Below are 243,793 nucleotides of genomic sequence, written 5' to 3' on the forward strand. Positions count from 1 at the left end.
GGTTATTGTATGGGAAGCCATACACAACGGACAACGAACACAATTGCGTTTTATTCAATGGCAATTTGAATGCACAGAGATACCGTGATAAGATCCTGAGGCCCATTGTCGTGCCATTCATCTGCCGCCATCACCTCATGATGCACGGTCCCATGTCGCAAAGATCTGTACAACACAATTCCTGGAAGCTGATAATGTCCCAGTTCTTTCATTGCCTGCATACTTACCAGACATGTCACCCATTGAGTATGTTTGGGATGCTCTGGATCGACATGTACAACAGCATGTTCCATTTCCCACCAATATCCAGAAACTTCGCACAGCCATTGAAGAGGAGTGGGATAAGATTCCACAGGCCACAATCAACAACCTGATCAACTCTATGCGAAGAAGTATCGTTCTGCATGAGGCAAATGGTGGTCACACCAGATACTGACTGGTTTTCTGATCCACGCCCCTACCTTTATTTTTTTCTTCAGGTATCTGTGACCAACAGATGCATATCTGTATTCCTAGTCATGTGAAATCCATAGATTAGGGCCTAATGAATGTATTCCCTTATATGAACTGTAACTATATTTATATAGCAAACTTGACAACACATCACTCCTGACATACAGAAGCAAGAACCCTTTACAGAAATGTATGTGAAGACAACAAGATGATTTCTGTCTGCTCAACTGAGCTAATGATAACCACCATAGCTACATACTCTCCAGCCAATGCGCTCTGTCTCTCTTGCCCGGGTAAACAAAGTGGTAATGTAATGTAGCCTATGTATAGTCCATTTATTTGTGTTTGGATAAAAATGTGAATGTGATCAAATTTGGTTAAATTCCACCTATTGTATCTCTGTGTTTACATGTCTATATTCCCAAGATGTATGAAGATATCCTAATGATATTTGTTTGTGTATATAGGGCAGACGACTACTTGTATTCCACATTTTAGCAATGTCAGTGCTTGCAATATTGGGTTAAATTAGTTTGTGGCCCACCCCAAGCCAGACATTATTCTGTACTTTTAGAGTTTATGGGGTATGTCCCAATATCTATCAATTTAACCACTTTTGCAGTAAAATATTTTTACACAAACATCCGTTTTATAAACGGGAGACAGAGATGTGAAAAAACATGGGGCCTTGCCAAATGCATCCCTCTGATAGAAAATCACAATATGTTTCTATATTTGGTAACATTTCAATTTACATCTAGGAATATCTCTGACAGAAATTCTCATTTGCAAAGTGTTTTAATTACATTAGTATTGCACAGCAGCTGGGTTTCCCCCCCACCTTGAGTATGAGAATAGTGCATAATAAAGTATTCCAACATATAATAAGATAAATAAAAGAGACCTAACACGAACGCTGACAAACAATAACGTTTTATTTATCGAAAAATAAAAAAAATAAAAATAGTTACTTATTCATGACCACCTACTGAATCCACAATTCTTCCAACATATTACTATTATTATTATAATTTCTCATTATTTATCCAGTCAGAGGCTGTTTCCTCACTCTCTGCCCTTCTTTCCCAGTTGCCCGAGTTTGTTATGAGAGGTCATGGTTGTTACTAATAATCCAATAATCTCTCCTTTCTCCTGAAGTGTGCACTCATTCACAACTCCCCACAAATATAAAGGCATTGGATTGGTGGAGGCATGGGCTAGGAGGAGTTTCCATATGCTAGTGATTTCCTTTCGAATCCATGAAGGGAAGTGAACAAGTGCACACTTCGGGAGAAAGGAGAGATTATTGCGACACACCATATGTTCTAACATAAAACACAAATGTCCTGTTTACAGAGATGGTGCGGTAGCAGGATATGAGATATGACCTGGGCTCTTTCTCAGAAGTCTTTCCTGGATTCCTCACATGTCTCATGAATTCCTTGATGAATCACCTCTTTCTTAAAATGTAATGGAGAAGATCCAAGCTTAATACCCTCAAGCCTTCTCCTCCAATGCATTTTTTTTAGAACGAGTCAGTGAATCAAATCAGCAAAGAAACACTTTTGAGACTCGCCCCTGTAACAATAGCAACAGAAGAGATCGTAGTAAACGGAAAGGCAGTTCTAAAGGCAGTGCTGAAAACTCACTGGCATCAGGCTCTAGGAGTTTACCTACACTCCCATTGCTCTGCGCCCATAGAATATATTAAGCTGTTGGTCTTTGAGTAAATATGTTAAATAATCATACGTCAGATTCAAGTGTTGAAGGTTTAAAGCTACAAAGCCAAGTAATCTTTCAAATACATTAAGTAGCAACACTGAGCAAAATCTAGGCTAAATCAATCCATTTCAAGTAGTGCACTAGTTTCCTCAAATACCCCCCACCTTGATATGTTGCTAGGCCATATATATTAAACAAAAAAAGTAACATGAAGATAATTCCTAATAGACTAAATGATATGTCTGCTTCAACCTATTCCCTATACTTTAAGAGTAATTATTTCACAGCAGAAAGGCTAAGTACTACAACTAATGAAACACTGACGCTATCCTTGATAACAGCAATACCTTGTCTGTTCGAATCAGGAGTATGGTTCCCAATTCACTTTGGCCAACTAGTAGTAACTAGTAAATACTAAAATGAACAGTGAAAATAATCCAGTTCAAATGTGTAGATAAGAGAATTGATCACAACTATTGGCCCATGTCTGTCAAGGCACTAACAGACAGACAACTCAGACTATTGATAGAATTATTAAGACACATTAAACTGAAATGCTGGTGGGGTGCTGAGCGGTGTTGCTTCCGGAGGTGTAGGGGTGCAGTCTTGTTTGGCATTAAGAAGATCACATCCATATTCCATCTTCTTATTCCACTTCTGTTGTGACCGTAAAGGACGCCCATCCATCTGGAGGTCAGTGCAGCTGTCCACAGACTGACCTCTTGAACACACCCACAGCATTATAGTGATCACTCACTGGTCAGTCATCGTCACTTTCACTGCCAGACTCACTTAATTGCAGGTCATTCTCTGCAAAAAGGTGGAAGTGGGAAAGTTAGAAATCCATTGAGTTCAAGTGGTGCATTTAACATCAACACCCCCATACCATGTCACAATATAGAAAATTGGAAATACACGCTTCTAGCCTGACTAGGTTCTGTATAGGTCTTACACGTACAGTATAGCCTACATTAGGGTTGGGCGGTATTACGGTATAAATCAACAATGTTTGACAGACATCATCAATGGCGATGACATCATGATGTGTCAGACAAGAGTACAGTCGTGGCCGAAAGTTTTGAGAATGACACATTAATTTCCACAAAGTTTGCTGCTTCAGTGTCTTTAGATATTTTTGTCAGATGTTACTATGGAATACTGAAGTATAATTACAAGCATTTCATAAGTGTCAAAGGGTTTATTGACAATTACATGAAGTTGATGCAAAGAGTCAATATTTGCAGTGTTGACCCTTTTCAAGACCTCTGCAATCCGCCCTGGCATGCTGTCAATTAACTTCTGGGCCACATCCTGACTGATGGCAGCCCATTCTAGCATAATCAATGCTTGGAGTTTGTCAGAATTTGTGGGTTTTTGTTTGTCCACCCGCCTCTTGAGGATTGACCACAAGTTCTCAATGAAATTAAGGTCTGGGGAGTTTCCTGGCCATTGACCCAAAATATCGATGTTTTGTTCCCCGAGCCACTTAGCTATCACTTTTGCCTTATGGCAAGGTGCTCCATCATGTCGGAAAAGGCATTGTTCGTCACCAAACTGTTCCTGGATGGTTGGGAGAAGTTGATCTCGGAGGATGTGTTGGTACCATTCTTGATTCATGGCTGTGTTCTTAGGCAAAATTGTGAGTGAGCCACTCCCTTGGCTGAGAAGCAACCCCACACATGAATGGTCTCAGGATGCTTTTCTGTTGGCATGACACAGGACTGATGGTAGCGCTCACCTTGTCTTCTCCGGACAAGCTTTTTTCCGGATGCCCCAAACAATCGGAAAGGGGATTCATCAGAGAAAATGACTTTACCCCAGTCCTCAGCTGTCCAATCCCTGTATGTTTCGCAGAATATTAGTCTGTCCCTGATGTTTTTTCTGGAGAGAAGTGGCTTCTTTGCTGCCCTTCTTGACACCAGGCTGCTTTTCCTTCACTCTGCAGTCCAACTTATCCCAAACGATCTCACTTAGGTTGAGGTCGGGTGATTGTGGAGGCCAGGTCATCTTATGCAGCACTCCATCACTCTCCTTGGTCAAATAGCCCTTACAGTTTTCGGTCGTCATTGTCCTGTTGAAAAACAAATGATAGTGGGACTAAGCCCAAACCAGATGGGATGGCGTATCGCTGCAGAATGCTGTGGTAGCCATGCTGGTTAAGTGTGCCTTGAATTCTAAATAAATCACAAACAGTGTCACCAGAAAAGCACCCCCACACCACCTTCTCCATGCTTCACAGTGGGAACCACACAGGCAGAGGTCATCCAATCACCTACTCTGGGTCTCACAAAGACACAGCGGTTGGAACCAAAAATCTCAAATTTGGACTCATCAGACCAAAGGACAGATTTCCACCGGTCTAATGTCCATTGCTCGCATTTTTGGCCCAAGCAAGTATTTTCTTCTTATTGGTATCGTTTAGTAGTGGTTTCTTTGCAGCAATTCGATCATGAAGGCCTGATTCACAGTCTCCTCTGAACAGTTGATGTTGAGATGTGTCTGTTACTTGAACTCTGTAAAGCATTTATTTGGGCTGCAATTTCTGAGGCTGTAACTCTAATGAACTTATCCTCTGCAGCAGAGATAACTCTAGGCCTTCCTTTCCTGTGGAGGTCCTCATGAGAGCCAGTTTCATCAGGGCACTTGATGGTTTTTGCAACTGCACTTGAAGAAACTTTCGAAGTTCTTGAAATTTTCTGGATTGACTGACCTTCATGTCTTAAAGTAATGGACTGTCATTTCTCTTTGCTTATTTCAGCTGTTCTTGCCATAACATGGACTTGGTATTTTACCAAATAGGGCTCTCTTCTGTATACCAGTCCTACCTTGTCACAACACAACTGATTGTCTCAAACGCATTAAGAAGGAAAGAAATTCAACAAATTCACTTTTAACAAGGCACACCTGTTAATTGAAATGCATTCCAGGTGCATGAAACTGGTTGAGAGAATGCCAAGAGTGTGCAATGTTGTCATCAAGGCAAAAGGTGGCTACTTCGAAGAATCTTAAATATATTTTATTTAACACTTTTGTGATTACTACATGATTCCATGTGTTATTTCATAGTTTAAGTCTTCACTATTATTCTACAATGTAGAAGATTGTAAAAATAAAGAAAAACCCTTGAATGAGTAGGTGTTCTAAATCTTTTGACCGGTAGTGTAAATATAAAATGTACTGTATACATTATCTAATCTGGGTTTTTGTCAGATTGTTGCAATGTTATATCTCTAGCAAAGACTCCAGGATGTATTTCTTTCAAGCACAATATATATATAGTACCAGTCAATAGTTTGGACACACCTACTCATTCAAGGGTTTTTCTTTATTTTTACAATCTTCTACACACACACACACACACACACACACACACACACACACACACACACACACACACACACACACACACACACACATTTTTTTTTTTTACAGACATGCCAAATTACCTACCTATTCCAATTTGCCATAGCCTTTTTCAATAAATATGTGGTAGGTAGGTAGACTTAGCCTACTATTCACATAATGCAAGAGTAGGTCTACAATGTATATTGTAGACGGAGCGCAGCGCGCCAAAAGCTGCGCAAAATGTCATAATCAACTTTCAAATGAATCTAGGAGGCCAGTAACAGAGTTCGATCTCAGAAAGTTGTTGTTGTTTGTGAATAGCTTACATAAAAACATGATATGGTAATAATGAGAGAGAGAACAAACAATTGCCAGATAGAATAATCAAATGGGAAGTTTAACGAAACCTTAATTTTCTGGCCTCCACCTGACCAAAGCTTCAGGAAACAGCCGGAAAAACCTTGCAATCCAAACAGCCAATATTATAGGCCTACACTAGGCTTCTGTCAATGAAGTAAACATTACATGTACAAGTTAAACTTCAAAATTAATATTTCTGTTATTGTGGAAGTGTTTATTCACATCCTTGAATTGCGCAACTGGCATTACATAAGCTCCAAAAGCAGCACTTTCGATAAGCAGGAACAAAACAAAAATGTGTCCCCTATAAAAAGACTAACACACCTTTGGATAGGCTACACATTACTAAATAAATAAGTATTAAATTACCCCCGAAAATTACACTGCAACTAAGTATTTTAAGGCACACAACATTTTGGCCAAGGCTACATTTATTTCGAATAAGACGCATGTGTGAATACAGGCTTTGAAAATTAAAAAAATTAAAAGTGCAATGAAGAACCATTCTGACTATTTTTCTTGTCATTATATATTAGCTGACAAAGTTCTGGCAAGGAACACAAGCATGTTCACCTTTTCTAGCTTTAATAGACTGCGGAGCATGGTAACAATATTGCCTGCTGTTGGCCTACTGAAAACACATTCAGAGAACGCTTTTTGCAGGCGAAGTTGGTCAAGAGCGGAAAGCGACCCTCATTCCCTCTCCACCAAGCCACAGGGTCATTATCTCCTCTGATTACATCTTTGTGGCTTGCGAAAGTATTCACCCCCCTTGGCATTTTTCCTATTTTGTTGCCTTACAACCTGGAATTAAAATTGATTTTTGGGGGGTTTGTATCATTTGATTTACACAACATGCCTACCACTTTGAAGATGCTAAATATTTTTTCTTGTGAAACATAAATACAAAAAAAACTGAACAAGCATGCATAACTATTCACCCCTCCAAAGTCAATACTTTGTAGAGCCACCTTTTGCAGCAATTACAGCTGCAAGTCTCTTGGGTATGTCTCTATAAGCTTGGCACATCTAGCCACTGGGATTTTTGCCCATTCTTCAAGGCAAAACTGCTCCAGCTCCTTCAAGTTGGATGGGTTCTGCTGGTGTACAGCAATCTTTAAGTCGTACCACAGATTCTCAATTGGATTGAGGTCTGGGCTTTGACTAGGCCATTCCAAGACATTTAAATGTTTCTCCTTTCTCCTTTAGCAGTATGCTTAGGGTCATTGTCCTGCAGGAAGGTGAACCTCTGTCCCCGTCTCAAATCTCTGGAAGACAAACAGGTTTCCCTCAAGAATTTCCCTGTATTTAGCGCCATCCATCATTCCTTCAATTCTGACAAGTTTCCAAGTCCCTGCCAATGAAAAACATCCCCACAGCATGATGCTGCCACCACCACGCTTCACTGTGGGGAGGGTGTTCTCAGGGTGATGAGAGGTGTTGGGTTTGCGCCAGACATAGTGTTTTCTTTGATGGCCAAAAAGCTAATTTTTAGTCTCATCTGACCAGAGTACCGTTATCCATATGTTTGGCGAACACCAAACGTGTTCGCTTATTTTTTTCTTTAAGCAATGGCTTTTTTCTGGCAACTCTTACGTATAGCCCAGCTCTGTGGAGTGTACGGCTTAAAGTAGTCCTTTGGACAGATACTCCAATCTCCGCTGTGGAGCTTTGCAGCTCCTTCAGGGTTATCTTTGGTCTCTTTGTTGCTTCTCTGATTAATGCCCTCCTTGCATGGTCTGTGAGTTTTGGTGGGTGGCCTGCTCTTGACAGGTTTGTTGTGGTGCCATATTCTTTCCATTTTTTATAATGGATTAAATGGTGCTCCGTGGGATGTTCAAAGTTTCAGATCTTTTTTATGACCCAACCCTGATCTATACTTCTCCACAACTTTGTCCCTGACCTGTTGGAGGTGTCCTTGGTCTTCATGGTGCCACTCGCTTGGTGGTGCCCTTTGCTTAGTGGTGTTGCAGACCCTGGGGCCTTTCAGAACAGGTGTACATAAACTGAAATCATGTGACACTTAATTTGTTGAAGTCCACTTGTGGGCAATCTGTGACTTCTGAATGTTTAGTTCCAAATCACCATTCAAAGTTATCAGTACCACATACCACCATATGATTGGTTTATATTTATCAAATGTATCTGCACACAAGAAAATACAATATTTGTAAGATGATTTTGGTGATTTGTGCATGACAGAGGCTTCATTACAGATTGTTTACTGCGTTGCTAGGCAACACAACGACACGCTCCCCCAGCCCTGGGAAAAATAAATAAATAGACAATACAATCGTATATCAACAATGTTTGGACAGGTCAATGAGACGATGTGTCATTCCAGACATCGCCCAACCCTAGCCTACATCCACAGCAATGCAAAAATAAATTCTGATATGGCAATGCAAATATAAAATGGTTCTATACAAGTATTTAAAGCTGCGATGTGTAACTTTTTAGGCAACCAACCAAACTCTCATTGAAAGCAAGTCTAAGATGCTATGCTTCCTGTTAAGTTTATTTTACTTTCTGTTTGGTACACCAGCTTCAAACAGCTGAAAATACAATATTTTTGGTTATTTAAATTATATTTCAGAGCGGTTTAGATGGTCAAATGATTCTTGTTGTGTCAAACTGAAATTTTGACACAACAACTATTAGAGTTTTACAGGAGAGGAGATAGACTGACACAGAGTAAGTGAGAGAGAGAGAACAGAAGAGATGGGGATGAACTTACTTAGTGTGCTCAATAGGTGTCCTCCACTGCGAGTTGGTGATGGTGGGGAGGTGGTGGTGGTGACAGTGGTGAGGACAGGCATGCCCTGGTGGGGTGGTGGCCCTGTAGGGGGACCCCCAGGGGGTCTAGGGGGAGGGGGGTGCCGGGACTCGTCCTCAGAGTCACTACCGCTGGAACTGTCCCCACTACTGGAGGATGAGGAGCTGTGGGAGTCTGAGGACGAGTCCCCACTACTCATCTGGTCCATGACCCGCGCCTCTGCCATTAGCTCTGTAGCACGCACGCATGCACACACACACAGAGAGAAAACAATGATGTCACCTCTGACCTTGAATCACAACACAAGAGGATTTACAAACATAGCAATTGCTCCATTTTTATGACCATGGACTAGAATCTATACAGAACAAAAATGTAAAACCCAACATGCAACAATTTCAAAGATTTTACTGAGTTACAGGTCATATCAGGAAATCTGTCAATTGAAATAAATAAATGATGCCCTAATCTATGGATTTCACACGACTGGGAATACAGATATGCATCTGTTGGTCACAGAACTTTTTTTTAATGCCCCCAGCACAAGGTGCACCTGTGTAATTATCGTGCTGTTTAATCAGTTTCTTGCTATGCCACACCTGTCAGGTGGATGGATTATGTTGGCAAAGGAGAAATTCTCACTAACAGGTATGTAAACACATTTGTGCACAACATTTGAGAGTAATATGATTTTTGTGGAAATGAAAAATTACTGGGATCTTTTATTTCAGCTCATTGAACATGGGACCACTTTACATGTGTACATGGGCTTATATTTTTGTTCAGTGTAGATGGTTTGAGAAAAGGATAGCTTTTACACATGATGCTCTACTGTTGGTCTACATACCTCTCTCAATGTCATCCATGGGGGAGGCAGGGGACATATTCTCTTTGGGAGGAGAGCTCTTGGAGCCTGCTGGGGTCTTGCTGCTGCTGCCATTACCACTAGTCTTCATCTGCTGGCTCAGACGACTGGTCTGCTGCTCTATACGAGACTGGATCTTACTGCTGCCTTCAGCCCTGACAACACACACACACACACACGATTATAGTTAACAACTAAATATGTAATGCAAATCAGAATGACAAGATAATCTAGATAGGAAGCAGTTCAAAATGGGGAGTTAGTGTCCAATAAGAAATGCTTATTGTTTTTCCATTGCAAAAATGTTTTGCTACAGTTTGCCCAAATTAACAAGTTGACCGTAGTCTGTCCACCCACCTGGTCTTCTTGACAGCAATGTTGCTGTTGAGTTTCTCCAGACGGTACTCTCCGGTATCGTGGTTTACGATGAGAATACATTCCTTCATATAAGGCCTCTTGGATCCTTTGAAGACTGTTATAGGGGCAGTGGATCCCTAGGTAAAAGGGGAAAATCAAGGTAATCAGTTGATCACTGGATATCGAGATTAAAGGGGGGGATAATTTATGTGCTTAATTCTTACCTCCAGATTGGGCAGTGTGATAGTAACTTGTTCTCCCTTTCCCACCTCCAGCTCCCCCACACAGGCGGTGTCAATGGAGGCTGGTTTAAAGTCATCTGGATCAAAGAGACAAAAGAACAGTCTAAGCTCCAAACTACTGAATTACACAGCAAAGCATATGGGCAGACTTAAGGCTACGCACAAAAACATCATTGGTTTGGTCCATTCTGGTATAACGAAGTTGAAGTTACCACTGTTCATCAACAGATGGAGCCACAAGGCCACCACTATTGTTGTAGCTATTCAAACGGATCAATGGATGCCAGAAGCAAGTGCGGCTAGCCAAAAGCGCAAATAAAAGTACAAACATGTAATAGTACGGCTTAAACTAAGGACTCTAAATGGATCACTAGATCACTTTTAATAAATTGACATCGATTTAGACGAAGTAGCAAGCTATTTAATTTGAATCGTATGTTTTGGGGCTTAACGTTAACTAGCTAGCTAATATTATCATAGCAAGCTAGCTAGCAAGTATGATCAAAATGCCACTTACATCTCACCGTGTGGTAAGCGCCTTTGGGTTGTTTCTCAAATGTTTCGCCTAATTTCAAAACATGTTCTTGATTATCAAAGTTTGAGTATGTTATTCCATTCATATTCTAATAAAGGTTTCAACCATATGTTAACAAACATGAAACTTTCCACCTCCATTCGATACCATCTATGACCGAATTCTGGACTTCAAGAGCTAAATTCTGCCCTTTCTTCGTTGTGATTGGTCAGACTAGTCTATTTGCGTTTTTTGATTCGTTCAAAGACTTGTCAATCAACAATTGGATAATTTCAGGCGGAAGTAGCTTCCGTGCTAATGTCACATGACATGGTTTGCTTAAAACAGTACAGTACAGTACAGTACAGTATGAAGATGGGCTAAAACTGCTTCTCCAATAGAAATCCCCGATCACACTTCTGGCGATGTCATGGCGACGTTGGCTAGCTAAGCTCATGCGCAGAAACACGTCATCAGGTCGTTCTTAGAGTTAGAAGATTTTATTTTAAAATAAACTACTATTAATGTTAATTTGAGAGACTGATATTTTGTTTTATTTTGATCCACATTATATGGACGCTGATTTAACTTTCATTGTTAATTTGTTTATTTTTCATGGAAGATTCTTTATCCATAAAATGAAGTGGGCAGCGAACAAACCCCTCTTCACATTATTGAAGATAATTTCAAAATAATATTTCAATTCTATCAGTAAATGTAAAAACATAAAAGCAATACGCACCATAAAACGTTTATACAAATTGAAAATGTATCTTGATATGTAATACCCCTGCCTGTTAGGTTTATGTACTCTTTTTTGTATATTTCTGTTTTTGTGTTTGTTTTATTCATAATAATAAAAAGATCTAAAGGTCGTCTCGCGCCTAAACGCACATGTGCAGGCCGTCAAATCAAAGACACTCCTTCGATATAAAGTAGATTTTTACGAAAATTAAATGTTTCATTTTGTCACTTTCACGACGTTGGAGTAATAACATGTTCAACTACTTAAGACGTGTGAAATCTAAGTTGTGCGTTTAGATTTTGCGAAAATTCACAACTAATGAAGAATGTTTCACTTCTCTCATTGACTCATCAAAACCCTTAACACCGGCCTGGTCTGTTTCGTAAACATTCCCGGGAGTCTGGCGATGTTGCGCTTCTGCGTTTTGAAACTCTCTGTTATAACCTTACAAGTGTTTTATATTTATGGAGCTTATACACTATATATACAAAATATATATACTATATATTCAACATGGCACTGTCATAGGATGCCGCCTTTCCAACAAATCAATTTCGTAAAATTTCTGCCCTGCTAGAGCTGCCCCATCAACTGAAAGTGCTGTTATTGTGAAGTGGAAATGTCTAGGAGCAACACCTGCGAAGTGGTAGGCCACACAAGCTCACAGAACAGAACTGACTGAGTGCTGAAGCGTGTAGAGCGTAAAAATCATCTGTCCTCGGTTGCAACACTCAATATAGAGTTCCAAACTGCCTTTGGCAGCAAGGTCAGCACAATAACTGTTCATAGGAAGCTTCATCAAATGGGTTTCCTTAGCCGCGCAGCTGCACACAAGCCTAAGATCACCATGCACAATGCCAAGCGTCAGCTGGACTGGTGTAAAGCACGCCGCCATTGGACTCTGGAGCAGTGGAAACGCGTTCTCTGGAGTGATGAATCAGGCTTCACCATCTGGCAGTCCGACAGACTAAACTGGGTTTGGCGGATGCCTGGAGAACGCTACCTGCCCCAAGTGCCAACTGTAAAGTTTGGTGGAGGAGGAATAATGGTCTGGAACTTTTTCTCATGGTTCGGGCTAGGCCCCTTTAGTTCCAGTGATGGGAAATCTTAACACTGCAGGATACAATGACATTCTAGACAATTTTGTGTTTCCAATTTTGTGGCAACAGTTAGGGGAAGTCCCTTTCCTGTTTCAGCATGAGAATGTCCCTGTGCACAAAGCGAGGTCCATACAGAAATGCTTTGTTGAGATAAGTGTGGAAGAACTTGACTGGTCTGCACAGAGCCCTCACCTCAACCCCATCGAACCCCTTTGGAATGAATTGGAACGCTGACTGAGAGCCAGGCCTAATTGCCTAACATCAGTGCCCAACCTTACTAATGCTCTTGTGGCTGAAAGGAAGCAAGTCCCCGCAGCAATGTTCCAACATCTATTGGAAAGCTTTTGCAGAGGCTGTTATAGCAGCAAAGGGGGGACCAACTCCATATTAATGCCCATGATTTTGGAATGAGATGTTAAACGAGCAGGTGTCCAACATACTTTTGGTCATGTTGTGTGTATGACAACATCACACAGAACAGAGTGTGATGGAGAGGAGTCGTCGATGGCCTGCTCCAAAGTAGCGATGGGCCTATAATAAGTAGACAAACAAACACAGCCAAACACTTAAAGGCCCAATTCAGACGTTTTTATATCAATATCAAATAATTTCTAGGTAACAATTAAGTAGGCTACGTCAATGTAATAGATTTCCATTAAAATGGGCAAAATAGCTGTTTAGCAAAAAACTCTAACTGAAAACTAGATGTTATTGGCAGAGAGGTTTGGAACTCTCTTTGTTATTAGTCTGTTAACCAATTTACCGCATGGTGATGCCATGGAAAGCCAAAACTATTCAAACTTTCTGATTAGAAGGTACTGTGTAGATTGTATTTTCAACCAGCAACTAACACTGCACAATGTTTTTCCTACTTTTACAGTGTTAGTTTCATCAGCTGTTGTAATATGAAATAAAACACAGAAAACAATAATGTTTTTGACTGCACTGGGCTTTTAACCATTTTCAACTCCTAGAGCTTTTAATGTTATTAAAGACAACATACAGCATATAGCCCAGTATTTCATAATACAGAACAGCATTGTTAAAAATAATTGTGATTCTTATGACAATGAGAGAGAGATATACAGTAGCCTAGTAGGCCAATACTTTGAACAGGTGGTCTAAGTAATTAATTAGTTACAGTCATTTGCTACTATGACGATGGAATAGCTGAGCCTACGGGGCCGGGCTCTAACCCCAAAGCCTTGTGGTAATAATAAGCTCTTTTCCTTTCCTAAACTGCTAATGAATCCTAATCCTTTAATGCCTGCTGTGTCTGTACTTTTGCTGTCTGCACAAGCCATAGCCTATGTACCCCATTTAAACAGTAGGCTAGCTAGAGGATCAATTGTAGAGAAAGAGAATGTGAAGATTATGCTAGTCAAGACCACATTCATATGACAACATTGGTCACTGTAACTGTATATGCCCGAATCACCTCAAAGAGCTGAAAAGGTTGAAGTGCCAATCCCATCAGCTTCATCTGGACCCTGTTGTTGGAGAATGACGTCAAGTGTGGTGTGTCACTGTAAATGACAACCAGGTAGAGCGGGAGGGAGGGAGGGAGGGAGGGAGGGAGGGAGGGAGGGAGGGAGGGAGGGAGGGAGGGAGGGAGAGAGAGAGAGACAGGGAGGTAGAGAGACAGAGGGAGGGAGGGAGGGAATGAGAGACAATTGGCAATATAATGAAAGAGAAAGGATGAGGTGAGGTAGAAGGGTAAAAGGCCTATAGAGATATAATGATAGGGTAGAGTGGAGAACACTGAAACATAAATGAAAGGGGAGGGAAAGAGATTCTTTGCTAATTTATGGTGGAAATGTGTACAGTGCAGTACTTTTTGTAGACCCAACCAAAAACTTGGCATAGGCCTACTGCATCTTTACCATAGTAGTGTATGGTATCCATGACGAAAGCCCCATCCATGTGAAAGGAAAGCAGTCGGGGTTCTGTCAACATGAATGGAAGGAAACAAAGGCAATCCTATGGTGATATCAGTTGCCAGGTATTGCCCTTGAACTATCCTAGCAGCAATGTTGAACTTTCCCTAATGATATTGGTGGTCCACAAAGGAGGATCCTCCATGTGCAGTAAGTTAATAGCCAGGCAGGAAGAGAGAGAATACCCCTGCCCCTTTTTTCACCATAGGATCCAGTGTCAGGCTGTGTAACAGGATATTACAGGCTGAGTGGCTGACTTTACAACTAAGATATGTCCATTCATGACCAGGTTTCATCTACTATTAAGAGCTGAATGGAGCATAACCTGCTTATAGGCATGGTGACAATAGTGTCAGTGTGATAAATTAAACAAAGCAACAACACAATGTAACAGTGTGATATACAGTATAACACATTTTTAATTGCCACTGGACATGATCTTAAATGTGTTGGATTTTTGTGTAGCCTATGCAAAATCCCCCCCTCCCCTCCGTCCTGTTTCCAAGGAGACTTCGTTTGTAAAGCGTGCTGTATTACAGCGTTATATATTGGGGACACGAGTGTTCCCCCAAATGCTCGCGCAACAAAGATACAAATATACCTATTATATCTCGTGAATTTGAAGAAGAAAAAAATAGAGCGTTAAAACGTCAGCAAATCGATGAAAGCCAAAGCGCAGACAAGCGAGTTTTGCTGCACGTGACACTGTTGGTCCGGGATTCGGATCATTTGGAATGGAAATCTGCTCGTGATGCGATTCTCTGAGGAAGTGCTACTTTGAAAAGTAGCCTACTACTATACATGTAAGTAGGCCTATCAAATAAACATACTTCTTCGACTGTAGCAATTTTGAAAGATAATGTCCCATGCTGATTACAGTAGCGGTTTTCTGTTGAGGGATACGGAACAAAGCGAGCTGTGATTGTAGCAAATGTCGAAGTAAACGATAGGCTTTATATTATATTGTTTTGTGACTGAATGTGTCACCTATTTGGGATGATTGCATTATATTATTATTCTATTGTTGGGAGGGCAACAATTATACAGCCGTTATGCATGCTCTGTACAGTAGAGTAGCCTCACCTTTCCACTCATTAGTGCTCATTCCGAAAAAGGTGACAACAGGAACAGTTTGCCTTTGTCCATGCCAAGATGAGAGTATATATTGGGCTGCTAACCAGTAGCTCTGTCTTGAATATTTTTATCAGATGAGTATAATTTGACTGGGGAGCTGTAGAATCATTTTATAGGCTACTTTAATCGGTCTGTGTGGTCTCCGTGTTGTGTCTACGACCTATCTATCTCGCACACCCTATCTAGGTGAGGGAGAAGTAAGAGCTGCAGGAAAGGTCATAATCAAAGCAACTTATGCCGCCTGCGTGCCTGTAAATAACTTAACCGCATTACCTGAATAAAAGGTGTCAGGGATGGAAACACTGAGCTGTAATCTCACCTGGGGAGTTCTGCTTTAGAGCAGGCTGCAGTCTGTCATCAATGGTACCAGGGCCGGTGTTGTGCCGAAAATCTCCCCCCTGCCAGAACCCCCCCCCCTCTAATTTCCTTCATTTTGTGGCTGGAGTCAAATACTTTCTGTGTCACACATCAGAGTCAAATACTTTCTATAGAACAAACTTCACGTCAGGATAGGCAACCGAAATTAATAATGTATGTGTGTTATATTAAACATAGAGGAGGGAGTTTTCGGCACAACACCGGCTCTAGCTTTTTGGGGGCTCATTCACGATTGAGTGATGATGGCCTATTTTGAAATTCGGTATGCCTAACTTGGGGTTGAGGGTATTACAAATAAAACATTTTCTTGCGACAATATGTGTGGACATAGGCAGCCGTTGCAATTGAAGGATGCATTTTATGCATATTCTACTGAATGAAAATATAAACGCAGCATGTAATGTGTTAGTCCCATTTTTCATGAGATGAAATAAAAGCTCCCAGAAATGTACCATCTGCACAAAACGCTTATTTCTCTCAAATTTTGTACACAAATGAATTTACATCCCTGTTATGAGCATTTCTATTTTGCCAAGATAATCCATCCACCTGACAGGTGTGGCATATAAAGAAGCTGATTAAACAGCATGATCATTACAGAGGTACACCTTGTGCTGGGGACAATAAAAGGCCACTCTAAAATGTGCAGTTTTGTCACACAACACAATGCCACAGATGTTTCAAGTTTTGAGGGAGAGTGCAATTGGCATGCTGACTGCAGGAATGTAACCAGAGCTGTTGCCAGATAAATGAATGTTCCTTTCTCTACCATAAGCCACCTCCAATGTCGTTTTAGAGAATTTGGCAGTACGTCCAACCGGCCTCACAACCGCAGGCCACATGTAACCACACCAGCCCAGGACCTCCACATCCAGCTTCTTCACCTTCTTCGTCTAAGACCAGCCACTCGTACAGCTGATGAAACTGATGAGTGTTTCTGTCTTAAACTCATTCTGACTGGCTGTGCCCGGCTCCCCAGTGGGTGGTCCTGACCCCCAAGTGCCATCCCAGGCCCACCCATGGCTGCTCCCCTGCCAATTCATGTGAAATCCATAGATTAGGGCCTAATCAAACAGGTAACAAGTGGAGTCGCAATTCAACGGCTCAGACATGAGACGTATGTGGCAGGGTCAACAGACAATCACGGATTACAAAGGGAAAACCAGCCAAGTCGCGGACACCGGCGTCTTGCTCCCAGACAAGCTAAACACCTTCTTTGTTCACTTTGAGGATAACACAGTGTCTTCGATGTGGCTCGCTCCCAAGGACTGTGAACGCTCGTTCTCCGTGGCCGACGTGAGTAAAACATTTAAGTGTGTTAACCCTCACAAGGCTGCCGGCCCAGACGGCATCCCTAGCCGCGTCCTCAGAGCATGCGCAGACCAGCTGGCTGGAGTGTTTACAGACATATTCAATCTCTCCCAACCCAGTCTGCTGTCCCCACTTGCTTTAAGATGTCCACCATTGTTCCTGTACTCAAGAAAGAAAAGGTAACTGAACTTAATGACTATCGCCCCGTAGCATTTATTTCTGTCATCATGAAGTGCTTTAAGAGGCTAGTTAAGGATAATATCACCTTAACCTTACCTGACACACTAGATCCACTTCAATTTGCTTACCGCCCCAATAGATCCACAGACCATGCAATCGCCATTGCACTGCACATTGCGCTATCCCACCTGGACAAGAGGAATACCTATGTAAGAATGCTGTTCATTGATTATAGCTCAGCCTTCAACACCATAGTACCCTCCAAGCTCATCATCAAGCTCGGAGCCCTGGGTCTGAACCCCGCCGTGTGCAATTGGGTCCTGGGCTTCCTGATGCGCCACCCCCAGGTGGTGAAGGTAGGAAACAACACTTCCACTTCACTGATCCTCAACACAAATGCCCATCAAGGGTGTGTACTCAGACCCTCCTGTACTCCCTGTTCACCCATGACTGTGTGGCCACACACGCCTGATTACCAACAATGACGAGACAGCCTACAGGGAGGAGCTGAGGGCCCTGGCGGAGTGGTGCCAGGAAAATAACCTCAGGAGGCTGAAGAAATTTGGCTTGGCCCCTAAGACCCTCAAAAACTTTCACAGATGCACAATTGAGAGTATCCTGTCTGGCTGTATCACAACCTGGTATGGCAACTCCCCCAGGCCGCAACCGCAGGGCTCTCCAGAGGGTGGTGTGGTCTGCCGAATGCATTAACGGGGGCACACTGCCTGCCCTCGATGATACCTACATTATCCGATGTCACATGAGGACATCAATCACCTGAGCCACGGCCTGTTGACCCCGATATCATTCAGAAGACGAGGTCAGTACAGGTGCATCAAAGCTGGGATCGAGAGACTGAAAAACAGCTTCTATCTCAAGGCCATCAGACTTTTAAATAGCCATCACTAGCCGGCCATCACTAGCCGGTTAGAAGCTGCTGCCCTATATACATAGACATGGAATCACTGGTCACTTTAATAATGTTTACATACTGCTTTACTCATTTCATATGTATATACTGTATTCTATTCTACTGTATTTTAGTCAATGCCACTCTGACATTGCTCATCCTAATATTTATATATTTCTTTATTCCATTATTTTACTTTTAGATTTATGTGTATTGTTGTGACTACTGCAATGTTGGAGCTAGGAACACAAGCATTTCGCTATACCCGCAATAACATCTGCTAAATATGTGTATGTGACCAATACAATTGTATTTAATTTCCTTATATGAACTGTAACTCATAAAAATTGTTGCATGTTGCGTTCATATTTTTGTTCAGTATATATTGATATTCAATAGGCTACGTCAGTCGGTACAAACTTTGATAGAGAAATTATGACATAAAAAAAAAAAAATTGGGGTGGGGGTGCTCTACACCTAAACAAATAGCACTACACCACTCCTCAGGGGCAAAACATTTTAGTGGTCACCCCCCTCTCCTGCAGTTCTACAAATTTTGTCATTGGGCAGAGAGAAAAAAATAGCAGTTTTACAGCAAATTTTCTACAATTCTACCCATTTTTCCATGGGGTGGAGATCAGTTTTAAAGTTAATTTCCTCCAATTCTTTACATTTTGCCATGACTTATGCCATGTTTATGATATCTAAGTGAGAGACAAAAAAAATCAATGGCGCCCCCTGGAGGTCAGGGCCCCTGGATATGCGCCCTGCGTGCCAGGTTGGTATTCGGTCACTTACCAATCTAAAATAGTTTATCTGACATGAATAATTGAGTGAATGTCAGTTACTGACATGTCAAGAGAAAAATTGCTGATGCAGAACCAAGCGGCCTGAGGCCCTAAGCGTCCGCTTATGTTGCTTATGCCTAGAGCGGCCCTGAGTGGTGCTAAGGCTTAGAATCACATGTAGGACTAAAGCCAAGTATCATGATTTTGGTAGAGCAGGAGGAGCAGGTGCACTCCAGCCTTTAGGGAGCAGCATGGGTAAATGATGACTAAGCTCCTGGCGTTTCACTGGTTTGATAGGGCCCAAGAGCGGTAGAGGTTTTATAGAGCCAGATGTGCCTTTTTAAAGTTGCAATATGTAACTTTTTGGGCGATCCGAACAAAATCACATAGAAATGTCATTTATAGATCTGTCATTCCTTATTAAAAGCAAGTCTAAGAAGTGGTAGATCTGTTGTATGTGCACTATTTTGTCATCAAACTTTTTCATCAAAGTCTGGCATTCTCTGGATGAAATCATGCTGGATTGACAGCATGGCCAATGTATTCAGATGCTTTAAATCCTTAAACCCAGACTTGGACCACACACCCTCTCCACCAAATAGCAGGCAAGGGAAGCAAAATAGAGATTGCTTTGCAATGCTCGCAGTTAGCTACTGATTCCTTCCAAACCACTCATTTTTGAATTTGCGATTTGCCAGTAGATTATCGATGTGATTCATGATGATGACTGCTTGTCTAGCTAGCTAGCTTGCTAGCTAAGATATTGAAAGTATGATGTTGACAAGAGCTACGGTAGATAAAACGTGATTTGACATCATTTTATCTGTGGCCAATGACCTTGAGCCTTCTTGGATGGGCACTTTTACTGTAAATCTATAGCAGCAGCCAAGGGGGCTTGAACTGCCTAGCTTGTAGATTCTGCGGTAACATAGTGTCCCCATGAATGGCAGAACACTGAGCCAATCACGGCACAACTAGAGAAGATTTCCAACTCCTACGCTCTGTTCTATCGCTGGCTGCCCCTTCATCACAGAAAGTACTGAGCTAGACTGAAAGACCTGCATTTTGGAGCTTCCTTCCTCAAGAAAGAGACCATGTTTGTATGCGGCTTTATTAACTCAAGGATACATTTTTACATTGTTTGCAAATTGATATGTGACACGAATTAATGCCATAATGTAAAAAATATATATTTATAGTACCAGTCAAAGGTTTGGACACACCTACTCATTCAAGGGTTTTCCTTTACTTGAACTATTTTCTACATAGTAGAATAATGGTGAAGACATCAAAACTATGAAATAACACATATGGAATCATGTAGTAACCAAAAAAGTGTTAAACAAATCAAAATATACTTTATAGTTGAGATTCTTCAAAGTAGGCTTCCTTTGCCTTGATGACAGTGAGCTTTGCACACTCTTGGCATTCTCTCAATCAGCTTCATTATGTAGTCACCTCGGATGCATTCAATTAACAGGTGTGCCTTGTTAAAAGTACATTTGTGGAATTTCTTTCCTTAATGTGTTTCATCCAATCAGTTGTGTTGTGACAAGGTAGTGGTGGTATACAGAAGATAGACCTATTTGGTAAAATACCAAGTCCATATTATGGCAAGAACACCTCAAATAAGCAAAGAGAAACAACAGTCCATCATTACTTTAAGACATGAAGGTCAGTCAATCCGGAAAATTTCAAAAACTTTGAAGGTTTCTTCAAGTGCAGTCGCAAAAACCATCAAGAGCTATGATGAATCTGTGGCTATGAGTACCACCACAGGAAAGGAAACCCCAGAGTTACCTCTGCTGCAGAGGACATGTTCATTAGAGTTACCAGCCCAAATAAATGCTTTACAGAGTTCAAGTAACAGACACATCTCAACATCAACTGTTCAGAGGAGACTGTGAATCAGGCCTTCATGGTCGAATTGCTGCAAAGAAACCACTACTAAAGGACACCAATAATAAGAAGAGACTTGCTTGGGCCAAATAACATGAGCAATGGACATTAGACTGGTGGAAATCTGTCCTTTGGTCTGATGAGTCCAAATTTGAGATTTTTGGTTCCAACCGCTGTGTCTTTGTAAGACGCAGAGTAGGTGAACGAATGATCTCCGCATGTGTGGTTCCCACCGTGAAGCATGGAGGAAGAGGTGTGTTGGTGCTTTGCTGGTGACACTGTCAGTGATTTATTTAGAATTCAATGCACACTTAACCAGGATGGCTACCACATCATTCTGCAGTGATACGCCATCCCATCTGGTTTGCGCTTAGTGGGACTATCCTTTGTTTCTCAATAGGACAATGACCCAACACACCTCCAGGCTGTGTAAGGGCTATTTGACCAAGGATAGTGATGGAGTGCTGCATCAGATGACCTGGCCTCCACAATCACCTGACCTCAACCCAAATGAGATGGTTTGGGATGAGTTTGGGATGAGTTGGACCACAGAGTGAAGGAAAAGCAGCCAACAAGTGCTCAGCATATTTGGGAACTCCTTCAAGACTGTTGAAAAAGCATTCCAGGTGAAGCTGGTTGAGACAATGCCAAGAGTGTGCAAAGCTGTCATCAAATGGCAAAGGGTGGATACTTTGAAGAATCTAAAAATTAAAATGTATTTTGATTTGTTTAACACTTTTTTGGTTACTACATGATTCCGTATGTGTTATTTCATAGAAAATAGTAAAAATAAAGAAAATCCCTTGAATGAGTAGGTATGTCCAAATGTTTGGCTGGTACTGTATATATACCATTGAAGTCTATATACAGTATAGACTTAGCCAAATACATTTAAACTCAGTTTTTCACAATTCCTGACATTTAATCCTAGTAAATATTCACTGTCTTAGGTCAGTTAGGATCACCACTTTATTTTAAGAATGTGAAATGTCAGAATAATAGTTGAGAGAATGGTTTATTTCAGCTTTTATTTCTTTCATCACATTCCCAGTGGGTCAGAAGTTTACATACACTCAATTGCATTGCCTTTAAATTGTTTAACTTGGGTCAAATGTTTTGGTTAGCCTTCCACAAGCTTCCCATAAGTTGGGTGAAATTTGGCCCATTCCTCCTGACAGAGCTGGTGTAACGGAGTCAGGTTTGTAGGCCTCCTTGCTCGCACATGCTCTTTCAGTTCTGCCCACCAATTTTCTATGGGATTAAGGTCAGGGCTTTGTGATGGCTACTCCAATACCTTGACTTTGTTGTCCTTAAACCATTTTGCCACAACTTTGGAAGTATGCTTGGGGTCATTGTCCATTTGGAAGACCCATTTGCGACCAAGCTTTAACTTTCTGACTGATGTCTTGAGATGTTGCTTCAATATATCCACATCATTTTCCTCCCTCATGATGCCATCTATTTTGTGAAGTGCACCAGTCCCTCCTGCAGCAAAGCACCCCCACAACATGATACTGCCACTTCCGTGCTTCATGGTTGGGATGGTGTTCTTCGGCTTGCAAGCCTCCCCCTTTTTCCTCCTAACATAACGATGGTCATTATGGCCAAACTGTTCTATTTTTGTTTCATCAGACCAGAGGACATTTCTCCAAAAAGTATGATCTTTGTCCCAATGTGCAGTTGCAAACCATAGTCTGGCTTTTTTATGGTGGTTTTGGAGCAGTGGCTTCTTCCTTGCTGAGCGGCCTTTCAGGTTATGTCGATATAGGACTCGTTTTACTGTGGATATAGATACTTTTGTACCTGTTTCCTCCAGCATCTTCACAAGGTCCTTTGCTGTTGTTCTGGGATTGATTTGCACTTTTCGCACCAAAGTACGTTCATCTCTCGGAGACAGAACACGGCTCCTTCCTGATCGGTATGACGGCTGCGTAGTCCCATGGTGTTTATACTTGCATACCATTGTTTGTACAGATGAACGTGGTACCTTCAGGCGTTTGTAAATTACTCCCAAGGATGAACCAGACTTGTGGAGGTCTACAATTTTTTTTCTGAGGTCTTGGCTGATTTCTTTTCATTTTCCCATGATGTCAAGCAAGGAGGCACTGATTGTGAAGGTAGGCCTTGAAATACATCCATAGGTACACCTCCAATTGACTCAAGTGATGTCAATTAGCCTATCAGAAACTTCTAAAGCCACAACATTATTTTCTGGAATATTCCAAGCTGTTTAAAGGCACTGTCAACTGTCAACACTGGAATTGTGATACAGTGAATTATAAGTGAAATAATCTGTCTGTAAACAATTGTTGGAAAAATTCCTTGTGTCATGCACAAAGTAGATGTCCTAACCGACTTGCCAAAACTATAGTTTGTTAACAAGAAATTTGTGGGGTGGATGAAAAACGAGTTTTAATGACTTCAACCTAAGTGTATGTAAACTTCCAAGTTCAACTGTATATATGATTCTTTTTGCTAAACAGAGCCTGCCCTGAATGACGGGTCACCACTGCATATAGCCTATAGTCAGTCCCAGGTGACTCACTAGTCACAACACTTGATGGGACGGACATCTTAGTGTATCATCGGTAATTTATGCTGTATAGATGAGGTAGGTGGCCGGTAGCCTAGTGGTTAGAGCATTGGGCCACTAACCGAAAGTTCGCTGGTTTGATTACCTGAGCTGACAAGGTGAAAATCTATGGATGTGCCCTTGAGCAAGGCATTTAACCATCATTTGCTCCAGAGGTGCCAGATTACTATGGCTGAGCCTGTAAAACAACACATTTCCCTGAAGCTCACCGGTGTATGTGACAGTAAAAAACATCTATGTGAAGACCATATCTCTTCCGTGTGTGATGGAAGGATTGCAGAGGAAGTCATGCAAGGGCACTCTCATTCCATGCTTCCATGATTTTCTTTGCACAACTGGTTTTATATAGGATTTCCCCTGGTTCATGTGATTATAGAACTCACTCTGCACTACTAAAGCATGAAACACACCGAGAATATCACTGCCGATAGACTGCCAATAGGTAATTATCATAGTGAGAGGCCGTTCCTTCTCTTGCTAAAACAAAAGCGGTACCTGCTACGTGCCGACCCGGTAGTGACGAACCTAACATTTCTACTTGTAGAATCACAATGCTCGTTAGTGGCCAACAACTTCACTTTGAGCAAATCAGAGAGCACGAACACCCACTTGGGGGAGCCAACAGGAGAGACAACAAAAAGGAAAAAAGAGGGCATTTTCTCTGTACATCCACGGATGAGCCAATAACACTTCATATGCAATGTTGGCTATGGGATGGTAGCTAGCTAAATGCATAGATGCAACACATACAAAACTAAATACTTCCTCCAAGCTAGCTAACCACTGCAGCTAGTATTGATATTATGATTAAATCACAATGGATTAGCTAGTTTCCATGAAACAGCTGCCTGTGTTAGCCTCTGAGTTAGTGCAGAGTCCTTAGCTAGCTAGCTAACGTAAACTCAACCCATTCCGTACAAATGTGCACAACCGCGACATTCAAACAAGGCTGCAAAGAAAACTAATGGGACTGTAGCGACTGTGTTGACTTCAAAATCTGAGGTGTGACAAGCGTTGATCGACATGGTAATGGCTCTATAGTATAGAGAGAAAAGTAGAAAAAATTGACCCTCCGTTACATCGTGACGTGTCATGCCGTAACGTACAGCACGCATAAAGCAACTATTTTTGTCTTACAATCTCTCTCCACCTGGCGTAGCACTTCTCTCATCATTTAAAAACAAGAAATGGACAGTGACAGGGGTAAGGGGGATACCTAGTCATTTTTCGCGTCATCACTGCAAGCGATCATGACTCTCAAAGCCGCTGTTTACTTCTGAAGGTCACTTTAGCACCGCCCTAAAAACCTGATTCAAATTCGACACAAACCTTCAAATAGGTATGTAATGACACATTATATAAACTCTTTATAGTGTTTTATTTACATTTTAGAGGCGATAAGTTGGACCGATCGAATGAAAAAAAGCTGTTTCCCCGCACGACATCTCTCCTTCTCACTATCACGCATTAGTTTCGCTTCTCCACCCGCCATTTTTAAAAAGACCCGACGGAGCTCATTGCCTTTTTGAATCATGCAGAAACGGGCAGCGTGGAGGTCTTGTAATAGATTCTGTTGGAAAGGGGAGAAATTGTGCTTTACAATGGTATTGACATTACAGTTGATCTGGAAGTATTACGTTTTTTGGGTGCTAAAATAAGGTCAATTGTACGGACCAAGGCGATGTACAAAAGTGAGTGAGTTTATGTTAGCTATCTATGTTGTGCTAAAATTAGCTAGCTAGTATGGGATTATGGAGCATGAATTAAATTGTTTCTTCGTCATCTTGCTAGGTAGTTATCTAGCTGTGGCCATCTGGCTAGTATCAACAAGGGGTTTCTACAAAATAGTAACATTAGCGCAGCTAGCTAGCTAACATTAGAATCTAGACACACACAGACATGCATTGCCAAACAACAGTACTGCCACCTTCTGGTTTGGAGTATTTTATCAAGGCTGAGTGGCTGACTACTTCAAGGTCTTTGCTGTGTGAACATAAAAGAGATTGACTGGCAGGCAAACTTTTGAAAATCCTACTGGTGTGTCTGAGCTTTAAGACACAAGCTTGACATTGAACAACAAGAGTGATCATAGCCTTAACAGGTGGATTATTCACGCTGTGCCTCAGAGCTTAACAGGGATTTAATCAAGCGATGTGCTGTGGACAAAGGTCAGCAAATGTTGCTGTGGGTTCCTACACTACAGTATGTCTCTAGCTGGCCACACACTCTCTCTCACACACACACACACACAAAAAAAGAGTCAATAGCACTAGATGTAATTAGACAGACAGGCAGTTTAGTCAGGCTGAAGCAGCAGATATCCCTGGCAGGCAGGTAGGTGAGGGGTCTTATGCTGATGTACACTTGAGACAGCCATCCTAATGCCTATTGCTGATGCCTACTTGAGACCGTCATCGTACCGTAATGCAATCTATTTTCATTTGGAGCATGTTGGCATTACTTTTCTCCTCTGAGTGTAATTGTGTTCATTCCATTAAGCTATTGGCTGAGATCAGGACTTTTAGGTCCAATGACTTCCAAATAGTTAAGTAAAAGCCATTAGAGAACAGTCATTAGGTGATTACGGTAATAACTCATATTCTACTTTTGCGTAGTATGCCAATCAAGATGCAGTTACACCCCCATATTCACTGCATAACTGAGCAGACTCATGTACTGCAGTTTACCGTAAGGTTTGAGGCTCCTTAATCTGTGTCCTTCTCAAAATGCTTAGGTTAAGCCTATTTACTGTAGCAAACACAGCTTGTGTTGCTGAGTGGATCTCTAACATACTGGTCTTTGGATTTCGGTATGAGTCATCAATTGGCTTCTTATTTGCACACTCTCCACTGCTGCTGTCCAACATATTTGTGACAGACAGGAGATATTATATTTTCATACTTGGATGAAAATCATAGGGCGCCATAAATATTGCTTCATGTGTATCTTATTTGGAGATTGTCTGTGTCCCTCCTTCCCAGTGCAGCAGCTCAGGTAGCTCTGACTGGACTGATGGAAGGGAGGGTCTACCGTGTACCCCCCTGCGCCTTGAAAGCACTGACATCAAATCAGTTGCTTGGCACTTGCCCTTGATCAGAGGAATGCTGCCTTTCAAGAGCACCATTATCTCTCTAATGTAAAAAGAATGTGGAAAATGACAAACTGATTAAATAACTCAATCTCCACTATCTAACTCCCTCGATATGGCTACCTCATGGTGTGAATTTGGAATAAGTGGGACACTTTTTGCATTTCTGTCTTCTGTAACCTGTTTTGACATTTATCCAACATATTAGCCCAACACATGATACATTTCTGAAATCCTCAAGATGTTTCCTAATCACAAAAAAGAACAACAAAAATGTTGATATCATATTCACAGGAGGCATGACACACCTATTTGTCAAAACCATATTTTCAGTTTGCATTTGGTAGACTGGGACAGTAGGTTAGATAAATTGGGACACCATTATTAAAGTCCTAATTCTACCCCAGTGACAATTCCATTTTGTGTGATTAGGAAACATCTTAGGATTTCAGAAATTGACTAATATGCTGGATAGATCCCTGGAGAGGTTACAGAAGACGGAAATGCAAAAAATGCTACAATGAAAAATGTAAAGGATTTAGGACTAGAATAACTAGAGCCCTGCCTAACCTATGTACTGTACAGGTGGTCGCTAATGTAAACTGGATCTCTTTCCTCCATTGGAAAAGCCTATATAAGACTGTCCCACTTTACCTACTCCATGCCTTCCTACTTTAGCTAGCAATGGTTGGTAAAGCGAGACAACAATGTTTTTTATTTATTACAAAATGTAAACATAATATTGGCAACTTATATGTATTTTAATGCACCAGTACATAGTATGCACATTTACATCACAATAGGGCACAGTGTATTATTTATGAAAGTTTTATAACTTTAACATCAAAACAGAAAAAAGTTATGTCACTGATCTTACCGTGTGCTTTGTGGGGTGAGCTTCCTGTTTGAAGCTTGCTCTGCCCCCCTCTATGATGTAACATCAATGAAGTGATGTGATTTTGATCATGTGGTTTCTCTGCAAGGGCTTAGTAACAATAGTTTTGATTTTCTCTTGTCAAACCAAGATAAAAACGTGTCAGGATTAAGCTGTCCCAGTTTATATGATGTCCCACTCTTTCCAAATTCACTATTGCTATAATTTATTGGTTACAGGTCAAGGTTCTAATGGAAAAACAGAACAATACAATGGAAATTTGATAGTGTCAGCCAGGTAAATAACGACTGCAGAAAGCCTGTTCATTTTAGAGGGCACCCCCACCCCCTGTCCCCCCTCCACCACAGTAACCTCTTCCCCAGGGACCTAGGAGCAATCTTTTTTCCTGGCTGGTGGCTAAACAGATCCTATTGTGTCTTGTTAAAACATCAGTCACAGCTGCATGAAGAGAGGGAGAGAGAAAGAGAGAGAAGGAAAGGGAGATGAGAGGGAGAGGGGGATGAAAGAGAGAGAGAGAGAGGAGAGATATAAAGGCAGAGGAGGATCCCCCTCCCAGACAGACAATCAACAAAAGCGCATCAGGCTAGGCAGGCCCGGGGCGGTGGTGCAGAGGGCGCAGCAGAGCACACACAAACACACACACGCGGCTGTTGTAGAGAGCCAATAATTACCATCACTGGGGTATTTAAAGACTATACAGCTGGGGCAACAACACACCACTAATGACTCACTGCACACTGATCTATAGCTGTTTAGGATAGTGAAATGGTTAATTAACACACATGCACACACACAGACACGCCCTCACGCACACGCAAAAGGCTTGTTTTCAGCTGTCCTCAGTTGTCAGGGTTTCCATCCGCGAACAAGGAGAATAAAAAGCCAAGTGGAAAATAAATGGCACTTAGTCAAAGAGGAAAGCAGCAAGGTCACCAGTCACCACTAAATAACATGCTAATACCCCTGCACTTACTGTACTACCCATGTTCTGCTGGGTCAAACAAAACATACCAGGCCTGTCTGTTGGGGCTTAAAGTGTTATTTGGTTCTGGGTTGCTGAGATTAGTTGGGGGTTAAACCTCTTAAAATGGGAATGGGCCTTTGACTACTGGTATGTATGAACTACACTGAACGAAAAATATAAACGCAACATGTAAAGTGTTGGTCCCATGTTTCATGAGCTGAAATAAAAGATCCCAGAAATGTTCCATACGCACAAAAAGCTTATTTCTCTCCAATTTTGTGCACAAATTTGTTTACATCTCTGTCAGTGAGCATTTATCCTTTGCCAAGATAATCCATCCACCTGACAGGTGTGGCATATCAAGAAGCTGATTAAACAGCATGATCATTTCACAGGAGCACCTTGTGTTGGGGACAATAAAAGGCCACTCTAAAATGTGCAGATTTATCAGGTCCTGTGTGGCTCAGTTGGTAGAGCATGGTGTTTGCAATGCCAGGGTTGTGGGTTTGATTCCCACGGGGGACCAGTACGGAGAATTTTTTTAAATGAAATGTATGCATTCATTACTGTAAGTTGCTCTGGATAAGAGTATCTGCTAAATGATGAAAAAAAATGTATCACACAGTGCTACAGATGCAGTTGGCATGCTGAACTGTTGCCACAGAATTGAATGTTAATTTCTCTACCATAAGCTGCCTCCAATATCGTTTTAGAGAATTTGGCAGTACGTCCAACCGGCCTCACAACCACGCCAGCCAAGGATCTTCACATCCGGCTTCTTCTGGGGGGCCAAGTGGCGCAGCAGTCTAAGGCACTGCATTGCAGTGCTAGAGGCGTCACTACAGACTCGGGTTTGATCCCGGCTGTATCACAACCGGCTGTGATCTGGAGACCCATAGGGCAGTGCACAATTGGCCCAGCGTCATCCGGGTTAGTGGAGGGTTTGGCCAGGGTAGGCCATCATTGTAAAAAATGATTTGTTCTTAACTGACTTGCCTAGTTAAATAAAGGTAAAATGAAATAAAAATGTACATTTACCTGCGGGATCATCTGAGCTAGCCACCCGGACAGCTGATGACACTGAGGAGTTGTTCTGTCTGTAATAAAGCCCTTTTGTGGGGAAAACATTCTGATTGGCTGGGCTTGGCTCCACCCATTGCTGCGCCCCTGCCCAGTCATGTGAAATTGACTGATTTCCTTATATGAACTGTAACTCAGTAAAATCATTGGAATTGTTGCATGTTGTGCTTATATTTTAGTTCAGTATAGTTTCCTGTCATGCTGTATGTTGTTTCACCGTCCATCGGAATTCCACTATGGCATTCCCATGCACATGCTATAGATTATTTTGTCATCACATGATGCCCCTGGTCCACTGACAGCCTTTGAAATTATGTCAATACCTTTTCTCCACAAGATTCAACCTAGCCTACAGTGCTAGGACCTGTTTGCATTTATAACACGCTATTAGTAAGATAGCTTGCAGACCAGCGGGAAAATATACCATTGTTGGTGTCTGACAGTCACTGCTAAAATATTATCTCCCATTAATTATCTCCCATTAATAAACCTGAGATTAGCCGTTGTGCTTTGTTCAATGCATGATTTAGCTATTTTCTTTGTTTCTTAAAGAACATTCAAGGTGGATGAAATCTATGGGTTTAGGCCTGTACCTATTTTGCGATACCTGTGGTAGCCTATAGCTGTTCTGTCATAATGAAAGTCCCCCTTGTGCTAAAAGGCAGACATATCACAGTTCACAGCTCTCTGCTTGGTAAAAGCTCCCCCTGTGTGCTCTCTCTGTGTGCACACATCATTGGACTAGCCATGAGTAAATATATAGAGAGGCTCCAGCTGTGCTCTTTCCCACCCCTGTGCCTCAGCCCTCTTATCCCCCCACCTCAGCCCTGCCTGCCTGCCTGGCTGGCTGGTCCTTCTCCCTGTCTATGGACTGGCTGTGGTTGAGTGGCTGGAAGGCTGAAAGGTAATGACTGATCACTCTTCTCTGTGGGGTGCCCGTGCTTGCAGCCTAGCACACAAGACCCAGCCTACAGACTACAGCCAGCCACATAACAGCAGTTCCAGTCCACAGCACTCTCTTATTTTAGGACAGTAGTTCACCAGGAATTCCCATCAGCTCCTCTGGTGGAATTAGCCGCTAGCCACCATTCACTGTACCATTATGACTGAGTGGTTTGAGGTTTGGCCTTAACAACATTTTAGAGGAAAGAACAAAGAAAAAAATCTCATACAACGAGCTATTGTTATTTTATGCCTATACTCCATATTTTTCAACTGTTGTAGAATATCTCCACAGTTTCTAAATGGCTCCGAAAGGTATTCCTCACAGAGGGAGATGCATGTAAGCATGCCGAGAGAGCAATCAGCACCCAGATGTGGAATGGTAAGGACTGTAAAGGCATGCAGCATATCTTATTTACCTGCACGGTTGAAGGCAGGCAGTGTGTAACCTACAAGCAAAGAAATACATTGTTGACTCCCAGTACAACAGGAGAACTATTGAGATTCAGGCCAGGCTTCAGACTCTGTCCATTTGTTGTTGAGTTGGGAGGATTATCCTCAATCGAGCTGAATCGTCATGCTTCTGGTTCTGAATCTCCACTGACTGTGTTTAGGTAAAAGGGTCGGTCTCAGTCGGTCAACATCCCTCCCAATGATAAGAGAAGCGTTCTGATGAAAGAATTCTAAGGCTCTGTTCTAAGGCTCTGTCTGGTTTAATAGCAGCCCTTGATAGTTGCAACTCACTGCACATGATCATTTTCAGAGACTGGTGAAGGAGTATAGTCAAACGGCTGGTCTGACAGACTGTAATCTCAGTTAACCCAGAACTAAAGTCTCACATAATTGGTCAGCTGCCCGATTAACTTCTGGCTCCATACATGTTAATAGAAGACATCAAGAAATGCTAGAATGAGGAGCGAAACCGGAACGAGGAGCTCCACCCTCTCTCTTTGCAAGTTATGGGCGAATGTCCCCTCTCCTTCCGAAATACGAAAGATGTGCCTAACACCTGCAAAATCGTGATTTTTCCAAATAACCAGAGACAAAAAACACCAGAACTACTGCTGGTCTTATCCTACACATCCCATTTAGTACCGACAGATTGTCTTGGTTTACATGCAGAATCTTTCCACAAGAGATTAGACAGACTGAAACAATGTCATTTTCTTTCTTTCTCTGTGGCTCCCTGAGGCTGGTGGCTTCTCTAGGACGGTAAATGACCATGCAACCTCTCAGAGTGGGGCATCCATGTTGCGTCACTCTCTCCAAAACAGAAATGGAGCCGTTCTGTCATGAAAAACGATAGAAATTCTCTCCTTATCTGGGGCTGAACGGATAGAGATAAAGGCTGTAAGCATGAAGCTCTCCAGTGTGTCTGTGTGTGTCTTGTGTTCAGAAAAATGAAACCCCATAGGCACAATATAATTCTGTGATAATGTACTGCCTGTAAACTCTCCCTGCCGTAACAAAGGAATATTTGTTTAATGGTGTTGTATTGTTTCTGCATATTAACATTATCACTTTTAAAACAATCATGGTTTTTATTCAGTTCATAGCGGCTTCTACCCTCATGGATGCTGCTCTTAGTTTGAGCTGTCTGAGTTGGAATACATTGTTGGTTTTCAGTAGTCAAGATCTGTTTCTCAGGAATGGGCTTTTTTTCTCAGGTGCATTTCCTAGTAAACATCCATGTGTGTCCTTGAGCGTTTTTTTTTTACTGTACTACTGAGTGTACTGTGTTGAGTTCTAGAAGCAGGATGCTAGAGAGGTATGATCAAGTCATCAATGATACTTGTTGTCCTCTTTAGTATGACACATCATTTAGGGCTGAGATTATGGTTTCAAAAGCAATAGGATGGACATGGACCACAGTGCAGGGTTTTTTCTGGATTAAAATGGGGCTTAGGTGGTGGTCGTGGCAGGGCGTGGGAGTGGGCGTGGCAGGGAGTGGGCGTGGCAGGGTGTGGGAGTGGGCGTGGCCAGTGGCGCGGTTGGTAACCAGAACTTTTAGATGCCCTCCTCTTGGCCGCAGAGACAAAAGGATGCTGTTTTAAATCGAATTTCCTGCAATTATACTCATTTTGTGATGAGGCGCAGAGAAAATTGTACAGTTTTAAGTATGGTTTTAGCAGTTTAAGTTTACACTGAAAACGTTTTACGGACCAAGATAAAACGTAGGCGGCCCGCCCAAGACTTTTCTATGCAGAAAAAACCCTGCAGTGTCTGTAATGGACTCATCCTTGCCCGTTGCCTTCATCAAACCGTTGTGAGCCCAGCACAATATCACTCAGGAGCCTTGAGCACACTGAATATTCTGCATCATAATACTCCCATCTTGGTGGCTGGATCTGTGATGAAAGGACTTCTCAAGGCTCCCCTGACTTTGTTGTGCTAATATTGATGGTGCTTCCTTACTATTACCATAAAGATTACTGGGTTGGTTTGAGTTCCAGCCCCTCAACACACACACACACACACACACACACACGCGCGCGCACGCACGCACGCACGCACGCACGCACGCACACGCACACGCACACACACACACATGGGTCAGTGGGTCCTTAAGGATGAGTGATTTGGATTGATAACCAGCCAGGTCTATTTGCTGTGCAGTGACACTCCTTATAGGTGAGGATGGAACAATATCGATCTGGTTGTGATGTGATGACCCTCGTCTGGGTATGAGGGGCTAAGCTCCTCCTGGCTGTGAGAGGATGATCCATGGATGATTCCATTGGCAGTTTGTCATCTGTATCACCTATTCAAAGGCTGCTTCACCTCTGTGTGTATGACTTGTTACTGAGGCAGATGCATGGACACACGCACACATGCGAGCACGCGTGCTCACACACACACACACACACACACACACACACACACACACACACACACACACACACACACAGACAGATGCACCATTCCATTCGTAGACATCATCAGTGGCTTAGGGCCAGTATTTAATATATATCTGGTGAGACAGTTGATTAGGCTTCCCAATGTAATTGTCAGCCAATTTGCAGATGAGTGAAACTCAATCATAATATTGTGCCCTGTAGAGAGGATTAACCATGCCATGTCATTTCCCTGTAGAGATTGTCAGGTCTGGTTATTTTCAGTTTTCCTAGTCGTAGTAATAACAGCGCTTCTAGCCACCAGAGGATATGTATTTGTATTCAGATATAAGCCACTGGTAGCCACTAGCCTAGCCACTAGCCTATAATTACCTTACAGCAGTGGTATTACCTGACTGTGGTATCAGCCAGCTACTGATTACTAGTATAGTGAAAGGTAAGCCATGAATGCTTCCTTTAGCGGGATCATATTCCCAGACAGTGTACTGCAGAGAGATAGAGACGATGGATAGATAGGGAAATTGGATTTCATGGGTTCCCATCAGGAGAGTTGCTGATTTGATGTACTCTACTGCTGCTGTTGCTAGCAGCGTGATTGTGTTAGCGTGCTCCCTCGACATGCATAACATTTCATCAGGACCCCAGACCTGGCCGTGCTAGGGATCTGCTGTAGCTACAGTATGCAGGGAGCCAGAGAGTCATATTATGCACAGACAGACTCAGAGGATGTGTCCCAAATGCCACCCTATTCCCTACATAGTGCACTACTTTTGACCAGGGCCCTATAGGGAATCGGATGCCATTTGGGATTAAGCCAGAGAGCTACAGTATGACCACTAGAGCCACCATGTTGCCAGGGGATATAGGTTACAATACTGTCTGTGGCTCTATGCAATGGATGGCATGTCCCTGTCTCCTAGTAAAATGTGTGGTGTTGTTAGTGAAAGCCATCATCACCCACAGTAAGAGTAAAATGGAAAACACTAACCTAACCTAGCCTTTATTCTTATATTGACCTGTGTCAATAGATCATTTGAAGAGCACAACCAATAATGTGACTATATAAATGTATGAGCCTGTCCTGTTTTGTATCTATGTGTGTCACTGTGTTCATTGTGCATTGTGTCTGTTCATCACTCAATCGATTGTCTCTCTCTCTAATTGACTGATCATAAAATACTCTAACAGTTGCCAAGCACCAAGCCCCTGTTATCCCTGTCCTTCTCCACAAAACAAATCAGTAGAGGACATTTTTTACAACGTCCGGTGGTCCTGTATTTAGGTATCCCCCTCACTAAACAAACATTTAGCTTCAGCGAGGCTACAAACAATGCATTGTTCCTCTCTAGGGGGTATCACACAAGTAGCCATTGTGTGGTCCTGAAAGTAGCAGAATGCAGCGGAAGGGATGCTCTGTTAATTTACACAATGTGACTGTAAACACAGTGCCTATAAAATGGTTCCTCTTCCTCTCTGTAGTACGGAAAACGTTTATAGACGGTGGTGGTCTTGAGGAGACTCTTATATCCTGTGTGTGTGGTGGAATTAATGTATTTCCTGATGTGCTCATTGGTATTGTGTTGGGGGGAAATCCCATTTTCCATGCTGCATTCTCACAGCATCATGGGCTGCTAACGTCATCCACCTGAGAAAGAGATGGGCCACCCATAATTCAGTATTGTTCTCACACTGTGCCAGGCCCTCCTTCACCCCCTGAGTCATTTACCACACTAAATATAGTATCCCTAAAGAAAGTGACAGCGCCACACAGTTATTTTCTCTCTCTCTCTCTCTCTCTCTCTCTCTCTCTCTCTCCCTCTCCCTCTCCCTCTCCCTCTCTAAAAGACTGTCCGTGACTCAAGGCCCCATGCATTATTGAGTCCGGTGGTGGAGCCCTCATAAATGATATATCTCTGAGTCACTGGCCGGGTGGAGTGGGGCAGCGGACGCAACGTCCCTAGACTCAGCCAAGAGACCACATTCAGCCACCCAGCTAGCCAGCCAGCCACCTAACCAGCCATACAGGCAGTCAGCCAGCCAGACAACCAGCCACCTAACCAGCCACCTAACTAGCCATATGGGCAGTCAGCCAGCCAGACAGCCAGCCAGCCAGCCAGCCAGCCAGACCAGAGAAGATAAATCTTTCTCACCCCAAAGCTGAAGGCCACAAACGGGCATGTCGCCCTGCCAACCTTTCTCCTTCAGTGTCATGTATAGTGATGTGTTTGAATTTAGTGGGCAGATCAATAGGCATTTTATACACATTTTTCAATGTCAAGCTTTTACACTGTATTGGCTATGCAAATGAGGTGTGGGTGGGACTACTGTGTGTTGATGGTTGGTTGTGTTAAGTGGTTTTTGATAGTATGAATCTCAGGTGATTATTTGCAATACATAATCCCTCTCTCCTCCTCCTCCATGCCACCATCGATCCCCTGACCTGTGACCTCACCAAGCCATAAGCCGTTACACCATAGAAGCATTTGAACAGTTCTGCATTATTTGTGTGTGTGTGTGTGTGTGTGTGTGTGTGTGTGTGTGTGTGTGTGTGTGTGTGTGTGTGTGTGTGTGTGTGTGTGTGTGTGTGTGTGTGTGTGTGTGCTCCCAGCCTGGCTTGGAACAACCGACAGAGGAGGGAGTATTTTGTGTATGCAGCACCCCCTGGGGAGATAGAGGGTGGCCTGACCCTGTAGCTGTGTTGAGTGCTGATAATGGATAGGCTGGAGGCTGAAGCCAAGGCTTCTCCTTTCTACATCACTAATGTATTACTGAGAGACAAAACCAAAACAAGGAAGCGGAGTAATTGGTGTTTTAAAAAGGTCCGATGGTATTGAACAGGGCTAGTTCAGTAGAGATGCTCTTTTGTTGCTGAGAATTTTCCTGCAAAGTAGGAAATGCAAACTTGTATTGTATTTGAGATTTAAAAAGGCTTCTAAAGTTTGTAATTTCTACTTTAAAATGTCGAACTTGATTTGCCCTAACAAAAAAATTATCAACACCTACAGAACATTCATTATTAATTCATTATAATCCACATAATAATTCACATTTCCTGTTGCTGCAGGATTATTTTCCTGCTGTAACAAACTGGCTCAAATGAAGGTCCTACATCTGGAGATTGGTATAGGCAAGGGGCACTACTGTTTCTCAAATAGGTGTTGTGGTACCCCCAAACACACACACACACACCCACCCACACACAGTCCCCCACCCCCTGGCTATCACCCATTTGACCTTATGTCTTTTGCTGTTCAGTTTCACTGCAGGCTCTGGGAGCTGTTGTTCCCATAGGAAACAGGGCGGGTGCTTGGGTCATAGCTGCTGGAGGATTATCCCTATGGTCCATATGCCCTGTAACTGTAATAGGCTGTAAATACCAAGCATCATCATAGAGTAGTTACTAGAGCAACCTGCAGGCTAAATACCCTCAGTGAGCTGACACTGACCCCTGGGAATGCAATGCATCAGAATGCTCTAGCACCATCCCTTGATTTTGTATATTTTCATCTGAAAACAGCAGTGAATTTATCCCTTCTGGACATATGAGATGAATTCTAGTACATAACATTGGTCATCTGTGGCTCAGTGGGTAGAGCAAGGCATTTGCAATGGCAGGATTGAAGGTTCAATTCCTGGGACCAACCATATGTAAAATTAGGATAAAAAACCCTGTTTGAGGGCATGTATTTGATCAGTTCTGACTTCACCAATGTCATATTTGTATTATTAAGATAATAATTGATTTCAGAACAAATGTCCATGTAATTTATATAATAAATGCTATTTATTACATTCATTTGTTTAGATGAATTTAATTCCATTTTGGTTAATGAGACCGATTAGTGCTATTCAGGACACATTGTGAATGAATGGGCAGCTTTTATTTAGCAACGGTCATCAAAATTGTTAAAATGTTTTCAAAACATTTCTAATAAATGCAACAGTTCGACAATGGATGAAGATACTCCAAACTTTTTCAATTTTAAAAATCGATCAGATCTTTAGTGAATTATAGTACATAAATATTTTACTGCCACGGACAAATAATTAATGGATTTCAGAGATTTTGGTGGAAATTCATGTATTCAATTTATTGTAAAATATGATTTTCCTTTTCTTAGAATTCATTCATATATACATTTTGTGTTAAAATAAAGAAAATTACAGACCAGGGTCCCAGGCGGTTTCACAACCAGCCGTAACCGGGAGTCCCATAGGGTGGCGCACAATTGGCCCAGCGTCGTCCGGGTTAGGGGGGGGTTTGTGGCGGGCCGGGCGCCTGCAGGCTGACTCTGGTAATCAGTTGAAGGGTGTTTCCTCCGACACATTGGTGCGGCTGGCTTCCGGCTTAAGTGGGCAGGTGTTAAGAAGCGCGGTTTGGCGGGTCATGTTTCGGAGGACGCATGACTCGACCTTCGCACTCCCGAGCCCGTTGGGGAGTTGCAGCGATGAGACAAGATCATAATTGGATCGCAATTGGATATCACAAAATTGTGGAGGAAAAGACGGTAAAATCCCCCCCCCACACACACACACACACACACACACACACACACACACACACACACAATTTTTTTTACATTATTTTTTGTATGTGCCTAATTTGCATAAACACACTGGGTGTACTTATGTATATGAATGAATGCTTGCTGTGTCTAGGCCTACCTGCACTCACCTGCGCTGTCAATACTGTTGTTGTCACGTTCTGTTGCATAATTCAACAAGTGTGTCAATAGCAGGATACCCTCGGAATAAAAATGAACACGCTTGGGTCTATATTAAACACATCTATACATACTTTACATTGTTTGACAGGTCAGTGTACTGTTTAAAGTGTTTGACAGGTCATTACAAATATTTCCGCGGTCGTAACATTAACATGAAAAAACGACAGGCGCAAGCAAGAGTAGGAAAGAGTCGCAGGAGTAAAATGAAAGCAATCAATCCAGCGAGATTTAAATGACAAGTGGATATTGCACCTCTCAAACAGGAAATAGATTGATTCATCCTCAGATGGGCGGGGCATGTGTGATGCTACTTTATAAGTCAGGTCCTTGTTACATCACTGTCAGGCTGTGTGATTAAGGAGAATGAACAACAGAATTAAAGGACTCTGTGGCTCAGTTGGTGGAGCATGGTTTTTGCAATGCCAGCATGGTGTGTGCAACGCCAGGGTTGTGGGTTCGATTCCCACGGGGGGCCAGTACCAAAAAAATATATTAAAAAAATGCATGAAATGAAATGTAGTATTCACTACTGTAAGGTGCTCTGGATAAGAGCGTCTGCTAAATGACTAAAATGTAAATGTAATGACACAGCGTCCATGCCTTATTATGTTTGTTTGTGTGAGACAGACAATGTGTGCACACTGGGGAATAGAGAAGGGGAAGTACCCTTTTAGACCCCCCAGTGAGTTGGACATGTGTGTTTCGGAGAGAAACCGAGAGAAAGAGAGTTAGACAGAGAGAAAGCGAGAGAGAGGACTAACAGAGAGGATAAAGAGGTTGAGTAGAAAGCACCTCGGCACTTGAACAGGGCTGCTGCCTGCCCCGCTTCCCGGTTTCCATGCCGACGTGGAGGGTTGTGCAGTTGGAGCATGCTCAGTAGGGCTCCCTTCCCTTGCCTGTGACAATAGCCAGGCAGAGAGAGGGCTGGAGTATTCACACACACATACACACACGCTGCTAGAGGAGAGAGCAGAGGAGAGGGTGTCTGCCTACCTGCTGTACTAAACTGAACTCATAGGGACGGCTATACGCACTTACAACAAAGGTGGGTCTGCAGAGCATCATGTCTCTCATGTTTTATACATGTTGTGTAGTATTTATCTCTTTCGTGGGAAAAGGACTGGAGAGAAAACTAATGATAGTTGTTGCTGATGAATGGGCATTTTGCTGAATACTCTGTCATGGTTAATGATTTGAGGAATGATTGTGTGTACTCATTATGTAGTAAAAAATACATATAGTTTTTTGTGAGCAATCTGACTGTGTGAGAGTCAGACTTCTGCATCAGTAGGCTGTTGATGGTCTGTAGGGGCCGTACGAACATGCAGCTATGTACAATATCCAGAGTGCTATTGTTGGCGTGAAGTGCACATTTTCGTTTTATTCTGAATGACTATGGTAAGCATAGCTTAGGGAAAGCATATCCTGCAAGGTGTTGTGTTTTTAAGGCTGTATGTATTTGAGAGATACTTTAAATCAATTATTCATCAAGTAACGTTGAATAGGAAACTCCTCGGATGACACATGGTGAATTGTCTGCTCTGCATGTAACACAGTGCAACCTCTGTGTTCTGTACTGTACACACTTCTGACAGGACTGGAGACGAACACGATTTACATGTTTGCTTATTCAGAACAGACATCAGATGTCAGCCTTTAGCCCTGTGTGTGTGGGTGTGTGTGTGGGTGGGTGGGTGTTTTCATGTCCTTCCACTCCGGTGAGCAGAAAAATGCTGAATATGAGGATTTTCATCCAACACCCCTGTCACATGACTGGTGAAGGGTTGGGCGATATTTGGGGAGACCTCTTGCTACTCCAAATATCCTGATTTTCGATATAATCGTTTTGCGCTGTTAATGACTAGATCGTTCTAGACTGCTTATTTACGGTATTATAGTTGCATTCTTATGAAATAATCTTAGTATGCTGAAAAACTAAGGCTTTGTTAATTCATTTAGACTTCATTTGAAACATATTGATACAGCCTAGCAGATAAAACTGCACAGTCTTTTATTTGTGAAGTTCAAATAGAGTATAGTCTTGCACATCGCGATATATCGTCAATGTCAAATATCACAATATTCTATTTAATCATATATCGGCCCAACCCTAGACTTGTGTGTCGTGAGAAGGACCTTTGCAGTCACTGACCCTCTCTGACCCTCTGATGCTTATGTTGTGGCGGAGCAAGGCAGATGCAGGGCCCAGGGTCATAACCATAGACATAGCAATAGAATTACCAGTCATTCAGTGTACCCAGGAGTCAAATTCCTGTGGTCTGAGGGGCATTTTCCGTTCTAGTAATTCTATGTTTATGGTCCTAACACTGGAGGGCTGGTCTGTTATTCCATTATACTGTATGTAATCTCTCATCTCGCTCCATTTCTGTCCGGCCCACATGGATTGGGATTAGTCACCCGGCCTCCCACCAGATGATTTGGGCAAGCACGATGGGAGGATCGATGGTGTGTTCATGTGCACTGGATCGTATCATGGTCTCATCTGGTCTGGGCTGCAGCCTGCAGAAGAGACAATGCTGTGTCTATGGGCGCTGGTCAAAAGTAGTGCACTACATAGGGGAATAGGGTGCCATTTGGGATGCAGGAATTGACTGGTTCTGTCTTCTGACCTCAGTCGCACCAGGACGACCAGGGAGCAGGGAGCAGCCAGAGGAGAGGAGGGGAGAGGAGGAGGTAGCAGAGCAGCAGTCAGAAGCGTTAGGTGTCAGCTACCAGCCATGTGGGTGGAAACAGCACAGCATGCCAGCTCCCCTGAATATTTCATCTGCTGAAAGAGAGACAGAGAGCAGGAGAGAGACTGGGAGCAAGAGAGAGAGAGAGAGAGATAGGGGAGTGAGAGAGCAGTAGAGATAGAGAGAAAGTAGGAGAGAGGTAGAGATAGATGGAGAACATGAGATGGGGAGTGGGGGTGAAAAATAGAGGGGAGAGTCACCTCCCAAGAAATTGGAAAATATTTATTTGACTTGTCCAGGTTTGTACAGTTTCCGTCAGAGCGAAGAAAATGTAGTTTGTGTAAAGGGTTCGAGACCAACCAGGTTCAGATGGGGGGGGGTAATCATTTTGATTGTCACCAGTCAAGACTACTAACTAGAGGATATCCTAGAGTCATTCACAAAATATGGCTCCCCCACTCACTACACTCACTGTAAAAGCAAAAATGGCACTTCTGCTACCTGCTAAAAAGATTGATTTTTTTCAGTTGGTATATTATGTTTTTTATTCAATTATAATGGAAAGCCCCACGATGTTAGCTACAATTGAAGAAATCAGATGCACTAATGCTGAACATGCTTCCAGGATGAGCAGGATTTGTCACAGCTCCCAGGTAAAAATACTGTACTGCTATTTTTGGCTCAGTAGAATTAAAATAGCAGTAGACAGTTCAGGCTGCCAAATGTCATTCCTAAACAGTACAGCGTGTTGTGTAGGACTTTATGTGCCTCTGAACTGTCTGTCTCCCTGCCACCCAGATATGACAGCAGGTCCATATCCCTCCTGTGCTCTGCTGTGCTGGGTCTGTCTGAATGATAGTGATTGTAGAGCTGTGAGGAGTGATAGACAGCTATGTGTTCATCACACCAGCATGAGTGAGAGAGAAAGAAAGAGACCGAAAGAGAGAGAGGAGAGAGAGAGAGAGTTATACCCTTTACAGACAGACTTTACAGTATGTTGCCTCTAAAAAAAAAAATCTGCCAATGTTTTTTAGAGCCCAATTCATACAGTCCAATTTACCACATTCTTACCAGTGTAAGTCTTTTATATCTCCCGCGCACATGCTGGCGCGTTTAGGATTGGGAGTAGATAAATCCATTGAATAATCTATTGGGCTCCCGAGTGGCGCAGCGGTCTAAGGCACTGCATCTCAGTGTAAGAGGCATCACTACAGTCCCTGGTTTGAATTCAGGCTGTATCACATCCGGCCGTGATTGAGAGTCCCATAGGGCGATTGGCAGGCCGTCGTTGTAAATAAGAATTTGTTCTTAACTGACTTGCCTAGTTAAATAAAGGCTACATTTCCAATCTAAATATACCATCACAAAGAAATCCATTATTCATTTGTTTTAGGCAGGTCCTAAGAAACATTATAAGACAAATAAAATATGTTTTCCAAAGAATAGAATTGCATATTTTGAATGTGATGCTGTTACTGGTCTGTGCAGCCTAGAAGCTAAATGGCTGTGCCATGCACATGAAATCAATACGTATTGTGTTCAATAAACAGACAAGACACACAGGATCACAGTCAACACACATAGAGGCTATTTAATAGTAGGCTAACAATATAATGAAATATACAGAATATAATACAAATAATAGAATGCTAAATAGAATTATAGCATGCTAAATGTTTCTGATCAGTGACAGATTAACACTTGATTTAGGCTACATTATAGCATGCTAAATGTTTCTGATCAGTGACAGATTAACACTTGATTTAGGCTACATTATAGCATGCTAAATGTTTCTGATCAGTGACAGATGAGCTATACCACCTCCACTTATTTGCCCAGACAGAAACCCATTAACCAAATAGCCTATACAGACAGAGATTCAGTGATAAAAAATGACAAAGATTGATTAAGTAAAGTTACAGGTTTTGGTTGGGAGTAGACCTAGGATACTAAACAACTGTGAGTGAAGAGCAAAATAATCCACTTGTTAAGCTAAATAACATTCTGGCTAAGTGTTCGGATCACTAGCTAGGTTTCCATCCAATTGGCAACAGATTTTCATGTGACTATTCAAAAATCAGCATAAAAACAACATGCATATTTCCCCACTCATTTGTTTCCTTCCATCAAATGGACTTGTAGCAGAGAAAAAGCTGTGCGTGATGACATAGCGCACATAAAAATAACTTTTGCGGTTAAATTCCCATGTACTGAATAAAAAAATACAAGTTTAATGGGTTTCCATTGCATTTTTAACTCTACTCATGGTTGTCTCATAACAAAATGGTGTTATATAGTGAGTGTGCCTAGTCTGGTATTGGAACATAACTTTGTTCATCTGTAGCCTAATAAACTGCTTGCTTTCCGGAAAAGTCGTAGTGGGAGGGCCACACAACATGTCATCACGTGACTCCAAGTTTACGTCAAAATGATGGTTATTATATTAATATTTGTCCATAAATGTACAGTGCATTCGGAAACTATTCAGAGCCCTTCACTTTTTCCACATTTTGTTACATTACAGCCTTATTCTAAAATTGATTAAATATTTTTTTTCCCCTAGTCAATCTACACAGAATACCCCATTGTGACAAAGCGAAAACAGGCTTATCATTTTTTTTTGCTAATTTATAAAACATAAAAAACTGAAATATCACATTTACATAAGTATTCAGACCCTTTACTCAGTACTTTGTTGAAGCACCTTTGGAAGCGATTACAGCCTCGAGTCTTCTTGGATATGACGCTGCAAGATTGGCACACCTGTATTTGGTGAGTTTCTCCCATTCTTCTCTGCAGATCCTCTCAAGCTCGGTCAGGTTGGATGGGCAGTGTCGCTGCACAGCTATTTTCAGGTCTCTCCAGAGATGTTCGATCGGGTTCTGGCTGGGCCAATCAAGGACTTTCAGAAACTTGTCCCGAAGCCACTCCTGCGTTGTCTTGGCTGTGTGTTTAGGGTCATTGTCCTGTTGGAAGGTGAATCTTCGCCCCAGCCTGAGGACCCTGGAGCATGTTTTCATCAAGGATCTCTCTGTACTTTTCTCTGTTCATCTTTCCCTCGATCCTAACTAGTCTCCAAGTCCCTGCCGCTGAAAAACATCCCCACAGCATGATGCTGCCACCACCATGCTTCACCGTAGGGATGGTGCCAGGAATCCTCCAGACGTGACGCTTGGCATTCAGGCCAAAAAATTCAATCTTGGTTTCACCAGACCAGATAATCTTGTTTCTCATGGTCTGAGAGTCTTTAAGTACCTTTTGGCAAACCCCAAGCAGGCTGTCATGTGAGGAGTGGGTCAGTCTGGCCACTCTACCATAAAGGCCTGATTGTTGGAGTGCTGCAGAGATGGTTGTCCTTCTGGAAAATTCTCCCATCTCCACAGAGGAACTCTGGAGCTCTGTCAGCGTGGCCATCGGGTTCTTGGTCACCTCCCTGACCAAGGCCCTTATCCCCCTGATTGCTCAGTTTGGCCAGGCGGCCAGCTCCAGGAAGAGTCTTGGTGTTTCAACATTTCTTCCATTTAAGAATGATGGAGGCCAGTGTGTTCTTGGGGACCTTCGATGCTGCAGAAATGTTTTGGTACCCTTCCCCAGATCTGTGCCTCGACACAATCCTGTCTCTACGGACAATTCCTTCCACCTCATGGCTTGGTTTTTGCTCTGACATGCACTGTCAACTGTGGAACCTTACTGCATATAGACAGTTGTGTGCCTTTCCCAATCATGTCCAATCAATTGAATTTACTACAGGTGGACTCCAATCAAGTTGTAGAAACATCTCAAAGATGGTCAAAGGAAAACTGAGCTCAATTTCGAGTCTCATAGCAAAGTGTCTGAATACTTATGTACCTTTTTTTATTTATACATTTGTAAAAATGTCTAAAAAACAGTTTTTCACTTTGTCAGTATGGGGTATTGTGTTTAGATTAATGAGGAAATATGTGTAATTAATACATTTTAGAATAAGGCTGTAATGTAACAAAATGCAGAAAAACAGAAAAACGTCTTGGTTTGAAAGGTGTAAAAGAGACGGGGGTGGGGATACCTAGTCAGTTTTACATCTGAATGCCTTCAACTGAAATGTGTCTTCAGCATTTAACCCTGAATCTGAATCAGAGAGGTGTGGGGGGCTGCCATAATCGACATCCACGTCTTCGGCGCCCAGGGAACAGTGGGTTAACTACCTTGGTCAGGGGCAGAATGACAGATTTTTAACTTGTCAGCTTGGGGATTCGATCCAGCAACCTTTCGAGAGAGAGAGAGAGAGAGAGTGAGAGAGAGCGAGAGTGAGAGAGAGCGAGAGAGAGAGAGTGAGAGAGAGAGAGCGAGAGAGAGAGCGAGAGAGAGAGAGAGCAAGAGTAAGAGAGAGCGAGAGAGAGAGCGAGAGAGAGAGAGCGAGAGAGAGCGAGAGAGAGAGTGAGAGAGAGCGAGAGTGAGAGAGAGAGAGCGAGAGAGAGAGAGAGCGAGAGAGAGAGAGAGAGCGAGAGAGAGAGAGCGAGAGAGAGAGAGAGAGAGAGAGAGATGGTGTTTAGATCCTCAGCAAACAGATGACAGCTGATCAATGACTCTCCTCCCCTTTTATTCCAAATCACCTCCCCTGACCTCTCCTTATCCCCTCCTTCTCTCCCCTCCTCCCGAGTGTAAGCCCATTACTAGCCTGGCCTTGGCTTAGGGAGACTAGGAGAGCCAGGGAGTCCACCACTCCCCCACTTTGATCTCTCCTCTCCCCCCTTTCCTCTCCTCTCTCTGTGTTGGTTGTCACAGTTAGCTGTGTGATCCCTGTTCTGACACCAGACCCGAGAGCAAATGAATGAAGGGCTCTGGGGGAGCGATCCTCTTTAGGTGTATGCCAGTACTTTGATCAGCTCCTCATGGGGAAAAGTTACTATTGACATGACATTCTCAGGCAGCAGGGTGAAAGGGCCACATTGACCTGTTCTTTAAAAAGACAAAACCATGAGAGCATGTGGTTGTCTGATTGAATGTTTTCAATCCAAGTATTGGTTTGAAGTCTTATTTAGTATGCATTTTTTATTACGATGGGATGTCTAATCATTTTCTATTGTAAAAGTTCTCATTATCTTCTTTGGTGTTCCGTCCCACTTTAAAAGAGTGATTTCTCTGAGAAGAGAGCCTTTGAAACAGGAGGTTTATTAATAAGCAGACTAACATGGGTAGAATTTTCTATTTGTTTTTTTTTCTTGTGTGAAGTCAAGGACAGAGCAGTCAGATACAGGGTGGTGATGTGATGGAAGACATGACTGATATCAATCACTCTAGACAGGAGCTACTGTAGGTCCCCCTTCTCCCTCCTCTCCTTCTCCCTCCTCTCCTTCTCCCTCCTCTCCTTCTCCCTCACTGCACCGATCTCTCTCCATCTTTCTCTCCTTTCTCCACTCTCTCTCTCCATTCCCCTGTCAGTGATATGAATGAGTCAGTCTGCCATCTGTTCCTGAGTAAATTCTCCCTTATTACCCTCTCTTTGTTTATCGACAACACTCCTGGGATTAACTCTCTCATTCTCTCTCTTTATCTCTTGCTTCCTCATTCTCTCTCCTGTCTCTCTCTCTCTCTCTCTCTCTCTCTCTCTCTCTCACACACTCTTGCTGTGTCTCTCTGTCTTGCTCTCTCCATCTCACTCTGTTCACCCTGTCTCTCTTTCTCTCTCCGCCCTCTCTCTCTCCCTCTATCGCTCTCTTTTTCTCTCTTTCATGCTTCCTCTCCCATGCTACCTACCGTCTTTAAGCCATGCGCCATCATTATTTGTTAGTATCTCTCTCTCTCTACCTCTTTCGCCTTCTCTCATCTCATTTCCCATGTCACTCTCCTGCTCCTCCTCCTCCTTCTCCGTTTCCTCAACACATATTCTTTCCCCAAAGCTTTTATGTTTCCCCCTTCCCCTCTGCCTCTCCACCTCTCTCTCTATCACTCTACCCCAGCCTCTCTCTCTCTCTCTCTCTCTCTCTCTCTCTCTCTCTCTCTCTCTCTCTCTCTCTCTCTCTCTCTCTCTCTCTCTCTCTCTCACACACAGGAGATTTATCGTGTAGGAATGAGGTCACACTCATCTCACAGAGGTCCCTAGATTGTTTTTGTTATTGTTACCGTTGCCGCGGTCGTGGCGGTGTTGATGTAGCAGTAACAACAACAAAAATAGGAAACTCTGTAAAGGCGACAGCCGAGCCAGGAAGCCTCACTACTAGACTACACTGCCTGGGCTTACAGAGACCTCTCAGATCAGGTTGTTTTGTTTCCATCAGCCTGGAAAACAACAATGTTTTGTTTCCATTGCATTATACATTTCTATAAGGCATAAGGCGTATTTAAATGAGACAGCAAACATACATATTTGATTTCAAGTAGTTTATCAACAACAAGAAACATACAGATGTAGGATCGTATTTGATCACCCTGTTGCGGGAGAACTATCCTGCAATGCAGTGTATTTTAGGTTTAAAAAGGCTTCTGAAGTTTGTAATTTCCACTTTGAAATTTCAGACTTGATTTTCGCTTATGAAAAATGTATCAACCCCTACAAAAATGTCCATTCATTATAATTCACATAATAATTCACATTTCCTGTTGCTGCAGGATTATTTTCCTGCTGTAGCTAACTGGCTCAAATGAATTCCAAACACCGGTTCCTGTTGGGAGTACTCGAGGACTGGAGTTGGGAGCCACTGCGTGTAGCCTACAATTAGATTTGAAGTAGTTGTAATCAGACCTCTAAATTATATTTTTTACAGGGGTCTACTGTCAGAACCCACGTTGGTTTGTATCCATTGCATTAAACATTTTTGTAGGGCTGATTATTTAAATGAGACAGGAAACATATTTGATTTGAGGTAGTTATCAACAATCAGTTCCTGTGTTTATACAACGAGCCATTGAATTGAGAGAAATCTCTTGTGATACTCTTGTGTATAAACTAGGAATGAAATGCCTAATTGACTGAGTGCCACAAACACTGAGCTAGCATAGCTTGCTTCATTTTAAAAATAGTGCAGCTCTTTGTCACAGAAATGCCAAAAGTGGGGACGGGAGCGCGACCACCATCTCTGCTTCCTGTTGTCCATGCAGCTGAACAGACCTGGGTCCAAAAAGTGAACACTACCCGAAATCGTTCAAATACTTTGAGCGATTGGTTTAGCCTGTCTGGAATGCCTGATAATTTCGTGACAGTTCTATTGTTTCCATTTTGCCAGGCAAGCTCAATAAAACACAGCTGAAGCTTTTGAAATGCTGTAAAATAGTATTTGAACCCAGGTGTGCAGCGGACAGAGCCCAGGGTTTCATATTATGTTTGAAGGAGAAGAAGAACAGCCTTCGGGGATGGAAGAGAGAGAGGACTGCTGCCTGCATGGCCAACATTGATTCATAAGTCTAAAAGAGAATTAGAATGCTGCTTCGTTTTCATTCAGAGTCCCGATGGGGAAATCAGCTTACTATTGGGTTATGTTACATGATATACTGTACAGCAGCCATGCTCCCTCCATGCCTACTGTACTTTATTGATCAGATCAAATCATGCACTGTCACATGTGGATAGGAATTATTATATTACCAACAATACAGTAGCATCTTCATCTCACTAAGGGCTGTCTGCCTGCCTCTCTCCAGGCCTACTGTACTGTATTCATCAGCTTATGCACTGTCACATGTGGTTAGCAATTATTAGGCTACTGTACAGTACAGTACCATGTCATTAAGGTCTGGCTGGCACTCAATGGACTGTTTGATTGCGTAAGAGGGGAGAGCAGACTGAAAATTGAAAAAAGTCACTCTGGGAACTCACCAATGTAAAATCCTTCAATTCACAATAAAAAATTAGGAACCCAGATTCCCTGTGTTCCCCCTATTTCCAACCCTGAGAGTCTGCTTTATTTTGGGTTGTGTCCAGAGAAACTGGTGGTAGTGACAGATCCATGATGGATCTATAACCCTCCATGAGTCAATACCAGAGCCGGAATGGAGTGACAGATATCCACTCCTCTGATTGGCTCTATTACACTGAATGTGTTCCAAATGGCATCCAATTCCCTATATAGTGCATTATTTTTGACAAGGGCCCATAGTGCTCTGGTCAAATGTAGTGCACTATATACAGAATAGGGTGCCATTTGGGACACAGACACTGTTATTGGGTTGGCTGCTATTTACATCATACCCTCTCCTCTAGAGCATGTGTGATCATTGGGTGATTACTTTATGTGGTGATTCTACAGAAGTGGTGCAAATTGCAGTACCACAAATATATACATATATATATATTTTTTTTTAAACAGTTAAGTCTCCAAATGTTGGCTATTTATTTACTATTTTCTAGTATTGAGATGCATAGCCAGCAAGGGGGCTCCAACCATCCAAGATCCCAAGCATTGACATCTAGTTGGCCAAAACATTGACGTCTATAATGTGCTATACTGTACTGTACGGCGCTCTACTGTACTGTACTCTACTCTACTGTATACTACTGTACTCTACTATACTGTAATGTACTCAAGTTTACTCTACTTGATGGCACTGTCTATACTAAAACGAGTTATATCCATCTACAGTCTATACTAAAACGAGTTATATCCATCGACAGTCTATACTAAAATGAGTTATAAAACGAGTTATATCCATCTACAGTCTATACTAAAACGAGTTATACCCATCTACAGTCTATACTAAAACGAGTTATACCCATCTACAGTCTATACTAAAACGAGTTATACCCATCTACAGTCTATACTAAAATGAGTTATACCCATCTACAGTCTATACTAAAACGAGTTATATCCATCTACAGTCTATACTAAAACGAGTTATACCCATCTACAGTCTATACTAAAACGAGTTATACCCATCTACAGTCTATACTAAAATGAGTTATACCCATCTACAGTCTATACTAAAACGAGTTATATCCATCTACAGTCTATACTAAAACGAGTTATATCCATCTACAGTCTATACTAAAACGAGTTATACCTATACCCATCTACAGTCTATACTAAAACGAGTTATACCATCTACAGTCTATACTAAAACGAGTTATATCCATCTACAGTCTATACTAAAATGAGTTATACCTATATCCATCTACAGTCTATACTAAAACGAGTTATACCCATCTACAGTCTATACTAAAACGAGTTATACCCATCTACAGTCTATACTAAAACGAGTTATACCCATCTACAGTCTATACTAAAACGAGTTATATCCATCTACAGTCTATACTAAAATGAGTTATACCCATCTACAGTCTATACTAAAACGAGTTATATCCATCTACAGTCTATACTAAAACGAGTTATACCCATCTACAGTCTATACTAAAACGAGTTATACCCATCTACAGTCTATACTAAAACGAGTTATACCCATCTACAGTCTATACTAAAACGAGTTATATCCATCTACAGTCTATACTAAAACGAGTTATACCCATCTACAGTCTATACTAAAACGAGTTATATCCATCTACAGTCTATACTAAAACGAGTTATATCCATCTACAGTCTATACTAAAACGAGTTATACCCATCTACAGTCTATACTAAAACGAGTTATACCCATCTACAGTCTATACTAAAACGAGTTATACCCATCTACAGTCTATACTAAAACGAGTTATACCCATCTACAGTCTATACTAAAACGAGTTATATCCATCTACAGTCTATACTAAAACGAGTTATACCCATCTACAGTCTATACTAAAACGAGTTATATCCATCTACAGTCTATACTAAAATGAGTTATACCCATCTACAGTCTATACTAAAACGAGTTACACCCATCTACAGTCTATACTAAAACGAGTTATATCCATCTACAGTTCTATTGATCTCTATGATTGACACTTCACACAGGTCAAGCAATTTAAATATCTAACAACATAATGAATTAGATGCATATGTAATTCAATCAGTCAACAAGTTTCAGATTCGTACAGTCAACATTGAACATTTTACAGAGAACAATGGAGAATTCTCTAATGTCAAGGTTTTGAAAGTCAGGTTAAAAAGCATGTTTTTACTATTTTGTTAATTTGGTATGCAAATACAATTTCTGTGCATGGTTCACTACCAATTTTACGGTAGTGACAAATTGTGTGGGTTGGTAAGGAATTCTGGTAAATATTTCAAATATGCTAGTATATATACAGTTGATGTCGGAAGTTTACATTTACACCTTAGCCAAATACATTTAAACTCAGTTTTTCACAATTCCTGACATTTAATCCTAGTAAAAATCCCATTTTAGGTCAGTTAGGATCGCCACTTTATTTTAAGAATGTGAAATGTCAGAATAATAGTTGAGAGAATGATTTATTTCAGATTTTATTTATTTCATCACATTCCCAGTGGGTCAGAAGTTTACATACACTCAATTAGTATTTGGTAGCATTGCCCTTAAATTGTTAAACTTGTTTTGGGTAGCCTTCCACAAGCTTCCCACAATAAGTTGGGTGCATTTTGGCCCATTCCTCCTGACAAAGCTGGTGTAACTGAGTCAGGTTTGTAGGCCTCTTTGCTCGCACACGCTTTTTCAGTTCTGCCCACACATTTTCTATGGGATTGAGGTCAGGGATTTGTGATGGCCACTCCAATACCTTGACTTTGTTGTCCTTAAGCCATTTTTCCACAACTTTGGAAGTGTGCTTGGGGTCATTGTCCATTTGGAAGACCCATTTGCGACCAAGCTTTAACTTCCTGACTGATGTCTTGAGATGTTGCTTCAATATATCCACATCATTTTCCTCCCTCATGATGCCATCTATTTTGTGAAGTGCACCAGTCCCTCCTGCAGCAAAGCACCCCCACAACATGATGCTGCCACCCCCGTGCTTCACGATTGGGATGGTGTTCTTCGGCTTGCAAGCCTCCCACTTTTTCCTCCAAACATAACGATGGTCATTATGGCCAAACAGTTCTATTTTTGTTTCATCAGACCAGAGGACATTTCTCCAAAAAGTACGATCTTTGTCCCCATGTGCAGTTGCAAACCGTAGTCTGGCTTTTTTATGGCGGTTTTGGAGCAGTGGCTTCTTCCTTGCTGAGCGGCCTTTCAAGTTATGTCAATATAGGACTCGTTTTACTGTGGATATAGATACTTTGTACCTGTTTCCACCAGCATCTTCACAAGGTCCTTTGCTGTTGTTCTGGGATTGATTTGCACGTTTTCGCACCAAAGTACGTTCATCTCTCGGAGACAGAACGCATCTCCTTCCTGATCGGTGTGACGGCTGTGTGGTCCCATTATACTTGCTCACTATTGTTTTCACAAATGAACGTGGTACCTTCAGGCGTTTGGAAATTGCTCCCAAGGATGAACCAGACGTGTGGAGGTCTACAATTATTTTTCTGAGGTCTTGGCTGATTTCTTTTCATTTCCCCATGATGTCAAGCAAAGAGGCACTGAGTTTGAAGGTAGGCCTTGAAATACATCCACAGGTACACCTCCAATTGACTCATATGATGTCAATTAGCTTATCAGAAGCTTCTAAAGCCATGACATCATTTTCTGGAATTTTCCAAGCTGTTTAAAGGCACAGTCAACTTAGTGTATGTTAACTTCTGACCCACTGGAATTGTGATACAGTGAATTATAAGTGAAATAATCTGTCTGCAAACAATTGTTGGAAAAATTACTTGTGTCTTGCACAAAGTAGATGTCCTAACCGACTTGCCAAAAGTATAGTTTGTTAACAAGAAATTTGTGGAGTGGTTGAAAAACGAGTTTTAATGACTTCAACCTAAGTGTATGTAAACTTCCGACTTCAACTGTATGTCTAACCAACATATGTTGGAAGACATGTGCTGAAAGTTTTGGAAAAATAGGATACAAATTAGAATTTTTTTCCCAGACCCCAATTTGCAACACTTCTGGAGAATGACCCATAGCAGCATGTGGCTTCTGAACCTTCAATTAACCATAACGGTTAACTATGTTGACATGGAAAACATATTGATTCTGGTTGGTATCAACATTCTTCGTTTGTCTCTTTGACTTTCACAGTGGCACCACCGCCACCAGCACCCTATTAACAGGTACAGTATTTTACTATTGCTAAACCAGCCAGGGGTAAAATGTACCAATGCAAAGCTATATCATCTTGTACCCTAAAGGCACGGACACACCGGTAGCGTTTGCTGGCCGAGAGTAGTAAGCACCTCTGAACAGAGTGCCAAACGCAATTTGCAAACTAATTCACATGTAGGAACGGCCGAAAACGTCCGCGGTCAGACACCTAACCCGGCGGGTGGCACCTAAACACACCGCGCCGAATGAACAAAGTACAAACAGCAGATGAAAGGTGTGTGTGGTTCCTAACACCGTTACTGAGAATTATGTGTCCATCAGTCGCTGAAGAACATACCAATACATTAGGCCTGCCATTTTCCACTCAATCAAATTGAATCATCCTATGTGTGTTACAACAAGCAAATATATGAGGAGGTCCACAAAACAAGCACATAGTTATAGTTTGGGACATATTTGACATCACTCATCATCCCTTCATTTAAACCATCATCCCAAGCTTCTTATCTTTATAGTATTTTATGATAGCCTTCCCTGGACATGATTTGCATGGATTGGTTGGATGTGCTCCTTTGAACGGTCTCTCTCTCTATTGAAGACTATTCATTGTCTCTTAGAATAAATAGAGTGAAGCGGAACTGCATTTGGTTGCTCTGTGCTCATGGAAAAAAATCATACAAAAGAAGAAAGGTGGCCGTGTCTGTGCTATCTATGAGTGCCCAAATGGCAGTTGCAGCCTATACCCTATATAGTGCACTACTTTTGACCAGAGCCCTATGGGCCCTTGTCCCAAATAGTGCACTATATAAGAAAAAGGATGCCATTTGGAAGGTAACCTACATATCACCTCATTCCCTGTCTGTATTATTCATAGAGCCAGTTAACAACTCAGACTGGTGAAATATTCAGTGGACGGTAATGAATGACCTCCGCCCACTCACCGTCCAGGAACAGAACAGAGACATGCCCAGCCTTCACCTGAGCTGTAATCAGTGATGTGAAACGTTCTGCACAATGCAGATAGAAATAAAGAATAGACATGACATGATTCCTTATTCTATCAATCATACAATCATGTCTGTTCTACACAATACAGTTGTATGTGATCATTCTGTAACGTTACATTCTCCTGAACACTGACCCGTACAGTGCTGGTCTGGCTCAGATATTTTCCTTTCACATTGTCCTTTCCAGCATGGTTCAAGCGACTGTGGTGGATTCGTAACCAGACAAGCACAGCACTTGACTTGGCTTGACTCAGCTCAATAATTGTCTTAGGTCTCTCTTTATGTAGTGTTGTGTCCCTCTTGTTGTGATGTGTGTTTTGTCCTGTATTTATATTGTATTTATTTTTAATCCCAGGCCCCCGGCCCCGCAGGAGGCCTTTTGCCTTTTGGTAGGCCGTCATTGTAAATAAGAATATGTTCTTAACTGACTTGCCTAGTTAAATAAAGGTTAAATAAACACATAACAAATAAACAAATAATGAGAAAAGGGAAACATAGTACACTCTTAGAAAAAAAGGTGCTATCTAGAACCTTAAAGGGTTCTTCGGCTGTACCCATAGAAGAACCCTTTGTAGAACCCTTTTTGGTACCAGGTAGAACCCTTTTAGGTTCCATGTAGAACCCTCTGTAGAAAGGAACCAAAAAGGGTTCTCCTATGGGGACAGCTAAAGAACCCTTTTGGAACCCTTTTTCTAAGAATGTAGAGTGCATTCTCTGTGTTCTGAGTCTAAACTACACCCCCTCTACACAGCCTCTCCTCCCCATGGCCTTGTAGTTCACACACATCCCAGGGACATGTTGCCTAATTAACTCCAGACTTCCACGTTAGACCTTTGATGTTGCCAGAACGCTACTATGCTAGTCGTCTATACCCTGGTGGTGCTCTGTAGAGAGACTCTGTAGAGAGACTCTGTAGAGAGAGTTGTAGTAGGAGTTGATGACTGCTGAGCCCGGGATGATTCTTATTAACCTACATTTCTCTGACTGATGAGAGGGGAGAGAGGTGGGGAAATGGAGGTTATGCCTTCTTTTTTTTCTCCTGGCATCTCGCTCTCATTTAGGCTCTCTCTCTCGTCTGGTTGAGTATTCTGTCTCCTCCTACTTTGAAGAGTGTTCATCTGTCTGCACCTACAGTAAGGATGGCTTGTCAGGATCCACTCACCCCTTCCCACCACTTCTCTCTCTGTAATCTCTCCTCCCTCCCTCCTCTCCCCTCCACTCTCTCATCTCCTCTCATTCCCTTGCCTTCCCTCCTCTCTCTCTCCCCATCCACCTCTTCTCCACCCCTCCTCTACTTTCAACTCCCCTCTGTCTACCCTCTCCTTCCCCCCCCCTCCCCCCTCCCCCCTGCTCTAGGGCTGACAGGAGACGGAGAGGTACTCCACTTCATCAGGATCCCAGCATCTTATGACCCTGCCTGCACCTATATCAGCCTCCTGTGTTTGACTTTTTAATCAGCCTCTCCCGTTTACATGTTAGTCATTTAGCAGACACTCTTATCCAGAGCTACATACAGTTAGCCATTATACTCAGTGTACTTAGTGTCTGTGAAGGTGTTGTGTCCTGTGCTCTCGTATTATAAACAGAGGGGCCAGAGGAAGCAGCCATAAACCTGTGTAATTTCAGTCCTTTCCAAAGGCAATTAGTGTTATTTCATATATAGACCTACATCAAGCGCACCATTTTATTGGTGTAAGTTCAGCTATGCGAGGCCTAAAATTAAGCAATAAGATCCGTGGAGGTGTGGTATATGGCCAATATACCACGGCTAAGGGCTGTTCATATACACGACCCAACGCGGAGTGTCTGGAAACAGCCCTTAGCCGTGGTATATTGGCCATATACCACAAAGCCCTGAGGTGCCTAATTTTTATTATAAACTGGTTACCAACGTAATTAGAGTATCCAGGTAAGACCCAGATGCAGACTGTGTCGAAGTAACAATGTTTATTACAGCAACAGGGGCAAAGTTACAGGACGGCAGGCAGGCTCAGGGCAGGCAGGGTGGTCAGGCGGGTGGGTACTGGGTCAGGACAGGCAAGGGTCAAAAACCAGGAGGATGAGAAAAGAGAGACTGGGGAAAGCAGGAGCTGAGACAAAAACTCTGGTTAGCTTGACAAACAAGACAAACTGGCAACAGACAAACAGAGAACACAGGTATAAATACATAGGGAATAATGGGGAAGATGGGCGACACCTGGAGGGGGGTGGAGACAATCACAAAGACAGGTGAAACAGATCAGGGTGTGACATAGAGCAGTAAAAATAAATGTTTTGTCATACCCGTAATATACCACGGCTGTCAGCCAATCAGCATTCAGGGCTCAAACCACCCAGTTTATAATGTGTTTCCATTATTAGATTCCATCAGTAACTATTAAGTGCATGTGGTTTGTTTTAGTGAAATTATCTGGAGATTGATTCCCTCGGTGAGACCAGTATTCCATTGAAGGGTCATGTGAATGAATGGTTGTGTTACATAAGATATTGGCGATAAGCATCTCTAGTCGATCAATAAACCCTTGGTATCCAAGGCTTCCAGCCTATCAGATTGCTACATGATCAGATCAGACGCAATCTCTGGATCCTTTCCCCCAGCCCGCAAGACAGACAGTTTGTAGAATCTAATGCCAACATGGCCACTCTGTTTTGCTCTCTAAACTAAGGCAGGTAGCCTAGCGGTTAACAGTGTTGTAACCAAAAGGTTGCTGGTTCGGATCCCAGAGCCGACTAGGTGAAAAGTCTGTCAATGTGCCCTTGAGCAATGCATTTAACCCTAATTGCTCATGTAATTTACTCTGGATCAGAGAGTCTGCTAAAATGTAAATTAATGTGTTTTTAAGAAGAGTGGTATTCCACCCTGCTTTTGTAGTATTAGAGCTTTATTCAGACAGTATGGAAATAGAGGCAGGAGACAGATCAGGAGGAAGCAGAAAATGTGGAGGTAGGGATTGAACCCAGGACTATATCGAGCATCTAATAATGTGTTTACTGCCAGGAGTGTTCCCACTTGACCAGACATGCTCTCTAAGACAGAGCTTGTCTGACTGACTGACTGACTGCCAGTCTGCCACATACCATCAGATCAGTCATCACAGGGAACCTGGTCTGAGTGAGTTCATTCCTAGTGGAGCAAAGGGCCTCAACATTGCATCTCCAGTGATCCTTGTTCTGGCCTTTTCTTTTACTTCAGTCCTGGCCTGGGTACATTACTAGCCTCATTTACTGAAGGACACAGGTGTTACTGATGCTCCAGTGACCTAGCAGTGTTACTGCACCTGTATAATGGCAACTTCACCGTACGTCTGTCTCGGCTTATTGTAAAGCACAACGTGAAAAGACCCTATATGGTATAGCTGACACACCAGTGGATAGGCCTAGATCACGTGTCAAACTCGTTCCACGGAGGGCAGAGTGTCTGCGAATTTTCGCTTCACCCTTGTACTTAATTGATGAATTAAGGTCACTAATTAGTAAAGAACTCCCCTCACCTGCTTGTCTAGGTCTTAGTTGAAAGGAAAACCCAGAAACCCGCTGACACTCCCCTGGCCTAGATGATACCTGTATTTTGTACTGTTATCCAAGGCCCAAGATATTGCATTCACTGACCGTAGGACAATCTGGATAAGAGATTTTGCTGAATTAACAAATGCATGTCTAACAGTTTAAACATGTCTCATAGTCCAGCTACCTCTCAACCTTTTAACCATCCACATAGCCGTCCTACTTTCGAACTCTTGTCTTGACCATAACTTTGTTGTCAGAGGTCAATGTTATAATGGCAGCAGTGACACATGACACAGTCGTTGAGAATAACATGGTGGTGGAAGAACCAAGACATTTTCCTGTGTGTGGATACTGTCTAGTGAACAGTCACTTGGTCTTAGTGCAGAGTGACTGAGGCTGAGCCTTCAAATCTCCAACTGGCCAGGTTTTGTCCATGTTTTCAGGCTCAATGCCACCAAATGACACAGGCTGTTGTATACTGCACAGGGCTTGGCTTGCACACACACCACCACGGATCCCACCCAAGTTTGGTACTGAGAAGTCAGTGAAGGGAACACTGAACACATGGCAGAGTGAGGGAGGGCCATTCCCTGCTCTCCAGCTGGGTTTGCTGGTGCTCCCTGTCACTCACACAGTAGTCACACAGTATGGAGGATGAGCCTAAAAACACCTGCTGGGCCATCATAGTGGTCCATGATGTTTAGACAGACAGACACTTACCACCCGCAGAGTATACACATGCACGGGCACACAAACACACACACACTCGTACAACAGCACAGACAGACAGAGAGAGAGAGAGAGAGAGAGAGAGAGAGAGAGAGAGTGTCCCTGGGTCTTTATTTCTGCCAAAGTGGTTTTCTCCTTCCTGGTTGTCCTCCAGGGCAGGGAGATGATTTGAGGCAGACACACTCACTCATGTGTGTGTTTCTTTTCTCCCTGGATAGGAACGGCTGGAGGAGGTGTCACAACTAACTGCCATGTTATTATCACATAATTATAGACTGTGTAAGAGTGCTCAGTGGTTAATGCTCAATGGGATACTGGTACACACAGACAAACACACACACACACACACACACACACACACACACACACACACACACACACCGAAAAGTAATTAATACACTACAGTCAACTCAGTGTGGCACTGGTATCCAGTGACAGTGATGTCCCACATGACATACTGGATAGAAATGACTCTGACGCCTGTCCAAACAGACTATACACACACACAGCTGCAATGTGGGTCAGATCAGGATATTGTTGTGGTATGCAGGATGTGAAGTGAGCAGTACCACCATGGTTCTAAAGATAGATGAAAGAAGCTACTGGGCTGAAACTCGTGTGTGTGTGTGTGTGTGTGTGTGTGTGTGTGTGTGTGTGTGTGTGTGTGTGTCAGCTCCTCTGATGCTGCTGCCTCACGTTCTACATTCTAGGCACTTGGCTTGTCAAACCTCAGGCTTTTGCTTCTCCATTCTCCCCCCTCCCTGCTACCTACCAAGGGGGTTGTCACAAATGGAAACTGGCTGGCTTCTAAAAAAAGTAACGTGTGCCGTCAGTGACTATGCTGTGCTGCTTTTAGACTCTCTGTCTCTCCCAGGTAGCTACGATGACTGAGGATGCAGAGATGTGTGTGTCGAGGATGGGATAGGGTCCTTTGGAATGGAAGACATAGGAATATATTCTAGAGGCTTGAAGCAAGTTTAGAACTAGGTAAGAATGTGCTTCTGTGATATTTTCTGCCTTCTATTTCTGTGGAAATAGTTGTGCGATCCTTTCAGTTCTTTAGAGTTGTCTGTAGTTTGACATGAGATGTGTGGTTTGACATGAGATGTGTGGTTTGACATGAGATGTGTAGTTTGACATGAGATGTGTGGTTTGACATGAGATGTGTAGTTTGACATGAGATGTGTGGTTTGACATGAGATGTGTGGTTTGACATGAGATGTGTAGTTTGACATGAGATGTGTAGTTTGACATGAGATGTGTGGTTTGACATGAGATGTGTAGTTTGACATGAGATGTGTGGTTTGACATGAGATGTGTGGTTTGACATGAGATGTGTAGTTTGACATGAGATGTGTAGTTTGACATGAGATGTGTAGTTTGACATGAGATGTGTAGTTTCGACTGTCCTGGTTGGTCTTGTATTTGTGCAGTTTTATCATGGTGGAAAATGTTGTGTAATGTTATCATTCAGCGTTGAAGCCCAGTAGTTGAATTGCATGATAGAGTGGTTAGAGTTGGATGTGTGAACATCAGTGTTTCCCTGAACTAGTAATCAAACTCTAATGATGTTACTCACTTACGGCTAATTCAGTTCAGTTCGGCTTTTTTTACACTATCAAATACATCTAGAAGTATCTCTCTCTCTCTCTCTCTCTCTCTCTCTCTCTCTCTCTCTCTCTCTCTCTCTCTCCTCCCCCACCCCCTTTGGCTGGGAATTGCCAGGGACCTCACGGTATGATTTTATCATGACACTTAGATGCCGATACAATATTTATTGTGATTCTCACGATTGCTGAAAACAAATTGGCTTCCTATTGAAAAAGAAGGTGGAGAACAAGCTATGAAGGAAAAATAGTTTTGTTTCAGAGTTTTGGTTCAGGTACAGCCAACCAGCGCAAAAATAAGATTGTGATACTGTCAAAATTATACGATACGATATATCATCAAAAATAATATCCCAATATGTAACTATACATTTATTCCCCCATCACTACCTCATAGAAGACAGAAATACTCGTTTCAGCTGTCTCTGCTGGTTTGTTTATTTGACTCTATTGAGTCCACTTGTTGATGGAATTGTATCTCTCTCTTCTTGCTCCAGGCCAGGACTGTCTGGGTATCTGGATGCTGTAATCTCTAGACTAGACACACTGTTGTTCTTCACTGAAGACAGGCTGTGAAGAAACCAAAGAGGCTGTGTGTTTGGGATGGAGCCAATGACCAGGAGGCTAAACTGAAGGAGAACAAGGCCACCGAGATTTGATTCAAATGGGGTAAGTTTAGACTGCTACTGGGCTTAACGGGTGGTGATCAGAGGATTGGGTTACCAACATGATAGATCACTGGAATATGATGCTTGAGGTTGTTGTGTAACCTCCTGAGAGCTAGACACACACACTGACTCATCTAGGTGATCATACACACACACATACACACACACACACACACACACACACACACAACACACAAAAACCTAACACAAAACCACACACACACACACACACACACACACACACACACACACACACACACACACACACACACACACTGACTCATCTAGGTGATTCAACACACACACACACACACACACACACACACACACACACACACACACACACACACACACACACACACACACACACACACTAAGGAGTGCTAAGAAGAAATCAATGACTATCTTGACCTGATATTATGACATACGACTAATAAAACGTGAAACTTGGTGTGACTCAGTAGTATTTGGAGAATTACTTCAACCATCACTGAAAGGAAGTCACCTTCCAGAAAAAACAACACTTTCCCATATCATTTACGGACTAGCTCCTCTCCTCTCTTATTAACTGGGTCCCTCTTCTCCTCACAGAGGATCAGTATGACTGATTTACTATGGAGCCAGAGGAGATGAAATACACCCTGGTTAGTGGCAGTGACAGTAGGAGCAGAGAGAGCAGGGAAAGTCGAGGCCCTAATAAAGCCTGCCTCACTGTGTGCCTTTAGATTAGCTGTAATTCAATCAGAAAGGGAGAGAAGATTCAGAGACATTGGTTCTCACACACACGTACGCCACGCATGTACACACACACGTACACACACACACACACACACACCTCGCACACGCTTATCAGACACGCTCCTAAATGAAGTCTGTATATTCACATCAGTACTTTTTTTCGAAGAAAAGCGAGAGATACACACATGCGAGAACACAACCCGGGGCAGAAAGGGCTTTCACAAGAATGATTGACAACGACAACCTCCAGCGCTGAAAGGATCCACTTGCCTGCGTACATTTAGATGCAGAGATAAATACCAGAGCCTTTGTCAAGGCACGCAGCTCATTCAATCCAGCCCAACAGAGTTTTAAATTAAACCTGAATATCGTTCTTTTACCTCCAGCATGTTAAGAATATTAATATACTTATTATCTACCGTCAAACTAAGCTATTGTTTTTCTCTAGCGCCATAGAGCCAGCTGGTAAGAGGGGAGGGGTGCATTGGCAAATAAACCTCATCTTATTGCATTCATCTATGCATCAGGGAGGGATGAGGGATGATGATTCTGCCTAACGCAGCCCTGTTTTATAACTAAGTGCTGTCTGTCTTTTGACCCTAATTCGTGCTGAAGATTACAGAGAGGTAGCTAGCTAGCTATATGGATGGCCCTGTCCTGGCCCCCAGCCATGCAATTTGTACTAATTACAGCGATAGAGGAGTTAGTCCACTACGCAGCACTATTGCTCTCTTTCATTCTTTCTCTTCTCTCTCTCTTTCATTCTTTCTCTTCTCTCTCTCTTTCATTCTTTCTCTTCTCTCTCTCTCTTTCTTTCTCTCTTTCTCTCTCTCTCCCTGTCTCTCCTTCTCTTTCCCTCTCCTCTCCTCTCTGTCTTTGTCTTCTCTTTCCTCTCTCTCTCTTGCCCTCTCCCTCTCTCTTCTCCTCCTAATCCACTGCTCCTCTCTGATTTGTAGAATGAGTGCCGAAGGATAACTGCAAAGTGGCAGTCTTTATTACTGTCCGTTCAGCTTCATGTTTTATTTTCCTCTCGTTTTTCGTCATGGCCCAAGCGGATAGAGAGAGAGGGAAATAAACCCCTTCTTTTATTAATTGCTGCGGAGCGATGTCATTTTTTGAAATGAATGTGATTATTCAAGTTAAGGGAAGGAACCACTTGTTTGGAGGAGGGGACAGTGGTTATCCACATGGCCAAAACCACAGTATCAACATCAGTGTTGTAGTACTCGATTCCTGTCTCCAGACCACAGATTGAGGGTCTCTGACAATGAGGACTCATCATTTCTTTGCTAGACCAGCTGAGACCAGCGGAGTGAAAAACTCATCATCAGCTCCCATTCAGTCTGAGCATAAGAATTTCCTTGATTGGCTGGTAGGGAAGAGTGAGGGAAGTTGTTTGAAAGTTGAACGCTCACTATTAGTAAGTGGAGACTGGGGAAGTTGTAACATATTTAGTATTGTTTTCTAGTATAGACCTGTTTGGGTTAGTGATCATTAGTAGAGTGTCTCTCTATATCTCTCAGCATTCTGGCTGTCTAAAGAATCCATATGTTGTTCTGACTTATCAACACAGAAATACTGGACATTTTGAACTTTAATTATGGTGGCGATTTGACACAATTACAATCATGGTCTTGAATTGGACTTGCATTTTTCTGGTCTCGGTCTTGACTCGGTCTCGGAACCCTCACCCCCCTCCCGGTCTCGGTCTTGACTCGGTCTCGGACCCCTCACCCCCCTCCCGGTCTCGGTCTCACCCCCCTCCCGGTCTCGGTCTTGGTCTCGGTCTCACCCCCTCTCCGGTCTTGACTCGGTCTCACCCCCCTCCCGGTCTCAGTCTTGACTCGGTCTCACCCCCTCTCCGGTCTTGGTCTCGGTCTCACCCCCTCTCCGGTCTTGACTCGGTCTCACCCCCTCTCCGGTCTTGGTCTCGGTCTCACCCCCTCTCCGGTCTTGACTCGGTCTCACCCCCTCTCGGTCTTGACTCGGTCTCACCCCCTCTCCGGTCTTGGTCTCGGTCTCACCCCCTCTCCGGTCTTGGTCTCAGTCTCACCCCCTCTCCTGGTCTTGGTCTTGACTCAGTCTCACCCCCCTCCTGGTCTCGGTCTTGACTCAGTCTCACCCCCCTCCTGGTCTCGGTCTTGACTCAGTCTCACCCCCTCCTGGTCTCGGTCTTGACTCAATCTCACCCCCTCTCCTGGTCTCGGTCTTGACTCAGTCTCACCCCCTCCCGGTCTCAGTCTTGACTCAATCTCACCCCCCCTCCCGGTCTCGGTCTTGACTCAGTCTCACCCCCCTCCTGGTCTCGGTCTTGACTCAGTCTCACCCCCCTCCTGGTCTCGGTCTTGACTCAATCTCACCCCCCCTCCTGGTCTTGGTCTTGACTCAATCTCACCCCCTCTCCTGGTCTCGGTCTTGACTCAATCTCACCCCCTCTCCCGGTCTCAGTCTTGACTCGGTCTCACCCCCTCTCCTGGTCTCGGTCTTGACTCAATCTCACCCCCTCCCGGTCTCAGTCTTGACTCGGTCTCACCCCATCCCGGTCTCAGTCTTGACTCGGTCTCACCCCCTCTCCTGGTCTCGGTCTTGACTCAGTCTCACCCCCTCCCGGTCTCAGTCTTGACTCAATCTCACCCCCCTCCTGGTCTCGGTCTTGACTCGGTCTCACCCCCTCCCGGTCTCAGTCTTGACTCGGTCTCACCCCATCCCGGTCTCAGTCTTGACTCGGTCTCACCCCCTCCCGGTCTCGGGCTTGACTCAGTCTCACCCCATCCCGGTCTCAGTCTTGACTCGGTCTCACCCCCTCCCGGTCTCGGTCTTGACTCGGTCTCACCCCCTCCCGGTCTCGGTCTTGACTCGGTCTCACCCCTCTCTGGTCTTGGTTTTGACTCAGTCTCACCCCCTCTCTGGTCTTGGTTTTGACTCGGACTCGATTTGCTCCAGTCTTGGTCTTGAACCAGTCTCCCTATAGGTGGTCTCGAACACAACACTGATCAACATTTCACATAAGCTCAACCATCACGCTAAGGTCAAAATGTTTTTGAAAATAATTTTTATCTCATTCATAACATTTGCTGTATGTACAGTATGGAATGTATTTGCTATTTCAAGGATTATCTCAACAACCCTCAGTGTCTGTCCTTCAAATGAAATTCCTGAAATGTGTTAGTACAGCTCACGCATATATGCACTGTGGCACTGTGTGTGTGTGTGTGTGTGTGTGTGTGTGTGTGCGTGTGCGTGTGCGTGTGTGTGTGTGTGCGTGTGTGTGTGTGTGCGTGTGTGTGTGTGTGTGTGTGTGTGCATGCGTATGTATGTATGTGCGTGCGTACGTACATCTCCCAGCTCATTCCCCTGTGTCTCCTCTCTGTCCTTTAGGGCAAGTTTCCCAGAGCCTCTCTCTGCAGTATGGTGGCTCATACTGCTGCCATGCCGGACGTGAAGGCCCCTCCGCCATGTGATTACCCCTCAGCGGGCTGCTCCCCCGGCCACGGCCCTGCGGGCTACACCTGCACCGCTGGACTCACCATGGACCTGGAGCCCTGCCTCAGCCTCACCGACCTGCCCCTTCCCCAACCCCTTTCTGGCTTCAGAGGCCACAGCGTACCCCCCTACCCTCCTTACCCAGGCCAGTGCCCCGTCATGCCCCGGTGTAACAGCAGTGCCCTGTTGACTAATCTTGGCCTCCGTTACTGCTCCACCAACAGTGTGCAGCACCCACCCAGGGGGCCTGACTCTGGGCTGGGGTTAGGGTCAGGGTTAGGCCTGGAGCCGGACCACGCAGGGCCCTGTGTGAACACTAACCCAGACAGCGGCACTAGACTCTACCGCAGCATGGAGAACCTGAACTGGAGTAATTCTGTGTCTGAACCAGGCCTCTACTCTTCCCCCTATAGCGCCCCCCACAGGGGCAGCATGGACAGTGAGTTCATCTTCCGCTGCACTGCCACCAGCCACTGGTACGATGGGTCCCCGGTGGGGACAGGGCCCCAGGGCTACAGTCCTGAGACCCTTGCCTTCTACCCCAATGCTCGTCTGAGGGGAGGTCTGGGGGGTCTGGGGAGGAAGGAGCTGCCCCTCTTCCCCCAGTGGCTGTTCCCCGGCGTGGATGACTGGGGGGTGAATGCTACCACCACCGCCAGGAAGGGGTTAAGGGAGAAGCTCCGCCTCCAGAGTGCCCGGGCAGCGGCAGAACCCCTAAAGCCTCTTCGACCGCAGATAACCCGAGGCAGTACCACTCCCATCCTGGGGGGGTGCTCAGAGAGGCACTCATCGCCCTACCAGGGGTACGTTGGGAAACCCCTGTGTGTCCGGCGCATCACCAGCCCTGAGGAAATCAAGAAAGAGGTTCTGAGACGCCTGCAGCTCCGCCGGCAGAACAGCACCCCGAACCTGGCCCTCCATGCCTCCCCTGATACCCCGCAGACCCCAGACATGACCAAGTCCTACACCACTGAGTCCATCTCTGTCGCTGGGAGTTGTGCAGAGATAATAGCCGAACACAAGAAACCCCCCATGGGCCGCCTGCACATCCCCACCTTTGAGGAGTTTAAGAGGATGAGGCAGAGAGAGGGAGAGGGTGAACAGACAGAGAGCCAGGGTAATGTCACTACAGTAACAGCTTCAATAAACCAACAGCCAGAGCCTGGTACTGGCAGTCAGACCCCAGGGATGGGCAGAGACTGTAAGACTCAGACAGCTCTATTGGGACAGAGAGACTCTCAGTCTCCCACTGTGGGACTGAAGGAGGAGAGGGAGAGCAATGAGAGGATAGGCAGTGGAGAGATGGAAGAGATGGGGAGCGGGGAGGGGACAAGCAGTGGAGAGGCCAGGCAGAGTGACAGCTCCCCTGGGGTTCCCCCACCACCACCCTGTCATCCAGACTTAAGAGCAGAGGAGAGGGTGATGGTGGTTGCGCCAGCTCCCACAGCCAGTGCTACCAACTCAGCCACTCCCATCTTTACCGGACCCACTCCCCATCCAACAACCAGCATCCAGACCACAGTCTCTACCATGGCTATATGTACCGGCCCTACTCCTCGCTCTCCCCTCCAGCCCTCCAGTCAGACACAGGGGGAGGGGACCATGGACCATACCCAGGCCCAAGTCAGCAGGCCCAGTGTGGAGCTCAGTGTGCCGAGGCCCTCCTCAGTCCCCTTCCCTCCTCCACGCAGGGAGAGTGCTGAGGGCCCCTCCAGCTGCTGCCCAGCCCTGCTCCTCGACAGGACTGACCTCTCCAGCTACGGAGCCAAGATCTACAAGATGAAGGATGGCTTTATCGGATCAGCCCTGGACCTCATCAAGAAGAGGTTAGTAAGAAGGTAGAGTTAGGGCTAGATGTCATGGTCAATACGATCATCAATGGGCTTCAGTATTGCACAATATTGTACAGTAATGAGCTGTTTATCTATCTCAGTTTGACTCGTTATCTTGCACTACTTTGTGGACGTTATATGCATACTCAGATGAAAGGTACAATTCTAAATGAAATGCAGTTGGACCTTAGCCATGTAAAGAAATCATTAACTAGAAAACCCATTTATTTAGTAGTTTGTCAATCTGTGTAGTCTTCATTTAAGATGAACACACTTTTGACAAAAAGCTTGTTTTGAAATCTTGTAAAGCTCTTTGATGGCTAAATTGAATCGCATGGGTCCCAGCAAACATGACCCCATTGGCCCATGTGGGTATTCGGTGGGTAAGGTGGGCACGGGTTAGCCCACAACAAGCCCACATCAGAGCCCAACACGGGCTAGCCCACACCAGCCCGACACGGGGTAGCCCACCCCATCCCAACAGGGGCTAGCCCACACCAGCCCAACACAGGCTAGCCCACACCAGCCCAACACAGGCTAGCCCACACCATCCCAACAGGGGCTAGCCCACCCCATCCCAACACAGGCTAGCCCACCCCAGCCCGACACGGGCTAGCCCACACCAGCCCAACACAGGCTAGCCCACACCAGCCCAACACAGGCTAGCCCACCCCATCCCAACAGGGGCTAGCCCACACCAGCCCAACACAGGCTAGCCCACACCAGCCCAACACAGGCTAGCCCACCCCATCCCAACAGGGGCTAGCCCACACCAGCCCAACACGGGCTAGCCCACACCAGCCCAACAGGGGCTAGCCCACACCAGCCCGACACGGGCTAGCCCACACCAGCCCAAAACAGGCTAGCTCACACCAGCCCAACACAGGCTTGCCCACACCAGCCCAACACAGGCTAGCCCACACCATCCCAAAACAGGCTAGCTCACACCAGCCCAACACAGGCTAGCCCACACCATCCCAACACAGGCTAGCCCACCCCATCCCAACAGGGGCTAGCCCACACCAGCCCAACACGGGCTAGCCCACACCAGCCCAACAGGGGCTAGCCCACACCAGCCCGACACGGGCTAGCCCACACCAGCCCAAAACAGGCTAGCTCACACCAGCCCAACACAGGCTAGCCCACCCCATCCCAACAGGGGCTAGCCCACACCAGCCCAACACAGGCTAGCCCACCCCATCCCAACAGGGGCTAGCCCACACCAGCCCAACACAGGCTAGCCCACACCATCCCAACAGGGGCTAGCCCACACCATCCCAACAGGGGCTAGCCCACACCAGCCCAACACAGGCTAGCCCACCCCATCCCAACAGGGGCTAGCCCACACCAGCCCAACACAGGCTAGCCCACCCCATCCCAACACAGGCTAGCCCACCCCATCCCAACAGGGGCTAGCCCACACCAGCCCAACACAGGCAAGCCCACCCCATCCCAACACAGGCTAGCCCACCCCATCCCAACAGGGGCTAGCCCACACCAGCCCGACACAGGCTAGCCCACCCCATCCCAACAGGGGCTAGCCCACCCCATCCCAAAAGGGGCTAGCCCACCCCAGCCCAACACAGGCTAGCCCACCCCATCCCAACAGGGGCTAGCCCACACCAGCCCAACACAGGCTAGCCCACACCATCGCAACAGGGGCTAGCCCACCCTATCCCAACAGGGGCTAGCCCACACCAGCCCAACACAGGCTAGCCCACCCCATCCCAACAGGGGCTAACCCACACCAGCCCAACAGGGGCTAGCCCACCCCATCCCAACAGGGGCTAGCCCACACCAGCCCAACACAGGCTAGCCCACACCAGCCCAACAGGGGCTAGCCCACACCAGCCCAACAGGGGCTAGCCCACACCATCCCAACAGGGGCTAGCCCACCCCATCCCAACAGGGGCTAGCCCACCCCAGCCCAACACAGGGCTAGCCCACCCCATCCCAACAGGGGCTAGCCCACACCAGCCCAACACAGGCTAGCCCACCCCATCCCAACAGGGGCTAGCCCACACCAGCCCAACACAGGCTAGCCCACCCCATCCCACCAGGGGCTAGCCCACACTATCCCAACAGGGGCTAGCCCACACCAAGCCCAGCTAGAGGCGGGGGCTCATTAGAATATTTGGGAGTGTGGTTTGCACACAGTTCTTTTTGTACAACCGTTATTGAGTTTGCTCTAACTGTTTAAGTGTTCTGTTGTGTGATGCCCAATTTTTCTTTATCTTGTACACTGCCAATGATAAAGTCTTTAAAAATACATAAATAAGTGCATGTGATATGTGAGAAACTTAACATTTTCTCTTGTAAAAAATATACTGAACAGAAATATTAACACAACATGCAACAATTTCAATGATTTTACTGAGTTACAGTTCGTATAAGGAAATCAGTCAATTGAAATAAATTCATTAGGCCCTAATCTATAGATTTCACATGACTGGGCAGAGGTGCAGCCATGGGTGGGCCAGGGAGGACATAGGCCCAGTCAATCAGAATGAGTTTTTCCCCAATAGCTTTATTACAGACAGAAATACTCCTCAGTATCATCAGCTGTCCGGGTGGCTGGTCTCAGACGATTCCACAGGTGAAGAAGCCAAATGTGGAGGTCCTGGGCTGGCGTGGTTACACATGGTCAGCGGTTATGAGGCCGGTTGAACGTACAGCCAAATTCTCTAGAACGATGTTGGAGGCGACTTATGGTAGAGAAATTAACATTAAATTATCTGGCAACAGCTCTGGTGGACATTCCTGCCGTCAGCATGCCAACTGCACGCTCCCTCAAAACTTGAGACATCTGTGGCATTGTGTTGTGTCACCAAACTGCACATTTTACAGTGGCCTATAATTGTCCCCAGCACAAGGTGCTCCTGTGAAATGATCATGCTGTTTAATCAGCTTCTTGATATGCCACACCTGTCAGGTGGATGGATTATCTTGGCAAAGGAGAAATGCTCACTGACATGGATGTAAACAAATTTGTGCACAAAATTGGAGAGAAATAAGCTTTTTGTGCGTATGGAACATTTCCGGGATCTTTTATTTCAGCTCATGAAACATGGGACCAACACTTTACATGTTGCGTTTATATTTTTGTTCAGTATATCTGTATGATAGTAACAACTTTGTTGTCTTTCTGATACGATCTATTATGTTCCCTTGATACCTTTAAGGCTTGAAAATAATGCAATTTATGCATTGAATTAAATTGTAATAAATGTATTAAATGAATTCCTATTAAATAGAAAAAGCGCATCGTCCCAATGTGGGCAGCCTACATGGGGCCAATATTTTAGCCCACATTGGGCTCACATCGTGCCAATGTGGGCATGTTTGCTCGGAAAAGATGGGCATATTTCAGACAAAGTGAGTGCTGCCTTCACCAGATATGGGCTGGCCACACTGGGCAAATGCCGTGGAGTTGATGAGCATAGGCTCATTGGCCCAATGTTGGCAGCCTACATAGGGCCAATATTTTAGCCCGCATTGGGCCCACATCATGCTGGGGTGTGCTGTAGTGTGCTGTAGTGTTTTTCTGCAGGGGCGACATTAGTGTTAGTGTTGGTATTGATTAATCACAGCTTATTGTGAACAGTTGTTGGAGCAGACAGGTTTGGCTACCAGAGGAGACTGTTGTGGCTGTGCCAGGGTCTCCCATTTCCAGTCTGACACATCATCTCCATAGCAGACCTACGTGGGTTCAAATAGGATCTGTAATCTTTCACATACTTTAAGGGTTTGTCTTCAGCCTGATGGATAGGGTATGCACTTTTGGACTATTCCATTGTTTCCATTGCGCTAGGGTAGTTCCAACAAGGACGACTAAATACCATTTGAACCCAGGTCTGATCCATATACTCACCTCACAGGACAGCCAGCTGATTGGCACCTCTGATTGGCAGCTCCACACTTCCCCTCCTCTCACTGTGGCAGCTGGTTTGGCACACTGTTTGTCATGCCCTGATCTGTTTCACCTCTCGTTGTGCTTATCTCCACCCCCTCCAGGTGTCGCCCATCTACCCCATTATCCCCTGGGTACTTATACCTGTGTTCTCTGTTTGTCTGTTGCCAGTTCGTCTTGTTTGTCAAGTCAACCAGCGGTTTGTTTCTCAGCTCCTGCTTTTCACCAGTCTCTCTTTTCTCGCCCTCCTGGTTTTGCCTGTCCTGACTCTGAGCCTGCCTGCCTGACCACTCTGCCTGCCCTTGACCCTGAGCCTTCCTGCCGTCTGGGGCCTTTGCCCCTACTCTGGATTACCGACCCCTGCCTGCCTTGACCTGTTGTTTTCCTGCCCCTGTTGTTGTAATAAACATTGTTACTTAAACACAGTCTGCACTTGGGTCTTACCTGAAACGTGATACTGCTTGCTAAACAGATGAAGACTTCAGTCTGGTGTGGTTCGGCAAATCAAGGAGAGACATAAAGCCTGCTTTGGCATTGTTCATAGGCTTACAACCTGGCATCACCCAGGCCAGCACACAACATTAGACTCAGACAGGCACATGTAGCCTCAGACATGGCTGTAGACTCCTATGGTATCTAACAGCCATACCCAGTGAACATTACTGGTTGAAAACACCTCATTTCATTGGCAAAAATTGTTTAAATGACATATTTTCGACCAGTTTTGCTCACTGGGATAGGATTCTACAACCATGTCTCAGGACAAGATGCAGTGGACTAGAGAAGAAGAGTTATAGGACTGTAAGTGTCAGTGGTGACTATGAGAGAAATGGATAGCCTTGTATTCTTCTGTCTCTCATGTCATAAATGGCTCTCTCCCTGACAGTCAAAGTCAGGGTGCTCCTCTGTGCTTGTTCCCACCCATATATATCACTGTGTCCCTCACCTCTCTCAGACAGTGCTATGGGGTGATGGATGATACAGACTGCGGACTGAACTGCATGATACCACAGAAGATATATTATATAGGTGGTGTGTTCACCAGATAGGAAAGCTATGTGATGTACTGTACATTCAAATTTTACACTCCTCACACGTTGGACATGGGACATAGGGACCGGAGGACAAGGGACCGGGGGAGGTTTAATAGTTTTTCATCCCCATGCTTAGGAATTGCTAGAATTTTTGAGGTAGCTTTTACCAAGTGTATTAATACATGTATGTAGGCAATTTTACTAATATACAGTATGTTCATATTCTAACACAAAATGTATTCTTAATGGGTTTTAATATGACCTCCGTTACAAAGCCGTGATCTTTGTGAATATTGTAATAGTATAAAGTTGGTAATTCAAAATGAATCATTTTCTATTGTTATACGTGCACCCCGAGGGTCTAGTTTTAACGACTCTGTTTCTCTCGGCTCCATTAAACAAGTCTTGTGTTAGCGCTTGTCTGTGTCCCATACAGACTTACGATCACCATGGTTATCGAACTGTGGCTAGTCTGATGGGTTTTTCACCAGGCAATTACAATACTGGAATTTACACCTGATGGGATGGTGGAGCAGGAATCTATTAACAGTGGGAAGTTCTAGAACAGTGCTCTTGGGTGTGCTTAGTGTGCATTAAGATGTGGTTGCCCTTGCTCTCTCCTCATGACAAATACACAGGTTAGGTTTTGGTGTGTTGTTTTTTTCATGGCCTTTAATATTTAAAGACATTAACAGATAGATTACAGAGTCACCATCCATGTTTAGAATATACAGTATGGATTCCTTATGAACAAACATCATATAGCTGGAGCGACTATATACTAATTTTAATATCACAGTGTACCGCAGGCAGAGAGAGGTGATATATCATACACAGTCCATGAGCTAATAAATTACGTTTCAGGTTATTACCCCACATGAATCATCTACAGCCTGACAGGTAATATTTGGAAGGAAAGGTTTTAATGAAAGTTATTCCAGCTGGAAGGAAGGATACGCACCAGCCTCTGGTTTTATTGCCTCTTTCTGGCAATATTCCCTACATCAGGGTTCCCTAATAGGCGGCCCGCATGCCAAATTTAGCACACAGGTGATTTTATTGGGCACAGAAAAGACTGTAAAATCACCAGGAAATCATCTCAAAGTTATTTTAATTTAGGAAATCTGCTCTCACAAATTTCCACACATAAACAGAGGCATATGTGATGATATTCCAATGTAATCAACGTTTGAAATTTCAAATACTATATCTGTTTTGGATTCTTGAGGTCAGTTTGCACTGTACAAATTATTTGTAACTATGTATAATGTAATTGGGGACCCCTGCCCTACATAGTGCACTACTTTTGACCAGAACCATATGGGAATAGGGTGCTATATAGGGAATAGGGTGCCATTTGGGACATAGCTCTAAAGAAGGGCCATATTAATTATTCATTTTATGCCCATGGCACCAAAGAGTTTGCTTTGTTGCATTTTAAAGATTTCAAAACCTTAGCAAATGCTAGTGAGTGTTGCTAGTGTGTAGGTCAGTTGGTGTGTGTGTGCGCGCGTGCGTGTGTGTGCGTGCGCCGGTGTGTGTTACTGATGGGAAGTTCGGCTTTTTTTACTGACTCTGATCTTTTCAAGTCGTTCAGTCAAAAGAACGAATCCTTCGACTTATTTCATTCATTTGAGACAGTAATGCCCAGAGCACGCAGGACCCCCTACCGGCGAACAATGAACTGAAAACTCAAAACAGTCATGATTCTACAAGCCTCTCGTTCACCTCATTCAACATAAAAGGCGCGGCATGTTCAAAGTACGGAGCTCATTTTGACCTCTGCATACCTCCGGAGGCTCCGCTATTGTGTCACCCCCTCCATACATTGGCTTTAAGGGGCTTATTGGAGCTGTTATTTGAATCTGAGACTTGTAAACGAGTGCTTTAAACAATGTACATTTGTTCATTACGAGGCATACAGATACAATTATTTCTTGGTACATTTGAAACAAGGTCTAGTTGTGGCTGCAACCGGACTAGATTGTGAACGACTCTTGGCGGAATGCATTGCTTGACTGCCGTGAGTGAGGGTGATTGATAAGCACAATATTAATCGCAAACTGCAGCACCCCAAATGGTTCGTTCTCGAGTTCGAGTTTGTTGAGCAGAGGTTGTGTATGTTTTGGCTCTACAAAGCTATGTCCGTCATAACGTTCAATAATCAATTAACTGCATTCATTCTTGCACCATGCGATCAATTACCAGTTCTAAACATGTATTTTTTTCTCAATCCTACCTGCAGCATGATCTATTTTGCCTGCGCGCCGGAGGAGCGCATATTAAAGGCTCTGTATGGTCAATCTTAAGTCTGAAGTGGCCGTACAGTATTAACTGCGATGCAGCCTCTGACGTCAGGGCTTTCATACTTATTGCGCTTAGCAGAGCAGAGCTATTGTGAAGGAAGTTGTCAAGGAAGTGTGTTTGTATCGGATGTACCGCCCCCACCTACCGTCAACCAATCATGTCAATGTGGAGCTACAACATTTGAAAGGCACACCGTGATGCGGTACAGAGCTTGATTTGGCCTCTGCGTACCTCCGGAGGCTCCACGATTGCATCACACTCTTCATACGAAGCCTTCAACCACATTTTTGGATCAAGCATAAATTGGCTATTTTTTTAATGTATTTTCTTTTTTTCTACAAACAAACAAATACAAAAACAGTGTAAAGCATAAAAACATTGATCATGACATCCAGACATATCCTCCAACATAGCAAACAGTCAAACAGTATCTCACAAGCTACAACACTGAACTAAATGGGTTCACAAGCATAATTCATCTCCTCTCAGTCTTAGAAACATGACATAAAACGCATCCAGCTTCTAGAATTGTCGTTTCTACCAGTGATCCTAGCAAGTATTTGTTCATAAAATGCTACCTCCAACATTGATTCTATCCACTGTTTCAGAGTAGGAGTGGCATGAACCATACTGTAGCTGCTGTAACCATACCACAGTGATCAGTGCAAATTCCTCATTTGTTACATTAGGTAACTCTGTTCTATCGCCTAAGACATATTCTCGGTGAAACTGGAATTGTTAACCCCAACCATTCCTCCAGCTATTTCAAAACATCCTTCCAAAAAGGTAGCACTAATGTTGCGTGTAAAAATGTCCCAGTGTCTTTTTGGCATTTCCAATACAAAGAACTGTTGGTCAGCCACATCTTATGAAGCCTTGTTGGAGTCCAATAAAACCCATGTAGTATCATATATTGAGTAAGTTTCCCCCTGGCTTCCCTTATGTTCCTCCCTGTCACGGCTTTCTTCGTCGGAGGACGATATAGCGAAATCGTCGTCCGAAAAGGTGGACCAATATGCAGCAGAGTTGGTGTTCATTTTCTGAATTTATTAACAAATGTTGAACACGGGAAAAACAAGAAAATAATAAGCACGACAAATGACAGTTTTGCAGGCTGACAAAAAACACACAATGCAAAAACAATCTCCCACAAAATACAAGACAAACACACCCAACTAATAAGAGACTTCCAATCAAAGGCAACACCAAACAGCTGCCTTCAATTGGAAGTCCCCCCCAATTAACTCATAGAAACACACTCACTAGACTACACATAGAAATACATAAACATAGACCATAACTCAAAACCCAGAAATAATAAATCAAACGCCCTCCTAACTAACACACCACCCCGAACCACATAAAACAAATACCCTCTGCCACGTCCTGACCAAACTACAATAACAATTAACCCTTATACTGGCCAGGACGTGACACTCCCTGAGTTGGACAAGATCTTCAACCAGGTATCATCCTCAATTTCACACTTAAGGTCAATTTGCCATATTGTTCTGATGTTTTCACAGTCTTTACTCTGCAGATGACTAAATATTGAGGAAGAAAAGTCTGCTTTATGTTTGGGTAATTCTGTCAGGGATTTCTTCGTCGTCAGACGATATGGCGAAATCATCGTCAGAAAATGAAGACCAATATGCAGCAGAGTTGAGATTTTAAGATTGAACATTTAATAAACTCAAAAACGAACATACAAAAATAACAAAACGAACTCACGATTTACAGCCAGTCCTGTTATGCTCACTCACGCTAAACAAGAAACAATCTCCCACAAATACACAGGCAAACATACCCAACTAATATAGGACTTCCAATCAAAGGCAACACCACACAGCTGCCTTCAATTGGAAGTCCACCCCAATTAACTCAACATAGAAACAGATTACCTAGACTAAACATAGAATTACATAAACAAGGAACAGTGCCCAAAAACCCCGGAATACATAAATCAAATGCCCTTTTAGAAAAAACGCCACCCCGAACCACATAAACCAAATACCCTCTGCCACGTCCTGACCAAACTATATTAACAATTAACCCTTATACTGGCCAGGACGTGACAAATTCCAAATACTCTGCTATTGGGTTCTTTCCTGGATGTTGTTGACAGCCGGTTAACAAACATTCTCTCAATTGTAAAGATTTCCAGAAATGTCCCTTGTCTCCTACATCACATTTTTGTACCAAATCTGAGTATGACATTAAAACATCTTCATTGTACAGATCACCTATAGTATGAATTCCTTTCATTAGCCAAAGCTTCCAGTACACAGACTTCTTTCCTATCCGTAGCCTAGGATTGTGCCACAATGATGAGTATCCTTGTTATAGATGTGAAATTCCACATATCTTGTGTTCTGTTCTCCACACCTCTTTTGAGTGTAACAAAATTGGGTAGGGAGTTTCAACAAACCTGTCCCCTATAAGACTATGTGACAGAGTATCAACAGGGGTGAAAATATAACTTAGTTCACACTCTATTGTTATCCAATCCAAGCCAGCATCCCTTTTTCCCCAATGCTTTTCCAATTTAGCCATTTCAAATGATAAATTGTACAATTTAACATATGGTAAAGCCAAGTCTCATGCATCCTTTGGTGAGCACATCTTCTTTATATTAATCCTTGGTTTTTTCCTATCCCACAAAAAGTATTTTGTTAATTTGTCATATTGTTTAAAATACCGGTCTGGAATATTCTGTGACTTGACTTTAACATTAATCTGAGGACTGTTATTTATGTAATTAACTAACTATGTTTGATTGTTACCCGATTAAATTAATCATGTAACGATTAACTCATTAGGATCTGGGGCACCACGAGAGCGGTTATTTTAAAGAGTTACCATCTCCCGAATTAAACTCTAAAAGGTCTTTAGCTATCACATCTATAAACAGTCAATTTATTAATCATAACCTCATATCATATCACCATTCTGAATAGTTGTAATCTCCTTGCATCTGCAAAAACCCGAGCCTTATTTATTATTTAGTACTACACAAATTGGTTTAATTATTTATTTACTAGCTAATTAAATGGGAACACAGGATAAACATACATACTCTGCACCGGTTATTGACTGGAGACAGAATACGCTGAAAACAGGTCCCTAGCGGAATGACAACAACATGGATACTTGTTAAAGAAGAGATGGAGAGGGAGAGAGGGACAGAGACACTTAACATTGCCGGATTCAGAAACTACTCTCACCAACACTAACCATATACTTTACACACAAACCGCCGCCCGCTTTGAGAAAGAAATCATGAATTTATTTACGTGAAATGCCTGGGTTTGCCGGGGATCTCTCAGTGAATGGGGCAGCCGTGGAAAGGGGGTTGGACCTTTTTGCGGCACGCTTGTAAGGCACTGATTGTCCGAAATGGTTCCAACAACTCTTCTACTGTTGTCCTTCTTCATAGTTGTCCGGTATCCGGTGACTTGTCGTGTAGTCTTGAACAGAACTACAGAGTTGATTTTCCTTCCATTCGCTATTGAAGATGCTTATTTGAAGATAGGCTAGCCATCTGTATTGATGGTTCCCGAATGGGGTAATGAGAGTAGTGTAATACGATGGTTTGAGCAGAGTAACAGGATGGTCCTACTTCAATTCACTTTCGAAGATACTTCATGCTTTTTCTGGTACGCTGTGTTAATTCGTAACCCATCATTTACACCTTTTGCTCAAAAGGGGCGCTTCTGGCAGGCTGGCACAACTCCTGAACTCACTTCGGGCGGTGATTACTCACTGTGCAAAGTTATGGAAAACAATTATCTCTTATAACTTCTCAAATCACATCCCTCTCTTAACAAAAACACTTTCATAATTTTTCATAGTACATGCTCAGCCTACATCTATGTACTGGGTATACTTTCCAAGTTACAGTATTTCCTTTATAAAATTTTTATGACATCATAAAATAACAAACAAAATGATATTAGTGTTCTGTAGATCGCCTTCGACCATTCCCCACGTTCTACATTAGAAATATTGTTCCAGTATTTGCTTTTGAACGTGTTAGAGTTTCAGCAGTAAATAAAGGTCTGTTGAGACAAAGCACAGTCCTTTGGTGAATTTGGAGAGCTCAGGCCTGGATCTTCTCCGGATCTTCTCTCTTGATTTACAACAGGACGTGAGTGTCAATCACCACGACTTCTATCCTCCTCCTCCTTCTGGACATCAGAACAGCGATTACTCACCACGAACTGGCAGAAGCTTTTTTTCCCTTTAACGAGTCCAACGAGCCTGACGTGAACAACATACTGCTTTTCTGGGAACAGGCCCAAATCCCCGTCATGTGCGTGAAGAGAAGATGGAGAAAAAGAGGACGGAGGTCGGGCTGCCTTCTGAGAATTTGTAGGTGATCAAATAAACTCCCACTGCCTTCTGTTCTACTAGCTAACATGCAATCATTGGAGAATAAAATCGACGACCTACGAGGAAGATTAAACTACCAACGGGACATTAAAATCTATAATTCCTTATGCATCACGGAGTCGTTGCTGAACGACGACATTATCAACATAGAGCTGGAAGATTATACGCTGTATTGGCAGGATAGAACAGTGGCGTCTGGTAAGACAAGGGGGGGCGGACTATGTATATAAGTAAACAACAGCTGGTGCACGATATCTAAGGAAGTCTCAAGGTTTTGCTCGCCGGAGGTAGAGTATCTCATGATAAGCTGTAGACCACACTATCTACCTAGAGAGTTTTCATCTGTATTTTTTGTAGCTGTCTACAGACCACCACAGACCGATGCTGGCACTAAGACCACATTCAAAGAGCTGTATTCTGCCATAAGCAAACAGGAAAATGCTCATCAGGAGCCGGCGCTCCTAGTGGCAGGGGACTTTAATGCAGGGAAACTTAAATCCATTTTTATCACATTTCTATCAGCATGTTAAATGTACAACAGAGGGAAGAAAACTCTAGACCAACTTTACTCCACACACAGAGACACGTACAAAGCTCTCCCTCGCCCTCCATTTGTCAAATCTGACCATAATTCTATCCTCCTGTTTCCTGCTTACAAGCAAAATTAAAGCAGGAAGCACCAGTGACTCGGTCAATAAAAAAGTGGTCAGATGAAGCAGATGCTAAGCTACAGGACTGTTTTGCTAGCACAGACTGGAACATGTTCCAGGATTCTTCCCGATGGCATTGAGGAGGACACCACATCAGTCATTGGCTTCATCAATAAGTGCATCGATGACGTCATCCCCACAGTGACCGTACGTACATACCCCAACCAGAAGCCATGGATTACAGGCAACATCTGCACTGAGCTAAAGGCTAGAGCTGCCGCTTTCAAGGAGCGGGACTCTAACCCAGAAGCTTATAAGAAATCCCGCTATGCCCTCCGACGAACCATCAAACAGGCAAGCATCAATACAGGACTAAGATTGAATTGTACTACACCGGCTCCGATGCTCATCGGATGTGGCAGGGATTGCGAACCATTACAGACTACAAAGGGAAGCACAGCCGAGAGCTGCCCAGTGACATGAGCATACCAGACGAGCTAAACTACTTCTATGCTTGCTTCGAGGTAAATAACACTGAAATATGCATGAGAGCACCAGCTGTTCTGGACGACTGTGTGATCACGCTCTCCGCAGCCAATGTGAGTAAGACCTTTAAACAGGTCAACATTCACCAGGCCACAGGGCCAGATGGATTACCAGGGCGTGTACTGCGAGCATGCGCTGACCAACTGGCACGTGTCTTCACTGACATTTTCAACCTCTCCCTGTCCGAGTCTATGATACCAACATGTTTTAAGCAGACCACCATAGTCCCTGTGCCCAAGAACACTAAGGTAATCTGCCTAAATGACAACAGACCCGTGGCACTCACGTGCGTGCTCAGTCCCCTCCTGTACTCCCTGTTCACTCATGATTGCACGGCCAGGCACGACTCCAACACCATCATTCAGTTTGCCGATGACACAACAGTGGTAGGCCTGATCACCGACAACGACGAGACAGCCTATAGGGAGGAGGTCAGAGACCTGGCCGTGTGGTGCCAGGACAACAATCTCTCCCTCAACGTGATCAAGACAAAGGAGATGATTGTGGACTGCAGGAAAAGGAGGACCGAGCACGCCCCCATTCTCATCAATGGTGCTGTAGTGGAGTAGGTTGAGAGCTTCAAGTTCCTTGGTGTCCACATCACCAACAAACCAACATGGTCCAAGCACACCAAGACAGTCGTGAAGAGGGCACGACAAAACCTATTCCCCCTCAGGAGACTGAAAAGATTTGGCATGGGTCCTTAGATCCTCAAAAGGTTCCTACAGCTGCACCATCGAGAGCGTCCTGACTGGTTGCATCACTGCCTGGTATGGCAACTGCTCGGCCTCCAACCGCAAGGCACTACAGAGGGTAGGAAGTACGGCCCAGTACATCACCGGGAAGAAGCTTCCTGCCATCCAGGACCTTTGTACCAGGTGGTGTCAGAGGAAGGCCCTAAAAATGTTCAAAGACTCCAGCCACCCTAGTCATAGACTGTTCTCTCTGCTACCGCACAGAAAGCGGTACCGGAGCACCAAATCTAGGTCCAAGAGGCTTCTAAAACAGCTTCTAGCCCCAAGCCGTAAGACTCCTGAACATATAATCAAATGGCTACCCAGACTATTTGCATTTCCCCCCCTTTTACGCCGCTGCTACTCTCTGTTATTATCTATGCATAGTCACTTTAATAACTCTACCTACATGTACATATTACCTCAATTACCTCGACTAACCGGTGCCCCCCACATTGACTCTGTACCGGTACCCCTTGTATATGGTCTCGCTATTGTTATTTTACTGCTGCTCTTTAATTACTTGTTCCTTTTATTTCTTATTCATATTTTTTTTAACTGCTCAGTGAATAGCAGGATGAATATCAATTTTCATAAAATCATTGAAACACACTGTTTATCTCTTTCAATGACGTCACCATCGTATTGCCCTTTATTGATGGAATTACATTAGAAGTGTTCTGCATTTTTTGTTGTCTTGCTAGTAGCCTGCCTGTCATCTCACCTCCCTCATAAAAACAGGTTCTAAGTCTAAACAGTGCATATTCTGCCTTTTTTTATACATTTCGTGCAACTGAAATGTATATTTGCAGGCAGTTTGAAATGTGCTATCTGTGAAATGTCTTGCCAAATCCCTTTCCAGGCCACATATCTCAGATTCTAATCTTTGTACTGCTTCAGCCCCTTCTCTCTTCTTTTTGGACGCATGTGCTATTATTTTCCCTCTAATATATGCTTTAGAGGTTTCCCATTCTGTGGAAACCTTTTCAGTTGACCCTATGTTGATTTCAAAAAAGGATCTAAGATCATCTGCTTGTGATTGGGTAAATATCTCATCTTGTAATAGAATGATGTTGAGTCTAAATCTATCCTTCCTCACATTTTCGGAGTTTATATCAACATGTAACACTACTATAGCATGATCTGTGAGGGCAATGGGCCCAATCTTGCAATCAATCACATTATTAACCATGAAATTAGATATCAAGAAGAAATCTATTCTGGAGTGTGTTATGACAGTGAGAGAAAAAAGTATGTTCTCTATCATTAGGATGGACTAATCTCCATATGTCTCTAAGGCCCATATCTTCTACTAGCATATGTATTGCAAGTCTATACTTTGGCGTGGAGTTACTTGTACATTTACTTCTATCAATCATATTGTCCATTACTTGGTTAAAGTCTCCAGGAAGGACGATCTGCCCCTCCATATTTCCCGGTATATTTGACCTCATAATCTGGGTCCTCCTTGTTTTATGTTGCATAACACTACCTTAATCCCATTTATAAGAGCCTCGATGCAGATAAGGCAGCCAAATTCATCAGAGTGTTGCTTCAAAATTTGGAAATTAAGTATTTTGTTAATCAGAATAATCACCCCATTTTGTTTGGAATTAAATGAGCTATGATAAACTTCTGCAACCCAGCCTACTCTAAATTTCAGTGCCTCTGTATCTGTTAAATGTGATTCCTGTATGAACGCAATATCTGCGTGTTTAGATTTTAAATATGTCAAAATTGTTTTCCTCTTCTTGGTTACCACAACCATTTATATTCCAAGAGATTATGTTTACATAACCATTAGCCATATTTGCACTGAGTAGTTATAGCCTGTGAGCGTGGTGTCCCATTTAACACTCGTGACAACTCTAATGAACATCATTATATAACATTATATATGCTCCAGCTGTACAATAAAACAGTGTAAATAAACGTAGAAAACCAATCCCAAAATAAAACAAAGCAACTAGGAACGTAACGTTGCTTCTCGATGAGTCAATCATCACAGAACTGTCTTTGATGCTGCAGAAGATAACCTGCAGTCTCAACTCAAAATTCCTTATGGGCCGTTTCCTCTACCTCTCGTACCTTGTCCCGGGCTGTAGATCGTAGGAAGCGGATGAGAACCGTTCTCAGGGGTCTATTCTTGTCAGGCATGGTTAAAATACGATGGGTTTGTTAAATTTTGAACTTCGTGCCTGTCATCAAATCCTTCTGCGATGATTTTCTGAGTTAGAGAGGGAGGCTTCAGAAAGGGACACCACAGAGTTGTGTAACTACCAACTAAGAGGACAAATTATGCAAATTCACAGAGTAGATGTTATTCTACATGACAGACCAGAGATAGATGGGAGTACAGCAGGTTAAATGAGGCTAGAGAGACAGGGTTTGTGAAATAGTGTAGGGCCGTGATGTGAGATGAGAAGACAAAGCAAATACACCAGGGATCGGCAACTGGCAGCCCCCCTTTTGTAGGCCCGTGGACCAATAATAATATATTAATATATATTTTTTTTAAATGGGGGGGACTCAGTCGGGGTCTCAACATTCTGTTGAGAATTAGAATAATAGATTACACAAGGCGCAATTTAGAAATTTGGTTGTGCATCAGCAGTCAATCAATTGGCACATGTCAGCAAATATTTTTTTGATTGGTAAATTAGTCTCGCGTCCAGCTACAGTGCCTTCGGAAAGTATTCAGACCCCTTGACTTTTTCAAAATTTTGTTACGTTACAGCCTTATTCTAAAATGGATTAAATAAAAATAAAAACTCAGCAATCTACACACAATACCCCATAATGACAAAGCGAAAACAGGTTTTTAGATTTGTTTGCAAAACAGAAATACCTAATTTACATAAGTATTCAGTAAACCCTTTGTTATGAGACTCGATATTGAGCTCAGGTGCATCCTGTTTCAATTGATCATCCTTGAGATGTTTATATTACTTGATTGTCCCTGAGAACACAGTGGCCTACATCATTCTTAAATGGAAGAAGTTTTGAACCACCAAGACTCTTTCTAGAGCTAGCCGCCTGGCCAAACTGAGCAATCGCGGGAGAAGGGCCTTGGTCAGGGAGGTGACCAAGAATCCCAGAGTTCCTCTGTGGAGATGGAAGAACCTTTCAGAAGGACAACCATCTCTGCAGCACTCCACCTGTTTCATGGTAGAGTGGCCAGACTGACCCACTCCTCAGTGAAGCATGGTGGTGGCAGCATCATGCTGTGGGGATATTTTTCAGTGGCAGGGACTGGGAGACTAGTCAGGATATAAGCAAAGATGAACAGAGCAAAGTACAGAGAGATCCTTGATGAAAACCTGCTCCAGAGCGCTCAGGACCTGAGACTGGGGCGAAGGTTCACCTTCCAACAGGACAACGACCCTAAGCACACAGCCAAGACAACGCAGGAGTGGCTTTGGGACAAGTCTCTGAATGTCCTTGAATGTCCCAGCCAGAGCCCGGACTTGAACCCGATCGAACATCCCTGGAGAGACCTGAAAACACCTGTGCAGCAACGTTCCCCATCCAACCTGACAGAGCTTGAGAGGATCTGCAGAGATGAATGGAAGAAACTCCCCAAATACATGTGTGCCAAGATTGTAGCGTCATATCCAAGAAGACTCGAGGCTGGTATCGCTGCCAAAGGTGCTTCAACAAAGTACTGAGTAAAGGGTCTGAATACTTATTTAAATGTGATATTTCATTTTTATATATATATATAAATTAGCAAAAATGTCTAAAATCCTGTTTTTGCTATGTCATTATTGGGTACTGAGTGTAGATTGATGATGAATAAATAAAAAATGTATAAAAACTATTTAATTATTTTAGAATATGGCGGTAACGTAACAAAATGTGGAAAAAGTCAAGGTCTGAATACTTTCCGAAGGCACCGTATCTAAACTTGTAGTAACCATGTTCGAATTACCGACCGGCCTGGGGCCCATTGATCATCAGTTATCATATTAAAAACTGCAAACATTTCTCTCCACCCCATGGCAAAATGTGTAGAATTGCAGGAAATTAGCTGTAAAACTGCACATTTTTCTCTCCACCCCATGGCAGAATGTGTAGAATTGCAGCAAACTTGCTTTAAAACGGCAACATTTTCTCTACGCCCCGTGGCAAAATGGGCAGAATTGCAAGGAATTTACTTCAAAACATATTTTTTTCCCTCTTCACTGTCACGTGGGGGGCCGCTAAAATGTTTTGCTTGCAAGGAGGGGGGTGGGTATGGATGTGGGTACGCAGACCCACGAGCCACTGCGGCCCCTCATGAGTTCCGTCAAAATTGCCCATCCCTGAAATACACAAACATGATGTAAATAATGACTTTCACACTGATGATTGACGGAAATGAATAAAATGTAGACTATTGCAAATTCCTAGGGTACAGTTTACATCCCTGGCCAAATAGCTAGGCTATTTTCTTGCCAGGAGAGATACATTTAAATGGAGCTTTGGGAAGGATATTGTGATTTTTCTTCTCCATTGTCTGTATAGTGCATTCAATCACAATGTGACGCGAACGGACACCATGATTGTGGCAGGCAGACTGATCTGTTCTAATGTTCATTCAGCAGCTAGCTCATACTGTCTGTGTGTGTGTGCATGTGTGCGTATGTGTGTATGCATGCCCACATACATGCATGTCTATGTGGAGAGAGCTCAGGAGCAGGCAATGTCCCTGGGTGCGCACACACACGGCTGACACATGCTCGGAGCACGGCTGGTCGGCACACAAAGGAACCAGAGGCAGATGTGTGATGCATGTAGAGTGATGGGAGGCAGTATCTTGCCATCCTGCCCTGTGGTCCAGGAGTTCAGGTGTTAATGGGAATTGATGCGTCAAATTACCCAGCCCAAGAGCCCCTCTGCTGGGGAGAGAAGAAGGAGAGGAGGGGGAGAGGTCCCTGGAGGGGTGGAGAGGAGGAGGAAGGAGGGGGAGAGAGGGAAGGGAGGAGGAGGGGGAGGTCTGATGAAACTGAATGATTTGGATGGTGGGAGGAGAGGAGAGAGGTGCCAGGAATCATAATTCTATCCTCTGCCATTCTGCCGTCTCTAACACCCCTCATCTCTTCCCCTCACTCCCTCTCTCTTTCTTTCTCTCTATCCTTTCTCTCTCCCTCTCTCTCTCCTCTCTTTTTTCCCTCTCCCCCCCGTCCTTCTCTGTCTCCAGCTGCAGTGCAGAGATTGCAGCGGCGGAGGCCCCCGTCAGGCTGTCAGGTGACCAGGACGAAAGCACTGACATCACCGCTCCCCCACCGGACTGTCACTCCTCTGCTGTTTCCATGACAACCACGACGGCCTGCGGAGCGGAGTCTTGCGACAAGCCTGAAGCAGGAGGAGCAGGAGGAGAGGAACTAGCTGCAGAATGTGTAAGGAGAATCTCTCTCTCTCCCTCTCTCTCTTTCTGTCTCTCACTCACTCAACATGCTGGGGATAGCAGTGGGCTGAAGCACGCACACAGACAGGGGAATGTGAGGATGGTTAGGGAAGAACAGAACAGAATAGAGGGATTGCGTATCCAGGCAGGCAGGCGGACCACACACACACACACACACACACACACACACACACACACACACACACACACACACACACACACACACACACACACACACACACACACACACACACATTCACAGCCAGGCAGGCAGGCAGAGGTATGTGATGAGCCCCTGACAACTGCAGGCATGCAGGCATGCAGCTCCAGCCTCAGTCTCAGCGTCTTCCTCCCAGCTCAGCTCAGCTCTGCATCTGCCTGGGAACAGGAATCAGCAGAGAGGGAGGATTGAAGAGCAGGTTCATGGTGGTAACTAACTGGGCTTCTTCATCTAATCTTTGTGCTGTGCTGCTCTGCTGGCTCGGCTGTCTGTCTGGTCCTCTCTGTGTGAAACAACGCAGCTACCCAGACGCTAGCCGTCCGTCAGTAGCTGTCGGTGCATTGTGTTCATTTCTGCTATAATCCGAGCAACACGTCTTAGCCTCTGCTGGGGTTGAGGTTACAGCAGCAGCATCGATAGCCAGGGTCGTTGGGTTTATGGCCGTCATGTATTTTGTATGAGGAAGGATGCTATAGGTGAGAACGAATGCTAACGTTGTATATGCCACCATTGCTTTTTGCTCATAGTCATTGTTGCTGTTGCATGCACTGTTTATTAAATGCATGGAGAAGGGCTGTGCATGTTTCCAGCAATGGCCAACCGCAATTCATTAGTACCCGCATCGAACTGCGTCATTAATTGTTCTGTGCGATACTAGAGCCTTAGATATGTGTCTTATTTCCCATCCTCGTTTTGTTTGAATATGAAAACTTACCCCAATGCCCTTTTATCCACAGCAATGTTGTTTATCATGTAATGGTCTGCAGCTATCTGTTGTTTATCAAGCTGATGCTAGGAACCACAGAATCTAGACATTAGCAGTTTGGGGGCCGATCAATGATGATCTGTCAATCAATGAGCTGCTATCACTCAATGCTGTCAATCGCCTAATGATGCTGAATGTGCGTCTGTAGAGAGTTGAGGGGTCAGGGGTGAGGGTTCAGCGGTTACGAGTCAGTCTGATGACCTTTCACCTGATCCATAGTTCCATACTGAGGCCCACCATGAATAATTTGACAGACACCAACGCAATCCACCCAATCCATTCTTGAACAGCACCCAGCATTGGTGCCATTGTGTCAGGCTGTTATGTGTTGTTGGGAAATTCCATTGTTTATCTAAAAAGGATAGACTTGTCCTGTTGTCTCTGCTATTTGGGATATTTTCTACAACCTCAAAGGATTCCCTTGCATTCCTATTCCCTAGAATTGCTATTCCATTCCAAGGCTCCCCAAGTAATTCCGTGAAGGAAACAGATACAGATATGTGCCCTTGGTCGGTCGGTCAGTCTGTCTGTCCGTCTGTCCGTCTGTTGGTCTGTCTGTCAGTCTGAGTTGGTCTGTCTGTCAGTCTGAGTACATGCAACATTGAGAGCCTCTCAGAGTCAAAGCTGTCATGTTTAAAGTACAGTCTGTGTCTCAGGATATTAAACACCATTTAATTTGTCAAACCAACCAGGTTCAGAATGGATTAATATCTGTTGCAGTTCAGCCCATGATGGCACCATTAACAGGGGTAGTCTATGCTACAGAGAATGCTCTCTCAGGCCCCTGAGTGTATGATACAGTAAACCCACTTCCTATAGCCTCTCACATGATGCTTACATCTCTCTCTCTGTCTCCCTCTCTCTATCAACACTGACCATGCCTCTTTCAGCCAATAGCAGATGACATGTACAGTTGATTGACTGGTGTGTTTCTCCAATCAGCTTAACTCTGGCCTGGGCTGCAGGCGCTCCAGCTCAGACGCAGCCTATGAGCCGGCCGAGTCGGTGAGGGCCCAGCGCGAGTGCCGCCTCCGGCCCCACTACAGCGACCCCATGCCGGCCGATGCCACCAAGCGCAAACAGCTGGAGATGAAGATCGCTGCAGCTGCATGCCTCCACAGCCAGCGTCGGGACAGGGACAGTGGTGAGTGGAGCTACATATCAAACATCCCTGTCTAGCCCATATCAAACATCCCTGTCTAGCCCATATCAAACATCCCTGTCTAGCCCATATCAAACATCCCTGTCTAGCCAATATCAAACATCCCTGTCTAGCCCATATCAAACATCCCTGTCTAGCCCATATCAAACATCCCTGTCTAGCCCATATCAAACATCCCTGTCTAGCACATATCAAACATCCTTGTTCAGCCCATATCAAACATCCCTGTCTAGCACATATCAAACATCCCTGTCTAGCCCATATCAAACATCCCTGTCTAGCACATATCAAACATCCCTGTTCAGCCCATATCAAACATCCTTGTTCAGCCCATATCAAACATCCCTGTCTAGCCCATATCAAACATCCCTGTGTAGCACATATCAAACATCCCTGTTCAGCCCATATCAAATCAACAGTCCAACTTCATCATAATCACACATTATCCTCAGTCTTTATCCAATAGTCTTTCCTAACACAAGCCTCTCTTCGTGTGTTAATTCCTCTGACAACGCACCATTCCACAAAACTACCCACACAAGTCATCACACACATCCTTCTCATCCTACTTACTGTTTGGGCAGTCTTCTCTGCGGCTTTGTCTGGCATGGAGCCCATGTTGTACAGTCTAACAATGAGCCAGGTTAAGAAACCAAAACCCACATGAACCCAACCTCAGGCTGCCCAAAACGTTATTGTTCTTGGCTATGACCTCACTTACTCTCTCTAAAGTGCTGGCCTCAGCTTTACATTATGGACCTCAACACTGCAGTGTGACTGTCTTTCTGCTATTGAAACATTCTGAATCACTAGGCTCATATTTAGAGCCTCAGCCCCCCTCTCTGTTCTCCTCAGATTGTGTTCAGGGCAGCCAGCTGAATCACTGTAAAGGAGCTAGCTATCGCATGTGATTTTAGATGGCAATCTTCAGAGGCCCTTACACTAACTTAGCCTGACATTTTAAGATTGGGCCTGTTTTGAAGAGTAGGAGCCTACAGGTATTGTCTCTTCAGGATAGGGCTGCTCTGTCGAGTTATAGAACAACATATTCTCAGAATGTTTGTGACCTTTCACTCCTCAATTCCCTTATTGCTAACAGGAATTCAGCTAAAAATTTGTTTATTTTAGAAAATCTGTTTCCAAGTATTCCCACAAATAAAAAAGGTTTGTGATCGTGTCTCAATGTAATCAAGGTATGAAATTATTGTTATTTTCAAATACAATCTCTTTTTGGGGCGGCAGGTAGCCTAGTGGTTAGAGCGTTGGGCCAGTAACTGAAAGGTTGCTGGATCGAATCCCTGAGCTGACAAGGGAAAAATCAGTTTTTCTGCCCCTGAACAAGGCAGTTAACCCACTGTTCCCCAGTAGCCCGTCATTGTAAATAATAATTTGCAGTGTATAAATTATTATTATTATGTTCCAACAAAAATTGGTCCGCGGCTGAATCTAGTTGCCTACCCCTGCTATATAGTAATGTTGACCTGATACTACTGACATTATTGCCAGAACAAGGGTCAAGCCTTAGAGGTGAGGGGATGGTGTGGGGGTAAGATTGTTTTTTACATATCTGACCATGTTATCCATTTATATAATTTTGCATTACAACAATGTGGGATTGAATGGAGACAGGGAGGCCTCCTGTACACAATGGCGTGTGACTTGAATCTAGCCCATAGAGATATTGTGTGTTTCTAAACATTAGTTGGTCTAACCTGTGTTCCTTTCTGTGCATGTGTGTCTCATAGCACCTGCCTCGGTGCGGGTGCGCTCTGAGCCCCGCGGTGAGGAGCGTCTTGGGGTTCTGGGCGTGACAAGGGCTGGGCATAACCGCTGGAGCACCGTGAGCAGCCTCAGTGCCGACAGCGGCGTGGTGGGCCTGTGTGACGACCGCGACGATGACGAAGATACCCGGAGAGTACGCAGCAGCGGAGGGGCAGAGGTAGAACGGGTGGACAGCGGGATTGGACCCTGCCTGGCCCGCGGCTGGAAGAGACCCTCTAACTCCCTTCGGGCCTGGGAGGCCCAAAGACCCTGCCCAGACTGTGGCCAGAGAGACGGGCATGGGGTGGCCCGGACGGACGGGGAGGGTACCGGTATGTGTGAGCGCTGCTCCAAGCTGAGGACAGAGAGGAAGGAAGCCATCTTGGAGTTCCTGAACACGGAGTCAAGCTACGGGGAGGACCTGAGGATCATCAAGGAGGAGTTCTACGGTCCCATGCAGAGTGCCGGGCTGCTGACCTCAGAACAGCTGACTGTGGTGTTCAGCAACGTTCAGGAGCTCATAGACGTCAACGAACGCTTCACTGAACATCTGCAGGACAGCATTGATCAGGCCTTTGACCAGGTGAGGTGACACTTTTGAACCTAGAGCACCAGTCAGCTCAACAAATGTTTAAAATTATGCCGATCTCATAGGCAGCAAATCCTTGCATCTATGGCTCTGATTTTGAGTTGTGGTTACACAGTGATCAATGGAATCATTGTCATTGTTATTGTTCCCTTTCAGGGAGATGAGGACCTCCTAACAGTGTGCATTGGAGAGATTTTCCTGGAGTTTGTCAACATGCTGCCAGCCTTCCAGACGTACTGCCTGCAGCAGTCCACTTCTGTCAACATGCTCAACACCTTGGAGAAGGAGAAGGAACTGCTCAGGTAAAGAGTGTATAAAATAGCACTTCAAAGACAAATAAGGGAACTTTGGTTTTTATTTTTCCTAATTCAAGATCGAGACTAAGATAAAAATGTACACAAAATGTATTGTTTAGGAATTCTCTGCGCTCTTGCCCTCTTCTGTGCTCTGAGTACTGGAACAGTAACTTTGAACCCTAATTTCCCACTGCGTTGTGTTATTCTTAATGGAAGAGACGGAAGGTTATGATTAATTCATAACTGGTCCTATTTTGAGAACAGTGCTGAAGTCATAACTTTTTTTAGACCCAGCCAACTACATCACATCTCACCCATAATGACTCAGCCTGCCTTGTCTTCCCACTGGGCACGTCTGTTCAACGTCTAGCTTTGGTTTACATATGGTTGAGTTGTCAACTAACGTGAAATCAACAAAAAATGTCACCATGTCATTGGATTTAGATTCAAAGTTGGGTGAAAAAAAGATGAAATGATGTGGAAACAACGTTGATTCAACCAGTTTTTGCCCAGTGGGTTGTGATTCCCACTTCTCTCAAATTTAGAATTAGGTCTGAGAACCTCTGGCCTACAATCGCAATTAAACAGTATGCTAATATCATTCTTTGTCTTTCTTTCTCTCTCTCCCTCCCTCGCTCTTTGTCCCTCCCCCTTTCTCCCCCTTTCTCTCACTTTCTCTCTCTCTTTCTCCCTCCCTCTCACTCTCGCTCCTCGCCTCCCAGGATCTTCCTGGATGTCTCCCAGAATGACAATACAGCCCTGCGGCGTATGAACCTGCGGTCATTCCTCATGGCCCCCCTCCAGAGGGTCACCAAGTACCCCCTCCTGCTGAGCCGCATCAGCAAGGCCACCACAGAGTGCCACCCGGACCACGCCCGCCTCCGAGAGGCCAAGAGCCGCGTGGAGTCACACCTGGAGCACATCAACATGAAGACCAAGCAGGAAGGAACACTCACCTGGTCGCTGCGTTCCTTTCGCCGCGACAGCCGCAAGAACCGCGAGGTCATCAACATTGAGATGCGGGAGATGTCCATGAAGACGGTGGGCTGGGCCAGGGAGAACACACGCTTCGTCATGGAGGGGCCCCTGCAGCTCTCCCAGCCAGCAGACGGACAGTGGGTAAAGAAGGGCAGTAAAGGTCTCAAGTTCCAGAACGTCCAGGGCCTGCTGATGGTGCGTACACAGCGGCCTGGGGAGGGGCTGTCTCCGACAGACGGCGGAGCTAAGGTGGAGCAGCAGGAGCACGGTGTCTGGGATGGTGTGCTGGTGCTCATCAAAGACAAGAGCAGCGGCAAGTTCACTGTGCTCAGGGAGCCCATCCGTCTGGCCAACTGTGTGGTGTCGGCCGACCCTGACTGTGAGGACACCTTTGAGGTGCTGGATATACGGAAGGAGGCCTTTGTTTTCAGGGCATCTGACAAATCCCGCACGCAGCAGTGGTTCCGGCAGATCAAGAGGTATACCCGTGACCTGGGACCGTGGAGGAAGAGGCGTAACGCACTTCCCAATATCATGATAAACACAAACCAGGGCAGGTCCTGAGACCGAACCCTGAGGAACACCGTTTTACTCTTTGCCTGGATACCAGTGTAAATAGATGTACTACTCCTGCAAGAAGAACTGACCATGCTTCTGGTGGACCAATTGTTTCTGAAGTTTTAGGATGGGGTTTGATTGAGGCTTATGAGGTTCCATGTTATGGTGAGGATAACACTTTTTTCTAAGAAAAACTACAAGTGCACCATATTGTAACGAAATGTATGAAGATATACACTGAACAAAAATATAAAAGCAACATGCAACAATTTCAAAGATTTTACAGTTCATATAAGGAAATCAGTCAATTGAAATAAATTCATTAGGCCCAAATCTATGGATTTCACATGACTGGGAATACAGATATGCATCTGTTGGTCAAAGATACCTTTAAAAAAAAGGTAGGGGCGTGGATCAGAAAACCAGTATCTGATGTGACCACCATTTGCCTCATGCAAAGCGACACATCTCCTTCGCATAGAATTGATCAGGCTGTTGATTGTGGCCTGTGGAATGTTGTCCCACTCCTCTTCAATGGCTGTGCGAAGTTTCTGGATATTGGCAGGAACTGGAACACGCTGTCGTACATGTTGATCCATAACATCCCAAACATGCTCAATGGGTGACATGTCTGGTGAGTATGCATGCCATGGAAGAACTGGGACATTTTCAGCTGAATTGTGTACAGATCCTTGCGACTTGGGGCCATGCATTATCATGCTGAAACATGAGGTGATGGCGGGGGATGAATGGCACGACAATGGGCCTCAGGATCTCGTAATAGTATGTCTATGTATTCAAATTGCCATTGATAAAATGCAATTGTGTTCGTTGTCCGTAGCTTATGCCTGCCCATACCATAACCCCACCCCCACCATGGGGTGAAGAAGCTGGATGTGGAGGTCCTGGGCTGGCGTGGTTACACTTGGTCTGTGGTTGTGATACTGCCAGCTTATGGTAGAGAAATTAACATTAAATTCTCCAGCAACAGCTCTGGTGGACATTCCTGCAGTCAGAATGCCAACTGCACGCTCCCTCAAAACTTGAGGCATCTGTGGCATTGCGTTGTGAGACAAAACTGCACATTTTAGAGTGGCCTTTTACTGTCCCCAGCACAAGGTGCACCTGTGTAATGATCATGCTGTTTAATCAGCTTTTTGATATGCCAAACCTGTCAGGTGGATGGATTATCTTGGCAAAGGAGAAATGCTCACTAACATGGATGTAAACAAATTTGTGGCAAAAAATTGAGAGAAATAAGCGTTTTGTGCATATGGAAATTATTTGGAATCTTTTACTTGAGCTCATGAAACATTGGACCAACACTTTACATGTTGCGTTTATATTTTTGTTCAGTGTAGTTTTTAGCTTCTGTCAAAAAACGATCAGCCACTTGGATGACCAAAAAAGACACTTGGTTGGTTGGGAACACTGCCGGCCTTGATTGTCAAAATGGTTTGCTCTTGAAGAAAGATAATTGTTTTCAGTATACTGACTAACAAGGTGTCTGCGTTGAAAAGCATGGTTGAAGTTGATGATTGAAAAAACATGAAAAAGTTTACTCTGTAGTATTCATGAAAATGCACAAATGAGTGAAAAACTATGTTAAGTTATACAATGGGGACTTGGACTACAGCTTAGTAAAAAAAGACGGGAACTTGAGTTTTTTGTTTACCTGACCAAGGTAAGTCAAAAGCACTGGGTTCTTCCCTCTTTTTTTTGCCTTCTGTGTCAGGAGCACTGTCCACTGCCAGGAGAGAAGAGCAGCTATACGGCATCCAAATAAGAAAGTCACTCAGTTGTCAGACAAAACTCCCTACTACCCCATGAGACTTTCTACAGTACTATGGATGCCAGGCAGACAGTGTCTTTCAGACACACTGGGTGGACATATGTATATCACTGGGCTGGGTTCAAGTCACAAAGCAGCAATAATTTGTGCAATTTTAGCTATTTAGTTTTGTTTCTTCACATCTGGTCAGACTTTGTAATTGGTGTAAATCGAGAGCTTATTATACCACCTATGAGTGTCAGTGATATTATAGGTTAAGACCCTAGAATAATGTGCACTTGAACTTCAATCCTAGGCCTGGTTTTGCCCCAACCAGTATTTTCCAACTGCTTATTCAAACTCGAAAAAGCCTTTACCTGCAACTGAATGTGGTAGTAGAGCATGGCCAAAGTGGAGGTGGAAAGGCCTCAAACACTGGTTGGTCAACCTGGACCATGAGTTTAGTAGCTAAAGCAAACAGTAGCTCCACTCAAATGTCCCCACAGTGCTCCGTTCCACGACAAGCAGATGGGGAAATTATGAGCTTTTGTGCCTTGGGTATTTATTTCACTCTAAATTAACAAAAATTATTTTTTCTGTTGTCAGTCAAAGTAACATTGATAAAACGTTGAGTATCTGGAAATGGTCACCGAGTCAGACAGCCCTCTGCCCCTAGGTAGCAGAAGTTACATATAGCCTGGTTATACCAGTCTGAACACTGCATTTACCAATCTGGATGCCAGACTAGACCTTACAGGCAATACTTATCACTCCATCTGGCTACTAGTGTTACTACATTATTACGTCATAGTTTACCTGAGCTCTTATCTCAAGCGTGACTTCCCTACTTCTAACATGTGGTTTTGTGTCTGATGTTTCTGAATCTAAAGGCTCTTCTTTCTGTTTGATGCACTTTATAATTAAGACTACAAACTAGATCCAGAGAATAGTGTGACTGTCACTCTCCAACGCTATCTGCAGTTCATGAATTCAAAAGCTTTATTCTGTCTGTTGTATGGTTTATTTACAGAACTCTTTATGTTAGGGAAACGTATAAGACCACAGCTGACTACACACAGCAGGTCAAGGCAATACTTATCATCTAAATCTAACCTATGTATACTGTTCAGTCTGATTAGGTCTAGTCCAGGAGTAGCACATGTCAATGAGGTAGTGAATGTACTTTGGGGCAGAGAATGGTGTACAGAGTAGACTACTGCCTGTCTCTTACTGTTCATCACCTTCCAATGGCGTTACCCTGTTACAATCATAGAATTAGAATCTCGTTCTATTTCTAGAATCCCAATCTATTACTATGGTTAGAATTCTTTCCGCTTCCATCTTGTTCCACTAAATGATTACTACCGTACAGTATATGAGAAGACTGATGCTGTGTAACAGTTTGAAAATACCCTTTTCAATATCCTAGACCTGCTGAACTGTCAAATGTTTTCCTCTGTATTTTAAAGACCTAATGTAATATTTCCTTTATGTAAGATATTGTGAATTATATTAAAAAATGACATGTTAAAAACATATGTCTTTGTATGTAACTCATTTCCACTTATTGCTATCCATTGGCATCCACTGTGCCTTGAGGTAAGTGATATTCTGAAATAGTGAGCAAGGTGTTCTCTTATGCAAATAAGGCTTGGTTCATTCAGAAAAGGTACACGGCATTTGGACTTACATGTACTATAGCATGTTGTTTGGACAGAAGTCTCTCTTTTCAGTGAAAAGTGCTTCTTTGACACCAACTAGGACAAAAAAAACAATACATACTATTATGTAGAAAAAGTTATTTGGAACATTTTCAAATTCATAAAAAGGACACAATATTCCTTTAAATCAGGTGGAATTCTTTGAAAGGAGTCACAAATAAAAAATGCACATACGAAGTGCCACAATACATTAAATGATATTTACTACAATTCAACTACAGTAAGGTACATATGCAGTAGATGCATGGAGTGGCCATAACAACGTATCAAAATCTATATTTTAAGACAAAGCTTTTCCATGAATGAAGTACAGTATTTTCCTGTCTCCAGCTGACACTGCCATGTCTGCTGTGTACATAGCTGAGTGATGAGACGCCATTAGCAGACGTCAATTACCATTCTAACCTGAATGGGGATAGATCTCAATTGTATTTCCTTGATTCCTCACATGCTTTCTCCTCGCCTTCTCACAATCAACGAGTACAACAGGCGTAGACTTTACCGTGAAATGCTTACTTACGAGCCCTTTCCCAACAATGCAATTGAGAAATGTACAAAAATTTGCGCATTGGAGCAGAAGTTCTGGGGTTCCTCCCCTTGGATGCTTCTCCTCCAATGCGTTCGGAGGAGGCAAGGAGAGAGGAGACAAGGAAATACTATAATTGAGATTCACCATGGCTCTTTCCTAGGGAGATTCTCCATTGGTATTGCTAACTCCTCTCTCCCCTCCTTTTGAAAAAGATCAAAGGTAATCAAAGAGAAGTGGCAAGTAAATGTGGAAACAAATGAATTTGTATGAATTGAGACTCTCTTGTCCATAACCGGGTCGTCAGGCAAATGATGTTTACAGAGGATTCCCAAAAGGTGTAAAGTAGTAACAATGTATTTTGCTAGTTGTTGCAGACATTTTATAGATAAAACTATAAGTAGCATATCGTTTTTAAACGTGTGCATGTTTTTCTCCTCCGACAAAACAGCTGATTCAAAGGGGGTGTGGCAGATATCAAAAGTCTTCCGCAAACGACTCAGGTAGGATAAACATGACTATCTTCAATGAAAGTTGGTTATCGAGGGGAGGACACTTCCGTTCGCTTACTAACAAATTGACACTCTCGTCGACCACTTATCAGTTTCCGGGTCACGCAGAGGACGGAGTCGTCGAGGAGAGGATGGTCTTTTCCCCAAATGAGAATCTCCCTGTGATTCCTCTTGTCCTCTCCTACTAGGATGAATCTCAATCGCCTACTCCTCGCCTCTTTCTCAAAACCCATTGGATTGGAAAGCCAGCGGCGCCGTCCCGCTGACCTTCTCCTACAATGGGTTTTGAGGAGGCGAGGAGTAGGCGATTGAGATTCTCCCCTAGTCTCCTTGCTTCCCTCTGATGTTTTGTTGATTGGTTGTTTGAACATTTTGAGATATAAACCCCGAACAGAACAATCAGAGACCAAACTAGCCAAACGCAAATTCCTATGTTATATCACGTGGCTTTTGGCAGACCAATGGCTCAAAATCATCATTTATTTGCTCATGAACTAAAACAGAATAAGTGCTTCTTAAACATGGTAGGTAACACTTTCTCTTTACTTCTGGGTGGAGGTTTACACCCAGTCAGCACCCCCTTAAATGAAATTAACAACAATAATTCATACACCAGTACAAAACATATGAACAGCAAAAACCACGGAAAGATAATAACAGGCATATTACAGTATGATGTTGGATATTACAGTGAACATTTCCAAACCCCAGTAATCAAACTGGAACAACCCCTCCCCTTCAAACTGTGCCTCTATATCAAAGGCTTTCAAACCCCACTGACAAGACTGTCATTCATCACATGCACAAGTCTGTCCTAGGCTAGTGGGGCCACAGACCTCCTATTCCTGCCATTCAGCAGGTCAAGACTCCACAGTCCCAGTTATGGAGAGGTCAGGTGCCAGCCTAGGGTAGAGCCCCGGCCCTACACCTCCACCCCCAACAGCTCTACTTGTCTCCCCCAGCCTCCTGCTCCTTGGTCAGGCCACGGATAGACAGGTCGTAGACCACCTCCTCTATCTTCTTCACGTCGTACTTGAGGCCGTCGTAGCGCTTCCTCAGGGGGTCGTTCTTGAGGTTGAGTAGTCGGAAGCCAGAGTCCAGCTCGTTGATGAAGTTGGAGATTCGGAGGGGGCGGCCATAGTCCCCTGCTGTGACGCTGTTCACCGCCAGGCGAGACTAGAGAGGACAGACACAGATGACTTTATACATGTAAATAATCCATCCAAAAAGTAATCTTATATTATTGAAATTGGTATTGTCTGATGTAATAGAATTTATGAAGCCACTTAATTCATTCTCACCAGTTCACTGGCCATGATCAGCACACCTGCCAGGTAATCCTCAACATCGAGGTGGAATCCCTTCTCTCGCACCACCTCGACTGCAAGAAATGGGGAAAATGTATGACCACCACAGCACACTACTTGACTGCCGATTGACTGTCTGAGAGGAACAGTCTGCGATTGCACCCATTGCCTTGAGAAAAGCTAAACTCAAGGCAATAGGTGCATTCGTATTAGCTTGCCTAGTGCTCATGGTGGGCAGAGATTTACCAATGGAATGGTCTAAAATGTTCAAACTCCATCCACCGGGGGAACCGGGAAAGCTAAAAAAAAGCACCGAAATGAACTGATACCTACTTCCTAGTATTTGTGCCACTTCATCGCGTGTCACCAGAGACGCACTCTCCAGGTAGACCACGAACGCTGCCAGGAAGGCCAGGCGCTGCAGAACAAACCTCCAGTGCTCATGGAACCTAGAAGCAGAGTGAAGGATGGAAAATGACGTGTTAGATTGTCCTTTCAATAACAAGGAGAGAAGACACGCAGACAATATCATTCCATTACTTAACATGGTAATACAGAGACTTGAAATTTCCCTTGAATTTCATTCTGTGGACCGGGGACTGTGAATAAGTAGTTATGAATAAGTAGCCAACTTCAGATTCACCCATGTGTAGGGCCTACCTGTAGTACTGCTCCACTGGGAACTTGTTTTTGAGTTCTCCAAGGTGCATCCTGACTGTACAAAACAGTTCCTTGGCCTTTGCGCACTTACTGGGGACTTATGTCAGACAGGGGGACAAGAAAGAGACGTTTATGTAGCTACCTGTAATGCTGTTCCAGGGGGAATTTTGGTTTGAGCTCTCCAAAGTACATATGGACTGGGCTTAACCGTTCCAGAGCAATTACACACTTACTGGGAACTAGAGTGACAGGACAAAACAGAAACAGTTATGTCAAGGTGATGGAGACCTGCAAAGCAATGAGTCAGTCAGGAAGGTAAGCCATCATAAGTGATAGTCCAGAGTCGTATTCACTAGGCTAAAAACAGAAGAAAACGGAACAAAACAGTTAGGGACTACCTTAACTGATTGTAAAACGTTTTGCTACGGTTCACTAATGAATAACTAAATTACACCTCATGCGATTGGGCACTCACTCTCTTTGAAGCCAGATGGTTGATGGACACTTTGGAGCAGGGTCAGGATCTCCCTCGCCGTCTGTTCCAGAACCTGTACCACTTTTCTTATGTCCTGCAAGAGAACATCCGCTGTTAGCTAGCAAGACATCTGATTTTGAAGAAACGAAATGCATGCATGTGTGTCCTATCAGCGGCCCTGACGTTAGTTAGCAATACATACATTTGCACACAGTGTTTAACATACAGTGCATTTAATGGATGTTATTATATTCCTCACATATTCGATGCAAACCTTACTGACTGCGAGTAAATTGTTAGTGGTTCGGTGCTAGCTCGATTGACAAAAACATTAGCAAGCAGCCTGTTGATTGATTACCTCTCTTATTTCTTGATCAGCACTCAGAAAAGCCTGAATGTAGCTGAACATTTCCGTGACAGACATATTACACAAATGATTGTATTTTGAAAAAAGATATGATACTTTGGTTCTTTCTGCAAAATGAATCAAAATAGTTGGTAGTTAAACCACAGTTTCTAAACCCAGAGGCGCAACATCGCGAGATTTCTGGGAACGCTTGCGAAACAGACCAAGTAAAGCAGATATTGGGTACAATATCACATTACACAAGGACCTTAAGGGACATATACACATTTATAATTCTAACAGCTTTTTTGTATTTAATTGTCTTCAAATATTGTTCAATTTATTTTTGCACGGTAATAAAATGTGGTGTTTTGTTTGTATTTGTGAATATGACATTTGATTTGGGTGCTTGACTGCCGTTGAACGCTCGGAACAAACGTCCCCCTCGGCCAGAGTGTCCAGTGTGCGCTCTGAACGCTCCAAATGTTACAAATGGACAATCTGACAGCTCTCTGGATGTAGGAAGGCCCAGAGCACACTCTGACACTCCAGATTGAATTTACAAATACACCCGAAATCATAAAATGTCTAGCTGGTCATGTGTTACGCTAACAAGCTAGCAAGACGTTGCATAGCAACAGCATCAACTTCCGGTAGACAGGCAAAGCTCTAGTACGCTCAACTGGAACGATACTCTTAGTTTACAGTATACTAAAATCAACTAATAGTATGTAGTATACAGTATGTTAGTATAGGTATTCGAACACAGCTACTTAGTGCCTGAGTTGACGGCCAGCACATGCGCAGTTTGGCGCGAGACGACTGTTACCAAAGATGATCGACATACTGACAAGATACAGTACTTGTCTCTCCGCGTTAACAATTTGAATCGTTGTCCACGAAGCGGGAATGTGGGCTGCGGATCCTTTAGAATTGGTGGATACGTCTCATTATTGTAGTTATTTGAATATTCGATGAGGGTTGTTGACGTCAACTGCCTGTATTCAGTGGAGAGAGACGCTATGCTACTAGCATTAGCCTCATGTCAGAACACCCCTAAGGGGCCCCAGTGTTAAGGATCACCGTGGCAGAGGTGTTGTTGCCTACTCTTACCACCTGGGGGCGGCCAGTCAGGAAGTCCAGGATCCAGTTGCAGAGGGAGGTGTTTAGTCCCAGGGTCCTTAGCTTAGTGATGAGCTTCGTGGGCACTATGGTGTTGAACGCTGAGCTGTAGTCAATGAACAGCATTCTCACGTAGGTGTTCCTTTTGTCCAGGTGAGAAAGGGCAGTGTGGAGTGCGATTGAGATTGAGTCATCTGTGGATCTGTTGGGGTGGTATGCGAATTGGAGTGGGTCTAGGGTGTCTGGGAGGATGCTGTTGATGTGAGCCATTGATGTGAGCCATGACCAGACTTTCAAAGCACTTCATGGCTACCGACATTTAGGCATTCAGAGAACTGGCAGTGTGGTGCCAGGACAACAACCTCTCCCTCAATGTTTGAGTTTGAGTTTATTTTATTTTTACAGGGACAGTGCACATTAATAATCAACGTTTCAGTAAAAGTGCCGGTTTTAGCCAGCCGGCTAATTATCAACCGCAGTCCCTGGGCAGGTTATTAAAAACAATTACAATATAGACAATCATTGAACAGTGAGCACACGCAGAGTAACATAGGACAAGCAAGACATAGCATACAGACAGAGCAACATAGGACAAGCAAGATGTAGCATACAGACAGAGCAACATAGAACATAAAGCAACAAGACAAAATCCATAAAAACAACAAAGTGTTTCCACACCTCACAAGCTACAGACAACATGGAAAGCGGCAATACACAGCTAGGGATTATGTTCACAAGTCTGATTGACCTTTAGCCATGTCTTCATGCATTTTGTGAAAGTGTGATATGTGGTGCAGTTATGTGTGTCTGATGGCAGTGTATTCCAGACATGGGAAGCTCTCACAGAGAAAGCAGATTTACTAAAGGTGCTTTTCCTTAAGGGAACTATACAGTCACCTCTCATGGCAGACCTTGTGGATCTGCTGCCATATGTTTGGGTTTTCTGTTTAACAAAAATACTGAGTGGAGGGGGAGCCAGGCCATTTAGGATCTTGAATACAAGACATGCGTCAGTGTATTGCACAAGATTTTCCCAACTCAGGAGTTCATGCTTTCTGAGGATGTAACAGTGATGATGGCTATTGGGCTTCCTATCGAGCACTTTGAGAGCCTGTTTGTAGACAGACTGAATAGGTTTTAATGTTGTATAGCAAGCTTGGGTCCAACTAGTCAAGCAGTATGTTAAGTGGGGTAGTATCATCGATTTGAAATACAGTTTTGCTACCTCTGTGGTCAAACAATTTCGTATAAATCGGAAATTAGCTAGGTTGAATTTGGTTATTTGAATTACCTTTTTCACATGCTTTTTAAAAGAGAGGTTGGAATCAAGTATGATTCCAAGGTACTTAAAATCAGATACCACCTGGAGCTTCTCCCCTGACATCTGGCTCAGTAGCATCTGTTGCCCTCTTAGTGAAGAACATGCAAACAGTTTTTTTTCACATTGAGATGCAAACACGAGTCACTGAGCCACTTTGTAACCTGGACCATTACAGTAGTGAGTTCTTGTGCAGCTTGTTGTTTGCTCTTTGCATGCACATATATCACTGTATCATCTGCATACATTTGAACTTCAGACCCAGTGCGAACGGAAGGGAGATCATTAATGTACAGGCTGAACAGGAGGGGCCCCAGTATTGACCCTTGGGGCACGCCCACATCATAGCTAAGAGTGGGCGACAGCTCATTGCTCACTCTGACACACTGAGTTCTGCCTTCAAGGTATGATTTCATCCATCTCAAGGCATCGGGGGAAAAGTTGAACTTGGACAATTTTGTGATGAGAATCTCATGGTTAACAGTATCGAAAGCCTTCCTTAGGTCCAGAAACACAGCCCCAACAACGCCCCCTTTGTCCATCTTGGACTTCACATTTTCCAGAAGAAAGCAGTTGGCCGTTTCTGTGGAGTGTTTCGCTCTGAAGCCAAACTGCATGGAGTGTAATGTGAAGGGGCTGTTGTTGAGGTGGGAAATCAGTTGTTCTGCTACACACCTTTCAACAACCTTCGACACTACAGGTAGTATACTAATGGGCCTGTAGTTACTCACGTCAGCAGGGTCGCCCGATTTAAAGATGGCCGTTATTATGGCTGACTTCCATACCCTTGGAAACACCCCCAGACCAATAGATGTGTTGGTGACCTTAGTAATGGGGCCAATGAGTGACTCTTTGTAGTTTTTAAGAAAGGTAGAGTCCAGCCCAAACACATCTTTGGATTTAGAGTTCTTTAGTGAGCTAATCACCTTGTTCACCTTTGACTCAGAAACCTCCCTTATGATGAAGACAGGTTGAGCGTCATTCACTAGCACTGAATGTAAGCAAGACAAAGGAGCTGATCGTGGACTACAGGAAAAGGCGAGCCGAACAGGTCCCCATTAACATCGACGGGGTTGTAGTGGAGCGGGTCGAGAGTTTCAAGTTCCTTGGTGTCCACATCACCAACAAACTATCACGGTCCAAACATACCAAGACAGTCGTGAAGAGGGCACAACAAAACCTTTTCCCCCTCAGGAGACTGAAAAGATTTGGCATGGGTCCCCAGATCCTCAAAAGGTTCTACAGCTGCACCATCGAGAGCATCCTGTCCGGTTGCATCACCGCCTGGTATGGCAACTGCTCGGCATCTGACCGTAAGGCGCTACAGAGGGTAGTGCGTACGACATATTACATCACTGGGGCCAAGCTTCCTGCCATCCAGGACCTATATAATAGGCGGTGTCAGAGGAAAGCCCATAAAATTGTCAGAGACTCCAGTCACCCAAGTTATAGACTGTTTTCTTTGCTACCGCACGGCAAGTGGTACCAGAGCGCCAAGTCTAGGACCAAAAGGCTCCTCAACAGCTTCTACTCCCAAGCCATAAGACTGCTGAACAATTCATAAAATCGCCACCGGCCCTGCTACTTACTGTTGGTTTGTTACCTATGCATAGTCACTTCACCCCCATTACCTCAACTAGGCTGTACCCCTGCACACTGACTCGGTACCGGTGTCCCCTATAGCCTCGTTATTCTTATTGTGTTACATTTTATTATTACTTTTTATTTTAGTCCACTTGGTAAATAGTTTCTTCTTCTTAAACTGCATTGTTGGTTAAGGGCTTGTAAGTAAGCATTTCACGGTAAAGTCTACACTTGTTTTATTCGGCGCATGTGACAAATAAAGTTTGCTTTGAATATGTGTAACAGTACAGCTTCCATCCCTCTCCTGCCCCTACCTGGGCTCGAACCAGGGACACTGCACACATCAACAACTGTCTCCCACGAAGCATCGTTACCCATCGCTCCACAAAAGCCACAGCCCTTGCAGAGCAAGGGGAACAACAACTTCAAGGTCTCAGAACGAGTGACGTCACCGATTGAAACGCTGTTAGCGCGCAGCCCACTAACTAGCTAGCCATTTCACATTGGTTACATCGGTTACATATGCATAGCCATCTCGAATTCCGATATAGTGTTTTTTCTCAAAATTGCCGGGATGCCACGTGTCCTACTTATACCAATACCTCATTACAAAACTTCTATTCGATCAAATAAACATCACGTAGCAAATAAGCCATTCATTTTTTATTATTAAACAGTAACATGCAAAACACAAGAAACAGAACAGCCAGGGGGATTACACAAAGACATAAGGAAGAGAACCAAAAAACTATAATACAAATCCACATTATATATAAACAAATACAGACATGTAGCAAATACATTTGTTTGACATTTTGTTTTGTAAACGTTTTAAAGATTCTAAATAGTTTTCCAAATCAGATAAAAAATATTAAGAAAAGGGTCTTTTTCTTCTTACATTTTGATTTGTGTATGAAAAATTTTCCCAATAAAATAAAAGAGATTTATGAAGTACTGACGTTCAATTGTGGAATCAGAGTAGTAAAATAATGTCAAATTTAGATATTTCAATGGTTGTATGCATTTTCTTGCCAAGGTAAAGTTTAACATGAGTCCAGAACACCTCACTATGTAAACAATTACAGAATAAGTGTTCAATAGATTCATTTTCTAGTTCACAAAAACGGCATTCACTGGTAAATCAGGTATATATTTTGAAATCAAGCCATTACACGGATATCCTCTATGGATAATCTTAAAGGAGATGTCCTTTACTTTATTGGTCACCACAAATGTGTGTGGAGTGAGCCAAGCACAGCGCAAGTTTACATAAAATGATGAAGCCCAAAAACATATTGCAGAGGGAATAGACTTCCTGTAGAAAATATCCCTTAATAAACGATTGTTGAATTTCTTATCTAGTAAACCTATGCCATTTACCTGGATATCGCTTACAATAGGTGAGGTTCCAAAATATGCATTATTCTGAAGTAAAGATTTTATCCCACTAGATATAGCTTTTATAACAGTGTCATATTCCTTGCTTGAAACCTCACAGTTGTATCTTTCTATAAATTCTCTCTGCGTAAATAGATTCCCACTAATACTAACTAATTGGCTGACAAGGACAAGGATTTTCGAGAACCAGTTACGGTAAAATAACATATTGTTTCTATGTAATATCGACCCATTATTCCATATAAAACATTTATGAGGTAAAAAGTTGTGTTGCCATTCATTTTTGTGTTGAGCAAATTCGACACTCATTGACCGCCATTCAAAAACTCTTTGCTTGGTCTCTGCCATGACCCAACATATGGGTCCTTCGTAAATGTGTGCATTTAGGTGATGTCATAATTTCCTTACATCATCGATTGTTCACCCGTTCCTTTCACCCGTGCCGCGTTCCGAGCTAGTCGGAACTAGGAAATTTGAACATTTCCGCGTTTCCTAGTTCCGACTAGCATTTGAACGCGGCACTTTGCTCAATGTTTTTCACTGCAGTTCCAAAGGTCGTCACTAGTTACCACAGCCACAAAGTCATAAACCTCGCCTATTTCTACAATTTATCTTCTTAAAATTTGATTTTAAACCTAACCTTAACCGTAACATTAACCACACTGCTAACCTTATGCCTAACCTTAAATTTAGACAAAAAGCACATTTTTAAGTAGCCAATTTTGACTTTGTGGCCGAGTGCCATCTAGTGGAAACCTTTTACAAATGATCAAGATAATGAAAATGTATACATTGTACAATGTACATACATTGCGGAATAATATGAAATATGAATATAACGAGAGGAAATGTTTGTTTGTTGTGTTCATTTATTTATCTCTAAGTAGAACACTTAAAAATCTAAAAGTACAATACATGCAAAAACATATTTCATATCATATCTGTTATTTCTGACCTTTTAATACATTATCAATATGAAAAACATCCATATCCACTAGATGGCAACCATAGTCAAGATTTTCAGTGAAGACAAATCCACTAAGCTTTATCCCTATTTTTCAATTAGACAATAGCACTTCTGGTCTTTCGTTTAAGCATATCACTAATAAAAAAACAAAACTGCACACTGATTCTTCGTATGTCTTGTATGTCATATTGTGTAATTAACCACTATTCCTATGCAAATATTTTGAAAAACTGAATATATGCAGTGAAAAACATTTATGTAGCAAAACACAGCAGACAACTCCTGTAACACGACATAGTGAATACCTTGTCTCTACAAAGACCAAAGGAACCATATAAGTGCTTCAATTCACACAACACAAAGCCCTATTTGTGACACAGTCAGTAATGTTACAGCAATGTCCTATCCATTGTGTGGTTGGTTACTCCTGGTTATTCTGTAGACTACCCTATCAGCAGGCCATCACAGAGTGGGTGGTTTCAAGGCATTCCCAGCCTCTGACAGACTATCTGCTGTTTTCTGAGGGTTCTGTAAGTTCTGAGGTGTAGTATCCTTGTTCTTGGCTGCAGCTGCCTTGTCGCTCTGTGCTCGGATCAGTTTCTCTCTCTCTAGGGCTTTCTCCATCTCTGTGTAGTAGTCCAGGGCCTTACGCACCGGGTCTATGATGTGCTGCTACAGGGGCACAGAGAGGAAAAGGGATCTGGATATGTTTATACAAATATGGCAGCTAGGCAGTGCTATAGTTGGGCCAGTGAACCAGTACAGAATACCAACACGGCTGCACCTTACATTTTCTACTGCTTGAGTAATGGCACTCTTTTTCACTCTAAAATATTCACTCTAAAATATGAATGAGTACCAGTCCCTTTTGATTCCACTTAATGCAGAGCAGTTGGGGAAGAAGTTGCATTACAGTGAAGCTACATTAGTGTAGTGGTTGTAGACCGGAAGCTCTTACCTCCAGGCAGGGGAAAAGGTTAGCCAGCTCAATGAAGAGGGGTAAGAGGACGAAGCCAATGAAGCCTGTCTGAGAGGACGGCTTGGTCACCTTGTCCCTGTCCATGAACGGGGTGACAGGAAGACCCTCCAGCTTCTCCATGTCACTCTGAGGGAGGCCAGTTGAGAGCAGGACTTAATTAATATTTCATTTTAGTAGTCTATCTCTATGATATACCGTAGCATACCATTTAGAATGAAGCAGTGTTTTAGCCACACATTCCAAGTTGTATGCTAACAGTTATATTGGAACATAACCAATATGTTGTGGTGCTTAGTTACCTGGTTGTAGAACTCCTGCAGGAGGCAGTCTAACCAGGGCTCAGCCACATCCATAGGCCGTGCTTCGTTGGAGATGTCACTCACTTTGATCATGATCATCATCAGCTGGAGGGAGACAGGGGGGATGTATACACTATTGTTCAGAAGTTTGGGGTCACTTAGAAATGTCCTTGTTTTTGAAAGAAAAGCAAAAAACATTTCCATTCAAATGACATCAAATTGATCAGAAATATAGTGTAGACATTGTTAATGTTATAAATGACTATTGTAGCTGGAAATGGCAGATTTTTAATGGAATATCTACATAGGTGTACAGAGGCCCATTATCAGCAACCATCACTCCTGTGTTCCAATGGCACATTGTGCTAGCTAATCCAAGTCAATCATTTCAAAAGGCTGATTGATCATTAGAAAACCCTTTTGCAATTATGTTAGCACAGCTGAAAACTGTTGTGCTGATTAAAGAATCGTCAACAGTGAACGGTAGTGTACGCATCACTTTAATCCAGTCAGGAAGAGCCCCAGGCTGGTACCCTATCAGCACGAGTAGATACCAAGATTCTCCCATCTGATGTTGCTAGGCAACATGGCTGTAGACTCCTATGGTACCATGGCAACATCTGACTAAAAAGGAACAGGGAGTACCAGGATGACATTTACCTGACATCCAGTCTTTGTGACATTTACATGACACCTCATAAACACTGGGCTAAACAGAGGACTATTTCTGAAACATACTGTTTATTCATACCCTTTCTTACCACGTCTCTGTGGTCCTTGTTGCTGAAGTCAAAGACAGGCAGGATGGACTTGAACTTGTTCAGGATCTCGTTATGTCTCGTCATATCAGTGGCCAGGATACATCTAAGAATAATTAAATGCCTTGAGTTGATGCACTCGCCACACATTACGGTTAGATCAAAGTAAACATATATTTGTGTTGGTGAAGAGGATGCGAAGAAATACATTCTCACTTGATTATGCCCTCTCTTATCCGTTTATACTGTTCAGTTGTCAGATTTCTGAAAATGTTGTTTTCATTCTGTAAGAAAGACAAACACTTTACTGTTGACATCTGCAAAGTTGACCCACACACACCATAGCCCAACTTCAGTCACCCATGCCAATACCACCCATAACTTCTCCAGTCACCCATAATCATACCTTCTCCAGGATCTCAAAAGCCACAGCACAGTGGTGATTCTCAAGGGGGGAAATGTCATTGTAGCGCAGGGCCAGTTCTGTACGAGCATTTATCTGAAAGATAGAGCTGATAGTGAGCTATCAATTCATGCGCACACACACACACACACACACACACACACACACACACACACACACACACACACACACACACACACACACACACACACACACACACACACACACACACATCTGTGGTGGTCAGATAGATAGGTCACCTGGTAAGCATTGTTGTATCCCGTGTGATCAAGGTCGTGACAGGCTGCGGAGGTCAGCATGGTGAGCAGGTCAATGCTGTCAATCTTACTTTTCAGGTCCGTCAGCCAGATCAGCCCATACATCTACCAGAGAATAAAGAATCGCAAGAGCAGCAGTCCAGAGAGAATACAACTCAATGATGGATAATTGCGATAACAATTGAGTCTATTTCTTAAATCGGTTGAGGGGCCTGGATGCCCTAACCAATCAGGGTTTAGGGTGATTGGATAATTGGATCGTTTTATATGATTGCACAGAGGAATGGGACTACATGATTTCCCCTGACCACCCACTTTTTCTCTCTCTCACACACACACACACACACACACACACACACACACACACACACACACACACACACACACACACACACACACACTCTCTCTCTCTCTCTCTCTCTCTCACCATCTGGGTGACACAGAAGCAGTGTTTGAAGTTGTGGAAGGGGATGTTGTTGTAGCGTTTGTACACCTCATACAGGAACTGGTGCAGCACCTCAGGCTCAATGTTAAAGGTGGCAATGAAGTCCAGGTCTGTGTACATGACCTGCAGTAGAACCATGATCTCTGCATCCTCCCACTGCCTGCACACACATAGCAGGACAAGTCAAGAGTCAAAGGTCAAATCATTCATTTTTAGGAGGTCATAAAACCGCTTGTGTATATACTGACAATCACAAGTCTAGCTTTCTTGAGATTAATATAGGTGTGCCCCAGGGTTCCATTTTAGCTCCTGTGTTGTTCTCCATTTTTATTAATGATTTGGGAAATGGGATGCAACCAGCAAAGTTAGATCTATATGCAGATGATACAGTTATATATTCATGTGCTCCTTCTCTGGTTCAGGCTGTTGAAGAGCTCCAGACTGCTTTTCAGTCACTTTTCAGTCACTCCCTTTATGGTCTCAAATTGGTCTTGAATGTACAAAAAACTACATTCATGACCTTTACCAGAGCTAGAACTCTGCCAGAGAACGTTAGCATTGTCACATCTGCTGGCTTATCCATTGAAAGTGTCATCCTACCAATACCTAGGTATTTGGTTGGATGACGAATTGTCCTTTAAAGTTCATGTGGATAATCTTGTGACAAAGCTTAAATTGAAATTGGGTTTTTATTTTTGTAATAAGGCTTGCCTCCCACTTATGGATAGAAAGAAGCTTGTTCAGGCCACTTTTCTCTCTGTAATTGATTACGGTGACTTGTTGTATATGCATGCAACCTCCTCCGTCTTACAGAGACTGGACTCTGTTTATCATGCATCCTCGCGTTTTATTACAAATGCCAAGTCACTCACCCACCATTGCACATTGTACCAAATGGTAGGTTGGACCTCACTTTATATGTGCAGAAAGATACATTTGTATGTGTTCATCTACTGTACAAAGCCCTTTTGGGTAAACTCCCTCTTTGCCTCTGTAGTCTGGTCTCCTACACTACCAGCAGTTACCATACCCGGTCTGCTAGGTGGTTGCTACTTAGTCCTTAGGACATTCACAGTATTAGGCTGTGAATCTCTGCCTTCTCTTCTTGCGCACCAGACGCATGGAATATTCTAAAATCCATGCTTTATCTAGATATGTTAGTGCCACTGAATGAATTTAAAATATTGATGGGAGACTCTGTTACAGAGGAGTGTAAATGCTTTTTTTTAGGTTGGATCATGTTGTTGTATTGTATTGTTGTATGTTTTAATGATGTAATGTATTTATTGTTGCTGCCTTCTTGGCCAGGTCTCCCTTGAAAAAGAGACTCTGGGTCTCAATGGGCTTTTCCATTGAAGGTTAAACATACATACACATATATGTAACTCCAAGTCAATCACACTTCTGTGAAATCAAACTGTCCACTTAGGAAGCAACACTGATTGACAATAAATTTCACATGCTGTTGTGCAAATGGAATAGACAACAGGTGGAAATTATAGGCAATTAGCAAGACACCCCCAATAAAGGAGTGGTTCTGCAGGTGGTAACCACAGACCACTTCTCAGTTCCTATGCTTCCTGGCTGATGTTTTGGTCACTTTTGAATGCTGGCGGTGATTTCACTCTAGTAGTAGCATGAGAGGGAGTCTACAACCCACACAAGTGGCTCAGGTAGTGCAGCTCATCCAGGATGGCACATCAATGCGAGCTGTGGCAAGAAGGTTTGCTGTGTCTGTCAGCGTAGTGTCCAGAGCATGGAGGCGCTACCAGGAGACAGGCCAGTACATCAGGAGACGTGGAGGAGGCCGTAGGAGGACAACAACCCAGCAGCAGGACCGCTACCTCCGCCTTTGTGCAAGGAGGAGCAGGAGAAGCACTCCCAGAGCCCTGCAAAATTACCTCCAGCAGGCCACAAATGTGCATGTGTCTGCTCAAACGGTCAGAAACAGACTCCATGAGGGTGGTATGAGGGCCCGACGTCCACAGGTGGGGGTTGTGCTTACAGCCCAACACCGTGCAGGACGTTTGGCATTTGCCAGAGAACACCAAGATTGGCAAATTCGCCACTGGCGCCCTGTGCTCTTCACAGATGAAAGCAGGTTCACACTGAGCACGTGACAGACGTGACAGAGTCTGGAGACGCCGTGGAGAACGTTCTGCTGCCTGCAACATCCTCCAGCATGAAAGGTTTGGCGGTGGGTCAGTCATGGTGTGGGGTGGGGTGGCATTTCTTTGGGGGGCCGCACAGCCCTCCATGTGCTCGCCAGAGGTAGCCTGACTGCCATTAGGTACCGAGATGAGATCCTCAGACCCCTTGTGAGACCATATGCTGGTGCGGTTGGCCCTGGGTTCCTCCTAATGCAAGACAATGCTAGACCTCATGTGGCTGGAGTGTGTCAGCAGTTCCTGCAAGAGGAAGGCATTGATGCTATGGACTGGCCCGCCCGTTCCCCAGACCTGAATCCAATTGAGCACATCTGGGACATCATGTCTCGCTCCATCCACCAACGCCACGTTGCACCACAGACTGTCTAGGAGTTGGCGGATGCTTTAGTCCAGGTCTGGGAGGAGATCCCTCAGGAGACCATCCACCACCTCATCAGGAGCATGCCCAGGCGTTGTAGGGAGGTCATACAGGCACGTGGAGGCCACACACACTACTGAGCCTAATTTTGACTTGTTTTAAGGACATTACATCAAAGTTGGATCAGCCTGTAGTGTGGTTTTCCACTTTAATTTTGAGTGTGACTCCAAATCCAGACCTCCATGGGTTGATAAATTGGATTTCCATTGATTATTTTTGTGTGATTTTGTTGTCAGCACATTCAACTATGTAAATATATATATATATATATTTTAAACAATGTACTAACTGTAACCTACTGTATGTTTCATATGTAGCAATAACCACTTTAAATGTGCCCTTTAGTGTCCTGGCCAAGGGTTGATAAATAAGGTAAAGTGATGGATTAATAGATTTCTGGATGCAGTAGCTCCGGATGAGCTGCCCTTTTGACTAATCTCTGTACGGGTCTAACAAACACTTACCTGGAATATTTAATCATATATATTCAGAGAACAGTTTTGAAAGTGGTCCTAGAGTAAATGTCACAACAATATGGGTTATTGTAAGGTAGTGTCAAATGGTGGGTGTAGCTGGTGCATGGAAGTCAGGCGCAGGAGAGAAGAGATGAGTGGACAAAGCACTTTACTGAGGCAATTATTAGAACAGAACGCAACCACGTCACAAAATCAAATGCCCACAGAACAAGTGAGGCAGCACAAAGAACAACAACCAAGTAAAGTACTGGCTGCCACAAAGCACGGGTACAAAACAAAACCCGGCGCAACCCAGCCGGAAGCGTGCCAACCTTGACAATAAACAATACCCCACACAGACATGGAGGGAACAGAGGGCTAAATACACATAGTAATTATGAGGAGATGTAAACCAGGTGTGCAGGAAAACAAGACTAAACAAATGGAAAATTAAAGGTGGAGAGGCGATGGCTAGAAGACCGGTGACGTCGACCGCCGAATGCCGCCCGAACAAGGAAAGGGACCGACTTCGGCAGAAGTCGTGACAGGTAGCTAGGGTTTCAAAATTCCAGGAACTTTAAATAAATTCCCTGGTTTTCCCAAAATCCTGTTTGGAGGATCCCAGAACCAAGAGGAATTAAGCAGGAAATCCGGAACCCTCCATCCAGGATTTCTGGAAAAGTAGGGAATTTATTGACAGTTCCCTGAATTTCGTAACCCTAATGGTAGCTTTAGTTTTTTCCCCAAGTGGCCAATATATATTCCCTCTTTTGAAGTGAGGTCTCCACCTCGTTATGTTAGTTCTAAAAGGCCCTGAAGTAATACATACTGTAACCAAACTGGACTGAAAGCTGTGACGTGCATGTCGTACGCATAATGCATCCTTCAAAAGTGCCTGTGTTAACGAAGCTTGTTATAAAGACCTCCTTTTGATTGGTAAACCCATAGCAGACAGCCATTCATATTGATATGAGCCTGTACCACAGATGAAAGGGTTGAATAACCCCATCCTCTTCAGGCCCAGCTCCCTGTCTCTCCCTGTCTCTCTTTTGAAGCAGCAGGTGCAGATGCTGTTTGTTTATCACACAACAGAGACATTGCTCGACCCTCTCACCTCCCACGCACAACCAGCACTCACAGGACCCTGTCGGTAGTCTCTCTGTAACTCCTACTGTGTAAGAAAGTCCATTAGTACATTTTCTAAGGAAAGTGGAAAAAAGGAAAATAGATGGGGAACTCACCAGTTGTCAAAAGTTGGGGTCTTGAGGTACTGTCTCACTTCCTCTGAAACCTCCAGGGAACTATGGAGAACATAAAATTACTATTCTGTTATTTTCATCTCATTTTTATAATATGATATCCAAATTGTGATCTCAATTGCAACACTACTATTCAAGCAATGGAGTCTTGATAAGAGTGGCACAGCCTATTCATCTGATGTCCCATGGTCTCTATCATCATTGAGTGTAAGTAAACCTGCCTCATCTGCAGGAACTTTTCCCGTACATGTTCACATTCCTCTCTGGTCTTGCGCAGCGTTCTCTTGTGGTAGAAAGGAGAGGGCTTCTGTGTTCCCTCAGATAGCTCTTTGAATAGGCCCAGCCAGCTGAGATGTTCAACACTCTGTGGAGACACAGATACACTAGGCTAGGCAGACACAGTGAACTAACATGATACTGGTGTATGAATGAGCCTTTACACATCATTTATCAAATTCTATCTGTACAGCATCAATAACACAACGTACCTCAAGTTTCTCCCGGAATGACTCAACCTGTCTCTTCATCTCATACACGACTGCAGGAGTCTCACCAGCCTCGATCAGGATCTTCTTCTCCAAGCCCTGCAGTCTGGGGTACAAAACATATGGCCGTCCTGACTCACACAGCCCTGAAGTCTATGGCAATGTTCCCTCTAAGCTGCGGGTGTGCACGGGCACACAGCTCCCGGGACTGCCGCAGAAGAAATATCAGCAATATTAGCCACTTTCAAGGCAATATACCAAAACAAAACTAACTATGCAAGACTTACTATGCAAAACTAACTATGCAAGAGATTTTATTGTAGGCAGAACGCATCCGAGTCCCGTACTCTACATAGACCGGTGCGCCATAACCAATCAGAGTTGCAGTAGGCCTATATGCAAATGGACCATTGCCATACAGTATATGGATCTGTGCCATTCACTTTTAACTGGACTGTTTCTACAGCATGAGCGGTCATGAGCAGATGCGCTTGTTTTGAGATCAAAGCGAGAGCTTGATATAGCGACATGTGGACATTTGTTCATATCCTTTGCTAGTTAGTGAGTTATTAGCCCAGTTATAGATAATTTGTAGTCAGCATTGGGGGAGTGATTGCTTCCTACAAGAGCACAAAACGTGTGCATTTCTAGACATCTTTGAAAAGCGAGTCAAGTAGAGAGCCTTTTTTTGTCTCAAAAGGGGCAGTGTTGTATTTTAAGACAGGCTTTAATAGGCTAAGTAGCCAATAGGCAGAGTACCCCATCATTTGTCTGATTCTCTGTAATAATGTTATGGGAACAATGATGCACTTTATTTTGTAAAGTGGTTTCTTGCATCAAACAACATAATGTTCAGTCACCTCCTTGTCTGAAGGACAAGTGGATAAACAGGTTAATGTCAAGCCCTGCATGTTTTTGTTCAAAGTCTCATAGAATGTAGGCCTACATTGAACACCACACATTGGCTGCTACTATAGGCTGAATGATAGAACAACTATTTCCATGTTCAAATGTTATGGGAGGCATTTTCTCCATTGTTTTTGATGGTAAGCCACTCCGGTATGTTTTTCATGGTATGCCACTCTGGTAGGCCTACATTTTGATCAAATAGCCACAGTAGCCTACTTGACCACTGTTAAAACTAACTTAAAGCGGGTACAGCCTCAGTGTTCACAGTAAACGCACGTCGGAAGTTGCAGAGAATTTTCACAACGTTCAAGTTTGCGCTCAGCAGACCTGACATTTGCTCAGTGACTAAAACAATTAGAGGGAACATTGGTCTGGGGTACAGACTCCCACAGCCCTGCAGTCTGGGGTACAGAACATATGGTTTTCCTGACTCCCACAGCCCTGCAGTCTGGGGTACAGAACATATGGTCTTCCTGACTCACACAGCCCTGCAGTCTGGGGTACAGAACATATGGTTTTCCTGACTCCCACAGCCCTGCAGTCTGGGGTACAGAACATATGGTTTTCCTGACTCCCACAGCCCTGCAGTCTGGGGTACAAAACATATGGTTTTCCTGACTCCCACAGCCCTGCAGTCTGGGGTACAGAACATATGGTCTTCCTGACTCCCACAGCCCTGCAGTCTGGGGTACAGAACATATGGTCTTCCTGACTCCCACAGCCCTGCAGTCTGGGGTACAGAACATATGGTTTTCCTGACTCCCACAGCCCTGCAGTCTGGGGTACAGAACATATGGTTTTCCTGACTCACACAGCTTGGTCCGTTACATGGTCAGTCTGGGATACATAACATATGGCCCTCCTGACTCACACAGCTTTGTCCCTTACGTGGTCTGACAGTTTCAGAATGGGCCCCAACCTTGAGGATGGTCACTCCTGTATATACCATGTCAGCCTTACCTTTTCTCCATGGAGGAGAGGTCAAATCCTAGTGCCACAGCAAGTTCCACACCTGCAACATGAGGTACACAATTCAAATATTAACATCAATATACACAGGCCCTAATGAAACAAACAAGAGTTACAACACAATAACAATGCAAGTATGCCCTCTGTCAGCCAATGTCTCTGGCGCCATGGCAGAGAATACCTAAAGGCTCACTGTTGCAGTCAGCAGCCACCACCTCTAGCTTATAACAGGAGTTAGGACTGTTGGGCTCCAGGCGCGGGGAGATGTTGATGATGTTGCCCTTAGGGTTGTACAGCTTCAGAATGTCATGGGGTCCTGCCTCAGCTGCAGAGCGGAACAGATCTTGAAAGTAACAAACACACACATGCATGCAAACACAGACAACATTTTAAGTTGATCTCCTGTGAAAATAGCTCAGGCAACCAAGAGCTATTTTTGCCAATACTCAACACTTCAATCAACACTAGTTTCGAGTTTTGCAATCAAACACCCAATCAAACACACACAAACACACATACCTCCTAGATCTCTCTCTGTATAGCAGGTGAACAAAATACTAGGTTTTTATGTGCTCAGCATCTTGGCCAAGCTTTTGTCAATGCCATTCATACACACAAAGATTAGAAGTGAGGGAATATTATTGCCCGAGGCAGCTCTGTAAAGAGGTAATCTAAAGCTATCAATCACACTGTGTCTGTGCCTAAATAGACGTGCAAAACATCTACCAAAGGAATAAAAGGGAGAAGAAAATAAGAGGTGAAATGAGAAGGTAAAGGATTCGAGAGATATTCTTCGAGAGATAATTTTAAACCCACAATCAATTGCACTTTATGATTGCATTTTATATCAATGCTATTTTTGCGCACTCCAAAGAGGTTTATAGGCAGTCAAATCTACAGGCAGTAGGCAGAATCTTTGAAAGAAAATGAATTCTCATTACATTAGCATCTATGAGATGCATCTCAAGCTATTTGATCACTGAATTAAAGTTCATCCCTTTATGCCTGTCCTTGGTACTGTTTGGAAAATAATATTATTGACATGCTATGTATTTATTTATTTGAATGGACTTTCAATAACCCCTTCCCTTTATCTCATTAGAGTAACAACCCACAACAATGCTGAGACCTCAATAACCCTCACATCAATACGTCACATCTCTAGACTCAATTCTAAAGATGCCATATGTACACCATATGTTAGCTTTGACGCAAATGCAAGTGCAGTGTTGTTGTCAGCTGCACCTGTGTCTGTCTCTACCCTGCTGAAGCATCAAGCATGAACTATTTCTCTCTATCAATACAGAGACTGTCTGCTTCTTTTGATGAAGACAACGATTGCATGTCTTTGCATCTTCTGATGGATTGCACTTACATAACTATTTTAGGTCTCATAGTGCTTTACTTGAGTTCTGATCCATTGTTTGATCTGGTAGAGAAGCAATGAAAGTGCTCTGTGCTATTAACCTTTCCCTTTATGTACTTTGTTTATTTATTTCAAAATCAAATCAATTCAAAATCAACATTTATTGGATGTGTACACACTATAGCAGATGTTATTGTGGGTGCAGAGAAATGCTTGTGTTACTAGCTCCTAACAGTGCTGTGAAATGTCAAACAAGTATACAAATCATAAATAATTCAGAGGTTTTGAGAGGTTTCTCATATCAGAGTAATGAGTTCAAAAACAAAATCATGCTTCAGACAACAAAATAAAATTTGATGACATTTCAAAGACACCAAAATAATAAGGTGATATTATTTTAATTGCCTACCTTTGACATCCTGGGCAGGGCAATCCACTGGAAACTCTGCCTGCTCTGGTCTTCCATTCACAGTAAAGTAGATGATTTTTGTTGCCATATCAGTTTTTAAAGCCACTGCCCTCACTGTTCTGAATTTACTGTGTGACCACATTAATTTAGTAGAGACCCACTCCAACGACCCCTCCTCTCTCTCCCTCTGACACACACACTCCTCCTAATGCTATACCCTCCCTTGGCAACAGTTGAATCTGATGCCATGGATTTCCATAAACATTACACTTCTCATATGATATACATTTTATTCAAAGTGATATTGAAAATCTTTTTCGGTACTCACTATTTTCCAAACTTTCATCATTAGTTCTTGTGAATAATATTATTTTTGTGGTCAAGATAAGGCTTGCTGTCTTGATACCTCCAAAACGATATATGACGCTGTCTCAGATTTATTTGTTGAGTCTAGTCACGTGTGTTAAGGACGTCTGGAAGAAGAAAACGTGTTTTCTGTCTCGCGATTCGTTTTATTTATGTAAAAATAGTCAAATAAGTGCCATGAGAGAAACTAAGGCACCAGCGGCTATTAAGCTGGCTAAAGCTTTGTTTGCTTTGAACCTGAAAGAGGAGCCTGAATTCAAGACGAAAGTCCAGGAGATGAAGAAGCGACCCAACAAGGTTGGTTTTCCCAAATTGCACTGGACTGAAATCCACATCATGCACGTGGGACCACGTTCTCAAGCTATACCCAAAACATATACATTTTATTCTAGACAATAGATGTGTTAGTTTATCTAGCCACATTGTTTCCACAAGGGGTGTGCTATAGCCGCATTAGCCTGGTAGGTAGCTAACTAGGAAGCTAGCTAACAGTAGCTAACGCCTAGCATCACCCAAAATTCAAACCAAAGTTTCTAAACCCAGAGACGCAACATCGCGAGACTTCCGGGAACGCTTGCAAAGCAGACCAAATCAAATGTTATTGGTCACATACACGTGTTTAGCAGATGCTATTGCAGGTGTAGCGAAATTCTTGTGTTTCTAGCACCAACAGTGCAGTAATATTTAACAAGTTATATCTAACAATTTCACAACAATACACACATCTAAAGGAATGGAATTAAAAATATATAAATATTTGGATGAGCAATGTCAGAGCGGCTTAGACTTAGATACTGTATATACATATGAGATGAGTAATGCAAAATATGTTAACATTAAAGTGACTAGTGTTCCATTATTAAAGTGGTCAGTGATTTCAAGTCTGTCAATAGGTCAGCAGCCTCTAATGTGCTAGTGATGGCTATTTAACAGTCTGATGGCCTTGAGGTAGAGGTTGTATTTGTCTCTCGGTCCCAGGTTTGATGCACCTGTTCTGACCTCGCCTTCTGGATGATAGCGGGGTGAACAGGCAGTGGCTCGGGTGGTCATTGTCCTTGATGATCTTTTTGGCCTTCCTGGCCGGTGTATGGGGTTTGAGATGTCAATGAGAGAAGTATAACATTCTTCCTTAGCTGTTCATTTTCTTAATCTAAAGGCACAACCTAAATTCGAGACAATGTCTGAAGTAGTTGAACATGTTATTACACAAACCTCGTGAAAGTGACACACTGACACATTTTAGTTTTCCTCAAAAACAACTTTATATAAGGAGTGCCTTGGAGTTGAAGTAGTTCGGCTTGAGGCGACTATTAGACACAATGACGTGTTTCTGCACATTTGCTTTGCTAGCCAATGTCGCCATGACATCGTCTACAAGCGTGATCAGGCATTTTTTAGGAGAAGCAGTTTTAGCCCATCTTCACACTGTGCTGTCTTTGGTTCACGCTCCGTGGGGTCGCCAGAATGCAGATGTTTCAGGGATACAGTATTTTCAACCTAACTTCAGTTTCCCCTAAAAACGGTGGTGGAGACTCCGCTCATACGTCTTTTCATGCCTGCTACGTTAGGTTACCCAACATTTCAGTGACAGCATTTATCTAACTTAAATGTTAGTATTTAGTTAGTTCGCTAACTACTAGCCAGCAGATCTGACCCGCATGCTTACAACTGCACTAGGATCGGATAGAATTCATGTGTATTCATGGTTTGCATGTTTCGTTACAGTATTGTTTTGAACGTTCGTTTTGTACATCCTCGACTGAGCGTTCTACTCAATGCATTGTCAATGAGCGCTGATGAAGATTTCATCAAAAGTGCATTACAGTGCCTTGGAAATACAATGACATTAAGAGGGATGCAAATAACTAGTAGGAAAACCTTTTGTCATCATTTTGATGTCGCTAGATTGACTTTAGATGCAGTATAACATTAGCTAGCTAGCTAAGATTGAGGGCTTTCTACTGGATTTTAGCTAGCTAATGTTAGCATAGTGTAATTTAGACTAAACAGTAGTTAGCCTCTGTCCAGAATGACTGGGTTTATCACCACTTTACGGCACCACTATGGCTCTCCGGTAAATTGTGGCTTGAGAGCGTTCTTAACAATGACGCGACGGAGATGCAACCTAAGAATATTCATCCTTAAGTCTATTGATGAATTAACATGATTTAAAAAATCCCCCTCAAAATCCGTAAATTTAAATGTTTTTTTGCATGGGCTGCGTTTCAATCCACTGCATCCACATATCTCAGCCTAACGCATCTGCGGTACCGCCTATGTACCAACTTCTGTCTGAACCGTTTGCGCTGCGCTATAAACTAATATGTTTTGCTCTACAACCCCGACAAGTGTCACAGGACTCTTCTGATAGTAACCCATACAAATTAATTTAAGTATGTGAGTAGTGTTGTGCGACCCCTGCCCAGAGAGTGAACTTTGGGTGATGTTATCTAGCTACCAGGCCTTAGCTACTGTTAGCTAGCTAGTGAGGCTAGCTAGCAGGCTAATGTGGCTATAGCACATCCCTTGTGGAAACAATCTGGTTGGATAAACTATAAAATGTGTTGTATGAAAAGGGCAGTATATTTAAACTAGCAGTTTTAATTTATTCGGTGTAACAGTTAATGTTAATGACAATGGGACAATTCGGAGTACCACGAATTTCTCATCCCTGGATTGAGGTACGTTTTCTGAGCCATATCTCATGCTGGTTCCGCCCTAGTGCAGCTGTAAGCAAGTGAGATCTGCTGGCTAGCGAACTACATTTTATATAATGTTCTGTCTTACCCACATTTTCCTCTTTCTTTACAGGGACAACAAATAAGTCCGAGGGTGTTTTATGTTGGCCATCTTCCCACTGGGTTGTTTGAGCCTGAGCTCAAATCCTACATTGAACAGTTTGGAAAAGTCATCAGGTTACAACTGACCAGGAGTAAAACGGTAAAAAAAAACTTGGGATCCATTATCTTGAAAATGTAAGAGTGGAATGTGTTGTGTGATGCACAGATGTGAAGAATGGCACTGTCTGAAAATTACCTCAGATGTAACAGTTGTCTGTGGTGAGATAACTGTGCCGACAGTATTGTTGTACGCTAAGCTTATTGCCTGCTTTGTATAGCAGTGTGATTAAACCCTTGTCCCCACATTACAGCCCTTGACTCATGGAAACAGCCATGCACCAATCAGATTTAGATACCATTGTTAGAGTTCATATTGGGAGGTGATACAGGCTAAATTATACCACAGCGTTGTTGAATACTCGTTTCTGATTGGCTAGAAGGGAATTTTAGAATGGGCATTAAACCAGATATCGGGACAGTTGGATGTCCTGATTACAGAACGACCAATGGATTTTTTTTTTTAAGGCTGGTGATGATTTTTGGCGATCAAAGAGGCCGATGGACAATAGTTAATATCATTAAATTGGAAAAATTGACCAAATTTCCCAGACAGCCATGTATGCATTAATGCATCCATTTTAAAATCAAACAAATGTGACTGGTAAAAACAATCTAACTACATAACGTAATGGTAATAATTTTATTTGAATGGTAAATCTCTTAATAAACTGGGTAAATTAAGATGGCATAGGGCTACTCACAATACAGGTGAATGCATATTCAATAGGAATGTGTGCATTTATTGAGTCATTGATCTTGTTTTGGCTGATCAGTGGAGTCTATGGAGTCTACTGATGAACAACATTTGCAAATAAGCATCACTCCAGCATGTCACGCCTGTATGGAAGGACATCTTATAGGCACTATCTGTCAAGAAATGGGTGGGTTGATCCAACTGCTACGATTGGATAGAGCGAGGCTTTAACTCCGCTCCCTTTCACATCTCCCTCATCGCTAATTTCACTTGCTGCTGCTACGATGAGAACTAGCTCAATGGCGATGACGTTTGTTACCAAGCCATAAATGTGCATAATATCTAACAAGGAGAGCGAGAGTCGGAAAAAATGTGAAAGGACGATCCATGTTCTGTCTGAATGACTCATTTGTCCATAGTTTGAGAAGTTAGAACGCACACTGCTCTATAGCTTTCTTGGTCCATAAACATGCAGGAATATTCTTAGGTAGCTAAACCTATTGGCAACCTCTTATTTAGGCATTTTAAAACCTTTCCCTATTACAACAATCATCTAATCCGTCTATCAACTGTACATTTACGGATACGCTTGTGGCTTGTCAGATCAGCACACCAGTAAATAGCAAGTCAGATGACTCGTTGCTTAAAATGGTGCATGTTCAAAATCATAACCAGCTGATGTTAGCTAGCTATGTTGGCTATTAGCACTATTATTTGATATCTTAGAACCTTGCTTATCTAGCCAGCATAGTAGCTAATTTATCTAGCTAGCTAACATCACAATTATTTAGCTATATGACCCATTAGTGTAAACTTTTATCTTCATAGCGAGCTTGCATATTGCATACATGTCTGGGCACATCGACACGAGCCTTATTATTAGTGAATTAACAAAAATAATATTTTCAACAGGAGTTTGATTAGTCAATTAATAAATGTGTCAATACTGCACCTTTCTGTTGGAGAATGAGCTAGCTTGCTGCTGCTGATTTTCCTAGCTAGACATTCTGCAGTGCTCGTGTCTCAGGTGGTGAATGGTGGCTGGCATAGCAACAGCTTTGCTATGTAGAGGGACAATCAGCAAAACTGATAGAGAGGGGCCGATATTGGCCTTTTCTAGTCTCACTGATTTGTTTTTGAAGAGACTATTGTTGCACCATCTTCTTATGATCTAACGTGGTGAGTGATGAACATACATTTCTCCGGTCCTTCAATGTTGCAGTCAGGTCGCAAGTGGTGCTATGCTGTCAAATCCTCCTGTTTTCAGCAACTGATATTTTTATTTGGTTGTTATATTGTCAGGTTTGCTAACAACAAACTATTTAGCTAGCTTATAGCCTTGTGTTTTGATATGCAATGCAAGTAAAAAGTTCAAGTGTCCTGACGAGAAGGCGAACTTTCCTAGCTTTGCCAGCCAGGCAAAATCGGGCATCATCAGCACATTGTTATGGATGTATCCAAATGAATGTCAGTAGAAAACAGTTTAAACAAACGCAAATGCGGTTGCTTTGCTGTCAATCTGGCTACAGAGGTCGTGACTGTGTTAGCCGTAGGTAGTTGGCTGTCTAGCAAGCAAGGGATAAGAGCATGGCAACGGAACATAAAGAACAGTTGACTGGGTTCGCGTCCATAAATACCTTGAAAAATGGGCTCCGCCTCATCACGCTGCGTCATCCATTATTTCAAAGGTAATGTACAGAACGTCAGCGTTTTACCCTTACATAACAACATTCTCCTCTCACAGACAGGTGGAGTTCGACTGATTGTCACCAAATCGTTGCTGAGACCATGAACAACTACCTGATGGGCGAGACACTGATCAAATGTAAGTTAAAGACTGTACTTATAATTAATAATGACGAATACCAGGAGAAAATCTTACCGCTCTGAAATAAAAGTGGATGGCCCTCCCTTCAGTAAAATATATATATTTTTTTGAATTGGAAGAAGCCTTTGACTCGCATTCTGAAGTGCCACAGTACACAGCAGTCAATGGTTAGGCAGCACAAAAGGGTTTACATCAGCAAGAGCAGTACAGGCCGGGCTCATGATAGAGAATGCCATTGCAGTGTGTAATGCAGTGTGGCCTAGTTTTATATACATCATTCCAGCAGCACAAAAACTATAAGGAAGTACATTTTCTTAGAAATATGACTTTGCCCTGTGCTTCTCCCCTAGGCCTATAGTTTAGGCAATGGATAATTTTGAGGCCACACTCTGCGCACCTGGTATAGCGTGCCCAGCAGGGAATCAGGGATGAGGTATGACATTTCATCGATTATAAACTACATGACCCTCCCCTGGACTAAAAAAATACTAAACCCTCCCCCAGACTGAAATTGAAAAAAGCAGGACCCTACCCCATTTTCCTCCAGGTAACAATTATGTACATTTTGACCGCTCCTTTATCTGAAGAAATAATCCAACTTTTCATTCATTTAAACCTAGAATCATATGTTCAGGTTTAACATTCGCCCTAGCTCTTGATGTCTTGTAGTGTGCGTGCATGTTGTGGGAGGAGAGCAGCAGACCCATTTCAGTTTCACCAGAGCTGGGATAATAAAGTTCTATTGCATTCTCCAGGTCATCTGGTTCCTACTGAGGTGCATGAGAAGCGGTTTGTGGGATCACAGAGAGCGTTTAAGAAGCCCAGGCAGCCTGCTGTGGCTCGCTACAACGAGACACACACCAGAGGGGGTCAAGGAGATGACTGGACGACTCCTCCATAAAGAGGCCAAGCTCCGCAAAAGGCTTGCAGAGAAGGGAATCGACTACGACTTCCCAGGGTTTGTAAGTGTTGCATTTGACTCATCGGTTCTAAAGATATATATTTTTTTTAATATTCCTGACTTTTTAAACAATTTTAATTTGCATTATTTTCTTGTAGCCTAATTGTAAACTCTCTTTTTGAAGGCTTCTCAAGTGCAACAGAAGAAAAAGTTAGATTACACTGTGAATGCATCCGCTTGTAATGAGGTAAGGACAATTCATCTGAACTAGGCAACACTTTTGTGAATGACTACATCAAAGTGCAAGATTGCATTTTTGATGCATATAGCTTTGATTTAGGCACTGTCTGAAAATTACCTTCGATGTGCCAGTTGTCTGAGGTAAGATGACTGTGCCGACAGTATTGTGGTACGTTAAGCTTATTGCCTGCTCTGTATTGCAAGGTGATTAAACCCATGTGCCCACATTCACTTCGCAACATCTAACAAGTAAAGGATTCTTGCACTCGGTAAGAATTAACATGTTCCCATCCATGGAAGAAAATCATTGGCGACGCTAATAGAGCCCCATAGCTCCGGAATGGAAAATGTTGTTTCTCTGTGTTCTAAGATTCTCTGTGTTAATGTCTTTCTCCTCAAGACGTGACTCCAGTGTGCACCCCTCAGTTCTGGACAGGATGAGGTCCATGAAGATCAACGATGATGACAGCGATGGCGAAATCATCAAGAATACCCCCGCCCCAAAAAAGTCTAAAGGCAAATGGAAAGGGAAAGGGGAATACCTAGTCAGTTGTACAACTGAATGCATTCAACTGAAATGTGTCTTCCTCATTAAACCCAACCCCTCTGAATCAGAAAGGTGCGGGGGGGCTGCCTTAATCGACATGCACATCTTCGGCACCTGGGGAACAGTGGGTTAACTAATCAAATAAAAGGTATTTATATAGCCCTTCTTACATCAGCTGATATATCAAAGTGCTGTACAGAAACCCAGCCTAAAACCCCAAACAGCAAGCAATGCAGGTGTAGAAGCACGGTGGCTAGGAAAAACTCCCTAGAAAGGCCGAAACCTAGGAAGAAACCTAGAGAGGAACCAGGCTATGAGGGGTGGCCTTTCCTCTTCTGGCTGTGCCGGGTGGAGATTATAACAGAACATGGCCAAGATGTTCAAATGTTCATAAATGACCAGCATGGTCAAATAATAATCACAGTAGTTGTCGAGGGTGCAACAAGTCGGCACCTCAGGAGTAAATGTCAGTTGGCTTTTCATAGCCGATCATTGAGAGTATCTCTACCGCTCCTGCCAGGTAGTCCTGAGGCATGGTCCTAGGGTTCAGGTCCTCCGAGAGAGAAAGAGAGAATTAGAGAGAGCATACTTAAGTTCACACAGGACACTGGATAAGACAGGAGAAATACTCCAGATATAGCAGACTGACCCTAGCCCCCCCCCGACACATAAACTACTGCAGCATAAATACTGGAGGCTGAGACAGGAGGGGTCAGGAGACACTGTGGCCCCATCCGATGATACCCCCAGACAGGGCCAAACAGGTAGGATATAACCCCACCCACTGCCAAAGCACAGCCGCCACACCACTAGAGGGATAGCTTCAACCACCAACTTACCATCCTGAGACAAGGCCGAGTATAGCCCACAAAGATCTCCGCCACGGCACAACCCAAGGGGGGGGGTGCCAACCCAGACAGGAAGACCACGTCAGCGACTCAACCCACTCAAGTGACGCACCCCTCCTAGGGACGGCATGGAAGAGCACCAGTAAGCCAGAATGACAGATTTTTACCTTGTCTGCTCGGGGATTCGATCCAGCAACCTAAGGAGCAGAGTCCGATTTAAGATTCCTCCTCTGAGGAAGAGGAGACTGAGGAGGAGTCCTTCCTAGAAGGGAGTGAGAAGCCCACAACTTGTGAAGAGCCCTCAGGGGACAAGAGCCAGTCCTATAGTAAGGAGCAGAGTGAACAAACGTCAACACCTGTTGTTTAAGGGACAATAACTCAATTGAATTGTCTTGCTTGTAAAGCAGATACATTTTACAAGGTGGTTGGTCCTCTATATAATTGCCCAGAGGAGAATGACTAGAGAGTCAATGACTGTTTGACAGTGTTAGACCCTATGTACCTGTATAGCACCTCCTAAAGTCCCATAGCCAAGGCATAAAATTAACACCTGCCAAATGTGGGTAGATTTTGGTATTTGGTGGTAAGATGTTGATTTCAACAGCCCAATTGGGGGTGGTCAGGGCTCCACAGTGCAAGCATTTCACTCACATTTGTGAATAAAAATAGTAAAGTATGATGACATTTATATAAAATAAATGCTCGAGTAGCTGTTTTCAAAGTATTTCCGTTGTTTTGTTTCCTAGCTGGTAAATTAATTCACAAAGTCAAAGAACTAGCTATGAATCCTGGTTTGCACCGCCGTCTTTTGTGTTGCCATTGCTATCAACGTTCTACAGATGTTGCAGCATAATGATCTTTGACTGATGTTTAATGGGAAGTCTTTCTGAACAGGGGACAATGTATTTTTTTGGTCAAATTTACTCTATAGTGGCCTGGAAATACAATGATATTAGACAAATTAGTCTAAAACAACTTTGCCATCATTATGTCAAGTGAATTGAAAATATATATATATATATATATATGAGCTCAAAAAAATAAAGGGAACACTAAAATAACACATCCTAGATCTGAATGAATGAAATAATCTTATTAAATACTTTTTTCTTTACATAGTTGAATGTGCTGACAACAAAATCACACAAAAATAATCAATGCGAATCCAATTGATCAACCCATGGAGGTCTGGATTTGGAGTCACACTCAAAATTAAAGTGGAAAACCACACTACAGGCTGATCCAACTTTGATGTAATGTCCTTAAAACAAGTCAAAATGAGGCTCAGTAGTGTGTGTGGCCTCCACGTGCCTGTATGACCTCCCTACAACGCCTGGGCATGCTCCTGATGAGGTGGCGGATGGTCTCCTGAGGGATCTCCTCCCAGACCTGGACTAAAGCATCCGCCAACTCCTGGACAGTCTGTGGCGTTGTGTGGCGTTGGTGGATGGAGCGAGACATGATGTCCCAGATGTGCTCAATTGGATTCAGGTCTGGGGAACGGGCGGGCCAGTCCATAGCATCAATGCCTTCCTCTTGCAGGAACTGCTGACACACTCCAGCCACATAGGTCTAGCATTGTCTTGCATTAGGAGGAACCCAGGGCCAACCGCACCAGTATATGGTCTCACAAGGGGTCTGAGGATCTCATCTCGGTACCTAATGGCACTCAGGCTACCTCTGGCGAGCACATGGAGGGCTGTGCGGCCCCCCAAAGAAATGCCACCAAACACCATGACTGACCCACCGCCAAACCGGTCATGCTGGAGGATGTTGCAGGCAGCAGAACGTTCTCCACGTCGTCTCCAGACTGTCACGTCTGTCACTGTGCTCAGTGTGAACCTGCTTTCATCTGTGAAGAGCACAGGGCGCCAGTGGCGAATTTGCCAATCTTGGTGTTCTCTGGCAAATGCCAAACGTCCTGCACGGTGTTGGGCTGTAAGCACAACCCCCACCTGTGGACGTCGGGCCCTCATACCACCCTCATGGAGTCTGTTTCTGACCGTTTGAGCAGACACATGCACATTTGTGGCCTGCTGGAGGTCATTTTGCAGGGCTCTGGCAGTGCTCCTCCTTGCACAAAGGCGGAGGTAGCGGTCCTGCTGCTGGGTTGTTGCCCTCCTACGGCCTCCTCCACGTCTCCTGATGTACTGGCCTGTCTCCTTGTAGCGCCTCCATGCTCTTGACACTACGCTGACAGACACATCAAACCTTCTTGCCACAGCTCGCATTGATGTGCCATCCTGGATGAGCTACACTACCTGAGCCACTTGTGTGGGTTGTAGACGCCGTCTCATGCTACCACTAGAGTGAAAGCACCGCCAGCATTCAAAAGTGACCAAAACATCAGCCAGGAAGCATAGGAACTGAGAAGTGGTCTGTGGTCACCACCTGCAGAACCACTCCTTTATTGGGGGTGTCTTGCTAATTGCCTATAATTTCCACCTGTTGTCTATTCCATTGGCACAACAGCATGTGAAATTTATTGTGAATCAGTGTTGCTTCCTAAGTGGACAGTTTGATTTCACAGAAGTGTGATTGACTTGGAGTTACATTGTGTTGTTTAAGTGTTCCCTTCAAAAGCAGAAAGCTACAGCAAAAATGGATCAAGCATATCAGCCCAGTGGATAAAAATACATTTAAAAAAAATACACATACACATTATTTTTTGAAAAAATAATGTGTATGTGTATTTTTTTTAAATGTATTTTTATCCACTGGGCTGATATGATTGATCCATTTTTGCTGTAGCTTTCTGCCCCCCAGATTATTGAATCACTTGACTATTATATCTGGTACTATCCCCAAGGTTTGGAAGGTGGCCCATGTACCCCCCCTTCACAAAGGTGGAGACCCTTGTGACCTGCCCTATTTCTAAACTTTCTTGCCTAGCTAAAATATTAGAATCTTTGATTAATTCTCAACTAAGATCTTTATCTTTGAAATGTAATCAAAATGTACATCAGTCAGGTTTTAGACCAGGTCATAGCACTATCTCCGCTGCATCCCTAGTTATGAATGATGTGGTCAACTGTGTGTATAAAAGACAACATTATGCTGCCCTCTTCATTGACCTGTCAAAGGCTTGAGATACTGTTGATCACTCACTGCTAATTCAGAGGCATTCCTCAATTGGCCTAGACCAGGCTGCATGTAACTGGTTTACAAATTACTTGACAGATGGACCTCAATGTGTGTCGACTGATGGTGTTAAATCAGGTTTCCTGGATGTTACGAAAGGTGTCCTGCACAGGTCGACTCTGGATCCTGTACTTTTTACAGTTTACATTAACAATATCGAGTTGTCTGTAAAAAAACTAACCTGCACTTCTATGCCAATGATATTGTTGTGTATGCTATTCCCCCCCCCACGGTTGACCAGGCTCTATCTGAACTACAGTCTGCCTTCATTGTATTAAAGAAAATCTTTATTGACCTGAAATTAGTATTGAATGCAGGTAAAACTAAGTATATGATGTTCTCTAGAGCTCATAAAAATTACTCTGATTTAAGCATATGTACTTTTGATGGTGCCGCTGCTTACAAATATCTGGGCATCTGGTTAGATGAAAAGCTGTCTTTTAAAAAGCATATTGAGGAGTTAGTGAAGAAGCTGAGAATAAAAACGGGCTTCTATAGAAATAGATCCTGCCTCTCGCTAAACAGTAAAAAGCAGATTATTCAGTCGACGTTCCTATCGGTCCTAGACTATGACGACGTCTATATGAATGTAGCTGCCACTTCATTAAAGCTTTCAGATGCAGTTTATCATAGTGCACTGCACTTTATTATAGGTGATCATTTTAGTACTCATCACTGCATTCTCTATCAGAAAGTTGGTTGGCCCTCTGATGTCATGTAGGTTGATACATTGTTCCACAAATAACATGGCAATCTTCAAAATGTTCTTAAATGTTATGTTTTGGTGCCTCTAGGGAAATTCAGAAGGCCGATTTGTTTTCTAATTCTTTGTGGGTCTGTGTAATCTGAGGGAAATATGTGTCTCTAATATGGTCATACATTTGGCAGGAGGTTAGGAAGTGCAGCTCAGTTTCCACCTCATTTTGTGGGCAGTGTGCACATAGCCTGTCTTCTCTTGAGAGCCAGGTCTGCCACTGTGTACAGTACTCTCTGTTTAGGGCCAAATAGCATTCTAGTTTGCTCTGTTAATTCTTTCCAATGTGTCAAGTAATTATATTTTTTGTTTTCTCATGATTTGGTTTGGTCTAATTGTGTTGCTCTCCTGGGGCTCGGTGGGGTCTGTTTGTGGTAGGTGTTGGCTTTGTATTTGAAGGTTTGGGAATCGCTTCCTTTTAGGTGGTTGTAGAATTTAACATCTCTTTTCTAGATAATTAGCGGGTATCGGCTTAATTCTTCTCTGCATCCATTATTTGGTATTTTACATTGCATGCAGAATTCTGCAAAATATCCTGTGTACAGTCTCAATTTGGTGTTTGTCTCTTACGCCTTCCCTGTGGCTGAAGTTGGTAGAGCATGGTGTTTGCAACGCCAGCATGGTGTGTGCAACGCTAGGGTTGTGGGTTCGATTCCTACGGGGGGGCAGTAAAAAAAAGAAAAATAAAATGCATGAAATGAAAACGAAATGTATGTATTCTCTACTGGAAGTCGCTCTGGATAAGAGCGTCTGCTAAATGACTAAAATGTAAATGTCTCATTTTGTGAATTCTTGGTTGGTGAGTGGACCCCAGACCTCCCAACCATAAAGGGCAATGAGTTCTATAACTGATTCAAGTATTTTTTGCCAGATCCTAATTGGTATGTCAGATTTTATGTTCCTTTTGATAGCATAGAAGGCCCTTCTTGCCTTGTCCCTCAGATCATTCACAGCTCTGTGGAAGTTACCTGTGGCGCTGATGTTTAGGCCGAGGTATATATAGTTTTTTTGTGTGCTCTAGGGCAACGGTGTTTAGATTGTATTTGTGGACCTGGCAACTGGACCTTTTTTGGAACACCATTATTTTTGTCTTACTGAGATTTCCTGTCAGGGCCCATGTCTGGCTGAATCTGCAGAAGATCTAGGTCCTACTGTAGGCCCTCCTTGGTTGATGACAGAAGTACCAGATCATCAGCAAACAGTAAACATTTGACTTCAGATTCTAGTAGGGTGAGGCCGGGTGCTGCAGACTGTTCTAGTGCCCTTGCCAATTTGTTGATATATATGTTGATATATATGCAGCTTAAGCTGCATCCCTGTCTCACCCCACGGCCCTGTGGAAAGAAATGTGTTTTTTGCCCATTTTAACCGCACACTTGTTGTTTGTGTACATGGATTTTACAATATGTTTTTTCCCCAACACCACTTTCCATCCATTTCTATAGCAGACCCTCATGCCATATTGAGTCAAAAGCTTTTTTGAAGTCAACAATGCATGAGCAGACTTTGTTTTGGTTGGTTTGCCAATTAGGGTAAAATTGGTAAAAATTGGTAAAATTGGTAAAAAGCCAATTTGACATTTGCTTAGTATTCAGACCCTTTACTCAGCACTTTGTTGAAGCACCTTTGGCTGCTGGGCCCTCAGGTCATTTGTACCCGTGTGAATTATAATGTGGCTGGGGGACCCTAGTCTGTCCTCTGACGACAGCTCCAGGGCATGCCTGGTGTTTGGGCACCAGAATTCTAGCCACTTTGTGTTGGGGAGAATGTATTTGCCATTTGAGTTAATGAGGAGCACAATTTCTGCTTTTGTGTGTCCCCAGTGGATGTGTGGGGGTTGTCAGGAGAGCTATCGGGGGAGCTGACAGGGGGTCTGTTGGGTTGGTGGGTCCTGTACTGTCTCCCATTGTGGTGTTGTGGTCGAAGTCTGAGGTGGGCTGTTCTGCTGGCTTTTCAATCTCACAGGCACAAACATGACTCGAGTCACGTGACCACAGTAACCTCCCGCCCTTAATTAAAGTGGCAGATGAACATTTTTGTCTCGTCTGATATTTCGCTTAAAAGACTCACGTCACAAAAAATGAAATTAAACAATATACCACATGACTTCTTACTAGTAATACATTTATTGTTTTAGAAACGTTACAAAGCATGCTCATGTTTTTTTTTTTTGTCAATTTTTTAAATTTATTTCACCTTTATTTAACCAGGTAGGCAAGTTGAGAACAAGTTCTCAATTTGAGCAACAACAAACTATTTTGGCTGGTAAAAAAAATCTGAGTGGCTGGTACCTTAGATTTATTTATCTACCTGCCACAGTGGCTGGTGGACCAAAAAGTTAATTTTATGCCCTGCTCACAGCTTTACCATAAAGTGAAGTGAATTCTCAACAACAAAGCATCATAATTACTTGTCCTGCCAGAGGTGGCTCAGAAGTGAGCCACACCTTTTTGTAAATATAACAAACCATGAGAAAATACCCATTCTAAATATTGGTCATGTCGCATTTGACATGGACTCTAGCCATACTGACTAAAATTTTAATACTTTTTATAGTCCGTATGGAAACTTGGACTCATGCAGCTCTTATCCATCTGCAGTTATGCTTATAGCAGATGTTATAGCAGGCGCAGCAAAATGCTGATGTTACTAGCTCCAAACAATGCAGTAAAATGTCAAACAAGTACACAAATACTTTTATAGGCTATATATTTTCTTTACAAGAAATCAAGAAATATCGGAACTAATCCAATTAACAACCAAAATAGCACTGTAACAGTAAACCAGATGCAATCTTTACACAATCAATTTACACTAGATATACTAAGAATATGTACAGCAGTAGATACTGTATATTTGTGTGCTTTGTCAAGAATCCAGTATATAAATAAATATGCGGTGTGTGTATAAAGTGTAACTAAAATGCAATGTTGAATGCGGTGTTAAAATACACGGTACAAAACCCCATGGCAAATGGATAGGATTGCAGGAAATTAGCTTCCGGATCAGAGTCCGGAATATTTGTGAATGTTGTGTAGACAGTATGTGAATAGAAAAGTTGTGTACAGCAGTAGTTATAGGATAAGCCTTGACTAGAATACTGTATATAAACTCAGCAAAAAAAGAAACGTCCCTTTTTCAGGACCCTGTTTTCAAAGATAATTCGTAAAAATCCAAATAAATTCACAGATCTTCATTGTAAAAGGTTTTAACACTGTTTCCCATGCTTGTTCAATGAATCATAAACAATTAATGAACATGCTCCTGTGGAATGGTCGTTAAGACACTAACAGCTTACAGACGGTAGGCAATTAAGGTCACAGTTATGAAAACTTAGGACACTAAAGAGGCCTTTCTACTGACTCTGAAAAACACCAGAAGAAAGATGCCCTGTGTCCTTGCTCATCTGCGTGATCGTGCCTTTGGCATGCTGCAAGGAGGCAAGAGGACGGCAGATGTGGCCAGGGCAATAAATTGCAAGGTCCGTACTGTGAGACGCCTACGACAGCGCTACAGAGAGACAGGACGGACAGCTGATCGTCCTCGCAGTGGCAGACCACATGTAACAACACCTGCACAGGATCGGTACAGCCGAACATCACACCTGCGGGACAGGTACAGGATGGCAGCAACAACTGCCCGAGTTACACCAGGAACGCACAATCCCTTCATCAGTGCTCAGACTGTCCGCAATAGGCTGAGAGAGGCTAGATTGAGGGCTTGTAGGCCTGTTGTAAGGCAGGTCCTCACCAGACATCACCGGCAACAACGTCGCCTAGGGGCACAAACACCCCCGTCGCTGGACCAGACAGGACTGGCAAAAAGTGCTCTTCACTGACGAGTCGCGGTTTTGTGTCACCAGGGGTGATGGTCGGATTCGCGTTTATCATCGAAGGAATGAGCGTTACACCGAGGCCTGTACTCTGGAGCGGGATTGAGGTGGAGGGTCTGTCATGGTCTGGGGCGGTGTGTCACAGCATCATCAGACTGAGCTTGTTGTTATTGCAGGCGATCTCAACCCTGTGCGTTACAGGGAAGACATTCTCCTCCCTCATGTGGTACCCTTCCTGCAGGCTCATCCTGACATGACCCTCCAGCATGACAATGCCACCAGCCATACTGCTCGTTCTGTGTGATTTCCTGCAAGACAGGAATGTCAGTGTTCTGCCATGGCCAGCGAAGAGCCCGGATCTCAATCCCATTGAGCACATCTGGGACCTGTTGGATCGGAGGGTGAGGGCTAGGGCTATTCCCCCCAGAAATGTCTGGGAACTTGCAGGTGCCTTGGTGGAAGAGTGGGGTAACATCTCACAGCAAGAACTGGAAAATCTGGTGCAGTCCATGAGGAGGAGATACACTGCAGTACTAAATGCAGCTGGTGGCCAAACCAGATACTGACTGTTACTTTTGAGTTTGACCCCCTCTTTGTTCAGGGACACATTATTCCATTTCTGTTAGTCACATGTCTGTGGAACTTGTTCAGTTTACAGTATGTCTGTGGAAGAATCTTGTTAAGTTCATACAAATATTTACAAGTTTGCTGAAAATAAACGCAGTTGACAGTGAGAGGATGTTTCTTTTTTTGCTAAGTTTACATATAAAGTGACCAGAGTTAAATTATTATTATATATATTTTTATTTAATCTTTTTATTTAACTAGGCATGTCAGTTAATAACAAATTCCTATTTACAATGACGGCCTACCCCGGCTAAAACCTAACCCGGACGACGCTGGTTCAATTGTGCGCCGCCCCTATGGGACTCCCTATCACGGCCAGTTGTGATATAGCCTGGAATCTAACCAGGGTCTGCAGTGATGCCTCTAGCACTGAGACGCAGTGCCTTAGACCGTTGCGCCACTCGGGAACCCCAATGACTATGTACAGCCGTCTCAAAGGTTCAGGACAGGGTACTGGCCGGAGGTATGCTAGAGATGACTGTTTAAGAGTCTGATGGCCTGGAGATGGAAGCTGTTTATCAGTCTCGGTCCCAGCTTTGCTGTATCTGTAATGTCTCTGTCTTCTAGATGTAGCTGGGTGAACAGCCTGTGGCTCAGGTGCCTGAGGTCCTTGATGATCTCCTTGGCCTTCCTGTTACACAGGGTGCTGTAGATATCCTGGAGGGCAGGCAGTGTGCCCGTGATGATGTGTTGGGCAGTGGTGGAAAAAGTACCCAGTTGTTATACTTGAGTAAAAGTATAGATACCTTAATAGAAGGTTACTCAAGTAAAAGTGAGTTACCCAGTAAAATACTACCTGAGTAAAATTCTAAAAGTATTTGGTTATAAATATACTTAAGTATCAAAAGTTAATATAATTGCTAAAATATACTTAAGTATCAAAAGTAAAAATAATTTCAAATTCCTTATATTAAGCAAAGGTGATGGCACCATTTTCTTGTTTTAAAAATGTACAGCTAGCCAAAGGCACACTCAGACATCTATATGTTTATAAATGATGCATTTGTATTTAGTGAGTCCACCACATCAGAGGCAGTAGGGATGACCATGTGTTCTCTTGATGAGTGAGTGAATTTGTCCATTTTCCTGTCCTGTTAAGCATTCAAAATATGAGTACTTTTGGGTGTCAGGGAAAATGTATGGAGTAAAAATTACATTATTTTCTTTAGGAATGAAGTAAAGTAACATTTCAGATTCCTCCAAAAACGACTTTAGTAGTACTTTAAAGTATTTATAGTTAAGTACTGGGGCTGATCTCGCCAACCTCTGGAGAGCCCTGCAGTTGCGGGCAGTGCAGTTGCCGTATCAGGCGGCGTTACAGCATCTAGAAGTTTGTGAGGGTCTTAGGGGCCAAGTCGATTTCTTCAGCTTCCTGAGGTTGAAGAGGCGCTGGTCCTCAGTGACGTGCACGCCTAGGAACTTTAAGCTTTTTAGCCTCTCCATTCGATGTGGATGGGCGATCTGTATTTAACATATGATCTGTAATAAATATAATATAAATATATATAATATTGGGTTTGGTCACATCCTTAGTAAAGCCACGACAGCTATCAATACTATGTAAAACTATTCCATTTCAATTTGACACCAAATGTAAAACTATTCTCTGTTTAGGCCACACGATGTCACTAAAGACTCGTGGCATACTGGCTTGACAGGTTTCAGAGCATCGGAATGGGAGTCAAATGGGTGGCACAATTTCGCCTCCCTTTAGTTATAAAGGTTCTGAGTTGCTGTAGCACTCTCTTCAAATGAAGAAACGGTGCATTCACGGAAGTACTAGTTACATAGATGGCCATATAATCCAGGAAATGAAATATATTTATCTAGTAGAGTGAAGTAGTGAACAACAGAAATGTGCATGCGTCAATTTCCAAGTGCCAAAATCCCCAGATTGACGCGTGCGCACGACAATCCCATTCTTTGTCCACCAAACGGCATTCCGGGGTGGAGACTTAGGTGCCTCGATGCTACTGTCATAACCCGACAATATTTACAAAGCTGTCAGACTTCAGATATTTGTGTTGCTCTTTCTGAACAGGGTATGGTAAGTACGAATATTAACCTATTCAAATGTATTCATGCATGCGTTCATTCAGTGTAGATGCTCACATTGTGTGTTCTGGCAGCTACACTAGCTGTGCGTAATCGGACGTTTAGCTAGCTAATCAATGAAAAAGGGTTAGCGCCATCTAGCTTGCTTGCTAGCTAGCTAGCTAGTTCGTTCAAATAAAAGGTTTCTACTGTAGCGGTTGACTCCGATCGGTAGGAACACTCGTCAAAATATGCGGTTGTTTTTATTGTGTTTCCATTGAACTACTGCATTTTTGGTTTATTTTAACCAGATAGCGCCTGACTAAGTAATAACGGTTTAGCAATATGAGTGAGACATGGATACGGCTGCTGTTACTTTTAGTTATGTCAGCCACAAGCAAATACAAAACCTAGCTGGGTAATGTTAACTACAGTACTAGGCAACTGTACAAGGTTACTGTACAAGGATTCAAAGACAAGGATCTTTGTCAGAATTGTATCTATTCATTCATTGTAGCTAAACGTTTGGTTTCTCTGACGTACATTCAGTGTAAATAACAAAACAAAAGAATGGTCTCTTACAAGTCTTACTTTTGTTGTATGACTGCATAGTTTGTGGGTAGCTTTAGGACACTACATCGGGAGTCTGTGTATTGATTGGACACCAACCATTTAAGACTAACGATGATGTGTCCCAGAGCTAGGTTGTGGGTCTGACAGTCTTTGTTTGAATAATCCTTTGTGAGTGTGCTGTGTCTATTCATGCTATCTGACAGTACCCACAAACTGAGAACCATGCTAATAAAACCGTACAGTTGACATGAAATTAGATGATATAACCTGGTCCCAAAACTCCCATGGCATAACAACTACCATGGGAGTTAGTAAAACAACACAGACTTAGGCCAGGGTATATCACTGCTGCAGTTATTTATTTGACAGATATTTCATATAAGATATACTTCATGGTTCTTAGTATGTGGGTAATGTCAGACTTTCTGGCAGTGCAAATCTTTAGCCCTTTACCAGTTTGGCATATCTGACCAAACACTTTGACTACAAATGTATTGTCCAGACAGAGACATATTCTACGTACTTAGGAGAAGTAGGCATTCCTCGCTGGCAGGTCACGTCATACACAAACAAAGCCATCTTATTTGCAGTGAACAAGCTGTCAGCATGTCAAAGAGAGAGAGGGAGCAAGTTGTATGAATGGTGGTTTGAAATGGCATGTGTCAACTAGGTGTGTTTGAGGGCTCCCGTGAACTCTTCACTGACCCCAGTTGCCATGGCGGCAGGTTGTTTAGCATTTACTATTTGAAGACAGGAGGGTGGGATTGTGTTAACGGTCTCCCCTTTTCTATCCTTGACCCCGGTAGGGCTTCCTGGGAACCAGGGACCACTAAGTTATGAAGCTCTTTCCTTCCAGACCTTCCCTGTTCTCCAGTTACTGTCACAGCCTAAGCCTTACCTGCTGCTGCTCTCCCAACCACCATCTCTGCTCAGCCTTGTACTAGCAGCTTGGCTCAGACTCACTTCATCACAAAGAAGAAAAAAAGAGAAAGAGAGAGGGAGAAGAGAACCCTCCCCAGCTGCCGTCCAGACACACATGGTGCATAGCTGCCATTCTCTAGGCTCCATCTATCCCCGTGGCCCGGCCTCCAGCTAGCTCCTGGCACACATCACCTAGCCTAGCCTTGGGCCTGCCCAAGGGATATAAATAGGCATCATCCAGCTAGTGTGTGGAGTGTGCACTTGTTTCCTTTTTTTCCTGGGTCATACACACGCCTAGTAGGGGTCACACCCATTTGTTTTCTGTCTTCCCTCTGCCTGGAGCAGTGGTAGTTATTGGTGGGACCGAGGAGAGAGAGAAGAGCCAGAGACCATGGAGGTCAATATGGAGTATTGTCTGGCCCAGGTGGTGCAGAAAGACCTGGGGCGGAAGGTACAGGTGGGACAGGAGCTCATAGATTACATCGTGGATAAGGAGAAGTCCCAGGACCTGGAGCAAGACCAGACGGCTCTGGACAGGATGGTGGACGGCATCGCTACCACCTGGGTCAACTCCTCCAATTTCAAGGTAAGAAGGGTATTCATACCCCTTGACGTATTCCTTATTTTGTTGTGTTACAGCCTGAATTCAAAATTGATTAAATAAAACATTTTCTGTAACTAGGACACTCAAAAACAGTCAATGTCGTATTGGTAAGCAACTGCAGTGTATATTTGGCCTTGTGTTTTAGGTTAATGTCCTGCTGAAAGGTGAATTTGTCTCCCAATGTCTTTTGGATAGCAGACTGAACCAGGTTTTCCTCTAGGATTTTGCCAGTGCTTACTTCTATTCTGTTTCTTTTTATCCTGAAACTCCCTAGTCCTTGCCGATGACAAGCCTACCCATAACATGATGCAGCCACCACTATGCTTGAAAATATGGGGAGTGGAACTCAGTAATATGTTGTATTGGATTTGCCCCGAACATAACACTTTGTATTCAGGACATAACGTTAATTTCTTTGCCATGTTTTTTGCAGTTTTACTTTTGTGCCTTATTTCAATCAGGAGGCATGTATAATACTATTTTTATTCTGTACAGGCTTCCTTCTTTTTACTCTATAATTTAGGTTAGTATTGTGGAGTAACTATAATGTTGTTGAGCCATCCTAAGTTTTCTCCTATCACAGCCATTAAACTCTAACTGTTTTAAAGTCACCATTGGCCTCATGGTGAAATTCCTGAACAGTTTCTTCCTTTCCGGCAACTGAGTTACTAAGGAAGCCTGTATCTTTGTAGTGATCGGGTATATTGTATACTTTGAACTTCCAAGTGTAGTTAATAACTTAGCCCTTTGAACATGGTTATTAATATCTGCTTTTGTTGTTACCCATCTACCAATAGGTTCCCTTCTTTGCAAGGCATTGGAAAACCTCCCTGGTCTTTGTGGTTGAATCAGTGTTTGAAATTCACTGCTTTTCTGAGGGACCTTACAGATAATTGTATGTTTGGGGTACAGAAATCATGTAATCATTTAAAAATCATGTTAAACACTATTATTGTAGGGGCCTCCCGAGTGGTGCAGCGGTTTGGTCAGAGAGAGCTTTACTTGTCTTATTGCGCTCTAGCGGTGGGCCGGCTCCTGCAGGCTGACTTCGGTCGTCAGCGAACAGTGTTTCCTTCCACACATTGGTGCGGCTGGCTTCTGGGTTAAGCAGGCGGTGTTAATAAAAAGAGCAGTTTGGCGGTTCATGTTTTGGAGGATGCATGACTCGACCTTCGCCTCTCCTGAGCCCGTTGGGGAGTTGCAGCGATGAGACAAGATCGCAATTGGATATCACCTCTTTGTTAAATTGGGGAGAAAAGGGGGGTGGAGTGAGTCCATGTGACTTGTTAAGCACATTACACCTGAACTAATTTAGGCTTGCCATAACACTTAATACTTATTGACTCAAGACATTTCAGCTTTTCATTTTTAATTCATTTGTAAAAATAAACAAAATCCCACTTTGACATTATGGGGTATTGTGTGTAGGTCAGTGACACAATCTCAATTGAGTCCATTTTAAATTCAGGCTGTAACACAACAAAATGTGGAAAAAGTCAAGGTGTGTGAATACTTTCTGAAGGCACTGTACAGTTAGAGAGAAGCTAGATAGCTGCATGTCTGTCATCACACATAGAGATGCATAGAGAGATGAAGGGTTTCATGAGTGTAGCTCGCTACATGTCATCGTTCAATAGAGAGAGAGATCAGTCACTGGAGATATTGAGAGTAGAGTATTGATATTGACTATTGGATGTTCTTATAGGCACTATACTATTGCCAGCCTAATCTCGAGAGTTGATAGGCTTGAAGTCATAAACAGTGCTATGCTTCAAGCATTGCGAAGAGCTGCTGGCAAACGCAGGAAAGTGCTGTTTGAATGAATGCTTACGAGCCTGCTGCTGCCTACCACCGCTCAGTCAGACTGCTCTATCAAATATCAAATCATAGACTTAATTATAATAAACACACAGAAATACGAGCCTTAGGTCATTAATATGGTCAAATCCGGAAACGATCATTTCGAAAACAAAACGTTTATTCTTTCAGTGAAATATGGAACCGTTCTGTATTTTATCGAACGGGTGGCAACCCTAAGTCTAAATATTGCTGTTACATTGCACAACCTTCAATGTTAAAATTATGTACAATTCTGGTAAATGAATTACGGTCCTTGTCAGGAAGAAATGGTCTTCACACAGTTCGCAACGAGCCAGGCGGCCCAAACTGCTGCATATTACCTGACGCGAATGCGCTTTTGTTAAATCATCACCCGTTTGGCGAAGTAGGCTGTGATTCGATGATAAATTAACAGGCGCCGCATTGATTATATGCAACGCAGGACAAGCTAGTTAAACTAGTAATATCATCAACCATGTGTAGTTAACTAGTGATTATGTTAAGATTGATTGTTTTTTATAAGATATGTTTAATGCTAGCTAGCAACTTACCTTGGCTCCTTGCTGCACTCGCACATTAGCAAATTTTTTATCTTTACAACTGGAGTATAGCCTACTAGGCTGGCATGAAAATGAAAATAGTCGTTGATTCGCTATTAAAGTGCATAAATGCCATGTAAAAAATATGTAATAATGCCACGAAATTCTAAGGATATCTTGTCAGCTAAATTAACTAGTGTAGCCCAGATCAGGACCTAACATAAGGACAACTCAGAGTATGCTATTCTGTTCATCTGAAATAGACCTATCTAAAATAAATAATGGATTAATTGTGAAGGTGTTCCAAAGGTCTGCATCAGTGGCTTGTAGGAGATGCTAAATGTGTTTGCTAATTAACGGTCAATTACCGGGAGGTCAACATTTATTTGCTTGACAATCACCAGCTGACACAACTTTGTGACCGCCACAGCCCTATGTGAGAGCATCAAATGGATGCAGGCTGAAGGGCTTGCTTTCAAGAGATGATTCAAGGGAATTGGGACAGTTAGGGCAAGGAAGAGAAGTTAGGAGAGGTTTTACTGGTTGGTCAGACTGTCCAATATCCTTTGTCCTTAGGCTGTCGTGGAGCATGTTCGGTTGGTAGACAGTAGGCTAATGGCATCGATCCTGTTTTGGCATTCGAACATTAGCCTGTTGGTTTTCAAGGTCAGAGTAAATTTGCCATGTCGTCTGAGTTATTCTATAAAGTCACCAACATAATCACGCTTTTCAGATGAAAGATGGGAATGGAAATCTTTTTTGGGGGGGGAGCACACTTTCATTTCAGATAGTTGGACACCTTTGATGATCATTTAATGTGCTCTGAGAACAATGTTAGAATTAATGCTGATTTGAAAGGAAGCATCTTCGATTAAGTGCCGTCATTAAGTTTAATGACATGAATCCACAAACATGATTATAACATGAATGTCATATATTATGCTGCTGGCCCATAAGATATCCGCTCCAAAGCAGATCTTAACAGGGTTAGTGGTTCAAAGTCTCCTCCTTACCATGCATGTTTTTTACAGCAATTAACTGGCCTATGTATGTAGCATATGTTATGTGCCTGGGACAAACAGATGAACACTAAATTAGAATGGCAGTACGGACATTTTACCTGAATCCTTTCTTCCCAATTCTCGAAGAATCACTTCTCCTGAATAATGTGAGATGCATTGCACCTTAACATAAACTGAATTGTTCTCCTTCAAAAACAGATATTCATGCAAAAATGATTCCGTAGGCCTATGACTTATCTATCACAATTGTGAGGACATCACCAGTCCAATTTATCAATGTGCCTTTTCTTTCCCATCTGTCTGTGTTGATATTTCCTTGTATTCTTTACAAAGCTGGTGATTTCTTGTTGTGATACGTAGTTTATTGTATACTGGTACCGCAGATCTCTATCTAAACAAAGCCATACTTGCCCTGGCCTACATAGTTTAGTGGGTTTCAGACATTTGTGTCTGCCCTGTTTTGCACCCTTGCAGTCTCTGTGTTTAGCTGTTTCTGCCCCAGGCCTCAGGCCCTCTGAGCTGGTAAACTAAGGCAGAGCACACCAGCCCCCCCCGCCCGCCTGCTGTTTCTGGCATGGCTAGGAGGTGGTCTTTAGGACCTGAAAGCTGTGTTGAAAAGGAGAGAGGCCTAATTGGAGCTGCCCTGACCTGGTTACTGCTCAGATGAAGGGGCTCCATAGAGGTTCAGTGATGACTAAGTGAGAGGGTTTCAGGCATGGGGGTCCACAGGTCCAAAGAGGGTTGTAATCACTTTTTGATTGCAGCCCAGACGGACCACAATCCATATTGATCCTTCACAGTGATGACACTAGTGCAGTGTCACAGGTTAAAAGTTGGAAGTCTTCATTGTCTGGTAGTGTAATGATTTCTCTGCTGTGCCTCTGAACAGCAGGCCAGGCAGTGGCTGTGCCTCGGAGCGACGCTTGCCTGGATGCAGACTGCGGTTAATGGGCCGAGTAATGTGGAAAGTATTTGGGTAGAACCAGAGAGAGAGTCTGTGTGTGTGTGGGGCAATTCTCCATAAATGGAGAATTGGGGTAGATGCCTGAGAACATTTTAAGATCAGACTAAGTAGTGCAGGCTTTATGGTCACTGACATCTCCCAATACATTGCCTTGTAGCCTAACCAAAGGATATCCACAGCTTTTCACTTTGAACACATTGACTGATCCTCAAACCTAGAACTAGGCCTATATCTGGTCCTGTCGTCACTACAGGCCTGTTGTTTGTCTCTGTTGAATGGAACAAGATAATATATAATGGAATGAACAAGTGGTCGTATAGGCATACTCTCCAATCCCTAACGGAAGAATAGTGAATCTCCTGCACTTCTACATGTAGACTAGTCCTAGCCCGCCTACGTAGTAACTGACACTGCTCTAGCTTAGTGTGTGATGTGTGTGGAATTACTGTAGTAGTAGTAGTAGTAGTAGTAGTAGTACTGTAGTATTTAGTCAAAGATTTTTGTAACTAAACCAAGATAGACCACAGCTTGTCGTTTCCAATGGGAACAAATGAGTTATAGTGGGCATAACAAGCAAGGAGGTGGGCAGAGCCAAGCACGCGCTAACGATTATCCTATTGGCTCGTTCTAGTATACATCTGCATATTTCCGTTAGGGAACACCTACTCTGTGAAGTGCGCATGTGCAATAACTCAATTTGCCTTTGCACTCCTAAACAGTGCAATTTTTAATAACTTTTGCAAAGGGTAAAGTCTACAAAATTTAGTCCACTTTGTTCATAACAGATTTTAGTTTTGGGTACAGAAAACTGTATTGAGATCAAATGTTTAATCGATGAGAATTTCCAGAATGTCGGCCAAAATCCATCTCGTTCCATCTTCTCCCACTGCCCCACAGTGGGCTTCCTCACTACCATATTTGGTAGTGAGTGGAAATGCCAACCGGATGCTTCACATTTATACATCCAGTGAAATATCTGGCTCATTGTTCGGTCTGTGATTTAGTCCTTCATTTGGCAGACTGTCCCATTAAGACTTACAGGGAGGGCAGGGATAACAACAGTACATGTCTGTCCTCTCAGCTCACAGTGGACATCATCATGATTTGTACGTATGTAATGAGGACATACAGGCTAACAACCGAGGGAGAGCTGTGATCAGTATGCTAGTAGTTGACATTTCCTTTCTCACAATGGTTTCTCTGCTGCAGTCTTTCTTTTCATGTCTCTGCCATACAAGGGTGTGTCTGTAGACCCAGCAGCCTTGCCTCACTTCAACTCTAAAACAACATTTAACATGTTATGATAGACCTAATGAAAGTTTAATGATGCAGGTGTGTCTGATGTTGAATAAATATCACAATAATGGGAGCAGTATTTTCAATGGCATATTACACTGTCATTATAGCAGCAAATCCTGAGGTTTCTCCAGGCAAGATGAATGTTTGTCTAATGTCTGCACTGTGGCCTGTCAGAACATAGGCCTGCTTGCGGTACTGTGTGTTTATGTTTGGTACAGTGCTTGCTGGCCCTGCTCTCCTGCTTGTCTGGCGCTGCAGTATCCCTTGAGGCATCCAAACTCAGGTCTTCTGCAGCAATCGCCACCTGATTCTGCCCTGCTCCAATCCACCAAAGCACACTAAACCCCTCCACCAAAGCACACTAAACCCCTCCACCAAAGCACACTAAACCCCTCCACCAAAGCACACTAAACCCCTCCACCAAAGCACACTAAACCCCTCCACCAAAGCACACTAAACCCCTCCACCAAAGCACACTAAACCCCTCCACCAATGCACACTAAACCCCTCCACCAAAGCACACTAAACCCCTCCACCAATGCACACTAAACCCCTCCACCAATGCACACTAAACCCCTCCACCAAAGCACACTAAACCCCTCCACCAAAGCACACTACCCCTCCACCAAAGCCACTAAACCCCTCCACCAATGCACACTAAACCCCTCCACCAATCCCTCCACCAATGCACACTAAACCCCTCCACCAATGCACACTAAACCCCTCCACCAATGCACACTAAACCCCTCCACCAATGCACACTAAACCCCTCCACCAAAGCACACTAAACCCCTCCACCAAAGCACACTAATAATCTCCTCTACCAATCCACACCAAACTCCTGTAGCTCTATTTAAATCCGTTTTGTTACCCAAAGCAGCAGCTTATCTCTGACGCAGATTCTATAGCTCAGGAAATAATACTCAACCCCAAGCTCAGCAAAATAGAACCTAAGCTCTAGCCTTTGTCTCACATTTTTACCACTTCTAAATCTTTGCAGGATAGGGCTACTGTCTCTTACTTCTCTCATCCATCAATCTGCCACTCACACTGTGTAGCACACCGTAGCCCTGGGAAACCAGGTAAGCAGGGCCATCTCTCTGACCAAATCAATGACCTCACAGAATCAGCTGTTTTGATGAGGCTTGAAGAAACCAGTTAGACAACACCGCCTCAATGTCTCCACTCAGCCTTCTTAACTCTCCTCCCCTCCCCATGTCTCAGTGGATGGTTCAACGGTCCTCTCTCTCTCTCGCCTCACCCCCTCTCTCTCTGTCTACTTTTTTCAGAATAACTATTTTTCTCTACCTCTTTCTCTCGCTTTCTCTGCCTCTGTCACTCCCTTTCTCTTTCTCCCATATGTCCCTCTGACTCGCTCTTTCCCTATACCTCTCTCTCTCTTTCTGTCTGGTTCAGAGACACCCCAGCAAGAACCCTGTCTCTCTAGCTTTGGGCTGAAGCGTTGTCACCCTGTGCCAGGGTGTTTGTGAAGTCTCCGTCTGCACCGAGGCACAGAGCACCGTGACACTGAGCTGCCCTATAGGCCCTGGTCAAAAGTTGTGCACTCTAGGGAATAGGATGCCATTTGGGACAAATACCCTGTGTCTTTCAGGCTGCAGCAGCGAGAGAGAGGTTGGCTCGCTAGCCGGTGTAGTCCTGTCCTCTGGCTGGAGGAGTCCTGTGTGTCGCCCCCACTGTCCCCCTCTCCTCTGAGGATGATGGCCAGAAGAGAAGAGAAGAGAACAGAGGGCACAAATGTCACAAAACCATTATAGTGGCTGGCTGATATTGGCCTTGTTGCTGTACTGACATGATATGCAGTATGCACTGTCAAAATCAGGATAAGCCAATAAGCCCTGTGGCTACATTGAAGGTGTATTAGCATTAAGTTGTCACTGAAGAGGCCACCTAAATCATACAAACCTGAGGCAAACTGGCACTGGTCCAATGTACCCTCAAACCATATTCTATGTATACAACTAGTTCCTCAATAATATGTTCTGCTAATCGTGTAATGCTGCTTGTCCAATGTAGCCTCAAACCATATTCTATATTCTACATACTTCCTCAGTCAGTATATTCTGCATTGCTAATGCTAATCCAGTACTGCTACTTGTCTTTCCCCTGGGGATGTTCTTTTGTGATAGATGGCATTTGTCATGGAAAGCTGCTCCTTCGTTTAGCTCGGCTGCAGTTGTTCACAGTCCCACTTGGCTTCAGGTGGTGAGAGGCAAGGAGATGAACATGTCCCTTGTTTGAGTGATGGGAGCAGTAAAACCAGTCCAGTAAGCCTCGAACCTTTCCCCAAAGCCTGTGCTAATGCTCTGGTCTTAATTCACCTTGTATGATATGTACTGTACAGAGCAACACACTGTAATATGATGCACTCTGTACAGCACAGCAGCAAGCCCAGCCTTTTCTTCTTGGAAACCTGACTGACTGACTGTTGAAGCTAGCACTACTGTGGGACAGGTAGGACTGTAGGGTTCAGTACTGAAACGTCTCTGGGGTCATGTCAACCCACTGAGGAGGACTTTGTGCCGGTAGAACCAAGACAAACACAAGCCTGTGTTCAACGTTAATCCAAAATATTTCCTTGTTATGTTTTGCGAAGCCTTAGGAATGCACAGAGCACCAGTGTAAGGATTAGGCAGAGGAAGGCTGAGTGGACACAGTCCCTCTCTGTGTTCTTCTTGTAATGTAGTGTAGCTATTTATTTGGTGCAAACAGCCGTTAGACTGTAAACACTGATGTGTGGTTGGAGGGAGCACAAGGCTGCAGTCAGTGATTTTTACAGGGGGGGTTAGGTGCTCTATCTTAGCTTCCTGTCCTCTGCTCTGGGCCTCCACACGATCTCCACACACTGTCTGTCTTTCTGTCCCCCCCCCCCATCTGAGCCAATGCACTATTGGAAGACTGCCATCCACCTCCATGTTCTCTTATGAGATTCCTCTTAACCCTGTCTGAGACTCGCGCCCCTATGGCAGTCCTTCTGCATCATATTTCATTTCTTTAGCAAGCTACATTCTGTCCTTGTTCTCTGAACTGAACTCATTAGATGGATGATCATATTGTATCTTGCTGCTGTGTGTGTGTGTGTGTGTGTGTGTGTGTGTGTGTGTGTGTGTGTGTGTGTGTGTGTGTCTGCATCCATGATCATATATGTGTGTGAGTGTGCAGTTAACCTAAGTGCCTGTTCGTGTGCTGTGCAGCAGGTTTTAATGCCGGTGCTGCTGCGGTAGTGGTGTTTTTAAGGCGGCAGCGCTGTACTGTGGTGATGTGGAGCTCCAGCGAGAGCACTTCCGGGCTGGCAGCAGGGCAGCGCCATGATGGGTTTGACACAGAGGGGAGGAGGAGGATGGGATAGCATGGGGAGAAAGGGGACTGGAGTATGTCTTAATGAACTGTTACTGGACTGCTAGTGTGTGTGTGTGTGTCCTCCTCTCTTTGGCAGCCTGCCAGCTCCCTTTTTCTCTCTCTCCCCTCTGTCTTCTCTTGTTAGCCATGTCAAGGCATCATCTCTAGGCTAAACACAACCCAGAGTCATGACAAGCTCTTTGTTGTCATCACCGGCAGTATCCCTGCTGCGGTCTCATCTGTGTCCTGTTGGGCTGCATCTCTGCTTTGTCTGTCACTCCTCTTTGTACTGTTAATATTTAATTTGGGCTGTTATTTAATCTGGGTAGTTTATTTGTCGAGTTAAGCAGCATTGCACATCTCAGTCCCAGGCACCCTTACATTTCCTTATACGTTGCATTTTTCTGTGTATTCGGTGGTTGTGTCAAAGCATTATGCTGGAGGGAAAGAGAACCAATTTTGAAAAGTAAGCAAACATTTAATGTTATCACTCTGCAAATTCTAAACCTAGTTCACCAGCAGGTGAATATGGGATCTCTGTGGCAACCAGACAAAAGGGATTGGAAAGGATAGGCATTAACTCACTCAGTCCTGCCCTCAGATGCTCATTAGAGCCCTTTGAGATGATTGGGGAACATTTTATCATAGCCTCGTCTTCTTGGGTATGATGCTACAAGCTTGGCACACCTGTATTTGGGGAGTTTCTTCCATTCTTCTCTGCAGATCCTCTCAAGCTCTGTCAGGTTGGATGGGGAGTGTCGCTGCACAGCTATTTTAGTATTTAAATTACTATTGTTCAAATGTAGAGCATTTGATTGCTAAATTTGGGAGTGAGTGAAGTGATAGTAATGGGAAACGGGTTGAATTTCCAATGTTTTGTTTTGAGTCAGGGAGGCTTCTGAACATACTGTACTCCATCAGGCCCTTTGTTGAGCAGAGAGAGAATCTTTGTGTGTAGCTGCTGTCCATAGTGCTGCAGTCTGTCACGACTCAATATGACTCAAGCACAGCTGAAGGTGCCCCTTGACCATCTAATAGCATTTTCGACCCCTCTGTATCAGAGACTTCGAAATTCTGACACCGTACAATATAATCGCTGTTTATATGAGAAATGTTCTGTACCTTCTGTTTTCTTACTTCTTGGAAACCGTTGTAAACATTTATTCATAAACTCCTCTCTCTAAGCCTACTCCCTGGCATACGGGCTCCCTACGGGAGGGCAGCTCCCGCTCAGCCCAGTCTGAGTTTATCTCTGTCCTGGCACCCCAGAATCCCTGCCCATCTATGCCTGTGATATGTGGTTGTCCCACCTAGCTGTTTTTAGATTAATGCACTAACTGTAAGTCGCACTGGATAAGAGCATCTGCTAAATGACTAAAATGTAAAAATGTAAATGAATGCATAGTGAATTGCGGGGTGTCTATGGCCTGAAAGTGGGGCTTAGCTTGAGGCCCCGAGTGGCTGATCAGATGAGCGTCAATAAGTATGGCCCCTCTCGTCTCCTAAACAACAGGCCCCTCTGTGTAGGCCCCTCTGTCATGGACCCTATCTAAAGGCTGTCTTTCCATCTTTGTTCCTCTCTTGTGTTGTCTTGTTTTGCTGTAATCCAGTGTTTGCAAAGTCCCTTCCTCTCAACTCAATTCAATTAGGGTATACAAGCGATCACTTGATTACAACCGCAGTTGATTCATGTAGCATATGTTTTTTTTCGTGTGCACGATGTATCATGCATGAAATGAAATGAAATGAAATGAAACTTTATTCATACAGCACATTTCACACATGCAATGTGCTTTACAGGGGGGGAAAACAAACTATGAAAATAAAAGTTGAAATATTACTATATAAAAAAACATGAACAATAAAAAAGCACCCCAAGGAAAAGCAAAGTTAAAAATATATGTCAGTTAAGGCCCCCTTCAGGTTCTCTGACAGGCTATTCCAGAGGCTGGGGGCATAACATCTAAAGACTGCCTCGCCATGCATCTTGGCCCAAGGTTTTGGCATAGTTAAAAGACGAGTGCCAGAGTACCTGAGGGACCTACTGGGTACATAACTTACAAGCATGTTTGAGATGTATTGGGGTGCACAATCATGGATTGATTTAAAAACCAATAGAAGAATCTTAATTTATTCTAAAACTCACAGGCAGTCAGTGCAGAGACCTTAACCTGTGTAATGTATGCTCTCCATCTGGTCTTGGTCAGTACCTGTGCTGCAGCATTCTGTATGTTTTGCAGTTGACCAATGGCTTTCTTGGGTAGACCAGACAGGAGAGCATTACAGTAGTCAAGCCTGCTTGTAATCAAATCTCTGTATTAGCCTGAGAGAGAAACGGCCGCAACGTGACAATGTTCCTCAGCTGGTAAAAAGCTATTTTGGTCACATTCCTAATGTGTGATACGAAATTTAATTCAGAATCTAAAATAACACCTAGGTTTTTTGCCTGTTTTATCTTTATTGCCTGTGAATTCAAATGTGTGGCTAGATTCTCTCCTGTGCTTTGGCTCCAACAATAAGTACCTCGATCTTGTCTTGATTTAGCTGGAGGAAGTTGTGAGCCATCCAAGTATTTAAATCACTGTCACGAGAATGTTCAATCCCAATGATGATAACTAACAATAATTTAAGCTTTGACCATTCGCCGAGGTTTGTAAGACCCTGGGTTTAATAATAATTAGGCAAAGACTCAGCTTCTGCAAAAGGTCCGTAAGGTTTATTCAGAGAACGTTTTAAAAATCATATAATGCGCACAGCCTTTTATATAACTCCTACAAGCGCCTACAACTCTACAAGTGCATCTGTTCCTCGCTGGGTGGAGGAACTTTATCTCCTGTCCTTGGTCTCACAGTACCAAAACATGTCTGTTGTCAGTTCCTCTTTATCACACACAAACACAATGTTCCCACTGTCTCACAATATTCTAGTATTATGTCTAAAGACATTGTCTAAGCTTCTGTAACTATTAGGGTGAAATACTTTAGTCATTACTCTTAATGTCATTCAGATTCTCTTATCATGAATTTAAACATATATAAATTCCCTAATACAGTCTTAATTTATCCGTAGAGCTAAATTCCTCTGGTGACACAAATATAAAGTTGTGTATCGTCTCCGTGGCAGTGAAAATCAATGCTGTGCTTTCTGATAACGCCTTCAAGGGGTAACATATATAAACTGAACAGTGCCGGACGCAAAATCGAACTTTGGAACGCCAAGTGATATGTATTTTCTCTGAGTTATGTTCACCAAGGGTGACAAACTCTTGACCGGTTAAATAGGTGCTAAACCAATTTAGAACTTGACCGGGTAGGTCACCCACCTCTCCAGTCTGAATCTGTGTTGGTTCTAAGATAATTTACCACTTTAACTAAGGCTGTCTCTGTGCTGTGATGGGCACAAAAATCAGATTAGAATTGTAAAAAAATACAGTTGGCACTTAAAACATTTTAGCTGTTGCTTAAGAATCGAAGGTTGGAGATTACTTTTATTCAGAGAAAATGCCTTTGAACAGGGAGTGATTAACAATAGCTTATACTTCTTCAGATATGCAATTAAAAATTGTTTATAAGAAGGTGGTGGGATAGGATCCAGAAGGCAGGTAGAAGGCTTAAGTTGTGATACAACTTTCCTGATCATGTCTGTGTCAACCAGGGAAAATAAATCCATAGTGCCTTTGTGTGGTAGGCTAGGAAACATATCATCAAACTTCTCATCAGATCTTGCTTGACCGATACCCAGCCTAATGTTTATCTTATCTCTGAAATATACCGCAAACTCATCACATTTAGATTAGGAGGAAAGTTCACATAGGTTTGCGGGGTAGGATTTATCAGGTCGCCAATGGTGGTGAAGAGCACTCTTGAATTATTCTGATTTAATGGTGATCAAATTAGAATAAGCATTTCTAATTGCCTTGTTGTGTATGCCAAGTTGCTCTCTCAGAATATCATAATTGACCTGCAACTTTGACTTTCTCCACTTCCGCTCTGCCTTTTTGCAATTTCTCTTTAATTGATTAGTCCTCACTTTAATTGATTAGTCCATCCCTTTGGATGTGGCATTTTTCAACTTTACTGTAGCGATGGCATCAATGGTTGCCCTTTAATTTGCTATTAAAGTTATCAGCTAAATCAACACGGAAGGCAAAATAGGTGATGGAGTATTGTTTATACACTCAAAATCTGTAGCAACTTCAGAGGTAAGATAGCATTTCTTAATAATGCGTTCAGTATTACCCTGTGCTATGGGCAACCAGGTAGTACAAAATACACAGTGGTGATCAGATAAAGCAACATCAACAATTGAGGATATGTCAATAGAAAGCCCCTTGGTAATAACCAGGTCCAGAGTATGGCTGCGGTTATGGGTTGGCCCAGTAACATGTTGGGAGAGTCCATAGAGCCCAAATGATTCATAAATTCAATGGGCTTTGTCAAGATAAATATTTAAATCGCCCCACACAATGATTTTATCATAGTTCTCAAGGACAATAGACGATAGTTCAGATAAATCAGTAAAGAAAGTGGGGCAGTGCTTTGGTGACCTATACAGGGTTATGGCCAGCACTGGTGGCTGACATTTAAACAGAATAGCATGATGCTCAAAATACCCAAAGACGCCAATCGAAATGTCCTTACATTTGAGAGCATTAGTAACAATAGAGGCTGTCCCCCCACCCCTTTTCCCTTTTTTGATAGAGTATGAAAAGCTGTAGTCTGGGGAGAGGCTTCAATAAGAGAAGCACTACAGTCTGAAGACAGACATGTTTCAGTGAGAAACATGCAATCAACTTTGTGCTCAGTAATGAGGTCATTCACGAGAAAGGTTTTACTTGTGATTGATTGCTCGAACATTTAAAAGCACCATATTCAATGAGTGTGGGCTACTCTGCCCTGGGGCATCTGCCTCGAGGTAACGAATGGAAAAACGACCAAATTATTAACGTTACAACCACGTTTTCTGACAGTCTCCAATCTATCAGAATGGTAGCAGATGACAGTTTGTATAAACTCACTAGAAGTCGTAGTTAAAGGAACATAAATTAGGTTACTCATAATAACCATAGTGCCGTGTCTATAGGAGTTGATTTGCTTTCCAAGTCCTCTGTTGCTTATTCTGACAGGGAGAACTGGAGCACTACCAGACCCTGTCCGTCAGTCTCTAAAACAGTTTTGATGTTGCTGGAAATAATACTGGAACCCCTGCGGTTAGGGTGAATCCCGTCTCTTTAAAAAAAAAAAAGTGCTGGTTGCTCCCACAACAAATCTTAAGTTGTCACAAAAAGAGACATTCCTGTCATTGCAAACTTTCTTCAGTACTTGTTCGGGGCAAAGAGTCGGCTGAAATGTTCCGAATCCCTTTGCCAGCACGGGACGAGGCCTGAGAGAATTATTCTCTTCCCTGTGCTAGCGAGGGTGTTTAAAAAATGTTTAGTCTTCCCTCAGTTCCATAGATGACCTAAAACGTAGGTCGTTAAAACCTTTTGAGCGTGACGATGGTGTCAGTATTGGAGAAGTTGGCCAGAACCGTGGGCAAGGGGGAGTTGATGTCATTGACACGGGCTCCTGGATGACAGTGGACCTTGGTCAGTCCACAGATCGTAGGCAGGCCAATATCTCTCACCTTCGAGCTTCCCACAATGATAGTGATCGTGCTGGAATCCGATGGGGAAGCGACCTGCTGAACTTCGGTGGGCATGGGGGAGGGTGCCACTGGGAGGCTGCCGGCTGTTGGTATACACCAAGGATCTGTGCCGTCTCCCTGGGCTGGTAGGTCCGTCTCAAGCTGGACAAAGCTGTTTGATCGCTGGATCGGATCTTCTCAGGTAGAGGGGAGGACAGACTGCCTCCTCGATCTCCTACGCCTTGCGAGTGTCCAGTCTCCCATCGGCCGCGGAGTTGATTTTGAACATCTGTCCGTTTAGATTGGGACAGATCAACGCCGCCTGACTTCTTGACAGCTTTCCTACAGGAGGCATTTAAAATTGAGATTCAGTTTGCCTGGGTTGCAGCAAGGTTGGTGTACTTAAAAAGCAGGTTATCTTTTTCTCACAGCTGAGTTAACAGCCGGAGGATCTCTTCCCTAAACTGCTTTGATGGTGGTGCATTTAGGGCAGACAAATCCCTGTCCATCCTGTTTCACCTTCATCTTGCTCTTGTGATTGTGTGGAAATCATCTCCCACCTGAAGTATTTCTGCCCAGACGTGGATAAAAACACCGGTGGGCTAGCGCTGCTAGCGTTAGCCTGCTCCGTTTTGAGGATGACTAGCAGCTAACTGCTACTTAACAGGAATCCGGGACACAAACTTGCGGTCCCAGGCATAAAGGCTGACCGCATCGCGGAATCTGTAGCAGTACGAACTTTAGCTATGATTTAAAAACTATTTCATAAAAAAAAAACATACTGAGTGTAGACAGTACACTGTTCTGTTCTGTGCTTTGAGGACATCTGTTGGTTATCTTAGGGAGGATCTACAGTATATCTTGTCTAAGTCATCGGTATTCAAACTCTGCTACAGTACAGGACAGGTGACACTCCCTCACATTCTGCTTCTCTGTCGTTTTTTGAGTGACGAGGATCTGTCAGTGTCAATCAATCACTCCAGCCAAACTTTGATGTTTTCTTTTCTCTCTGTCCTCTCTTCTTGTGATGAACAATACATCTGTCTGACTTGTGTGCTCAGCACACTCCAATGTGTTTTCTTAGGCTTTGTGGCAGCCTGTCCTTTAGCAATTGGATTACCACAGCATTGCATAGGGCCAGGCTGGTCTGCTTTGAAGTAGAAACCAGGCCCTAACGGACTCTAAGCAGACTGGCTGTCTCTGAACCTGCTCTGTCACCGATAAACAGGGCTATAGTGGAGAAGGGCCTGTCAAGGCTGCACTTATTGAGATACTGATTCTTCTGAAGACCCCTTGGGCATAGATCCATGCAAATTGTTATTGACCCTTTGTGCAGATTAGATGTTTCTGTTCAAATGGTTTTTAGGAGAACACCTTCCGTTAATCTTCTGGATTCTGTCCTATAATTTTCCTGTATCTATTCTATCTACAGTGGATATAAAAAGTCTACACACCCCTGTTAAAATGACAGGTTTTTGTGATGTCAAATAATGAGACAAAGAAATCATGTCAGAACTTTTTCCACCTTTTAATGTGACCTATAACGTGAACAATTCAATTGAAAAACAAACTGAAATCTTTGAGGGGGAAAAATAAAAAATAAACTCACAATAACCTGGTTGCATAAGTGTGCACACCCTTAAACTAATACTTTGTTGAAGCACCTTTTGATTTTATTACAGCACTGTCTTTTTGGGTTGGAGTCTATTAGCATGGCACATCTTGACGTGGCAATATTTGCCCTCTCTTCTTTTCAAAAGCGCTCCAAATCTGTCAGATTGTGAGGACATCTCCTGTGCACAGCCCTCTTCAGATCACCCCAGAGATGTTCAATTGGATTCAGGTCTGGGCTCTGGCTGGGCCATTCCAAAACGTTAATCTTCTTCTGGTGAAGCCATGCTTTTGTGGATTTGGATGTGTGCTTTGGGTCGTTGTTGTGCTGAAAGGTGAACTTCCTCTTCAGCTTTCTAACGGACGCCTGAAGGTTTTGTGCCAAAATTGCCTGGTATTTGGAACTGTTCATAATTCCCTCCACCCTGACTAAGGCCCCGGTTCCAGCTGAAGAAAAACAGCCCCAAAGCATGATGCTGCCACCACCATGCTTCACTGTGGGTATGGTGTTCTTTGGGTGATGTGCAGTGTTGTTTTTGCGCCAAACATACCTTTTGGAATTATGGCCAAAAAGTTCAACCTTGGTTTCATCAGACCATAACACATTTTCCCACGTGCTTTTGGGGGACTTTGTTTGTTTTTGCAAACTTCAGCCGGGCTTGGATGTTTTTCATTGTAAGAAAAGGCTTCCGTCTTGCCACCCTACCGCATAGCCCATTCATATGAAGAATACGGGAGATTGTTGTCACATGTAGCACACAGCCAGTACTTGCCAGAAATTCCTGCAGTTCCTTTAATGTTGCTGTAGGCCTCTTGGAAGCCTCCCTGACCAGTTTTCTTCTCGTCTTTTCATAAATTTTGGAGGGATGTCCAGTTCTTGGTAATGTCTCTGTGGTGCCATATTTTCTCCACTTGATGATGACTGTCTTCACTGTGTTCCATGGTATATGTAATGCTTTGGAAATTATTTTGTACCCTTCTCCTGACTGTGATATCTTTCAACAATGAGATCCCTCTGATGCTTTGGAAGCTCTCTGCGGACCATGGCTTTTGCTCTGAGATGCAACTAAGAAAATGTCAGGAAAATCCTACTAGAACAGCTGAACTTTATTTGTGATTAATCAGAGTCACTTTAAATGATGGCAGGTGTGTAATGACTTCTATTTAACATGAGTTTGAATGTGATTGGTTAATTCTGAACACAGCCACATCCCCAGTTATAAGAGGGTGTGCACACTTATGCAACCAGCTTATTGTAAGGTTTTTATTTTTCATTTTTCCCCCTCGAAGATTTCAGTTTGTTTTTCAATTGAATTGTTCACATTATAGGTCACATTAACAGTAGAAAAAGTTCTGACATGATTTATCTTTGTTTCATTCATTTACATCACAAAAACCTGGCATTTTAACAGGGGTGTGTAGACTTTTTATATCCACTGTATATCACATTGTCAGAGTTGTTCCGTTTTGCCCAGTTAGCCTTACTGAGAAAGTGAGTACAGGTTAGGCTAGAGCTGCTGTGTCATGGCAGCGCTACACAGCTAGCACCACTGTTCTGCTGGTCAACAACAATATGATACTGTAACTGTACCACCATTCTACTGATCAACTCACATCTATTTCCTTATAGGATTATAGGTGAAGGGAAGGGTGCTGGAGGTTCTGCAGCACCCCTGATAATTGGAAATGCATTTTGCCAAAGTTATAGAATTACTGTTGTCAGTTCAGAAATAAATGAAATAGTTCAGGATACTACACCAGGAGTAGGCCTATAATTTAGCCACAGATGATCAATAGCTTGTTTTAAAAAAATTGCCAAGCTGTGGATTGTGTGTAGCCCAATCACAAGGCATATAGGCTGAGAACGTGCGGCAAATCTGTCAGTGAACAGCATGCTGCCAAAACAGGCCAAATCGCGGGAAAACACACATTGGAAAGCAAATGGTTCCTGCTGAAAATAGAAGACTAATATGCCTGTAGGCTATCAAATATGTTATCAACTTCCAAATAGGCCTATTGAGCGAACCGCATTGTTTTACAAAGTAAAATGAGAGAGAGGCTTTTTACACGGGCTGAGTGAGCCTTGCATCCTTGGGTGAGTCAGTGGAACTGGAAAGCTTTTTGAGGACTAATTTCCTCCTCATATTGTACAGTATGTGTGTCTCCACACACCTAGGCCAAGGCTATTTATGGATTCAAGACAGGGTTGTTGTTATTGATCTCAGATTCTCAAAATGAAATGCGTTCATAAAACGCCAACTTTTTCCCGGACCCTAGGCTACAAGAAAATGTCCATGTGTGCAACTTCTGCAAGTGTCTCTACTGCGCCATGCCAGTATGCAAAAGTGACGATAATGCCATGCAATGCTTTATTATAAAGGTGGTGGGGGGTTTTCAGGCGTTCCGGTACCTCCCAATTTACAAGCTCTGGAGAGAATGCAACACCTTAGGAAGCACCTACACCAATAATATATGTCTGAGGAACACATCTCAAACACTCTTCATGTGTTAGGTCACCGTCTTCACTTATGTGTTTCTGTCTCCTCTCCCTGACCCATGCTCTGTAATCCAATCATTCAGAGTGATGACTTTACATTGGGATGCACAGGCCCATAGCCTTCTCTTGAAGATGGAATACGTTGTCTTAAATGAGTACTACGGTATGCATTATGCTTATCTGGACCTGAGGGACAGGCTGTGTGTTATTTACACTGAATTCATGGTTTAAAGTTCCATAACAGTATGAGTGTGTACTGTAGCTCCTAGCTTGCATATTTGCAATTGTTTCAACGGCTCTGGTTAAATGAGCTGGTGCTCCATGTGCAAACAGTTACACCTAAATCCGTTATCAACAATATAGGCGACTAAGAGCTGACAACTGTCCTAACCCAACAAGCAGGTCTCATCTCCAACATCTTCTAGCACTGCAATTTGCACGCTGATTAGACCTACACAACAACTGATTGTACTGTCAGCGGTTGGAATTCTATCTCAGATGCCCCACCATGACCTCCTTCATGAGTGACCTTTAGCACTGAGGTCAGTGGCTATCAGCGTGCAAATTGATTAAAGGCTCATGGTGTAATTGTAACAACATACAAGAACTCAGTCCTTTTGTTCACCTGACCTAGAATTCCTCACAATCAAATGCCGACCGTATTATCTCCCAAGAGAACTCTCCTCGCTTATCTTCACAGCCGTGTTTATCCCCCGCAAGCGGATACCAAGACGGCCATCAAGGAACTTCACTGGACTTTATGCAAACTGGAAACCATATATCCTGAGGCTGCATTTATTGTAGCTGGGGATTTTAACAAAGCTAATCTGAGAACAAGGCTCCCTAAATTCTATCAGCATATCAATTGCAGTACACGAGCGAGTAACACACTTGACCACTGCTACTCTAACTTCTGCGATGCATACATGGCCCTCCTCCGCCCTCCTTTTGGCAAATCTGACCATGACTCTATCTTGTTGCTCCCCTTCTATAGGCAGAAACTAAAACAGGAAGCGCCCGTGCTTAGGTCTATCCAATGCTGGTCTGGCCAATCGGATTCCACGCTTCAAGATTGCTTCGATCACGTGGACTGGGATATGTTCCGGGTAGCCTCAGACAATAACGTTGATGTATACGCTGACTCGGTGAGCGAGTTTATAAGGAAGTGTATAGGAGATGTTGTACCCACTGTGACTATTAAAACCTTCCCTAACCAGAAACCGTGGATACATGGCAGCATTCGCGCAAAACTGAAAGCATGTACCATCGCATTTAATCATGTCAAGGCGACTGGAAACATGGCCGAATACAAACAGTGTAGTTATTCTCTGCGTAAGGCAATCAAACAAACAAAGCGTCATTATAGAGACAAAGTGAAGTTGCAATTCAACGGCTAAAACGCGAGACGTATGTGGCAGGGTCACGGATTACAAAAATAAAACCAACCCTATCGCAGACATCGACATCTTGCTCCGAGACAAATTAAACAACTTCTTTGAGGACAATACAGTGCCACCGACACATCCCGCTACCAAAGACTGTGGGCTCTCCTTCTCCGTAGCCGACATGAGTAAAACATTTAAACGTGTTAACCCTCGCAAGGCTGCCGGCCCAGACGGCATCCCTAGCCACGTCCTCACAGCATGCGCATACTAGCTGGCTGGTGTGTTTACGGACATATTCAATCAATCCCTATCCCATTCTGCTGTTCCCACATGCTTCAAGATGGCCACCATTGTTCCTGTTCCCAAGAAAGCTAAGGTAACTGAACTAAATGACTATCGTCCCGTAGCACTCACTTCTGTCATCATGAAGTGTTTTGAGAGACTAGTCAAGGATCATATCACCTCCACCTTACCTGTCACCCTAGACTCACTCCAATTTGCTTACCGCCCCAATAGGTCCACAGACGATGCAATCGCCATCACACTGCACACTGCCCTATCCCATCTAAATAAAATAAATATCTATGTAAGAATGTTGTTAATTGACTACAGCTCAGCATTCAACACCATAGTACCCTCCAAACTCATAATTAAGCTTGAGACCCTGGGTCTCGATCCCACCCTGTGCAACTGGGTCCTGGACTTCCTGACAGGCTGCCCCCAGGTGGTGAAGGTAGGAAACAACTTCTCCACTCCGCTAACACTGGGGCCCCACAGGGGTGCGTTCTCAGCCCTCTTCTTTACTCCCTGTTCACCCATGACTGAGTGGCCATGCACGCCTCCAACTCAATCATCAAGTTTGCAGACGACACTACAGTGGTAGGCTTGATTACCAACAACAACGAGACAGCCTACAGGGAGGAGGTGAGGGCCCTCGGAGTGTTGGGTCAGGAAAATAACCTCTCACTCAATGTCAGCAAAACAAAAGAGATGAATGTGGACTTCAGGAAACAGCAAAGGGAGCACCCCCCCAGCCACATCGCTGGGACAGCAGTGGAGAAGGTGGAAAGTTTTAAGTTCCTCGGTGTACATATTACCGACAAACTGAAATGGTCCACCCACACAGACAGTGTGGTGAAGAAGGCGCAACAGATACTGCTGCACTGTCGGATCTAGAAGCATATAGCTACACTCGCAATAACATCTGCTAACCATGTGTATGTGACCAATAACATTTGATTTGATCTATTATTAATCTTCACAGTTGGGATTCCCCCAAATGTTTGCCCTTTACCACCTTACCCCAGACATAAGTGAAACAGTTTCTTACAAGGCAGGGTATTTTGGCTATTTAGGGAAACAGACGGGTGCCTGAGGTCCCTGTCCTTGTCTCTCTCAAAGTGAAAGCCCCCCGCTACCGTGTTTCATCCTGACTTACAGAGACCACACACTGAGGAAACACAAACACACACGGGTAAGTCTATGTCAGAGAAAAGGAAATGGCAAAAAGGGAGTGGATGTTTGTGGTAATTCTGCCTGCCCCTCCTGACTTCTGTTATGGGTTGGTCTTAGCTAGTCAGGGCTTCATTCCTGCCCTTCTGTCTCTACAGGTAGCCACAACCTCATTCTTTGCTATCTTTCAGAATGCTATTAGAAGGTCATCTCAAAGGTTTCCCCTAGCTACTAACCACACGATACCAGCAAGACCCAAACAGTTAGGCTACAACAGTTAGCCCATCTTCTCCATGAAAGAGACTTCTTTGTTCAATAACATGAATGGTGTTCATTTGTGGAAGGTTGATCAAATATATCCCCTGTTCTCTTCTTGTTTGTTTCCATGGGCTAGCCAATGCTTAGCCTATTTAATGGCTTGGGCCAAACTTGAGGGAGTCTCTTTTGACCAATTTTACCTGCAAAACTAGTCACTTTAAGACAAGTCCACCCAGAGAAGAGGCAGTCAGATCAGGCTGTAGATCCCAGATTTCTGTCATGTAGTGTCAAACATCACAAATTAGCTGCTGCCTGTTTGTCATCATGTTGCAGACTAATGCCCTTTTCTATCCTGTGAACCTTTTTTGTGGGATACACATAAGGCAATTCTAGGTCATGTGGCATATTTTGGTTAAACTATCACAAATTCAATGGAATTGCAACCTTCTGCATGCACAGTGCATTCTTCCATCACATGTGCAGTGCATTCTTCCATCACATGTACAGTGCACTCTTCCATCACATGTACAGCTGATTCTCAAGATCTTGCACACTAATGAGATGCTATTGAGCCCACACTCCTACACTGTCTGAGCCAAGGACTACGTGCTTTCTGTTAAGTTTTGATTACAATACTGGATGGGGTGAATATATTTTATATGACATACATGATTTTTTTGTTAACTAGTAAATAGTAGCCTACAGCAAAGTGTGTTTAAATCATTTCTAACTTAACAATTTCTGCTAGTTAGTTTTTTGCTACCATGTGGGTTTTAGCTTGCTTGAGCCTGCTAACTGAGGAGTGTTAATTCACCTGTTTCCATACTTGTTTAATTTTAAAACATTTATCATATAAAGGAGTTGTTTAATCTAACTGCTTAATATTTATCTGTACATGGAATTGTATTTTTATTTATTTTTACACATTGTTTTTCTCATCTTTATAGGAAAATGCCACCGGCACTATCGTGTGGAGACATTTCACTGCAGCTAATGTAGAAGGAAAAGCTGTGTACATTTGCAAATACTGTGCCAAATCATATGTGAAGATTGCAACGAAGATGCAGAATCATCTGGCCAAGTGCATAAAGTTCACTCAGCGCTCACAACAAGCAACCTCTGACAAAAGTCCCTCTACTTCTATTCGATGTGAAAATGATGAATCAGACACCTTATTGATAGCAACAGCTCATGGTCCTCCTGGAATCATACGTTTTTTGTTTTTTTTACTCAAGGGAGGAACGTAGTCAGAGAAATGCTGATGAATGTCTTGCTCGAGCGGTTTATGCAACTGGTTCACATCTGATGCTCACAGGCAATGTGTATTGGAAGAGATTTCTGAATGTTCTTTGCCCAGCATACACCCCTCCAACCAGACATGCTTTATCTACCGTAAATTCCGGACTATAAGCCGCAACTTTTTTCCCAGGCTTTGAACCTCGCGGCTTAAACAATGACGTGGCTAATATATGGATTTTTCTGTGACGTGCTCAGTTTTTTGGTGGCATGAAGCTTTCATTAGACCAATGAAATTGCGGAACGGGTTAAGGTCAAACAACTTTTTGGTTTACTGTTTAGATTAAATTGAGCGCTCTCAAACTTCCCATCATTCTGATTATGGTAGTCATTTTGTCACCCTCATCATGGCAAAGACACAGAGAAATGCATATGATGCAGCTTTCAAGTTGAAGGCGATTGATCTGGCTGTTGGAAAAGGAAATAGAGCTGCTGCACGGGAGCTTGGTCTTAATGAGTCGATAATAAGACGTCGGAAACAGCAGCGTGAGGAGTTGACAACTAAAGCTTACTGCTAATTATTTATTTTTTTACAAGCCGTGTTTCGTTAAAGCCCATTTATTTTTGTTACAAGCCGTGTTTCGTTAAAGCCTGTGGAAAGTTCATTTGTTTCAATGTACCGGTAGGCACCTTGCGGCTTATTAATAGTCCGGAAATTACGGTACTCATTTGCTGGATGCAAAGTTCAACAGAGTTCAAGTGAAGGTCAAGCAAATCATAGAGAAAGTATCTTGCAATCATCTCTGATGGGTGATCGAATGTTCGTGGGCAAGGAATAATTAACTATATCTCCACCCCTCAACCAGTATTCTACAAGAGCACAGACACAAGGGACAACAGACACACCGGTCTCTACATTGCAGATGAGCTGAAGGCAGTCATCAATGACCTTGGACCACAGAAGGTATTTGCACTGGTGACAAACAATTCTGCAAACATGAAGGCTGCTTGGTCTAAAGTGGAGGAGTCCTACCTTCACATCACACCCATTGGCTGTGCTGCTCATGCATTGAATCTGCACTTCAAGGACATCATGGCACTGAAAACAATGGATACACTCTACAAGAGAGCAAGGAAATGGTTCGGTCATCAGGTTATAGCAGCAATCTACCTCACCAAGCAAAGTGAGAAGAATAAGAGCACCACATTTAAGCTGCTCAACACCCGTTGGGGTGGTGTTGTCATCATGTTTCACAGTCTCCTGGAGGGGAAGGAGCCTCTCCAAGAAATGGCCATATCACAGTCTGCCGATATGGACAGCCCCATCAAGAGGATCCTCCTGGATGATGTATTTTGGGAGAGAGCGGTAAGCAGCCTGAAACTCCTGAAACCTATATCAGTAGCGATTGTACGGATTGAGGGAGACAATGCCATCCTGTCTGATGTTCAGACTCTGCTTGCAGATGTAAGAGAAGAAATGGTGTCATCACTACTGTGTCTCGCCACCTTGGCCTGGATGAGGGCAAGGTTCTTGGCAGTCTGGCGAAGCCAACATACCTCATCAGCCACCTGGTGGAAGGGACTTTGTGGATCTGAGGCTCTTTCCCCTGTTGCCTCGATCATCTTCCAAATCCCACCGACATCAGCCGCCTCAGAGCTTAACTGGTCCTTGTTTGGGAACACACACAACAAAGCACGCAACAGGCTGACCAATACAAGGGTTGAAAAATTGGTGGCCATCCAGGCAAATTTGAGGCGTTTTGAGACTGACAACAAGCCATCCTCAACAAGGTTGGAAAGTGACAGTGAAGATGAGGCCTCAGAGTCTGATGTTCAAGAGGTGAACATTGAGGAGGTCCAGGGAGAAGACATGGAAGCCTGAGAGGAAGACAACCAAAGATTTAGTTTCTAGACTATCATTTTACAGATGTTGTATGTTGAAAATGTTTTGGGGAGATGCGATGGATCATTGGATCATTCAATATTCCCTTTTGTCGCTTCAGTGAAGTCATCCCATGTGAAGAGTCAACTCATTTAATTAGAGTTCAGTTCATAACTAAATCGTTTTTTTTATTTCTATTGGAAGGATTTAATAATTAGCAATTGTCTACTTATAAGGTTTATGTTTCGGTCTTCATATATGGTAAATATATCCAATGCAAAAAACATTACATTTAAATGGTATTAATATTAATTTGCATATATTCTTGTTAATTCCCATGGAAATTTTCCACCTCTGAATATTCCCCAAAATGTGCAACCCTAGCTGCCGTGTGTGTGAGAGAGAGAGAGAGTTGTGTTTGACGTGTTGTGTGTGTTGTGTGTGTGTGTGTGTGTGTGTGTGTGTGAGAGAGAGAGAGAGAGAGAGAGTTGTGTTTGACGTGTTGTGTGTGTGTGTGTGTGTGTGTGTGTGTGAGAGAGAGAGAGAGTTGTGTGTGTGTGTGTGTGTGTGTGAGAGAGAGAGAGTTGTGTTTGACGTGTTGTGTGTGTGTGTGTGTGTGTGTGTGTGTGTGAGAGAGAGAGAGAGTTGTGTTTGACGTGTTGTGTGTGTTGTGTGTGTGTGTGTGAGAGAGAGAGAGAGTTGTGTTTGACGTGTTGTGTGTGTTGTGTGTGTGTGTGAGAGAGAGAGAGTTGTGTTTGACGTGTTGTGTGTGTGTGTGTGTGTGTGTGTGTGAGAGAGAGAGAGAGTTGTGTTTGACGTGTTGTCAGAGGCTACCCTTTAACTCAGCTTTTCATTTATCCTGCGCTCATACACCGACAGATTGTCATGGAGTAGCATAATACTTGTTATGCAATAATGTTCGCCTAACAAACCTGCAAATCCTCTCTCTCGTCACTTCATCATAACAGTGTATTTTTACATAGTGTCAGTATGTTGTGTGGTCACGTTGCTACGGATCCTGCCTGCAGTAACCGGTCCCATGCGCACCTCCAGAACACTGGTCCCTTACACACTGTTTTCCTAAAAACACCAGACTATCAGAACATTGATGTCCCATGGTTTGGGCCTGATACATAGAAATAGATGTAGCATTTATATTCATCTCTATGGCCTCTCTCTTATACCTCTCTACCTATGCCTCCAGCACCCATCTCTATACTGAACTATGTGAGATGGAGGAGGTGTGGGGAATGTAACCCGTGGATGGTAGTGAGCTGTCTCACAGGCTAGTGTTAGTTCTGTAGGGATGGTTGTACAGCCTCAGGCAGGAGCAGGGATGTGGCCTTTACTAGCTGCAACAATGTGGAGGTGTGGAGACACACAGAGCCAGGGCTAAAGCCTCTGCACACACGCAGATACACACCGCTTATCTGGAAGCCCTGTACCATGTAGTACCATGTAATATCTCATCTCGATCTGAGATGTGACCATAACACAGCACTAGGGAATGGCTGAGTCTAGTGAATATGCATATAGGGCCTACGCATGAAGAATACACGTTGGAGCTTAAGTTCAGGCAGAACCGTCGGCCTTTAGATAAGACTACTATGTCCAGTAAACGATAAATACCAGAGCTCTAGCCGCAGTACCTCTTTAGTGCTGCATTCAGCAGAGGGAAGATATGATGGGTAGGCTACTCATCTAGGATCTCTATATACAGTGGGGGGGAAAGTATTTCATCCCCTGTTGATTTTGTACGTTTGCCCACTTACAAAGAAATTATCAGTCTATAATTTTAATAGTAGGTTTATTTGAACAGTGAGAGACAGAATAACAACACAGAAATCCAGAAAATCGCATGTCAAAAATGTTATAAAATGATTTGCATTTTAATGAGGGAAATAAGTATTTGACCCCTCTGCAAAACATGACTTAGTACTTGGTGGCAAAACCCTTGCTGGCAATCACAGAGGTCAGGCGTTTCTTGTAGTTGGCCACCAGGTTTGCACACATCTCAGGAGGGATTTTGTCCCACTCCTCTTTGCAGATCTTCTCCAAGTCATTAAGGTTTCGAGGCTGACGTTTGGCAACTCGAACCTTCAACTCCCTCCACAGATTTTCTATAGGATTACATTTACGTCATTTAGCAGACGCTCTTATCCAGAGCGACTTACAAATTGGTGCATTCACATTATGAATGCTAGGCCACTCCAGGACGTTAATGTGCTTCTTCTTGAGCCACTCCTTTGTTGCCTTGGCCGTGTGTTTTGGGTCATTGTCATGCTGGAATACCCATCCACGACCCATTTTCAATGCCCTGGCTGAGGGAAGGAGGTTCTCACCCAAGATTTAACGGCACATGGCCCCGTCCATCGTCCCTTTGATGCGGTGAAGTTGTCCTGTCCCCTTAGCAGAAAAACACCCCCAAAGCATAACGTTTCCACCTCCATGTTTGACGGTGGAGATGGTGTTCTTGGGGTCATAGGCAGCATTCCTCCTCCAAACACGGCGAGTTGATGTCAAAGAGCTCCATTTTGGTCTCATCTGACCACAACACTTTCACCAGTTGTCCTCTGAGTCATTCAGATGTTCATTGGCAAACTTCAGACGGGCATGGATATGTATTCTTGAGCAGGGGGACCTTGCGGGCGCTGCAGGATTTCAGTCCTTCACGGCGTAGTGTGTTATCAATTGTTTTCTTGGTGACTATGGTCCCAGCTGCCTTGAGATCATTGACAAGATCCTCCCGTGTAGTTCTGGGCTGATTCCTCACCGTTCTCATGATCATTGCAACTCCACGAGGTGAGATCTTGCATGGAGCCCCAGGCCGAGGGAGATTGAGAGTTATTTTGTGTTTCTTCCATTTGCGAATAATCGCACCAAATGTTGTCACCTTCTCACCAAGCTGCTCGGCGATGGTCTTGTAGCCCATTCCAGCCTTGTGTAGGTCTACAATATTGTCCCTGACATCCTTGGAGAGCTCTTTGGTCTTGGCCATGGTGGAGAGTTTGGAATCTGATTGATTGATTGCTTCTGTGGACAGGTGTCTTTTTTAAAGGTAACAAGCTGAGATTAGGAGCACTCCCTTTAAGAGTGTGCTCCTAATCTCAGCTCGTTACCTGTATAAAAGACACCTGGGAGCCAGAAACCTTTTTGATTGAGAGGGGGTCAAATACTTATTTCCCTCATTAAAATGCAAATCAATTTATAACATTTTTGACATGTGTTTTTCTGGATATTTTGTTGTTATTCTGTCTCTCACTGTTCAAATAAACCTACCATTCAAATTATAGACTGATCCTTTCTTTGTCAGTGGGCAAACATACAAAATCAGCAGGGGATCAAATACTTTTTTCCCCCGCTGGAGGAGGAGACTCTTATTTCACAGTTTTCACTTCAGGAATTCAAGCATTAACAGGTGGAGGCAGGGAGCATCGTATGTGTGAAGTGGACTGGAAATACTGCCGTGTGTTTGTGTGTTTATGTTTGGTTAATGCGTGTTTACTTGTTTGTTTTTTTTACTCTGCTTTAGGACTGCTCTCCCTCAGGCTCCTGAGTACTGCCTGCTGACTAGCCTACCTTTTGCTGAGTCACTGTGCTAGGCTGCTGGAAACAACACACACAGTAGCTGTAGCATAATATTATCAGCATCACTCACTACCTGCCCCAAGCACTGGTCTAGGACCAGTCCAGTCAACCCCCAGTTCTGACTCCAACCAGGGTAGTGCTAAGAACACAAAACTGATCCAGAATCAGCTGCTAAACCTTTGATGTGAGGGAGGGAAGGAGGGTCAGGCATCCAGAGTAATGACAGGGTGCTATGTGTTAGGTAACTACTCTGTAGCTCTGCCTCTGGGCTCTGTCTGTCCGGACAGGGACAGGTTGTCTAACTGGCTGGCTGTCCTCTCCTCTCCTCTAGCCATTCAACCACTCAGCCACCACTCAGCCCAGCTGTTCCCCTGACTCATGGAAAATCACTGCAGTGAGAGCCCACAGTGTGTGTGGGGGGGGAGGGGGTACGTGCATATGAATCTGCATTACATCCATGCCTGTCTGATCTAATATGTACTTCTACTGTCTCAGCAGACAAGGGAGGGAGGTCACTCTGCGTTTGTGTGTGTGGTTTGTCAAGCCACTGGAAGTAAAATAAAAGAGAATGGGCTTTGCCATGATTAAATCTAAGCCTGGTCCAGCCACATCAGAGGAGTGTGGGGGGATCCTTCTTTTCCATGACTCACAGGGATGAATAGCAGACATGTTTGAGTGAATGAGATGTCATTAAGTGTCCATTGTAATACAGATGGCTGATGGATTTTGGCACGAGAGGAAACCCTCTACTAATAGAGAACACGTATAGCTGGCTCTACCGAGCCAGCCCTACTGGCTGGCTATACCGAGCTAGTCCTACTGGCTGCCTATACCGAGCTAGCCCTACTGGCTGGCTATACCGAGCTAGCCCTACTGGCTGGCTATACCGAGCTAGCCCTACTGGCTGGCTATACCGAGCTAGCCCTACTGGCTGGCTATACCGAGCTAGCCCTACTGGCTGGCTATACCGAGCTAGCCCTACTGGCTGGCTATACCGAGCTAGCCCTACTGGCTGGCTATACCGAGCTAGCCCTACTGGCTGGCTATACCGAGCTAGCCCTACTGGCTGGCTATACCGAGCTAGCCCTACTGGCTGGCTATACCGAGCTAGCCCTACTGGCTGGCTATACCGAACTAGCCCTACTGGCTGGGGCCGCTTGCTTTGTGTGGCATGTCTTCATGCTAGTAGGATGGGCATGTACTCCTCTGATGTCCCCTTCCTTGTTTATCTCTGACATATAAAGATCTACTGTGTGTAGGACTGTAGGTGCTGTTTGTCATATAATTGTCAGAGTCATTTATCCTCTTGGCAAGTGATGCCACTGTATGCTAGAGATGGCTACAGCATACGGTGCTGCAGGTTTAAATGGGACGTTGGTCCCACAGCGACTGAGATGAGCTTATTTTACCAGCATGTCATCAGACAGGATGGCCACCAGCCTTAATATCCTGTAGCATATATCTCTGGGTGGGGATCCATACTCTGCTACTCGCTAGTTAGCCAAGGTGGGGCGGACAGACAGGTCTGGGAATTGTCTAATTGTGTTGTAGGTCAGAATTGATTTTGGCTGGCGGGAGAGGGTAGAGTGTACATTCTGCCCCTATTTATTCTTCATCACCACCTCCTGTGAACTTTTAAAACAAACAAGAGAAAGAAAGTGTTGACAAAAAGTAAAACGATAGACCCAGTCAGTCTGCCAGCTTGTCTCAGAACATCAACATTCCCCTGGTGAAAGTCAGGGGACTTGAGAGGGGAAATGACAGAGAAGGCCATGTTGCAATGAAGTGTAGAGTATTCATGATGACAGGACAAATCCCTACTATGTTTACCAGCCCTGAGCCAGGGGGAGACAGGAGGGGGTAGCCATCTGTCTGTCTGCAGGGACCAGAGAGTGGGAGGGGTCTGTCTCTGACTGGGGGGTGGAGACTAGAGAGAGGACGCACACACACACACACACACACACACACACACACGCTCATACACGCACACACTCATACCCACACACACACTATCAACAGGCAGGAAGGGGGCACTGCAGCAGCCATCCTCCATCCGCCTCTCCCCCTGATGACCCTGCCTCCCGGCACTATTGGCCGACACCCAAGTCTGACATTGTGTCTGTCTGTGTGTAGATGAATACAGGGAGAGTGTGCATGTGAGTGTAATCATACACTTTTGAAAGCAATGGGGTAAGCAGATTCTGGGTTGAGTAGTTTCTCTCCATCGAGGGAATCTAAATTCTGCTCTGAGAAGAGACTAAATGTGGTTGAAATCAGAGCTGCAGTTTGAGGCTCTTTTTAAGGTCTGACTCACTGTACTGTTGTCCTCTCCTCTGGCCACCCAGTTTTAGTTCTCTCCTCCAGGCCTTTTGTTTCAGGCTTGTCATCAGTATAATTACTGTAATTTGCTTTTGTCTGCCCATGGGAACAAGGGATCAGGATTACGCCCCCAGAGGAGACATGCCTGCTACCGGTAGTGTCAAGTAAACTTTAACCAGCCTGTAGCCCAAATTGAGGAAAGGATATCTGCTAAAGTTGTGCAGTAGGAGGAAGCTTACTGTTTACTGTTCAATTGGATAACATGGACCAGGTTTCCCCAATATTTATTGTGTTATTTATTTTATTATTGGACATAAGACTGTAAAACGCCAGCCAATGAGCGCCAAATGTTTTCTTTCAAAGTATTCCCAAACATAATAAAGGTTTAAAATTATTATTTTAGTCAAATGTTAAATCTGTTTGGGCTTTTTGTGGGCAATTTACAGTCAGCAAATTATTTGTAATTAAGTTCTGGCCCCCTGACCACCGGCTGAAGAAAAAAATCCACCCGTGGCTGTATTAATGGCTGGTACATCCAACATTTCTCACACATACCAGTAGATGCCAGTGTTCTTCAATGCAGCTGGGATCTTTGGTCAGTGTTGCATGTTATTTACAAGATTGGGTTCCAAAAATTGCACCATGGACTGAGCAAGCTCAGGTGATGCTTATGTGTCGTTATGGTGTTAGCAGGGCTACTCTCACTAGACGTTCATTGAGCAGCTCCCTCACCCCATGACAAGGAAAGTTGAATATATTGGGGGGGCAGTGCACTTAGCTTATATCAGCCATGGTTTTTCCCATGGTGGGTGGCAATTTGTTAAATGATTTTTCTATGGCAGTGCTGTACTAAAGTTTAATAGGTCAAGATTATGAAGGTTTCAGAGCAGCAGCATCATCTATTGTTCTTTTATGAGCAGATCAATTGAGGATATTTCCGTTTACCCACAATCCTTTGCAACAATAATTTGCATACTGAACTCAATCAGAAGGAAGAGGGGGAAATTGTTCGTTTTAGTATAATGTTGGTAAATAAATGACCAAGATCTTTTATGATATTGTAATTTCTATGTGGTTTTTCATATTTTGTCATTTAGTATTTTTATATTTATTAAAAATGTCCCTCTTGTGTTTTCCAGGTGGCTTTGCTAGGTATAGACCTTTTATCTGCCTTAGTGACAAGGTTACAGGACCGATTTAGGAACCATGTGGGAACAGGTAAGATTGTCATTTTATTATCTTAAAAATATAACTTTTTTCATGTTTAAATTAGTTCAAATAGAAATTGGTTTAGGTTTCTAGACAAAATGTCTGACTAAAAAACACTATTGTATCCCTGCACAGACTAGACTATTGAGCTCCATTGGATTTTAACTCCTCATTCACACCTTTAGATAAGAATGCTACCTCTTTCCCTGTCTGTTCTTCTCTGTGTCTCCATCTCTCCTGTGCCTCTAGTACTGGCCAGTCTGATAGATCGTCTGGGTGATTCCAAAGACCAAGTCAGAGACCAAGATCAAATCCTGCTGCTGAAGATCATGGAGCAGGCTGCCTCCCCACAGGTACACACACACACACACACACACACACACACACACACACACACACACACACACACACACACACACATACAGCCTGTACACACAGACGAGTTATTGACAAACCAGGATCATATGATTCCCTCGCTTTCTGGTGGTGATACTACAGTACTATCAAAAGTCTCAAATTGATAAATGCCAAGTTTATTGATTTCTGAATCCCTAGTACTCTTTGATTCCTGACTCGATTGTATGTTAATTTATATGATCCTGATCCATGATATAAAAAAAGTGACTGATTGTTGACCTGGTACAAATATCCTGTCCTCTCCTCCCTAGTATGTTTGGGACAGAATGCTGGGAGGCTTCAAACACAAGAACAACAGGACCAGAGAGGGAGTGTGCCTTTGTCTCATCTCAACTCTCAACATGTAAGACTGCCTGGCCTCTCAATCACCCATCTTTGAATCTGTCTGTCCTTACTATACACCAGATGTGTATTACAGCTCTCAGCTGATTTATTTTAACATTGCTAATGTTTTTTGTCATTAGTGCATAATGGACAGGGTATAATTCTCTGATAGCAATGGACATTTTGCTAACTGCCAAGAGAATGGATGAGCCTTGATTTGATTTAAAATGTGACAATATTATCTGATGTGTATCATAGAGAATTATACAATGATATTATGGTAAGGTCTTTATAGTCAGGAGTCTTTATTTTGTTGTGATGCTATAGCTAATGCTTACCTAATGATGTCATTGACATCCTCTGTCTTTGTTCTTCCAGGTATGGAGCCCAAGGCCTAACCCTCAGTAAAATAGTCCCTCACATATGTAATCTTCTAGGAGATCCCACCAGTCAGGTATGTACAGCCTATTTGTGTCCCAGTCTGTTTGCTGTGTCATGAATCAGTTTATTACATTGCTGGCCAGGGAGAGAGAGAGAGCTCTAGCACAGACAAAGGAGTCGACTGCAGCAGCATTTTACCATAGGGGCGTGGAGCCCCTTAGTGGCTGTACAGAGATGTTCAACCACCCAACATGACAGTGCCATCTGCTGGTGGAGGCAGGCTAAATGTTTATCTACAGTTACTGTTTTAAGAGCATTAAACATATACTAGTGGGCGAATAACATCTATTGAACGTTTTCAAGTAATATGGCTGAAACCGGGTTTATATAAGTGACTGATAATTGCATTCTCCAGCTAGTTCTAACAGACAGTTGATCCAGTCTAAGAACGCTAAGATTGCCTTTTGAACCTTACCCCCGTTGTCCTCAGGTGAGAGACGCAGCTATGGGCTGCCTGGTGGAGATCTACAGACACGTGGGGGAGAGGGTGAGGATGGACCTTAGCAAGAAGGGCCTACCACAGTCACGGTACGATGGACCTTCTACCTCGTGTGTGTGTGTGTCCTCTCTCTCTCGCATTCTTCTCCATCACTATACATACTTCTTTCTCCCTCTTCCACCCCCCACCCCCCTTACTGTACTGAGTGTGTAAATGGGTCAGGTATAGTGCTGATTCAGCAGCCTTCCCAGCACAAGGCTGTGCGTTAGGATGTTAGGTTGTGATCATAGTGAAAAACACAGAAGTAGAATAAAGGAATTATATTTCTTAGGTGAAAAACACTGTGCATGGATCAGGTAAACACTTCCCAGAGTGGGAGGTGGTGTGTGTATGGAGGGTAGGACACACACCTCAGCCCCACCCTCAGGTTATTGTGCAAATACTGTAGCCAACAACAATGGAAAAGAGGGGTGTGGTCTAATTTAAAGGTCCTAAAGGCCTCTACCATTTCATCTTAAAGTGCTTATTGTACACTTTCTCTGATCCTTTCAACAGCCTACAGAACACTGTAGACCAGAACCCTGTCAAAACACTGTAGACCAGAACCCTGTAGACCAGAACCCTGTAGACCAGAACACTGTAGACCAGAACCCTGTCAAAAGACTGTAGACCAGAACCCTGTAGACCAAAACACTGTAGACCAGAACACTGTAGACCAGAACCCTGTAGACCAGAACACTGTAGACCAGAACCCTGTCAAAAGACTGTAGACCAAAACACTGTAGACCAGAACCCTGTAGACCAGAACCCTGTAGACCAGAACCCTGTAGACCAGAACACTGTAGACCAGAACACTGTCAAAACACTGTAGACCAGAACCCTGTAGACCAGAACCCTGTAGACCAGAACCCTGTAGACCAGAACCCTGTCAAGACTGTAGACCAGAACACTGTAGACCAGAACACTGTCAAAAGACTGTAGACCAGAACCCTGTAGACCAGAACCCTGTAGACCAGAACCCTGTCAACACTGTAGACCAGAACACTGTAGACCAGAACACTGTCAAAAGACTGTAGACCAGAACCCTGTAGACCAGAACACTGTAGACCAGAACCCTGTCAAAATACTGTAGACCAGAACACTGTAGACCAGAACCCTGTCAAAATACTGTAGACCAGAACACTGTAGACCAGAACACTGTCAAAACACTGTAGACCAGAACCCTGTAGACCAGAACACTGTAGACCAGAACCCTATCAAAACACTGTAGACCAGAACCCTATCAAAACACTGTAGACCAGAACCCTATCAAAACACTGTAGACCAGAACCCTATCAAAACACTGTAGACCAGAACACTATCAAAACATTGTAGACCAGAACACTGTAGACCAGAACACTGTCAAAACATTGTAGACCAGAACCCTGTAGACCAGAACCCTGTAGACCAGAACCCTGTAGACCAGAACCCTGTAGACGAGAACGCTGTAGACGAGAACGCTGTAGACGAGAACGCTGTAGACGAGAACGCTGTAGACGAGAACGCTGTAGACGAGAACGCTGTAGACGAGAACGCTGTAGACGAGAACGCTGTAGACGAGAACACTGTAGACGAGAACACTGTAGACCAGAACACTGTCAAAACACTGTAGACCAGAACACTGTAGACCAGAACACTGTAGACCAGAACACTGTCAAAACACTGTAGACCAGAACCCTGTAGACCAGAACCCTGTAGACCAGAACACTGTAGACCAGAACACTGTCAAAACACTGTAGACCAAAACACTGTAGACCAGAACACTGTCAAAACACTGTAGACCAGAACCCTGTAGACCAGAACACTGTAGACCAGAACACTGTCAAAACACTGTAGACCAGAACACTGTAGACCAAAACACTGTAGACCAGAACCCTGTAGACCAGAACCCTGTCAAGACTGTAGACCAGAACACTGTAGACCAGAACACTGTAGACCAGAACCCTGTCAAAACACTGTAGACCAGAACACTGTAGACCAAAACACTGTAGACCAGAACACTGTCAAAACACTGTAGACCAGAACACTGTAGACCAGAACACTGTAGACCAGAACACTGTCAAAACACTGTAGACCAGAACACTGTAGACCAAAACACTGTAGACCAGAACCCTGTCAAGACTGTAGACCAGAACACTGTAGACCAGAACACTGTAGACCAGAACCCTGTCAAAACACTGTAGACCAGAACACTGTAGACCAAAACACTGTAGACCAGAACCCTGTCAAGACTGTAGACCAGAACACTGTAGACCAGAACACTGTCAAAAGACTGTAGACCAGAACCCTGTAGACCAGAACCCTGTAGACCAGAACCCTGTCAACACTGTAGACCAGAACACTGTAGACCAGAACACTGTCAAAAGACTGTAGACCAGAACCCTGTAGACCAGAACACTGTAGACCAGAACCCTGTCAAAATACTGTAGACCAGAACACTGTAGACCAGAACCCTGTCAAAATACTGTAGACCAGAACACTGTAGACCAGAACACTGTCAAAACACTGTAGACCAGAACCCTGTAGACCAGAACACTGTAGACCAGAACCCTATCAAAACACTGTAGACCAGAACCCTATCAAAACACTGTAGACCAGAACCCTATCAAAACACTGTAGACCAGAACCCTATCAAAACACTGTAGACCAGAACCCTATCAAAACACTGTAGACCAGAACCCTATCAAAACACTGTAGACCAGAACACTATCAAAACATTGTAGACCAGAACACTGTAGACCAGAACACTGTCAAAACATTGTAGACCAGAACCCTGTAGACGAGAACGCTGTAGACGAGAACGCTGTAGACGAGAACGCTGTAGACGAGAACGCTGTAGACGAGAACGCTGTAGACGAGAACGCTGTAGACGAGAACGCTGTAGACGAGAACGCTGTAGACGAGAACGCTGTAGACGAGAACACTGTAGACGAGAACACTGTAGACGAGAACACCGTAGAAAAACCACTGTAGACGAGAACACCGTAGAAAAACCACTGTAGACGAGAACACCGTAGAAAAACCACTGTAGACGAGAACACCGTAGAAAAACCACTGTAGACGAGAACACCGTAGAAAAACCACTGTAGACGAGAACACCGTAGAAAAACCACTGTAGACGAGAACACCGTAGAAAGACCACTGTAGACGAGAACACCGTAGAAAGACCACTGTAGACCAGAACACCGTAGAAAGACCACTGTAGACCAGAACACCGTAGAAAGACCACTGTAGACCAGAACACCGTAGAAAAACCACTGTAGACCAAACCACTGTATACCAGAACCCTGTAGACAAGAACAATGTGAAGGAGGTGTTGGTCTCATGTAAAGGAAACGACCTAGGCTAAATGATCTGTTGATATCAAGTGTTAGATGTGTTTCATTCAAGATTACTGTATAACACTGACAATACAGAATCTTTCAATCAAAAGTGCATTTTGAAAATGATCGTCTCACTTTTCTGCAGTGCCTCCCTGAAAGCTGATCATTTCAACAGGCCATTAGTCCCTAGTGTCCAGCTATCCACATAAAGCCTCATACCCTCTGGTAGCCTCAGACCATAACCCCAGAATGGCTGTCTAGTGTCTATCAGCGGTCATAATCTACTGATTCCTCTCCACGGGCTCTGCCCTGGCCTGCAGCGTTTAATAAAGGAACACTACACCATAACCACTAGCTAGCTAGCTGCCCTTTCACTGTGGCTGTCAGACCTCCAATTAGTGAAGCACCATGGGTAATATATAACGTTACCGCTGCCGCACCAGCCTGCCTGTGTCTGGAGTGGCTGTAGGGAATGGATAGAGTGTATGGTAGCCAGACGTCAGTCTTTATTGAATGAATCCATACACCAATACACTTGTTATTGGATTAGACCGTCCACTGTACCGTGATGCCTCATTGGAGAACAGCTACTGAGGAGAGCTTAGACGCAGGCCTGCGATAGGCAAATTTTGGCCACAGAGGCTCTTGAGTTGCCCTTGAAGTCTCTCAGTGATATGATACCACAGTATTTAATCATGATGGTAGTGGGTGTGACGGGGACAGTTGTGATGACTCAGCCTGGCCTCCAGCTAAGTGCCTGCATGGTTGAGTGGGGAAGGGAAGCAGATTGATTAATTCCCATTTGTCTCTGTGGTTCTCGAGAGTTAAAGGGGAACATCTGTTCTGACCGAGCCATCTGTCTCTCTGACCCCCCCCATTTAGTTTACTGCTGCCATTTTTGGTCCTTGTATTGGTTATCATAACACTCTTCATTGTTTTAGCTAGTATTGCAAAACTATTTCCCAGACCCAAAGGGAAGAGATGCCTTTTTATAAAGGGAACTTGACGAGGATAAGCTCATTTGGTCTCCCTTTAGGAGTGCTTCCTCTGCCCATGATTTAGATTTGGTCTGGGGCGTAGGCCAGGGTGGGTGCTGAGGCTCTCTTGTGGCCACCTGTGCCCTCCTTCTGTCTGTAGTCACGCTCTCAATCCATTTACTCCAAGAGATCCATGAGCAATTACAATGGAGATTAGTTAGATCCAGTTAAATACTAACTAAGCCTTCATATCCATATGTTCAGAGGAGATTCCTCCTGCCAAATACCTTGTATTTATTTGATTCAACATTTTTAATAAAGCTTTGAATACATCAAAGTCTTCCACAGTTAGATATAATGAATGTGATTTAAAGTGACTGTCCAGTGAAAATCTCACTTTTAAAAATTGAAATAAGATTCTGTTACCCAAATAATGTTGTTGACTCATCCTATTTTCGTATTTGTGTCCAAAGCATAAATTGGGGGGAAAAAACACTTTAAAAAAACCCACCTCAAAATTGTGTCTCAAACAGGCTGTTTCAAAAATGCTTGCTATTTCCTCATAGAGGATGATGTCATCCTCCTGAGGAGGAGCAGCTGGCCAATCAGCGATCTACTCGGATAAATTTTTTGTATGATTGCTATACGCCCACACCATTTTGTTGTTGGGGTGTGACCACATCAGAGTTTCCGTTAGCCGGTAATTGTTTTCTTTTTGGCCATAAAAAAAATATAATGAAAAGCTGATAAATAAAATTTGTTGCCGGCCAAATTGACTGGGAGAAAAAACAAATCACTCTAAACAAAAGACAATGAAAACATTTATACTCGTAAATGATGATTATGAAATAAACCAAAACTTGTTTCTCAGAAGTGTAGCAGGTTGTGAACTCTACAATGTTTCTCTCTGAGAATGAGAACGGTAAATGACTGTATGCCTAATTAGTAATACAATGCACTTCTAGTGTGACAGGACAAAACAGAAACAGCTATGTCAAGGTGATGGAGACCTGCAAAGCAATGAGTCAGAAATGAATTTAACCAAATGAAGGGTATTAATGGTTACTGTACATTTACTACTTGTGACATATGTAATAGGGAATTTGTCAAAATAAACAATCAAAGAACAAACAATTCACATGAAATAATGAATGCACAAAATTGACAGGAGACAGCTGAGTGGATTCTGGAGCGCTGAGCGCATGCATTCTGGAGAGAGACGGGTCTGTAGCCTATTTTTGCCTCACACCCCTCCCCTTCTTCTTGTCTCAACATTTGAAATTATACTCAAGACACATTGTCTTCACACATATTTCAGATGCTTTTCACTGGCAGCCCAACTCAATAATCAGCTAGGCTTTTTGCCACTCGCCCTGCCTGTGAAAGACTACCTCAAATGCCATTTCTCTCCTGTTCTATTGGTTTTCATATCAACAGTTCTTTCATTGTCTACAAGACAAATGCACAATCCTAGTCACAGTAGCAAACCATCCTAGTTGTTGCATCTTTAAATTCACCCTATTTCTGAGTTTTCTAGCTGAGATTTTCACCTCTGTCATATACTGCTTGCATCAGGTGTGCTTTTTAGAATGGTGTTTTCCCTTTTCCACGCGAATCACATTTTGGCAAATTTTTGAAAATTAGTTTTTATTGGCTGCTTCATTACAGGAGTTGCGTGTTTTGTTCAGATGAATTACCGTAATGGAATGTGATTTGTGTCATGCTGAGAACTGTCAGTGGACGCCCTAATGTGTTACACACCCAACGCATAAGTGTCCGGTAGATTTCTCTAATGGCCGGTAAATTAAAATCTCTCCGGTCACGTTGTCTGGCGCCATATGTTCTTAAGGGAAACCCTGGACCACACCATTCCAACACAGAAAAACAGCTTTTTAAAGTACTTAATAAAAAATTATTGGAAGGAAAACAATTTCACTCATATTGTAGTTAATTAATTATAGGTTATATTTAATAGAAATCTGGAAACACTGGACAGTTACTTTAAATAACCTATGTTGCACACAGTGTGAGAATGTCATTCTAATTTTGTCAATTTAACAAACTGCCATTTGTGGGAAAAGGGGATATTGGCTTAGAACTGCTTGCGAGGCCCCTTTTATACTATAACAAGTAAACCAAACATTAAGAACACCTTCCTAATATGGATTTATACCCCCCCACCTTTGCCCTCAGAACAGCCTCAATTAGTCAGGGCATGGACTCCACAAGGTGTCCAAAGCGTTCCACAGGGATGCTGGCCCATCTTGACTCCAATGCTTCCCACAGTTGTGTCAAGATGGCTGGATGTCTTTTGGGTGGTGGACTTTTGGGTGGAAAAACCCAGCAGCGTTGCAGTTCTTGACACAAACCGGTGCGCTTGGCACCTACTACCACACCCCATTCAAAGCCACTTAAATCTTTTGTCTTGTCCATTCACCTTCTAAATGGCACACACAAACTATCCATGTCTCAATTGTCTCGAGGCTTAAAAATACATTTTTAACTTGTCTCCTCGCCTTCATCTACACTGATTTGAAGTGGATTTACCAAGTGACATCAATAAGGGATCGTAGCTTTCACCTGGTCAGTGTGTTATGGAAAGAGTAGGTGTTCTTAATGTTTGGTATACACAGTATATGTGTATGTGAATATAATGAGAGATGCAAATTGTGTAAAATTGCTTTCGAGTGTAAAAGGATTTAGCTGCCTACTAGACACGTTCTTGTTAAGTGTATCTACGCAGCATTTTCCCTATTTGACACCAAATATGTTCCTGGCTCATTTTATCAGTGTAATGCAGTGATGATACATCCTACATCTTTAGTACATCATACAGTACATCTATACATTTTGTTGATTTGAGTTTGCAGAGAACTGTAGCTTAGAAATGTGTGTGTCGTAAACATCTATTAGTTAGCGACCGCTTTCAACACATCAGCTGAGCCAGTCCTCACATATAGAAATTCCTCAGTCACTTTTTGTGTTTGAACTGATGTCTCTGGGACTGTCAGTGGCTGATTATCCCTGTAAACTAAATAACACATTCTTTAGATGAGATGGAGAAGTTCTGTGTGAGTCAGCAGTAATTCTCCAAGTGATGCAGGCTGCTTTTGACTTACAGGTACAATATGGATACAGAGACACTGACAAAAACACATATGGGACTCTTCCCCACTGTAAGGGGAGAGAATCGTTATTTTGTAGAATGGGGGGACTTAGAATGTAATACAATTTTATCAGTCCTGCCTTCAGGTTCCTACTCTACATTCCCCTGGCCAAGGTCACTCCAAACACCTATTCTACCTATTAAATGATCAACTGGCAGTTTTATTTGGTCTATTTTAGGTGTGGGAATTGCCAGCGACCTCACGATACAATATTATCACGATACTTACACTACCATTCAAAAGTTTGGGGTCACTTAGAAATGTCCTTGTTTTTGAAAGAAAAGTACATTTTTGTTGGTACATTTTTAAAATAACATCAAATTGATCAGAAATACAGTGTAGACATTGTTAATGTTGTAAATGACTATTGCTGCTGGAAACGGCTGCCCTGGTGCACAACTGAGCAAGAGGACAAGTACATTAGTGTCTAGTTTGAGAAACGGACGCCTCACAAGTCCTCAACTGGCAGCTTCATTAAATAGTACCCGCAAAACACCAGTCTAAATGTCAACAGTGAAGAGGGGACTCCGGGATGCTGGCCTTGTAGGCAGTGTTGTAAAGAAAAAGCCATATCTCAGACTGGCCCATAAAAAGAAAAGATTAAGATGGGCAAAAGAACACAGACACTGGACAGAGGAACTCTGCCTAGAAGGCCAGCATCCCAGAGTCCCCTCTTCACTGTTGATATTGAGACTGGTGTTTTGTGGGTACTATTTAATGAAGCTGCCAGTTGAGGACTTGTGAGAAGTCTGTTTCTCAAACTAGACACACTAATGCACTTGTCCTCTTGCTCAGTTGTGCACCGGGGCCTCCCACTCCTCTATTCTGGTTAGAGCCAGTTTGCGCTGTTCTGTGAAGGGAGTAGTACAGTCTTGGCCAAAAGTTTTGAGAATGACACAAATATTAAATTTCACAAAGTTTGCTCCTTCAGTGTCTTTAGATATTTTTGTCAGATGTTACTATGGAATACTGAAGTATAATTCCAAGCATTTCATAAGTGTCAAAGGCTTTTATTGACAATTACATGAAGTTGATGCAAAGAGTCAATATTTGCAGTGTTGACCCTTCTTTTTCAAGACCTCTGCAATCCTCCCTGGCATGCTGTCAATTAACTTCTGGGCCACATCCTGACTGATGGCAGCCCATTCTTGCATAATCAATGCTTGTAGTTTGTCAGAATTTGTGGTGTTTTGTTTGTTCACCCGCCTCTTGGATTGACCACAAGTTCTCAATGGGATTAAGGTCTGGGGAGTTTCCTGGCCATGGACCCAAAATATCGATGTTTTGTTCCCTGAGCCACTTAGTTATCACTTTTGCCTTATGGCAAGGTGCTGGAAAAGGCATTGTTTGTCACCAAACTGTTCCTGGATGGTTGGGAGAAGTTGCTCTCGGAGGATGTGTTGGTACCATTCTTTATTCATGGCTGTGTTCTTAGGCAAAATTGTGAGTGAGCCCACTACCTTGGCTGAGAAGCAACCCCACACATGAATGGTCTCAGAATGTTTTACTGTTGGCATGACACAGGACTGATGGTAGCACTCACCTTGTCTTCTCCAGACAAGCTTTTTTTTTGGATGCCCCAAACAATCGGAAAGGGGATTCATCAGAGAAAATGACTTTACCCCAGTCCTCAGCTGTCCAATCCCTGTACCTTTTGCAGAATATCAGTTTGTCCCTGATGTTTTTCCTTGAGATTAGTGGCTTCTTTGCTGCCCTTCTTGACACCAAGCCATCCTCCAAAAGTCTTCGCCTCACTGTGCGTGCAGATGCACTTACACCTGCCTGCTGCCATTCCTGAGCAAGCTCTGTACTGGTGGGGCCCCGGTCCCGCAGCTGAATCAACTTTAGGAGATGGTCCTCGCACTTGCTGGACTTTCTTGGGCGCCCTGAAGCCTTCTTCACAACAATTGAACCGCTCTCCTTGAAGTTCTTGATGATCCGATAAATGGTTGATTTAGGTGCAATCTTACTGGCAGCAATATCCTTGCCTGTGAAGCCCTTTTTGTGCAAAGCAATGAAGATAGCATGTGTTTCCTTGCAGGTACCAATGGTTGACAGAGGAAGAACAAGGATTCCAAGCACCACCCTCCTTTTGAAGCTTCCAGTCTGTTATTCAAACTCAATCAGCCTGACAGAGTGATCTCCAGCCTTGTCCTCGTCAACACTCACACCTTTGTTAATGAGAGAATCACTGACATGATGTCAGCTGGTCCTTTTGTGGCAGGGCTGAAATGCAGTGGAAATGTTTTTTTGGGATACAGTTAATTTGCATGGCAAAGAGGGACTTTGCAATAAATTGCAAATTAATCTGATCACTTTTCATAACATTCTGGAGTATATGTAAATTTCCATCATACAAACTGAGGCAGCAGACTTTGTGAAAATTAATATTTGTGTCATTCTCAACTTTTGGCCATGACTGTACACAGCGTTGTACGAGATCTTCAGTTTCTTGTCAATTTCTCGCATGGAATAGCCTTCATTTCTCAGAACAAGAATAGACTGACAAGTTTCAGAAGAAAGGTCTTTGTTTCTCGCCATTTGGAGCCTGTAATCGAACCGACAAATGCTGATGCTCCAGATACCCAACTAGTCTAAAGAAGGCCAGTTTTATTGCTTCTTTAATCAGAACAACAGTTTTCAGCTGTGCTAACATAATTGCAACCAGCTACAATAGTCATTTACAACATTAACAATGTCTACACTGTATTTCTGATCAATTTGATGTATTTTAATGGACAACAAAATGAGCTTTTCTTTCAAAAACAAGGACATTTCTAAGTGACCCCAAACTTTTGAACCGTAGTGTGGATGCCGATACGATATGTATTGCGATTCTCACGATTCTTTATATATTGCGATTCGATACTGTGATTTTTTTTTTTATTGCGATTTGATGTTCCAAACATATTGCTCACCATATGTCTGCAGTAGACGGACAAGAGAGCCATAAGACAACGAGCTTTGATCTGTCATGGAAATAAATGTGCTGAAAACAAATTGGCTCCCTATTTATAAAGAAGATGGGGAACAAGCTATGAAGGAAAAATACTGGAGTTTTGGTGCAGGTACAGCCAACTTGTGCAACAGTTTTATTCTGATATTGTCAAAATGATACGATATAGTGTCAGAAATAACATCCCAATATGTAACTGTATCGAGTTTCTTCCCCCCGTCACTAGTCTATTTTTGGTCTAGTTTGGCTCTCCATTCTTCTGAGCAGGCCAGGGGGAAATGTTCTCTCTGACAGGTGGAGATCAATACCGTCCGTTGAATCAGTGAGTCTTGGCGATTCATCTTCCTGTCTCTCTCTCTGTTTCCTGACCTGTTTTCTCTCTCTTCTTTTCTCTTCCTTCCTTTCCTCAATCTCTTAGGTTGAATATAACCCTCTGTAACTCTCATCTTTAGGTTGAATATAACCCTCTAACTCTCCTCTGCAGGTTGAATGTAATCTTCAGCAGATTTGATGAAGTCCAAAGATCTGGGAACATGATCCCATCCTCAGGTTCAGGTGAGTGATGCAGCTGTTGATTCATGGTTATTACCATGGCTTCTCGAGGTGTTTGTCTGTCTATGTTTGCTTCCTGTGTTCCTCTCTCTTTCCTGTTCCTGTGTATTTTGTATGCGCTTCTAGTTTCTGGAACTATTTGAAGGACTCCAAATACGGTGTTATTGACTGATGTTGACTAAGCTGAAAGCAGTTTCTCATGAAGCTATAGGGCTCTACAGTGATGGCAATGAGGAGATCTACCCCATCTCTCTCTGTCTTACACGTGACTCTATGTCTCTGTAGGCTGGATATTTAGGCACATTTCGATTTGGGCTGAGGGAATTAAACACAACACAACTGGAGCTCATAGTCTTTACTTTTCTCTTTTTAAGTTTAGGCTTTTTTCTACCAAAAGCAGGAAGTGCCACCTGAGATTTGGCAAAACAAGAAAATATCTGTCACTGTGCTTTTGTACTTGTAGAAACATGTGGCTAGGATTTGGGACAGGGATAAACAGATATTGCACCACTTCTGTTTGTCTGTCGTTGTTTTTGTTGTTCTCATCTGTGTGAGAGAACTAGGCCAGCAACTATGCTTAGAAATGGAGTTCCTCTCTCCTACGGTTGTATTCTCACTCACTCCTCAATCGTTCCCCAGCTTTCTCTCTTCCCCCTCTCTCTCACCACTTGTTTTCCATCCTCTCCTTCCTCCCCCTTGCTGTTCGACACCTTTGTGGTCTGGCTGTCTCCTGCCCATGTTAGGTCCACTCAGCCGTCATGCCAGTGTGTGGGTTAGTGTGTTGGTGAGAGGCGGCCTGAGGGCCAGACGGACAGCCTGGAGCTTGGGTGGAGGAGTTTCCCCACAGGAGGGCAGCCTCCTCTGGGCCTCAGATGTCGCATTCCCTCAGTGTAGCCATGCCCGTGTGTATGTCCTTGTGTGTACTGTCCTTGTGTGTTTCATAGAAATTTCAGTGTTCACTGTCAGTGTGTAAGCAGAGCTGTGAGTTCTCTTTGCAGTGTCAAGGGCAATGGCTCGCTGACTCCATCACATTCTAGCTGACTGGGTGTAGTGTTTGTTTGCAGGACAGGTAGAATGGCTGAGCTGAGGAGAACTGTGGAAACTGCTCAGCATTTAGGAACTATTTTCCATGCCCTCGGTAACTTCTCCCGCAAGGATAATTACTATGGACTTTGCCATGATAGATGTGTTGTCTCTCTCAGTAATCTAACCACCCTGAGAAGTAGCACAGTAAATGTATTCTATTTAAGTTAAGCATAAGTTGTCTGTTTTATTGTGCATCACAGCATTAACAATCCACTATGTCTGCTTTTTCTCAGTGTTGATCAGAGTCCAACTTTTCAAAGGGAGGAAACCGTTCAAGGACACCTCTCTCGGTGTAAGGGCTTTGTTCCTTCACCCCCTCACTATTTTAAACTCATATTTCCAGATTACTTTCGGGCTCACACGGTTTTGATGACATTTTCATTGGAAAAGGAAAAGTAATAGATTATTCATTCCATGACACTTATTAAACTATTCATTATGCACTTGGCGCTGTCGTTTTGTTCTCCCCTAACGCTTCTGCTCAAATTAGGCGATGACTAAGAGTTCCCCCTTAGCTTGCAACAAGGAGCTCAGCTCTCCACTGAGGGAAATAGTTTGTGTGTGTACGTAAACAGCAGAGGACAGGAGTGCAGTCAACAGAACACAACATGGTAATGAGGGCCTTTTTGTTGTAGAGACGTGGGTCATATTCATTAGGCACCAAACAGACTGAAACCGGGAGGGACTACCTGAACTTGACCAATAAGAAATGCTTGTTGTTGTTGCAATGTGTTCTAATGAGTACTGCCATGGCCCTGTGCTGTGCAGCGTTGTGTGGGCCCGCTAGCCGTTGCCTGGAGACACAGATTGGGGTCAGAATGCTCTCAGCTAGTCAGTGAACTGAAGGAGTAGCTGTTCCTTTCCTTCGGACGAGATTAACCTCCGCCTCTCCTCAACCAGCTGTATTACCCCAAAGCAACACAGTAGAAATGTGGCTAATGGACTGAAACCAAAGGAAAGGGCATTGATTGTTTGTTAGAGTTGTTATAAATAGTGTTCTGAATTGCATGCCCAAACATTTGTCTCCCTCTCCCTGGGCCAGTTTGGTTAGAGCAAGGAGACTGAGTACTTCTACTGTCAGGAGGAAAACGTATACAGTATCTCCCTCCACGAGTACACTTCAGAAACCTATTGAATTTCATCTCTATCTGTAGTCGTAATCTGTATTCCCCAAAAGGGCATACATATGCTGCAAGTAGACCATGCTCCAGTTCAGTTGACATGAAATAGGAGCTTAAGCAATTAATTGTCCTTGGATAGAGAGATGATGGAATATGATGTTTGGACTGTCCTGGCTCCTGAGGTGTCAGCACTGGGCTTTCCTCCTCGAGAGGTGAAAGGTTGTGGTATGTAGAGTGCTTGGCTGCTGTCTGATTGTGGCTGGGAATCTCATAAAGACGTACTGTAGATGTCACATTGCTACATTGTGATTTGGCCTAACTCTGCAGATGACTCTTGCAGAAGGCTTCTAGGTACTGTTGATGATACACTTATGACATAAAGATACAGACAGAGCAGCCATCTATTGACTCAGTTTGTGCTGCTTGTCGTACTGTATGTTCACCCTCCATGATGTCGCTGTTAAATCTCATGCCAAAGTTACGCGGTAGGATAAATGTTTTTCAGCTGAAAGCCCAAATGTTACTCCTCTGCAAAATGATGGGGCCACTGCAGCCTGAGCCTCTTGTTCTGGTGAGGGAGAGGTATGGCAGCGGTATCGGGTGCAGTAGTCACAAGACTAGAACAGGATGAAGGAAAGGGAGGGGATGGAGAGAGGAGAACAGGGAGAGAGAGAGCGAGAGACACACGCAGACGTAAAGCAACATTCTCCCTGACTGTTCACTATTCTCTCTGCTCTGCGTGGAAGGAAGGCTTTGCACTATGACAACTGGGGAAGGTAAGAGCATGAATGGACTGGACTCTTTAATGTCAAGGGCAGAACACACTGGACTCTGGCTCAGGTGCTAATGGTTGTAGAGCTTTTCCTTCCATCTTTCTCTCTTTCCTCTCTCTCTCTCTCCTGGCCTATTTAGAGGTGCTACTGGGGGAGAGGGGGGGGGGGGGCAGTGTTTTACAAGGGAGAGAAAATCATATTAACTCTTTTTTTCCTATTTATTTTGTGTCTTTCTTGTGAGACAATGTACCAATTTGAGATTGTATGCGCAGTTCATATTGTCCAGACAGTGGGCTGTTGTATTCCAGCACTCTGAATAGAGAAGAATTTGTTGTTGTTGACTATGTGAGCCATTCTGATTCTGGGAGATGTTATTGTGATAAAACAGACCACTGTTTTGGTGTGTAGTTTTATATAGCCTATATCACACCGCTAACATTTCAAACATTAAACATTGTATTTCACGCCTCTTTGCCTCCCTGCAGTTTTAATGTGGGACATGTTTCGCCCCCTCAGCCTGCTGCTTCACGAGTCTGTTTTGGGTTCTGCTGTTTTGACGATAAGCTGCTGCGTCGTCGGTCACTGCTCGCTCAATCTCACTGTACCTGTGTCTAACTTCAGATCATCCTGTACAATAAGCAGTATTGAGGGCACTTTAAGTAACGTGTTTAATAGCCTACTTCAGGTAAAGATCTCTTATTGACGTCCCTCTCCCTCTTCACAACAGGAGGCTGCAGTGCCCCCAACACTTTGTGACGTCTGTGTAAAACGTTTCTTTTTTATTATTGTTGCAGGACATTTCTAGAAGTCATATACATAATGCAGTGAGAGGACTGAAGGATGGCTCTCATTGGAGTGTTATTAATAACTCTGCCTGGGTGATGGGTCCGAGCCAAGTCCCTGAATTATGCTGTAATTATAATGTGTCAGCTGGTGTTTTGGTTAGAAAGCATCCTTGTTGTGTTAAATCCTTGGGGTTCCATGGTACGTTAGCTCATGTTAAGACTGTTTGTCTCCTACACGGTCCTGTGGGTGTGTGTGTTATATTAAACATTGCAGACTAGAGATGGCCTGCTTGTCTTTCCCACAAGGCTCAGCTCTGATGAAGCAGAACACCAGTTGTTACCTTCTTTTCACAGTTAAGACCATGTACCTGTTATGAGTCACACGCCTCACCTTCTACTGCTAATCTCGTGGTGCCCCCTGGGAGCTCTGTGTGAGCTGCCTTCAGTGTGTGCGTCCGTGCAAGGTTCTTGAAAGGGCCATTTTTAAAGGAGGGGAAGAGATGGTTAACACAGACCAGAGATGGAATTAAGATTCAAAAGCAAGACTTTTAATCACATCGCACACTCAGAGGATCGCACGGTGCAAGCTGCGACACACACACACACACACACACACACACACACACACACACACACACACACATGGATGCTGCAGCTCTGTACAGCATAAAGAAGGGTTAAGTGCTCCACACGGTCTCTGCGTGGTTCTACTTACTTTTGTGTGGTGGAATTTTTGGAACGTGACACAAACTGGAGCCCTTTGAAGAGAGTCTGTTAATAGCTGTACTGTTATGTAAACACTAGAGTTTAGTCAGTTTTGTGCTGAGTCTGACGGTGTTGGACCTGGTGCGTTAACCTGCTCAGGTAAGATGGTCATCCCCTGTGGTGACTGAAGACGACAGGTTGAATTTAGTGCTGTTTTCTGCTCTCTTAAAATGCCACAACCACCCAATGGCCCAAACAGCTCTGCACTTAACAGTGGTCAGTGACTCATAAGTTTGTTGTGCGTGTTTGTGACTGAGTAACTTCATGGGGCTGGCTGTCATGCATCAGGTCAAGCTGCTTTTTGCCCTGTCGTGAAAGCTTTGTGTTTGTTCCCTGACGCAGAAGATATTTGGAAGGAAAAGCTTAGCTCATATTTTCATCCAGCAGCTTTTTGATCAAAGCTTTCTCTGTCAGACACGCTAGGCTACGGCCGGGTAATACACAACCACACAGTTGATCCTCGTTCCTCCCTGGAAGAATCCATCTTGTCAGTTGTGACAGAGAGCTGAATGCTGCTATGAATTTCAGACGGGTTTGGTCAAAATTAGGGTGAAATGAGAAGATTAGATGTACACAGGCAATCTGATCTTTTGACTTCCGATTTATACCACCTCCATATGTGGATCTGAATCCCAATACAAAGCCGATCCTCCATATGCAACCTCTGTCTGGACGCTCGGATCAGATTTATGTTCCTCTGGTTACCACGAAAACCAAATCAAATAAATCAAACGTTACATGCTTTGTAAATAACAGGTGTAGACTAAAAGTCAAATGCTTACTGATGGGTCTTGTTCCAACAATTCAAGTTAAAGGTTAAAACAATTGAAATAGTGACACAAGGAATAAATAAACAGTGAATAACAATAACGAGTAAAAAAATAACATGGCTATATACAGGGAGTGCCGAATCGATGTGCAGGGGTACGAGGTAACAACCCAAAACTTAAAGGAACAGTGACAGGATATGAGCATTACATCTGTTTGCTACATCAGAGTGAATGTGCACATTTTATATGGGTCACATTCCAGTCACTGGGTCAGGGCACCATTCCAGTGCTGGTCACTGGGGCAGAGTGGGGGTGGTGCCCGAGTGTATGTAACTTAGACCCTAGACAGCTGTGTGTGTGTGTGTGTGTGTGTGTGTGTGTGTGTGTGTGTGACGGGTGGACGAAACACCAGAGGCCCGGTGAGAATAATCTGTACCCATTCATCGACTTCCAATCATCTAGGCCAAGTGCTAGTATGTAAGACAAGCATAAGTAGCCTACGTGTCCACGGGGATAGTAGAGAGAGTTCAAGGACAGAGTGAAGCTCTGTTCATTCAAACCAACCATTTTGTTACGGCTTTTATTCTCTCAAAGACTCCCTGTCATATCCCCATCACTGTTGTTGGGAAATGTGATACATAAATATGGACATGCATGTTGTTCATTTAGATAAGAGATAAAACTGTTGGTTTTGATAAGATGGATCTTGAATGATGTATTATGTTTTTGATTCCAGAGACCGAGTAAGCGAGACTGAAATCACTTACCATAAACAAACTGTGTGAATGTCCCTGTTGTCCACTTCATTCTCTGTCCATGAGGGTGCCAACCAAGTGGATTCTGTGAATAGCCGTCTGGCCACGTGGACCTTGTAATGAATGAATGGATGTCTTTGAGGTCTGTGTAAGGGTGTAGAGGACCTACTTGCCAGGGCGGCTCTGCCAAAGCTTAACTAAAGGTTTGCCACCCATCAGGGAAAACAGTCAGTGCATGTTACCAACTGGGTTTTTGCTTGGCCTACTAATCTGCTCTTCAGACAGTTTTCATCAAGTACGTGTGTTGTTGTCTGCTTTAACAGTGTTGGTCTTCAAAAATCTCTCCCGGCTTCAGTGTTCGTTTGATCGGACTGTGTGCGATGTGACGTGTGTGTCGTGCAAAACAAGCAGTTGCTACGTGTGCAGTCTTAACAGCAGCAGTCAATGCACTGTGACTGTCTCTCTTTCTCTGCTCATCCCTCTGCTGCCTGCTCAGAGGAAATGGCTTCTGATACATAACACACGGCCTCATTGCCTTCGTATCATCACCTCTCTGCCATCAGAAATAAATGAAGCGCTGAGTCTTTGATTCAGTTGCACATTAACTATTGGAGCCATAAGACAGTCACATTAACTAGCTGTTGAATGTCATTAGCTGAACTCTGCTCTGCTCTGCTGCCACTACAGTCATGTGTATGCTTCCTACAGGGAGATAATGGGAATTGAATGCCTTTGACAGTAGGGGGGTGCATGAGACAAATTATGTATAAGATATATAGCCGGCCGCAGCCTAACACATGAGATAAAACATAGAAGGGTATTATACAAAGAATGCTAGGACTATCATTTCACTGCGTTATGTTGCTGAAGCTATGGCTGTGCCAGTCAGACCGCTAGGTGAAAAGTTGATGCGCTGACCCCTCTTACTGCCCTTGCTATAACCATTGGAGTGACAGAATATCCATCACTGTCTGTCTTGCCATAGACCCGGGGGATATCTCAAAGTTCTGTCAGTGTTGGGTTAACTGACGTTGCCCTTCAGCCTGCTGTATGGCCTTCCTCACTGACAGATAGATGGCTGCTCTCTTTCATCTCAACCTTTTTCATTGGCTTGTCATTAGAACTATATGCTCCTCTGTAGACACAGACAGACAGGGAGAGAGAAAGACAAAGGGAACAAGGGAGAGAGTGAAGCAGAGAGACTGGCTACTGTGAAGTTTGACTTCTGGGTGTTTAGTTATAATGAGGTCATATAGCCCAGGCCATTGAAATGGCTGCAGTGTGTCTCACAGTACAAATGTGTCTCTGTGCTGTGATTACATTCCCCCCCCCCAAATGGCCATTGTTTGTTCTCTGTCCATGGTATTTTAGAGCCTGTGTGTGTTTCTTTTCCCCATTTCAGATCTGCCCTTTAGTGTCCCATTTGTCATAGCAGAGTCTGAACCCAAGCATTTAGTGTACTGCCCGGGTCTGAACTAGGCCTGGAATTATATGTTGTTTGTTAAATGGTTTTCACGAATGCCATGGCTCAGAATAAATTCTATGTTGTCTGGACTTGAAGAGATAACTGAGCATTTCCACTAACCCTGACTGTTAGGGTGCTGTTGCTTGCTCTGTAGCCCCAGTCAGTCTGTCCACCACCATGACGTCTTTTTTGTCCAGCTGTTACATTGGAAATTCATCTTCTGCTCGCCTCAACTCCCTCATACAACCCTAAAACACACATATTTGACAGGAGCACAGTTAAGCTAGTTTTGCCCTGCTTAAGGGTACAACGGTAGAATTAATAGGTGACCTCATGAATCATGACAGATTCAACATGCTAATAGCATTTTATTTGTCACATGCTTCGTAACCAACCGGTGTAGACTAACAGTGAAATGCTTACTTATGGCCCTTCCCCATAATGCAGAGAGAGAGAGAGAGAGATAATAGAAAAATATGTAACACGAGGAATAAATACACATTTGAGTAAAGATAACTTCTATATACAGAGGGTACCAGTACTGAGTCTATGTGCTGGGATACGAGGTAATTTAGCTAGATATGTACATATAGGTAGGGATAAAGTGACTAGACAACAGGATAGATAATAAACAGTAACAGCAGCGTATGTGATGAGTCTCTAAAGAGTTGTGGCAAAAAGGGTCAATGCAGATAGTCTGGGTAGCTATTGGTTAACTATTTAACAAACAAAAAAAAGAAGTGCCATGTATGTAAAATGTGTGTAGAAATACATGCAACAACAAAAGAGAAAGCTGTAAAAACATTTTTTTCTTTGTCCTCCGAAAAGATCTACACTACCGTTCAAAAGTTTGGGGTCACTTAGAGATGTCCTTGTTTTTGAAATAAAAGCAAATTTTCTGTCCATTTAAAATAACATCAAATTGTGCCATTGGAACACAGGAGTGATGGTTGCTGATAATGGGCCTCTGTACGCCTATGTAGATATTCCATAAAAAATCTGCAGTTTCCAGCTACAATAGTCATTTACAACATTAACAATGTCTACACTGTATTTCTGATCAATATGATGTCATTTTCTTTCAAAAACAAGCACATTTCTAAGTGACCCCCAACTTTTGAACAGTAGTGTATATGTACAGTACCAGTCAAAAATTTGGACACACATACTCATTCAAGGGTTTTTCTTTATTTTTACTATTTTCTACATTGTAGAGTTATGAAATAACACATATGGAATCATGTAGTAACCAAAAAAGTGTTAAATCTAAATATATTTGAGGTACTTCAAAGTAGCCACCCTTTGCCTTGATGACTGCCAAGAGTGTGCAAAGCTTTCTCTCAACCAGCTTCATGAGGCAGTCACCTGGAATGCATTTCAATTAACAGGTGTGCATAGTTAAAAGTTAATTTGTGGAATTGATTTCCTGAATGCGTTTGAGCCAGTCAGTTGTGTTGTGACAAGTTAGGGGTGGTATACAGACGATAGCCTTATTTGGTAAAAGACCAAGTCCATATTATGGCAAAAACAGCTCAAATAAGCAAAGAGAAACGACAGTCCATCATTACTTTTAGACATGAAGGTCGGTCAATTTGGAAAATTTTGCGGTCTCAAAAACCATCAAGCGCTATGATGAAACTGCCTCTCATGAGGACCACCACAGGTAAGGAATACCCAGAGTTACCTCTTCTGCAGAAGATAAGATCATTAGTATAACTGCACCTCAGATTTCAGCCCAAATAAATGCTTCACAGAGTTCAAGTAAGAGACACATCTCAACATCAACTGTTCAGAGGAGAATGCTGTTGGGGCGGTAAGCGAATTGGAGTGGGTCTAGGGTGTCTGGGATGATAGTGTTGATGTGAGCCATGACCAGCCTTTCAAGGCATTTCATGGCTACAGATGTGAGTGCAACGGGGCGATAGTCATTTAAACATGTTACCTTGGTGTTCTTGTGCACAAGGACTATGGTGGTCTGCTTGAACTATGAAGGTATTACAGACTGGGTCAGAGAGAGGTTGAGAATGTCAGAGGCCCTTACTTGCTTGTCTTAAGCAGAGGAGATGTACTTTACGATGAGAGCCAGCACTCTGTTGACTTTACCACAGTCTTGTCTACAACACTCTAAACATTTACCCTTTACTTGGCCACACTTTAGGATGAATACTTTGCCTCTGCTCTTTTTCAGCGGTTGCTCATTCCTGTCTGCTCACCCTGGCAACCATGTAGGCAATCACCAATCATGGCCCTTAAGTAGGAGAGACCCCACTGGTATGGTAGCTCCTTGGGGACACACTTAGTCTACCTCCCGGAGGACAGCATTTTTACTTTGTTGGCTGTCTAACACCCAGCTAGGCTAAAATTAATGAATAGATAACGTCAAGCACAGAAGGGCCTTCATTAATGATCAGTGGTTTCTTATTGAAAGGAGTGGAACATTTTTGTGCTCTCTTATCATTGGCTGACCAGGCAGAGTTTGAGTTTGAGGACCAGAAGAACTCTGGTCCTCTGCGACACAGGATCAACCAAGAGTCTCAGTGGTTTGTCACAGCTGTTCTATGGTTACTTTAGCATTGCAACAGAGTGGATGTGAGCTCCTCCCATAGCGGGCTATCAAGAAATTATATCAAGAAAGAGAACTCTATTCTCTTCTTCCCTCTTTCTCTTTTCCTAGACCCAATATTAGATTCACATGTATTTTAAATCTCTGCATTATAGGGAAGAAAATTGTCAAACGCTTTAGTCATGGTTATTATTATTTAGTGCTGCATGAGGTACAGTTGAAGTCGGTTGGGTTGGAGTCATTAAAACTCATTTTTCAACCACTCCACACATTTCATGTTAACAAACTATAGTTTTGGCAAGTCGGTTAGGACATCTACTTTGTGCATGACACAAGTCATTTTTCCAATAATTGTTTACAGACAGATTATTTCACTTACAATTTACTTTATCACAATTCCAGTGGGTCAGAAGTTTACATACACTGAGTTGACTGTGCCTTTAAACAGCTTGGAAAATTCCAGAAAATGATGTCATGGCTTTAGAAGCTTCTGATTGGCTAATTGACATCATTTGAGTCAATTGGAGGTGTACCTGTGGATGTATTTCAAGGCCTACCTTCAAACTCAGTGCCTCTTTGCCTGACATCATGGGAAAATCTAAAGAAATCAGCCAACACCTCAGAATTTTTTTTGTAGATCTCCACAAGTCTGGTTCATCCTTTGGAGCAATTTACAAATGCCTGAAGGTACCATGTTCATCTGTACAAACAACAGTATGCAAGTATTAACACCATGGGCCCACACAGCCGTCATACCGCTCAGGAAGGAGACGTGTTCTGTCTCCAAGAGATGAACGTACTTTGGTGCGAGAAGTGAAATTCAATCCCAGAACAACAGCAAAGGACCTTGTGAAGATGCTGGAGGAAACGGGTACAAAGTATCTATATCCACAGTAAAACAAGTCCTATATCGACATAACCTGAAAGGCCGCTCAGCAAGGAAGAAGCCACTGCTCCAAAACCGCCATAAAAAAGCCAGACTACGGTTTGCAACTGCACATGGGGACAAAGATTGTACTTTCTGGAGAAATGTCCTCTGGTCTGATGAAACAAAAATAGAACTGTTTGGCCATAATGACCATTGTTATGTTTGGAGGAAAAAGGGGGAGGCTTGCAAGCCGAAGAACACCATCCCAAACGTGAAGCATGGGGGTGGCAGCATCATGTTGTGGGGGTGCTTTGCTGCAGGAGGGACTGGTGCACTTCACAAAATAGATGACATCATGAGGCAGGAAAATTTTGTGGATATGTTGAAGCAACATCTCAAGACATCAGTCAGGAAGTTAAAGCTTGGTCGCAAATGGGTCTTCCAAATGGACAATGACCCCAAGCATACTTCCAAAATTCTGGCAAAATGGCTTAAGGGCAACAAGTCAAGGTATTGGAGTGGCCATCACAAAGCCCTGACCTGAATCCCATAGAACATTTCTGGGCAGAACTGAAAAAGCGTGTGCAAGCAAGCAACAAACCTGACTCAGTTACACCAGCTCTGTCAGGAGGAATGGGCCAAAATTCACCCAACTTATTGTGGGAAGCTTGTGGAAGGCTACCTGAAATGTTTGACCCAAGTTAAACAATTTAAAGGCAATGCTACCAAATACTAATTGAGTGTATGTAAACTTCTAACCCACTGGGAATGTGATGAAATAAAAGCTTAAATAAATAATTCTCTCTGCTATTATTCTGACATTTCACATTCTTAAAATAAAGTGGTGATCCTAACTGACCTAAGACAGGGAATTTTTACTAGGATTAAATGTCAGGAATTTTGAAATACTGAGTTTAAATGTATTTGACTAAGGTGTATGTAAACTTTGGACTTCAACTGTGTGTGTGTGTGTGTGTAAGTGTAAGAGTAGCGAGGGATGGGAGAAGAGTGTTTTGGCTGAGCAGTCCCTGTTTGCTCTTTATAGTCGTCAACATTTTGAGATATCACTGTAATGACATTGTGCTATTTGTGCTGAACCATTAGCCTCTAGCCCTCATACTTCTCTAAACTGCTGGCTAGAGTGTCTGGTTCGCAGACTGACAGACCAATCTGTGGGAATGAGTTGGTGAAATCATAATGACACTTTCCCCTAGACTTAGTCCCAGATCTGTTTGTGCTGTATAGCGAACTCCTATGGTCATTGCCATGCCAAGACAGCACAATCAAATCTGAGACCAGGCTAACTCCCCCCAGATTAGCTGAGTGCTCAGAGCACCTGGAGCCTGACGCAGTCAGAACAGGACAGGAGAAGCTGGCCTGGGAGGTACTAAATAAAATATATTGTGTCAGGGTGTCTTTAGTCTCTCCCTGCAGTTCAGGACAGACAGGAGAAAAGCATCTCGTGAGTTAAAGTCCCCCAAATATGAATCTGTGGCCCAGGGATTACCAGTGCTGCCTGCACTGCAGTTAGGATGCTGGGTGGGGAGTGAAATTAGGATGCTCATCCGCTTCTGCAGTCGCTGGAGCCTGCAGCTAGTGGACACATTATGTAGTGTGCTGTACTCTGTGCTTATGACAGTCACCCTCAGTGAGTTCTTATGACGGTTTGTTTTGTCATGCTGTCCTTATAGTAATCAGAACATGAGAATGGCCCACCATTACCTCGTTAGTCCTCTCAGAGAATGTCATAATAACCACTTTATCTTGGCAGGGCAATCACTTCCCCCTCTCTCTACCTTCATCATCCTATCTTTGCTTCTCCATTCTCTCTCTTCTCTCTAGTTTCTCCGTCTCCTCTCTCTATCTTTAGAACTCTGTTCAGAACAGTACATTGTACCAAGTTTCAGTAACATTCCTGAAGTCTGAGAACTGTGAGCTATTTTAGTCCTTCTAAACTGTCTCGCCTGGCTTATTTTCTCTTCCATGTAGTTGTCTGGCTCTAGCTAGCAGTTTCCTGCACAATATTGTTTTATAGCTAGATTCCAGCAGCAGTCAGAATGGGGTCAGTGCTGTTTGGGATTTTTAACAGTGGAAGAGAGCGGATGCATCCTAAATGACACCCTATCCCCGATTAGGGGGCTCCCAAGTGGCACAGCGGTCTAAGGCACTGCATCTCAGTGCAAGAGGCGTCACTACAGTACCTGGTTCGAATCCATTCTGCATCACATCCGGCCGTGACTGGGAGTCCCAGAGGGCGGCACAGAATTGGCCCAGCGTCATCTGGGTTTGGCCGGGTTAGGCTGTCATTGTAAATAAGAATTTGTTCTTAACTGACTTGCCTAGTTATATAAAGGTACAAAAATATATATATAGATATATACATATACATGTGAATGTATTGCACTACTTTTTATTTATTTTTATTTAACTACATAGGAAATAGGGTGCTATTTGGAACTCAGTCATAGACTGTTGCAGTGCGGTGGACACTTGAACCGTTGAACTTCCTGAAGGATACAGACCACAGTCAGACAACTTCCTATGAAGATAGATAGGGCCGAACAATGATGTGAATGTGTCTCTATGGGGCAGATAATGCAGTGTTCCACCTCAACCAGCAGAGGGAGCCAGAGAGGACAACCTCTCTCCATGACATCACCTATTATACTTCCTCTATCATCAATGACACTTATGAACTTACCTGACTGCTACGCCACTCTCTTCCTTTGAGAGTTCAGCACAGGAAATATGTCATACTCTGCATATTTATACAGTAGCCCACATACAGGGCACACAGTAGCCTACATACAGGACTGTCCAGCTTACAGTAATCATATCACTGGGCAGAGCAGGCATGATCTCATCGAGCCATGTGGATCACTAACACCACCCCTGGTCTGCCACAGGCACCAAGCACACAGCTAACAACCAGGCTACTGCCCCCAGAGTTGGCAGATGCGCGTGCGTGCGTGTGTGTGTGTGTGTGTGTGTGTGTGTGTGTGTGTGTGTTCCCGTAGGGCATGTGTGTGAGTCGCGTGTCTCTGCAGGCTTTGTTAATTGGTCCCTATGTGTGTATAAATCAGCTCGACATTTGTGTCAGCGTTTGATCAAGTGCCTCTCTGACTGCTCTGATCAATAAACGAAATGCATCATCGTGTTTTGCTCTTTCACTAAAGGTGTTTCGGTTAATTGCCTTGCTGTTTAGAGCTGGTATTTACCTCGGTTATCTCATACGTCTTGTGCTCAAATTCTGTGAAATTCATCATGGATCTTGTCTCAAGGAATGTTTCTATTTCAGCTCTCTAAAACCTCTCTGCAGATAATTTAACGATCAGTAAAAAAACGGATGGAAGATGCTCACTCAATGACATTACTGCTAGCAAAGGATTGATCCATCCCACATGCTGCAGTCCCCCCCCCGTCTCTGGTATTGTCACGTTACTGGCCTCAGTGGAAAGCAAATGGAAAGCGCGCCATCAATAAGATAGACGTCGTTGGATGTAGCTGACATCAGGATTGAGTCTTTTCACATGCTCCTCCTGATCTCTTTGGTACAGTAATGCTAATCTCAGTCCTCGCGGAATTGACTATTTTTTCATAATGATAATGCTAGCCCCCACACTCAACACATAATTCACTGGAGAGCCGGGGGGTTAATAACTAGTGTATCCTCACTGTCCGAGGAATAAAGCACTGCGGTGAGTATGTGTACATGAGAGAGACGTCTTATACGACCAGTATGTGCTTCACGCTCACCACCTTTCTCCAGATAAACGAAAAGTGGATGGATACAGTGAGACTCAAGAGACAAACTATGTATCATTTCAGCAGCTTGCATGAGGCAAGCTTTTGTTATGTTGGAACCAAGGCTTCTTATCTCTGGGTGGGTGAGATGGTGACAGTGTGATTACTGCGTTTCACAGCATGCTTCAGGGGACAATAAAGCCAATGTAATGTTGAGCTCCCATAGTGTTATGGTGCGGCGCAAATCATTAATTTACATGTCATTCATATGCATTTATGCAGTGTAAATAACAGCAGTGGGACTATAAACAGTGTTTGTCCAGGGCCAATGACCATCAGGCGAGGTTTCTTTGTTTTTTCCTCACCCAACGCCCTGTATAAACAATGATTGGTCTGAGATGACATCACAGGTGCTGGCCCCTCCCCCCTCTCTGTGGTCGAGAGTCAGTGTCCCTATGGACATGTCACACCATGCTGGCACTGCAGGAGCTGCCAGTATCCTCCTGCTACACACACACACACACACTGCTGTTTTTGACAGCTAACCCTTGGCCAGAAAGGCTTAAGCTGGTCTAGCACCGTGTCATCAGAGCTGCACGCGTCATGCAGACACACACACACACACACACACACACACTGTTGATGCAGAAGCCTGGTTGGGGAAATCTTTAGTGAGTGTGCCATAAATCATGCTGCTGAGGAAGCTGGTGTGTAAGAAGATCTGTGCCTGTAAGAACCTGCTGCTATTATCTCTTCCTGTGGTGTTTCTCTCTCTCTCTCTCCACCATTCCTCTCACACTACCTACTGACATTTCTACAAATGTTTTCCTCCTCTTTCCCCCAATTGATCTGCCTTTCTCAAGTCTGTCTGTCTCGGTCTGTCTGTCTCTATCTGTCTCTGTCTGTCTGTGTGATAGATGTATCAGTTTCATGGTAATTCCAGGTTAGCAGTCTAATGGAGGGATGGAGGGTTGTGAGAGGAGGATGAGGGGGACATGGATGAAAATCGGAGTGGTGAACGGGGCGTTTCTGTCTGCCTGTTGCTTTGTTTATGGAGCTATTTGTCTTTTAGTGTGAGTGGTGACTTGTTTTGCTCTCTTTCAGAATGATCACTACTATTGTGATCTGTACAAACTAGCCTACATTAGTTCAGACTCTGATGGCCTATTGTATGTTTGGTTCGTTCCTAAAAATGGTTTATTATTGTCTATTGTGGGCATTTGTTTTACGTGCTGAGAAATATAGCTTTGAGAATTTTCTGTAATGAAAAGCGCTACACTTGTTAAATTATTATTATTATATTGCTGCTGGCTCTAAGATAATGCTGGCTTGGCCCGAGGCACATCTCCCGGATCATATTTTCCCTGTATTCATAATCCCTCATGTAAACTGGAAAACTGGAGAGGTGACAGAATGGCTTGTATTTGTGTAACACTGACAGTCCAGATGACATGGGCTAGCTACACTCAGCACTGCAGATGACTTGGGCTAGCTACACTCAGCACTGCAGATGACTTGGGCTAGCTACACTCAGCACTGCAGATGACTTGGGCTAGCTACACTCAGCACTGCAGATGACTTGGGCTAGCTACACTCAGCACTGCAGATGACTTGGGCTAGCTACACTCAGCACTGCAGATGACTTGGGCTAGCTACACTCAGCACTGCAGATACTTGCCCCAGCACTGCAGATGACTTGGGCTAGCTACACTCAGCACTGCAGATGACATGGGCTAGCTACACTCAGCACTGCAGATGACTTGGGCTAGCTACACTCAGCACTGCAGATGACTTGGGCTAGCTACACTCAGCACTGCAGATGACTTGGGCTAGCTACACTCAGCACTGCAGATGGCTGGGTTCAGGCATGCACACTCTCAGCCCAACGAACAGGGTTGTCTTCAGTAGGGTAGCAAAATTCTGCGAACTTTCTATAAATTCCCTGGATTTCCAGAAATCCTAGTCTTCAGCAGGCATAAAACATAAGAAAACTGTCAGAAAACCCAGTGAAACTGGGACGTATTGGGGTAGCTGTCCAATAAAATATGCTTGTTTTCGGTTCCCTGTGGTGTGTCCTAATGAACATGGTCACAAATGCAGAGAATATGACTTCAAACTGGATGAACACCACTCTTCTCACTCTCCCCTGGCAGATAAGAACTTTGATGATGAGGACTCTGTGGACGGGGGCCGGTCCTCCTCCTCTGCATCGTCCTCCAAGGCGCCCCCCAGTGGTAGGAGGGCTGTAGCTGCGGCTTCTGTCCGCAGGCCCAGCTCTGCCACCGGACCCGGCAAGATCTCTGCTAAAGATGCTGCTGCAGGTGCTGTTGATGAGGAGGACTTCATCAAGGCTTTTGAAGAGGTTCCTACTATCCAGGTAACCTGCACAGATAGGCGTGACGTGTGTGTGTGTGTGTTTACAGTTTGGATTGCCATCAACCCCAGTCTGACTCCTGTCCTTGTTTTTCTGTTCATCTCCAGATCCACTCCAACAGAGACATGGAGGACAACCTCTCCAAGGTCCGGGAGGTTCTGTCTGACGACAAAAACGACTGGGAGCACAGAGTCGTTGCCGTAAGGACCGCGCACACAAATGATCAGTCTCTAAATGAACTTTTCAGCACCTCGTACTGTAAATTCTTGCAGTAAGACACAATGTTTGTAGCGTATTATAGTTCTTTGTGTTTCCTTTTTTTCTAGCTGAAGAAGGTGCGTTCTCTGCTCCTGGCTGGAGCGCTGGAGTATGATAGTTTCCCCCAGCAGCTCCGTCTGCTGGAGGCCCCTCTGAAGCTGTCGGCTAAAGACCTGAGGTCCCAGGTGGTACGAGAGGCCTGCATCACACTGGGGTAAGGACCTGCCGACAAAACCGCTTTCAACCTCAGTCTTCCACACCAAGTAGAGTTAAATACACTGTTGAACCTGTCTGTTCCAAGAGGTGCTATCTCAGACTCAGGTTGAGTAAAGGTTGACCAGAGAGATGATTAGAGATGTAGCAGCTCAGTGAAATGCCTCAGTAAAGGAGTTACATTAACATGAGGAAAGCGACCTGGTCTCGCCTGGCCTGGTCTGTCAGTCCATCAACCCGGATGCTCTTTATATGTGGATCTTGACTCTCCGCTCTATCGCTCATCATCACTACCACATTAGGAGCACATCACTGACTGACAATTAACCACTCTGAGTCTGGAAAACTTGTAGGCTGCTACTGCTCCATATCTAAGTACGGGTACACTAGTCCAGAACCTCAAATCAAATGTATCTGTGGAGATTTGAAAACTGATTGATTATTGATTTGATGTCTTGAATCTCTTCCCTCTCCTCTTCAGATACCTGTCCACGTTGCTGGGCAACAAGTTTGACCACTGTGCAGAGACCCTGATGCCCACACTGCTCAACCTGGTGCCCAACAGTGCCAAGGTGATGGCCACGTCTGGCATGGCAGCCATACGTCTCATCCTCAGGGTGAGTACTGTACACACACATGCACGGGCAATCATATATGTCAGGGGTTGACCGACAGTGGATGATTGTGATTCATGCATTTTCTACTGGAAAATAAATAATTTCCTGATGTATTTATTACTCAGTTGGAATGATGTCTGGTTGTAAAATGTTGTGTTGTTAAGACACTGGGAGGTGTGAAATAATCTGTATTGGAAGATCTCTGGGACCTCCTCTTCTCTTCCAGCACACACACTACTCGCGTCTCATCCCCATCATCACTAGTAACTGCACGTCCAAATCAGTGGCCGTCAGAAGGTAACGACTCGGACTTTCTGTGTGATATTACTTTTTGATATTAGCTTTTCCTGAGGTTTCCCTTATAATGTGTTAACTCTCATCATGTCTTCTCTCTGCAGGCGCAGTTATGAGTTCTTAGAGCTGTTATTACTGGAGTGGCAGACACACACACTGGAGAGGTAAACACACACCCTTTCAGCATTCACCCTGCATGCTAATACTATTTATCCAGGACATAAACACTAACAACAGGCTGTAGCATGCTTTTCTGCTCAGGATCCAACCAGTATTTGTGTTTGTGTACAGATGTAGGATCTTAATTTGATCTCCCTGTTGCAGGAGAACTGCAATGCAGGACATTTAAAACATGTAATGTATTTGAGGTTTAAAAAGGCTTCTGAAGTTCATAATTTTCACTTAGAAATTTCCCTTACGAAAATCATATCAACCCCTACAAAAATATCCTTTTAATTATAATCCACATAATAATTCACATTTCCTGTTGGTGCTGCACTTTAGATTTCCCTCTTTCCGCTCCTCTCTCCTCACTTCTACTCTCTGCCGTGTGACATTTACTGTAAGTAGTTGGGTGTTGGTTGACTGGGCGACTGATGATCCCTAGTTAAATTGATGATGCTGGAGGGCTGGAGCGAGCCATCACCATCAGAATCTCGATGGAGCGTCCCCGGTGGTTGCCGCGACAACCCTGCTGAGATTTTAAAAAGCATTTAGAAAGTGTGCCGTGTGGTCACTTTCCCCCTGTGGAGAAGGAGAGTGGAGAAGAGAAGAAGAGAGGAGTGTATACTGAAGTCTCAGGGGAAATGAGGAAGTCTGTGTGTCCTCTCCATTGGTGTAGTTGTGGTTTCCTGGCTGCTGCACCTGAAGTTGTCTCTGTCATGTTTCCCTACTACCCCACCAGGCACGTGGCTGTTCTGACTGAAACCATCAAGAAAGGGATCCATGATGCTGACTCAGAGGCCAGATCGGTCGCGAGAAAGTAAGTTTTTTTTGTGGGGTTGTTTATTTTTGTAATTAGTCAGAATTTGTCCTCAAGTCTTAGCAGGTCACGACCGAGACAAGTGGATGACGATATGGAATAATATGCCGTCTGTCTGTGTCTCTGATTTTACTACTAGTGATCATTTGAAAAAGTATTAATGCTTCTGGATTTTTAATTACATTTCATGTCACTTTCTCCGGCGGTGATGTGCACTATATATACAAAAGTATGTGGACACTCATTCAGATTAGTGGATTCGGCTATTTCAGGAAACACCCGTTGCTGACAGGTGTATAGAATTGAGCATACAGCCATGCAATCTCCATAGACAAACATTGGCAGTAGAATGGCCTTACTGAAGAGCTCAGTGACTTTCAACGTGGCGCCGTCATAGGATGCCACCTTTCTAACAAGCCAGTTCGTCAAATTTCGGCCCTGCTAGAGCTGCCCCAGTCAACTGTAAGTGCTGATATTGTGAAGTGGAAACATCCAGTAGCAACAACGGCTCAGCCGAAAAGTGGTAGGCCACACAAGCTCACGGAACGGGACTGCCGAGTGCTGAAGTGTGTAGTGCGTAAAATCATCTGTTCTCGGTTGCAACATTCGTCACGCGCAATGCCATGCGTTCGCTGGAGTGGTGTAAAGCTTGCCGCAATTGGACTCTGGAGCAGTGGAAACGTGTTCTCTGGAGTGATGAATCACGCTTCACCATCTGGCAGTCCGACGGACGAATCTGGGTTTGGCGATGCCAGGCGAACGCTATCTGCCCGAATGCATAGTGCCAACCGTAAAGTTTGGTGGAGGAGGAATAATGGTCTGAGGCTGTTTTTCATGGTTCGGGCTAGGCCACTTAGTTGCAGTGAAAGGAGATCTTAATGCTACAGCAAACAATGACATTCTAGACGATTCTGTGCTTCCAACTTTGTGGCAACAGTTTGGGGAAGGCTCTTTCCTGCACAAAGCGAGGTCCATACAGAAAGGTTTGTCAAGATCGGGTTTGGAAGAACTTGACTGGCCTGCACAGAGCCCTGACCTTAACCCCATCGAACACCTTTGTGATGAATTGGAACACCGACCGCGAGCCAGGCCTAATCGCCCAACATCAATGCCCGACCTTACTAATGCTCTTGTGGCTGAATGGAAGCCTCCGCAGCAATGTTCCAACATCTAGTGGAAAGTCTTCCCTGAAGAGTGGAGGCTGTTACAGCAGCAAAGGCGGGACCAACTCCATATTAATGCCCATGATTTTAGAATGAAATGTTCGACAAGCAGGTGTCCACATACTTTTGGTCATGTAGTTTATTCAGAGTCAGGTGTGCTGTCATATGAGTCATGTGCTGACAGTTATGTTCATCTACTTATACAAGGGGCTGTGACGTCTGTGACCTGCATGTGACCTCTGACCTTGTCTCCCCCCTCCCTCCCTCCCTCCCTCACCCATAGGTGTTATTGGGGTTTCCATGGCCACTACAGCCGGGAGGCGGAGCATCTGTTCCAGGCCCTGGAGTCAACCTATCAGAAGGCTCTGCAGTCTCACCTGAAGAGTTCTGACAGTGTCGTGTCTCTCCCCCAATCGGACCGCTCATCCTCCTCCTCACAGGAGAGCCTCAAGTAAGATATCCCTTCTCCTTCCTCCCGTCATCCATCCACCCTTTCCTCCATTTCTGTGAAATGTTGCCATGATTCATAAGGATGTCTGGAAAGAGATTTAAAAGGGTATTTAACATCGATTTGAAGATGGCACTAATGGATATGTCTACCTCATGCACAGCAATTATTATCAGATTAGGAAAACACTGGGAGTGATTTTATTGGTTGATCCAGTTTAATCATCCTCCTCTGCGTGTTGACCATTGATCTCATATACCATGATTCACCAGCACAGTGTTTGTTATGATGAGACTGGGGTTGGGATTTGGACTGAGGATGGTTTTCCTGCCTCATCATCAGAGGGGTCCGAGCCCTGTACTAATGTCCAGAACTTTGCCTATGACTTTGTCTTGTTTGATGCACAGCGATGCTGGGCTGTTTGTCATAAATCTGTTTGTTAACCTCATGGTGGTGTGTCCTTCTGTCTCAGCCGGCCCCTGTCTGTCAAGAGTGCCATAGGAGGCAGCATGACAAGGGGTAAGAGTACTACTAAAATTATTTTACATTTCTCAAAGTGTGTGGTTTATTCCATGTCACCTTTTTTATGTTTTTTGTAATCAGTTGATATTTCAACCTCTTCCCCCATGGCAGGTAAGATGGTGAGTTCCAGGGTGAACTCCAACGCTGGCGGTTCTCTTCAGCGTTCCCGTAGTGATATCGACGTGAACGCCGCGGCCAGCGCCAAGTCACGCCTGGTCACCGTGCCCTCCGCTTCTCCCTTCAGCTCAGCAGCTGCCCTGCCCCCAGGCTCCTACGCCTCACTAGGTAAAACACACACGACCCCCTCTCCCCAGGTCCATCTATGCCAGGCCCTAACTACACCACACACACCACACCACACACACCACACCACACACACACACACACACCACACCACACACACACACACACCACACACACACACACACCACCCCACACACACACACACACACACCACCCCACACACACACACCACCCCACACACACACACACCACCCCACACACACACACACCACCCCACACACACACACACCACCCCACACACACACACACACCACCCCACACACACACACACACCACCCCACACACACACACACACACACACACACACCACCCCACACACACACACACCACCCCACACACACCACCCCACACACACCACACACCACACACCACCGCACACACCCCACCGCACACACCGCCCCGCACACACCGCCCCGCACACACCGCCCCGCACACACCACCCCCGCACACACCACCCCGCACACACACCACCCACCACACACACCACACCACCCCGCACACACCACACCACCCCGCACACCCCACACACACCACACCACACACACCACACCACACACACCACACCAAACTACATTTCAAAATGTCATGGTCACAGGATGTCAGTTCTGGAACAGTGATTTCTCAAAGTCTCCATGGTTTCTTAATTACGTTGTTTAGAAGAAATATTCATCTGAAAACCACAGTTTTTTATGGGCAGAGTGGATATGTTAATTCATGTGGTGGTGGTTAGTAAGACATCGTTAAGTTGTGCTCTGAAGGGAAACATACAAAAAGGCCAGAAGTTTGGTCTGTAATCTAATTAAACTAAACATGACAAATGGCTGCCTATAATCACTCTAAGTTATGGCTACTGACCTTTATATCAATATTCAAGATCGTAATAATTAATGATGAACAACTCCCCAATGATGAACAGCCCCCCCCCAAAAGAAATTGCGCAGTTTGCTACTGAAGCGTAATGTTCTTGCCCTAACACGTCCCTGTGGAGTGTACTGCTTGCTGTCCATTACCAATGAGACCTCTTTCTCCCGGTCACTCACCTCTTTCACTCCTGCCTCTTTCTGTCATGACTATCTCTCTCCTTCCCCACCCCTTCTCTCGCTCTCTCGCTCTCTTTCTCTCTCTTTCTCTCTCTTTCTCTCTCTCTTTCTCTCTTTCTCTCTCTTTCTCTCTCTCTCCTGCCTAACTGGTACTAATGTCTAACTCTATACCTCTTCTTCCACTTGCTCCACCCCCCCCCCCCCCCCCGCCGCTTTGCTTTATGCTCAAAAGATGGCACACCTGGTAAAATTGATACTGGTAAGATTGTGTGTTTGTGTTCCGTGTCTGTCGGGGACAGTCAACTGCTCGACTGGCCCCCCTCCCTCCTGTCTGTCCTCTTTTCCGTGTTGTCTACACACTAACTTAACCCATAGTGCACTAGTACATCATTCTGACCCCTTCGTCTGGTATATCTGGTAGGTCTGCATGTTTGACCAACACGGTAATAATAATTGATTACTGACGACAGACATGGTTAGATAGCTATCTGCAGTCAACACAGCACACCACGACACCTCTCCTCCCCCGCACGTTATACACAACTCATTTTGTTATCCTCCTAAGTCGTTGTCCTTTACCTTTTGTACTGTTTTATTAGTGATTAGCGAAGGGAAAGGACCCTGTGATATTTGTGTAAAGGTGAATGTTGCATGCAGGGAAACTTGCCCACCCTGTGGTCTCTGTCTGTGTGTGAGTGGTCTGAGTTAGGGGTTAGAGGTCGCTGAGTTTTAGTCTTGCCTGCTTCTCAAGCTGATCGTCTACCTCTTGGTTTTCTATATTTAGTCCCCTGTATCTACTCGTATTATTATCTACGTGTCACTGAGACTTTCTAGACCCAAAGTTTGTTGTTTGTTTAAAGAAAGGGCTGTCCCCTATCCTGTTGTGTAATGCGGTTGTTCTAGAATCGAGTGCAACATTTTCTGACTAAGGAGGAACTCGCCTAACAAACATCTTCCAATGAAAATAAGGTCATAGCTTCCACCCACATTTTATCAAAGCGCTTGTGAAGACTGTCTGAAAGTAAGAGTTATTATTGGCTAAGGTGTTCCTTAATCAAGGGCCAAGTTCCAGCTGTTGTGGAAAGAGATCACTTTCTCAGCGTCAGTCTGTGTTGTCCTAGCTTTTAGGAACATTACTTGGCTGGATTGCAAGTATGATAATGCTAGAGACATTTTATGTGGGATTTTGCTAATGAATATCATACATTGTGTATAATATGCACAGTTTGACATGCTCCAAAGCAAGGTGTGTTGGGTCATGATGTTACTACAGTGAGGGGAAAAAGTATTTGATCCCCTGCTGATTTTGTACGTTTGCCCACTGACAAAGAAATGATCAGTCTATAATTTTAATGGTAGGTTTATTTGAACAGTGAGAGACAGAATAACAACAAATAAATCCAGAAAAACGCATGTCAAAATGTTATAAATTGATTTGCATTTTAATGAGGGAAATAAGTATTTGACCCCCTCTCAATCAGAAAGGTTTCTGGCTCCCAGGTGTCTTTTATACAGGTAATGAGCTGAGACTAGGAGCACACTCTTAAAGGGAGTGCTCCTAATCTCAGCTTGTTACCTGTATAAAAGACACCTGTCCACAGAAGCAACCAATCAACCAAACTCTCCACCATGGCCAAGACCAAAGAGCTCTCCAAGGATGTCAGGGACAAGATTGTAGACCTACACAAGGCTGGAATGGGCAACAAGACCATCGCCAAGCAGCTTGGTGAGAAGGTGACAACAGTTGGTGCGATTATTCGCAAATGGAAGAAACACAAAAGAACTGTCAATTTCCCTCGGCCTGGGGCTCCATGCAAGACCTCACCTCGTGGAGTTGCAATGATCATGAGACCGGTGAGGAATCAGCCCAGAACTACATGGAAGGATCTTGTCAATGATCTCAAGGCAGCTGGGACCATAGTCACCAAGAAAACAATTGGTAACACACTACGCCATGAAGGACTGAAATCCTGCAGTGCCCGCAAGGTCCCCTAGGCTCAAGAAAGCACATATACATGCCCTTCTGAAGTTTGCCATTGAACATCTGAATGATTCAGAGGACAACTGGGTGAAAGTGTTGTGGTCAGATGAGACCAAAATGGAGCTCTTTGGCATCAACTCAACTTGCCGTGTTTGGAGGAGGAGGAATGCTGCCTATGACCCCAAGAACACCATCCCCACCGTCAAACATGGAGGTGGAAACATTATGCTTTGGGGGTGTTTTTCTGCTAAGGGGACAGGACAACTTCACCGCATCAAAGGGACGATGGACGGGGCCATGTACCGTCAAATCTTGGGTGAGAACCTCCTTCCCTCAGCCAGGGCATTGAAAATGGGTCGTGGGTGGGTATTCCAGCATGACAATGACCCAAAACACACGGCCAAGGCAACAAAGGAGTGGCTCAAGAAGAAGCACATTAAGGTCCTGGAGTGGCCTAGCCAGTCTCCAGACCTTAATCCCATAGAAAATCTGTGGAGGGAGCTGAAGGTTCGCGTTGCCAAACGTCAGCCTCGAAACCTTAATGACTTGGAGAAGATCTGCAAAGAGGAGTGGGACAAAATCCCTCCTGAGATGTGTGCAAACCTGGTGGCCAACTACAAGAAACGTCTGACCTCTGTGATTGCCAACAAGGGTTTTGCCACCAAGTACTAAGTCATGTTTTGCAGAGGGGTCAAATACTTATTTCCCTCATTAAAATGCAAATCAATTTATAACATTTTTGACTTGTGTTTTTCTGGATTTTTTTGTTGTTATTTTGTCTCTCACTGGTCAAATAAACCTACCATTAAAATTATAGACTGATCATTTCTTTGTCAATGGGCAAACGTACAAAGTCAGCAGGGGATCAAATACTTTTTTCCCTCACTGTAGTTGCATTAGACAAACCTTTCTCGGGCCTCCCGAGTGGCGCAGCGGTCTAAGGCACTGCATTGCAGTGCTTGAGGCATCATTACAGATCCGGGTTCGACCGGGAGACCCATGAGGCGGCGCACAATTGGCCCAGCGTCGTCCGGGTTAGGGGAGGGTTTGCCCGCCCGGGATGTCCTTGTCCCATCGCGCTCTAGCAACTCCTGTGGCGGGCCGGCCGCATGCACACTGACATGGTCGCCAGCTGGACAGTGTGTTCTCCAACACATTGGTGCGGCTGGCTTCTCAGTTAAGCGAGCAGTGTGTCATGAAGCAGTGCGGCTTGGCAGGGCCGTGTTTCAGAGGACGCATGGCTCTCGACCTTCGCCTCTTCTGAGTCCGTACGGGAGTTGGAGCGATGGGACAAGACTGTAACTACCAATTGGATACCACGAAATTGGGGAGAAAAAGGAGTAAAAAGTACAACAAAAACTATAATAAAAAAGCAAAACCAAGACAAACCTTTCTCAGATCCAATGCATGTTTGATGGAGCCCTTGAGTGAGAATGTGGTCTTTGTGGGAATCTGTAGAAATATTCTGTTTCTCCCTATATCTGTGTTTCAGAACTCTCTCTCCTCAGCCAGGTCTTTTGTCACCGTCTGTTTATAGTAGTTTCTTTCAGTGTTTTGTGTTGTAGTGAACTGTGGTGAACAGCTTCCTGGATACAGTATCATTTGTAGTGTAGTGTCTTCAACTCTCTCACTAACTCCCTGTGTTTGTCCATCTCCCTGTGTTTGTCCATCTCCCTGTGTTTGTCCATCTCCCTGTGTTTGTCCATCTCCCTGTGTTTGTCCATCTCCCTGTGTTTGTCCATCTCCCTGTGTTTGTCCATCTCCCTGTGTTTGTCCATCTCTCTGTGTGTGTGTGTGTGTGTGTGTGTGTGTGTGTGTGTCCATCTCTCTGTGTGTGTGTGTCCATGTGTGTGTCCATCTCGCTCTGTGTGTGTGTGTGTGTGTGTGTGTGTCCATCTCTCTCTGTGTGTGTGTGTGTCCATCTCTCTCTGTGTGTGTGTGTCCATCTCTCTGTGTGTGTGTGTGTGTGTCCATCTCTCTGTGTGTGTGTGTGTGTGTGTGTCCATCTCTCTCTGTGTGTGTCCATCTCTCTGTGTGTGTGTGTGTGTGTGTCCATCTCTCTGTGTGTGTGTGTGTGTGTCCATCTCTCTCTGTGTCTGTGTGTGTGTGTGTCCATCTCTCTCTGTGTCTCTGTGTGTGTGTGTTCCATCTCTCTCTGTGTCTCTGTGTGTGTGTGTGTGTGTGTCCATCTCTCTCTCTGTGTGTGTCCATCTCTCTCTGTGTGTGTGTGTCCATCTCTCTCTGTGTCTGTGTGTGTGTGTGTGTCCATCTCTCTCTGTGTCTCTGTGTGTGTGTGTGTGTGTGTCCATCTCTCTCTCTGTGTGTGTGTGTGTGTGTGTGTGTGTGTGTGTGTGTGTGTGTGTGTGTGTGTGTGTGTGTGTGTGTGTGTGTCCATCTCTCCCTGTGTGTGTTGTCTCCAGGCCGTGTGCGTACGAGGAGAACAAGCTCCGGCAATGCCGTTGGAGCCAACGCTACTGTGACTGACAGCAGGGGGCGCAGCCGAGCCAAAATGATGTCCCAGTCCCAGCGTGAGTACACACACACACACACACACACACACACACACACACACACACACTGTCAGCAGAATTTCTCCCTCACTGCACACTGTCTGAATGCAGGGAAGCCAGTCCACATTGTCATCTCCAGTCTCTTTCATGTAAACCCTCAGTATGACGTTTAACCTGCCTGCTGTGAGGTCATACTAGGTTCTCCTTCAGTTTCTCTCGTCAGTCTGTGTTTTACCTCGTATACTTCAGCATCCTGAAGGAACTTGGAGCCACTGTTATTACTGCACCCTTTCACAAGATGTATTTGTGTCTTATGTGTGGTTTTTCTTTCTCTTTGTCTGTGAAGCCTTGAGGGGCTTCAATGATTATTGCACGTGTAACATGACATGCACAGTTAACATCTGACCCAGTGCATGCTGGGTAAACACTACTTCCTGTCACATTGACCGTTTTATTTTCACGTCCTGTTCTGCCGCTCGCTACCATAACAACCACAGGATCCAGATCTGCTAACCCCACTGGGGGTGGTAAGGCCCGAACTTCATCCAATCAGAGTAAAGCGTCCAGTCCTTAGTCCCGCCCCTTCATCCTCTGCAGATCTCTGCATGTCAATCAACTCATTCTTTTAATTTTTAGACTCATCACGTCATACCAGCATGCTCCGTTCAACTCAAGTGTCTGTATTATAATATATATTTTTTTATAGTCTCACAAGCTGTTTGGAGTTTGCATTGTCGAATACGTGGTTCCTTCCGCATTGCCTTATTATCTTAAATTGTTGATTGTTACATTTCGTTGTTAATATTGGTTGTTGTCCAATGTCGTTAATATTGGTGGTTGTCTATGTCCTCTGAACTGTTTTCGTTGTTGTAATCACTGGCTTGTTTTCCCAAAGCCCAGTTACACCCTGGATTTAACCCCATCTTGTTTGTCCTGCAACTGTTAGCTGTTTGTCTGTCACTATTTATCTCATCAAAGCTGAAATCCCATGTCTATGTTATCCGCCTAGTAAGATATACAGAGAATATCAGTGTCCCAAAGCACTCTAAACACATTGTATGTGCCCAGTTGGTAAAAATGTGGCGCTAGCAAATCCAAGGTCGTGGGTTCTATTCTCACTGGGATCACATACACATATTATGCTCTCACTGTACTATAAGTCACTTTAGATAAAAGTGTCTGCTAGGTGTTATTACCACAATAAAAGCAACATATACCTTTAGAAACAATGAAGTAATGAAACATCCCCAGAAAGAGGGAGGCAGAGCATGAGGGAATTCAGCTTTGAGCCGTGACAGAACCTTCCCAGCATGCCATGGAGAGGTGCGTCGCTCGCTGTGACCCATCATATCTTGTCTGAAAGGGTGTAACGTCTCACTCTCTCTGACTGTGGGTCCTGTGTGTTATCCTTGCTGCAGCTGGCAGCCGCTCCAGTTCCCCTGGTAAGCTGCTGGGCCACTCGTCTGGGTACGGGAGGATCAGCAGGCCCCCTGCAACCTCCAGCACACCTGCAGACAAGAGGAGCAAGGTCCCCCGCAGCCAGGGCTGCAGTAGAGATTCCTCGCCCAACAGACTGGGCCTAGGTAAGGGACATTTATATCACAATATCAGCATCATGCAAGTAAACCCAACATAGAGCATGCATGCACTCTATACACTAGGAAAAATACATTTGTCATTTGCTAACAACGCACATAGTAACTAAGTAACTGCTTTAATAAACAGTGCATTATATAACCTACATTCCGGATGCACATACATAGCATAGAGCATACAGCACATGCTGATCAAATGACATTTTATTAGTCACATACACATATTTAGCAGATGTTATTGCGGGTGTAGCGAAATGCTTGATAAATAATACCACACCGATGATATGCCCAACGTCGTCATTGCACACTCCCATCTATCTCGTGATAACAGTATATACAGTACACCAAGAGTGTCCTTTGAAGCTCAGATATACATGATCTTGGTTTCCTGGTCATAAACACAAAACAAGGTAACACAAACACAGAAGATAAGCCTTGAAAACAAGGGACCCCCATATTATTATGAAGTACCAATGGACCTTTTGCGCTCAAATAATGGATGAAAAAATGCTGAATGGCAAAAGTCAAGGCCCCTTGTAGAGGGTGAATGGTAAGAGTTTGTCTTTCAGCTTCTTCAGACTATAACTGTCTGTCAAGCTTAGCAGCTAAGTAGAACTTTTGGGAGGGGTCTCATCTTGGTTGTATTTGTTAGCATCTTCCAGGCATGTCACATCAATGGGGTGGTGCCTCCTCTTTCAGGAAGTGGATGAGCCTCTATAGGGCTCGCCTGGTCATCAGCAGCCCAGCTTATGTCCTTCCAGTCAGTCTGAGTCACTGGCTCTTCTCTGACTCTGTCCTATTGCTGTGATTGATTGGTCTGTGTATTTCTTCAATGCCAGGGCTGACCAACCAGCTCTCTCCATCTTGGCTTGTTATCAAAGTGTGCTGTCTGAGGTCACCCTCTTGTCTGTCTGTCAGTCTGTTGTAAACAATACCATCGTCTGAGTTGGGAAGGATGCCTTTTTTTCTATCTGTCCATGGATGAGATTTAAAAATGATGGATACACACAATGAACGTGATGTAATGAAAGTTTTCCATTGATATGTCGTTGGTTTTCTTCTCGTCGTCTATTTTTATTATAACAATAACTGAATAGAACTGTTTGTCTTTCATTTCCTTTGGTGATTTGACCATATCTTTTTTTATACCCTCTTAATGTTTTTTTATTGTTTGTTTTTTGTTTTTGTTTTGTATGTTAACTCTGTATCTTTTGTAAGCTACGGTCATACCAAAAGTCTTTTTACAGACAACCTAAACCTTGTCGTGAAATAAGAAAAACATTTAAAAACTGACTTGCGCTAACGTAGGTGTTTAAAATCTAACCTGATGTCCAGCATACTCCAACCCAGCACCACGCCCCAGAGTCCTCCTACCCCTCACCCCACTCTCCCCCCAGTCTCCAACCCCAGCCCCACCCCAGGCCTCACCTCACTAACCCCAAACCTGTGTTCTACCATCCTACTGACAGCCAGGCTGTGTGGTAAAGCTCTTGTTCCTGGTACTCCTCTCTCCTCCTACAACACGCTAGCAAGGAGCCGTATCCCCCGGCCCAGCATGAGTCAGGGCTGCAGCAGGGACACATCTAGGGAAAGCAGCCGAGACACCAGCCCTGCTCGGGGCTTCAAGCCTCTTGGTGAGTACCACAACCAACCGGACACCAGGAAGCCTCTTGGAAGCAGCAAGGCCCACTAGTACACACCCCTCAGTCTCTTAGTCCCCCTCCTCTAGACCCCTACTCTCTGTCCCAGCCTCTCTACACCCCAGGACATCTAGATAGAAGATCCCACTCGAGAACTAAGGGGTATAGACCTCTCCTTTTGCCTGTTCTGATCTAGTCTGCATGCACTAACCCTCTCAAAGGTTCTGGAATATAATCACTGCACTGTCTTCTGTCTGTTTTGTTGGGAATGCTCCAAATGTTATCCTATATTTTCTGTGTCTTTGAATGTGTAATAAATTACCACCAAAAGATCACGATCTCTGGATGTTAAAGGATTCTGTTTGAAATTTTTGCTCCAATGACTTAGGGCCAATCATTTATCGTACATATCTCATAATAAATCTAAATCAAGAGGCAGAGAAAAAAGGCAGTGACTACAGTAAACAGTTTACTGTATGCATCATCGTATTCAATGTCCATAGCTGACCTGCTTCTCCGCTCTTTCATGTGTTGCTGTCACATCACAGGAAATGACACAACTTTGTCACTGCTTTGTCATGGGGGACAGAGGGGGGAAAAAGCAACAAAATTGTGTGACAAAGTGGGATGCGTGAGGGATACCCCTCCTACCCTATGACTGTTGTAGATGTGGGCAGCAGGTAGCCTAGCAGTTAGAGCATTGGGCCAGTAACCTGAAAGGTTGCTAGTTTGTATCCCTGAGCTGACTAGATTAAATCTGCCCTTGAGCAAGGCACTTAACCCTAATTGGTCCAGGGTCGCCGTGGGATATGCAAAAAAAAAAACATTTCCATTTCACAACACACACTTGTACATGTGTGAAACAGGACAAATATAAGCACCCCCTGTTTGGCTGGTTGGTCATAGCTATAGTAGCTGAATGCAGCCAGGCGCTGAGCCTTAGTCGTCTACAGAGGACGGTACCTGTCGTGTATGTGTCACTAACGCCCCTGGTGTCACTCACCGGTCCTGTCCCTTACAGCCTCCCGACGTACCTCCCGCTCTACCAGCGCCTTATCCACGGCTGACCCCCACAGCCAGTCAGGTGACCTGCATGCCCCACCCCTTTAACCGTCCCCCATATTAGTGACTATGCCAGCATGTGTCCATACATAGTACTGTGTGGGCTGTGCCCACCCTGCTGTACCCACCCTGAGGCAACATTTATTCCAACTTTTCAAGCTTGTAATGGTCTTTTCTTTTAATTAACAAGATGATTTTTCATATGTGTTGTGATCATCTGCTTCAATATGACATTTTGTGATTTTATTTTAAAATGCTTGTGTTTCATACTGTGTAATCATGATATCCCCACCTATATAATTTTCGCCTTGTTATTGACTTTTTGGACATTGTATAATGTATTTGTACTTTAGTGTATTAAGTATCTCATTATCAGATTTGTTTTATTTTCCCGTCTGCAAGTGTCAGTGGGGTTCTTTTTTCATTTTTCATGAGGTGTTTCAAACAAGTCATTCTGTGGTGATTTCTGTTGGTGGTTGGCGCCTCTTCATCTTTATTTCAGCATCATTTTTTTCATTTATCAGTCAAACCTTTTGGTGTTTTTCGTTTTCAAGCTTTTTGGTGTTTCACTTTCAAGCTTTTTGGTGTTTTCATGCCAAACTCTTTCATTTCTTTGCCCTGTAAACCCCATCATGTCTTACCTGAGATTTGATTACTGTATTCTGAGGTCCCTGACATCAATTCCAATGGCTTTCTCCTCTATTTCCTCTCTCCCCTCTCTTTCCCCCCCAGACCGATTTGGTTTGATCCACCAGGCCCGCATTTCTGCCTCAGTGAACGCCATGAGAGTCCTCAACACTGGCACTGAGGTGGAGGCTGCTGTGGCTGACGCACTGGTAAGTCACCAATCACCTCTTACCAGTTGCCAGTTCTGAAGACATCACTACCGTTTGTCTCAAGATAGAGTGACAGTTAAGGGCCGAGGGATTGATGTGGAGCTGTATGCAGTGTTTGGATATTTTCTGTGGGCCTTATTTAATCTAATGACTCCCAGGGGGTTTTGCCTGTTTTGCATTTGGCAGAAAAGAACTGCATTAAGAAGTCAAATGTAATGACATGAAATCATCAAGAGTGCTTGTGTTTGTTTGTGTATGACTATCAGAATATATATGGGGGATAAACTTAGACTGCAAGTAATTCAACATTGCTAATGTGTAGAGAAAATCATTTTAAAATGGCTTCTCTTACTCACCAGCAGGACTGCACTCATGGTTTCCCTTCTTGACAGTTCACCTCTTTTCTTCTTTCCTCATTGGTTGTCTTTAACTTCAGCTATTAGGAGACTCCAGAAATAAGGTAATTGTCCAATTTGTGTACCGTTTGTATATTCATTCTATTCACTAATCAACAAAGATTATACATGCAAAAATATTATCACTAAATGTTGCCCTTAGGCCAAAAGCGTAACTGGCAGATTTGATTTATTATTCAATAAAATCTCCCATATTATGATTAACAGTATGCATTCTTATAACATAATTTAATAATCTCATTGCATGTCCATATCAATCATGATAAATCAACAGTTGGAAAAAATTGCATGGCAATACCTCATTAATTGCGAATGGCAACCTACTAGAACTTGTGCATCGTAGCTCATCAAATCCTACATCATGGCTGAGTTTGAGTGACCAAGCTTTTCCTACAGAGTTTGTCTGTCTGTCCCACTTTTCTCCTGGTGCTATGACCTATGAACTCACCATTAACCCATCCCTCCCCATTCCCCTCCCAACAGCGGAAGCCTATGAGGCGGCGCTATGAGTCTCCTGGTATCTATTCTGACGATGACGCTAACAGTGATGCGTCCAGCGCCTGCTCGGAACGGTCGTACGGCTCCCGAAACGGAGGTATGTTGTCCTTCGTTACTCAGTTGGTAAGAATGTGGCACAAGCAACACAAAGGTCGTAGGTTCAATTCCCGCTAGATGTACATATGCTAAAATGTACGTACTCACGTTGGATAAAAGCGTCTGCTAAGTTGTATAAATTATTGTCATTATCTAGGTATCCCTCACTACCTGCGTCAGACAGAGGATGTGGCAGAGGTACTCAACCACTGTGCCAGCTCCAACTGGTCTGAGAGGAAGGAGGGACTGCTGGGACTGCAGAACCTGCTCAAGAGTCAAAGAATACTCAGGTCAGCCCAGGGCAGGGGGGTGGACCTTTTACAAAGGAATCAATAAGGGTTTGTGTTTATAATGTAGAGTTTGGAGAAGGTATAGTTTGTGTTTAGAGTGTTGTGCCTGCTGTGTTCGTTCATATTTCATGGTCATTTCTTTTTTGAAAATGTCCAACTTTTGAAGAGGCGAGCATGTCAAGGGTCCTGCGATCGGTTTCTTTTTATAGCTTTCCTTAATTGAGAGAGAAATGACTTTGTGAGCAGCCTGCAGGTATAAAGCCGCCTGTCAGACGGTGCAGTTAAAGATGAATTTCAGACAAAGCAGTTTCCCTGTCAGGCCTCCAGCATTCTGTATCCTGAAGGAGGCGCTTTACGTCAAGCCTCTCTGATGTCTGTTATGTGTGCCTATGTTTATTCATGTGTGCCGGCGGATGCTGTTGTGTGTTGCAGCCGGGTGGAGCTGAAGAGACTCTGTGAAATCTTCACCAGGATGTTCGCTGATCCACACAGCAAGGTAGGTGACAGGATGTTCAGCTGTTTGAACGTTTCATATCAATACAATGATACTCACTCATAACTTTTTCTTTTGAAATGCAAAAACCCATTGCTTAGCAGGGATTTGTCTGAAAACTAATTGAGTGTGTTTTGTTGCATGGCCTGCTTTGGTGTGGATTTTAACAACAGAGAGTAAGTGTGTGTTTTTATTCTCAGTTTTCTACTATACAGACACTTATTGCCTGTGTTACTTATAAAGATTATATGTTGTCAGTTGTTGATGGTAGCTGTGTGTGTGTGTGTGTGTGTGTGTGTGTGTGTGTGTGTGTGTGTGTGTGTGTGTGTGTGTGTGTGTGTGCGTGCGTGTTCCTCAGGTGTTCAGTATGTTTCTAGAGACTCTTGTAGACTTTGTCCTGGTGCACAGAGAGGACCTTCAGGACTGGCTGTTCGTCCTGCTCACCCAGCTACTGAAGAAGATGGGAGCTGACCTGCTGGGGTCTGTCCAGGCCAAGGTCCAGAAGGCTCTGGACATCACCAGGTATGGACTTCTAAATCCCCCCTCCGATAACATCTCTAACCATTTTTACACTATCATGCCGACCCAAACCATGTTGACTTGGATATTTTCTTTTTACAGTTCTTTTCAGCACTGTTCTAGCGACTATGGTGGATTTGTAACTAGGCCAGCTCATTACAGCTGTTTTTGGCTTAGTCGTGTGAAAATACCATTTTGAGTGTAATTTCGCTCATTCAATTTAGTAACTAATATTGTTTTCTGTTTTGTTCTTCTCAGGGAGTCTTTTCCGTTTGATCAGCAGTTTAACATCCTGATGAGGTTCATTGTGGATCAGACACAGACACCCAACCTCAAGGTACAGTATGCAGAGAAGGTCACATGGCTAGATTATTCCGGTTGTTTTGGGGGGTTGCTCTGGGTCTAACAATTTAAGATTTCATATGCCAGTAGCTACAATACAATGGTGATATTGTCAAACATTTTAAAAGTGAACTTGCTAAATGCCTGTGTGTATCGTGAAGCTAAACCGTGTGTGTATCGTGAAGCTAAACCGTGTGTGTATCGTGAAGCTAAACCGTGTGTGTATCGTGAAGCTGAACCATGTGTGTATCGTGAAGCTGAACCATGTGTGTATCGTGAAGCTGAACCATGTGTGTATCGTGAAGCTGAACCATGTGTGTATCGTGAAGCTGAACCATGTGTGTATCGTGAAGCTGAACCATGTGTGTATCGTGAAGCTGAACCATGTGTGTATCGTGAAGCTGAACCATGTGTGTATCGTGAAGCTGAACCATGTGTGTATCGTGAAGCTGAACCATGTGTGTATCGTGAAGCTGAACCATGTGTGTATCGTGAAGCTGAACCATGTGTGTATCGTGAAGCTGAACCATGTGTGTATCGTGAAGCTGAACCATGTGTGTATCGTGAAGCTGAACCATGTGTGTATCGTGAAGCTGAACCATGTGTGTATCGTGAAGCTGAACCATGTGTGTATCGTGAAGCTAAACCATGTGTGTATCGTGAAGCTAAACCATGTGTGTATCGTGAAGCTGAACCATGTGTGTATCGTGAAGCTGAACCATGTGTGTATCGTGAAGCTGAACCATGTGTGTATCGTGAAGCTGAACCATGTGTGTATCGTGAAGCTAAACCATGTGTGTATCGTGAAGCTGAACCATGTGTGTATCGTGAAGCTGAACCATGTGTGTATCGTGAAGCTGAACCATGTGTGTATCGTGAAGCTGAACCATGTGTGTATCGTGAAGCTAAACCATGTGTGTATCACACAGGTGAAGGTGGCCATCCTGAAGTACATAGAGTCACTGGGAAGACAGATGGATCCTACAGACTTTGTCAACTCCAGTGAAACGCGACTGGCTGTATCTCGCATCATTACGTGGACCACAGAACCCAAGAGCTCTGACGTCAGGAAGGTATGTCTCAGTGGGAAGCAGGAACTACTACTTACTGTAGGTATCTGCCCCAATAGGTGCTGTAGTCCCTATGTTCTGCTCTATAAGGGCTAGCTGAACCACATGCTGTCCAGGCAGAAAGCCATGTGAATACTGCACTGCTAATAGTACAGCAGCTGGATTAGCCTACTTCCTCAAACAAATTCAGCTTGAACTGTTTTTTATGATATATTCACTTGGATTAAGTGTGTTATCATTTGTTGATAAATCTTAACAAACTCAGAAACCATTTTTTTTAGGGGAAATGCATTCAATAGTTTTTCAATGTATAGACTGTAGCTATCGATCCAGTGGGTTTTACCTCCTTTGTTTGTATTTGTTGATGTTGTAAGCGGTTGTCAACGATGCCATGTGCCACCAGGAATTACCTTGGGTTAGCAGACACTATCTCCCTGTGCTGAGGCAGGACGTTCCAAATGAAGTCCTCAACTAGCTAGTGTTTTAACCCAAGGCGTATCTCACGCAGTAGGGTACTAAAAACAGGTAGACTAAAAATGACCTTTGATGGTGGGGGAAAGATTTTTTTTTTTCAATGCTTTTTATTGCTTTATAATAGAAACAAACTTTATATACCTCAACTGCATCCCACAGGAGGACCCGGCTTACAGCTATAACCATGTCTAGGTTTATAGTAGTGTACTACTATAAACATCTGCTTTCCTTTGTCAAAACTACAATACCCATAATTCTACCCCCCTGCCACTGTGCCCCAGACCCTTCATAACTGGGTGGTGGAGGAGCTATCAGGCAGGTCCGGTACGGCAGCCTTACTGTCCCAGCAGGCCGGGGAGGGGCACCTGGAAGAGAGGTGTAAGCAGGTAGTGGCTCATCAACCAATCACTGTCCAACGCCAAGCACGCTCCGCCCGCCGAGCCGCACCGACACCTAACTGCCTCAACGAGTGGGAATCTCCAGTGTGGCCTCTTCACCTCACCTTTACCCTCTCTAGCCCTTTCTATCACTCGCTCTAATCTACAGTAGCTATGCCTTGCGACTTTGATTGCGGATAAATGGACTGGTTTGAGAGTGAAAATACTTTTGTTGGCCAACAGAACACTACTACAACACTAAACAGTATTTATGTAAGGACTGTGAGAATGGATTGTTGCTTTTTTGTTTGGAAGTGAGAGTTCTCCCGGCCGATGTCATTGCTGAATAACAATGTGAAAACTTGACTGCTGGTTTTTCCTCTTCTGTTCTCTGTGCCGAACACATTTGTCTGTTCTGAACCACATTAACACCCTGTCCATATGCATGCTAACATGGCCGTTTGTAGTAGAAAGAATCACTTGATTTAACATTGTGTTTATTAAGGGAATGTCTCAGTCCTTGTTGGAAGCAATATCTGACCTGCTCGAAGCATGATGTCTCTTACCGCAAACATATAATGGACTATATTACAGCAATAGTTGCAAAAAAACGTGTTTGATAAAGTGACCAATGGTTTCTCAGTACTCTTTTAGTCAGTATATAACACTACTCACTGTGTACCTCCAAGCCTTCCACTGGTAGGGATACCTGACAACAGATGTAGCTCTTAGTGGAGCAAAGGTCTTCCCTGTAGGGCTTCCCTGTAGGAATACATAAATACATAACCCACTATTGACTATTATGTCTGTACCCTACGTCCCAGGGGAAGCCCACCTAACACACTGTTTACTGTACCTATCCCCTCTGCTCCCCAGGTGGCCCATAACCCACTATTGACTACTGTATGTCCCTCTGCCCTCTTCCCCCCAGATGGTCCATAACCCCACTATTGACTACTGTATGTCCCTCTGCCCTCTTCCCCCCAGATGGTCCATAACCCCACTATTGACTACTGTATGTCCCTCTGCCCTCTTCCCCCCAGATGGCCCATAACCCACTATTGACTACTGTATGTCCCTCTGTCCTCTTCCCCCCAGATGGCCCATAACCCCACTATTGACTACTGTATGTCCCTCTGTCCTCTTCCCCCCAGATGGTCCATAACCCCACTATTGACTACTGTATGTCCCTCTGTCCTCTGCTCCCCAGGTGGCCCATAACCCCACTATTGACTACTGTATGTCCCTCTGTCCTCTTCCCCCCCAGGCGGCCCAGGTGGTGCTGATCTCTCTGTTTGAGCTGAACACCCCAGAGTTCACCATGCTGCTGGGAGCCCTGCCCAAGACCTTCCAGGACGGGGCCACCAAGCTGCTCCACAACCACCTCAAGAACTCCAGCAACACCAACAGCGTGGTAAAGGAAGCAGCCATGTCAATTTTGGTGGGGTGATTTGAAAGATTGAGCTTTTTAACCCATTTCTGAGGTAGACTAGTTAATTTTAAGTTTTGTAAGTCATGAAATTGTTTTTCTCTTTCTATTTCTTAGAGTTCTCCCAGCAACACTATTGGGCGGACCCCACCCCGCCACACCCCCAGCCGGACCAGCCCCCTCACCTCTCCGACCAACTGCTCCCATGGTGGGCTGTCTCCGAGGTACGTACCTCCCTTTTCTCAGACATTTATCTACAGGGATAATGTCATTGTGTCTCCTAATGCATGGCTAAACCACGGAGCGCTGGTTTGATGGCTTGTTCTTCTTCACCATGCATTCTAATACTCTTCCCTTGTTAATGCATGCTGACCTCTAACCTCAACTCAGATCAGACTAGTTTCTTTTTCTCTTTTCTCCTCCCTCTGCTGCACTCTTCTCTTCTTCTTTCTCTCTTTTTCCTTATTTCTCTCTTCTCTGTGTGTGTGATCCCTTGTGTTGTTGCCCCCACCTTGCCCCGTTCTCTCCCTCCTCCTTCTGTCCGTCCTTCCCTCGTGGCCGTGCTGTGCTGTGGCCACAGTCGGTTGTGGGGTGGGTGTTGGAGTGGCGATGGGCTGTCTAAGCACCCCCCTCCCCCTCATCCTCCTCCGCCTCCCTCCACCCCCTCTGGCCCCGCCCTCAGGGTCCTCCGCAGAGCGTACTCTCCCAGGTAACACTCTTAGGGGGCGGGGCCCCAGGAGGGGCGGGACTGGAAGTCCTCCCAATTTCGCTCGACCAATAGGGATTCCTTGCTTCAAGTCTCATGTTGCATTATGGCATCCAGTCTTCTCTGGATAGTTATCTCTCCCTTCTTAGTTATAGCATCACGCCAATCATCGATGGTCAGAGCTGCATCCAAAATACATATTTTACCTACAGCAATGAATATGAGCCCTTGCATGGTATAAGACTAATACAACTAGTCTCTTCGTATGAGTGTTTTTTTTTGTCCTTACCACCCTGTAAATAACCCCTCACCCCTGTCGTCCTCTGTCTCCTCAGTATGTTGGAGTATGACACAGAGAACATGAACTCTGATGAGATCTACAGCTCCCTGCGAGGAGTCACAGAAGCCATCCAGAGTTTCAGCTATCGCAGCCAGGAGGACCTCAACGAACCAAGAGGGAAGAGGGACGATGCTGTGAGTCACTACCTCAGCTCTGGAAATTAAACTGACTGACTGATGTTGGGGAAGGAAACGGACATCAACGAGAAGCACATTACAAAATAGATAATTGTTAAATCAAGAGTAGATTTAGGCTAATCTGTTGCTTCCTGTTTCTTCCTCCCGGGTTATCATAGCCATTTTTACATGCATGAGTAACAATCAATCACGTTAATCTATAAAGCTCTTTTTACATCAAAAGTTGTCATTGTCAAAAACTGACTACAACTATGTATCTTCTCTATCTATCTCTTCAGGTGGGGCGTGAAGGTGTGGCGTCCTCCCCAGGCTCTGATGCCCGTTTGGGGCTGGATGTGGTGGAGGGTGGGCGGACGGCCTTGGATAACAAGACCTCCCTCCTCAACACTCCGTCTCCCCGCTCCTTCTCCGGGCCGCGGGCCAGGGAGTTCGCCCCCTACGGGTATGGGGACACCATCACTTCATCCTACGACAAGAGTGCCCTAAAGGAGGCCGTGTTCGACGATGACGTGGAACAGTTCAGAGACTGTGAGTCACCTTTGACCTCTGCTTGACCCTTAACCCTGTGACGCCACCTCCATGTTGACCAAGTCTGATCCATCCTGTAATGTCATGACATGATGGTGTGGTGTCTTCAGGTTTCGGCAACATCAAGAAAGAATAGGTTTGGCCCATTCTTGTGTTACATGGTGGCTGATGAAAAACTTTGGGAATAGGATAGCCCTCTATCTGCAGTGAATAGTGAGTCTGCTGGCTGTAGTCAGTCCTCCTCCCTCCTGATTGTCTACCTTCCTCCTCTCCCCCTCCCTCCCACTACAGGCCGTAGGCAGGACGGCAGTGGTGAAAACAAGATGTTGCTGCCTAAGGGCTTTGCTCCTGGTAAAGACTCACTACTCTATAACTGTTGGTTTTTTTCTTTCTAAAGTGTTTCATTGCTGTTTCCATTGCCATCCATTTCAATGTCTTGAGTGATTCCCTGTCAATTTTGCTGTGTTCATGGGGATACTAGCTCGCTAAGTAGGCCTGAGAGGTGTATGGGCCATACAACTCACCCAGTGCTCCCCGCTGTCCTCTCCTCAGGTTCCCAGGACCACTCAGACCTTGTGGCAGACCTTCTGAAGGAGCTGTCCAATCACAACGAGCGTGTGGATGAGCGTAAGGGGGCCTTGGTGGAACTGCTGAAGATCACACGAGAGGACAGCCTGGCCGTGTGGGACGAACACTTCAAGACCATCCTCCTACTGCTCCTGGAGACGCTGGGGGATAAAGACGTAGGGATCCTATACTCCTGCAGCTCTGATTCTACAGATCACTGCTATTTCAAAGGTTTTACTTGCAGTGATTGTGTCAAACACTTGCATACAGAATAACTAGACAGCAGCTGTACTACCAAATAGGTTGTTTATTAAGCTGCTAACTTGAAAGCCTTGCTAAGGGTTAAAGGTTTTGGTTTGGGTGTGTGTGGTGGGCATGCATGGTTCCAGGAAGGCTGTACAGTATGTGTATATTTGGAGGTTTAATGGACACTCATTCTTCCTCTTCCCTCCATATAGCACACCATCCGGGCTCTGGCTCTGCGGGTACTGAAGGAGATCCTGAGAAATCAACCGGCCCGCTTCAAGAACTATGCTGAACTCACCATCATGAAGACCCTGGAGGCACACAAAGACTCCCACAAGGAGGTACAACTCCTTTTATTCTTTACATTATTACTCTATAGCCTTTTATAGGCATCTGAAAAAGCAATGGTGTCCCCCCCATGCCTCGGTACTAGGACCTGTCCTGTACACACCATATACAAAGGCATTATGAGTGATCTCTTCCCTCTCTGTCCAGGTGGTGCGGGCAGCGGAGGAGGCTGCCTCCACCCTGGCCGGCTCCATCCACCCAGAGCAGTGTATCAAGGTGCTGTGTCCCATCGTCCAGACGGCTGACTACCCCATCAACCTGGCTGCCATCAAGATGCAGACCAAGGTGATAGAACGCATCACCAAGGAGTCCCTCCACCAGCTGCTGCCTGATATCATACCAGGACTACTGCAGGTGAGAATCTGGTCCTGTTTGGCATTATGAGTGTTTGGTAAGAGTGTGGCCCAGTGCCGTCAAAACGGTGATTTTATATATATTGCCACACTATGTGGTTGGAATAATACTGTCAAATTATGATAATGACCTTTTAGTGTAAGAGCTGTTTGAAAATACTGCCTGAAATTTCAGTCTGTTTTGGTGGGATGGAATTTTTACCTACCAGGTGGTAAATTAGTTAATAGATTAATAGACAAATAAGAGTTCCAAACCTCTCTGCCAATAACAGCTAGTTTTCCTCAGACCACTTCCAGACAGTCCTAGTTAAATTCTTGCTTGAGAAATGTCTCTTTGCTAAGAAGCTATTTTTGTTTCTTTTTGACAATTTTAATAGAAAACAATCTCAGTAAGGTACTAAATTGTTACCCATAAATGATTTGATATTGAGATAAAAATGGCTGCATTGGACCTTCTACACCAAGGTTGTGGGTTCAATTTCAGCATGGATCAATAAAGTGTGTCCAAAGTGGCATATATTATTTTATTGTATCGAATGCGGGACTAGTGGAGGAGGCATTGTGGGAGGAATAGTAGAAACATCCTGACAGTATCTGCCCCATATCTGTTCATGTTGATATTTGGACTATGGGAACAGTTATTTATACCTGGAAATGTGTCTATGTAGGTGTGGAGTTGTGTATGGAGTGGTGGACAGACAGCAAATGCCTCAATCATATTATGACTGCATAGTAAAATAAGGGTTTCTCTGTTTTCTTAGATCTAAATTTGTTTTAGTTCTGCAGATGACTTTGTTAAGAACTGTGAATGCAGGATTAGGGAAAGGAGGCATTGAAAGAAAATCTAGAGAAATCCTTGGCAGTTTTTAGGCCTATACCATATTTGTTCATGTTCATATTTGGACAGTGGGAGCAGTTTTTCTTATTTATATCTGGAAATGTTTGCCTGTACTCGATCCCTGAGCGCACACATCTGCCACTCCTCCCACATTCCCAATGACTCAGTGTGTGTACCGTACATGTGTGTGTTCACTGATTGCTGCGAGTGAATGTGTGTGTGCATTCTTGTTTCTCTGTCGGTATTTCCTTCTGGCAGCCAGTCCATTAATACTGATCGTCGTAAATCTGTTCCCAGGGCTATGACAACACGGAGAGTAGTGTTCGCAAGGCCAGCGTGTTCTGTCTGGTGGCCATCTACTCCGTGATTGGAGAAGAGCTCAAACCACACCTGCAGCTACTCACGGGCAGCAAGGTACACTACCCACCACTGTCATGTTCTCGATCATCATCTCAAAGTCCTGACTGACAGACACACACAATACACCACACACCCATGTTCATTTTGGCAGCTATTTTAGATTTAGGTTTTGTCTTAGTCACATTTTAGTAATTTCATCATTCTTAGTTTGTTATTATCAGTCGAGTAAAACTGGATCATTTTAGTCATATTTTAGTCAATGCATTTTCCATTAAAGAATTAATATTTACCTCTAACTTCCATCATGTGCATATTCAGCCTTATCCAACTAGGCCTACTAGTATAATACCCTGCAATTAGGTGGCAAAATTGCTATTGTGGCATAGCCATGATTAACAATAATACAAAGCCTTGATTACAGGTTAAACAATTTACAGCTAAAATATTCTCCCCAGCATAACCATCGGAAGGGGGTAAATAGTGAATCGATTGAAAAGGGGAGAATTTAAAATATATTTTATTTTTATTTAACCTTTATTTAACTAGGCAAGTCAGTTAAGAACAAATTCTTATTTTCAGTGACGGCCTAGGAACAGTGGGTCAACTGCCTTGTTCAGGGGCAGAACAACATATTTTTACCATGTCAGCTTGGGGATTCGATCTTGCAAACTTTCGGTTACTAGTCCAACGCGCTAACCACTAGGCTACCTGCCGCCCCATATATACACTACCGTTCAAAAGTTTGGGGTCACTTAGAAATGTCCTTGTTTTTGAAAGAAAAGCACTTTTTTTGTCTATTAAAATAACATCAAATTGATCAGAAATACAGTGTAGACATTGTTAATATTTTTTGTCAATTGGACGACGCGTGTGGAAGGAAATTTGCAACACAAACTTATTTATTTTAGGCCTATTTTTATTTTGTTTGCAACTATAGTGTTTTCTATTTACCTTTTTTAGATTTTATACATTTATATTTTATATTTTGTTACATGCTTAAAACCTCTCTGGGGTATGTGGGACGTGACCGTCCCACCTGTGGGACACACTATTCAACAGCCAGTGAAATAGCAGGGCGCCAAATTCAAAACAACAAAAATCTCATAATTCAAATTTCTCACACATACAAGTATTTTACACCATTTTAAAGATAAGCTTCTCGTTAATCCAACCACATTGTCCGATTTCAAAAAGGCTTTACGGCGAAAGCATAGCATTAGATTATGTTAGGACATCACCTTGACAAGAAAAACCACACAGCCATTTTCCAAGCAAGGAGAGACGTCACAAAAACCAGAAATACAGCTAAAATGAATTACTAACCTTTGATGATCTTCATCAGATGGCACTCATAGGACTTCATGTTACACAATACATGTATGTTTTGCTCGATAAAGTTCATATTTATATCCAAAAAACCCATTTTACATTGGCGTGTAATGTTCAGAAATGTTTTGCCTCCCAAAACTTCCTGTGAATGAGCACATCAATTTACAGAAATACTCATCATAAACATTGATAAAATATTGAACTGTAATTCAAAGAATTATAGATACACTTCTCCTTAATGCAACCGCTGTGTCAGATTTCAAAAAAACTTTACAGCGAAAGCACACTTTGCAATAATCTGAGTACAGCGTTCAGACACGAAACCAAACCCGCCATTTTGTGGAGTCAATAAAACTCAGAAATATAAATATTCACTTACCTTTGATGATCTTCATCAGAATGCACTCCCAGGAATCCCAGGTCCACAATAAATGTTTGTTTTGTTCGATAAAGTCCATAATTTATGTCCAAATACCTCCTTTTTGTTCGCGCGTTCAGTCCACTACTCCAAATGCAGGAAGCACGCGCAAATGTCACAACGAAAGTCAAAAAAAGTTATATTTACGTTCGTAGAAATATGCCAAACGATGTATAGCATCAATCTTTAGGATGTTTTTAACGTAAATCTTCAGTAATATTCCAACCGGACAATTCCAATGTCTTCAGAAAAGAAAAGGAACACAGCTCACACTCATGTGAGTGCGCGCCTCTGAGCTCATGTAATTTCCTCACTCATCAACTTCCAGGCCCTCTTGTTCGCTTCATATTCACAGTAGAAGCATGAAACAACGTTCTAAAGACTGTTGACATCTAGTGGAAGCCTTAGGAAGTGCAAAATGAACCCTAAGTCACTGTATAGGCAATCACTTGAAAAAACTACAAACCTCAGATTTCCACACTTCCTGGTTGGATTTTTCTCAGATTTTTGCCTGCCATATGAGTTCTGTTATACTCACAGACATCATTCAAACAGTTTTAGAAACTTCAGAGTGTTTTCTATCCAAATCTACTAATATGCATATCCTACCTTCTGAGCCTGAGTAGCAGGCAGTTTAATTTGGGCACGCCTTTCATCCGGACGTCAAAATACTGCCCCCTACCCTAGAGAAGTTAATTGAAAATTTGCACAAAGGTTTTAAATATTAGGATAAATAATCAAATATGAGTAAGTACCTTTTATTTGTTGAGTATAATTCAAAACGTAATAAGAAGTAGGCCTTTACGTGTGGTCATTTTATATTTGAATTTACAGAAAATGTGCTATATCGTGATATGTATCATTATCGGGATATGAAATTACTTATATCTGGATATGAGATTTTGGCCATATCGCCCAGTGTTACTTGCCTCGAAGCGAACATAGAAGTAATTTAGCTCGTCTGGTATGCTCGTGTCACTGGACAGCTCTCAGTTGTGCAATAGTTTGCAAGCCATGCCACATCCGACGAGCGTCGGAGCTGGTGTAGTACGATTCGATCTTATTCCTGTATTGAAGCTTTGCCTGTTTGATGGTTCGTCTGAGGGCGTAGCAGGATTTCCTATAAGCTTCCGGGTTAGAGTCCCACTCCTTGAAAGCAGCAGCTCTACCCTTTAGCTCAGTGCGGATGTTGCCTGTAATCCATGGCTTCTAGTTGGGGTGTTTAGTCCAACAGTCCTTAGCTTAGTGATGAGCTTTGAGGGCGCTATGGTGTTGAATGCTGAGCTGTACTCAATGAACAGCATTCTCACGTAGGTGTTCCTTTTGTCCAGGTGTGAAAGAGCAGTGTAGAGTGCAATAGAGATTTCTGTGGGGACGACGTCATCGATGCACTTATTGATGAAGCCAGTGACTGATGTGGTGTACTCCTCAATGCCATCAGAAGAATCCCAGAACATATTCCAGTCTGTGCTAGCAAAACAGTCCTGTAGCTTAGCATCTGCTTCATCTGACCACTTTTTTATTGACAGAGTCACTTGTGCTTCCTGCTTTAATTTTTGCTTGAAAGCAGGAATCAGGAGGATAGAATTATGGGCAGATTTGCCAACTGAAGGCCGAAGGAGAGCTTTGTTTGCGTCTCTGTGTGTAGAGTAAAGGTGGTCTTGAGGTTTTTTCCCTCTGGTTGCACATTCAACATGCTGGTAGAAATTAGGTATAACAGATTTAAGTTTCCCTGCATTAAAGTCCCTGGCCACTAGGAGCACTGCTTCTGGATGAGCATTTTCCTGTTTGCTTATGGCGGTATACAGCTCATTGAGTGCGGTCTTAGTGCCAGCATTGGTCTGTAGTTGGCCTCTGGTTTCGACTAGTTTGCTCTATGGTGTCTTGTTGAAAGGGTCATTTTTGCCCCACTTTCCATCTGCGGGGGCCCGTGTCCTTGGGTTGCATAAGGGTACAGGACTGGAGTTTGTCAGGGTTGTACTCATTAGGGAACACTGTAGTAAAACGTTGTGCAAAGGAAACATTTAATTCGTGTTTAATTACTAATTAAATTCCTGGTATTGGAATTTCAGTTTACTTCCGAATTGACTGAATTGAAATAGAATTGACAACAGTGCTATTATTACTTCTCTTACCACTTCTCCTTGCTCCACCATGATAATAACTATGTTTTAACATATAATATAATATTCTTCTTGCAGATGAAGCTGCTGAACTTGTACATCAAGAGGGCCCAGACGACCAACAGCAACAGCAGCAGTTCCTCGGATGTGTCCTCACACAGCTAGCTGTAGGAGGGATCTGCCTGTCTGTACTTTGCATCTGAATTAGGGGATATTGAGTGTGTCCCAAATGGCATCCTATTCCCTATATAGGCCACTACATTTGGGCTCTGGTCAAAAGTAGTGCACTATATAGGGAATATGATGCCATTTGGGACACAGTCACACAGTACCAGTCAAATGTTTGGACACACCTACTCATTCAAGGGTTTTTCTTTATTTTTACTATTTTCTATATTGTAGAATAATAGTGAAGACATCAAAACTATGCAATAACACATATAGAATCACGTAGTAACCAAAAAAGTGTTAAACAAATCAAAATATATTTTGGATTTTAGATTGGTCAAAGTAGACACCTTTTGCCTTGATGACAACTTTGCACACTCTTGGCATTCTCTCAACCAGCTTCATAAAGAATGCTTTTCCAACAGTCTTGAAGGAGTTCCAACATATGCTGAGCACTTGTTGGCTGCTTTTCCTTCACTCTGTGGTCTAACTCATCCCAAACCATCTCAATTGGGTTGAGGTCGGGTGGTTGTGGAGGCCAGGTCAAGTTCTTGAAATTTTCCACATTGACTGACCTTCATGTCTTAAAGTAATGATGGACTGTCATTTCTCTTTGATTATTTGAGCTGTTCTTACCATAATATGGGCTTGGTCTTCTACCAAATAGGGCTATCTTCTGTATACCAACCCTACCTTGTCACAACACAACTGATTGGCACAAATACATTAAAAAGGAAAGAAATTCCACAAATTAACTTTTAACAAGGCACACCTGTTAATTGAAATGCATTCCACGTGACTACCTCATGAAGCTGGTTGAGAGAATGCCAATTGTGTGCAAAGCTGTCAAGGCAAAGGGTGGCTACTTTGAACAATCTCAAATATTAAGTATGTTTTGATTTGTTTAAACTTGTTTGGTTACTACATGATTCCATATGTGTTATTTCATAGTTTTGATGTCTTCACTATTATTCTACATTGTAGAAAATATTAAAAATAAAGAAGATCCCTTGAATGAGTAGGTGTGTCCAAACTTTTGACTGGTACTGTAGTTGTGCCTCTTCCAGACCTCTCCATTCCTGAGATTCTCTTCTCTCCTTCACCACGCTGGATTCCTCCGGATGACCCTCTGCTTCAATCACAACTTCAACTCACTTACTTTTGCTCCCGGCCTTTTCTTTATTTTCTCTCCAGTGAACTTGTCCTTTCATTTGTCATTGAATTTCTTTCTCCCGTTTTGTTTTAATTTTTTAAAATATTTTTTTTATGTGAGGTCTGGGTATAAGGTGGTTTAACGCTTTTTAACGCTCTATAAGAATGAATGGGGGTACATCTACGGCAACACTCTGTTTCGCTGACATTTTTCGTAATGTAACTTTGGATGCTTATTTGGTTGCGCATTCAAAAAGTGACAGGAGGGGAAAGGCGATATGGTCTAATAGCAAATAATGCCCTGAAATTGATTCAGAAGAAAATAAAAAAACATCCCTTTTAAAATGCAGTTGTACTGTAGTTGGACAACTGAATTCCTTCACATTTATTAACAAGGAAGGCCAATTGAGTTCGGAATACGTCTTTCCCATGGGGGCCACATGGCATTCAGTTTGTGGTAAACTAAGAATCATATGGCTGGCCCAGTGATATAAACCAGGTTGAAGACTTGTGTTTGGGAACATTGAAAACCAAATATGGCAGCAATTGAAATTAGTAGAATGAGTAGTAATCTCACGTTTTTTCTTTATAAACTGAGGGATGATGTTATAAAATCCTATAAAAAGTGTTAGAAGAAATGTTTGAACATTTTAATTCGAACATTTTAAGTTAACCAATTATGAAGCCTCACTTACGCCCAGGTAGGCAAACGCTATGTTTTATTATTATCTATTAGTTTGGGAGAAATTACGGCGGAAACATTGTCAGAGACCAACTTGCAGCTAATAGCTTGGCTCTAACCTGAGAAATAAGTACTGTATTAAATAAAAATACAGTAAAATACATTTGATAAAATCTACATTTTTTCAACACAAAATGAACACTAAAATGTAAAGCTGTTCAAAATGTTTTAACATTTTTTTTGTGAAATAAGGATAGAGATAAAGATGCAACTGTGTTTCTTTCTGACTCACAATAAATTGTGGTTGAGGTTAACACCATTTGGATTTGTCAAATAAAGAACATTATTTAGGGAAGAAAAGACACTAATACATTAAAAAAAAAACCCTGAATCAATCAAGGGAAATTTAATGGATCCCTCCCAACTCATACAATTAGACTGAATGTTCTCAACCTACTCAATGACCATGTTGCTAATGATGTCAGACACTGAATGAATGGGCTATTATCAGTCATGACAACAAACAATCCAGTGTCACATTTATTTATTCCCCCCCTTTTTCCACCTGTGTAGCCAGATTATGGCATTTTACTTGTTAACTATGATGCTGCTGCTTATAACGTGTACTTGTCTGATGAGTAAAAACCCTACACTTGTAGATAATGCGAAAGTTACATGCTCGGTTTCGGAAGGAGATCAGTGCATTCATTGAGACAGAATCTAAAGAAACTACAGGCTGGTTTCCCAGACACAGATACATTCTAGTCCTGGATTAGAAACTATTCTCAATAGAGAATATCAATTGAAAGTGTGTTTGTAATCCTAATCTAAATCTGTGTCCAGGAAACCGGCCCTACCAGGCCTTATGTTCATTTTCCTAAATAATGTTTGGATCACTTGTACTGTTGAAAGGAGAGGATGGATGTACATACAGAAGTTCTCAGATCTTAAAAATGTGAAACCATTACCCCATGAACTACACTAAACAGGCTTGCAAACAGATACAATAATATTCACCATGATGATGCAAATATAAGTTGTTTATAATAATACAGTATTACACACTTCTTCTTGTCACCTTCCCTTCACCTAACTACAGCTTTTGCAATAAAGAAAATACCATGATGAGCAAACTAAGTATTTTCTACATAACTTTTGATCAATCACCGCTTCGCAACTTTCATGAAATGAAATAAAAAGTTTGGCTGTCTCACTTTTTTGCTCGTTAGCAAATTAGCTTGCATGTTTTTGGGCAGCACATCCAATTTGTGCTGCCTTAAATCGATGGGTCCTGTTTTGGCTGTTGAAGTGCACTTGTAACCTCATCAGTTTGGTCAGCCTTTACAACAATTAAGTTATTATTTTGGTAGGGGAGGAAGACACCTGGCCGCGATACACTCACGGAGTTCTGTAAATTGACCAAAACTTAAGTCTCTGTCTGCCCTAGACAATTATGTACACTGTACAGGGCATAACCGTCTCAAAATGCCAAGCAGACACGTACTGTGAAGCATCCTAGTTCTCCTTTAGTAAAGTACTACATATTTGGGCATGTGGCTTTATAAGGTATGCTGTGTGTGTGCCTTGGTACTTAAGTACAGTATCTGGCAACTATTCCCATCTGCTTAAGTTTTAAATCACAAAAAATATTTTGGGGGTTTTCAAATGGGGCCATCATCCTTTTACAAGTATGTTAATTGTATTTTGTGTGTAAGGGAGAAGCCAGTCATTTTGTTACAGACAAAGTACTGTATTGGCTGATGACTCATGAAGATCTGGCTCATTTACTGTCCACACGATCTACTGATGATGGTATTCCTAGAAATCTGTTCACTATGCATGTTATTATTTGTTTGTTTTGTCATGTAAGATTCATATCTGTATTTATATAATTGTTTAATTTAGTTTTTCATGACAACTTGTACAGAAGGGTTTCGTTAACATCCACCTGTGATAGATGATTTGCAACAATGTACATTTGTTTGCTCTAGAAATAAACAACCATGAAAGTTGATTCACTTTTTATAATATACTTTTTATAGGTTGGTCTTTGTGTATTTAGTTGATCCACTTTCACTCGAGGCAGCAGTATCAGTAGCATTGTTCCCATTCATTTACAGAATTGAGTGCCGAGGTGTGTTTAGTTCTTCTGTCTAAATATTAACCAGCCGTGTTAGCCACATTTTTTTTTACATGAAGATGGATCTGACTGTGCTTGTCATTAGAAAAATAAGATTTGATTTTAGGCTACCAGTACAACGGGGCAGGGGAGATGGGTCAGTGTTTGTATCCCAAATGGCACCCCATCCCCTACATAGTGCACTACTTTTGACCAAAGCAATATGGGCCCGGGTCAAAAGTAGTGCTCTATATTGGGAATAGGGTGCCATTTGGGACACAAACAGTGAGTCCCACTCTGCTTCTCAAAGGTAATGTAAGGTATCCTAATAAATTGAGAGTGACGTCATAGCGGGTATATAAGCCTGTAGCAGGGTGCTGGCCAGCAAACGTCTGAGAGAGCTAGCAGACCTACCTGTGGAAGTGACAGATCAGGGTGCCATATCCAATTCCCATTCTCTGTTTCTGGGGATACCATAGACGCTGCACTGGAAAACATGTTGTTTTGGCACAACCAGCCCAAGCACTACCATCAGCATTCAACTGCAAGTTCTATTCGGTAAGTGGAAATCTCCAATCGGGAAACGTTTGTATTTTTAGGAGACGTTTTTATCAGAAAAGTTTCATGCAATAGAGAAAAACGTGACTTTTTTTCTGAAATGCTTTATTTGAAGGGGACTGAAAGCAACAATAATAATTGTTTATTAATGCACTAAGGCCATGACACCCTCAACTTTTTAAACTTGTTTCACCATTATCACACTTGAGTCTTGCTTGCATGAACTTTGGCCGAGGCCTTGCAAATTGACCTATTCCAATGTATTTCAGATATAAATATAATGCACACATCATATGCCTAAATCAATTTGTGCAATGTGATTATGCATCATACAAGTTGTTTTTTTAATCTACTTTTGCACCTTGGCCAAGAGGTGCTGATGAGATCAATCTCTGGCTGACCATTGAGAAGCCTCTGACTTATTTGTGATTTGATAAATCTTCTAATGATCAACCACACCGTTCCCTCCCCTCTTTTTCTGCTCTCTCTAGAGATATTTTGTCACCTTTCCTGAAACACGATGAGGAATGACGCGCAACAAAAAATGGCACCAAACTGTCTCCTTTTCAATATGTTCTATGTGCAGAAACCTCGCCCGCTGTAAAACAGCAGGATGAAACTCTGACATATCTAAACCAAGGTAGCTATCTTTCTTTATTACTAAATGCACATGTTGTTGGATGGGATTGAAGAACTCATTTCATTGAGTGTAGGCCCACTCAGAAGAACATTCTCCGTCAGCACAGATAAAATGTGGAAAAAACATCCCTCTTAAACAAAACAACTGCATCACACACAACTTCTTCAAGCTCATCTTTAGGCAAAGGAAGTTAATGTATTGGTCATTCTCTCTCTCGTATATGTTTATATGATATTACTATTGCACAGAAGCACTTGCTTGCTAGGATGGATATTGTAACAGTAAAGATTTGCAGTTTACAATTGGCAGGCTCAACCATAATGTGGTTGAAAACCTTTGGGGGATACTGCAAGGGCTCTCTAGAGGCACAACCTGACTTTTAAAGTTTTTTAAAAAGGTGTTGAAATGAATACATTCCTATTCCTACACTGCCCCTTTCTATGATTCATTTATTTCACATTTTTACATTTTAATCAGGTTTGTTTTAATGTTTTAAAATGTAGGTCAGTCCTACGAAATCCGTATGGTTAACAGAAAACGAGTGTAGTATACAGATATAACCAGCAAATGTTTAAAGGTAGGTTCATTGTATTGTGTATGTATTTTTGACTTTCATGTAACCTGTTCCCTGACCTTTTTTTCTTTATCTGTTTATGTATCCTCCATTTCCTAAAACTGTCAACACACAGGTGACTCCTCAATCCTGTTCTTTCCACTTCAGGGTTTGGGCAGGTGCCATCTTTGAAAACTTGGTACTATCATCCAACTTCTCCCCTTCTGAACTTAGACACCATTACCCACACCACTCAGTTCAGCTTACCCTACAACACACCAGCTTCATCACACAACACATCACTTACCTTCTAGTTGTCTTATTTGCTCTTTTTGCATATGTTTATCTTACGTACAATTCTGCTTTCTGGGACTTAAAAAGTTTTTACATATTTTTACATTGTTGAAATGTAAATCAAGAGTGTTTTGTCTTATAGCAAGGAAATTAGGACAATCCTTTATTTATATCTTCAGTAAGACACTTGTTGTTTGTTGTAAAGGAAACCTTGTTTAACTTTATTTCATTATTTGAAAAAGAACAAGTGGTATATTGAAGATGCCATTTGGTTTATGAATAACACCCATTAGTACAACTCAAGTTGCCACTGTATGCACATTTTGTTGCAGGTTGTTATAATATGTTGGATCTATGTTTGTTTTTTAAGTGATTTTAATTATGGGAGTCAAGAGTTTGAATTTCAATGGTTATAGACAAAGGTATGTCAATCAAATGACTTTCTTTAAAAGAAAGGCTGATATGCATATGCAAAATTAAGTCTTTTGATTGAATTTAGACATGTCCGAATACACAGCTTCATCCACTTGAAAGTTGCGTGTCGTCAGGCTGTCAGGAAAGGACCGTCAGATTTTGGTTGTGCTCAATGAAGCAATCTAACAACACTAGAATGGAACAGGTGGCACTTGTACAAACATATGACATGTTTGGTCTGTCTATGGCCTTGGGCTCTGGGCAGTCATGCATGAGTCTCTCCGTGTAATAGCCTGAAATGAATGGAAACAGGTTGTCTTTACAGGTTGTTCATTTTACGATTTGTTTTATCTTCTTAGTAGGTTTAAAAGTGTGCAATTAACTTAATACTAATGCAACAGCGAGGAGAAACATGAATTGATGTCCTTTAGTATTTGTGGAAACAATAATAAAGTATGTATAGACAGTTATCTACTCTGTTGTTACCTGTCCAGACCAGTGGTTTAAACATTCAACGCTGTATGTATGTGCTTTGCAAAAGGTTCTCAAATGGTGACATTTCAAACTGCTACTATTGATTCCTCACTAATGTCTTAATAGCACTCATAGATGTTTTATCCCACAGCTTCTGTCAACAAATAATTGTGTTATAAAGGTAGTCAATCAGACATAATGGACTCCTATGGCTTTAAAGCTGGAATCCTTAATGGCGAAACATTCATTGGACATCATCGCACGGTGTATTTTTATTTTACCATGCTGCGCGATGCTCCTTAGTTCGCCAACAATAGCAATGGTGGTGGGGCAGCCAGTGGCGCTGTTTCCCCCTTCTGCGGATTCCATCTTTAACGGCAGCATTATCTCCCTTGATATGTTTTTACTCTATGGGAATCTGTAGGCTGTTCTTTTAAGTGTTACTCGTATGAGCTGAAGCCAAGGGAGATGAAATCCATAGAATTTCCACTCCTTTAATGCTGCCTGACGAAATTATCTGTAAATGGTTCTTCTGGGGGATTGTGTGTAGCTTTTCGCACTTTGCCGAACGACATGGTGATTGGCCACGTGAGGCTGCCTTGCTTAGTCACTGTGCTCCGTACTAATGCTTTGTCCTGCTTGTCCACAGAGCATTATGCATGTGGTGTTTCACGACTGCCGCCTGCAGTACACAGAACATCAGCAGCTGGAGGAATGAAGATGGAACATCCCGGGGACAGGATCCTGGATATCGCTTGATATGGTTGCCTGCAGACCAGAGAACGTCTTAAGTAAAGTCTGACCACAGTCTGTTTGATAATTGACCTATGATATCTGAGGATTTCTACATTACCTTTGTATCAACTTTATAACAGGTCTGATACTGAAGTCTAATTACTATTCAGTTATTAGGTATTTATCATTTTAACTAGTAATTTCGAAGTAACTACCTGGTAAAAGGCGGGGTGTAAAATAGAGCGTTACAATTCCTTCTTGCCTGCTGTGATTGATTGATTGCTTCGTTGACTGATTGATTGTGTCCAGATATTCTCCTCTCTGTGGGTGTCGTCAAGCCTCGTGCCCACTTGCTGCAGCTCAACACTGTAAAGTTTCTCTGGGATCCTGTCAAGAACGCATCCGTCTTCATTCAGGTAACACGGTCAAATATCTTTATTTTCCCTGCTTTCTAGCTTATTTGGGTCCAGAGGTGGAATTGGGATTAAAGTAAAATCACATTGACATATAAAATGTTTTTTTAAGGTGAATTTAAGGAATTTCTAAAGTATTTGTGAGTTCCCACTTCCCAGAGTGACTATTTTCCAATTCCACCAGTCTCTTGCATTTGAAACTCTTATTACCATATTCATATAATGACTCATGGATTGTGTATGTTGTATGTTTGTTTGTGTGCAGGTCAACTGCATTAGCACCGAGTTAACCCCTAGGAAGCATGGTGGGGAGAAGGGAGTGCCCTTCCATATCCAGATAGACACCTTCACTCCGAACAAGCACGGAGAGTACCTGGAGCATGTGCATTTCTCCAACATGCTTACAGAGGTAAGGGACCTGACACTGTAGCTGTGTCTCTTGACAAGCTATTCTGTCATAACATGTTAATATGTACTCATTTTGTTGTTGGACTCCGTAGTTGAATGTCACTCTAACTAGCCCTTGATGCAGTTGTCTGTTAATGATTTGGACAGTTAGGGCGTCAGTGCCTTGTCTTTTGGCATCAGCCAACATGCAGGAACCAGTAGTGCTTGTTGTTCCAGAACCAATAGTGCTTGTTGTTCCAGAACAAATAGTGATTGTTTTCTACTAACCTGATTTTGGTTTTCTAAGATTTCCCACCTATGTCTGTGTCAGACTACAATCACAATGTCCTAGTGAAACATGAACCAGACTTGCCACTCTCTCAGCCAGGACCATCTTATTAAAGTTTTTCTGCCTCTTTTGTTTCAGTGTTCCTTTTGGCCTGATGCCCCAAATCTCAGTAGCACTAACTGCACTCCTTTCCCAGCCTACCACAGCTCCCCTACTTCATGTAGCTTCACTGATGGGTAAAACTAAAGTTTCAAGTTTTATTAGTAAAATGTACAAAATACACATGGTATACACCATCCAACGAAGTGCTTACTTTCAGGTTCCTTCTCGACAGTGCAACAACAATAAGAAGTAATAAAATATAAGAATACGAACATAAATTAAATGGCTCAGTAGAGTAGAACAATATTTTTTTTGTTTTGTTATGCTCTCTACTTGTCAGTGTTCCAAACGGGACATTATTTGTATTTTTACCTAAACATCCAAAGGCCATCAGATATAATTCATAGCAAGCAGACTCATAGCAAAATGTGTAGAATAGATTGATTTTAACTTTAAAACTACACATTTTCCTCTATGCCCAATGGCAAAATGTGTAGAATTGCCAGAAATTATCTTTTAAACAGCAACATTTTCTCTCAGACTTATGGAGATTAGCTTTAAAACTGCAATATTATCTCTTTGCCCCATGGCATTTTTTTATTTTTATTTCAGGAAGTTAGCATAAGTATAATACAGGAAGGCACAATTTATAGTCCGATAATTACATGTGTTTTGGGGAAGGGGGGATTTGGAGGCAAGTGTTTAAATTGTGCAGTATTTAATTAGCAATAATAATAATAAGAGTCTGGTAGCAGCAGGTGTGTGCGTGCGTGTGCGCGTGCACACATTTTACTATACTTGTGAGTACCAGAAGTAGTCACAAGAATAGTAAACCAACTAGAATTCAGAGAAGTGAGGAGGCTATTTTAGGCTAAGGTGTTAGGTTTAGGGTTAGAATTATTGTGGATGTGGGTTGTGCTTTGAGTGAGTACATGTGTGCTAACACCTTTCCTATCTGGATGTATCTATTTGCATCTTTGGCAGTTTAGTTGCACAACCCATTTTGCAAAGAATCCTTATGTAGGAATCCTTATGCCAAATGCCACGACCCCACTTACGTTTCTTCTCCACAATGAGTCTGGATATGATCTCCTCCCCGACTACTTCTCAAATACAAGCACATTTAAGCCATTTTAATTGGTCCCAGAAACCGATGGATTGGGCCAGAGCCTTAACACACATGATTTGTTAGAAATGATCGAAACGCTGATGACTTGTTTTGTACAATGCCCCTCACTTTGATGTCAGCAGAAAGGACTTCTGCGGTGGTAGTCAAAGACTGAATGTATGTAGCGATAAATGGATTGATGGATGGATGGAGGTAGGTAGGTAGAGCAGCGGAATAAAATTCAGTACGAGTCGTCAGGCAAATGTAGGACGAGGTCTCAGTTCAGCCAAATTAGATCCTCCATTATCTACCGTCCAAATCCATTGGAACTGCCTATTTGCACTAGTCTAATCAGCACAAATCATTACTCAATGAACCAACTCTTGTTCTCTTCCCCATTTGTGTTACACTTTACTTTTATAGCAACAGCTCTCCAATCCAGCAGGGGGAGCTGATTTTGTCTGGCTGCTCTTCTGAGTAAGTAACAGCAGGAGTAGTATTAATGCCGTTGCTCTCATCTCTTATCTTTTTAGGTGATTGTTTAGAGACGATGGGCAGTCAGTGGGTGCTATAGCTAGATATTTCAATGGCTCTTCTTCTTTTTGACATGTAGCACCTTGTGCCATCGTCCTCACCGCAGGACACGCTGCAGTGGCTTCAGTGTCACAGGTTTCCGCCTTTCTGTAGGATCATCTCCACTTTCTCAGGTACTCTATAGTGTGTGTGTGCTCATTTTTAAAGTGGGCTGCTCATTTGATGACTACACGGAGCGAGCCTTTGCCGAGAAGCTGTTTAAGTACCAGCCCATCGCGGTAGGCTTGGACAGCCTCGGGTGTAGGTGCAAGCTGGTGGCGCTGATATTCGGCAGTCTCGGCCAGGTACACAGGCTTGCAGTGCGCGGGCTCCAGATTGCAGGCCTGATTAAAAACTAGGGCAAAGCAATTGGCTAGGTACTGCTCTCTTTCAGCTGTCATGGGCAGCCTAGCTGTTTGGAGAAGGTGCTTTCTGTACCCGTGCCATGCATACAGGGACCTTTGAAATGTTTGGATCCTTTTTTTTGTACATTTGATTGGTGGATTCAAATAATGTATTTAATGTGTGTGTGTGTGTGTGTGTGTGTGTGTGTGTGTGTGTGTGTGTGTGTGTGTGTGTGTGTGTGTGTGTGTGTGTGTGTGTGTGTGTGTGTGTGTGTGTGTGTGTGTGAGAGATTCATCTAACGTAAGACTTAACCTACTGTTAGTTTGTTCCTGTACACTGCTGCCAGAAAATGTGCTTGAAAATGTTATGTTTGTTTCTAAGTGTCAGCTGTCTTTGTATCTTTTTGTTTTGATGCCTAGGGGTTGATGTCTGAAGGACTTTTCCAGTGAAAATAAAAGATATAGGTTATTAAATGTATTTTAAAGGTGAAATAATTCACCCATGAATTGCACTCAGATGACTGTCAGACACATCTACAAATCTATAATTGTTTCTCACTTTCTAATGCCGAAGGCCTTTGGAGAAAATAACCTGTGAATTTTCTCTCTGTGTCTTTATTCCTCCAAAACGTCATCAGACCAGTTTGGAAGTGACTGTAGATATTTTGTGAATGTTGTAGGCGCTGACCTGTTGAAGATGAGCAGGGAGAAACCTGATCCAAACCTGTGGTCTGGCAGATGGCATCCAACTGTTGAGCGCCATCAAAGGAAGGTGAGACTAGACTACAGTTACAGAAAACGTACCTGTAACAGACCAACAAAATGGCAAAACTTTACATCTTCACGTGTTTCATGCTTTGTTCAAGTGTATAGCTCTATATCTTAACAAGCCAATTCCTGTGGAGTCCACTGTGCGTGTGTATACAGCCCCGCCTCACACTGGGAGCACTCCCAGAGAAGTCATCTCATCTTTACAATGTAACTCCCCAGCAGATCAGCCACCTCTACAGACAAGGACCTACTGGGATCCACATGCTGGTCTCTGATGAGGTGAGATAGTATGGAAGCAGAGTTGGATTGGTTTTTATTTATTTATCAGACCATTTTTTGTGTGTTTCTATCAGTGAATAGTGATACGGGTGGGGAACAGTGAGGAGTGCGTGCTAGGGTTTGAGGTCGTCATGTTATCTACTCGAGAGGCCCTGGGTTGGTTGTTTGTCCTCCTGTGCCCTGGGTTGGCTTAGGTTAGTAGGGCCTCAGGCTGGGGCCACAAATCTCTCTAATGGCCCTGTGTAAAAGGCAATTGCATGGAAACTCACTTATCATTGGCTGGTAGGGAACCCAGGAATGTAAGCCTATGGATGCAGATGCGAACTACAACAGGATCAACTCTCGCTCAGGCCTGGCTGTTATGGCCATGGCTGTTTCCATGCACTTGATTATGATGTCTAGTTACTGATTGACTGATAGATATTTGGCGCCTCTAAGCTCTGGGGCAACATAGCAGAAGGGCCCTTGAATACATAACACTGGGAAGTAGATGATACTACCAGCATCAACCAAAACCCAGATGAAGGCAGCCATCTGTCAAAACGTTGGTTAATTCATTAATAAATCAATTGGATCGGAGCAATAGAATGTGTGGCGACCTTCTTTTTCTTTCGAACTACCAGAATCATACCAATAGAGAGAAAGATACAGTATGTCATTTTAATATCACGTAACAAACGTCTTTCTCAGATGGTGCAGAACTTCACTGAGGAAACACGCTTTGTTATCAGAACTCTAAAAGGAAATATATTTCCCTCACTTAAATGCACAGAACCTTATGTAGATATGCAATTTTTATACTTATTAGATTTGTAAAAAAGACTAATAGTTTGTCCTTTTTGCAGATGAAAATAATGACGGCTACCCTGTGGCTCAGTTGGTAGAGCATGGTGTTTGCAACGCCAGGGTTGTGGGTTCGATTCCCACGGGGGGCCAGTACGATTTTTTTTTTTTTTTTATGTATGAAATGTATGTATTCACTACTGTAAGTTGCTCTGGATAAGAGTGTCTGCTAAATGACTAAAATGTCAATGTAAAAAAAATGTTGTGTTGAAGTTACTAGAGGAAAGTTCTGGAGTGAATTGTTTCAGATCACTGTCCAAGTGTCTGGAACCTATAGGGCTTGTTGAGGAGCATTAGACTTTGTATCATTAAATGGTGCAATTCTATAGATTGTTCATAGCTCGCCCCTATATATCATTTTTCTGTCCAAACAATGCAATAACAGTAAAAAGGCCCTTGAGACAGATTTTTTGTTTACTTTTGTATTTTTTAAATTAAGTTATTGATTCATTTTGATGAGTTTTAATGTAATTAGTTTGTAAAACATGGTTAATTATAAATACCTTTATTACTCCTGCAAAATTGACCTGTTTTTTAAGTCAATACTATGACAATCAATTTAAAATCACTCTTAAGTCATGTTTGTCAAATGTATCATGAAGTGCTGTTCAAAGAAATCCAAAATACTTTATACTACATTGTCCTTCCTTTGGTACAATCTATAGTTTTTGATTTGTTTGATGTAACGTATTAGAAGGCAAACATTATTTTCCGCGGTATCCGTACAGTAAATTGAGTGGGGACTGTGAGAGCGAAATTACAAGATTATGTTATAATACTGTTATTGCATCAAATTGTTGTTTTATGGAATCTAAGGGTGGTTCGTCGACCAGCCATCGTTATTATTCTATGCTTTCCTTATTAATACATTTTGAATAAAGTAATATCCTGTTTGGTGATTGACCGTCTCTCTTCATTATTGATTATAATTTCCATGACAGGACCAGCTGTTTTGTAGGGGTCACTGAAGTATTCATTCTCATATTCAAGATTTCATCTTCAAATGATCATATCTTTCCTACCCACATGGTTTGTGTTTATTCAAAAGCTCCTTGTTTGCAATACTAATGTTTCAAAAGTGACATAAAGTATTTTGTTTGCTTCGTACCACAATTGCTTTAACGATTTAAATATTTGAGCTCAAAGAATCCAGACAAATATTTCAGCCTCCAATACAGAACTACAGATAAGGCAAATTGCCAACTAATATAGATGTAATAGCTTTATAATGTTTAGCTAATGATTCTATTCTGCTTCTGTTATTTATCTCCCATTTTATGTAACATTTTATGTACAGCATATCAGTTCTTCCACATACCTGTCCTGAAATGTAAATGGATTAATATAGTCCAACATGTTAAGGAAAATATTACCGCCCCAATGTTTCAATTTCAATGAAAGACAATCGTATATTTGGACTTGACTGCGATGATGTGATTTCACTCTACATAAAATATTTTTCACTGCTCTGTACTATTCTTC

At 43.5% G+C, this 243,793-nt stretch overlaps 5 protein-coding genes, 4 non-coding genes and 1 pseudogene across 53 annotated transcripts; 6 read left to right on the top strand and 4 right to left on the bottom strand.

Moving 5' to 3' along the window:
• Window positions 1-1,370: 1,370 nt before the first annotated feature.
• Window positions 1,371-10,849, bottom strand: LOC106586422 (ELL-associated factor 2). 2 transcript variants are annotated; one of them, XM_014173657.2, is made up of 7 exons: window positions 10,638-10,849; window positions 10,103-10,197; window positions 9,879-10,015; window positions 9,504-9,676; window positions 8,857-8,887; window positions 8,618-8,771; window positions 1,371-2,985 (listed from the first exon to the last, which is right to left on the bottom strand). In XM_014173657.2, exons 1-6 carry the CDS (start codon window positions 10,738-10,740, stop codon window positions 8,627-8,629), a joined length of 684 nt encoding a protein of 227 aa, XP_014029132.1. In that variant the 5' UTR covers window positions 10,741-10,849; the 3' UTR covers window positions 1,371-2,985; window positions 8,618-8,626. The 2 variants fall into 2 exon arrangements, with proteins under 2 accessions (XP_014029132.1, XP_014029131.1); XM_014173656.2 differs by having other exon boundaries at window positions 8,618-8,887.
• Window positions 10,850-14,925: 4,076 nt separating this feature from the next.
• On the top strand, window positions 14,926-92,181 carry LOC106586423 (uncharacterized). Of its 3 annotated transcripts, none has more exons than XM_014173658.2 (8): window positions 14,926-15,219; window positions 60,234-60,405; window positions 64,521-66,451; window positions 85,213-85,411; window positions 87,348-87,549; window positions 89,313-89,911; window positions 90,074-90,219; window positions 90,936-92,181. In XM_014173658.2, exons 3-8 carry the CDS (start codon window positions 64,551-64,553, stop codon window positions 91,753-91,755), a joined length of 3,867 nt encoding a protein of 1,288 aa, XP_014029133.1. In that variant the 5' UTR covers window positions 14,926-15,219; window positions 60,234-60,405; window positions 64,521-64,550; the 3' UTR covers window positions 91,756-92,181. The 3 variants fall into 3 exon arrangements, with proteins under 3 accessions (XP_014029133.1, XP_014029134.1, XP_014029135.1); XM_014173659.2 differs by lacking the exon at window positions 14,926-15,219 and adding an exon at window positions 38,884-39,205; XM_014173660.2 differs by lacking the exon at window positions 14,926-15,219 and adding an exon at window positions 58,920-59,116.
• A 4,564-nt stretch (window positions 92,182-96,745) lies between these two features.
• LOC106586424 (translin) lies at window positions 96,746-99,325 on the bottom strand. Of its 3 annotated transcripts, XM_014173661.2 has the most exons (7): window positions 99,080-99,325; window positions 98,722-98,815; window positions 98,480-98,485; window positions 98,247-98,343; window positions 97,920-98,035; window positions 97,581-97,660; window positions 96,746-97,455 (listed from the first exon to the last, which is right to left on the bottom strand). In XM_014173661.2, exons 1-7 carry the CDS (start codon window positions 99,143-99,145, stop codon window positions 97,225-97,227), a joined length of 690 nt encoding a protein of 229 aa, XP_014029136.1. In that variant the 5' UTR covers window positions 99,146-99,325; the 3' UTR covers window positions 96,746-97,224. The 3 variants fall into 3 exon arrangements, with proteins under 3 accessions (XP_014029136.1, XP_014029137.1, XP_014029138.1); XM_014173662.2 differs by lacking the exon at window positions 98,480-98,485; XM_014173663.2 differs by lacking the exon at window positions 98,247-98,343 and having other exon boundaries at window positions 98,389-98,485.
• Window positions 99,326-105,338: 6,013 nt separating this feature from the next.
• On the bottom strand, window positions 105,339-117,961 carry LOC106586425 (high affinity cGMP-specific 3',5'-cyclic phosphodiesterase 9A). The gene is made up of 14 exons (XM_014173664.2): window positions 117,057-117,961; window positions 115,463-115,624; window positions 115,273-115,324; window positions 113,407-113,509; window positions 113,140-113,282; window positions 112,901-112,960; window positions 108,601-108,778; window positions 108,156-108,278; window positions 107,899-107,991; window positions 107,709-107,776; window positions 107,496-107,598; window positions 106,735-106,839; window positions 106,415-106,561; window positions 105,339-106,128 (listed from the first exon to the last, which is right to left on the bottom strand). The coding sequence occupies exons 1-14, from the start codon at window positions 117,196-117,198 to the stop codon at window positions 105,919-105,921; spliced, it is 1,689 nt and encodes a 562-aa protein (XP_014029139.1). The 5' UTR covers window positions 117,199-117,961; the 3' UTR covers window positions 105,339-105,918.
• A 2,481-nt stretch (window positions 117,962-120,442) lies between these two features.
• On the top strand, window positions 120,443-120,570 carry LOC123730667 (small nucleolar RNA ACA64). The gene has a single exon (XR_006762102.1). It is a non-coding gene; the product is annotated as a small nucleolar RNA ACA64 (small nucleolar RNA).
• A 2,091-nt stretch (window positions 120,571-122,661) lies between these two features.
• Window positions 122,662-124,703, top strand: LOC106586400 (MKI67 FHA domain-interacting nucleolar phosphoprotein-like; annotated as a pseudogene).
• LOC123730666 (small nucleolar RNA ACA64) lies at window positions 124,088-124,215 on the top strand. The gene has a single exon (XR_006762101.1). It is a non-coding gene; the product is annotated as a small nucleolar RNA ACA64 (small nucleolar RNA).
• Window positions 124,704-135,477: 10,774 nt separating the features above from the next.
• clasp1a (cytoplasmic linker associated protein 1a) lies at window positions 135,478-229,798 on the top strand. 40 transcript variants are annotated; one of them, XM_045707236.1, is made up of 45 exons: window positions 135,478-135,781; window positions 137,148-137,848; window positions 169,879-169,957; window positions 170,198-170,301; window positions 170,617-170,708; window positions 171,068-171,143; window positions 171,561-171,658; window positions 182,516-182,586; window positions 199,432-199,655; window positions 199,760-199,852; window positions 199,979-200,124; window positions 200,605-200,740; window positions 200,967-201,037; window positions 201,139-201,198; window positions 201,939-202,016; window positions 203,463-203,630; window positions 204,100-204,146; window positions 204,261-204,434; window positions 205,725-205,751; window positions 209,894-210,001; window positions 210,481-210,537; window positions 211,402-211,566; window positions 213,048-213,212; window positions 214,240-214,302; window positions 215,013-215,116; window positions 215,553-215,576; window positions 216,016-216,127; window positions 216,284-216,416; window positions 216,849-216,912; window positions 217,083-217,085; window positions 217,268-217,431; window positions 217,687-217,765; window positions 218,700-218,843; window positions 219,596-219,700; window positions 220,959-221,132; window positions 221,238-221,344; window positions 221,701-221,829; window positions 222,162-222,300; window positions 222,582-222,831; window positions 223,123-223,182; window positions 223,384-223,574; window positions 223,857-223,985; window positions 224,140-224,346; window positions 225,481-225,597; window positions 229,492-229,798. In XM_045707236.1, the coding sequence occupies exons 2-45, from the start codon at window positions 137,654-137,656 to the stop codon at window positions 229,576-229,578; spliced, it is 5,019 nt and encodes a 1,672-aa protein (XP_045563192.1). In that variant the 5' UTR covers window positions 135,478-135,781; window positions 137,148-137,653; the 3' UTR covers window positions 229,579-229,798. The 40 variants fall into 40 exon arrangements, with proteins under 40 accessions (XP_045563192.1, XP_045563196.1, XP_045563200.1 ...); XM_045707240.1 differs by having other exon boundaries at window positions 220,959-221,105; XM_045707244.1 differs by having other exon boundaries at window positions 213,108-213,212.
• LOC123730665 (U4atac minor spliceosomal RNA) lies at window positions 169,364-169,488 on the bottom strand. The gene has a single exon (XR_006762100.1). It is a non-coding gene; the product is annotated as a U4atac minor spliceosomal RNA (small nuclear RNA).
• A 7,084-nt stretch (window positions 229,799-236,882) lies between the features above and the next one.
• Window positions 236,883-243,210, top strand: LOC106586428 (uncharacterized). Its single transcript, XR_006761968.1, has 6 exons — window positions 236,883-237,618; window positions 237,881-238,024; window positions 238,430-240,208; window positions 241,099-241,190; window positions 241,409-241,468; window positions 242,314-243,210. It is a non-coding gene; the product is annotated as an uncharacterized protein (transcript).
• The last annotated feature ends 583 nt before the right edge of the window (window positions 243,211-243,793 follow it).

The sequence above is a fragment of the Salmo salar genome, chromosome ssa25 (assembly GCF_905237065.1).
Source record: "Salmo salar chromosome ssa25, Ssal_v3.1, whole genome shotgun sequence".
Classification (NCBI taxonomy): domain Eukaryota; kingdom Metazoa; phylum Chordata; class Actinopteri; order Salmoniformes; family Salmonidae; genus Salmo; species Salmo salar.

Coding starts and splice junctions, on each gene's coding strand:
- LOC106586422 (XM_014173656.2), bottom strand. CDS start 10,740: ATGAATGGAATAACATACTCAAACTTTGATAATCAAGAACATGTTTTG. Junction 10,016..10,102: donor TCACACTGCCCAATCTGGAG/GTAAGAATTAAG, acceptor CCTTTTACCTAG/GGATCCACTGCCCCTATAAC. Junction 8,888..9,503: donor CATGGATGACATTGAGAGAG/GTATGTAGACCA, acceptor TGCGTGCTACAG/AGCTAATGGCAGAGGCGCGG.
- clasp1a (XM_045707236.1), top strand. CDS start 137,654: ATGGAGGTCAATATGGAGTATTGTCTGGCCCAGGTGGTGCAGAAAGAC. Junction 219,701..220,958: donor TGGAAGAGAGGTGTAAGCAG/GTAGTGGCTCAT, acceptor CTTCCCCCCCAG/GCGGCCCAGGTGGTGCTGAT. Junction 223,575..223,856: donor AGACGCTGGGGGATAAAGAC/GTAGGGATCCTA, acceptor CCCTCCATATAG/CACACCATCCGGGCTCTGGC.
- LOC106586425 (XM_014173664.2), bottom strand. CDS start 117,198: ATGTGGTCACACAGTAAATTCAGAACAGTGAGGGCAGTGGCTTTAAAA. Junction 108,279..108,600: donor GCTTCTGTGTCACCCAGATG/GTGAGAGAGAGA, acceptor ATTCTCTGGTAG/ATGTATGGGCTGATCTGGCT. Junction 106,129..106,414: donor ACCTTTTCCCCTGCCTGGAG/GTAAGAGCTTCC, acceptor GTGCCCCTGTAG/CAGCACATCATAGACCCGGT.
- LOC106586424 (XM_014173661.2), bottom strand. CDS start 99,145: ATGTCTGTCACGGAAATGTTCAGCTACATTCAGGCTTTTCTGAGTGCT. Junction 98,036..98,246: donor CCAGTGGAGCAGTACTACAG/GTAGGCCCTACA, acceptor CTCTGCTTCTAG/GTTCCATGAGCACTGGAGGT. Junction 97,456..97,580: donor TGATCATGGCCAGTGAACTG/GTGAGAATGAAT, acceptor TGTCCTCTCTAG/TCTCGCCTGGCGGTGAACAG.
- LOC106586423 (XM_014173658.2), top strand. CDS start 64,551: ATGGTGGCTCATACTGCTGCCATGCCGGACGTGAAGGCCCCTCCGCCA. Junction 87,550..89,312: donor GCGTCGGGACAGGGACAGTG/GTGAGTGGAGCT, acceptor TGTGTCTCATAG/CACCTGCCTCGGTGCGGGTG. Junction 90,220..90,935: donor AAGGAGAAGGAACTGCTCAG/GTAAAGAGTGTA, acceptor CTCGCCTCCCAG/GATCTTCCTGGATGTCTCCC.